The 287,409-nt window shown below is 39.6% G+C and overlaps 17 protein-coding genes, 1 long non-coding RNA gene and 1 other non-coding gene across 59 annotated transcripts; 10 read left to right on the forward strand and 9 right to left on the reverse strand.

Annotated features, from left to right (window-relative positions):
• Positions 1–15,876: 15,876 nt before the first annotated feature.
• LOC149751641 (uncharacterized) lies at positions 15,877–20,972 on the reverse strand. Its single transcript, XM_089926165.1, has 2 exons — positions 18,249–20,972; positions 15,877–18,115 (listed from the first exon to the last, which is right to left on the reverse strand). The coding sequence occupies exon 2, from the start codon at positions 17,619–17,621 to the stop codon at positions 16,431–16,433; it is 1,191 nt and encodes a 396-aa protein (XP_089782291.1). The 5' UTR covers positions 17,622–18,115; positions 18,249–20,972; the 3' UTR covers positions 15,877–16,430.
• A 151-nt stretch (positions 20,973–21,123) lies between these two features.
• On the reverse strand, positions 21,124–27,458 carry LOC103711969 (putative amino acid permease 7). The gene is made up of 7 exons (XM_017844014.5): positions 24,075–27,458; positions 23,744–23,977; positions 23,549–23,642; positions 23,140–23,354; positions 22,189–22,322; positions 21,826–22,053; positions 21,124–21,621 (listed from the first exon to the last, which is right to left on the reverse strand). Exons 1-7 carry the CDS (start codon positions 24,142–24,144, stop codon positions 21,220–21,222), a joined length of 1,377 nt encoding a protein of 458 aa, XP_017699503.1. The 5' UTR covers positions 24,145–27,458; the 3' UTR covers positions 21,124–21,219.
• A 7,169-nt stretch (positions 27,459–34,627) lies between these two features.
• On the reverse strand, positions 34,628–40,581 carry LOC103711967 (putative amino acid permease 7). Its single transcript, XM_039116884.2, has 8 exons — positions 40,086–40,581; positions 39,343–39,579; positions 37,833–37,926; positions 37,054–37,268; positions 36,103–36,236; positions 35,739–35,966; positions 35,162–35,575; positions 34,628–35,044 (listed from the first exon to the last, which is right to left on the reverse strand). Exons 1-7 carry the CDS (start codon positions 40,183–40,185, stop codon positions 35,174–35,176), a joined length of 1,410 nt encoding a protein of 469 aa, XP_038972812.2. The 5' UTR covers positions 40,186–40,581; the 3' UTR covers positions 34,628–35,044; positions 35,162–35,173.
• A 3,518-nt stretch (positions 40,582–44,099) lies between these two features.
• LOC148700700 (uncharacterized) lies at positions 44,100–46,299 on the reverse strand. Its single transcript, XR_015971250.1, has 2 exons — positions 45,527–46,299; positions 44,100–45,394 (listed from the first exon to the last, which is right to left on the reverse strand). It is a non-coding gene; the product is annotated as an uncharacterized LOC148700700 (long non-coding RNA).
• Positions 46,300–77,037: 30,738 nt separating this feature from the next.
• Positions 77,038–83,228, reverse strand: LOC148700701 (putative amino acid permease 7). The gene is made up of 7 exons (XM_008798301.5): positions 83,036–83,228; positions 82,281–82,517; positions 80,340–80,433; positions 79,595–79,809; positions 78,644–78,777; positions 78,303–78,530; positions 77,038–78,139 (listed from the first exon to the last, which is right to left on the reverse strand). The coding sequence occupies exons 1-7, from the start codon at positions 83,127–83,129 to the stop codon at positions 77,738–77,740; spliced, it is 1,404 nt and encodes a 467-aa protein (XP_008796523.3). The 5' UTR covers positions 83,130–83,228; the 3' UTR covers positions 77,038–77,737.
• Positions 83,229–87,635: 4,407 nt separating this feature from the next.
• Positions 87,636–95,664, forward strand: LOC103711970 (myb family transcription factor PHL7-like). 4 transcript variants are annotated; one of them, XM_039116880.3, is made up of 10 exons: positions 87,636–88,040; positions 88,156–88,221; positions 89,222–89,299; positions 89,396–89,482; positions 90,481–90,685; positions 92,171–92,247; positions 92,355–92,397; positions 92,550–92,607; positions 94,326–94,395; positions 94,903–95,664. In XM_039116880.3, the coding sequence occupies exons 4-10, from the start codon at positions 89,471–89,473 to the stop codon at positions 95,320–95,322; spliced, it is 885 nt and encodes a 294-aa protein (XP_038972808.2). In that variant the 5' UTR covers positions 87,636–88,040; positions 88,156–88,221; positions 89,222–89,299; positions 89,396–89,470; the 3' UTR covers positions 95,323–95,664. The 4 variants fall into 4 exon arrangements, with proteins under 4 accessions (XP_038972808.2, XP_038972809.2, XP_008796527.3 ...); XM_039116881.3 differs by having other exon boundaries at positions 90,535–90,685; XM_008798305.6 differs by lacking the exons at positions 89,222–89,299; positions 89,396–89,482.
• Positions 95,665–105,786: 10,122 nt separating this feature from the next.
• On the forward strand, positions 105,787–131,142 carry LOC103711972 (myb family transcription factor). Of its 20 annotated transcripts, none has more exons than XR_015971255.1 (12): positions 105,787–106,037; positions 106,324–108,277; positions 112,151–112,235; positions 113,694–113,805; positions 114,123–114,235; positions 117,383–117,480; positions 117,722–117,798; positions 127,230–127,304; positions 129,520–129,582; positions 129,652–129,713; positions 130,765–130,906; positions 131,009–131,059. XR_015971255.1 is itself a non-coding variant. In XM_088707125.1 (12 exons), the coding sequence occupies exons 3-11, from the start codon at positions 106,961–106,963 to the stop codon at positions 130,898–130,900; spliced, it is 2,076 nt and encodes a 691-aa protein (XP_088563251.1). In that variant the 5' UTR covers positions 105,790–106,037; positions 106,324–106,856; positions 106,938–106,960; the 3' UTR covers positions 130,901–130,906; positions 131,009–131,142. The 20 variants fall into 20 exon arrangements, 16 of the variants coding, with proteins under 16 accessions (XP_088563249.1, XP_088563253.1, XP_088563248.1 ...); XM_088707125.1 differs by lacking the exon at positions 129,652–129,713 and having other exon boundaries at positions 105,790–106,037; positions 106,324–106,856; positions 106,938–108,277; positions 131,009–131,142; XR_015971257.1 differs by lacking the exon at positions 127,230–127,304.
• Positions 131,143–151,941: 20,799 nt separating this feature from the next.
• Positions 151,942–152,430, forward strand: LOC149751642 (uncharacterized). The gene has a single exon (XM_089926036.1). It carries the CDS (start codon positions 152,060–152,062, stop codon positions 152,288–152,290), a length of 231 nt encoding a protein of 76 aa, XP_089782162.1. The 5' UTR covers positions 151,942–152,059; the 3' UTR covers positions 152,291–152,430.
• A 3,899-nt stretch (positions 152,431–156,329) lies between these two features.
• LOC103711974 (phosphatidylinositol/phosphatidylcholine transfer protein SFH13-like) lies at positions 156,330–165,638 on the forward strand. 4 transcript variants are annotated; one of them, XM_008798323.4, is made up of 17 exons: positions 156,330–157,043; positions 157,196–157,247; positions 157,359–157,396; positions 157,504–157,822; positions 157,991–158,090; positions 158,368–158,432; positions 158,674–158,940; positions 159,156–159,233; positions 159,322–159,423; positions 159,509–159,558; positions 159,660–159,759; positions 159,910–160,008; positions 160,096–160,209; positions 162,315–162,477; positions 163,804–164,183; positions 164,704–164,778; positions 165,361–165,638. In XM_008798323.4, the coding sequence occupies exons 5-17, from the start codon at positions 158,054–158,056 to the stop codon at positions 165,376–165,378; spliced, it is 1,548 nt and encodes a 515-aa protein (XP_008796545.1). In that variant the 5' UTR covers positions 156,330–157,043; positions 157,196–157,247; positions 157,359–157,396; positions 157,504–157,822; positions 157,991–158,053; the 3' UTR covers positions 165,379–165,638. The 4 variants fall into 4 exon arrangements, with proteins under 4 accessions (XP_008796545.1, XP_008796542.1, XP_088563255.1 ...); XM_008798320.4 differs by lacking the exon at positions 158,368–158,432; XM_088707129.1 differs by lacking the exon at positions 158,368–158,432 and having other exon boundaries at positions 164,713–164,778.
• A 4,175-nt stretch (positions 165,639–169,813) lies between these two features.
• On the forward strand, positions 169,814–173,496 carry LOC103711975 (GPI-anchored protein LLG1-like). The gene is made up of 3 exons (XM_008798324.4): positions 169,814–170,292; positions 170,393–170,449; positions 172,651–173,496. Exons 1-3 carry the CDS (start codon positions 170,181–170,183, stop codon positions 173,010–173,012), a joined length of 531 nt encoding a protein of 176 aa, XP_008796546.1. The 5' UTR covers positions 169,814–170,180; the 3' UTR covers positions 173,013–173,496.
• Positions 173,497–181,495: 7,999 nt separating this feature from the next.
• LOC148700703 (protein FAR-RED IMPAIRED RESPONSE 1-like) lies at positions 181,496–185,352 on the reverse strand. 2 transcript variants are annotated; one of them, XM_089926369.1, is made up of 6 exons: positions 185,232–185,352; positions 184,817–184,894; positions 183,560–184,731; positions 182,760–183,487; positions 182,005–182,478; positions 181,496–181,902 (listed from the first exon to the last, which is right to left on the reverse strand). In XM_089926369.1, the coding sequence occupies exons 1-4, from the start codon at positions 185,274–185,276 to the stop codon at positions 183,058–183,060; spliced, it is 1,725 nt and encodes a 574-aa protein (XP_089782495.1). In that variant the 5' UTR covers positions 185,277–185,352; the 3' UTR covers positions 181,496–181,902; positions 182,005–182,478; positions 182,760–183,057. The 2 variants fall into 2 exon arrangements, with proteins under 2 accessions (XP_089782495.1, XP_089782494.1); XM_089926368.1 differs by having other exon boundaries at positions 182,005–183,487.
• A 1,098-nt stretch (positions 185,353–186,450) lies between these two features.
• LOC103711976 (putative WD repeat-containing protein C2A9.03) lies at positions 186,451–196,523 on the forward strand. 2 transcript variants are annotated; one of them, XM_039116870.2, is made up of 10 exons: positions 186,451–186,671; positions 188,024–188,284; positions 188,398–188,565; positions 188,645–188,731; positions 191,989–192,123; positions 192,259–192,369; positions 194,752–194,843; positions 194,923–195,028; positions 195,463–195,549; positions 195,673–196,523. In XM_039116870.2, exons 2-10 carry the CDS (start codon positions 188,264–188,266, stop codon positions 195,940–195,942), a joined length of 1,077 nt encoding a protein of 358 aa, XP_038972798.2. In that variant the 5' UTR covers positions 186,451–186,671; positions 188,024–188,263; the 3' UTR covers positions 195,943–196,523. The 2 variants fall into 2 exon arrangements, with proteins under 2 accessions (XP_038972798.2, XP_008796548.2); XM_008798326.5 differs by having other exon boundaries at positions 188,024–188,186.
• A 2,593-nt stretch (positions 196,524–199,116) lies between these two features.
• On the reverse strand, positions 199,117–199,188 carry TRNAW-CCA (transfer RNA tryptophan (anticodon CCA)). The gene has a single exon. It is a non-coding gene; the product is annotated as a tRNA-Trp (tRNA).
• A 191-nt stretch (positions 199,189–199,379) lies between these two features.
• LOC103711977 (photosystem I reaction center subunit V, chloroplastic-like) lies at positions 199,380–200,161 on the forward strand. Its single transcript, XM_008798327.6, has one exon. It carries the CDS (start codon positions 199,524–199,526, stop codon positions 199,974–199,976), a length of 453 nt encoding a protein of 150 aa, XP_008796549.3. The 5' UTR covers positions 199,380–199,523; the 3' UTR covers positions 199,977–200,161.
• A 2,326-nt stretch (positions 200,162–202,487) lies between these two features.
• Positions 202,488–210,830, forward strand: LOC120103872 (ubiquitin-conjugating enzyme E2-17 kDa-like). 3 transcript variants are annotated; one of them, XM_088707134.1, is made up of 3 exons: positions 202,488–207,084; positions 208,872–209,095; positions 210,372–210,830. In XM_088707134.1, exons 2-3 carry the CDS (start codon positions 208,880–208,882, stop codon positions 210,600–210,602), a joined length of 447 nt encoding a protein of 148 aa, XP_088563260.1. In that variant the 5' UTR covers positions 202,488–207,084; positions 208,872–208,879; the 3' UTR covers positions 210,603–210,830. The 3 variants fall into 3 exon arrangements, with proteins under 3 accessions (XP_088563260.1, XP_038972796.1, XP_038972797.1); XM_039116868.2 differs by having other exon boundaries at positions 202,692–202,849; XM_039116869.2 differs by having other exon boundaries at positions 202,709–202,866.
• Positions 210,831–234,311: 23,481 nt separating this feature from the next.
• Positions 234,312–236,897, forward strand: LOC103712007 (zinc finger protein ZAT9-like). Of its 5 annotated transcripts, none has more exons than XM_088707138.2 (3): positions 234,312–234,682; positions 234,833–235,061; positions 235,150–236,897. In XM_088707138.2, exon 3 carries the CDS (start codon positions 235,176–235,178, stop codon positions 236,478–236,480), a length of 1,305 nt encoding a protein of 434 aa, XP_088563264.1. In that variant the 5' UTR covers positions 234,312–234,682; positions 234,833–235,061; positions 235,150–235,175; the 3' UTR covers positions 236,481–236,897. The 5 variants fall into 5 exon arrangements, with proteins under 5 accessions (XP_088563264.1, XP_088563263.1, XP_088563262.1 ...); XM_088707137.2 differs by having other exon boundaries at positions 234,990–235,061; XM_088707136.2 differs by having other exon boundaries at positions 234,313–234,682; positions 235,174–236,897.
• A 5,051-nt stretch (positions 236,898–241,948) lies between these two features.
• On the reverse strand, positions 241,949–251,495 carry LOC103711979 (WPP domain-interacting protein 2-like). The gene is made up of 2 exons (XM_008798328.5): positions 250,085–251,495; positions 241,949–242,743 (listed from the first exon to the last, which is right to left on the reverse strand). The coding sequence occupies exons 1-2, from the start codon at positions 251,262–251,264 to the stop codon at positions 242,070–242,072; spliced, it is 1,854 nt and encodes a 617-aa protein (XP_008796550.3). The 5' UTR covers positions 251,265–251,495; the 3' UTR covers positions 241,949–242,069.
• Positions 251,496–264,635: 13,140 nt separating this feature from the next.
• Positions 264,636–268,279, forward strand: LOC103712008 (uncharacterized). Its single transcript, XM_088707139.1, has 2 exons — positions 264,636–264,828; positions 265,004–268,279. Exon 2 carries the CDS (start codon positions 265,081–265,083, stop codon positions 268,045–268,047), a length of 2,967 nt encoding a protein of 988 aa, XP_088563265.1. The 5' UTR covers positions 264,636–264,828; positions 265,004–265,080; the 3' UTR covers positions 268,048–268,279.
• Positions 268,280–274,026: 5,747 nt separating this feature from the next.
• On the reverse strand, positions 274,027–281,653 carry LOC103711980 (uncharacterized). 8 transcript variants are annotated; one of them, XM_026806549.3, is made up of 5 exons: positions 281,477–281,642; positions 279,761–280,111; positions 277,860–278,997; positions 274,475–277,088; positions 274,027–274,394 (listed from the first exon to the last, which is right to left on the reverse strand). In XM_026806549.3, exons 2-5 carry the CDS (start codon positions 279,907–279,909, stop codon positions 274,327–274,329), a joined length of 3,969 nt encoding a protein of 1,322 aa, XP_026662350.3. In that variant the 5' UTR covers positions 279,910–280,111; positions 281,477–281,642; the 3' UTR covers positions 274,027–274,326. The 8 variants fall into 8 exon arrangements, with proteins under 8 accessions (XP_026662350.3, XP_088563266.1, XP_008796552.3 ...); XM_088707140.1 differs by having other exon boundaries at positions 281,230–281,554; XM_008798330.5 differs by having other exon boundaries at positions 274,027–277,088; positions 281,477–281,653.
• Between the last annotated feature and the right edge of the window lie 5,756 nt (positions 281,654–287,409).

Consider the following 287,409-nt stretch of genomic DNA (forward strand, 5'->3'; position numbering starts at 1 on the left):
GGTATAAACTTATTATATGATTAAAGCAAGTCTTGCAATATAAGGAGGTTCATCAAAATCAATCCATAAAAATCAAGGTATGAGATACTGAATATCTAAAGCTCCCCCTCAAAAGATGCATTCTTCTTTAATCATTCTTTTCTATTGTTGAATTTCAGATTTTAGTGATAAACGTGAATAAAACTGAAATTCTATGATATCGAGAATGTAGAGTAATCTAGTATTATTCAAAATTTGTAGCAATTACTCTTTCTAATCCTTCAAGAACAAGTTATGCTTTCTCTTAATCTTAGAGAAAATGTATAGAAATATTAATCAGAAAATGATTCATTTGAAGCTCAGTTTCTTTCAAAAGCATTTACATTTTCTTTCTTTTAGAATTGTTTGAGTGAGCTGAAATATTTCTAGCTTTAAGATCATTCACTCTATATATATTCTGATGGAAGTTTTTAAGAATGTAGGAGAGAAAAACATATAGATTACTATTGAGGTATATATATTTATAGAGCTCAAAGCAATGTATACATGAAGCACAATAAATCTTTTAATATCAAAATAAAATCATATATTTAGAAATTTTTTTTTTGTTTGCAATCAAGATCATCGAAAGACACATCATTTGGACCAATATTAGTACACTTTAAAGATAAGAAATGATATGTTTCAGATGCGTATCGGGGCAAACAATCAAGGCATCAGAATTTCTCTATTTTTCTTAAACTGTAGTTTTTATCTATAAATCATATTGAGTTTAAGCTTTTATACAAAATCAGATTCTGAATTTCATAAAGATTTTCAATAGAGGCTTTCAAAATCATAATTTGAGATATGTATCTTCCACATTGTAGCTCATCTTAAATCATTACTATTGAAAACACATATTTCAAACATATAAGAGCATATTCAGAATATTTGTATTTATGTTGAGTTTTGGTATGAATTAGAACATTATATACCAAGGTTAGGCAAGTTGAAAGATAAAACAAAATCAATTCATTTTGCCTAATTAGAGATATACTTCTTTTCTCCTTTTTACAAATTTATTCAACTTTCAGATTTCAAAGATGATTGTGAACGACAAATTTAAAATTTCTTTTCAATAATACCATAAAATAACTTCATATAGTATTTCAAACATTCAATCAAATTATCCAAGCATGGAGCATTACAAAATATTGAGAACTCATAATTCAAGACATCATGCCACATGCAAAATATATTATGTGTTAAGTCATGCATTAAAATAATAAGAAAAAAAATGTCAAGGATCAAAATCAATTCTTTTCAAATAAACTCCCCCTATTTAAATATAATTTTGCACTGATTTCATCCTTGAAATGTGTTTTCAAGTGATTAAAGCTTGACTTGATTCTTCTTTTATACTTTCATTTACTTTGTCATTCATTTTTACTTTCTTATGCTCTATACTCTATTTGCTCCCTATCCGGTGGAGTTGGAAGGGGCACGAGGTACTACCACTAGCCTCCCTCTTGTGCCGTCCCTAATATGCCCTACACCGAATAGTTGGGTCAAATAGTGCCGGGTACTACCACTAGCCTCCCATTGGCACCATCCCTATGATGAGCAATATAGAAAGGTTAAAATATTTACTTTAAACTCTCCCTCTATTTAAGTATAATTCATTACGGATTTTATCCTTCCAAAAGAATGCTCACACAAGTCTTACAAATGTGGTGAATATATTACGCTTGTTTTGCTTTTTCTTAAGATTGGAGTATTTGCCTTTACTTAGATTTTACTTCTCTTGAATAATATCCATTATCTCTCCTTTATCTCTCTTTCTTTTTGTTATTCTCAAGTAATTTTCTTGAAAGAGCAGAATAAAGAAATAATCAAATGTATCATATAGAGGTATATCATGCGAACACATTTTCATTATGCTCAAGAATTCATAGCTTCTCACAAGTCATTTTAAATCAAAATTCTAAGTATAAACTTGTGTAGTTCATGGTTATGACATAGATAAAGATATATTTTAGTTTGGGCAAACCATGAAACAATTTCTAAAAGCACAAGTCAATCAATACATATATAGACATGATATCAAGAAATTAATAATTAAAGACTTTATTCATGCCATAGTAAGATTTAAGTTAATGACTTTGCTCAGCTAATTTATGAGAGAGGTATCTAAAATTACCGAATCATTCTGCATTCTTCAAGTCAAATACCTACTAGATTTCTTATGTGTAACCTTTTGGCTAAAGAAAGTCCTCTCTCTTGTTTGCATGTGAATGTTTATTGTACCTTTTATGGAGGTGTCCTTCAAGTTGAAATCTCCCATTTTCTTGCTCAAGGATCCTGCAAACTCCTTTTCTTTCTTGAAAGAAAGTCATTAGTTTCTTCAAGATACAAAACATTCATCTACCATATTTTTAACTAGATGACTCAATACAAGATATGACACTAGTTGAATGTTGAGTCACTTTACTCAAGAGATTGCCTAAGTATAAGCAAGCACATTGTTCGTCCAATTCCTGTCTAACTAAAAATACGCTAGACAGATCGTTGTTAGAACCGACGGACAAAAGTTAATTTTAATTCTACTCTTACCTGTTCTACTCGAAGAATAGCGGTTGTAAGAGGTCGATCCACAGGGAGGCGATTGGAGTTGCATAAAAATTAGAACGTTCACTCGGATTTGAAATCGATTTTTGAATGATAAAAGGAAAACATTATTTTGAGGATGTTGAATGTTTTCTAATTAAAATTAACTAAAAGACAAGTACGTAGATTCGAAAAGCATTTATTTAATTAATCAAAATAAAGAGCTTTGGCATAAATTAAAATAGACGACACTAAGAAGATTGAAGCCTGAAACATAAATTTCATAAAAGAAAATTAAATATATTGCATCAAAGAAAAATTAAAAGATTGCATAAAAGAAAAAAAATAGAAATTAATTTGAATCTAGAACAGGGATTGCATGAAAGAAAATTGATGGATTTCATAAAAGGGAAACTGATTACAATTAAAAATGGAGATTAGAGGCCTAATACTCCTTCTATTTTGCAAATCAAATAAAGAAAGAAAAAAATAAAAACAAATTACTTCTCTTTTCCCTCTCTCTCTCTCTCCCGATGGAACATAAAATATATTTTTTTATCTTCTTCTTCTTCCCAAGAACAGAGTAATACTCTATTTCTTCTTCTCCCTTAGACCAGCCGAGCCCTCTCCTCTCTTGGCCTCCACCGAGCACACCCCCTTCCTCTTCTTCTTCCCTCCTTCTTATAGCTCTTGGAGACGCGTTGGGGGCGAGCTGGCAGCGACGGTGATTGCGGAGCGCTGGGATTTTAGCCATGTGAAGAATGCGGTCGCTGAGATTCCGGGAGACAGCTGGGAACGTTGATCACGGAGCTCGGACGCAGCTCCGGACGCTGGGAGGAGGCGATCGCACGCGGATGAGGCGGAGGGAGCTGATCTGGATGGTGATCCGTGGCTGGGGGTGGTGATTCACGGATAATGGGATGAGCTTGGATCACGGCTGGATCACAGGGTCGTTGGGAGCTGAAGCGGAAGGGAGGGACACGGCTTCCTTCTTCGGGTGCTGCTGGGATCTCGCATGATCCGTGGGGAAACGGCTGGATCCGGATGAAGGGCGCAGCGGGATCGATGGGAGGAAGCTGGGACGGATGCCACGGCTGTGAAGGAAGGTGGGCTGCTGAGATCTTCCTTGCTGGGAGGCGAATCGTCCGGGATTGCACGCGGAAGAGGAAGGATGTTGGGGCTTCTTTCACGGACGCGAGATTGCTGGGAGCTGAGATTTGCTGATGGGCGTTGCTGGCATGTGGTGGAGACGCGGTGAAGACGTGGTGCAGACGCGGTGCGGGATCCGTGGAGGCGTGATCGTCGGTAGGAGCCATTCATGGGAACGTTGGAGGCCGCCGCGGGATTGACGTGATGCGGAGGAGGTGGAGTCTCCTGTGATCGCACGGACCGCGGAATGAAGCTGGCACGGTGGCTGGCTTGGAGGAGCTGATCTGCCGTGGATCCGGGAAGAGTTAGACTTGAATTGAGCTCGGGCTGCTGCGCATTGGACTCAAACCCAATGTTATTGGGTCTTTTGGACTCCTTGCACTCAAACACAAATACAATATTAATTAATTAATTTTATTATTAAAAACTAACTATAATACTAATTATGGTGGTACGATGATTGCACTTTTGTGCTTTCATCACACCCCCCAACTAGCTTATTGCTAGTCTCTAGCAATTTAGTGCGAAAATAAGAGTGCAAAAGTGTTATTTATTATATAAATATACTAAGATAAATACTCACTTTCGTAGAGCATCACGATTGCACTTAGCATGTGCAACAAGCCGTTAAACCCCTAGGTTACCCTAGCGGACGAGTGTTGTCTCGTGAGGGTTTGCAGTGAAGTTACCCACAAACTTCATTAGTCAGGGATTTCCAAATTTTAACTCGAAATTTGAACAAGTATTACTGTATGAAACTAGGATTGCAAGGACAATAGAGACTTGTTGTTATCATATTTAAACAGACTCTAACTCAAATTTCATTATACCCCATCTATCTGCTAACAAGTCAAGAATGTAGTGAGGTGCAAGATAGTATCATATAAATGAGTGGCTTTTACTTTACTTCCAACATGATTACTTTAGTTTTCAAGACTTTCTAGAGTTAAATGGTAATGAACACCCCGGATTTATTTATTCAATTTTTTTTATTTTTTTTTTTCAGACTGAGTGCTAAGAAGAATGACTTGTGCAATATCTAGCCTTATTAAGCTTTCTAGCTAACCCATGTAGCGAGTGTTAGACCAATGACTCCCGATCCAGATGGCTCAGGGCACTAGGTGTAGAGACACCCTAACAGGCTTAATAACTCAGGTTAACTAGGCTTCAAGGCCAAATTAGTCACTCAGAGTTTAATCTCAATCATCCTCACCTTTTTACGCGAACACTCGCTGCTTGCCAGGCAGGAGGCCCGGTTACTCAGTGAGAAGACTTAAATTAAACTCATTATTTTATTTTATTTTATTTCTTTTTATTTCTTTTTTTTTTTGGTTAGGCTAGGGTGTTCATCACACATATAACTCTAAATTATCCCAAAAATTAAAAGTATTCATATTAGTCGTAAGTTTACATACCCCACTATTCATGTGCTTACGTGTAGGTGCTAACTCATCTTGTATCATGTTAGCAGAAGATAGGTGGAATGAAAACTTAAGCTAGAACTGCTATCATATTTCTTAACTCAAAGCTATTGTCAGAGCAATTCCTAGTTTGTACAGCCAAAAAGATTAGAGTTTGAGTTAAAAATTTGAAATTCCCTTTTTTTTTTTTTGAAATTTTAAAAAAAATCAAAAATATTCTCTCCCCTTTTTTTTTTTTTGAAGAAAAATCAAAAATATTCTCAACCCCCATACCTAAATCTAACATTGTCCTCAATGTTAAAGAAAATTTAAAGTAGTAAGAGGACAGAGGAGAAGGTACCTGATATGGGCGGGTAAATTGGGGCAAAATACCCCCAAACCTGCAATTTTTTTTTTTATTAGTTTTTTTTTTTTTTTTTTTTGAGAACAGGAACATGTTGGGTTGCCTCCCAAGAGCGCTAAGTTTTATGTCTTCAGCCAGACAATTCTAATTCATTCATGATAAACAGGGTCGGTCAGAAGTGTCTCCTCAACTTCTGGACTCAGATACTCAAGGTATGGTTTTAAACGATGTCCATTGACTTGAAAGGACCTACCATCCTTGGTATTGCATATTACTACTGCACCATGCGGGTGCACTTTCTCTACTGTGTATGGGCCAGTCCAGCGAGATTTAAGTTTTCCAGGGAATAGATGTAATCGAGAATCATATAGAAGGACTTTTTGTCCTTGGTGAAATTCCTTACGAATGATCATTTTGTCATGCATGATCTTCATGCGATCTTTGTACTTCTTGGCACACTCGTAAGCATCGTTTCTAATTTCTTCAAGCTCATCGAGTTGAAGCTTCCTATGTTCTCCTGCTTTGTCAAGATCGAAATTTAAATGTTTAATAGCCCAATAGGCCTTGTGCTCTAACTCAACAGGTAAATGGCAGGCCTTGCCATAGACAGTTCTATATGGAGACATTCCAATTGGTGTTTTGTAAGCCGTCCGATATGCCCACAGTGCATCTGTTAGCCTAAGAGACCAATCCTTTCGAGATGTATGAACAGTTTTTTCAAGGATGGTCTTGATCTCCCGATTGGAAATTTCGACTTGTCCACTTGTTTGTGGATGATATGGTGTACTGACCTTATGATTAATGTTGTACTTTCTCATAAGGGCTTTAAAGATTTTATTACAAAAATGTTTCCCCCCATAACTAATGATAGCACGAGGGGTGCCAAAACGAGCAAAGATAGATTCTTTAAGGAACTTGATCACCACTTTGTGATCATTGGTCTTACACGCGATAGCCTCAATCCATTTTGATATATAGTCAACTGCCACAAGAATGTACTGATGCCCAAACGACATAGGAAAAGGACCCATAAAATCAATACCCCAAACATCGAAAATTTCTATAATTAAGATAGGGTTCAGGGGCATCTCATTCTTTCTCGAAAGTTTTCCTAATCGTTGACATCGATCGCAAGATTTACAATAGTCATGCGCATCTCGAAAAAGTGTGGGCCAATAAAATCCGCACTGCAAAACTTTTGCAGCAGTTTTCTTCCCACTAAAATGACCACCACAAGCATGGTCATGACAAAAGAAAAGGACATTCCTTTGATCATGTTCAGGGATGCATCGTCTAATGATTTGATCAGGACAGTATTTGAACAAGTATGGTTCATCCCAAAAATACCACTTCACACGAGCTAGGAAGCGAAATTGTTCCTGTTTGGTCCAAGAGCTGGGCATTTGTTCAGTAATAAGGTAGTTGACTATGTCAGCATACCATGGAACATTGGTGTGGGAAATCATCATTAGTTGTTCATCCGGAAAAGTTTCGGATACAGGTAAGGATTCCGCAGATGACTCAACAATCAGTCTGGACAAGTGGTCAGCTACTACATTTTCAGATCCCTTTTTATCTCGAATTTCGAGATCAAATTCCTGGAGCAATAGGATCCAACGAATGAGCCTCGCCTTAGCATCCTTCTTTGTGAGAAGGTACTTAAGGGCGGCATGATCAGAATAAATAAGGACCTTGGATCCTATTAGATAGGGACGAAATTTGTCTAGAGCAAAGACAACAGCCAACAATTCTTTTTCAGTGGTAGAATAGTTAAGTTGGGCATCATTCAGAGTTTTGCTCGCATAGTGAATCACATGGGGAAGCTTCCCCACTCGCTGACCTAGGACGGCACCTATTGCATAATCGGATGCGTCACACATGATTTCAAATGGCAGACTCCAATCAGGGGACCTTATGATGGGTGCTGAGGTTAGTTCAGACTTTAGTCTTTCGAAAGCAGTTATACAAATTGGCGAAAAATTAAAAGTAGCGTCTTTCGCCAACAAATCGCATTAGGGTTTCGACAATTTACTGAAATCCTTGATAAAGCGGCGGTAAAAACCCGCATGCCCTAAAAAGGATCTGACTTCCCTAACAGTCTTAGGAGGTGGCAATTTAGCAATTAATTCTACTTTGGCCTTATCCACCTCAATTCCTCTTTGTGACACAATGTGTCCCAAAACAATACCTGATTGGACCATAAAATGACATTTTTCCCAGTTAAGAACTAAATTTTTCTCTTTACATCGTTCTACAACAAGGGTCAAGTGATGCAAACATTCATTAAAGTTAGATCCGAATACAGAAAAGTCATCCATAAAAACTTCTAAAAATTTCTCCACCATGTCGGAGAAAATACTCATCATACACCGCTGGAATGTAGCCGGTGCATTACATAACCCAAAAGGCATGCGACGATAGGCAAAAGTACCATAAGGACAGGTGAATGTGGTTTTCTCTTGATCCTCACGTGCAATTGGTACTTGGTTATATCCAGAATAACCATCAAGAAAACAGTAATGAGAGTGGCCAGCTAGACGTTCTAACATTTGATCAATGAAGGGTAGTGGGAAGTGGTCTTTCCTAGTCATGGCGTTAAGCTTCCTATAGTCGATGCATACTCGCCATCCCGTTTGGACTCCAGTAGGGACTAACTCATTGTGATCATTTTTCACCACAGTGATGCCAGACTTTTTAGGTACGACTTGAACTGGGCTTACCCACTGACTATCAGAAATAGGATATATAATCCCTGCATCTAACAGCTTGATGACCTCGGCTCGAACTACGTCCTTCATGATTGGATTAAGTCGCCTTTGTGGTTCTCTAGAAATTTTTGCATCTTCTTCTAGATGGATTTTATGTTGGACCACAGAAGGACTAATCCCCTTAATATCAGCTATAGACCAACCGATAGCTTCCTGATTCTTCCGAAGGATACTTAATAACTTCTCTTCCTGTTCTTTAGTTAGATTCGATGCAACTATAACAGGTAAGGTCTTGTTTTCCCCAAGAAATGCATACTTCAAGTTTTCGGGAAGGTCTTTGAGTTCTAGTTGTGGAGGTTTGACATTGGATGACACTAGCTGAGATTCCGAAATAGGCAATGATTCAAACTTGGTGGCCCATCTGCTAGTATCCATCACAGGAATGGAATCTAACAATGCATTAACCTCTTGACTTGACTCACAATCTTGACCAAAATTAGCCAAACATCTTTCTAATGGGTCAGAATAACTCGACTCTTCAAAAGAACTGCTAATTATATTCTCAATCATGTGAATTTCTTCCAAATCGTCCATCTCAGTTGACTGACTACTACTATGAAAAACATTGAGCTGGACAGTCATGTTCCCAAAGGCTAGAGTCATTATTCCATTTCGGCAACTAATCACAGCATTTGAAGTGGCCAAAAATGGTCTACCTAGGATCACCGGGATGTGACTTTCTGGATTTTTTACTGGTTCAGTTTCAAGGACTACAAAATCCACAGGGTAGTAGAATTCATTAACTTTTACAATCACATCCTCTACAATTCCTTTGGGATACTTCACAGTCCTATCTGCTAATGACAAGGTAATATTTGTGGACTTTAATTCCCCCAAACCTAGTTCGGTGTAGACAGAATAGGGTAATAGGTTCACACTTGCTCCTAAGTCTAATAGGGCTCTCCGAATGATGGTTTCTCCTATTTTAATTTCAACAGTGGGGCAACCAGGGTCCTTGTATTTTGGGGCAATCTGTTGTTGAATAAGAGATGAGGCTTGTGCCGCCATCACAGCTTGCCTAGGAATACTGGTTTTCCTTTTCACCGTGGTTAGGTCTTTTAAGAATTTTGTATAGGAGGGAATCTGTCTGATGGCATCTAGGAAGGGTAAATTTATTTGAACATTTTTAAAGACTTCCATGATTTCATCGTACTGAGATTTTTTCTTTGAGTCTTGTAGTCTACTAGGAAAGGGAGCCTTAGGTGTGTAAGTTTCTATTGGTTTCTCCTCTATTCCTTGTGTTCCCTGTTCTTGTGCCTTTTTCTGGGTGGGATTTGGTTCATGCTTTTCTTCTTTTTCTTGCACAGGAAGTTGGACTTTGTTGTCCACTTGCTTGCCAGACCGTAAAGTGGTAATTGCCTGGACTTCATGGGTAGGGTTTCCATTAGAATCAATCTGAAACTGGCCTCTCGGCCCTTGATTCTGTTGTCTACTAGGGTTAGGTACTGGCTGACTGGGCAATTCACCTCTCTTCCTATCCCCTAGAGAGTTAGCTATTTGGCTCAGACTAATCTCAAGTTTTGCAATCGCTTGCGCATGGAATTGATTAGTCTGGGTTTGAGCTATGTTGGTCTGTTGTTGCTGTTGGATGAAGTCTTGTTGCTGCTTCATCATGTTAGCCATCATGGCTTCTAATGATGTAGTTTGCTGAGGGATAGGGGCACTATAAGTAGGAATAGGTGGAGCCAATGATTGGTTTATTTGTGATGGACCTATCCTAGGAAAATTCTTCTGAAAACCTGGTGGACCACCTTGATGCTGAATAGGTTCATTTTGCTTGTATGAAAAATTTGGGTGGAACCTATTATCAGGGTGGTAGACTGGGCTGAATGAATTGGGAGTGGGCTTCTTGAAGGCACTATATGAGTTAAGAGCATTTGCCTGCTCAGCCTTAATGTTGGGTAAACTAGGACAACACTCCACTAGATGCTCAGAACTATTACACAAGATACATAAACTATGTGACTCGTGATCCACTTTCATGATTGGATTTAACTCTTTATATGAACTCGGACTAGTGGAAACAGTGAAAGCATCAAACTTTTTGCTTAAGTTGTTCATTCCAGTCACCAGATTGGACATGACATTTTTGAGTTCTGGGTCTGCTTTCATTTCATAATTACCCGATTTTCTAGACCCGGACTCATCTCTATTTACTTCCTCACCATAGCTACTCCAATTTTGGGCGTTCTCGGCTAAGTCAACAAGAAATTCATAGGCTTGATCCGGGGTTTGGTTCATGAACCTACCCTTGTGCATGGACTCAATCATGTTTCTATGTGCTGGAGGTAGTCCTTTATAAAAGAAATGGACCAGATCAGCCTTATCAAGCCCATGGTGTGGGCATTTGACCAACAAGTCATGGAATCTTTCCCAAAGTTGGGAAAATTCCTCCTCAGATTTTCCTCTAAAAGTTCTGATTGCATCCTTAATTTTTTCAGTTTTTACCATGGGATAGAACTTAGCCATGAACTTCCTAGATAGTTGTTCCCATGATGTGATGGAATTTGAAGCTAGGGAATACAGCCATGCAGCAGCACGATCCTCTAAAGTCATGGGAAATAACCTTAATTTAATACCCTCTTCATCTAAATTTTGATTTCTAAACGTTTGACAAATTGTCAAAAATTTGTTTAGATGAATGTAGGGTTGTTCACTCTCGAACCCATGAAACTTGGGTAACATGTTTATTGTTGCAGCCCGAATCTCGAATTGGGCTGCATTATTAATTGGTAATACTATGCAAGTAGGGGGACTAGCGGATGCGGGTGCAAACAATTCATTTAGGGTTCTAATGTGTTCACCCATTGTAGAGATCGACGGTTGGTTTACAGTTCGCAGGTTGTGATGAAAAGTTCTTTCAATCTCAAGATCAAATGGGGTTAACTTATCCCTTAATGACCTTCTACCATGCATACATTTTCCACAACTTAATTAGATTCGACTCCTACAATGAACGAAATCCTAAAAGAAGAGAAGGGCTAGACACAGATGACCACAACCAACACCACACAACAATTTGACCCTATTAGTCTTAGAACTAAGTGAGGTTTAGTAGCTTCTTAAATCTAGTTGCACAGAGATGTATCAGGTTAAAAAGTTTCTGAAATTCTCTCCTAGATTAGACAGCTCCTAATCTCCCTTTCAGATTAAGCTTGAGCTTACCAGTTAAGCAATCCAGTAATCAGTGACCAGGAAAGTCCCGGGGTGTGTGGTGGTGCCAGAAGGGATACACCGATACCAAAATACCCGTAACAGTTCTCACTGTTGTAAAACTTTCCTAGACATCACCAATTACTAAATTCTCACTGGAGTGGCTTTCAGCCGCTTCTTTCCAAGAGCCTAATTGAGCTCGAAAACCCTAAGGCCAACGTCTAATTTGATTTTAATTTAATTTGGCTTAGGATAAGTATGCAATGTAGTGATTTTTGGGCTAAGGACAGGTAATGACTTCCTGACCTTATCTTTTTAGTGGGTTTTGCCCTTAAATTATTTTATGCAATGCTTGATGCAACAAATAATCAATAATTTTTTTTAAAGTTTATGCAATGTCATTAGGTTGTATTGATTAACTGAGCAAGCAAAATATTTTTTTTACTTTTTTTTATTTTTATTATTTTTATTATTTTTTAATTTTTTTTTAATTTTTTTTAGCAATAACTTGAATGTAAACTAAAACTAATCCTTATGCGTCACTCAATCTCCGAATGCCCGTTGAATAAGCTCTGGAGATTACTCCGTGAGGAGTCCCAATAGAGGTATGATCACCTCGGGGGATTGCACCCTATCAATTACTAGCAAAAATAATAATTTTTTTATATTTTTTTTTGATTTAATTAAATTTTTTTTTTCTTTTTAAACTTCAAATTTCGAATCTCAGAATTCAAATTTTGAATTTAGAAAATTTTTGAATTTTTGAAATTGTTTTTTTTTTAAAATTTTTTTTTTGAATTTTAAATTTCGAATTTCAGAAATTAGTAACTACAAAATTATTAACTAGAAATTATCAAAATAAGAAAAATTAATAAAAAAAATAAAAACTTACTACCGGAGTACGTTCACTCCGGGCATCCAAAATTTGATTTGATCTTCGTGATCGTTCTTGCTTCTCGATTTGCCTCCCCGGCAACGGCGCCAAAATTTTGTTCGTCCAATTCCTGTCTAACTAAAAATACGCTAGACAGATCGTTGTTAGAACCGACGGACAAAAGTTAATTTTAATTCTACTCTTACCTGTTCTACTCGAAGAATAGCGGTTGTAAGAGGTCGATCCACAGGGAGGCGATTGGAGTTGCATAAAAATTAGAACGTTCACTCGGATTTGAAATCGATTTTTGAATGATAAAAGGAAAACATTATTTTGAGGATGTTGAATGTTTTCTAATTGAAATTAACTAAAAGACAAGTACGTAGATTCGAAAAGCATTTATTTAATTAATCAAAATAAAGAGCTTTGGCATAAATTAAAATAGACGACACTAAGAAGATTGAAGCCTGAAACATAAATTTCATAAAAGAAAATTAAATATATTGCATCAAAGAAAAATTAAAAGATTGCATAAAAGAAAAAAAATAGAAATTAATTTGAATCTAGAACAGGGATTGCATGAAAGAAAATTGATGGATTTCATAAAAGGGAAACTGATTACAATTAAAAATGGAGATTAGAGGCCTAATACTCCTTCTATTTTGCAAATCAAATAAAGAAAGAAAAAAATAAAAACAAATTACTTCTCTTTTCCCTCTCTCTCTCTCTCCCGGTGGAACATAAAATATATTTTTTTATCTTCTTCTTCTTCCCAAGAACAGAGTAATACTCTGTTTCTTCTTCTCCCTTAGACCAGCCGAGCCCTCTCCTCTCTTGGCCTCCACCGAGCACACCCCCTTCCTCTTCTTCTTCCCTCCTTCTTATAGCTCTTGGAGACGCGTTGGGGGCGAGCTGGCAGCGACGGTGATTGCGGAGCGTTGGGATTTTAGCCATGTGAAGAATGCGGTCGCTGAGATTTCGGGAGACAGCTGGGAACGTTGATCACGGAGCTCGGACGCAGCTCCGGACGCTGGGAGGAGGCGATCGCACGCGGATGAGGCGGAGGGAGCTGATCTGGATGGTGATCCGTGGCTGGGGGTGGTGATTCACGGATAATGGGATGAGCTTGGATCACGGCTGGATCACAGGGTCGTTGGGAGCTGAAGCAGAAGGGAGGGACACGGCTTCCTTCTTCGGGTGCTGCTGGGATCTCGCATGATCCGTGGGGAAACGGCTGGATCCGGATGAAGGGCGCAGCGGGATCGATGGGAGGAAGCTGGGACGGATGCCACGGCTGTGAAGGAAGGTGGGCTGCTGAGATCTTCCTTGCTGGGAGGCGAATCGTCCGGGATTGCACGCGGAAGAGGAAGGATGTTGGGGCTTCTTTCACGGACGCGAGATTGCTGGGAGCTGAGATTTGCTGATGGGCGTTGCTGGCATGTGGTGGAGACGCGGTGAAGACGTGGTGCAGACGCGGTGCGGGATCCGTGGAGGCGTGATCGTCGGTAGGAGCCATTCATGGGAACGTTGGAGGCCGCCGCGGGATTGACGTGATGCGGAGGAGGTGGAGTCTCCTGTGATCGCACGGACTGCGGAATGAAGCTGGCACGGTGGCTGGCTTGGAGGAGCTGATCTGCCGTGGATCCGGGAAGAGTTAGACTTGAATTGAGCTCGGGCTGCTGCGCATTGGACTCAAACCCAATGTTATTGGGTCTTTTGGACTCCTTGCACTCAAACACAAATACAATATTAATTAATTAATTTTATTATTAAAAACTAACTATAATACTAATTATGGTGGTACGATGATTGCACTTTTGTGCTTTCATCACACATATCACTTGAACTAAAGAGATAGTTTCATTAACCAAGATGGTTCAAGGACAAGCATGTGAGGCAATATGAAGATTTATCAAGGTCAAATCAATTTCTTATTTTCAAAATCAATTTAGTTTAGATTTTATTTGCTTAAGATAATTATCAATAAGACACGCTAGCTAAGTTTTAATCAACTTATCTTAAACAGTTGTTTCTATCAAAATTCAGATTATGATTTATTTGTTATCAATAAATTATGATTCATTAGAGTTAGATTGAAATCTTGCACATAATGAGCATACAATCTGGTCTACTAGCTGTATGATAAAATAAGTATTCTATCATGCTTCAATACAGCTTTAAAAACAATAGATCTACCTTGCTCATTCTTTTCAAATTCTACAAGATGAGGTCATAGAATACCTTTTTCATGCCAATCTTCTATAAGAGTTTTCTTGTGGACTAACTTTGGTCAATGAAGATCCTCTTTCTTGTTTCTCTTAATTTGGAGTTTGAGAGAAGATGTTAATTCATTCTTCATACATTTTTCAAACTCACCTTGCATGAGCTTAGTAAAATCTTCATATAAATCCTCGTTTGTAGAACCAAAAAGTGATATCATCAATGTATACTTTGAGCAAATAAGATATCACAAATTCTTCTTTTTGATGTATAGATTTATCACTATTACTTTCTATCAAAAAGTTACTCAAACTTTTATATCATGCTTTTGATGCTTGTTCCAAATCATATATTGCTTTATCATATTTGTAATGAGTGTTTTCAAATATGGTGGTTATTTAACATATATCTTCTTTAATAAAATAAGCACCTAGGAGTGCATTCTACACATTCATTTGATAGAATATAAAGCTCATAAAGCAAGCAAATGATAATGGTGATCTTTACTTCTAATCATGCAAGAATTTCATCAAGATCTATTTCATCTTTTCTTAATTTAGTCTTTTAGTAATCATCAATTTTACTTCATTAAGTGTATTTCTGAAAAACTCAATTTGGTTCTAATTATTAACAAGTTTTCAGATTGTTATATGTAAAAGATTAACCATATACATATATAATTTAATTTTAGTATCTTGATAATAAATCATTAGTCTCATAAAGAATAAAATGAGTTCATATTTCTACAACTAGAATCTTTTCATGAATGTTCTATATGCATTGCTTGATGAATGATATCCAAAGATAGAAATATCTTTATCAGATTTGGCATTGTTTTCAAGAAACCATATCAAGCATAACATATACTACTGAAAAATATGAAAGATATGCAACAGATCATTTTCTATTTTTTAGAAGATCAAATGGAGTTTTCATCAAAAATAGATCTAATAGAAACCATATATATGACAAGCAATGATGATAGCTTTTTTTAAAAAAAATCATTTAAGTAGATGACGATCATACATCATTGTCTTTTTTATTTCTTCAAGGATTCTATTAATCCTATTTTACTTATGGTGTTCTTGGTGCAGAAACAATTGTATTCAATATTATTTTCTGTGCACAACTTAATAAAAAAAAATTGGTTTTCAAGACTATGCCATGATACTTCTTTTACTTTCATAGTTTGCAAACCTTTTTCATTTGATCCCTTTCACAAGATTTAGCAAATGCAGAAAATACTTTAATTTTACTTGCCAAGAACAAATCCAATGTAAGCTTGTGAAAACTTAGTGATGGAAACAACATCTTTAGATTTAGAAATTGATTCTTGTTTGTTTTCTTAGTTAACATGCATAGCAAACTTTGACCTTGCAGAAGATAATCTAAGTAAACCAATGACAAGATCTTTTGAGATTAGGTCCATACTAGCATAAGTTAATTTTATATGCCAAAAAGAATTCTTTGATCATAGTATTTATAATGCATATATTCAAAGATATACCAAGTACACATTTTCATATCTATGATCAATGAACAATAATGCCATGGATAAAAACTCTCAGTCAAGCATATAGAGAATTCATAGAGTTATTCTTAGGAGAATTGATTTACCAAATTATCCATCTATAAGTAAAGCATAATCTAGAAAGATGGAGTGATTTGGATATATTTTCTTTTCATATCAGAAATATCACTTATATCACAAGAAAAGAATGATTAATACTTGCAAGTTATGTTTTAATCAACTAATAAAACAATTTCAGTATGAGAGGATGCAAGAATTACTAATTTCATTATTTCTTCCATTTTAGTCACTTTTCTTAAGTATATTTTAAGTTTCATTCTTTAATATATGTCTAGAGCACCCAATGTCCAATTTAACATCTTTTGTTGGAGCCTTGAGTGCTAGACACACCTGCAGAAAATATTTAGATTTTCAACTTAGGAACCCAAGCTCTTTTGGGTCCTTGCAGGTTAGCTATTATTGTTCCTTTTGGAACCCATATTTTCTTAATAGCTTTTTTGTCCATAGGCTTGCAAATTTTAGGACTACAAGAAGTGTATTTCTGCATCTTCTTATTAAATTTAACAAACATGGATTTAACATGAGTGGTAGATAACCCTTCAGTTTTCTGTTTTTGCCTTTTAGGTTTATCAAATTTGTAATGTACAGATTTAGGAACAGAAGAGATTTTGCATAACCTTTGTTCCTGTTTATCAGCATTATAAGAATCTATTTTAAAATGATTAGAAACTGTTTTAACAACCATATTCTTGAAAGATTTTTGGATGTACCAAGGTTGACATCCCAATCCAATATTATCAAATTCAGCTCTTTGATTATTTATCATTAGATTCAACTTTTCAGAGCTCAAAGTAAATCTTTCAACAACAGGTTTTAATTTGTCAACTTCTTTAGTTAATCTTTTGTTATCTTCTGAAAGCAATTCATTATTTTTCTTAAGTTTATCATGGCTTTCAGTGAGAAGTTGGTTTTTCTGATTTAGTTCTTTATTTTCCTTAATTAAGATTTCAGTTTCATTTACTAGGATTTTCTTTTCATTCTTCAGGTTCTTGTTTTTACAAATGAGTTTCTTATGTTCTTTCATTAGATCAAGAAATGCATCATGTAACTCATCAAGTATAAAATCATTTTCAAATTTATCATATACTTCATATTCAGAAGAGAAGACACTTTGCATTTCAATACATACCTCATCCTTGTGTGCCACAAGGCATAGGTTTTCAATATTACCTTGTCTCTCTTTTTCTTTAGAGCTAATTTCAGATTCACTAAAAATGTTAGTGCTTTCATATTTAGCCTCTAGCATATTCCACATGTCTTTAGCAGTTATGCAAGAAGATATGCAATTAAACTCATTCCTATCTAATGCACAATATAATAGGTTCATGGTTTTTGAATTTTGTTGAGCCATTTTCTCATTATGATTAGTGTTTGTGTGTGTTCCATTGACTATAATGCTCCATAAATTATAATCAAGCGATTGTATGAAAATGCGCATGCGTGCTTTCCAATGTGTATAGTTTATGCTATTAAATAGTGGAGGTCTATCAATTAATTGTCCCTCTCCTAGAAAACTATCTATTTGAGTTGTCATGATCTTTGGCTCTTTGACGGTTAGGTCAAAAACACAAGGCAAGAAATTATAGAGCACCGGCTCTGATACCACTTGTTGCCCAGTAGATACAACCCAAGAGGGGGGGTGAATTGGGTCTTTTAAAACTTTTAGGCTACTTCTAACACTTTTCAATTAATTATGCTAAGTTGTATAGATGCACAGTGGAATTTAAACTTAGCAACAGTTTGATTTATTTAATGAGACTTGATTAAGTAAATTGAATATGCTTGCAACTAAAGGATGCGCGGATAAGAGTTAAGCAAGCAATTTATCTAAGTAAGTAAGTGAGCAAGTTAGACAATGACAAAAAGCATCACAAACACAACAAACATATAGTGGTTCAGTGCACCCCAGCACCTACATCCACTCCCCAAGACCTCTTGGGAATTTCACTATAATCCTCCAGATTACAGTCCGGTAGTTTTGCGAGTGCACTACCCAACTCGTTGTTTTACACCGGGCTAACAACGAACCTACAATCCGGTAGTTTTTCGAGTGAACTACCCAACTCGTTGTTTTACCCCGGGCTAACAACGAACCCAACAATCCGGTAGTTTTTCGAGTGAACTACCCAACTCGTTGTTTTACCCCGGGCTAACAACGAACCCTACAATCCGGTAGTTTTTCGAGTGAACTACCCAACTCGTTGTTTTACCCCGGGCTAACAACGAACCCTACAATCCCCCAATTTTAACTTAGGCTTGGGACGCCTATCCCTTGTTCCAAGTCCCTTGACTGAAACAAGCTCAATATTCAAACGTTTTACAAAAGATTTGAAAGCTCTTAAGAAGCAAATATAACAATGAGAAACAATAAAATCGGAAGAACCCTTTTTGCCGTTGGAAGCGTGGATGATGGTGGTTCTTCCGATGTGGATCACATTGGCTTGAATGCGAGCTTTGATTGCCAAGTGGGAGTGAGTAGATGAGCACGAAATCAGATGGGAAAGCTTGAATGCACTTGATTTCTCCTCTTGAAAGCACTAACTCCCTTGAACCTCTTTCTCTTTCTTCTCTCTTGAATGATCTTGTGTTTGGTTGGTGAGAAGTTGTTGGAAAGCACTTAAGAGCTCCCTTTTATAGCCCAAAAAGTAATAGATCCGTTAGACACAAAAATATAGCCGTTTGAAATTCAAACAAACCTGCAAAAAGGTGTCAGTCGCGTCCCAGGCGCTCCGGAGACGTCTCCGCTTCAACGCGAGACGTCTCGGCTGTAAGATTTTACTTTTGACGTTGTTTGGGGTCGACTCGCCGCTTTACGGGGACGTCTCGGGATGTTTGCACTTTTTGCATGGGGACGACTCCGCTGCCTCGGGGACGACTCCGCTGTTTTATCTTCGAAAAACAAGTCCTCTGGAATTCTCTGAGAGAGTCGACTCCGCTTTTTCAGGGGATGTCTCGGGAAGTTTGCTTTTTATGCGTGAGGATGACTCCGCGTCCTTCGGAGACGACTCGCGCGCATCCCTTGAAATTGGTCTTTCTGCCGCCTCCGAGAGAGTCGACTCCGCAAAGTCGGGAGTCGACTCCGACCCTGCGAGACGCCTCGCCAGGTGCCGGGGACGTCTCCAGACGTGCCAATTCTTCCTGTTCATGCCAGAGACGTCTCTGTGACAAACCGGAGACGTCTCGGCTGTCCCTGATCTGTTTTCTTCATCTCAAAAATTCTTCAATAAATTTTTGAAAAATATGGAAACTTGCCTAGACATTTCTTAACAATATTCTTAATTAAACACCTGAAATCCTCAAATAAATTGTTAAGATAAAGGGAATTATACTCTAGTGTTTTGTGTTCATCAAAATCCATTAGGGGGTCAACAAAGTGTGTCGGCGTATAGTCCTGGAGTCGAAGGAGCTCTTTGGCTCGCAACTGACTCAGCAGGGTGTTCCGAGCTCGGGCTTGGGACGTCATTACAGACGTTGGAAGAGGCTATGATAGGTCGTATTAGCGGAGAGATCCGGCCAAGGTCAACTGAGCCTTCGGCGGAGTCTGAGATTGGGCCGGTTCTGAGCAGGTTTGTGGTCCTGCTCGGCCGGGATAGGATGATCCCTTGCTCTGAGCAGGACGATCCATTCCCCCCCCATCAGTACCCAGTCCTGGGAGGAGTCTGACAGATTGGTATGGGTGTCGACAGGGCGATCTAGAGTACGGGCCAGGGACCTACATGCGCTGTTCAGCGGAACGCCAAGCCGGCAGATTGATGGAGGTTGAATTTAGAGGATGCGGATCTACCCTCGGGTGACCCTATTCATATGGAAGGTGGCCTGGGGCTGCTTACCGACCAGAAAAATGTTAGCGGGGTGGAGTGTTTGGATCACTCCGTATTGTGTGATGTGCCCGGATTGTGAGGAGACTATTACCCATGCCATACTTAGATGTCCCAGGGCAGTTTAGGTTTGGGAGCTTGCTTTTGGCACCTCCCCTCAGGCACCGGAGTCAGCAGAGGACCTGCTACACTTCTTGAGGGAGGCCATGAGGAATTTGGGTACAGTCGAGGAGTGTATCGGGGGGGCATACCTGGCCTACCATATATGGTTGAATGCCTACCTCTTCGAGGGCAGTGGATCGGCTCCGAGGGGCAGTGGTGGACAGAGCCTTTCGTCAATCAGCTAAGATCACTGCAGCAGCTGCATTGAGTTCCTTTGGGATGACCAGAAACATTTGGGATACCCGCTCCGCTGTTTTAGCGCCCAGGTTTGCCCTTTTCTCTTGGGTGCCCCCACCCCTTGGTCATCTCAAAGTGAACTTCGATAGCGGCGTGTCGGCGGATAGAGCATATGGAGGAGTTGGATTTGTGATCAGAGACCACTAGGGCACACTGGTAGTGGCAGGAGGTCAGTGCACCCCCGGTGTGACTGCCATTGAGGCGGAGCTTTGGGTAGCATAAGAGGGCATCTCCTATGCGAGGAGGGTACTGGATGCAGACAGGATATACCTGGAGGGGGACTCCTCTATGGTGATCAATTGGATATGGAGAGCGGACCGATATGGGGACAATTACTTACTGATTCGTGAGACCTTCAGATCGGTTAGGGGTTTGGCATCTTTTCAAGCAGTGCATGTGTATCGGAAGGCGAACCGAGTCGTAGATTGGATCGCCTCCTATATTGCTCGGCACTCTGGAGAATTCTTCTAGACTAGTATCACTGAGGTTCCTTCTCCCTTGTATCATTTGGTTGCTTCTGATTTGGCAGGTTGTACTTTTGTAAGAGCAATTTGAATGCCATTTTCTACCCAAAAAAAAATAAATAAAGAGTACCCAATTGTGGGGCTTCGATGGCGTGGCCCAGGTGTGCATGGGCTTGGGTGAACTAAACCAATTAACATCTCTTGGGAACCTTGGATGGAACCCCAGATGATTAAACGGAAAAGAAATTTTTATTTTAGTCTACCAACCTTTTTAAGCACAACATATCATAGGAAAAGGAACACTGAAGCCATGGATAATATAGACAAAACAATATGTCACACGAACAAACCATGGTGTCTTAAGCAATCTTAGAGTAGCGTATTCCTTAGTATTTCTTCTTTAAAAATGGCACGCTTCACAGTTTTTTTTTTTATAATAAAAAAAGGGTTTCTAACTCAGCTTCTCACTCACGAGTCCTTCAATTGATCCGACTAAAGCAAACATGCTAACTAGTAAGCATACAGCACTGAAGATCTGAAGAGCAACCCATTTCTTCGTCCAAGCCCCTATCTTTCTCTGCACAAAGTACATCTCCACAGGGAAATAGATAGCCAAAGGCCAGAAGTTTAAGGCCCCTAGTAATCCTAAGACTTGGTTGAAGTACGGAAATGTTATCGCAATCCCTGTGGTGGATGCAACGTAGATGGTTCTATAGCATAACCTGAAAAGATTCAGTCTGCAAGGTGGTAAGAATGGCAGTTGAATGGTGTAGAATTTGTTCACAAATCCATTGGTTGGGAACTTCTCCGAAGACCATCTGTCCAGAAATGAGAATACTGGCTGGCTGTAAACCTATCAAATTGTAAAGAGGAGGAGCTTTAACTTTTTTGCATCAACCTGAAGCATGACTACAAATTCAAATGAAGAATTGGGAAGTCTCAGGAATTTAGCTCCCTCATTTCACTTCTGCATTAGTAGCATATGCATGAAACTGCAGCGTTTCTAATTTTATTCCAAGTGCGTAAGAATTTATACTCTGGCTATCGAAGAGTTTACCTGATACCCTCCCACTAAGTGAACAACAATGCACGCATTAGCAAAATCTACGAGCCAGTAAGGCTCGTAGAAACCGAACCCTGTCAGGAGGTTTCCAGGTGTGTCATTCCCAAAGGCAGCATAGCCAAAACACCCGCAGCAGAGGTAGAAGAATGTGGTGACAAGAATTGAGACCATTGATGCCTTCTTCATGGTCTGGTTTTCAGGTGGTGGTGACTTCAGAGTATCCTGTATTCATGGAAGTTCAATAAGTTTTCTCCAGTTCTTTTGGACTTAAATTTTTTGACATCAAACTGAGCAATCAGCGGCAAAGCTTTTCAGGCTGCGCATTCAAATTAATCGAAAGTGCGATATATCTTTCACCTCTAACTCTAAGAGAATCATAGAGTATGGATAGGCAAATGCAATGTCTCCCAGTGCTTGAGAAACTCGCCAGACTTTCTGAGCTGTCGAGGCCACACGAATGCCTCCAGTTCCACCTTTAATTCTTCCATTCGCTGAGATACAAATGTAATGGAAAAGCTGAGAGCTATGGCAGCATTAGAGCAACAGTGCTTGCAAATTTGATCCATAAAAACTAAGCAGCTTTAACATGTAAATTCTGATATTATTGGTTTTATTCAAGTTCAGTTATCCAATCTATATTCTATTAATATGCCTTTGGAATTCATGTCTAGATGTGGTCTGCGTCATATTGTCAATTTTTGATGAAAATATGCTATGTCAGACCGCATGTCTGCACATATCTTTTTAATGCAAACACAAGTAGGAATAGACATATCTAATTTAGATCTCTTCATAGAATATATGTATGTAAACATGAAGATGAACCTAAAATCATAATATTTATCAAGGTAAAAAACTCCTGCCAACATAGAAAGGTTACTCCTTGTTTTTTCATATTGATGTATGTGCATCCGTGTTTGCACGCACGCATGCATGTATATATGTATGTGTGTGTGACATCAATATCAAAATTTTATACTAACTACATAGCATCCAAGTCACTTGAAGGGGAAAATATATAAAGCATGGAAAATAAAGGAGCCCAGCCCTATCTTTTACCTATCTTATAATTTTGGCTAGGCTTCATCAGTGGTAACTGGTCAAGACTGATGACATCTTTGATTGGATGTCCATGTATTGATACTCTACACTGATATTTGATTGGAGAACTTGTGGACTTAGGACACACGCCTCAGTTCATAAGTGCCTCAGCAGCTACCCTTTTCCTTATTCCATATATTTTTGAGATTTACAAGTTGCTAAATCCTGTAAAACTATTTATTTACATAAACATAAGCTCAACATTACCAATAACTTGGGCGATGCCAAGTCCGAATCCAATTAATGAGTAGGAGAAGGACATGGTTGCTGCAAGAATTGAGAGCCAGGCCATCTCCTGAATATTCGGTATCTGTGACAAAACTATCTGAACAGCTCCAAAAAACAGCATATAAATACCATCTCCATACGAGCATGGAGCATTGTGGCCTTCTCTGTGGTAGCAGTCTGACTTCTGAATTGCTCTGCATGCATGTTGAATAACGGGAAGGGTTTCTAATCATATCAAAATTAGCTATAAAACTTTCAAATGGATCAAAGTAGGACCTCAACATCTTAGTTTTGATATAATATGCATTGATCTCAATATTTTTGTAATACTCTCATCACGTGTTTGTGCGCAAGAAGACCTGTTTCATTACTTGAAGTAGCGAATTACCTCATACTAATTGAAGTAGTGATTGTACACGCTATGGAAGCGCCATACAAGCTCATATATTGAAGCAAACCACAAATCCATGTCTTTTTTTCACCTGAACTAGCATCAAACAGAGTTAAAGAAGCTACTTCATAGCTATCAGAGAGTACATAATATGGATGACCGGTGAAGGCAAAGGGGACTAATAGCTACTACCTAAGAACACTCTAACAGCATCCATGTAAGAGCGGTTTCTGGATCCAGTCACAGGATGAGGAGATCTGTAACAGTCTGAGAGCAGAAAGGCAGAGATATATGTTACCATGGCAAAGCAAAGCATGGAAACAGGCCCTGCAATCCAACCTAGTTGGGCAGTGCTCCATGCCAGAGACAGCACGCCGGATCCGATGACTGCAGTGATTATATGAGCGGCACAAGTCCATACGGTTCCTGGTTGAATTGATCTCTCCAAAATGCTTCAAAATCAGGATGAGAAGGATTCGGTTCGAGAGGATAAAGGAAGAATATGAGAATGTGTTGGAATTACCAGTTCTTATCAGATGCCGGTCGTCATCACAGGAATCATCAGTTAGCTCAAGGGAATGATGAACTGCCATTTCCTAGGTGCCCACAAGCAAGCAAATTTTTGTTACTACATTCCATTGTTGTTGGGGGTAGATATAGAGGATGATGTTTTGAGATGACAGAAAGCTAATTTCCACTTTTAGGAGGGACAGAACTCTCCACTGAGACTTTTGATTAATATAGGTGTCAACAACATTTGAGAAAAGTATTAAGGGACGAATTTATCATTCATCACCACTTTTAGGAGGGACAGAACTCTCCACTGGGACTTTTGATTAATATAGGTGTCAACAACATTTGAGAAAAGTATTAAGGGATGAATTTATCATTCATCATTTGATTTGTCAAATTAAAAATCAGTGCAGCAGAGATGCTTAAGATCCATCATTTGATCCTCAAATTGAAATTACTACGATAGTGTTGCTAGGATCCATCATTTTCTTATCTCCTATCATTTGTATATAGCATCATTCATTGCGGACTATCTTGATAATTTGACCTTTCTATCACCTCTGTGGTCACAACTTCATTTCTTTACGCTCAGATCATTTTTCGCGTGCGGCTTTTCCTTCTTTTTTTTCATCAAACAGGACAAAAACATATGCTATTGAAGATTGGAATGCATCTATTGAAAGATCAGTATCTGGTCTAGATGAGCGAATTTGGTCCACTTGCTGATATATTGATCTGGACCATCATGGATTCTGGTCCCCCTGGCCTTTCATTTTGAGGGAAAAATCCAGATTCCACGATAACACAATAATACTCTCTGCATCTCTTGCTTTGTGTTGGTACTTATACAGATACGGTGTACGGCCCGCCCGGTAATTTTATTCCCATCCCTCTTAAAAACCAGCTGCTGCTTTCATCAACTCAGCAGTCATAACATCATACATAAAATTGTCACCATAATCAAGGTTCTAAGTAACAGATCAAAAGAGGGTGGGAATCATAGAACTCTGCTGTACAACTGATTTTCTGTACAAAGCCTAGTGGACAGACCTATTAATGAAAAATTATGGAACTCAAAACATACAGACGCATAGTTAGAGACAACCCCATTCAGGAATTCTGCCTTGGAGAGGCACCAATGGTAAAGTAGGATTAAATATTAATGCAGCCAACCCCAGATAAATAGCTTACAGGCTGCTGCAGATTATGATGTCTATAGATTACGACAATAAATATTACTGGGCTATCACAGGTGTTTTTCAGTACTCTTTAAAAGAATTAAAAAGAAAAAAATAACCTCACTATTATCATCTTGAGCGGAAAGAAAAAGGCAGGTCTACCCTGTTTCATTACACAGAGTAACACCAATTTTGGAACGGAACAGCAAATAGAAACCAAGAAATCTCTAACATCTGAACTAAACCAAAGTAAAACTGCAAAAGAATTCATTCCTGAACACAATGTAGAAGGTCAAACTATAAACCATTTCCTAATAGTGTGTAACTTTCTTTTATGGTGCAAGACGCTCTTGCATTTTCATCCCTCATTGTCTCTCATTTGCATTCATAGTCCCCACCTTTTGAGAAGCACCACAAAGAGGAAGTTGATAACCAGGTCCAAGATATAATCTTTTATCCTGAAAGGAGGTCCACTCACAATAAAGGTGGGGAAATCTCTTGACATCATATATTCTTTCAACTGGGCCATCTTTCTTTATTGGTTCCATGGCTAGAAACGTGACGCAGTGATCCACTTTCCTTCTTTCTTGCTTTTTGTTTTTCGTTTCTTTTTTTAGTTTTTTGGTGTGTTTGCTTGTGTACTGTGGTGGGGGGTGGGGATTGTAGGCTACTGATCAATTTGTTTAGGAAACACAGACTAAATTATGTCTTTGATGCCAATACAAAACTGAAGCGCACATCAATCTTCTTGATTGAATTACAATCTAAAATTTCTCAGTTTAACATTGCAAGCGATTGCAAAGAATTAAACTAGAGTATGCTACTGTGTCACATGAATCATCATTATGAGATTGCATTAATCAAAGATACGAGTTTGACAATGATAAAAGATGGAAGTGGAATCTCTTCTTTCCTTTTGATGTTGAGAGTCAATGCTTTAGCGCATGACATGGACACAAAGCCCATATTCCGTGTGAATTGATTAAGTGAAAGGTACAACCACTCTCAAAAAGCGTAGCTAGCACCTTGGACCACACCCTCAAGATCATTGTCGTTGGACCGAGAACAAATAGCAAGAAGAACAAAAATTAGAGATGCAAGAAAACTTAAAACTTTCATTAAGAAAATATATGTTACAATAGGAAATTTGCGGATACTTAGCATATCATACGTTCCTTACAGATAATTTAAGGTAGATAGAATCTTATTCTCTCCAAATCCTCCGATGCGTTTCGACTTTGGAGAAGATTTCTTCCAGAATATCTTAATTTTTGTAAGTTTAATTTGTACGGTGATGAAAATTTTTTTCTAGAAAAATATGCTAACTGCGTCATTCTCAGATACTTTGTGGATACAACAGGAAATCTTAAGTTTTGTTGTAGATGTAAAAAGTCAGGAGGCTTTCTCTGACACCCTTCTCTCTTGAAAGTATAATTTGGGATCGCTGCCACGGAAACAGAGCAAGAAGACCCAGCTTCTTTGGGTTGTGACGATGTAAATAGCCAGCACAAGTCCTTTTGGGCCCAATCGTTGCTATATGGTATTGGACACGGGCCTTAAATGGATCGGCCCGAACGGCTGATAAAAAAAATTCAGACTATGCCAACTCATTGCCCAGTATTAACTTGGCTATAGATTACGATTTTTTCATTACTAGAGTTCTGGATTGCATTAGAATTCTGAAATCGTGGATATTCTTAGTGGATAGTATTGCTGACCACAACCTGGGGCTGCACAAAATAGTGCGAAATTCGTCGTGTCACCTAAGTCCAACCTCAGTGCATTGGGATTAATGATTTGATAATAGTTGATATGGAAGGATAGTTTGCCTAGGTTAATAGGGCTGCAGACTGGATAGTTTCTACATGACGGATCATATAGAAAATTTCTATGACATTTTTGTAACTGATGCAAGTGGATTGTCTTTTATTCGAGGGCTTTGTAAAACACCCGATTCAACCAACAAAAAAAATAAGAAGAAGAAAAAGAAGAAGAAGAAGAAGAGGAAGATGCTATATAGAGAGATGGTTCAATAATACGGCTTGGCGAATTTAAATTGGGCCGGAAAGCAACCATTGGGCTACGTATCAGTTTTATGGACTTCGTAGATGGGTGGTTGGTTTCAATAGGTTGGGCCAGCTAGAAGTATTACTTTCAACCACACTGCACGTAAAATATGGAGGAAGCATACCTCCTTCACTGGGGAGAGAAAGGGGGGAAAGAAAAGAAGCATTACCTCATGCTACTGGCAGACGTGATGATGTAGGCTATGCCCCTTCTTGCAAGCTTACTTGCTGAAGTATCCCACAAGCCCATAGGCTCTTGTCCCCTGCAAGCATGCATCAAATATTCAAATTTTTTAAGAGAAAAAGACGGGGATGGCTGATGCATACCCCCTCCTACACGATATCCCTAATGTTAGACATGTCTACAGAGCAGTGAATAAGGCTACAGACTGAGTCACTTCTTACATATTAGAGCACTCTGAAAGAATGATGTGGATCGATTTGTCGGTTCTTCCGGTTGCTCTTTGCGATTTCTAATTTTGTTGAATATATTTATACCGGATGTGTATGATAGGATAACCTCTGAGATTAGATGGAGGTTGAACTGATGGCCAGTTTGCCTCATATATCGTCAAATGTAAATGGTGCAGCTCCGGTTTCAATCCATATCAGGGGCTCTATTTGCAACATCCAAAAATAACTATCCCAGGACCTGGCTCTTACTGGTCCAATTCAGGATGATCGTGATGAACAAGGACTTGATTCCATTTTCTAAAGTTGTATTTCCTCTCACCTTTTTCTCCAATGAGAGAGGTGAGAAGCTTATTCTTAGATTTGTAAAGGAACAAACTCATCCAAAGATAGTGCTAAAAGTGATATGGAAAAAAAATCATGTCAAATCAACACCAAATTCTCCTCTCCCTTAAAAAAAAACCTAGCTAAATAACTTTCAACATTATTTCCCCTTTTCCTTGAATAAAAAAAACTTTTTTTTTTTTTTGTGAATTTAGGTTAAATGCAGGTTTTATTCTACGATTCTAGTTGATTTACTCCCGGTAGTGTATAAAATAACATCCCAAAATAACCACTTTAGATAAATTTCAAATCTTAAGTTTCTACGAAATAAAAGAAAAAAATAGAACAAAGGTTGAATTTCCTAAAAGAAAATAAATAAAACGCTTGACAAGAGAGATACGGATAGTTTGCTACAAGCCCCAAACGCAAACTTTTTAATGGAATCATCTCCACCGATGTACCTCTTCCACGCAGTGTTCACTCAAATGTTTATGACAACTCTTTTTTTAATATAAATAATATTTGTCAGAATAAGATATTCAAATCAGAATTATCCATTCTCCTCTCAAGCAAGGCACAGGTGTCCAACAATAGAATATGATAATAGCTAAATTTGCTCAAAAAGATAAAAAATATTGACTGGATAAATCTACATCGATGGTACTCCTAAAAAGCAAATACTTGGTCTCATGCAAATACCTTTTTTTGCCCAACATAGCATGTTTCGGATCGACTTATATGCAAGCTGAAAATTATCAATATTAAACTAGCATGTAGCACGTAAACCTTCATGAAGGCCAAGAGAATGAAGACTTTGACCAGGAAATCTATGAAGACTCGGACAGGGATGGAGGGTTAGCCAGAGGAATATAAAGAAAGCACATTGACAATGGAGACACACCCATGAATAGTGATGTTTCCATCCATTTCTTGAACACGGAAGGGCACCAAAAGTGAAAGGCATGAGACCTAGTCAATACTGCTTTTAAGATGATGAAAAAAGATGGAACCATCAAGACATATGGATGGAAATATCATAGCCACTGGAGTAGAGATATCTTATCCACTGGAACATAGAGTTATCTTATAGGAGCATTTCAGTTACTCACCCAAATTCAGCTGTACAGCTTCCATGTATGAATGGTTCCTGATGTGCCCATGCTCAGGATCAGGTGATCTATAGCAATCAGCAAGCAGGTGCGATTGGAGCATTGTGACTGCAGCAAAGAACACCATAGCTGTGGGGCCAGCAATCCTACCCAACTGAGCCAGGCTCCATGCTATAGGGAGAGAACACCAGAGCCTACTACTGCTGTGATTATATGGGCAACAGCAGTCCAAGCAGTCCCTGCACAAGAAAGAGAAAAGGAACTAGAAATATTTTTTCTTTCTCAAAAAAAGAGAAAAAAGTTCATTATTAGAAGAGGATGGAAATAAACATTAAAAAAAACTTCTCAAGCAATGGGATACATTATTTGAAATCAAGTCAAAATATACTTAATTTTTTCTTGGATATATAAAACAACCAAAATACTTAGGCCCTGTTTGGGAAAGCTGTTGGCAGTGGAGCTGTTGGAAGTAGAACTTTCTAAAGTAGAGCTTTTATAAAATGTTGTTTGCTGTTTGGTAGCTACATTTTTAAAGTGCTGTGGTACTTTAACATATGTTTGGTAAACAAATTGAGAAAGTACTTTTGTATTACAAAATTACCATAAAGGACATTACATAGTATTATACAACAAGGAATAATAAAATATAATATATATTAATATATAAATATATGATATAGTATAATATTACTGTAATGTAATATAATATTATTATAATATAGTAATAAACATTGTATACTATAGCATAATAATTTAATATAATATTAAATTATTTAACATAACATATCAATGTATTATGATATAATGTAATATAATATTATATTTATAATATAATACAATAATAAAGGTACAAAATATTATAATTATTAGCATATATTAATTTTTCATAATATAACATAATGTTAAATTATTTAATATAACATATTAATGTATTATGATATAATATAATATAATATTATATTTATATTATAATACAATAATAAAGGAATAAAATATTATAATTATTAGCGTAAATTATTTTTTCATAATATAATATAATATTAAATTATTTAACATAACATATTAATGTATTATGATATAATATAATTTAATATTATATTTATAGTATAATACAATAATAAAGATATAAAATAAAAATAGGAAACAAGAATATCTTTTTTTGCATGGAAGAGAATCTGATCCACGGCTAAGATTCTTTGTTAGGGCTCCAGCAGATTTTTTAGGTTTATAAAAGAACAAGATATGTAATTGTTATATTTTATTATGGATATTTTGGTAAAAAAATAACTTTTCCAAGGTCAAAATAGCTTTTTCAAAGAGCTTTAAAATGGAGCTTCTTTCAAAAAGCAGTTTTTAGCTTTCTGGAAAAGCTAAAACAACTTTCCGAAATTTTTATCAAATATTTTTTTTATCCAAAAATATTTTTGGAGGGTCAGAAAGTGCTTTTTGGCCCTCCAAAAGCTCACCCAAACGGGCCTTATAGCCTGTAGCGGGATTCATAGTCTATCACCCTAGTAGTTAGTTCCAACTAAAGGAGGAGACAGAGTACGCTCTTTGAAGGATTAGAGAAGCACAACAATATAAAGGCATGCAAGAAAATATTGTAGGAAAATTCAAACAACAGAAGGGAAGAAAAGAATTAAGAAAACCAACTGCAGAATCCACCATGACTACCAATTTGAGCAATTCAGAGTACACCGTAATTTGAAGAGAAACTGAAATGGGCTATATCTTTCAGTGAACAAAAGAATATATGCATCAAGAGTTTACTAAAAATCAAAATTTTAAAGCCTAAGAACAGATTATGGTAAGAAGATGGGATAAAAAGTCCCGGAAAGTTGAGAGAACCCAAGGTGGAAAGCGATGGAACCCACCAGTTCTCTTGCCGTGCCCCTCTGATTCATCTGATGCTTTTGGAAGCTTTGCGACCAACGGAACGTTCTCCCTCTCTCCCTCTCCCCCCATGGCTTCTCTGATCCCCTGTAACCGATGATGGAATTAATTCTCAATGGGATTGGGGGCGAACTCGGATTTGTCTGTTGAAATGTGATAAATTATTAGATGGACCGGGTCCAGTGGACCAGTCCAATGATGTAATCATTTCCACTTGAAATGCCCTTGGCTTGTGAAAGGTTCCTGCAACAACTGAAGAGGATCTAGTGTTTCACTAAGAAGGCAGAATACCAAGTCATATCTAACAATTCATCTGGGGCCATGTCAAGTCTCTCCCGGGATGAAAAATTTGAACGCGTGTTGCCCAAGAAACTTCGGCAATGTGTTCCTTCCTGCTTAGGCTTTCAGCGTGCTCGTTCTCCATAATTTCGTGTGTTTCTTGCATGACCAAGCTTCGGTAGCTTTTGCGTGTATACCTCCCTTTTAAGTAACCAGACAACGTGGGGGATTAATGTTGAAACCAGATCGGATTCATATTTATATATATTTTATTTAACAAATATAGATGCGGATAGGGATGTTAGTCGGATGCAAAAAATTCATATTCATATTTGTTTCAAACGAATATAGATACAGATCAGATATCAAAAAAACATGAATATAAATGTGGATATAATTCGGATAATTAAACTTTATGACCATAAAATCAAAGATATTATTACTAAATAAATGATAGATCAAATTAATAGCATATTAATGTGGTCATTTATTTTTGTTAAAAGTTTGTGAGAGTTGTATAAAATTAAACAAAGTTACAAATAGAATTGAATATTCAGATATGGATCGGATAGTTGTCTATCCATATCTATATCCATTTTTCTTTTACGAATATTGATATGAATACGGATATTAGTTGAATGCTCAAATTTTTATCTATATCTGAATTAATTTCGATACGAAAATGAATCCTGACAAATATTATCCGATCCACTTTCACCCCTGTGGGGGATTCCAAACCAGCTTGGGAGTCCCTTAGAAGGGTGCATGCATCATTCACATTGGGCGAATACACTTAAAATATCTTCTGTTGAGATGAAGCAACAAGCTAGATTCCAAACGTATTCAACAAGGAATTTGGACATCTTGCTAGGTGGGTCATAGAATAACTTAGTAAATTGATTTGCTAATGAAGCATGAGTTTTTAATTCAATCCTGCAAGAGTTGAGTAAATGATTTATAACAACAAGAAGGCTAGTCAGAAAATATTATTTGGATTCTTTGACCATATATAAGTACTCAAGATGTACTTAGTGCATAGCTGATGTGAGACTAAATACATGCTTGAACAAATCTTAACATACACCCTCCATTTAAGCCTCGGCATCCTCACCAGACTAAGGTCCAAAATCCATTCAAATCTCATGACAAATACCACGATCAACTTGTGGTCAATCCAAATAATCGTGCTGCAATGCCCCTAGTCACACGAGCCATATGCCGAATCCGCTCTAATACTATTCGTAACAATTTGGACCTTATCTAATTAGCCAAAAAATATTATTTGAATTTTTTGATCTTGTTTAAGTATTTAGAATCTATCCATTACATAACTAATATGGAACTAAACACTCACCCACACCATCCTTATATTCCTCAAATTTAAGCTCTAGCATCCTCACCAGGCTTTAGGTCCAAATCAATTCAAAATTAATCACAAATGCCATAAATCCAATTTAGACTCGTGCTGCAGTGTCCCTTAAGTAGATATGGCACATAAGCCAGTCCGCTTTGATGCCATTTGTACAAATCCAGGACTTCATCCAAAAAAGCTAGCTGAAAGGTATGATTTAGATTTCTTGGTCCTGTATAAGTATCTAATATGTATTCAATGCATAGCCAATGTGCATCAAAGTGGAGCCAACCCATGACCCATATGAACTAAGGGACACTGCAGCATGAGCCTCATTAAGTCAACCACAGGCTGATCAGAGTGTTCGTGATTGAATTTATGGTACTTGAGAATGGATTTGAATAAATTAGACCCTTAGCCTGGCGAGGATATCAGAACTTAAATGAGAGAAGAGTATGTGAAGTCGATGTGGACGAGTATTTAGTCTCACATCACCTATGCAATGGGTAGATCCTGGATACCTATACAGGACCAAAAAAGCCAAATAACATCTTCTAACTAGCCTTTTGGTGAGATTATAGATTATTACAAATAGTATCAGAGTGGACCCAGCCCATAGTCATGTGGACTAGGAGGAACACTACAGCATAGGTCTATTTGGATTAACCACAGATTTATCGTGGTGTTTGTGATTAAATTTATGGTACTAGTGATTGGCTTTGAATGGATTTGGACCCTTAGCCTGATGAGGATGATTGAGCTTGAAAGAGGGGAAGTGTGTGAAGACTCATGCAAGCATGTGTTTAGTTCCACATTAGTTATTTGTCAGAAAAATCTTGAATATTTATACAGAGCCAATGAACCCAAATAATACCTTATGGCTAGTCTTTTTGGGTGAGATCTTAGGTTGTTGCCTGAATCCCTCCTAGAATCCTATCTTAAAAAGATCAATTGATGTAGCCATTGGTGGCCATGTTGTCAAGGAACAACCAACTATAGGAGGTTCGTAGAGCCCACTGAAAAAATATGGCCATGGCTATGTAGATAGAGTTTTTAGCTATAAGAAAATCTTAGTTGAACAAAAGCTGAGACCACCATCTAAAATGCTGAGAATATGAAGAGTTTAGTAGCAATCATCTAAGGGGGTGTTTGGTATAGTCCACCTAGGATCAAGAATGATTTGAGTGAAAGTAATGAGATCATCGTATTTGGTTGCACCTTAGTAATCCTATATGGCAGTGATCCCAGATCACCTTTACTTCTCAAATCACTGGCTAACCGGGTGATGGGAAACCTATTCTTGAGGATGGGTATCCAATATAACTTCAACACAGTGATCTTGGGATAATCTTGCTACTCGATCAAGTAGTTTAGTATTGGCCAAGTCCCTGCATGCTGGATGCAAGAGACTACAAGAAAGTGTCGTCTGAGAAAGAGTGCCCATGAAGAAGCACCATCCGCAAAGGATTTGGATTCCTATGTTGTTATTTTTATCTTTCCCTTTTTGGCCATGAGTCAGAGAAGTGGACAAATGCTGCTAGTCTTTTCGACGAATCACCTGTTGGAGGAATAAGTACTGTTAGGAGCGATTTTTTGATTTTGGGATTATTGATTCTTTTATTTTTTGATTTCTTAATATTTTGATATTTTGATTTCTTATATTTGATTGACTCCATCTTGTTTTCTTGAACATTGATATCCACGCAACAAGTCTTTTTTTGGCCTTGTAAATCAGTCTTTATATCTAAGATCAATAATTTTTTTTGGATTTGAGATACATAAACCTTTTTTCTATAGATCTATCTATTTTCTAATATATTTGATCAGAATTCTTTTGAGCACAAATTTATGGAGCTATGTTTGTGCGCTGTTTAGAGCAAAATACAACAGAGAATAACTTCACGGAAAAGAAAGAGCAACAGTACCTTAGCTCAATCTACGCACATATCATGTCTCGTTTCCTTAAATCCTTGCTGCCTTGTGTATATGATCATTTGTATATAAGCTTCATTTAATAAAAAAAGCTAGATGGCATATTGCCTCTCTTAACAGGAGCTTTTTTTTTTTCACCAACCTCGCAGTATGCTTGGCAACCAACACACCTCGCCCCCTTAGAGGAGACTGGACACTCAGCCCCCACTCCTGTGCCGGCTGGCAGACCACTCTCCAGGCAACAAGTGCACACCATGGTAATAGATTAGAGCGATCCAATCTCATGCTTCATATGATGCACGTAAATACAATGTCGGGTAAATCCCGTGTGTGGCAAGTTCCATACACGTCCCAACTTTGGGCTTGGCTAGATGCATGGCCAAGCCTGAGTCAATTAGTCCGGTCATGAGAGTGCCATCTATTCCCTGCACATTATTCTAGCACAAAAAAAGGAAAGAAAAGCTATTTCAATCGTATTTGTCCTGAAAAATAGCAGCCTTTAAAATGCACCACAAATTTAGAAAGAGAAAAAAATAAGGAAAAAAAAGGAAAACCTCGATGGATCCCTAACTCAGCTTCTCACTAATAATTCCTTCAATTGATCCAACAAAAGCAAACATACTGATAAATAAGCACACAACTCGGAAGATCTGAAGGCCAACCCATTTCTTTGTCCAAGCCCTTATCTTTCTCTGCACTAAGTACATCTCCACAGGGAAATAGATAGCCATAGGCCAGAAGGTCCAGGAACCCAGCACTCCTAAGACCTGGTTGAAGTATGGAAAGAGCATTGCAATCCCTGTGGTGGATGCAACATATATGGTTCTATAGCATAACCTGAGAAGATTCAGTCTGCAAGGAGGCAGGAATGGCAATTGGATGGTGTAGAATTTGTTCACAAATCCACTGCCGGGGAACTCCTCTGCAGACCATGTGTCCACCAATGCGAATATTGGCTGGCTGAAAACCTATCAAAATATAAACAGAAGCTTTAGCTTCCCTCATTTCACTCTTCAAGTCAGTACTTGGGCAAGAGATCAAGCAAAGTGATTGGTAACAAGGCATGCTAAAGGTTTTAATTTTGTTCAAAGTACATTAGTATTTATACTCAATCATAGTAGAAGGGCTTACCTGATACCCTCCGACCAAGTGAAGAACAACGCATGCATTGGCAAAGTCGACAAGCCAGTAAGGCTCGTAGAAACCAAACCCTGTCAGGAGGTTTCCAGGTGTATCATTCCCAAAGGCAGCATAGCCGAAACACCCACAACAGAGGTAGAAGAATGTGGTGGTGAGAATCGAGATCTTTGTTGCTTTCTTCATGGTTTGGTTTTCAGGTGGTGGTGACTTGAGAGTATCCTGCATTTGTGGAAGCTCAATAATTTTCCTTCAATTCTTCTGAACTTAAAAACCTTGATGTCATAACTGGACTATCAGCAACAAACTTTTTTAGGCTACATATTCATATTAATCAAAGTTGTGAAATGTTTATCACCTCTATCTCTAAGAGAACTATAGCGAATGGATAGGCGAATGCAATATCTCCCAGTGCTTGAGAAACTAGCCAGAACTTCTGTGTTGTTGAGGATACTGGAATGCCTCCAACTCCACCTTTGATTCTTCCGTTCTCTGGCATACAAGTATGATGGAAAAGCTGTGTGAAGTATGGCAGCATTAGAGCACTAGTGCTTGAAAATTTGATCCACAAGAAAAGAAGCTTTAACATGTTAGTTCCAGTATGATTTTTTTTCACTAGACTGAGTAGAGTTCTATAATCCAATCAACATCCTACTATTATGCCTTCACCTAAATTCATGCATCAATGTGCTCTGTATCATGTTGTCGGTTTTTTGAACAAAATGTGGTATATTAGACACATATCTGCATATAATTTTTCATGCAAACACAAATAGGAATAGACATGTCAGATGTAGATATCTTCATGGAATACATATATGTGCATGTCCATGTGAAAATGAAAATTTTTCTTTTCTTAATCATAAGATATATCAAGGTAAGGTCCCTGCCAATATGTAAAGGTCAGTCCTTGTGTATATGCAAGTATATGTGCATACATACATATGCAAGGATGCATGCACTTAGTACGTGTTCTGTGTGTAAGCATTTTATCTACACATTCTGATTATTTACTACAGAAATAGACCCCAAGTTGTGCGAACGACAAAGGAAAGATGCTTACGCACAGCAAACTCTTTTAGCTATTTTACGGTATTGGCAAGTCCCCATCAATTGTTATTTAATCAAGTATGATGGCATCCCATCTTTTCATTAGATGACCACACAGATGTTCTACATTGATATTGGACTGGAAGAACATGTAATCTTAGGACATATGGCTTCCTCTTATTCCAAATTTTATTTAAAATTTAAAAGTTACAAATTCCTCTAAAACTATTTATTAACATCAGCATAAGGTAAAAAGTACCTATCACTTTGGCAAGCCCAAGTCCAAATCCAATGGATGAGTAGGCGAAGGACATAACTGCTGCGAGAATTGAGAGCCATGCCATCTCGTGAAAATCTGGTATCTGTGAGAAAACCATCTGAACAGCTCCAAATAGCAGCATTTCAGAAGTCTCTCCATATGAGCATGGAGCACTGTGGCCTTCTCTGTGGTAGCAGTTTGACTTCAGAATTGCTCTGCATGCATGTTGAATAACATAAATAACTTTAATCAGTTCCAAATTGATTGAAGTAGTACTTCAACGTCTCTCTCTCTCTCTCTATATATATGTATATATGTGTGTGTGTGTGTGTTTGTGCGTGCATGTTGTTTTTTCAGTTCTCATGGCTGTGTGTGTGGGGAGAAGCCATTTCCGTGCAAGTAGCGATATTAATATAAAGTTTCATTGGGTCAAATCAAGTTGGGTCTGTTTGGGTTAGGTTTGGATTAGATTAAGATCGAGTTTGGATTAGAGATCAACCCTGACCCAATCCTAATTGAGATCCGGCTAGAATTTTTGATCCCAAGTCAAACCAATATCTATAAAATCGCAACCTAATCCTATCTAATGAGCAACTTGGGTGGGCTGGGTAGATTCAAATTGAGCTCAATCCAAGTATCACTCCCACATGATCATTGACATGAATCCTGGCATGCATAGTGCAAGCTGGCCACAAACCCGACTCATTATTTCTTTTTTGAGAAATATGAGAGGATTGCGAGCGGTTTAAATAAATAGGCAAATTTATTTCCAAGGATACCTCATACTACTAGCTGACGTGATGGTGTATGCTATTCCAATGCCATACAAATTTATTTGCTGAAATATCCCACAAGCCCACCAACTCTTCTTCCCTGCAAGCAGACACCGAACAAATATTCAAATCTGAAGAAACCAATACCAGCAATAATAGTTTGCCCCACCGGTCGGTCTCAATCTCAATGACCGAATTAGCCAAAATCGGATAAGGCCAACCCTACCAACAAGCCACTACCAATAAAGAAATAAAACGATTTTTCCATTGAAACGTAACTATCATGGGAATGCTAAGAAAATTGGAGAACCATTTTTTTGGACTGCCCCGTCCGAGTTTTTTTTTCAAAATTTTTATTTAAGCAACTATTTTTTCACATTAATCTCCCGACTACAGCCAGCTGAATCCATAAAAATAAGACCATACAATAGGAAGAAACATTTATAGTGAATGTAAAAAAAAAACAACGGGATTTTTTTACTGGCAGTTACTTTTTTAAGTAAAATAAATTATATTATATTATTGTTGTTTAAAATATGCAAAAACGAGTGAAAACTAAAAGGATAGAAGTTTAGAAAACAATCTTTATATAATTGATTTCAAATCTCGCAGTGAATGATGGAAACGTAGGTCTGGAGGTGATCAGGGCGATAGCTATTTAATAACTGATGTTTCATTATAATTTTTTTTTTTTTGCTAAAATTCACTATAAATTGTTTGACCAACTAAATTTATAAGTGAAGTCCAGGTGCAACTATAAGTCGTCTGGGTGGGACGAACCGTAGCTTTGAAACGACAAATCCGTCGAAGTCACGGCCCGCACATGGCACTTTCTTTTCGGACACGAAGGCTGCAGATGCCGACATGTTTGGCTAAAATGACGTAATGAATGGTCCCACATCATTTAATTAAATTTATAGTTTTAAGACTCAAGAGTATTTTAAGCACCAAAGTTATATTGATGCATGTGACCATTGATCATGTCGGTTTGTCTCGATTGAAGAGTCCGCGTCTGTTTTAAAGTAAGAAGAATATTTTGGGGGTGCCAAGGATCCACCTATCACATAGGAACAGATTAAATTATCACATAGGATCCACCTAAGATTTTGTGATCCATGCAATATTTCGCTATAATTTTTTAATTTTTATCAGCGTACCAACTAATTGAATTAATTAAATTATTAAATATTAAATATCACAAGGTAGATAACTTATTAAAATCTGTCGTATATCTTGAACAAGACGCAACTTAGGTCATCAAGGACCGATTATAGTGGTGGCGCCGGAACATTTAAAAGTTTTTTTTACTGCTCTCAAATTAAGATTGTTTGCAGTACATATTTGGCACTACCAAGAGCTGTGTAGCTTTCAATAGACGCCATATCATTCATCGATCATGTCAAAATCCTTAGAAGGATGAATGGTTCCATGAATGGAAATTATCATCCAACTGAGTAAGAATATTTTATGAGAGCATTTGAGTTACCTAAATTTTTTATGAGAGCATTTGAGTTACCTAAATTCAGTTTTACAGCTTCCATGTATGAATGGTTCCTGATGTGCCCATGCTCAGGATCAGGTGATCTATAGCAATCAGCAAGCAGGTGTGATTGGAACATGGTGACTGAAGCAAAGAACACCATACATATAGGACCAGCAACCCAACCCAATTGAGCTATGCTCCATGCTAGAGAGAGGACTCCAGAGCCTATTACAGCCGTAATTATGTGGGCAACAGCAGTCCAAACAGTCCCTGAAGAAGAAAGAAAGAAGAAATGGATATTGCATTTTTCCAAATAAATGAATATAATTTCCAAAGTAAAAGAGGACAGCAATAAACCATTTAAAAAACTTCTCAAGATATGAAATAAATTATTTCTGAAAAAAAAATGGAATACATAAATCAAACTAAAGTTAATTCATGCTTGGCTGATGAGATAAAGATAAAGCAGCCAAAATCTCCCTAGTTGTAAAATTTGAAAGTAAGGATTTAAATAATATGAGATGGAGTTTTTTTTTTCCATTATCGATTTAAATTAGAAAATAAATTTGAAGAGAGATTGAAGTGGTTTATAGGTATCAGTGAACCAGAGAAAAGGTGGTATTTTTCAGGAGTTTTGTGACCAAAAATTAATTCCATCCATGTTTTAAATAAAAAAGGTCGAAATCTTAAACCCACAAAGTAGATTATGGTGAGAAGATGACATCCAAAGTTTAGGAAACATGAGAGAAATTCAGGAGGAAAGATATGGAACTCACCAGTTCTCTTGATGTGCGATTCTGATTCATCTGATGGTGCATCTGGAAGCTCTGTGAGCATGGGGATGTTCTCAGCTTCTCCTTCTCCCTCTCCCCCCATGGCTGCTCCGGTCCCCTGCAACCGATGATGGAATTAATTCCCAATGGAAGCTGTGGTTTCTGCTGGTTTTATGCGGTGAGCCAACTCGGATTTTTCAAAGGCCTGCCTCCTTGAAATGCTGCTGTTACCTAACATGAAAACGATCCTCTTTTTCACCTAGAACACAGAACGGCAACTCACGTCTGACTAACGACTTCACCTGGGTCCTGGGAGTACGTGTATTTAATAAAAGCCTCTTTTATGTGTTGTGGATGCAAAACACTTTGTAGTTGATCTCTTCATGCAAGCTTCTTTCTTTGGCGTTCTCCTCAAGAGATTATCCATGTTCCACCCTCTCGTTCTAAACCACATATAGAAAAAGCATGGGCTCACGGGAGCCTGCTATGGGCAACCATCTGATGTCATGGTACTTAGGCTGGGTTTTGAGATTATTCCAAATCAAACTTGCATTGTGGAAGTCTTATAAGAGGGAGAAATTATTGTACACTGCATGCAGGCTGCACATGCAGCTAATCGCACCTGCTACTTTCTATAGTGCTTGATAAATATATCATGTATAGGTATGATTTAGATTTTTTAGTCGTGTATAAGTACCCAATATCTATACAGTGCATAGCCGATATACATCAAAGTGGACCCAATCCATGGCCCATGTAGACTAAGGGACATTGCAGCATGAACCTTAGTCAGTCGACCATGGACTGATCATAGTGTTCGTAATTGGATTTATGGTACTTGAGAATGGATTTGAATAGATTTAGATCTTTAGCCTGACAAGGACGTCAGAACTTAAATGGGGGAAGAGTATGCGAAGGCGATGTGGACGAGTATTTAGTCCCACATTACCTATGCAATGGGTAGATCTTGGATACCTATACAGGACCAAAAAACCCAAATAACATCTTCTAGCTAGCCTTTTGGTGAGATCATGGATTATTATAAATGGTATCAGAGAGGACCCAGCCTATAGTCATGTGGACTAAAAGAAATACTGCAACATGGTCTATTTGGATTGACCATAGATTTATCATGGTATTTGTGATTAGATTTATGGTACTTGTGATTAGCTTTGAATGGATTTGGACTCTTAGGGTGACGAGGATGCTTAGGCTTGAAAGAGGGGGAGTGTGTGAAGACCCATGCAAGCATGTGTCTAGTTCCACATTCGTTATTCATTAGAAAAATCTTGGATATTTATACAAAGCCAAGGAACCCAAATAACATCGTATGGCTAGCTTTTTTAGGTGATGTCTAAGGTTGTTGTCTGAATCCCTCCTAGAATCCTACCTTAAAAAGATCAATTGATGTAGCCATTGGTTGCCATGTTGTTGAGGAACAACCAGCTATTGGAGGTTTGTAGAGCCCACTGAAAAAATATGGCCACAACTATGTAGATAAAGTTTTTAGCTACAAGAAAATCTTAGTTGAACAAAAGTTGAGACTACCATCTAAAATGCTGAGAGTATGAAGAGTTTGGTAGAAATCATCTAACGGGGTGTTTGGTATGGGGTGAGCCACCTAGGATCAAGAGTGATTTGAGTGAAAATAATGAGATCATCGTATTTGGTTGCACCTTAGTGATCTTATATAGCAGTGATCCCAGATCACCTTTACTTCTCAAATCACTGGCCAACCGGATGATGGGAAACCCATCCTTGAGGACGGGTATCTAATATAACTCCAACACAGTGATCTTGGGATAATCTTGCCCCTTGATCAAGTAATTTAGTATTGGCCAAGTCTCCGCATGCTGGGTACGAGAGACTTCAAAAAAGTGTCGTCTCAGAAAGAGTGCCCATGAAGAAGCACCATCCGCAAAGGATTTGGATTCCTATCTTGATATTTTCCTCTTTCTATTTTTTGGCCATACCGATTTCTTGATTTTGGGATTATTGATTCTTTTATTTTTTGATTTCTTGATATTTTGATCTTTTGATTTTTTATATTTGATTGAGTCCATCTTGTTTTCTTGCACATTGATATCTATGCAAAAAATCTTTTTTTGCCTGGTAAATTTGTCTTTATATCTGAGATCAATATTTTTTTTTTGGTTTTGAGATATATAAACTTTTTTCTATAGATCTATCTATTTTCTAAGATGTTTGATCAGAATTCTTTGAGCACAAATTTTTTGAGCTATGTTTGTGTGCTGGATGTTGGCTTAGAGCAGAATACAACAGAGAATAACTTCACGGAAAAGAAAGAGCAACAGTGCCTTAGCTCAATCTACGCACATGCCTCGTTTCCTTACATCCTTGCCGCCTTGTGTATATGATCACTTGTATATAAGCTTCATTTAATAATAAAAGCTGGATGGCATATTGCCTCTCTTGTGTGTGTGGGTGTATATATATATATATATATATATGTACATGTATGTGTGTATATATATATATATATATATATATGTGTGTGTGTGTGTGTATGCATGTATGCATATATGTATATGATATGCTTGTTATTGCCATACAATTTGCTGAAGATCATGAATGTATTAAGAATGAACACCCATGCTCCAATATGGTGAACCCTCCTGAAGATGGAACAATTAGCAAAAGGTAGAACATTGCAACAAAGATTTTGAAGTTGGTTGCCGTGGTAGCTCTAAATTTATATGGAGAAAAAATAGAATAAAAAGAACATGTTGCAAATGGTTGATGCTATGTAAATTTAATTATGATTCAATTTATCCAAACTTGATATTAAGGAGAGTATTTTTGAACTATCCACTCCTATCCCATATGGGTTGAGATTATCTTTTTGTTTATCGATATTGGGGTCAAATGAGATGTTGTCATTTGCACTTCACTATATCTTAGATACATCAAACATAGTATAATTTTCTAGAGATAGTGGCTACTAACAATAAAGTCTGTGACAAAATAATAGGGCCACTATAAAAATCGGTATATTTGCTTATATTCTTAATTCATGAGAATCAAGAGTACATAAAAAAATTCTCCTCACATATATCAGAGATATTTTTGGTAATATACGACTAGTGAACTTGGATTCTCATGACATACCAAATAAACTACTCGCAAATCCTCAGAAATCTCTAATCATTGGTCCATGACATACCAAAAACGATGATGGGGATCAGATTGCCTCATGATGAGAATCAACAATGATCTTAGATCATCATGATGATCTCATTTAAGTTACCAAATGCCTAAAGGAAATAATTAAGTACACCAAGTCATATGTACTCATCTATTATTGAATAAAAAATTGGTAATTTCAAGAAATAATAGAAGGTTGTGGCATGTTTGCCAGACACCATGCGACATAAGCTACAAAACTAGAATGTTGAAAAAAAAAATCAAAAATATCTACATGACTATTCCTCCATTAAGAGAAATGCTCATTATATCAATGAAGTCTTTTTTTTTTGCTCCAGCTGATGACTCACACAATTTTGATATGAATACATTCAAAAAAGTCAAAATACAACCCAACCCAACTTGAAGATAATGCCACCGCCAGCCATACCCTAGATGTCCCGAAGTAGGGGGTGGTGGCCCCTACCCCTGTAGGGCGCCCCCGAATCCAACCAACCACAGTAGCCAAGTCACCCTTGATAGTCAACTTTAAAAACCACGCAATAGCACGTATCTGGTAGGATAGTGATTACGGGTATCGATCCACAGGGATTGGGGTACAGTTGTTTTCTTAAAAATATTTGAAAAAGAGAATTTGAGAAGACTATTGAACTAAATTATTTAATAGGAAATGCAATTAGAATGATAGCAGTTGAGAGAACTTAGGGCAAGGAATTCACCACTAACATGGCAACAAGGATTGATTGTATTTTAATTTATTCTTGGATTAACATGCAAATTAGCTACAAGCCGAATAAGCATTCAAATAAAATGTTTCAAAAGCAATTTAGGAACATCCATCTTCAGTTGGCATGAAATGTCTACCCTAAACTAATGTGGCAGGACACTGCATCTTTCTTAAGCATAGATGATCTTTATATTTACTTAGTGACCATGAAAACCAGTTGTATGAATGTCACATTTAACATCACAGAAATTAAATATGAGATAAAGGAAGATATTCATTAAAAGCATTGAGTTCATACAACTCTAAGAACATAAAATTAAAGATACAAAATCCTTGGCCCTTTGTTAGGGCTGCATCCAGTCCTTTGTTAGGGCTGCATCCAGCCCTAATGAAGAACTCAGCCTTCCATGGGGAATTAGACAGTGGCAGCGCAGAGGACTCCCATCACAGCTACCTCCTTTCTCCCGTCATCTTCTCCCTTCTCGGACGTCTCTGAGAACTCCCCCTCCCCGAAACTCAGTGAGAATTGGATCATTCCCAGCTGCCCCCTGTTCAACATCAACTCTCCTTTTTATAGGCTGCAAACTCCCCCTCCCTCCTCCTCTGTTTCTTCACATGGTTGTTTCGAGTGGGAGGATAATGATGAAGAGGCTTGATCTGATCCGCCGATAATGGGAGATATTGTCGTATCTCATCCGGACGTTGGGGAGAATATGACCTGGGAGCTGATCGCAGAGAAGAGATGCGGTAGAAGGAGTCGATGTTGCTTCCACGTGGAGGAGACGGGATGTGTGATCTATAGACGGCTGGATGCGAAGTAGAGATGGGCGCTGGGCCGGGCCGCCCATGGCCCGGCACGGCCCGCTTGCTACAGTAACGGGCCGTGCCTGGCACGGCCCATGAAAGGAGGCCGGGCTGGGTTACCATTTTCTGGCCCGCGGGCCGAGCCCGGCACGGCCCATAAGGGCCTGGGCCCGGCACGGCCCGCGAGCCAGAAAATTTTTTTCCCAAAATACCCCTCAAATTAGCCGTTTTTGGACTGTTGGGAGGGGTATTTTGGGAAAAAACCAAAAATAGCCGTTGGAAACGGCTATTTTCTCCCCCCTCCAGACGGGCGGTGCCTAGCACGGCCCGTTTGCGCCCGAGACGGGCCGTGCTCGTGCCGTGCCCGGCCCGGCCCGGCCCGCCAATCCACGGGCCTGGGGCCGGGCCGGGCTTGCATTTTTTGCTGAGCGGGCCGGGTCGGGCACGACCCGTTTAGTCCGTGGCTCGGTGGGCCTGGGCCGGGCCGGCCCGGCATGGCCCGATGCCCATCACTAATGCGAAGTAATCCGGAAGAAGCAGAGACGTGGACAAAGCGGGATGGTGTTCACGGCTGAGAGGAGATGCCGGAAGAATCGGGAAGATAAGGATATCTGCTCTGCAAGGAAAAAAAATGTGTGAACTCATCCGTGGATAAGAACAGGAAGGCTGGAAGTTAGCGGAAGAAGATGAGGATGCTGGATGATGCAGGATAACGATGGAGTTGATCAAGAATGAGAGGAAGGCACACATCGACATTGGGATTTGCTGGGAGATGTCCGTGAAAGGAGGGAATGGCTGGAAAAAGAGAGATGAAGCTAATCCGGACGCTGAGATTAGAGCCTATCCAGATTCTGTTTTGAAGCAGGGAAGGGCTATGAATTCATCCGTGGATAGAGTTGAACTCGATTGTATCCCGGAATGGATGCGCATGGTTGAGAGATGGAATACGATCCATGAAGCTGAGAGGATCTCGGCTGGGAGGAGCTGGATCTTATCGCGGAAGAAGAAGAGGATCCACGATGCAGGGGATTCGGATGGAAGAGGAGCTGAGCCGGATGCGTGGGAAGATGAGCTGGGACGTTGGGAGATTCCTTGGGATCAAGCCAGAAGATAAGATCATATTTCAACGCGGAGGAGAAGCTGGACGCGGCTCTGTTCCTTGGGTCCGAATGGTACGCACACGGGATGAAGGAAAGTTGAGGAAGAAAACAGATGTGGCTGACTGCGAGTGGTTGTGGCTACAGCTGAGAGGGGATTCGGAAGGATGAGATGATGTGAATTTAATTTGGCTGGGATCAAGCCGGGAGGCTGTAATGTGTGAGAGTAATAGGAGGACGAAATAGATCTGTGAGCTGGGATATTGGGAGATCAACATGGGATGGCCGGGATCAAACTTGGAGCATTAATCGCTAAGCACTTAGAAGATGACGTGGACATGGGCACCGCTGCAAACGCGAAGGAAATTTGCATTGAACTGAATCGTGGAAGAAAGGATACATGATCTTGACATTGTACCGCTAGGATGGAAGCTTGATCCCTAGATACAGGAGGTGCATGAGGTTCGGGTTTAGACATCATCCCAATTGGTTTGACTCGACCTGCACACATAGGACTCGACCATTATGACAAAATATTAATCTAACTCGAATTACCTCTGATAATTTATTAAAATGCAATGGTGAAGGTAACACATTTTTTATGGTTAAATTTACAAAATATGTGTATTACAATAATGATAAGTGCTATGAGAAAGAGGTTAATTTAGGTATTATTTCGCACTTATCAACCCTCTAGCAAGATGGCGTTGGCTTTCAACACACATTGAGCACGACTAATTCCAGCCCAGGCTGCCCTCAGGTCCGCCCTAGAGACTAAAATGTCAAAAATTGGGCTTTCTCCAGCTGCCACCACTCTAGAGTATGGGCCTCTAATCACAAATCTGGCCCACCTCTCATGCCACCATCTAATACACATCCATCAAAGTTAACCTTGAGGAAGCTCAGGGGTGAGGGCTCCCAGGTGATATATACTGTCCGAAATGCTACAAGAGTAGAGGTGGAGTCCCAGGTGCCCCGAGCTATCGAAGGCCCTCCAGACAAACCTGCATGGATATCCCCATGTCACCTTTCATAGGAACAAAGCAACTCTCGGGTGAAGACCAAACTTTCAGATTCAGACACAGTCCAGACTCTGAATCTGCTCACTTCTAAAGAGGTTATAGAGATCCCTCACTCCGACCCTCGGGCTATAGGAAGTGCTCTAGACCCTCACATCTGGAACGTCACACTCTGGAACCGCCACCGACAGCACTCTCTCTACCAGGTGCTCAGCAAAGAGATGGCCAATCCGTCTAGAGTCCCACCCTCTCCCATCGAGGTAGAGAAGATTGCAGACTCAAAATCCTTCCAAGGCCTCAATATTAATCATGATCGGCCAAAGCCTCAATGGGAGGGCGTCCATCTAGGGATCACCCATCACATCCATGTTGGGATACCATGCATGCCGCAGAAAATTAAAACTGCAGCGGAAGATGCATTCATAGTTCGTTCATCGCATGAACGTATTTTAAAACCATTCGTAGATAGATTAAGATTAAATCATTGGAGAAAGATCATATCTTTACTTTGTGCGAGTAGATGTTCACCGCAATCTGATGATAGTGGTTATCTTGAAAGGCTCACTTGAAGCCGCACACGTATTCGGCCTCTACAGGTATCCACACAAGGAAGAGGACCGATCCAAGCGTCTAGATCTCATCGGAGTGCTAGCTTCGTTGCAGAAATTACTTTTGATGGTTGAAGCTCTCTTGAACAATCAACTCTTGATGGAAGAGGAAGAAGCAGAGATGGAAGAAGAGGAGGCCACGCCCAAAAGAATAGAGAGAGAGGGAGGGTTCGGCCATTAAAGAAGAAAAAGATGAGGCCTACGGCCCTTTTTTTTTTCTTTCTCCTTTCAACGGTCTAGATTTGCCTCCAAAGCCCCCTAGGGCTTCCTCTCACGCACTCTCCCAAAAAAATCCGAAAATAAATAAAAAAATGAGGGGCGCACGCCCCTCCTTTTATTTTGCACGTGAATCCCCCTCCAAGGAGGATTAGGTGGCCTAATCCAATCATAACTCAATCATGGGCTTTAGTGCTCTTAATCCTTATCTAGTAAGGAGTCCTATTGCAATTAGAATTCTTTATCCTTATCTAATAAGGAGTCCTATTGCAATTAAGATTCTTCAATTAAGATTTTTAGTCCTAATTTAATTAAGACTCTAGGAGTCCTACTCCAAGTAGGACTCTTATAATTTGCAGTCCTAATCTAATTAGGACTCTAAGAGTCCTACTCCAAATTGGACTCTTAAACCTTATCTAATAAGATCAAGTCCAATTCAGTGATGTCCAATTGATTAAATTAAATTGCAATCCAATTGCAATTATTCCTTCTTCAACTCACTAACTCTTAGTGGGTTAAACCAACTATCAATCAAATTGATAATCATGAACTATTGTGATAATCACCAGAGATCATTGACCATCAAGATAATCCCTGTGAGTCTCACCATCCACCAATGATACCTAGCAGCATGTAGTGACAACCCAGCAGAATGGAATAGAAGAATCTCTAGGTGCAGTATCATACGATACAGTCCTTCTATTGTAGATCCCTACAAGATGGAAGTCATGGATAACCCGTCAAACCTTATCGTCTGTCATATGTCAAGATTTATTCGACTTTAGTTCGAGAGTAAAAAACTTCTTTTCCACTGTACATACTGCACCTACCGAGATCTTTCGAACTCAGTCTCATAAATCATATAGGACCACTCCTTATCTAACAAGGTTGATAGATTTCATGTAGGTGCTCATCCTACTCCTACAGTGAACTTACTGTAGCCAATCTACATCACAAGGACCCATATGACTAGCAACCATGTATATGTGCAGTCAAACTACAGCAACCTCACTGTGAATAGCCGAAGCACTGTAGATCAAAGGACCAGTCATACTACTGCAACATCAAGTAAGTCACTGACGAATGGATAGACATCCAAGTGGCTTCTTACTTTGGTCACGCTTAGTACCCTGGTTCTCTAACAAGCACCTGCACTATCACTCCAGTATTTCTATACTGTGGACTCGAGACTCATCCATCGAAAAGAATAGTGAGTGATCTGTGCACTAATCTCATCGGATCAAGCACCGTCCTCGTGATGATCCATCGATTAGGAGCATTCAAGAATTAATCACCAATGATACATGGCTCAAATTCTCAACTCTTGAGAATATGAAAATTATATTATTAATTTCTTGAACGATTCACAGACACATACACAATATGAATGAAAAGAATGCTCATTATTATTAAATAATAATAAAATCAAGTACAATACTATGTTCCAGAATTAATTATGTGTTAGTCATATTGGCTTCTAGGGCATACATCTAACAATATCCCACTTGCACAAAAGCCAATCAGCCATATATCTAAGCCCCATCTTCTCAAGGTGGGCTTCAATCTTCTACTGACTAAGCTGCTTAGTGAATGGATCCGCCACATTGTCCGTGGAGTCTACTCTATGCACCTCGACATATTTCTTTTCGAGGTAGTCGTGTATGAGGTGAAACCGCCGCTCTATATGTTTGGACTTCTGATGAGACTTTGCCTTCTTAGCTAGAGCTATGGTGTCATTGTTATCGCAGTAGAGTGTTATAGTATCTGAAGACATTACATCTAACTCTGCAATAAACTTCTTGAACCAGAAGGCTTCCTTTGCAGCTTCAGATGCAGCGATATACTTAGCTTCTGTTGCTGGAAATTGGACCCGGGGGCCGCCGCGAAGCCGGGGAAGTAGGGGCTCCGCCGCAAAAACGGTGGATGACTGTGCGCCGGCTACTGGCGTTCTCCTGTAGGGTGGAGCTCCGCCGCAGGAGCGGTGGTCGATGGCGTGCCGACAGGTGGCGTCCTCCTGGGGGGCGTAAGTCCTGCAAGAAAATCGGTGGCCGGGCTCCCCGGCGCCGGCCCTCCGATGCTTAAGTCAGAGGGGGCAGATATGTGGAGAGAGCAGGGAAGAGAGTATGTGTAGAAGACAAAGAGAATATTTGGATAAGTTCCAGAGGATCAGTTTCCTCCATTATCTGTGTTGTTCACTTCTTTTCACCCGGTCTAGGAGGGTTCTCTCGGGCTTCGGGTTTTTCCTCTCCCTCCCTTTTCCCCCCAGGTTTTCTTTTATAGGAGGATTTTTGTTACCTGGGAGGTGACAGGAGGTTTGTCCTGTTTTGTAATAATTGGGCACGATTTGGCCCATTAATGGCGTGGTGGAAAATAAGGCCGAATCAGACCGGAACCAGGGAGTTGTCACGGTCGATCGGACCTGTTGGGGTGGTTTAACCGCCGGCCGTGGTAGGCCTGGGGTCCGTGGATGGTAAGTGCATTTATTACCGAGTGAACCGGCGGTCAGGGAGAGCCATACGCTTTGATGGTTCGGTGATCCGGAGATCGCCTTGAGCCGTGTTCATTAAATGACTGAGTGCATCGGAGACTCGAGAGGGTCTCATGCATTAATGGCAGGTCGTGCCGAATACCTGCGGAGATCTTATGCCTTGATGGCTTGGAGATAGCGGCAGGTTGTAGTGGAGTTGTCAGGTCCCTCAGGCTTAGAGGGTTAGGCGGAAGTTGAACATTTGGTCCAAAGGCAATCGGCTCGGCAGGGGTGCCGAGCCGAGCTGGTCGCCCAATGGGGCGCCCTGTGGCGGGGTTGCTTCATAGTACTTCTGCTCGGCGCCCTTTGGGCGAGCGTCTTGCGCTCTTTGGTTGGTTTCCTGGTCGGCGCTCTTTAGGCAAGCGCTTTCTCTGGTCGGCGTTCTTTAGCCGGGCACCCTGCTGATCGGCACTCTTCGGTCGAGCGCCTTTTTGGCCGAGCATCCCTACTTGGTCATTTTGGTTGGGCGCCTCTTCTTGGCGCTCTCTCTGGTCGGTGCTCTCTAGCCGAGCACCTTTCCGGTCGGCACTCTTTGGCCAAGCGCCTTTCTGGCCGGTGCCCTTTGGCCGAGCGCCTCCGTGACGGTATGACTTGGGGTTTTTCCCCCAACACTACCCCCCGACTTCCGAGTTCCAGTTGGCTACCAGCTGGAGCGTGGGAAGTAGCTTCAGTTGGGTCATTACGGATTCCGAAAATCCTAATTTATTGCGCATTTTGAATTATCGAGCGCTTCGAGATGTCTTTAATAGGCGGCGTCTCTTCCTTCCCAAAAAGTCTCATTATTGGGACGCTTTTTGCGAAGCGTCCTCGCGTTGTGGGCTCATGATGGGGCCGCACGATCCGATGGGGCGCTTCGGCGTCCGAAGCGCTAGCCCTAATTAAATGCGTCGTTCTGTCTCTTGGACCGACACGCGTCGTCATCTAAACAGGATGCAGCATTTTTTTCGCTGATCCGGGCCGTTGGGGAGGTCTATTTAAACTCTCCCCCGGCCCTCTGTCCTCTTCCTATTGTTTTCTGCTTCCAGCTTTCTATTCTTCCAGTCTTCCTCAGACCGAAGTCCCTTCTTTCCGGCATCTTCCCCAGGTCCCCCCCCCTCTTTTTTTTGATTTCTTTTTCTCTTGCAATGGGTTCTCTTCCCAGTGAGGTCGAGTCCACCATGAGCGTCCTGGAGGTCGAAATGACCGAAGAGTGGTTCTTCCCTCTTCACGGGTTCCGTTTGGAGCCCGCCAGGCAGAGGGACCGGATAACCGATCCTCCGGTAGGCCGGATCGGAGTGCATCTGGAATCGCTCTGGGCCGGCCTCTGATTTCCTCTTCACGGCTTCGTGAATGAGTTGCTAACGATGTGCCAGTTGGTTCCGGCGCAACTCACTCCGAACGCCTGGAGGACGGTGGTCGGTTTTCTATCCCTGTGTTTACTGCAGGGGATTCCGACTTCTGTCAACGTCTTCCGGCGACTTTTTATTTTTAAGTCGAATTCAAGAGATGGAGAGTGGCTGTACATCGCCCTTCGAGTGGGTCGGCCACTTTTTCGTGGTGCCCCCTCATCCATTCATGGCTGGAAGGAGAAATTCTTCTTCCTTGGTTCTGCACAGTCCTGGGGGTTTGACCCCCGGTGGGGACCGGCTCAGCTCAAGTCCATCAACAAACCCCCCAGACTTTCTCCGCGTGAGCAGGGGATCTTCGACGCCATCCGCAGCCTTGGGGACGGCATCTTACTGAACGGCCTCATATGTGAGGACGCTTTGGTAAACGTGGGCTTGAGCTCGGTGCGTCCCCATGGTAAGAGTAATTTCAAGGTGTATTTATTTCCTTACTGTTCTAATCCTTTTTGCCTCTGCAGATATCGCAAAGATGGTGACGAAAAGCGAAGTCCTCTACGCCCGCTTCCAAAAGAGGGCAGCCGAGCTCTCGGGCGAGCCCACCGAGCCGAGGAAGAAACAGAAGGTCTCGGCGACCTCAGCACCCCCGGCGCCCCCGGCGGCAGCGGTGGCCGAGGCGGGTCCTTCTCGCCCCGCTCACTCCGAGGCGGGCCCTTCTCAGCCCGCGTGCCCCGAAGCTGGTCGGAGGGAGGGCGCGGATTCCGGGGGCTCGGGCTCCAGAGGAGCCTCGGTGGCGCCCCCATGCCCAGCGCCTTCAGCGCAGATTCCTGGTCGGCAGGACGCTTCAGTTGCCGACCAGGGGAGGAGTTCCGCGGGTCCCGTGCTTGCACGCCCCGCTATAGTTGTGCGGCGGTCAGATCGGCCGCTTGTGCGATCCCAGCCCCCTAGCTCCGAGCCAGGGAGCAATCAGGGAGCCTCGGGGTCGGCTCCGCCTAGGCCAGCCGATGCTGGCCTTCCGGGCCCATCGGGCTCGGGGGAACGGGTGCCCCTTGCACCCACCTGGTCAGTATTCGAGGGTGATTCGGCCCTCGAAAACCCTCGAGTAGCGCGTGAGATCTTCCGGGTCGCGCTGCTCCCGGCCGACCGGGCCGCGATGCAGTCCATGAGCTACAATGCTTTCATGGACTTTACCCGCTGCAATGCCGTCCGGGTAAGTAAAATTCTCCACCTGTGTAATTTGTATAGATTTTCTACTAGTGGCGCCTTATGTTTTTCTTTTCGTCTCTTTTACAGCATTTGCACGAGACGGAGATGATGATGCACCTAGTACAAGAGTACCGGGAGAAGGCCCGGAGGTGCCAGCGCGGGTATGACGAGGCCCAGACGAGGTACACGGCTGCCGAGGTGAAGTACCAGGCCTTCGAAGCCAAACGACAGGTGCTCCAAGAAAAGGTCGGAGCATCCGAGGGAAGGATTCGAGCTCTTACCGCCGAGCTCGATGAGGAAAAGGGCGCGCATGCGTTGGCGAGGTCCGAGCTGCGCGCTGCTGAGGCTCGATTGGCCGAAGTCGAGCAGGCGCTGGCCTCCCGCGAGCAGGAGGTGGGGAATGCCCGCCTCCGTCATTCGGAGCTCGAGCGGGAAATAAAAACCCTCGAGAAGAAGGCTACCTACCACGAGGCTCGGGAGCTCGAGGCTCGGGAGCAAGCTCAGAGCGCGGTGGCGCTCTTTCGCGAGTCGGAGGAGTTCCGCGACCTCCTGGAAGAGGAGGGCGTGAATGGGCTGATCCAGGGCTTCCGAGATTTCCGCAATCAATTGCGGCGGCTCCTCCCGGATTTTGACGTGAACTTGCTCCAACCGGGAGCAGGGGTCGAAAGGCCGGATGCGGAGGTGGATGCTCCGGAGGCCGAGGCGACCGAAGCCGCCCCCGATGCTACTCCCATCGCTGCCGAGGCCGAGGAGGTCCCGACTGCTGAGCCCGCCGCTCCCGACACTGCCGAAGCCGAAGTGGTCAGGCTCGGGCCTTAGAGTGTAATTTTGTTTTGTTTTGTGAAGTCGGGATGGCCTCCCGTACTTGTAAGGGCCGAACCCAATTTTTGTACTTAGCCTACGGGCCTTTTTGAAATGAATATACATTTTTTACATTTTTTTTTCTGGAAACTCGTCTATCGTAGTCCAAGTTTCTCTGCTCGGATCCGTTTTAGGTTCCGAGGATATGGGCTCTAGGGCCTGAGCTTTACCCGCCACAGGGTTTGAGTTTCAGTTTGGCTTGCCGAGCTCCATTGCTCGGTCCTTCAACCAGTGGTATAGCAACGCTTGTGCTTATACCAAGGATTTGGGCTCGGAGAGTCTTTCCGAGCTCAGTCCAGAATTCGACCGAGCCCTAAGGCGGTCTCTAGGACTTAAAATTTTTGCGAAGTTAGTGAACTTCGATCCTCGCATTGCCGGGGCGGACCAGATCCGTTTCCAACGAATGGGTCGAATGCTCGTCAGCTCGTGACGGAAATTCACGAACTTAGTATAATAATGTACTGGTGTCATGAGCATTCCTTCGCCGAGGCGATTGAAGACGCTCCTCTGCTCGGTGTCCGTTCTTTGAGGACATCGGCAGAGAAAAATCCAAGAACAGAATAGATAATGTAGAAACATTAAATAAATGGGTACCTTGTACCGTGTGCGTTCTGGCGCCGAGGCGACTAAAGACGCTTCTCTGCTCGGACTCCATTCTTTGGGGACGTCGGCAGAGAAATCCAAAAATAGAATAGATATAGAGACATTAACGTTAAGTAAATGGGTACCTTGTACCGTGTGCGTCCTGGCGCCGAGGCGACTAAAGACGCTTCTCTGCTCGGACTCCATTCTTTGGGGACGTCGGCAGAGAAATCCAAAAATAGAATAGATATAGAGACATTAACGTTAAATGGGTACCTTGTACCGTGTGCGTCCTGGCGCCGAGGCGACTAAAGACGCTTCTCTGCTCGGACTCCATTCTTTGGGGACGTCGGCAGAGAAATCCAAAAATAGAATAGATATAGAGACGTTAAGTAAATGGGTACCTTGTACCGTGTGCGTCCTGGCGCCGAGGCGACTAAAGACGCTTCTCTGCTCGGACTCCATTCTTTGGAGACGTCGGCAGAGAAATCCAAAAATAGAATAGATATAGAGACATTAACATTAAGTAAATGGGTACCTTGTACCGTGTGCGTCCTGGCGCCGAGGCGACTAAAGACACTTCTCTGCTCGGACTCCATTCTTTGGGGACGTCGGCAGAGAAATCCGGCGATGGAGAACGAGCCGAGCTCGTTGGCTGAAGCTGGTAGGGAACGAGCCGAGCTCGTTTGGCCAATAAAGACCACATCCCAACGTATCGGGGCATCCCGATGAACCGGGGCATCTCGACGTCTCGAGGCATCCCGGCCGAGGTCGGGGTAGGAGCACGAGCCGAGCTCGTCCGATCAGAGAGGACCGCTACTCAATAGTCGATGGAGCACGAGCCGAGCTCGTCCGGTCAGAGAGGACCGCTACTCAATAGATGGAGCACGAGCCGAGCTCGTCCGGTCAGAGGACCGCTACTCAATAGATGGAGCACGAGCCGAGCTCGTCCGGTCAGAGGACCGCTACTCAGTAGATGGAGCACGAGCCGAGCTCGTCCGGTCAGAGAGGACCGCTACTCAATAGATGGAGCACGAGCCGAGCTCGTCCGGTCAGAGGACCGCTACTCAGTAGATGGAGCACGAGCCGAGCTCGTCCGGTCAGAGAGGACCGCTACTCAATAGATGGAGCACGAGCCGAGCTCGTCCGGTCAGAGAGGACCGCTACTCAATAATCGATGGAGCACGAGCCGAGCTCGTCCGGTCAGAGAGGACCGCTACTCAATAGATGGAGCACGAGCCGAGCTTGTCCGGTCAGAGAGGACCGCTACTCAATAATCGATGGAGCACGAGCCGAGCTCGTCCGGTCAGAGAGGACCGCTACTCAATAATCGATGGAGCACGAGCCGAGCTCGTCCGATCAGAGAGGACCGCTACTCAATAATTGATGGAGCACGAGCCGAGCTCGTCCAGTCAGAGAGGACCGCTACTCAATAATCGATGGAGCACGAGCCGAGCTCGTCCGGTCAGAGAGGACCGCTACTCAGTAGATGGAGCACGAGCCGAGCTCGTCCGGTCAGAGAGGACCGCTACTCAATAGATGGAGCACGAGCCGAGCTCGTCCGGTCAGAGAGGACCGCTACTCAATAATCGATGGAGCACGAGCCGAGCTCGTCCGGTCAGAGACGACCGCTACTCAGTAGATGGAGCACGAGCCGAGCTTGTCCGGTCAGAGAGGACCGCTACTCAATAATCGATGGAGCACGAGCCGAGCTCGTCCGGTCAGAGAGGACCGCTACTCATATCTCGACGTCTTGAGCTTTCCGGTAACCGGGGCATCCCGACGTCTCGGGGCATCCTGACCGTGGTCAGGGTAGAAGAACGAGCCGAGCTCGTTGGTTGATGGAGAGCGCACCACGAATCTCATGGACATCTTCAGGGAGTCCACGCAGGTACTCCATCATCTCGAGGCATCGGGGCATCCCAACTGTGGTCAAGGAAGAAGAATAAACCTCGGTTTCTTCGTTTGTTTGAGGGTGCGCGACCGAGGTGAAGCGATGGTCAATGCCAAGCTCGGAGCAGAACTCTCTGAAATGGATGTTGTCGAACTGGCGACCGTTGTCAGAGATAAGGATGCGGGGAAGCCCGAATCTGCAAACGATGGATTTCCAGACGAAATCCCGCATCTTCTGCTCGGTGATCCGGGCGAGGGGCTCGGCTTCTACCCACTTTGTGAAGTAGTCGATGGAGACGACCAGGAACTTTCTTTGCCCGGTGGCCAGTGGAAATGGCCCTAGAATGTCAATTCTCCACTGGGTAAAGGGCCAAGGGGAGCTGATAGAAGTCAAAGGAGCCGAGGGCCGGCGCTGAACATTGGCATTCCTTTGGCACCGGTCACATCTTTGGACGAAATCCATAGCATCCTTCTGGAGTGCCGGCCAATAATATCCTTGGCGCAGAATTTTATGGGCCAATGCTCGCCCTCCCAGATGGTTTCCACAAATCCCTTCGTGGACTTCGCGCAGGGCATAATTAACTTCCGTTGGGCGAAGACATCTGAGGAGGGGAGAGGTGAAGGATCTCCGATAGAGCTTTCCCTCGTATAGTATGTACCGGGTGGCGAGGCGCTTGATTCGGCGAGCCTCTCGTTCATCAGCGGGGAGGGTTTCGTCTTGCAGATAGCTGATGAGTTCATCCATCCAGCTTGGCTCGAGCTCGGTGCAGAGGGTCTGCTCGGGCTCGCCTGTGCTGGGCTTTTGGAGATATTCCAGTACTGCCTCTTTGGGAAGCTCGCTCATGCGAGAGGACGCCAGCTTTGATAGCTGGTCGGCCCTGAGATTCTCCGACCTGGCAATATGTTGAATGTGGAAAGAGTCTAAGGTCGAGGCGAGATCCCGTACCTTCTGGAGATACTTCTGTATGGTCGGGTCTCTGGCTTCGAAGTCGCCCACAATTTGGTTGACGACGAGCTGAGAATCACTGAAGGCCTTCAAGTCCTTCACTCCTAGCTCTTTGGCTAGCTTAAGCCCGGCGACGAGCGCTTCATACTCCGCCATGTTGTTGGAAGCAGGAAACTCGAGGCGCAGGGCCTGCTCGGCGACCACCCCCTCCGGGCTGGTGAGAATAAATCCTGCTCCGCTACCCCCCGAGTTTGAAGAGCCATCGACATGTAGAGTCCATGTCAAACTCGAGGTCTGTTCCAGCGGTGGCTCAGGTTCAGGCTCGACCTCATCCGGTATGGTGCACTCGACTATAAAGTCTGCGAGTGCTTGTGCTTTGATCGCCGGTCTGGGCCGGTACTCAATGTCGAATTCTCCGAGCTCAATGGCCCATTTAGTGATCCGACCCGCACGATCTGACCTCTGCAGGATCTGCTTGACCGGCTGGTCAGTCAGCACAGCCACTGTATGAGCTTGGAAGTAGGGTCGGAGCCTCCGAGCCGAGATGACCAAAGCATAGGCGGTCTTCTCAACCGGGGTGGACTCTTCGGGCGGGGCGGATTCTTAGCTCGTCACGGAGACGGGCTTCTGGGCTGGCCGCGCTCCTCGCGACGTCTCTTCTTGGGGTTTTGCTCGGTCCCGCCCCGCCTAACCGCCACGGCCTCTTTTGCCTTGGCATACTTCTGCGCCCGAGCGAACATCTCAGTGAGGTCCGCAGGGAAATTCTTCTCGATCAAGAAGAGGAATCTGTAGGACCGGGCTCCAGTCTTTAGTGCTGACATTGCGATGGACTGGTCAAGCTCCCGGACCTCCCATGTTGCGGCGGTGAATCGGTCCAAGTACTCTTTGAAGGATTCTCCCTCCTTTTGTTTAATGTCTAGGAGGGAGTCGGATGTCCGCCGCTGGGGTTGGCTGGCAGCAAAGTTGCCAGCAAATTGTCTGCCGAGCTGCTCAAAGGAAGAGACAGTACTCGGCTTCAGCCCGGTAAACCAAAGCCGGGCTGGTCCTCGGAGTGTCGTCGGGAAAGCTTTGCACATTATGGCCTCCGAGGCTCCTTGTAGGGCCATTAAGACCCGGTAACTCTCCAGGTGGTCAAGAGGATCAGCCTTGCCGTTGTAGGGCTCCACCTGGGGCATCTTGAACCGTAGCGGAACCGGTTCATCTTCAATCTCCGGGGAGAAGGGCGACTTCGTAGTAAACTCAAAATCGTCATCACGCCCCGATTTCCTGCCATGGAGTGCCTGGATTTGGCGCTCCAGCTTCTCGACCTTCTTGTCGAGTTCATCATTCTGGAGGATCGCTGCAGCGGTTCGTTCGAGCGCAGGTTGCCCTGGAACCGACTCAGCTTCTGAAGGCTGTGGCCAGCCTCCGTAGCCTCTGGCTGGGTGCTCTCTCCAGAGGGAGGCCTGGACTTGGGAGTCCTGACCTCGAAGGGGAAGTCCGCCTGTAGGAGGCTCCGGTTGAGCTGGAGCCGGAGGAGGCGGTGCCGTTGGGATGCCCCTGGGTTGCAAGCTTTGGACAGCGGTAGTCAAGGCTTGCACTTGTTGCACCAGGGCATCAAACTGCTCCGGCCGAACCTGAGGGGTTGACTCGGCCGGAGGTGGTGAGTTCTGGACGGAATGCTCAGGACTGGGTGGAAGACGTCGAGAGGCGTTGGAAGCCCCTTTGCTTCTTAGCTTCATGGCAGCGAACTCGGGCCCTTCCTCTAGCGCCAACTGTTGCTGGAAATTAGACCCGGGGGCCGCCGCGAAGCCGGGAAAGGAGGGGCTCCGCCGCAGGAACGGTGGATGACTGTGCGCCGGCTACTGGCGTTCTCCTGTAGGGTGGAGCTCCGCCGCAGGAGCGGTGGTCGATGGCGTGCCGACAGGTGGCGTCCTCCTGGGGGGCGTAAGTCCTACAAGAAAACCGGTGGCCGGGCTCCCCGGCGCCGGCCCTCCGATGCTTAAGTCAGAGGGGGCAGATATGTGGAGAGAGCAGGGAAGAGAGTATGTGTAGAAGACAGAGAGAATATTTGGATAAGTTCCAGAGGATCAGTTTCCTCCATTATCTGTGTTGTTCACTTCTTTTCACCCGGTCTAGGAGGGTTCTCTCGGGCTTCGGGTTTTTCCTCTCCCTCCCTTTTCCCCCCAGGTTTCCTTTTATAGGAGGATTTTTGTTACCTGGGATGTGACAGGAGGTTTGTCCTGTTTTGTAATAATTGGGCACGATTTGGCCCATTAATGGCGTGGTGGAAAATAAGGCCGAATCAGACCGGAACCAGGGAGTTGTCACGGTCGATCGGACCTGTTGGGGTGGTTGAACCGCCGGCCGTGGTAGGCCTGGGGTCCGTGGATGGTAAGTGCATTTATTACCGAGTGAACCGGCAGTCAGGGAAAGCCATACGCTTTGATGGTTCGGTGATCCGGAGATCGCCTTGAGCCGTGTTCATTAAATGACTGAGTGCATCGGAGACTCGAGAGGGTCTCATGCATTAATGGCAGGTCGTGCCGAATACCTGCGGAGATCTTATGCCTTGATGGCTTGGAGATAGCGGCAGGTTGTAGTGGAGTTGTCAGGTCCCTCAGGCTTAGAGGGTTAGGCGGAAGTTGAACATTTGGTCCAAAGGCAATCGGCTCGGCAGGGGTGCCGAGCCGAGCTGGTCGCCCAATGGGGCGCCCTGTGGCGGGGTTGCTTCATAGTACTTCTGCTCGGCGCCCTTTGGGCGAGCGTCTTGCGCTCTTTGGTTGGTTTCCTGGTCGGCGCTCTTTAGGCAAGCGCTTTCTCTGGTCGGCGTTCTTTAGCCGGGCACCCTGCTGATCGGTACTCTTCGGTCGAGCGCCTTTCTGGCCGAGCATCCCTACTTGGTCATTTTGGTTGGGCGCCTCTTCTTGGCGCTCTCTCTGGTCGGTGCTCTCTAGCCGAGCACCTTTCCGGTCGGCACTCTTTGGCCGAGCGCCTTTCTGGCCGACGCCCTTTGGCCGAGCGCCTCCGTGACGGTATGACTTGGGGTTTTTTCCCCAACAGCTTCCATAATAGAATCAGCAATGATCGGTTGTTTGGAACACTTTCAATTTACCGAACAACCATTGCACAAGAACACATATCTTAATGTAGACTTTCTATCATCAATATCAGTCATTAAGTCTGAATCTATTTCTCCTTCTATCTTTAACTCTGATCCTCCTCCAAAAATCAAGAACATATCCTTAGTTCTTATTAAGTACTTAAGAATGTTCTTCACATCTATCCAGTGCTTCTCGCCTGGATTCGACTGATATCTGCTCGTGACATTCACGACAAGGGCTATATTAGGTCGTGTACATAGCATGGCATATATGAGGCTCTCTATGGCCGAAGCATAAGAGATCTTGCTCATGCGTTGAATCTTTTCAGATGTGTTGGGGCACATCTTCTTGGAGAGATGAATCCCATGCCTAAGGGGTGAAAGTCCCCTTTTAAAGTTTTACATGATAAATCTTTTTAGCACCTCCTCTATGTACATTTTTTGTGATAGGCCACGTATCCTCTTAAATCTATCTCTATAGATCTTAATCCTTAAAATATAGGATGCTTCTCCAAGGTCTTTCATGGAGAATTCTTTAGACAACCAGACCTTGACCGAAGTCAGCATAGAAATATCGTTTCCAATCAGGAGGATGTCATCCACGTACAATACGAAAAATACGACATCGCTCCCACTAACTTTCTTATAAACACATGGTTCCTCTTCGTTCTTGATAAAATCAAACGATTTGATCGCATCATTGAAACGAGTGTTCCAACTCCGAGATACTTACTTTAGTCCATAAATGGATTTTTGCAGCTTGCAGACTTTGTGATCTCCATCACTAAAAGTGAAATTCAAAGGCTGCTTCATATAGATATCTTCATCAAGATATCCATTTAGAAAAGCAGTTTTCATATCCATTTGCCAGATCTCATAGTCATGATATGCTGCAACAGCAAGCAATGTTCGAATGAACTTTAGCATGGCTACAGGTGAAAAGGTCTCCTGATAGTCAATGCTTTCGCATTGACTATACCTTTTCACCACTTGCCTTGCCTTATAGGTCTCTACCTTTCTATCCGAACCTATCTTTCTTTTGTAGATTCATTTACAGCCAATAGGTACTATACCTTCTGGTGGATCCGCTAAGTTCCAAACTTGGTTGGAACGCATGGAGTCAATTTCTGACTTCATAGCTTCCAGCCATTTCTCAGAATCGATGTCCAACATCGCCTCGTTGTAGGTATTGGGATTCTGTATATGTTTTCTATCCTCCATGAGGAATATTTACTCAGTATCTTCTGTAAGCATACCTAAGTATTTTTCAGGAGGATGAGGGATCCTGCTAGATCTACGAGGTGGAGGAGGTACTACATATACTGGCTTAGTATGAACAAGTTCTGTAGGTTTTATGGCTTGTTGCTTTTCAAAAACTCTCTTCAAGTTCAATTTTCCGCCCACTGCCTCTATCATAGATAAATTGTTTTTCCAAGAAGATAGCATGTCAGCTCACAAAAATATTGCGATCCTCTAGGACGTAAAAATAGTATTCTAATGACTCTTTAGGATATCCAATAAAACGAGCACTTATGGTCCTAGCTTCTAACTTGTTCGCCTGTAGTCTCTTGACGTGGGCCGGACATTCCCAAATCTTGAGATGACCAAGACTCGATTTTTTACCATATCATATCTCATGCGGTGTAGTAGAAACGAATTTAGAGGAAACTCTATTCAATAAATAAATTGTAGAAAGTAAGGCATCTCCCCAAAAAAATAAGGGTAAATTAGTGAAGCTCATCATAGACCGGACCGTATCCAATAGGGTCCGATTTCTCCTCTCCATCACCCCATAGAGTTGAGGTGTACCAGAAGGGGTCCATTGTGAGACTATGCCATTCTCCTTGAGATAGTCATAGAATTTTTCACTAAGGTATTTCCCTCCTCAATCTGATCAAAGAGCCTTAAGGAGTTTTTCAGTTTGTTTTTCTACTTCATATCTGAACTCTTTAAACTTTTCAAAAGCTTCAGATTTTTGTCTCATAAAATACGCATACCTATATCGTGAAAAATCATTGGTAAAAGTAATGAAGTAAAAATAACGATCCCTGGCTTGCACATCGAATGGGCTACACACATCAGTGTGTACCAAGAAAAGTATCTTAGTGGTTCTATCCCCATGTCCTACAAAGGGTAATTTGGCCATTTTTCTTAAAGGCAGAATTCACAAACTGAATATGACTCGAAAGTCAATGAGCCGAGAAGCCTATCTTTCTCCAATTTGTTTAATATGTCCTCTCCAATATGACCAAGCCTGAGGTGCCACAAATACTTCTTGTTTATCTCATCTATGGATCTTTTAGATCCTATGACACTTATTACTTGTTCAGATGCATTCACAGATACATCCATATGTAATTGATAAAGACTATCAATCATAAAACCACGTGCAACCAATTTATTTCTAAAATAAATAGAACAGTAGTCCTTTTCGAAAGTAAAACTATGATCATCCTGTGCTAAACATAAAACAAAAATCAAATTCTTGCTAGCAGCAGGTACATAATAACAATCTCTAAGTATCAAACTAAATCCAAACGATAGTCATAGAGGATAGGTGCCCACAGCCACAGCAGCAACTCTTGCCTCGTTGCCAATCCGAAGGATTACTGCACCGTTCGTCAGCTTTCTATTTTTCTATAGACTCTGCATAGTAGTGCACAAGTGAGAAGTAGAATCAGAATCAATAACCCAACTGAAAGTAGAATAAACCATTAGATTAGTTTCAATAACAAGCAGGTCTAATATATCTTCCAAAGATGTGTCTCCCCTTTTGTTCTTCAGGCTCTCCAGATATAAAGGACAATTTAATGGGGACATCAGATCTGATCATCCGCCCATCTTCTCCACCATTTTCATTAGTATTTTATTTTATTTCTAGGCTTGTTTGCATTTTATTGTTGTAGGGCTTTATTTGTGTTATTTTAGGTCTTTATTGGGAATTATTTTTGTGTAAGGGGTTTATGTTAATTGTTCTTGTTTGGGCCCTATATATGGGAGACTTTTATCATTATTAAAGTTTCAATGAAGTGAATAAGAATTTCTCCCCCACGTTCTTTCTCCCCTCTCTCTTCCCCCTCCTCCTTCTCTTTCTTCCTCCTCCCTTCTCCCTCTTCTCTTCCTCTCTGCCTCTCTTCCTCTTCTTCATCCCTCTTCCCCTGATTTCCTTGTTCAGTCACCGCAGCAGCCTCTCCAGTGATCAGTCCTGCATCAACTTGGTATTAGAGCAGGCCAGCTTTGCCCCTGCTGCCAAAGCCACAATCCAGATTTTCTTCTCTCCCTCGGTTCCCACCAACATAAAAAACAGAGCCCTTCTCTCTGTCAAATCTGTTCATCAAACCCACCACCAACCACCACCACCGTTGAGCCCTTCCCTCTTCTCCCTTCACCTCCAAAAATTCTGCATCATCCTCTTTTTCTCCATCGTTGGACCCGCAGAGGGGCCGCCATCGGAAGCTGCTTGCCGGAGCCGTGACCACCTTGCCGTTGGCTCGCCACCGGACGCCGCTGCCTACCGGAGTCGCCCGTCGCTGGTACAGCCACCACAACCCTCCCCCGCGGTCGCAGCCGCAGCCGCAAGGATCGAAAGCCCTCCTTCCGAAATCATCGGAAGGTTGAAGAAAGGATTAACGGGTAAGTCACAAAATCCGTTAACCCGAATCCGGTAGCCCGGATCCAAAAAAGAAGAAAAAAAAGAAAAAAAAGAAAAAAAAAGAGAAAAGAATGAAAAAGAAAAGAATAGAAAAGCTTTGCACGTGACTGCACGTGCGTGCAAAAAAAAAAAACAACCCTTACATGTTCATCTTCCCCGATCGGCCGCCCCTCACTGCGTCTCCGCCGAGCTGCGCAACCCCGCCCGCTGCTGTGCGACACCTCCTTCGGGCGCCTCCTTCCCGCGGTTGACCGTAGACGATCGAAGCCAACCGCTACCGAGCCCTGACGATGCCCTCCTCGACGATCTGCGCTTCCTGCGCACGCCTCGCCGCACCGTCACCGAAGCTGAGCTCCACCTCCTTTTTCGAGCTGTCGCTGCTGCTGCCACTCCACCGCTTTTGCGTCGCCTCTGCTGGGCTCCTTCTCCACCAAGCCTCATCCACCGACGCCGCCGTTTCCGCCATCCTCGCCACCACCGCTCTGCCCGACAAAGCACAGCTCCACTTCCTTCATGTCGTTGCCACGTCGCACCGCCGCTGCACCCCTCTGCCGTCACCACTGATCCCTCACACACAGCTCGCCACCTCCCTTTTTCCTTCTTGACTCCACAGGCCGCACCACAGGCCCACACAGCAAGAGCCCACCCCGACTCTCTCTCACGAGCCCAAATCAGCAGCCCGTGCCACCACTGCAGAGCCCCTTTCAATGGGCCTTTTCTTCTCCATGGGCCCACACCACCCCTCCCTCATCCCTTTTAAGCCCATCAGCTGCACCTCGCTCCTGATCATCGCCCCAGCCCTCGAGCGCACCATTTTGGTCGTTTGCTTCCCGACAGGTGATAGGTTTTCACTTCTTTTGGGCTTGTTTATCTAATTGTATTCTAATTCTCTTGCATGATAGCCACATTTTGAAAACTTATATTGTTATCAAACTCCAAAACTTAGAACATCTACTACCAAACCCATCCTATTCACCATTTAAATCTAGATATTAAATTAGAATACCCTAGCGACAGGATATTTCTCCACATCTGTCGATCAAGTTACTTTAGGATTAGAACGACTATAATACGTGCTTGCAACCTAACTTCTTATAGTGATTAATTTCATACTTTAATTCTGAAGTAACCGAAGTACAAATCGGTAACATTTAATTTTAAGTTACTTTTGCAAAAATTTGCTAATTTTCGAATTCATAGTAGGTTGCATTAGTAAGTTGTTTTACATCACATTAGGTCAGTTAAGGTTCATTAGTAACATTACATTTCACATCATCAACTAGTGTTATTATTGCATGCCAATCTGTAGCGGTAGGGAGTACCACCTCGGTCAACCTAAAACCCCTTTAGCTACCATGGATTCCAAGGCTCTACAAGATCTCATGGAACGGTTTGTTGCCTTGCAAGCTGACCATGAGGAATTCAAGCGAGAGGTCCGTGCACTAGTGCAACACATTAGGACTCCTGAACTGCCAACCCCAATTGCAGCCTATCCGGAGTTCTATTTGGCCGCACCACCTATAGGTCTTCCCCATCCCTCTAGGTACCAACATCCTCCTGATTACCAGCATGATCTTAACGAACGGCTACTGCATACCGTAAGAGCAGATGCCCCCACCTTTGCCGGTCAACTAGAGCTAAGTGTGTATCTTGATTGGAGAGTAGCCATAGATAATTATTTTGAGTCGTACAAAATGATTGACGATAGAAAAGTACGATTTGCCAAAATGAAGCTTATTGGACAAGCTCACTTGTACTGACATAATGTTGAACATATGCATGAAATCCATAGGCTTCCTTGTATTACCACATAGGAGGATATGAAGAAAAAGCTGAATAAGAAGTATTTGCCATTCTCTTACCAACAATGCCTTATGGATAGGTGGCAGAAACTAACTCAAGGGACATCAACCGTTGCTGATTACATTGCACAATTTGAGGAGTTTCATATGAAGTGCGGTGTAATCGAAGAGGAGATTGTTACTCTCTTTAGGTTTCGAGCAGGACTCCGTGAGGAGATCCAAAAAGAATTAATCCTCCGAGAGATTACCACCCTTGGCCAAGCATACCAATTGGCTCAAGATATGGATAGTTTCTTACAGGCCCCTGTAGTGAGGCGTACTGACCCTTGACCCATGGCCCTAGGAGTCTGACCTAATCAAAATTATCTCCTGCAATCTAGACCACTTTACAACCCTCCTAACCAGCCCGGTCCTAGCCAAGCACCGACTAGGACATCCCCGATGCCTGTCCAGAACCCTTCAAATGATAAAGAAAAGGCATACTAGGTTCCAACCCTTCTTCTAGAAGCCAAACCCAATATTTCAGGTATCAAAAATTTGGCCATATAGCATCCCAATGTAATGCCAAGACTTATCTAATGATTGAACTCGAAGTTGGGACCCAAGAGAATGAATGTGTCGAAGAAGTCTACGAACCAAACATAGAGAATTTTGTAGAAGACTTTGGAGAAGAACAGATCGGGTTAGAGTTTATCCAGGCTGAACCCCAAAAGGAGCCCACTGATCCGAATAACCAAAACCCTAGGCTTCATGTGGTTAGGAGTACTCTAGCTCAGACTAAGACAGAACAAGATTGGCGTAGGACCTCCCTATTTTACTTCTCGTTAAGATCAATAGTAAAACGTGTAAAATCCTATTTGATAGCAGGAGTTGCATCAACACCATTGCTTCCGGAGTTGTCTCCCGCCTCGGCCTGAAATCTACCCCTCATCCCAACCCATATAAGGTAGCTTGGGTAGATAAGACATCCATTTCGGTGTCGGAAAGATGCCTCGTTCCGATTCAATTTCTATCTTATAAAGACGAAATCTGGTGTAACTGCATTCCGATGGACGTAGGTCAAGTCATCCTAGGGAGACCTTGGCTATACGATATGGACGTCACACTTTATGGACGATCAAATTCATGTAGCTTTATGTTTCAGGATTTAAAAATTATACTGAACTCATTACCTCCTAGAGAGCCCACCCCTGAAAAGAAGAGTGTCACTCTGCAAAAGGATGAATCACTTCGCATCATTACTCCAAAAGAGGTAATGAAGGATACTGAAAGCCAATCACCTGTGTTTGCCCTTGTGGCTAGAGTCATCAATGGAGTCGAACCCTGAGCATCCACCGGTAGTAGTTCCCCTGCTGGAGGAGTTTCATCATATTTTCCCTAAGGATCTTTCAGACATCCTTCCTCCGATGCGTGATATCCAGCACGCAATTGATCTCATTTCAGGAGCATCTTCACCTAATCTTCTCCATCATAGGCTCAACCCAAATGAGCATTCTGAACTAAAACGTTAAGTTGATGAACTCCTCACACGAGAGTATGTTCGAAAGAGTCCGAGCCTCTGTACTGTACCGCACTCCTCACCCCCAAGAAAGATGATTCTTGAAGGATGTGTGTTGATAGTCGTGTCATCAACAAACTCACGGTTAAGTATCGCTTTTCCATTTCTAGGCTAAACGACCTTTTAGATTCTATGTCTGCTGCCACGATCCTTTCTAAAATTGATTTGAAGAGTTGGCACCACCAGATTTGGATTCGTCCCGAGTGCCCATGGCCAGATGTCATTATGGATTTTGTATTGGGGCTTCCACGTACTTCTAATAAGCACGATTTTATTTTTGTGGTTGTGAACCAATTTTTAAAGATGGCTCACTTTCTTTTCTGTTCTAAGACCTCGGATGCTTCTAGAATTGCCAAACTTTATTTCTATGAAGTCGTTAGCCACCTGATCCTCCAAAATCTATTATGCCTGATAGGGATGTTAGATTCATGAGCTACCTTAGAAAAACTCCTTGGTATATAATAGGCACCAAATTGAAATTTTCGTCTGCCTATCATCCACAAACTGACGGCCAGACAGAAGTTGCTAATCGTAGCCTAGAAAATCTTTTAAGATGTCTGATAGGTGAGCATGCTAGGATATGGGATTTAGTATTACCGACCGCCGAGTTTGCATATAATAGTTCGGTCAATAGGTTCTTAGGCATGAGTCCTTTCGAAGTGGTGAATGGTTATAAACCTAGACAGCCCATAGACTTGATTTACATGTCTCATCAACATAGAGTCTTTGAGTCGCACAATCATTTGCATCACACCTGCATTCATTGCATCAGAAAATCAGCAAATGCATTCACTCTAATAACTTAAAATATAAATTTCTTGCTGATTTGCACAGATGTTGTAAAAAGTTGAATATAGAAGATTATGTCATGGTGAGAATTAGACCTAAACAACTTTCTTCGGAAATGTTCAAAAAGTTGCAAGCTTGTAGTACGGAACTGTTCAAAGTTTTAAATAAAATCAGTTCGAATGCTTGTGTTGTAGATCTTTCTGAAAACTATTGGATTAGTACGACATTTAATATTGAAGATTACGACATTTAATATTGAAGATTTAGTCACATACAAAAAGAAAATATTCATTTCTTCTGACCCTTTTGTTGATACACCCGCCTTTGTTGATCCCCTTGACCCATCACCTGCTATTGAGCCTCCACCTCCAAACTTTCATGCATGCAGAGAATACATAGAACATATATTAGATGAACAGGTTATATCTACCAGGAGAGAAAGTTACCGGCATTACCTTGTTCGGTGAAAATATTGATCCGAATCGGATGTGACGTAGATTTCGTGAGCCAAGTTGCAGCGCCTTAACCCTGACCTTCTGGAGCAGTACAATAGCCGGCCAGACCTGCACTCGACGGAGTCAAGTTTTTTCCACCCAGAAGAAGTTGATGGGGACATCAGAGCTGATCATCCGCTCGTCTAGTCCACTATTTTCATTAGCATTTTATTTTATTGCTGGGCTTGTTTGCATTTTATTATTGTAGGGCTTTATTTGTGTTATTTTAGGGCTTTACTGAGAATTAATTTTGTGTAAGAGGTTTGATGCAGGCTGAAACCTGCAAGTCTTGGCCAAACCAAAAGGATTCAACTAAGAAAAAAGATGATTCTGGGATGCCATTCAACCAGGGGTAGCGGATTTTACTCGATGCTACTAATCGCAGATGCCACTCGATGCGACCAAGCCACACGCTTGATTGGTAGGAGGATGCCACTCAACTCACAAAAGCAAGAAAGGCTTGCTGGAAAAGAATTCTGAAAAATAACAACTCTCTTTTTTATTTCATTCATGTACCAGTTTTATATGCTATCTTGGAACATCCCTCCAAGCATAGGTAAGACAAAACATTACTGAAACACATTGATGGGAGTCTTGTTACATGTTCCAATATTTAGAAATATCAAAGACACTTAGAGAAATGAAACTATGTGCCGGAAAAAGACCAAATTAAATGCACTTCGCTAGGCGTTGCTAGTCCAGACGTGTTGTAGTAAAAATGTCATAACTTTCTCTAGAAATCTTCAAATGGAACGAGATCAGTTGCGTTGGAAACTAGAGGCATAGAGCTTTCCATGGTATATGGCATGCTGGCTGATTAACCTATATTATTTCCAGAATTAATTCAAAGCTAACTCTATCATGCTTCCAGGATCAAAGGACGACTCACTAAACACGAGTCGACTCATGAAAGCAATGAGTCGACCCCCGCTACACATGAGTCGACTCATGAAAGCAATGAGTCGACCCCTGCTGCTCCTGCATCATTCATCCCAACTTGAAAAGAACTCGCCTTCGAGTTGGAATTCAGGTCTTCCCAAAGCAGATGATCGAGTTTCTTGAGCTCCTGATTTGAAATCTATGCATCCTCAGAATGTGGCTTTCCTTGCCAATGGACCAAGTATTGTGTATAAGTGCCATGCCGAGTCGTGATAGAACTTACATCCAGAACATCAACAGACTCACGCGGAGGATTAGAGAGGCGGCACTCGAAGTCTTTTGGTTGAAACACAATCTTCTCCTCATCTCCATAATAAGGATAAAGATCATATATATTGAAGGTAAGACTGATTGAAAATCCTTCAGGCAATTCAATTCGGTAGGCATTTGGACCCAACTTCTTCAGAATCACATACAACTGGTTTTCATGGAGCACTTTGAAAACATTGGATAGGTGATTCATATGCTATACACTGTCCTTGCTATAAACCAGGATGTCATCAAAATACACCACAACATACTTCCCCGTAAAGTTCTTCAAAACTTGGGTCATAAGCCTCATGAAAATGTTGGGGGCATTTGATAATCCAAATGGCATAACCAGCCTCTCATACAAACCATCTTTGGTTTTAAAGGTTGTTTTCCACTCATCACCTTTTCTAATTCAGATTTGGTGATAAGCACTCCATAAATCAATCTTAGAAAACACCTTTGCTCCAGCCAACTCATCCAGCATATCATCAAGTCTAGGGATGGAAAACCTATACTTGATTGTAATCTTGTTTATAGCTCTACCATCAACATACATTCTCCATGTTTTATCTTTCTTAGGAGTTAAAAGGGCAGGGACAGCACAAGGACTAAGTGATTCTCTAATCAATCCCTTTTGCAATAAATCAATGATTTGCCCTTGTAATTCAGCATGCTCATTAGGAGACATTTTATAATGAGACAAATTAGGAAGAATAACACCTAGAATGAAATCAATTCGATGCTGAATGTCTCGAAGTGGTGGCAAACCAGTAGGAAAGTCAGCATGAGCTAAGCCTTTAAATCTATCTAATAAGCCTCGAACTTCATTCGGAACTTCTGTTTCAAGTTCTTCACTTTTTTCTGCAGCAACCAGAGCATAAACAATACCATCCTTTTTGTAGAACTTTTCAAATTCCTTGTAAGATAATAAACTGATCTGGTTCGAAGAAGGCACACTATTTGGAATGTCTTTCATAGGGGTCAAAACATACTTCACTTTATTGTGGATAATAGTATAAGTGTTCTTCCTCCCATCATGATAAGCATTCCTATCAAACTACCATGGTCTTCCAAGAAGCAAATGACAGGCATCCATGGGCAGCACATCAAAATAAATTTCATCTTCATACTTGCCAACATCAAACTTTTCTTTGCATCTCTGAGTCACCATGATTTCTCCACCCTTTTTGAACCAGAAAATCTTGTAAGGCTTTGGATGATGTTCACAAAAAAGCTTCAGCTTTTCTATCATTACTTTTGACACCATGTTCGCACAACTTTCCGAATCAATCATCAATATGCACTTCTTTCCATAAGAAAAACAATAGGTTCGAAAAAAGTTATGCCTCAGCCATCTATCAGTCTCTTGAACAGTCAACACTTGCCAAATTATAAAACTTTCTGCATCAGAATCACCTTCACAATATTCTTCGTTAAGATCAGCCTCTGGTTCTTCATCATAAATTGGCTCTTCATCTTCTTCTTCCACGAGATACAATTTAGCTATCTTTTTTGGACATTCATAGGATCTATGTCCATATTCACCACACTGAAAATATTTGTTGGAAGATGAATGAAACTTCCCACTCTCCTTACTCCCTCCACCCTGATGTTGGGTTTGTTTTTCAGAGATAGGAGCCAACTTCTTACCCTTCTCTTTCACCCCTTTTGAGCTTTCACCCTTTCGGTATGAACTCTATTTTATTTTCTCTTCTGCCTTCAATACCTTTTGATATGCTTCCTCCAGAGAATGAAGCGAATTAATCATCAACTCGCCTTTGAGGTTATATTTCAGTCCACTCACATATCTGACCACCAACTGATCATCAGTTCTTGTAAGTTCACACGACTCATAAGCTTGTAGAATTGCTCTGTATAATCACCAACAGATTGCTCCACTAGCTTATGTAATTGATAGAACTTTTGGTAGAGAGTTTGAGAATAATCCAAGGGAAGAAATTTCTCATCAAGCTTCAATTTCATCTCAGCCCAGGTATTGACTCTTGGTTTTCCTCTTCGATCTCTGCTACGCTGATATTGTTGCCACCAGATTAGAGCATGACCCTTCAGCTTCGTAGCCACTAATTGCACCTTTCTCTCATCTGTAAGAAATTTTCAATCAAAGAAAGCTTCCAAAGATGTCATCCAGTCACAATAGCCACCAGCATCAAGTTTGCCATCAAAGTCTTGCACTTGAAATTGGATGCTTCGATCAGTATTCTCCAAAGCACGAGTGAAGCGTTCCATGGACCATTGATCAGCGACACCAGGTTCTAGAACAGAACTGGAAGAAGATGAATGATCATTTTGGCTGTGGTTGTTGAAGAAGATATTGTGTTCACTTTCTTGACTTCTATGGCTTCGAGTGGGTGAAGCTTGAATCCGCTGACAGAATTTTTTTACCATGTTTATCAGTGCTTGATTTGATTCTTGTAATACAGCAAGTTCAACTTGCACTTCATCACGCTCCGTATCCCTTTGACGTCGTGGAGGATTCCTTTGACGTCGTGGAGGCGTTGTAGAGGACCCGAAGATACGAAGAAAATCGAACAATTTCAAAATAAAGGACACTTTACAGCAGGAAAACCTGCTCTGATACCAAATTGATACAGGCTGAAACCTGAAAGTCTTGGCCAAACCAAAAGAATTCAACCAAAAGAAAAGATGATCCTGGGATGCCACTCAAGCAGGGGTAGTGGATGCCACTCGACGCTACTAATCACAGATGCCACTCGATGCGACCAAGCCACGCGCTTGATTGGTAGGAGGATGCCACTCAACTCACAAAAGCAAGAAAGGCTTGCTGGAAAGGAATTCTAAAAAATAACAACTTTTTTTTTCATTTCATTCATGTACCAGTTTTATATCCTATCTTGGAACATCCCTCCAAGCATAGGTAAGACAAAACAGTGCTGAAACACATTGATGGGAGTCTTGTTACATGTTCCAATATTAAGAAATACCAAAAGACACCTAGGGAAATGAAACTATGTGCCAGAAAAAGACCAAATTAAATGCATTTCACTGGGTGTTGCTAGATGTGTTGTAGTCAAAATGCCATAACTTTCTCTAGGGATCTTCAAATGGCATGAGATCAGGTGCGTTGGAAACTAGAGGCGTAGAGCTTTCAATGGTTTATGGCATGCTGGCTGATTAACTATATATTATTTCCAGAATTAATTCAAAGCTAACTCTGTCATGCTGCCAAGATCAAAGGATGACTCACTAAAGACATGAGTCGACACATGAAAGCAATGAGTCGACCCCCGCTACACATGAGTCAACCCATGAAAGCAATGAGTCGACCCCTGCTACATGTGAGTCAACTCATGAAAGCAATGAGTCGACCCCTGCTGCTCCCGCATCAGGGTTTATGTTAATTGTTCTTATTTGGGCCCTATATATAGGGAACTTTTATCATGATTAGGATTTCAATGAAGTGAATAAGAATTTCTCCCCCACGTTCTTTCTCCTCTCTCTCTTCCCCTTTCTCCTTCTCTTTCTTCCTCCTCCCTTCTTCTCCCTCTTCTCTTCCTCTCTGCCTCTCTTCCTCTCTTCCTCTCTTCCTCTTCTTCATCCCTCTTTCCCTGATTTCCTTATTCAGTCGCCGCAGCAGCCTCTCCCATGATCGGTGCTGCATCACAATTTCTTTTTCAATGGCCATCGATGTTGCAGTGGAAATATTTTTCTTGGTCATCAAGTTTTTTTTTGAACTTCCTTCTTTGGCTTTTTCTCGTTCTTCATGCATCTTTGCCTTGAAGAGCCTCTTGGACACTTCAAAACATGCTGTGCGATTTTGCTCACCATACAACTCTTGCAGGTGAGTCAATATGTCCTTAGCAGTCTTCATGTTCTCATGCTGGCATTGGAGTTCATTGGACATAGATGTCATAATATAGCACATGACCCTGATGTCATCATCCGTCCACTTATCATGTGTAGCACGATGATCAGTGGTCGGACGGGCTGCTAACGAGGGGATATCATTGTCAAGTACATAGCCTATTTTCTCGCAACTCAAAATAATTTTCAAATTTCTTACCCAGTCTTTATAATTGGTTCCAGTCAGACGGTTGGTGTCAAGAATTCGGATCAAAGGATTAGAAGCTGACATTATGATCTATAGAGAGTAAAGATTCTAGTTAGATTTTGTACTTGATCTTAATTTGTTTTAGAATCTTTTAAAAACAAATAAGCCTCCCACTATTTTCATGAATCTCTCACACTCCTCAGGTAAAGAAATGGAAATCCTTCGCGACTAGAGTTTCAAGTGGGTACTCCGATGCCATCGATTTATATGCCACCTCACCTAATAGTTGTTGGTGACACATAAAATGATGAGTGTACAACTTTAATACAATGCTTCTCAAGCAAGTTGCAATGATATCCAGTCTCTAGGTTATGAAGGTCTCACCTAATAGTTATTGGCCACATTCCTTAGTTAAGTCAGACCCACCGTATAACCGCAGAAGTAAAGCCGTTATTGGGTCTCTCACCTAACAGTTATTAGGACCAACCCCATCTTTACCCCGCAACATCTCATGCTAATAGAGTGGTCCCGCCCTCCGATGCAACTGACCACTGTAACTAGCCGAGATAAGTCAACATCAAAAAGACGTTAGCAGTTTTACTACGGTGGAAGACCGCTAGACTTAATATTTATGCGATGAGATTTAATTTAGGTATCTTCCATCATATTAATTTTTTACATCTCATGCAAATAATAATCTATCCGCTAAACATAAACATAAAATAACTGGTGATGATCATGGATCTAGGATGAGGGTTATAATTCAAGCACATGCACATCAATTGGTTTGATCGTCTTCAACTCTTGATTCGATCTTGAACACCTTTGATCCAATTGCGATCAACCTCTTGACCTATCTCCAATCAACTCTTGATCTTGATCTGCGCAATTCGTGCCTGTGGAGGCATGCATCGATCAGCCATTGACGTGCAAACACATCACAGATTACAACCCAAAAAGCTATGCTAATTAAAACAATAGTTACATTTTCTTTTTGATGAGACACACAGATCTTTAAATACATCAATATAAGATGCACGCAGGCATTTGATTTTTTGAATTACATGTCATCACATAATATCATAGAACATTGCAGAACATTTCAGCACATAGGGGGTCCATCCATGATCATCACCACATGCATCTCATGCATGAATAAAATTACAAATCTGAATATTTAACTGATTATGTCATCATATGAGTTGCCGATCTGCAAGACATGATTCTAATTACTTGTAATCTCATTAATGCAGCATTAGAATCATTAATCTATAAGCAGAAAAATTAACATACAAAAAAATCAGCAAACTGAAAATTTTGCATGCAGAAAAATTTAGCAAGCATAATCTTTAAATTTTCAAATCTATCATGCTTTCAATCATTAATCTTAATCTTAATCTTAATCTACATAACCATGGCTCTGATACCACTGTTGGAAATACCATGCATGCCGGAGAAAATTAAAACCGCAGCGGCATATGCATGCACGGTTCGTTCATCGCATGAACGTATTTTAAAACTGTTCGTAGACAGATTAAGATTAAATCGTTAAGGAAAACGATCATATCTTCACCTTGTGCGGATAAATATTTACCAAATCTGATGATCGTAATTATCTTGAAAGTCTCGCTTAAAGCCGCACACGTATTCGGCCTTTACGGGTATCTACACGAGGAAGAGGACCGATCCAAGCGTCTAGATCTCACCAGGATGCTAGCTCCCTTGCAGAAATTACTTTTGATGGTTGAAGCTCTCTTGAACAATCAACTCTTGATTGCTCTTAAGAGGAAGAAGGAGGAGGGAAGAAGAGAAGGCCACACCCAAAAGAATAGAGAGAGAGAGAGGGTTCGGCCGTCAGAGAAGAAAAAGATGAGGCCTACGGCCCTTTTTTTTCTTTCTCCTTTCAACAGTCTAGATTTGCCCCCAAAACCCCCAGGACTTCCTCTCACGCACTCCCCCAAAAAAATCCAAAAATAAATAAAAATTGAGGGGCGCACGCCCTTCCTTTTATTTTGTGTGTGAATCCTCCTCCAAGGAGGATTAGGTGGCCTAATCCAATTATGACTCAATCATGGGCTCTAGAACTCTTAATCCTTATCTAATAAGGAGTCTTATTGCAGTTAGAATTCTTCATCCTTATCTAATAAGGAGTCTTATTGCAATTAGAATTCTTCAATTAAGATTTCCAGTCGTAATCTAATTAGGACTCTAGGAGTCCTACTCCAAGTAGGACTCTTATAATTTGCAGTCCTAATCTAATTAGGACTCTAGGACTTCTAAACCTTACCTAATAATCAATGAAGTCCAATTGATTTAATTAAATTGCAATCCAATTGCAATTATTTCTTCTTCAACTCACTAACTCTTAGTGGGTTAAACCAACTATCATTCAAATTGATAATCATGAACTATTGTGATTGCAAATCACAATCCAACCATCGGATCGGTAAAAATCTCTAATGTGTGTGACCCCATAGGTTCTATTCAATCTGGTAGTGAGATATATTATGATCTCTATCACAACATCATTAAAAACTTCATTCAATAGATTGGAACAAATCCAACTCATCTCACCAGAGATCATTGACCATCAAGATAATTCCTGTGAGTCTCATCATCCACCAGTGATACCTAGCAGCATGTAGTGGCAACCTAGCAGAATAGAATAGATGAACCTCTAGGTGCAGTTATCATATGATATATTCCTTCTATCATAAATCTCTATAAGACGGAGGTCATGGATAACTCGTTAAATTCCGTCATCTGTCAAGATTTATTCGACTTTAGTTTAAGAGTGGAAAACTCCTTTTCCACTATATATACTGCCCCGGCCGAGGTCTTTCGAACTCAGTCTCATAAATCATATAGGACCACTCCTTATCTACCAAGATCGATAGATTTCATATGCATGCTCACCCTACTCCTATAGTGAACCTACTGCAGCCAATCTGCACCACAAGGACTCATATGGCTAGCGACCATTTATATATGCAGTCAAACTATAGCAACTTCACTGTGAATAGCCGAAGCACCGTAGGTTAAAGGACGAGTCATACTACTGCAACATCAAGTAAGTTACTGACGAGTGGATAGACATCCAAGTGACTTTTTGCTTTGGTCACGCTCAGTACTTTTGTTCTCTAACAAGCACCTGCACTATCACTCCAGTATCTTTATACTGTGGACTCGAGACTCGTCCATCAAAAAGGATAGTGATCTGTGCATTAATCTCATTGGATCAATCACCGTTCTCATGATGATCTATCGATGAGATGATTCAAGAATTAATCACCAATGACACATGGCTCAAATTTTGAACTCTTGAGAATATATATATCATCATCTTATTAATTCCTTGGATGATTCATAGACACATACACAATATGAATGAAAGAGATGCCCATTATTATTAAATAATAATAAAGTCAAGTACAATACTATGTTCCAAAATTAATTATTTAGGGCATACATCTAACAGTCCACACTTCGTCCGTCCCCAATGAGCTATGTGGTGTTAGCCGAGACTCTTGGAGTGTGCGCACAGATCTTCCTCTACATGAAAAAGCTCCTCATCCACTCCAGATCTCCCCGTCAGCGGTCCATGTGCCGTACCTGGCCCTAATCACCAGGCTCCACGGGCTATGGGGCTCCAGAACCAACCTCACAGCATGCTTGGCAACCAACGCATCTCACCTCCTTAGAAGAGACTGGATACCCAGCCCCTCTCCTGTATCGGCTGGCAGGCCACTCTTTAGGCAACAAGTGCACCCTATGGTGATAGATTTCAGCGATCCAGTCTCATGCTTCATATGATGCACGTAAATACAATGCAGGGTAAATCCCGTGTGTGGCATGTTCCAGACACGTCCCAAACTTTGGGCTTGAATAGATGCATGGTCAAGCCTGAGTCAATTAGTCTCGCCATGAGAGTGCCATCTATTCCCTGCACATTATTCTAGCACAAAAAAAGGAAAGAAAAGCTATTTCCATCGTATTTGTCCCGAAAAATAGCAGCCTTTAAAATGCACCACAAATTTAGAAAGAGAAAAAAATGAGGAAAAAAAAGGAAAATCTCGATGGATCCCTAACTCAGCTTCTCAGTAATAAGTCCTTCAATTGATCCAACAAAAGCAAATATACTGATAAATAAGCACACAATTCGGAAGATCTGAAGGCCAACCCATTTCTTTGTCCAAGCCCTCATCTTTCTCTGCACTAAGTACATCTCCACAGGGAAATAGATACCCATAGGCCAGAAGTTCCAGGCACCCAGCACTCCTAAGACCTGGTTGAAGTATGGAAAGAGCATTGCAATCCCTGTGGTGGATGCAACATATATGGTTCTATAGCATAACCTGAGAAGACTCAGTCTGCAAGGAGGCAGGAATGGCAATTGGATGGTGTAGAATTTGTTCACAAATCCACTGCCGGGGAACTTCTCTGCAGACCATCTGTCCACCAATGCGAATACTGGCTGGCTGAAAACCTATCAAAATATAAACAGAAGCTTTAGCTTCCCTCATTTCACTCTTCAAGTCAGTACTTGGGCAAGAGATCAAGGAAAGTGATTGGTAACAAGGCATGCTTTGGGTTTTAATTTTGTTCAAAGTATATTAGGATTTATACTCAATCATAGTAGAAGGGCTTACCTGATAGCCTCCCACCAAGTGAAGAACAACGCATGCATTGGCAAAGTCGACAAGCCAGTAAGGCTCGTAGAAACCAAACCCTGTCAGGAGGTTTCCAGGTGTATCATTCCCAAAGGCAGCATAGCCGAAACACCCACAACAGAGGTAGAAGAATGTGGTGGTGAGAATCGAGATCTTTGACGCTATTTTCATGGTCTGGTTTTCAGGTGGTGGTGACTTGAGAGTATCCTGCATTTGTGGAAGCTCAATAATTTTCTTTCAATTGTCATAACTGGACAATCAGCAACAAACTTTTTTAGGCTACATATTAATATGAATCAAAAGTGTGAAATGTTTATCACCTCTATCTCTAAGAGAACTAGAGAGAATGGATAGGCGAATGCAATGTCTCCCAGTGCTTGAGAAACTAGCCAGAACTTCTGTGTTGGTGAGGACATCGGAATGCCTCCAACTCCACCTTTGATTCTTCCATTCTCTGGCATACAAGTATGATGGAAAAGCTGTGTGTAAGTATGGCAGCATTAGAGCACTAGTGCTTGAAAATTTGATCCACAAGAAAAGAAGCTTTGACATGTTAGTTCCAGTATGATTTTTTTTCACTAAACTGAGTAGAGTTCAAGTATCCAATCAACATCCTACTAATATGCCTTCACCTAAATTCATGCATCAATGTGCTCTGTATCATGTTGTCGGTTTTTTGAACAAAATGTGGTATATTAGACACATATCTGCATGTAATTTTTCATGCAAACACAAATAGGAATAGACATGTCAGATGTAGATATCTTCATGGAATACATATATGTGCATGTCCATGTGAGAATGAAAAATTTTCCTTCTTAATTATAAGATATATCAAGGTAAGGTCCCTGCCAATATGTAAAGGTCAGTCCTTGTGTATATGCAAGTATATGTGCATACATACATATGCAAGGATGCATGTACTTAGTACGTGTTCTGTGTGTAAGCATTTTATCTACACATTCTGATTATTTACTACAGAAATAGACCCCAAGTTGTGCGAACGACAAAGGAAAGATGCTAACGCACAGCAAACTCTTTTAGCTATCTTACGGTATTGGCAGGTCCCCATCAATTGTTATTTAATCAAGTATGATGGCATCCCATCTTTTCATTAGATGACCACACAGATGTTCTACATTGATATTGGACTGGAAGAACATGTAATCTTAGGACATATGCCTTCCTCTTATTCCAAATTTTATTTAAAATTTAAAAGTTACTAATTCCTCTAAAACTATTTATTAACATCAGCATAAGGTAAAAAGTACCAATCACTTTGGTAAGACCAAGTCCAAATCCAATGGATGAGTAGGCGAAGGACATGACTTCTGCGAGAATTGAGAGCCATGCCATCTCGTGAAAATCTGGTATCTGTGAGAAAACCATCTGAACAGCTCCAAATAGCAGCATTTCATAATTCTCTCCATATGAGCATGGAGCATTGTGGCCTTCTCTGTGGTAGCAGTTTGACTTCAGAATTGCTCTGCATGCATGTTGAATAACATAAATAACTTTAATCACTTCCAAATTGATTGAAGTAGTACTTCAACGGCTCTCTGTCTCTCTCTCTGTATGTGTGTGTGCGCGTGTTGTTTTTTCAGTTCTCATGGCCGTGTGTGTGGGGAGAAGCCATTTCCGTGCAAGTAGTGGTATTAATATAAAGTTTCATTGGGTTGGGTCAAGTTGGGTCTAGTTCGGATTAGATTAAGATCGAGTTTGGATTAGAGATCAACCCTGACCCAATCCTAATTGAGATCCGGCTAGAATTTTGATCCCAAGTCAAACCAATATCTATAAAAATCGCAACCTAATCCTATCTAATGAGTATCTTGGGTGGGCTGGGTAGATTCAAATTGAGCTCAATCCAAGTATCACTCCTACATGATCATTGACATAAATCCTGGCATGCATAGTGCAAGCTGGCCGCAAACCCGACTCATTATTTCTTTTTTGAGAAATATGAGAGGATTGAGAGCGTTTTAAATAAATAGGCAAATTTATTTCCAAGCATACCTTATACTACTAGCAGACGTGATGGTGTATGCTATTCCAATGCCATACAAATTTAGTTGCTGAAATATCCCACAAGCCCACCAACTCTTCTTCCCTGCAAGCATACACCGAACAATTATTCAAATCTGAAGAAGCCAATACCAGCAATGATAGTTTCCTCCACCGGTGGGACTCAATCTCAATGACTGAGTCAGCCAAAATCGGATAAGGCCGGCCCCTACGGACAGGCCTCTACCAATAAAGAAATAAAACTATTTTTCCATGAATCGTAACTATCATGCGAATGCTAAGGAAAAATTGTCTCGTTGTAACTAATCATAGGAGAACTATTTTTTTGGACTGCCACGTCCGAGATTTTTTTTCAAAATTTTTATTTGAGCAACTAAGGTCCTCGTCCCGGTGTGGTAAAAGGCAAAATAAAAAAAAAGGCAACAACTTGTACTGAATCTTAAAAAAAAAAAAAGGGAAAAAAAGGACCAGAGATGTGCTTGACTTGTACCTCAACTTTGAGTAGATGATTAGTTTATACATTTAACTAAAACGAGTGAAAACTAAAGCGATAGAAGTTTAGAAAATAATCTTTATATAATTTGATTTCAAATCTCGTAGCGAATGATGGAAACGTAGGTCTGGAGGTGAACAGGGCAATAGCTATTTAATAACTGATAATTCATCATAAATGCTTGACCAGGTGCACCTATAGGTCGTCCGCGTGGGCCGACCATCGCTTTGAAACGACAAATCCGTCGAAATCACGGCCTGCACCTGGCACTTTCTTTTCGGACACGAAGGCTGCAGATGCCGACACGTTTGGTTAACATGGCCAAATGGGTGGTCCCACCAACGGATCCACCGGGAAAGAACGACAATAAAAAAAAAACCGTTGATCGTGATGATTCTAGGCAATCGAGAAAGCGATCGGTCCCAAATCAACTTTAAATGGTACTCTAATTTTACTTTTTTTGGATAAATTTCTGCATAATTGGATATATATTACTATGTAGTATTTTATGATACCATATGCAGCCAGTTTAGAACTTTAGATGATAAGTCTTAATATAATAATTAAATTATTTTATTATATTTTATGTGCCATCGGTTGTAAATATGAAAATAATCTTTCTATATAAAAGGATAAGATTTCGCCATATCGATGCTCTATTAAATTTTTTGCTAATCCACATCTTTTACATCTATAGGTCATTTATTTAAATTTATTATTTTAAGACTCAGAGTATGATAAGCACCAAAGTTATATTGATACATGTGACCATTGATCATAGCCTGCTTTCGATTTGTCTCAATCGAAGAGTCCACATCTGTTTTAAAGTAGAAGAATATTTTGGAGGTGCCAAGGACCTATCATATAGGAACAGACTTTGTGATATATATAATATTTAGCTTTATTTTTTTATTTTTTTATTAGCATACCAACTAGTTGAGCTAATAAAATTATTAAATGTAAAATATCGCAGGCTTGCATGTTTGCCGCAACATTTTAAGTGTAGATAACATGTTAAAGCTGTATGGCCTTGGCGGTGCAGGCCGTGATTTCGAAACATTTGAAAGTTCTTTTACTTCTCTCAAGTTAAGATTGTTTGCACCGCCAAAAGCTGTATGGCCTTGAATAGCTGCCATATCATTCATTGATCATGTCAAAATCCTCAGAGGATGAATTCTCTGCCTTAATTTACATCATACCTTCTATTGTGTTACTAAATATATTTAATGAAAACTTAAAAATCGGAAAAATAAATGTGTGGAAATATATTTGACAAGCATAAAGAAAACGTGTTTATATCAAGACCACCCAAACATACTGATGTTTCCATCCATTGCGATCACAAAATAACACAAGAACAATCATGGGACCTAACATAAGGGTGAATGGAAATTATCATTCAACTGAGTTGAAATATCTTATGAGAGTATTTGAGTTACCTAAATTCAGTTTTACAGCTTCCATGTATGAATGGTTCCTGATGTGCCCATGCTCAGGATCAGGTGATCTATAGCAATCAGCAAGCAGGTGTGATTGGAACATGGTGACTGCAGCAAAGAACACCATAGCCATAGGACCAGCAACCCAACCCAATTGAGCTATGCTCCATGCTAGAGAGAGGACTCCAGAGCCTATTACAGCCGTAATTATGTGGGCAACAGCAGTCCAAACAGTCCCTGAAGAAAAAAGAAAGAAGTAATGGATATTAAATGTTTCCAAATAAATGAATATAATTTCCAAAGTAAAAGAGGACAGCAATAAATCGTTTAAAAAACTTCTCAAGATATGAAATAAATTATTTCTGGAGAAAACAAAATGAAATACATAAATCAAACTAAAGTTAATTCATGCTTGGCTGATGAGATAAAGATAAAGCAGCCAAAATCTCCCTAGTTGTAAAATTTGAAAGTAAGGATTTAAATAATATGAGATGGAGTTTTTTTTTTATTTTTTTGTTTCCTTGATCGATTCAAATTAGAAAATAAATTTGAAGAGAGATTGAAGTGGTTTATAGGCATCAGTGAACCAGAAAAAGGTGGTATTTTTCAGGAGTTGCGACCAAAAATTAATTCCATCCATGTTTTAAAGAAAAAAGGTCGAAATCTGAAACCCACAAAGTAGATTGTGGTGAGAAGATGACATCCAGAGTTTAGGAAACATGAGGGAAATTCAGGAGGGAAGATATGGAACTCACCAGTTCTCTTGATGTGCGTTTCTGATTCATCTGATGGTGCATCTGGAAGCTCTGTGAGCAAGGGGATGTTCCCAGCTTCTCCTTCTCCCCCCATGGTTGCTCCGATCCCCTGTAACCGATGATGGAATTAATTCCCAATGGAAGGTGTGGTTGCTGCTGGTTTTATGGGGTGAGCCGGCTCCGATTTTTCAAAGCCGTGCCTCCTTGAAATGCTGTTGTTACCTAACTGAAAGCGATCCTCTGTTCACCTAGAACACAGAACAGCAACTCACGTCTGACTAACGACTTCACCAGGGTGTTGGGAGCACGTGTAATTAATAAAAGCCAGTTTTATGTGTTGTGGATGCACAACGCTTTGTAGTTGATCTCTCCATGCAAGCTTCTTTCTTTGGCGTTCTCCTCAACAGAGATTATCCATGTTCCACCCTCTCGTTTTGAACTAAGGCCGCAAATGGGTCGGATCGATCCGTGACCCGATCCGACCCGATCCGACCAGTGTAGATCCGATTCGACTCAAAATTTAGGATCTGCGAGTCTAGGTCGGATCTTAAAATTGGACCGAATCATTTTTTAGATTGGATCTGGGTTTACCGAACGGATCCGATCCAACTCGAATGAATCTAAACAACTAGAGAAAAAAAAAGCAAAAGAGAGCCTTTTCTTCTTTCTTTTTTTTTTTATGGGTCGTGGTACTATTAGTCGTTTTTAGGTAAATTTATGGCTGATTTTCAAAGCAGACAGAAAGGAGACATGGTTTCTTAGGAGCTTGTTAGCTTGCTCCCATGGCCCCAAGGGAAGTAGGGTTCAAGCGTGGAAGGATGGCAACAAGCATAGGTTCACAGAATCCAAAGGAACCTCGGCCCGTCAGGATTCACTCTCGATCTGTTGATACCTCTGGTGTCTCGGTGGCTGGCTTTTTTTTTTTTCCTTGTGTTTTTTGGCTTTTGTTTCTTTTAACTTTTGAAGGGAGAAAGTGAGGGGACACTAAACTGAATATGGGTCATGTGCCAGTTTTCTGCAATGGAATTGGATTTTGGAAGAAGGTCTGGGATTTTTTTTTGTCCACGAGGGGAGCTGGGAGACACCAAGTTCCGTCCAATCTGTTCTGACTGGAGGTCAATTGCAAGTCTTTCAAGTCATGGGTCACCCAGCGCCGCATAATTATGATATAACCAAATTAGATTTGCCCAAATTGTGTCTCAGAAGCGCAAAAAAAAAAAAAACCCGTTCCGACTCGGATCCGAACCCGATCCGACTCGAACTCAGTCTCGATCCAAAATTAGAACCCGAACAAAAAATCGGATCGGATCGAAGTCACTCAGAACCTGATCCGACCCAACCCGACCCATTTGCACCCCTATTCTAAACTAGACATAGAAAAAGCATGGGCTCACGGAAGCCTGCTACATCTAATGTCATGGCATTTAGGCTGGGTTTTGATATTATTCCAAATCAAACTTGCATTATGGAAGTCTACTAAGAGGGAGAAATTATTGTACACGGTATGTAGGCTGCACAAATAATCGCACCTGCTAGTTTCTATGGCAGTGTATCGAGATGTGCGCTTGATAAATGGAGCTCACAAGAATCAGCGACCGTTATTAGCTACCTGCACAACTATGTGATGCATGCAGTGTAGGCAATATTTTCTCCCTAAGAGGGTGCCCTCATCATCCACCTTTAAATACATAAGGGGTGCTACCGGACCTTGAATTACATGTGTGTTGTGTCATAGTTCCACATCTACTAATAAAAGAATCCCATATTGGTTCATTAGTTTGGGCCAGTCTCCCTCCTAACAGCTTAAATTTTTGAGTTATGATTCCGTTAGCTAGGGCAGGTCTCCTCTCAACAATTTGAGCCTTTGGGGCCTTTGGGCTATAAGTCTATGACCAAAGTATCCTGGTATTCATGATTTAATCCAGCTGACTTGGACATGTTTTTTGATTGATCCCATCCCATCTTGACTAGGGTGGCAATGGGTTAAGGCAAGTTGAGTTGAAATAGGTTCAAATCCAAAAAAAATTCAATCCATACCGATCATTTTATAATTGAGCTTGGGAAATGCAAATTAATACCCAACCCATTTATTTTGTAAAGCCCTATACCCACCTTCCAACCCGTTTTAAGTTTTGCCTCGTCAAATATATATATTACTAAACAAGTAAAGCAAAATATAGCTTGAAAATATCACAAAAATATACTTTACAAATTTAAAAAATAAAATATGTGATAATGAAAATTAATTAATGATAAACTAACTATTTAACCTACTTCTGTTTCTCTGTCGATGAATCGAAGCATATGTTGAAGATTAGAAAGATCAATATGGTCCAAGAGTTTTGAAGCCGATTAATTTCGGTTTTGTCCTGCCATTTTGCTAAAAAAAACCATTATTAAGTGAATGCATGGAAATATAAGACAGCTCTAAATGTTGCCGGTTTGTCATAGACTCATAGTTCAAGCTGTTGCGATGAGGACTGATGCAAGTTAATAAATCTATGGTACCTCTTTTATTAGTCAATATAGGATTATGATAATCTCTCTCAACCAATCTCAAGTAAGTCATTGTTATGGTTAAGGCAACCCGAAGGTTGCAACATATAATGCGCATGACTCTGAAACCACTTGTTACAGGCTCACTATCTAAAAGCTAAAAGAGGATGGTGTGAGGGAGGGGAAGATGAATGATATAGGCACCCTAGCAACCCATCTACATGAGCTTAGGATGGAAGGTCAGGTGGAGATAACATCAAAAGACATGTCTGAAGCTGCTGGTATTGCAAGATTTGCATCATTGTAGCTAGCTCCGTTTCCTTCAATATTGATATCCACTCAGAAACATTGCTCCGTATGTGGATCCCAAGACGGTCGAGGGAGGACTCAAAAGTGGACACTGCCATTGTTGGCACTGATGAGAGCATGCATTGACATGGAAGTGAACACGCCATTTTTCTCTAGCCTCCAAATTGCATGATCCGATCAGATATCCATAGCCTATTAAGGATCTGATTAAATGAAAGCTTCAGCAACTCCAGTGTGCGCGTATGTGAAAAGCTAAAATGCTTCACTTTTAGCCTATTAGGATTTGCCAAAACTACGTTATATGTTCATTGTAGTGGAGACTTACCATCTAATCCTCTTATTTATAGAGGTTTTGGACTGTAATTAGAAGAAGAAAAGAATTCTTTTTTTCTCTGCCTCTACCCTTCTTCTATTGATACCATGACAGCCTTTCTTTGACTCAAATCTGACTCATCCATCAAGTGGGCTTCGGTCAACTTAAGTTTTAGTTCTGGCTCCCATAGGCAGGACACAACAATGCGAACCTTTTTGATCCAATGTAGCAGGATTGGGTTGTCTATTATAAGCCAGTCTATGATTCATCATATTTCTCAAAAATAAATGAATTTGACTTTCCTGGATGCATGCAATTCATGTCATGGTAATAGAAATTACAAGTTCATAATATAGTTGATCTAACTTGAACTGTTTTGGGCTGGGTTGGTTCCACTTAGGCTCGTTTGGCAGAGCTTTTGGTGGGTAAGAAAGCACCTTCTGACCTTCCAAAAGTATTTTTAAATGGAATATAAGTATTTGGTAAAAAATTGGAAAACCCTTTCAGCTTTTTTTTTTGGTAGAAACAGCTACTTATTTCATATAAGTCTAACGTGAGTACAATTTGCTAGATCATGAGAAAGTAACAAAGACAAAGGAGGAGGAGCGTCTGATACAAATGTCTACAAAAAATCCTCGGAGTGCCAGGCGACAAAGGAGGCGACCCAGTCTGCTGCCTGAAAGTTGCTCATCATCTGAGCCATCCTGTGAGTCTCCCGGATAAGGAGATGACCATCACCATACCTGTCCGCCCTCCGGATCTAGTCGATCACCATAGATGAGTCCCCCTCGAGGAACACCCACTCGATACCAAGTACCTGCCTGGCATAGAATAAACCCTCTCAGGCTGCCCGTAACTCTGCCTCGACTACTGTAAGTCCTGGCGTGCGCCGCCCTCCTGCAGCTAGCATCCTACCATCGTGGTACCTGATCATAAATCCAATCCCTCTAGTCACACCATCCACTGACCTACTGCCGTCGAAGTTTACTTTGAGATAACCAAAGGGTGGGGGTACCCCTTGGCTAAAACAACTCGAGAGAAGCTCCAAAATGAAGTTTTTTTTGAAAAGTACTTTTAGCATGCATCGAAAATCTGTTTTGATTTATAATTTTTTTTCTTTTTAAACCAAAATACCGATAATAAAATATTATAATTACATAAAATAATATTATTAATATATAAAGATAATAAATATAATATTTTATATTTTTATTATTGTATTATACTATAGATATAATATTAGATTATATTATATCATATGTTATGCTATTTTATATCTTTTAGTCATTTCCAAGTATTTATACAATGAAACAAGATTGGGTTGGCTCAATTTGACCATGCTTCCGCGATGGCTTTTTAGGATAAAATTTATGAGACGAGTTGTAGCACCAACCTGACCCGAAGTAACATAACCCGTTGACGCCACCCACCACGCAGCCATCATCCATCATGGGAATTAGGAAACACAAGCACAATCCAATATCGCACTTGTCTCCAAGGGGGGGCTTTGCGTACGATTGTACCCGAGCTCTTCCACAAGTCTACGCTTCCAATAAATGAGACACAAAGCGCAAACGGCAGGCGTGGAGCACGCCTTCCACGCACCGCCCGAATCCTTGTTATTTAATCTTAAAAAAAACGGCTCTTGAACCCAGTTTAGAGCCAATACATTGTTACATAAGCCGACGGGCTCTCGAAATTTCCACAACGGTCGGGAAACAGATCGGCCGGCAACGGAATATTCTGGGGTGGATGCCGTCGGTGGCCGTCCGGACTCCGGAGAAGCTCCAAATGGCGTCGGACCGGCCGGATAGCGTCGCTCACACTATGTCCGTGGAGGCAACTCAACTCCTCTAATTGCCTGCAACGTGGGCTAATCCCGAGCCGGTAAGAAATTCTTTTGAAAAAAAAATAAATAATCCTTCACTTTTTAAAGGTAAATTCAAATGTGGTATATATTTTGACATTTGATTATTTGGGCTGTTTTCTTGGTCAAATCCAGCTGGTTTCCTTAGCTGAGCTCCTCGGAATCTGTGCTTCTGATGCTTTGGTGGTTGCTTTGATCTGGGTAGGACTCATTCTACTCTATTGCTTCGTGTTTCGTTTGGATTTGATGGTTCTTGCGTGTTGTGGTGGAAATTGAGCCACGAATTTTGTTGTGTTTCAGCATTGGTTGGTGGGTTTCTTGTTCTTGCTTTTTTTGGAGAGAATGGTTGAAATTAGGGGCGGCTGTTCGTAGATTTTGCCCTTTTATGACCAGTTTTTCTATCAGTTTACTTGGTTGCTGGGTTTTTTTTCTCATTATATGATGTAATTGAGAGTTCTTTTTGTTGTTTTCAATTTAGTTGTTCTGCTTGTTATTTCTCCTGGAAGCTTGGCTTATGATTTATGGTGCAATGGAGTTAGATATATTTTATTTATTTTGTGCTTCTTTCTCTAAAGATAAGAAGTATGTGCTAATGTTTGGAGACCATGATAGCTTTGAAGTTTATGACCTAGTTGGCTCTAGCTGTGCATCTATTCTGGTTTCTATTAGATTTCTTTTGATGGATCCTTGTGTATGCCCTGATATTTATCTTCCAACAGTTTCTTGAAATAGTAAACCTAGTCAGGTTGCATACTAATTGCTCTCCAGTATTTCATGTCTTGTAAATTTTTACTTGTATTCTTGATGGTAACGAGAAAACCTATTTGATTGATGTTGATTTTGTTTCGAAGTTTGGTATATCGGTTTGCTGTTACTTGCTAACGAAGAACAGCATACCGATGGCTGCTGACGATTATTCCTGAACCAGTTTTTGCTCTTCAAAACAAGTCTGATGAGGATCCATTTCTGGATTCTTGTGATTTTCTGCTGCCCTCTAATTGTGTAATTCGTCTGCACTGTGATAACATTTTTGCCTATAGTTTGCCTTTAAGATGATGATGCCATGTGTGATTCAGAGTTTAATTACTTGTCAACTTTAATAATACATGAACTGATATGAGAGTCAGTTCTGAGTAGGTCAGTAGGCGTCCTGCTGTCAGATTCTTCTAATCGTTAAGAATTACTTATTGCCCATACCCAGGTGTCATTACCATATCTGTTGCTAAATGTTGGGTGTGTGTACTTTGGAGTGAGCTGAAAGGTCCTGGTAACATGGAAGGTACTCAAATTTTAGGTTACTTAAAGGCAACAGCTAATATTTGTTTTCAATTAGATTCTGTTTTCTACTGTTGGTAAGATCAATAGACCACTGCAGGGAATCATGGGTTGTTTATGAGGAACCTACTTAAAGTTGGTCGCATGATATGATGTTCTGGCCTGACCTCATGTTATGCTTGATAAGGTGGGATTTTGTTAACTTCATCTGAACTACTTACTCTCGGAAATACTAAGCAAGTTGTCTGACACTGATTTTATGCTTTCCATGGAAAAACCTATCTTGGTCGGATTAGCAATGCACATTATTTATTTCCCTTTTTTCTTCTATAATACCTGGTCCAAGAAATTCTCGCTTTATTGTACAACATAAAGAGTATGTGTGCCTTCTCTAGAGGATAGGGTGGATGACTACAATGGAAGGCCAAATATTCATGAGGAACTTGCATTACCTTCTGATCAAGATGACCAATCTCCATTTGTTTTTATTTTTATTGTTTAAGATATAGAAGGGATATAGTAGTCTGGAAATATGTAGTAACAACTCGAGCTATTTGGTGCAATATGTCGCTCGGAAGAGTTTGTTCAATCTGCACCAGCTATCCTCTTAACTAAGTATGAATCTTTAGCATAAAGATGTGACTTGAGGAATCCTACAATTCATAGGGCCTTTTGGTCACTTTTGGAGGGATTAACATGATATGCAAGTCCATTTTTTCATGGAGAACTTTATATTTTATCTACATATTAAAATTATCTTTAGCAGAATAATTTTCAACCAATTTATTTTTGCTGTTTTAATAAAAAGAGAGAACTTTCCACACAATGTTCTTTTTTTTTAAAAAAAAAACAACTTCAACAGAATACACCAACCACCTTGTCTTTCTTGCTTTTATTAGGATAACACTTGTTTCTTTTTTGTTTGCTGTGAAGCCTGTGGCATCTAGAATAACCAATAAACATGGTCTTACATAGTAGCTCTCAGTTCATTTTAATTTCATCATATTGTTGCCATCATTTATCCATCGACCTCACTTCTTTATTAATGTTTGGTTTGATTTTGTACACAAAATTTACTTCTGACATTCACATCCTTTTTCTTTAGATTTAAGTAAAATGATGCCTGTTTGGTAATATCTTCATTACTATTTCACAAATCATGATGAATCTATTATTATTTCACAGAACATTATCTCTTGTATAAACCTAAGTCGTGCCAACATGGTTTCTCATGATCAGCAAATGGAAATGAATGTTGAAACTTCAGGCTTGAAGGGTGAAGTGAACAACCCATGTAACCCTGGGTTGGCCTCAAGACAGCGATTGCGTTGGACGCCTGAGCTTCATGAACGTTTTGTAGAAGCTGTTACACAACTTGGTGGATCAGAAAGTGAGCACTTTCTATCTCTCTTTCAGAGTTTATGCCAGCTCGAATTTGTGTTTAGATAAAGTTGATGAGATCTAAAACATGCATTGACAGATGTAGCTGTTTTTTTAATTATTTTTAGAAAACCCCTCCAAAAAAAAAAGAAATTTCATTGTTTTAACTGATTTTCTAACATTGTCTTCCATATAAATTTGGGCCCACAAACTACTAAATATGAAATTTCATTTTGTTCCTTTTGTACTGTGTGATCCCAAAAGGCTAATATTATATAAAACCAAAACAAAAGATTGATTTTATTTCCTGCTGCAATATGTTCAAGTCTTAACATTATGCCTATTGACCTAAAATTTACTGGAAGAATGCATTAGCAATAAGGTTACCTTTGCAATAGAATGTTCTGGTTTTGTTTCACAATATCTGCAGCATACTTACATATTTGGTAATTATGACAACAATTCTTCATTTAAGAAATACAATATGTCAAGATTGTGTGCAAGCACCACTTTGGATTGTCATTCTAACAGAGGGGCTACGAAAATTTTATTCTGGAGGTACTGATATTGTTGTGGGAATAAAGGGTCCGAACTTAGTCCCACATCGACTAGATAGCGGAGAGGTCTGTTTCTTAAATGGAGGGGGGCTACCCCTTTCTCTTGTGGGGCAAAACCGTGTAGGGGGAAGAGAGTATAAAACCTCTCCCAAAGCGGACAATACCTCTGAGGAGAAGCAGTTGCTTCCGCTATCTGAGACCGGTGGGGACTGAGCTCTGGGGCTCGAGAGATACCTTCGGTCTCATTAATGGTGCTTTCGTTGAGAGCCCTTGACCCAGCACAGACCCCTCCGCTGGGGGGGCTATGTTGTGGGAATAAAGGGTCTGAACTTAGTCCCACATCGACTAGATAGCGGAGAGGTCTGCTCCTTAAATGGATGGGAGCTACCCCTTTCTTTTTAGAGGCGCCTTTTGAGGGGCAAAACCGTGCGGGAGGAAGAGACTATGAAACCCCTCTCAAAGCGGACAAAAACTTCTAAGGAGAAGCAGTCGCTTCCACTGTCTGAGACCGGTGGGAACTGAGCTCTGGGGCTGGGGGGATACCTTCGGCCTCATCAGATATTATCAGACACAATGATTTAGACACTGTTTTCTCTTACTATAATTCACTCTTGCCTCAACTGATAAAAAGCACATATGGTCCTCCCATTTAAGTCAACACTTCAATCTAGTTGAGCAGAAATGCTGCTTATAGGAATCCAATAGATTTTCATCCTATTTAGAAATTGAATATCTATTCCAGTAGGTGCTCAAAAAGAAATGTACTTGATGGTGTACTCAAAGAATCAATGGAGTATGCCAAAACTTATACTAGTCTACATGTAAAGGTCTCAAAGCATGATAGATTGCATCAAAAGCTCAAATGAACTTATCTACAACTGGAGTTTGAGAAATCATCAAGCTTCTAGAAATATTCATGTTCTCATCTAATGTGACAGGAGCCACTCCTAAAGGTGTCCTTAGGGTCATGGGTGTACAAGGCTTAACTATATACCATGTCAAAAGTCACTTACAGGTAATTTGCTGAGGATCCCTGATTTTATTTCTAGATACTTTTTCATCTTCACTATCTCATTTTATTTATTTTTGCATTTCCTGATGTCATTGCTTTGGTTCATCCAGAAGTATCGGCTTGCAAAGTACATTCCGGAGTCTTCATCTGATGGTAGGGGCATATGGTTTCTTAGGAGTTTCATAGATAAGAAGTCAAATGTTCTATAATTGCAGAAGCCTATTTTAAACCAAACTAGCACTTGTAAAACTATAGTGTTTACATACTTTATATTATCCATTCTAAATAGGTTTTCATTTATGTAGGTACTAAGTCTGAAAAGAAAGAACCTGGGGACCTACTTTCAACCATTGATAATTCATCGTGAGTTTTTTTTGGGGTACAAGTAGTATGCAAAATATAAACAATTATGGTGCTTGTGTTCTTAGAATTGTTTAAATTCTTCTTTCTTTTTTCTGCTAAATACTATTCTTGAGTTCATCTGTTTTTCCATTTCATTCAGTCCAAAACTAATTCATTTCCCATTTTTTTATAGTAGCTAATGTGATTGCAAATCAAAATTATAGTTTTTGATATCTAGTAATTCTTATATATGGAGTGGATTTAACTTAGCTGTTTTAGATCTGAGGTTTGTAAGCTCTTATTTCCAGTCAGGCCATGGCAGCTGGTTTAAGCCTAGTATGTAGTTGCCACATAAACTGGGTTGGTTACTGGGTTACCCATTGACTGTTACTCTTGTAACCATCTTAAGCAAAGTGGGCTTGGTTTCCTTTGATTTTGTTGTCATGAACATGTTTCAACGTATATCTCCAACTAAATTCCTAATAAGGCTTTTAGATATTAAATGAGAAGATGTTTATCTCTTTATTAGATAAATAGATATTAAAACAAATGGTAATATAGGATGAGATTAGAGAAGTTTTTAAGAAAAATGAAATGAAAAAAATGGAATTTGGTGGAAAATGATGCAATTGCTGTTGAAGAAATGTTATTATTGGCTAGGGGAAGATGCAGTGGATGAAAGAACTGGCCTAGAAGGTTTCCAATCTTTGATCTGAGCAATGGAGGGCTGAAATCGCGTTGATTTATGAAGGTGTGCTTGGACCATACCCATCCCATTGGCACTTTGGAGGAGAAAATCAAAGCCTAAATGCTGTTTGAATGGTTCAGATTTAATTTAGTATTATGTCTCTGGTGTTTAATTGAGTTTAGGGGTAGTTTAGGAAGTGTATCTTGATAACATAAAGGGGTTTGTTACTGTTTATATTAGTGCAGCATAAATGGTGTCGTACTACAGTGCCTTGGGCCATTAGGAGAAGTAGTAAGTCCGGAACAAGTGGCTAATTAGTTAGGGTACGAAAAGAGCCAACTTTGTGGCCGGTTATTCCTTCCTCCCTCTTCCCTCTTCCCTTCCATCTCTATCATTTTCTCTACATTTCCGTTTCTATTTTCTACTCTATTCTTTGTTTTGTCCATTGTTGACTGCTAGTTTTGTTAAATTCTCTACCGGATTTCGGTCAATATACACTATGTCTATATTATAGCCTGCTAGATTAATATGTCAGTCTGTTTCTTTTAGGATCCGTGTTGCATCCTTTGTTAGTGGTTTTGCTAATTTTTTATCTTCTGCATTCTACGTATTTCTGTGCTCAATATTTTCTATATTATAGTTTGAAATATGCAGCAGATCTTTCAATTAAGGCCTGTATTTCTTCTGTTCCTTTTCCCTAATACCTTCCAAAATCATTTCAAAACCCTAGACAGAATTTTATTTATCTACTGTTTGTTGATAAATTCAGCTTATTTATTTGCATCCTGTTCTTAGAATTTGGACAGCAAGCAATAAGGTTGCTTTGAACCTAAACTGTCCTATCCCTAGAGTCCTCTTGCACAAAGCAGGCCAATCCTTGGTGTTCCTGCATCAAAAAAGCTCTCAATCACTTGAGGATTGTTGTAATTGTTTTTCTATTTATTCTTAGCAGTTGCATTTCTCCTTCTCTTTGATTATTTTAATCTTCATGAAAATTATCTGATGAAGGATCAAATTGTAACTAAGGTGTGCTTCTTTCTTTTGTTGTCAGTGGAATGGAGATAACTGAAGCACTAAAATTGCAGATGGAGGTTCAAAAGAGGCTACAGGAACAACTAGAGGCAAGTGTTTCGTTTAATTATTGATTTGTACAAGTTTTTTGCAGAAGTGTTGCAAATTTACTGGGGCTTACAGATAGTAGTTAGACGAATAGTTGATGTAATGGTTGAGTATAAATAGGAGCTGCCGCACTTACAATGCATTGAAAATTGCAAACATAAAATAAGTTGCTAACTTTTTCATAGTTCAGTCAGTTGGAATAACATATAAATGACTCATAGTGACCTTCAGAAGATAAATATGTTGATAAGCTCGAAGCATTATATGCTGATGGTATATGATATAATCAACAGCATCAGTTAATGAGTACATAGCAAATTTGAGGAACATTTTATTTGTATTCGGGTGGTACCAAGGATTTGTACATGTGCATGTGTGCATGCATGTGTGTTTCAGCACGTGTTTGCTTTAATCATCCATGATGCAGTAAGTCAATAGATCTATCAGAATCGTATAATGAACTGAGCAAGGTTACTTTTAAATGACCCTAACTTTCAGAATTTTTGTAGGTCCAGAGGCAGCTGCAGCTTAGAATACAAGCCCAGGGCAAATATCTGAAGAAGATCGTTGAGGAGCAACAGCGTCTTAGTTGTGTGCTGACTGGAGCATCGGGGCTGGGTAACACAGCTACCACATCTGGGAACCCCAATCTAGACTCTGACAAGACTGACCCCCCAACCCCTGCTTCAACCTCTGATATCCCCATCCAAGACAAGGGTACCAGCAATCATAGAGTCAACTGCAGGCTTGTCGAAAGTCTTACCCATGATGAATTATTCTCCTCTCCGATGACACCAAACTCCTGCTGTGCTGGCTCCCCTGACAGCCCAAAGAGCGAGCAACCGATCAAGAAGCAGCAGGGAACAGGCAGCCTCGAAAATGCAGGGTCGACGCATGCTAATCACATTCTCGAGTCAAGCTCAGGCTGAGATTTCCAATGCACTTGTTCGATGTACCCTATTGATGGTGGCTGCATCGATTAACAAGGCACTTCAAACTGTCAAACTGATCAGCTCATGAATGAATCTTCGCAACAGTGATTGGTCTGAAATTGCATCAGGGAGTGATGTAGAGTTGGATTTAGGTAGTGCTAATGCTTAGAAGATGTCTTTTCTGGTTGCTAATTTTTGCCAGAGATTCTATCATGATGGAAGAGTGTTTTAGTTGTGCTTGTTATCTAGTGAGATGCATTCGTCCATGAATGTTGTACCCATTAGGAGAGTTGTCTTCATTTTTATTCCAAAATTTAAAATGGGAAACTTTGATATGCATGCAAGGTTTTATTAACCGTCACTAAATTGGGAAAAAGTTATATGGATAGCCTGTATTATTTTTGAGGGTAGCTCTTGAAAGAAAACTTAAAAGAGGTCCATGAAAACTCTGAAGTAAAATGAGTGAGCTGCATTGTAACAACCCAGGATCTCACCCAAAATGGCTAGCCGGAAGGTATTATTTGGGTTCCTTGATCCTGTATAAGTATCCAAGATCTATCCAGCGAATAACCGATGTGGGACTAAACACACGCCCGCACGGGTCCTCACATACTCCCTCCGTTCAAATCCTGACGTCCTCGTCAGGCTAAGGATTCATATCTATTCAAATCTAATCACAAACACCACGATTGGCCCGTGGTCAGCCCCAATAGATCCGTGCTGCAGTGTCCCCTAGTCCACATAGGTTATGAGCCGGGTCCGCTCTGATACCATTTGTAACAACCCAGAACCTCACTCAAAATGGCTAGCCGGAAGTTATTATTTGGGTTCCTTGATCCTGTATAAGTATCCAAGATCTATCCAGCGAATAACCGATGTAGGACTAAACACACGCCCGCACGTCCTTACATACTCCCCCCGTTTAAGTCCTGACGTCCTCGTCAGGCTAAGGGTTCATATCTATTCAAATCTAATCACAAACACCACGATTGGCCCGTGGTCAGCCCCAATAGATCCGTGCTGCAGTGTCCCCTAGTCCACATAGGTTATGAGCCGGGTCCGCTCTGATACCATTTGTAACAACCCAGGATCTCACCCAAAATGGCTAGCCGAAAGGTATTATTTGGGTTCCTTGATCCTGTATAAGTACCCAAGATCTACCCAGCGAATAACCGATGTTGTACTCCTGATGGTGATTGACAATGGTGAAAAATCTCCGTGAGGCCAGCATAAAAATTCAATGTGTTTTCTAATATGGTACTAATGCTATCGTCGTGTGCCAAGAAAACAAAAACCTACGAAATGATGTCAGATTCGAATATTATGTTGAAAACATCCAGCTGAAGCTGCTATCATGATCAAGGGGCTAGGTTTTTGGAGCTTTCAGATGACAGATTTTTATCTCCTCTTTGATCCAAACAGAAGCCATCGAGACTGGAGCTCTCCTCTTTGATCCAAGGGCGTGTTTTTGGAAAAGGTGGGATTGACTCGAATCATGCAGGATCTCTGGATCTTAATAATAAAATAACTATTAACGATCCTGCAGAGAGTTTAGGTGGCAGAACTTCGGGATTACAAGATAAAATAACTACTAACACCCTTGTAGACTGTTTGGATGGTTGAACCCCAGGATTATGGGAAGTGACTGATCCTTTGGGAAAAAATAAATCCAAACGAGAAGCATAGGCTAGCACACCGCAATATTGTTAAAAGCCAAGGATATTTCTATCTAGAACTTCAAAAATGTTCCACAAAATAAGTAAATAATATGTAAATAATAAAATAATTTAACAATAAATCAAATTTTTATTTTGCTGGGCAAAATCTTTTTTTTCCAGATTCAAAACCAATTTTCTTGCTACCTCAAGGACACGGGTTATCTTTCTCGCCTAAGGATCCAACTTGTTTGGCGTTAATCTATTGTTGGATCTCCCACTGCACGGATCTGGAAGAGGTTTTTATTAAACGAATCTGCTTTGAAAGGGGGGCTCCACCCTCTTCTTATCCCTCGCTGTCAGGGGCCTTCACTGCCCCCTGAAGCAAATTCGAGAAAAAATATTGGAGCGCAACAGTTTCGATCCTCGAACAAAGGTTTGGGGCCCAACGGTAACTGCTCGCACACTTCAAACTCCATTACTCATCCATTTGCATAGATCTCAAAGTAATTAGTGGATGATCCAGTAGTAGATTTGCATGAAGAAAGATGAATATAAAAGATACAACACATTCCCCTATCTTGAACAGTTTAGGTGGGGTGTATATAGGAGTGCAAATGGGTCGAGTTGGGTTGGGTCTTGAGTGATCCCAATCTGACCCAGTTTCTTATTTAGATCCTAATTTTGGACCTAGACTCGACCCGATTGAATTTTTGACCCAACGGGTCATTCGGGTCAGGTCGGGTCTATGTATAAACCCAAATCCGACCCAAAAAATTCGGATCTAGGTTAGGCCTGGTCCGAGTCTGAGTCTGGGTCTGGTCCGAACTTGCTATTTTAATTTATAAATGAAGGTAAGGCATTGAGTTAGCAGAGAACGGTTTTCCTACTACTCCTACTACTACCACTAAAAGGACGAGTGAGCTTCTGATTTTTTTTTGGCCTAACGAGCAAGTGAGATTGAGATCAAGAGAGAGGGAGAGAGGGAGAGAGATGTTCGCGCGGGGGGGGGTGGGTGGTTGGTTGGTGTTGGGGATGAGGGGGAGGCACAGTTTTCCTACGACGGAGATCCAGACCAAAGCTCCCTCACCCGCCACTCAACCCTTTGCAAGTTCAAAGAATTCATCCGCGGCTTTAATGGCAACAAGGGCGACTTCCCCTACTCGTAACTAACCTCAGTAGTCCCCTCCCTTCTCCCTATCTTCTCTCTTTCCCTCTTCTCTGATCTCTATGCTTGCGATCACAGGGAGAGCCTTGTCCACAACCCCGACCACCTCACGGTAGCAATGGAGGACCTTGATGCCTTCGATATTGTGCTCTCTGACAAGATCCACAAGTCCTCCGCTTGAGCAAATCTTCCGCCCTCTTGGAATCGAAGCAACAGCAGCAGCCACTGCGGCTCTTTCCATTTCCACTGCCCTGCAGCTCAAAAAACCCAAAGAAATGGTGAGAACATGGAAAGCCACCCAATTTCGCATGGGAAGGGAGAAAAAGGGGCTGTCCCGTCATCATTAAGGGCGACATGATATTCTGCCACAACGATCACTTGTTGCCCTAGGGAGTGGGGAGGGTAAGAATAAAAAACGGGTAGACTGTGGGCAAGTACTATTGTACCACTTCTCCGCCTCCTTTTGATGCTTTTTTTGTCTTTTTTTTTTTACTACAATATGTTTTAGCTTAGTTTTTATCGGTAGATTGTGGGCTTGCAGGCTACGGGCCTAAACGGATAATTTAGGTTCGGGTCAAGTTGGATCGGATTGTTGGGTAAACGATCTTGTAGCATGTTTGATAGTTATGATTTTGTCACATAATGATTATTTTTTGTGATTGAAATTTGTTGGGCATAAAGACTATTCTTATTTTTTCATTAAGAAAATATTCTGAAATTGAAGTAGGTCATAGCCGCCAAAGTGGCACACGCACTGATATTGTCTGATTTTCTCAAAAAAAAAGGGTAGCAATGTATTTTTCCAGATCATTGCATGCAATATCTTGCCCAAAGGTGTTATTGTGGATGATAATTTGGAAAAATGACATGAAGTAATTAATGGGATTGCATTAGCCTAGAATTATTCTTCTGCCCAAAGGTGATGGTGTTTCGAAAGTTGATGTGATTTTATTAATGGTTTCATGATATGTCTTAAGAGTACCTTATAGCGTGTTGTATTGTTAGCCCAAAAGTGACTCTACAATGATGCATCGAGGCTCTTACCGTAATTAGACTTATATGTTTTTCAAGTTTGATTACGGACTATCTAATTAATTGCCCAAGTTGATTAGATAGATATGTTGTCATCCATTGATTGCATGCATCACATTTGGATGATATTAAATAAAATATGTTGTTCCTGTAGTTTTGAATGCCTCTTTTCTTTTCAAGCCAATTGTCTGCTATTGAAACCTTGACTAAAAATAATTATGTGAGATGGAAACGAGACATAGAAATAGCACTAGGTCTTTTGGGTTTAGATTTGCTTTAGAGGAGCAGCACCGAGCTAAGACCTCTCTGATGCACTAGTAATTTCAGCACCTCTTCACTAATCTGCATATCCTCTCAAGTCATGAGCTAGGCTTCGGGTTCAATTTTGATAGTCGAGTAATGGTTTAAGTTTTATGCAGGCAAATAGATAGATCCCAAGCTCATCTACTAGGTCTTATTAGGAAATTCTGTAGGTGTTGATAAGCATTAGGCTTTTTTAGGCAGAAGTTAATGAGGGTTTTTAAGTTTGAAAAACAAATGATGATGGAGTGATGTGATGTGAGCAACAGACCAGCTTGATGATCAAAAATCTGCACTTAGTGGTAGCCTGGTCACGATTAGTAAGCTGAGGGCTCTATAAGAGCTAAGTATTGAGACAACATGTTTATAGACAATTAAGAGATTGATTTGAGCATCGGAAAGGGTTTATAGGGGCTGCTTCAAGAGCAGACCAAGCCAGTATAATCAAATCTGAGCTAAGTCAGACCAGAAACCCTTATTCAGGCTAGTGGCTGATAGTTGAGGCTATATGCATGTAGAACTTGAAGCAGATTTAGGCTGGTTGGGTGCAGAAAAAAAAAGGAAAAGAATAGAAAATATTCTGAGAAGGAGAGGAAGAAAGAAGACTTGCTCCAGACTCCCCATCTTGATCAAGCCTTTTACTAAAACAATAAAGCCCCTAAGTTGGTTCAAACTTGAAATTAATTTTTAAGGAATCAAAACATTAGAGAAGGTAATATGTGACCTTTTCATAACCAATACAAAGGTCAACTCATCTCAACATTTTTGTCAAGATTCATCCAACATCTTTAATATGTTCTGAAATCATGGCAGACTCCATGAGGACGATTTTATATATAACTAGAACGACCCTCACAAATTGCAGATACTAATTTGTTAAGAATCAATCGGATTGAAGCTATAGCGTCATTATGTCCTAAATATGTGGCGGACTCCACAAGTCCTACTACAGTTTATTGGCATGCAGTATCTCCTTTGGCAACCATGACATTCAATATGAACCTGCTAGCATGGTCGCTTTATGGTCCAATTGCATGATATAGTCACCTACAATAAGGCTTGTACTACACCTACTATTAATGGCAAAATGCAATTTCCCCAGTTGCTTGGAACGAAAGAACTGGTCGTCGAGCCTCTGTTGGTTTTGATGCAACTGACATATTTTAAGCCATCAATAAACATTCATTTTCTGTGTTGTGGCATAAGCATTTAGGGCACATTTCAAAGAAGCGAATGGAAAGATTGATGAAAGCTAACATTCTGCCCTCTCTGAAATTTTCAGATTTTTACACTTACGTAGATTGCATTAGGAAAAAGCTGACTAAAACTATAAGGAAGGGATCCACTATGAGCGATGGTTCTTTTGGATCTTATTCACACCTATTAGTGGACCGTTACTTTCTACTATATGTGGGAACAAATACTTCATAACCTTCATTGATGATTTCTCGCATTGTATTTATATTTACTTGAGTAATGATAAATCTCTCGCTCTTGAGAAATTCAAGATATTTAAAATGAAAATAGAAAAGCAATGTGGGAAGAGTATTAAAATTGTGAAATTTGACCGTTGTGGTGAATACTATGGTAAGTATGACGAGTCCGGTCAGAACATGGATAATTTTGCGAGATTTTTACAAGAATATGAGATAGTTCCTCAATACACAATGCCAGGAACAGCTAAGCAAAATGATATTTCTAAAAGGCGTGATCGGACTCTGAAGGATAAGGTTAGGAGTATGATAAGTAGAACAAATTTGCCAGAATTCCTAGGGGTGAAGCATTGAAATCTGTCATGTATATTCTGAAAAGGGTCCCTAGTAAAGCTGTTGAGAAAACTCCTTTGAATTGTGGATAGGTCATAAACCCAGGTTAGCCCATTTTAGAGTTTAGGGCTGCCCAAATGAGATTAGGATTTATAATCCTACTAAAAAAAAAAAAATTAGACCCCAAATCTACACCAGAATTTATAGATCAAAGGACTATAAGTTCTATTGTCCTAATTGTGGCACCAAAATTGTTGAGTCCATTATGGCGAAGTTTCTAGGGAATGATATTGGTAATAGTGAGAGTTTTATATTAAAGAAAACTTTTGTTGAACCAGATCAAGTTGTGGTTCCAATTTCTGTTGGACAAGAAAGAGTTATTTCTCAGCCGTTTGCAACAATTAATGAAGAACCTGGGCATCAAGAAGAGCCTCACATTCCTCCTCCAACTACAGTTGAGTTAGTTTCTGAACTACAGGTTAGGAGATCACAAAGGGAAAGAAGGTCTGCATTACCTAATGACTATATTATCTACTTACAAGAAAATGATTTTAGTATTGGGCGTAATATTGTTCACGTCTCTTTTAATGAAGTATTAACAAGACTTGACTCAGATAAATGGCTGAATGCCATAGAAGATGAAATGTTTTCTATGAAAAACATAGAGTTTGGAAACTTGTTGAACTTTCACCATATGTTAAGGCCATAGGTTGCAAATGGGTTTACAAATCCAAGTTAGACTCAAAAAGGGATGTTGAACGACAAAAGGCTAGACGGGTTGCTAAAGTTTTCACTCAGCGAGAGGGCATAGACTATAATGAGACTTTTTCACCGGTTTCATCCAAGGATTCTTTTAGAATTATCATGGCACTTGTAGCACACTATGATTTGGAGCTTCATTAAATGAATGTTAAGACAACATTTTTAAATGGATATCTCTGTAAAGAAGTTTACATGAGGCAACCTAAAGGTTTTGTCATAGAGGGAAAGAAAAATTTAGTGTGTAAGTTGAACAAATCCATATATGGGCTCAAGCAAACATCCCGATAATGGTATTTGAAATTTGATGAAGTTGTAACTTTTCTTGGTTTTGTTGAAAATACAATAAACTAATGTATTTATCTCAAGATCAGTGGGAGAAAATTCACTTTTCTTGTTTTATATGTTGATGATATTTTATTTGCCAGTAGTGACTTGGGGTTACTTCATGAAACAAAGAAAAATGTTATCTGCTAATTTTGAAATGAAAGATCTTGGGAAAGCTTCTTTTGTACTTGGTATTGAGATACAGCATGATAGAAGCCATGGTTTGTTGGGACTTTCTCTCAGAAGACATACATACGACGCGTCCTAAAGAAGTTCAATATGCAAAACTGTGCACCTGGTGATGTATCTATTGTAAAAAGAGATAAGTTTAGCAAAACCCAGTGTCCAAGGAATGAACTTAAAAGAAAATCTTTGATGAACATACCGTATGCAAATGCTGTAGAGAGCCTGATGTATGCTCAAGTTTGCACTAGACTAGACATATTCTATGCAGTGAGTGTCCTTAGTAGATTTCAATTGAATCCAGGATAAGAGCATTGGAAAGCAGCTAAGAAAGTTATAGATATTTGAAAAAGACTGAATGTTATATACTTATCTTTTAGCATATAGATCATCTTGAGATGGTAGGCTACTTAGATTCTGATTTTGCAGGATGTCAAGATGATCTGAAGTCAACTTCAGGTTATATTTCTATGATGGCTGGTGGTGCTATTTCTTCGAAAAGCATTAAGCAAATTCTAGTGGTTTCCTCTACTATGCAGGCTGAATTTGTGGCATGTTATGGAGCTACAGTCCAAACCATTTGGTTGAGAAATTTTATTTTCGGACTGAAAGTTGTTGATTCCATCTCGAGACCAGTTACCATCTATTGCGATAATAGTGCAGCCGTATTCTTTTCAAAGAATAACAATAGTTCTGGTGGCTCTAAGCATATAGACATCAAGTACTTGGTGGTCAGAGATAAAATTAAAGAAGGACAAACAAAAATAGAGCATATAAATACAGAGGGAATGATTGCCAACCCATTGAATAAGGAACTCGCACCGAAAGTCTTTAAGACATATATTACTAATATGGGCATTGTGGAAACCTTGATGTTTTGGTTAGTGAGAGTTATGTATGTAAAAGAACTACGTTTTGGCTTGATCCCGTTTTACGGGATACGTAAGCAACCCATATACTTGGGATACAACCTCTTCTAATAATAATAATTTTTATCTTCCTATTTATAATTCTATATTTTATGCAAAGAAGTTATAATTATGTTTGAGTATACATTTCACATATGTCTTTTATTATGATACCATTTTGATCTCGAGATATAATGCATAAAGACATGATGTGAGTCTCTTTTGAGACATGTGACTTCTTTTGAAGCATTTATAAGGACCAATATGAATTAGCACACCCTTGATCACATTGTGGTGCTAAGTTCATATTACATACTACCCCATTGGTTGAAGGATGGGGATCCATATCGATAAGGATGTTAGCATTTGTAGCTGTGGAGTGGTCTTACATCGATTAAATGGTGTAACGACTTCCATGTTCAATGTTGATATTCTTGTCGGACTAGATTATGTATCCAAGGTGATTATCATTTGAGCTATACGTGTGGCCACTTTTGTAGTCTAACCCGAGAATCGTTTTCAAAACAAAGTTTTAAATTAATATGGCAATTCGTGTTCGCCCAAGTGGGAGAATGTTAGAATAATTTCAAAATATAGGCTTACACTGATTGCGTATTTTTGTTTCATAAAACAGGTTAGATGTTTAGCTCAGAATGGTACTATGGTTAAGCCCAATATGCTGTGTGATTATTTTGTTTTATGGGCTTTCGTGTACCTTGGATGTATAGGATTGAGTCCTATTTATTGTGGCAATTTTGGTATGTAAGCCAGAAAACCCAATTAGGATTTTGGAGCCTTTAATGGGAAGGCTTCCTTATATTTCCTATATAAAGGCTAGGTCCCCCTCTCCTCTCCATATGGTTGATAGCTTGCCTCATTGACGGCTATCTTTTGTGAGAAGAAAGGAAGGGAAGATCCAGCGCTACTATTCCAGGTGATTGAAGAATCATATTCAATATGTCTTCCGCAGGTATATCTTGCAAACTTGAATACACTATTGTTGTGATTCTAAATCTTAGCATGTTATTATTTATGATTAACATAAACTACATGAATTATGATGAGATGTGGTGCTTATGGCAGATCCAACAGCAAAAACAATTTTCGCTTGCATAAGAAAGTGTACGAAGACTAACCAAAGTGTGAAAAGATTGAATCATGCCTTATATCACAAACCAAGTTGTGTCCAGTCTGATCCAAAACAGCTCAGATTGACGTCTCTTGAAGAAATGGATACCTGAGGTATGGTATGTTACGTTCAGGTCTCTCAGCATTTGGGAGGTGAAAAGAAGCGACATAAAAAGCCACAAGCCTCACATGTATGTCAGAATTTCATCGCAAGGGTTACAGGAATGATAAAATAATAAAACAAGTGTTTTACGGTGATATATCACTTTTGAAAAAGTATTTATGCAAAATTTGATATTTAGAAGATTATTCATGTAAAAAATTCTATAATATAGGCCCTGTTTGGGGGAGCTTTTGGAGGGCCAAAAAGCACTTTTTGGCCCTCCAAAAGTACTTTTAGATAAAAAATGGTGCTTGGTAAAATTTTCGGAAAGCTGTTTCAGCTTTTGCGGGAAGCTGAAAACAGTTTTTGGGGAGAAGCTCCAATTTGGAGCTTTCCTAAAATGTTGTTTTCAGCATTGTCGGGAAGCTATTTTTTGGACCAAAATACCCCTATTTAAATCTCACTTTTTTCCCCAAAACCCTCATCCTACCTCTTCCTCTCTCACCCATCCTCTCCCTCTCCCTCTCTATCTTCTTCTTCCTCTCAACGCCGCCGCCTCTGTTCCTTCTTCCTCTTCTTTTTTTTTTCTTTTTTTTTGTTTTGGGAGCTCGTGGCTGCCCACAGTGGCAGCCACCATGCCGGCCACCACCCATGGCCGGCGACCCTTCTATATTTCAATAAAATAAAATAATAAATAAATAAATAAATAAAATAAAATAAAATAAAAAGAAAAATAATGAGTGAGTGACAAATAATCTGATCTAAATAAATAAATAAAAATATTAGTAATTATTTAACCAATTTTATCACCTAGCTAGAAAATTTGTTAGAGAGATACATGGTCATTAGAAGGATGAAAAATTAATTTACACTAATAATTATAATATTTTACATATTTATTATTGTATTATACTATAAATATAATATTATATTACATTATATCATAATATATTGATATGTTATATTAAATAATTTAATATTATATTAAATTATTATTCTATAATACATAATGTTATAGTACTATATTATAATAATATTATATTATATTATATTATATATTTATGTATTAATATGTATTATATTTTATTATGTTCTATTGTATAATACTGGTAATATTCTTTATGGCTATTTTGTTACATACCTTCTCAGTTGATAAACAGTTGTTTATCAAAAACCACTTCCCCGCCCCTTCCCTCTCAATTTCCTTCGGTCCGCTTCGCAGTCTTGGAGGGGTTTCTAATCCCACTTCCCCGCCCCTTCCCTCCTCCCGACCGGCGATCGACGATCGGCAACGAGCATCCAAGATACAACTGATGTTGGATTCTCGAATCTTGGTCTAAGAAGCCGTGAACCCTAGAGAAGTTCGTGGCGGCGCTGTATCAGGTAGTGGAATATTGAATCTTGGTTTTTTTTTTTTCTGTTTTTGTATCAGTTTTGATGATTTATGGGCGGTTTTCGGGGTTTTAATCCACGTGGTGGTGCGTGGTGGGAAAGTGGGAAAATATTCAATCTTTTGGAGGGTTTTTGATGCTCACGGAGACTTGGACTACCACTTGAAGGCCCTCATCAAGTTCCTATGATTTGTGGAATATAAGTGGTTCAATATTTCAGTGGAATTCAGGAGTGAAGTTATTTTGATTATCCCTTACATTCTTGTTTTAATTTGTAGGTGTCTACTGTAATGGAGTTCCAACAAGTAAATTATACGGGTTGCATAGAAGTTTCTTAGAGATTTTATTTTATTGAAAATCTTTATCTCTCTCTTCTCCTGCTCCACACCTCCTTCGAAACCCTAGCTACCTATTCCCACCTCGGCCCCCTCGCCGCCGCCGCCATCTCCGACAAGCTCTCTTCTAGATGCCCCCTCTGACCACCGCCTCCCCTCGCGAACCTGCTCTAATCACCCGCACCACGCCCCTCTCCAGCCCCACCTCGCCACCCTCCCCTCCGTCCTTTCCCACTGGTTTCCTTCTTCCTCTCCTCCCCCAATTCCCCCCCCTCTCTTCTCTTCTTTAAAGTTCAAAAGAGCTCCCATAAAATTCTGCAAGAATCCTCACTGCTTTAGTTGAAACCCGTTATGATTGCGAGGACACCTGCGTACACTGTACTGAGGTTCTTTCTCTGTGGGAGCACCCAAATCCAAGTAATCTGTCGGTTGAACTGAAAGTTTGTTTCTTAATTCGGAATATTCCTTTTTTTCAGGTAATTGTCGTTGTGATTAGTGTAACAACCTGAGAGAGAGAAAATTTTTGTGAAATTTATCTTTTCTGGTTTTGCAAGAAGAGGAAAGGAACCAGCTTCAAAAGATGGAGAAGCATAAAGAGAAAAAGAAGAAGGATAAGAAGGCAGACAAGAGCAATTGCGTTGAACAAACTGAAGGCATTGAAGAAGATGCTAGGGATGTGACTAAGGATAATGCCTTGGGGGAAGTTAAAGTAGCTTCAAAGAAGCGTGGCAAGAAGAAGAATAGATGTTTCAAGAATGAGGACGGTCACACTTTTATACATGAAAGGGGTTCTGATGGGCAGGAGAGCAGGACTGATGTGGAGAAGGATGAAGAAGAGGTTGAATTGGATTTAAGGAAGGATCATAAGAAGGAAAAGAACAAAAAGAACAAGAGAAATAGTGAAAAAGAGGATGGCATTTCCTCTTCCTCAGATTTCCTTCATAAAGGACTTGATGGTATGAATGACAATGATGGGAAGATTGGTGACAAGGGAACAGATAAGGGGCAGAAGAGAGGGGAAAACAAGAAGAAGGAAGCGGATGAAGTGTGCACTGACGTGCAAGTAAACAGGAAAAAGAAGCGGAAAAAGGATAGGAGTGCGAAAGTTGGTAACTTTTCAGAATCTTTTGAAACGGATGCCACTGATGAAGTGACTGATGATAGACAGAAAAGGGCTGGAAATGTCAAAAAGATAGAACCAGCAAGGAATGCTAATCATGAGGTTGGTATAACAATGGTGGAGGATGTGAAGAAGGGGAATAGGAAAGAGGACAATTATAATGAGGTTTCTACATCTTCATTGGCAGCTGGTATAAATGGATCAAATAATGGAAAACATGCCATTGCAGATGATAAAGAGCCAACTTGCGATGAAGCATGTAAAGGTTCAAATGGAGATAAAAGAAAGAAGAGGAAAAGGACAAAGGATGGTACTGGATTTGAAATGGCTGAGAATGATAAAAGGAAGAGGGTCAAGCAGGCATTGAGTGCAGAGGATACAAAGACTGCAGATGATGGTGCTGATGGGAGACCATCTACTACACTGAGAAGTGATAAGAAAATAAAGAGGAAGAAGGAAAAGAGGGATGGAGAGAACATAAGCTTAAATTTGTTTTCAGAAGGAGTCTCCAAGAATGAAATGAATGCTGGATTTGCAGAAGATAAAGAAAATGAGGAGACATCTAACATGATGGGTGAGAGACGTGCTGGTGATTCTAAGGCCTCTCGATCAAAGGAAAAAAATCGAAGGGTTAGATTTTCAGGTACAGTGGAGGTGTTTCCTCCTGGCAACGACACGGAGCATGAAGAAGATGGCAAAATGCAATTAGTGCAAGGCAAACGCTTCACTCCAGAGGAAGATAAAATAATCAAAGCTGCTGTTGAAAATTACGTAGAGGTCTGTTCTCTTATAATTTAACTACAACTTTAGCTAATCTTCTTTTCATATTATTGCGATTAGAATTCAAGTATCTAACAGTTAATCATTTTTTTTCCAAGTACTTTTTTGTTGCCCTTTTAGTTATTCTTTTTTCTAGACATTCAATACTTTTTTTTTTTTTATGCGGGTACAAAGTTACACCCCTCCTAGTGAGAAACTTGCTAACAGGATGTTAATTTTACTATAAAGAATGAAGGCCCTGTGAGTTTCAATCCACATTCTCTAAGATTTAATATGAAGAGTACTACCTCAAAATTCAAAATTCTTGTTTTCTCAATCTTCTAATCCTTTTCTTAAAAAATTTAAGCCTCAAACATCTCATCACAAGTCCTAAGCTTTGATCTTTTTTGATTGAAGAAATTGTATGATGCATGATTTTGTGAGAGAGCATGAACGGCTCGTTATACAGATTTTTAGAATGCTGCAGAATAGGCGGATTAGGGTCTTTTTAGTGATTTCACATAATTCGCTGGTGGACCTTACTTACAGATCATGCAATATACAGATCGTATACACATTCATAGACTTAAATATCATTATTTGTTTCATTAATTTGGGGTCAGTATGTCCGGATAAATACTACTTTATTTTCAATTTTGGTTCAAGGCTCAGTCTTCCAAAATGGGATGTATCAAGGGCTTGTTTGCCATTGCTTCCATCCAAGTCTTCTTTCATTAGCACATCTTTAGTCTTTACTCCTTCACAAATTGTATTGAAGGCCCACCTTGACAGGCTGTGTTTGGCCTATGTTATTGTCCTGGTGCAGCTTGGGACAAGTCTCTGTAGAAAATGAAGGAAAAGGTGAGATGAAGAGAACCTTGAAATCCACAGAAGAGAGCATAAGTGTCAAATATCAGCACCCCTGGCACAAATCAAAAAGAAAAGAAAAAATATAGATTCCACCAAGTGCAGTATATATTTATAATTTCTAACAAGAAAAAGAACTGAACTAGCCTGAATACAAGTTTCATGACTTTAGGGCTTTCTAGAACCAACCTATAACAAAACTAGGGCTCTTAAGATAACCTTATCAAAATCATAACTTTGTAGCTTTTATACAGCTTGTAAATTAACAACTAATATTAGTGTATAATTACATCAATACTCAGCTCAACTAAGCCTTAATCCCAAACTAGTTGGTATTGGCTACATCAATTTGACACTAAAAGAAAACTAAGAAAAAAATATTACCTATGTTTATGGCATTAGTAGGTGGCCCAACTAACCCATTCTATGGCCCATTTATTGGATGCGTGAGATCTTAGTTCAACCCGATTTTAGTTTAGACCCAATTTTAGTTTAGAACTAGGTATATCAGCTATTAAACATGTTGCTTTTACTGCTGTTCCAACTAGTGTGATTTGCTATATCTGATTTAATGAGATATTATGTTCAGATCCATCCAGTCTGTTAGACTTGTGAAGTCTGATTGTGCAGTGTTTGTCATCAATATATTGTGCATACATGAAATACACCATGTGCCATCACAAATTCATCAAATCATAGAGAAAGCTCCTTTTAGTCCATTGGCCTTGTCATTGCTAATCTAGATGAACTATAGTGGCAGTTGAGAAAAAAATCAAGATGCATAGATTTCCATAGCTTAGTAGCCAAAGTCATTAAGTAAGTCGATTCTCCCATCCTAGAGTCTTGCTCCTGCCCTTGCTCCTAGCTTGAGCAACCAAGCTTCCTATTCCTTGGGCATATTCATTATTGTCAAGGAAATCTGGACTCATTAATGTCCAGATCTTGCGCTTAGTATTTCAAGTTTGAAGCTTTTAGATGGTTAGATTTAATTTTGAAGATCTTGAGGTTTTAAATTTATCAAAGATGAAATATAGAAAGTGATATCTTCTTCATTTCTCCAATAGTTGGACTATATTCATAAAGGGATCTTCATAAGACATTTTTGTCATCTCATAATTTGATTGTAATCATGTAGATAAATCTTAATTTTTATGGTTCATCTGATGGAAGATGCAAGAACACAAGATACATGTGATGCTCTTCTAGGATATTCCCAGAAGTAACATCATCATGAAAAAGAATATAAACTGCTGCTCTCTTAGCAATTCAATGCAACTAACAATAGGGGTTTACAAAAATTAAGGTGATGTGCTACAAAAGTAGAAGGAAAGAAGAAATGCAAGGACAACTTTGCAGTTCAATGAGGAGAGGTTTAACTTTAAAGATGAGAGACAAATCATAATGAAATTCATTGGAAAATAACCAATAAAATTCTATAATTTTAAATAACACTTGCATCCTTATATGGAGACTCATTGACTAGCCTACGCAAGAAATTTGGTGACTTTTGACCTACAATTAATGTTCATTATGGTCAAGGTTTTAAATACCATCGCCGTGCTATGGTACCACTGGTAGTCCAGTTCAATATTGTTCCGATGGCATCCCGATATCGGTACAGGGTGCGGGAAACTAAAATCGGCCTGGACTGATATGCATCACACATCTTGACCCAAATTGGCTAATATGGGGCATGCATTTTTTAAATTAAAATTTTGATATAAAATTAATTAAAAGTTATAAAAAATAGATTATATATTAAAAATTTGGAATAGAGACAATCTATAGCTATTTTAGAAGGTAGTTATGCATTTTAGTAATTATCCAAATTAACCATTTCAGTTGATCCATTTGGAGAGAAGGAAGGTGATGTTAAGTTACTGTGTATGACTTTTTTTTTTTTGGATACACATTTGAACTAAGTTGGAACCATTATTGTAATTTGTGACCGCTGCATCGAAGTACTATCCTATCTCTTTTTTATCATCATATTCTTTTTCTTTCTTATATAACTAATAACTAATACCACCTGAGGTTATTTAAGTTTTTTCTAGGAGGCATAGGTACTTCAAGTTACATACTATGTTTGTATCATATATGTATTTGATACATATCAAGTATTGATACTCAAAGTCATAAGTTCGATCTTCAGGAAGAATTCAGTAAGGCAGAGATTAGGAATTAGGAAAGAATCAGGCAAATTCGTCAAAAGGTTGGAAAGAGCTTGGATTTGCTAAAATAGGATACCAAAACAAAATATTTAAGTTCCTTAAAATATCTGTATTCTACTTGAATGCAAGCATAGGAGAGTCAAGAATAACTAATAATAGTAAAAATGTTGCTAGTAGCAGCAAGATATGGTATCATTAGTTTGTAACACAAAGATTTCTTAATTACTGATGAATGACTCATGAATAAATTGTAAAATCCTTGCATAATTTGAGAAAATTTGACTGTTGGTAGATTGATTCATTTATGGAGAAGAATTAAGAGAATCATTCAGAGAATATTGTAACTATGCTGATACTTCTCAAATACTTCGAGGATTTGTTTTCGACATTTATGTCAAGTATCCTATTTGTTATTTTTTTTTAAAAAAACTGTATACTTCCCGAATATACTCAATATACTTCCCCAATATCCCTAACAGTGGGGAGAGTTTTTTTCCCTTTTTTTTCTTTTCAACAAATGTTTAGCTTTTCATGGTGAGTGGTTAATTTTGGAGTTTGTGATGCTGATTTTTGAGTACAGAGTATGGAAGGTGATGTTGGATTTTTATGATGAGTTTGCAGAAGTTGATGATATCACATAAAAAATGTATAAAGTATGGATTATGTTCTTTTGTTAGCCTATCTTGTTTCATGGATGTTTTATCACATACATATGTAAATAATACATATAATTTTGTTTTCGTATCCTAGCTGTATAATGTTATACTTTTCAAGATTTAATTACCTATCATCTTGCATTCATATCTTGTATCCCAGGTTTCATAGGTTTTCTTTTTTCTTTTTGCTTTTTTAGAAATATCATCTGGGAAAGGATGGTGTGCATATGATTCTCAATTATAGAAGTTATCGACAAGTCAGAAATTGTTGGCAAGAAATTGGTAAGCCTGCATATTAATTGGTTACTTCAATTTGCTTTTTCACTCATCAAGCCATGTGAATTTGGGTCCCATTTCTACTCCTTTTTATTATCTTGTCTTCTGTATCATCGTTGCTGCCCTCTCAAATCTTCACATATATTTGAAATTATAAATCTTAATCCTTTAGTTAATTGCATCATGTAGCCTATGTTGGGAAAGCTATAATTAAGTAGGGCGTCAACCTAGTAACTTTGAAGACATACTTAGCCAGAGGAATGGTAGACTAAGGATCTACAAATTTGCCCAATTTAATTTTTTCTTGATTGCTTCTGTAACTCAACAAATTATTGATACATCTTCTGCATACTACTGCATTCATTCGTTCCCCTCAACCACCATCTCCATTAATTCCAAGAAGTATCTTGATTCTTCTTATGATAGAATCTCAAATTCCAATTCTTTCTAACTTCATGACAGATCTTGCTCTTGCTCTTGTTTTGCTTGGCCTTTATTTATTTGAGAGATGGGAAACAAAGGCGTAGGAGGATAAACAGAAAGCTGGGGCTTGGTGAGGAAGGCATGGGGCAGGGATGGTGCAACAATGGAGGGGCATAGAGGACAATGGCGGCGAAGGAAGAAGGGGAAGGCAGCATCTGATGAGGGAGCCAGTGGTCTAGGATGGTGTGGCGATGGAGAAGGGGTGTAGAAAAGGACAATGAGGGAAGTGAGGTGAGAACATGAAGAGAGAAAGATACAATCATAGTGTGAGATTGTAGAGGGATGTTTTTGGAACAAGAAAACAAGAGTTAAGTAAGTTGCTATGCAATCTGGACCATTAAAATCTTGTGGCTAAAACAACGACGGGACTAGATAGTCTCGCCTCTTAAGGGCTTGTTTGCGAAAATCCTGCCAGATCCCGCCGGATCCTGCAGGATGGAGTAGAGAAGGAAGGGAAAGCAGGAGAGGGGGAAGGTGAGCACAAGCTCATGGTCTTTTTTTTTTTAAAAAAAAAAAATCCCACAGGGATTGGGTCCGCAACCTCCCAAAGCTCTACCTCCTGCTCTCCCTCTCTCTCCCTTCACTCTCTCCAACTCATCTTGCTGGATCCCACCTGAACCAGGGGATTTTCACAAAAAAAATGCCCTAACAGGAGAGTAGTCCCTCTCTCTCTCTCTATGTGTGTGTGTGCGTATAGGGAGAGAGCATGTGTTTTTAGAAATGCAGACTTCTCTATCTCCTACTGAGTGACAAGTGCAAGTGCAACTATGCAAGTGCTAAGTAACATATTTGCATGTATATATGTCTGCATATGTGCATTTGTGTTTGGGAATGTGCATCAGTGCGCATGTCTATGTATGTATATATGGCTAGGAGGTACATGCAAGTACAAGTGCTTGTACTGGGCTAACTGGTAAAAATCAGGATGATGTTTGCTCATGTCATATAATTTTTTTAATAACTCAGTGTTATAATTTGCAGGATCCTGCATACCTTACAGGCCTCGCAAATCTATATGTTATCGAGCACATGTTTTACTTGAACGAAGTGAAGAGCGTAAGTGGGATCCAGAAGATTATCAGATAATCCGCAGGTATTTTACATGCTATCATTTGGGGATTAGTATGTAATTTCAATATTCTTGTAGTTTATATTGACATGCTTGGAAGTATCATGCTTGGTTCCTAGTGTTCCAAAAATTGTCTAACATGCTGCAACAAGTACCTGCAAAAGCTAGCACACACCCCTCTTTTTTTTCGTAAATGTAGATTGCATTTTTATTATATATAAGAGTGCAAAATCTGACATTTTATAAATTTAGGTTATTTTACTCTGTTGTTTTAATGGGAGATTCAGGTTTTACCTCTCAATAATTGACTTAACCCTGAATTTGTCAATTTCCACGTATAGGTTCCACCAGAAACATGGATCAAAATGGAAAGAACTAGCAGAGCAACTTGGGAAACACAGGATTCATGTAAAAGATGCTTGGCGAAGGATAAAACCGCCTAATCTAAGAAAAGGTACTGAATTGTCTGATTGAGTTTGTTGACTTTTCAAGTTTTTTTGTGTGCTGAGATACTGACCATGGATGTTTTTTTTCGTGTGCGCACGCCTCTATATAGTGGGTGGCATTTCTAGTAAAGTACAAAGTCTTTTAATAGTTTCGTAGGGCTCTTTTGGTTTGCGGAAAAAGAAGGAAGAAAAGTGTGGTCAACGGGAAAGTAATGAGATGCCTCTTGTTTGGTTGGAGCTTTCAAGGGAGAGAGATAGAAAAGTTGTATTCTCGTGGAAATATGATTCCCACATTTCATGGAAAAGTCTTTCCCATGAGAAACATGGAAAAGTTACTTTTCCATGAGCCGGAAATTACTCCATTTTTATTTTTTTCCAAAAAGGCTTTTCAGCATTAAAGAGGCATTAAAGACCTAATTTTTATTAAGGGTGTAATAGGAATTACACATAACTTTTTCAGAAAAGTGGATGGTCAACCAAACATAAGCACTCTGAAAATCTGTCACTTTGTCATGGTCAACCAAACATGTCAAAAATACTTTTCCAGGCATCCTCTTCCTAGGAATCTGTTTTTCAGAAATCATATACCTAAGAGGAAAAATGCTTCCCGCGAACCAAACAAGCCCATAATGAGAGTCAATTTAAAATCTTACAGTTATAGATTTTGGTTTTACATTTCCTTAATTTTTTTACTGGATTATGATAGCTCTGTTCGCCGGCATGTAAATTGTCAATGTGCACATACATAAATGCAAAGATAGATAGTATGGGTACACGTATTTGTGGTTTCATAGATTTGAGATTCTTATAATTGATTTGGCTAAATTACTTGAAGCATTTTTGAAAAATTTTACATAAGCATGATTTTCTTCTTAGAGATAAATGAAATGCTCTATATCAAACCATGCCTTCTTCCTTTTTGCATGGACTATTTCCTACTTTCAGGGAATTCTGTTGGATTTTTCCTTGGTTACATTGTTTAAAGTAAACAACATGATCAATAAGGTAAATTTTCTTATTGCCAGTCCGCCTAGTCATTCTGGTGGTCCCTTTGAAAATGTTAGTTGGCTCAGTCTGAGTCAGCACCAAGTAATTGATGGTTGATGTCATATAAATTATGTCCATACTTGCCATAGTTTGTAATATAAACCCCTATCCATATAGATAGGTAAGACTTGCTGGCTATGGTTAAGAAGCTTATGGTTGCTTAAATAGGAAATGTTCAAATAAGTAGACAAATTACTTTGACTGTGGTTGTGAAATCACGCAAGCGACCCCAAGTCCCAAGGCAATGGACTCAGCTTATTGTCCAAGCAGGTACCTGGCTTTTTCAGTGAACTAGTATGTTAACATGACTCAAGGCATACACAACAAACATCTTGTATGAATTCTCAGCAACAAATAAATACACCTTCAAAATCTATTATAATTTGTAAAATATACACCAAGGCCGTAAATAAATCATAATACAAGTACTGATGTATCATTGTTAGTTTGTTACCATAGCTGAAATTGTAGATTGTTGGTTTTCCTTGATCGTCTATTGTGCACAAGACTGAACCTCCTGTTAATGGTTTTGAATGAAATACTTTTTGGGTTCACTTGTTTAATTTTTTGACTCAAGTCATTTGTATTATTTTTCAATGAAGTCTGAGTTTTCTTTGGATTTAAACATATGTTTCTTACCCCTGATTAGCACCCGTGCATCATTTACACACACATGCATGCACCCAAAAAAAAAAGGTTTGTGAGATACTTGACATACAAACATACATGATTCCATGTATACACATGGACACATGCATTTATGTAAGTTTGTGCATATACATGTGTATGCAACTACATACTACATACATATATATGTGGGCAATATCTACATATATACATGTGTATATATCAAGGCAGTTATAATTATATTGCTACAATATAATTATATTCTGCATATGTGGACATATATAGATGGGTAGATATAGTTGGTGTATTTCTATCTTTATTGTTTAATTCAGATATGTGCATGCAAATAGATAGATGCAACACATATACAAAGATACATGGGCGATGAGTTGGACGTCACATTTCTTATTCTGTCAGTGGAGTTAACACCCTTTATGGCCGTTAATGTGCATCAAAGCCAAGGATTTAAGTCTCAATGTGATGGTGGGGCATCCCACCATCCCAAGTGTTAGGACGGGGTACCATACCAAGTGCCAGGGTGAGACAAGACTAGATGGTACCAAGATGGGACAGGACAGAACTGCCACTATCTCAAATGTCAGGACCCGACACGTCCCATCCCATCCCATGGAACAACTGGAATGGCCCATGGTATTTGAATCATTGATCAAACTTCAAAGCCGACAAGATGATATTCTTAGAGTGACAGGGCAATAAACATGTAGCAACCTAGAAGCTAATGTAAGACGCATGCCCATTGCTAAAATGTTAAGTTTGCAAGTAAAGATTTTATGAGAAATTGAAAGTCCAACTAAACGCACATACAAGCAGAAAATAAGCATGCAGTACTTTATATTACATTTCATATTTCTATGCATACAATAATATATGGTGGTCAAGGCAAGGGTTTCGTAAGTATCTCAAGGCTCATTCAACATCCGATTGCCTTGGCGATTGATCATAATAACAATATTTTGAACCATGAGTAGCCAACCTTATATGAAGAGCAATAATTCCTACTTCGTAAGGAGATATATGTCTCTTCGGGTGATGACTCTAGCCATTGTTTGGTGAACTGGACGTACATCAAAATTTTCAATATAAGCACCAAGTTCTTTGAGTTTTTCAAGCTTGAGGTTCTTGAATGCAAAGCTGGTTAAGCCGAGACTAGTTAGATGATATATGGGACAAATCTAATGAATATTTACTATGGTTAGACTATGGTAGAATGAAGGAAAAACAGAACATAGTAGCTTGTGATTACACTGAATTTTCCTTTTCCTTTTTTTTGTGGGGGTTGGGGGCCGGCTCTGATGATTGTAGTAATTGTAGTTCTTTTTTTCTGCATAGAGTATTGTCTCAGCTTTATGTGATGCTTAAGTTGTTCATGTAGGAGGAATTTTTGTCCTCAAAATATTTAGTTTTCTAACTGAGATTCACTTTCTTCTTTTTTTCTTTTTTTTTTTTTGATTATGACACAGGGTGTTGGTCTCAGGATGAGTATCAGACTTTATTTAATTTAGTGAACACGGATTTGCGGATGAAAGCCTTTCAAGAAAAAAAATCTATGCATGGCATGGTTTGTATTTCTTTTCCATGCCCTGTGTTATTCCTCTTTTTCCCCTTTTTTTTACTTCTTCATTTTTTATTTTATTTTTATTTTTTGAGGGGAGGGGCGGGGGGGGGGGGGGGGGGGTGCATATCATGTGATTTTTTCTCCTTTTTTTTTGCATATGCTCATCTGATATCACTGATATTTGTTTCTTGATACCTTCCCAAGTATCTTCATGTTCCTGAATGATTTATTTCTTGTGTGGCAGTTGAGGGACAATATCTCTTGGGAAGCAATCAGTGAAAAGTTGGCTACTCGAAGCACTCCAACTGTCTGTGAAAAATGGTTAGTATGTTATTAAGTTGTTCAACTTGAACTTGTGATTTAACTCATTCTACATTAATGGTCAACTTAATGTTATATATGTCGTGTCTGTGTAAACTAGATTCAGTTCATACTCAATAACAAATTTGCTAGGATAAACAATTTCTCATTGTTCATCCTATAGAGTTCTATACTTGTCTGGGATATCAGTTTTGATGGATTGTTGGTTAAGGATGAATCTTGAAGGTTTTTGCATATACTAACACCCATGAAATATATTCAACATACATATAAACACTTGAAAATCTTTTATTGCATCCACCAGTGTAGAATTGTTAGACCATTCATATAAACCCTTATGTCAATCTCTGCTATATATGCCTAATCAACTTAGGAGTTAAGACATGAGGGGTAAATGACATATTTACCCTTCTGGTCAGTATTAGCCAAGGGTGCATCCGGTGTTTTTCCTCCTCCTATGTACCTTCTGTAAGCACGTTCTTCCCTTTTTGATGCCTTGTTCAAGAATCTTCCCATTTTCATTTCCTTTGAAGCACAATATGATCATATAAAGTATTGCCTTTTGGTTGATAGCCATTTGATAGATATAATTATTGAATAGTCCCTCCTGGGCGACCTTTCTTAAATCTAGAGGTGAATTTGCAGCAACACATTCACCCAGGTAATTACGAGGGTCAATTTGCAAACAGTGATCTTTCAGGGATCTTTAAATAAATGATAGTTTTCACTGGTCTATGTGAGAAAGTTCTAAATCTTTGGAAATATAGTCTGGAATTTATGGTCTACCAAAGTGATGATGATAAACATATAAAGGATGTTATGTAAAAATAAGAAACAAGATATTTGGAAAGTACAATGTAAAGTAAACTAGAAACCTTGAAATGGTCTGTTGAAAGTTTGGTGCAGCATCTCCAAAAGTCCAGAAAGGGTGGGGGATGGGGGGCAAAAAGGTGCATTCATCACCTAACCTCCTTTCAGCCAACATTAAAATTATTGCAATTGCTGATTTTAAAAAGTCTTTTTTTTTCCAGAAACTTTTCAGATTCCTACAGTGAAGCCCTTAAGGTTTACAATCAATTTCGTTGACGGTTTCTCTTGAACTTCATTATTACATGTATAATGATAATCAATAAATCTGTTTCCCTGAGATTGTTAGGCATCCAGTGAAGGTCTACATGAACAGCCAATTTAATAGTACTTCATCATCTTTACATATACAACAAATCATTAACACTTCCACTGGAGCATATGCCTCTTTCTATATGCAAAGTGGCCATATGTGGGACTCCATACATTTCAGAAAGCAATTTCTCCATAAATTATTTTATGGGCTTGCATAGTTAATTATCCTTCAAAGCATAATATTATTATAACTCACAAGTCCTATCTCGACCATATGTATTGTGGGAGTATTGTTTTGGATAGGCAGTGCTGTCGTAGTTTATGCAGTAATTATTTTGTTGAATTTTTGCCTATTTTTGGGCTTGTGAAGTTTTGTTTTTGAGTGGAGTTGGTGCTAAAATCTTATTTAGATATATGATGTATAAGAAATTATTGAAGACATTAATAAGTTCTAGATATCTTTATATTTTGGTTTCCCTCAGAACCCAAATTCTGCATGTTCCTTATTTATTTCCTTTTTCATTGAAGTTTTTTTTAAAAGAAATATTAAATAAACCTTTTTGGATATAGTAGAAGTCCCTACTCATCTACCTAGGAGTGCTTTTATATCTTGTACTCCTAGAGCTATAAAAAAACTTTGATTTCTAATGCTCTTTTTTCTTCGGGATTAAAAAAATTCTAAAGGGTACTCCTATGTCATGATATTTTTTTTTATGCCATACAATAAAGAAAGGATTTTTATCTCTTCTTCACTGTGGCTCGCTGACTTCTTCAGCCTGGGCGCTACCTAGGCAACTTTGGTGATCTGATGTCAACGTCCTCTGGCAAATAGTCTCTTTGCATGTTTCTGTTTTAGTGTCTTAAGTTAACAAATAAAACTTCATGCTCTAACCTCCTTGTTTTCCAAAGCCTTCTTCATCATTTGTCAGTAATCCGGTAATTTAAATTTATATTCCATTAGCCTTCTCTCTTGTTTTGCTTGTTCAATCTCTCATTTCCTGTTCCATAACCCCAACACGTCCAATTTATCTTTATTTTCCCTTAGCTTTTTCTCTCGTTTTGCTTCTTTCAATCCTTGTGTCCCTATTCCACACTCAGCCTATTTTTTTAACAAACAAAATAAAGTAAACCCATAATTTAACTTTATTTCCCATTAGCATTCTCTCTCATTTTGCTATTGTCAATCCCCTGTTTCCTATTCCATAGCTCCCAGAACATCCAACACAAAATCCTATAGCAAATCCATGATACTATTTTGCTTTCATCCAAGTTGGTCTTGAAGAGTAAGAACTAAACACCATAACCATGAGAACAGGTTCAAGGTTGGGGACCATCCAATTTGAGCAGTCTCAACAAGTAAGAGCAAGAGGTTCATCACCATCTTTGGAACCACTCACAATAACCTCAAGCCTATACACCCAAACTGAACTGGCCTCATATTCTCCTTGAACTTCTCCATGCAGTTTTTAGGCCCATCAACAAGCTGCATTCTTTGCCATAATTCTATTGGACAGGAATATTTGTTTTCCTTTGGAAAACATAGAGCCTTTAGGTCTCGGTGGATCAAGTTTTATAAGCCATTTTCATTGAATTGTGGGATCTTAAAGTGAGTAAAAAATGATTCACATAGAAAGTGATGTGTACTAAACACAAAGGTCTAACTAATAAGTATTTTTTAAGTATGGAAATATATTATTGAATGGATTTCAAATGTGGCAATGGTCTGAAAATTACTGAGAAAATGAATGTAAATGTGTGAAATTTTAGAGGGAACCAGTGAGTTGATTCTATCACCTCATTGCTTTTGCTCCTTGAAATGGTGAATGACATCCCACTTTTGGTTAATTTGTTTCTCTTAATCAAGGGGACAAATTGAGAAGAACTGATTCAAGAGGTCTTTTTTCTAAAGCATAAAAAAAATTTCTATAATGTAGATCATAAGAAGGCCTAGTTGCTCTCTGGCAGTCTGCAACATAAAATACAAAGAGTATAACTATTCCTTTACATGGCTCTTTTGATGGGAATAATGATTCTCTATGGATCTAATTTTAATTGGCATCCCTAATCCAACGGTATTTGGTTTGTATATCGATCCATTTTAATCACTACTTGCTTTCCCCTCCAGTATAATCCATACCATATATTCATTGAGTTTGATTTGTTAATTTAAAACTTCATTGACATAACGTTGTTTTCTTCTCCAGAGAAGAATACCAAAAGCATATGCCTAGTTGGGGATTTAATAGCAAATCTAATCCTCTAGGTAATTAAGAGTTGGGTCAAGGAAAGTGAGATTCAATTGGGATTTTAGGAACTGCAAGAGTTCAAAATACTTTAGCCCATCTATAATCAGGTTAGACAAAAGATGTTCACTTGGTGTTCAGGGTGTTCAGGTAAGCATGTTCGAAGAATGTTGTCTTATTTTAAGGTACATATTTGATTCATTTTGCTTGTCTTTTCAGTCTGTATTCAAGCATTTGCACCCTCAAAGGTGGCCCTAACTAAGAATACTTGGCAAATGAGGACCCATAAAGCTAACCTCAGATATTTGGGAAAAGGCTGAATGGTTATGGTATTCTAGTATTTGCAATTTTTATAAAACTCTTCAAGCAGGATTGTACGTTTTACGGTTCTTAATTTGAAATTTTGTAGCATAATTTTTAGAATTCATTTCAGAAAGCATATAAAATTATAGGTAAGAAATCATTTTGTTGTTCTATTACTTTATTTAATTTGTCAAATATGTATTTATTAACATTGCAATTTGAAAAGCTAACATTTTTATTGGATCAACATGCATCAGCACATGTATGTCTATCCAATAAAAATGTTAGTTTTCAACTCGCAATTTGATAGAAAGAAAACATTTTGCTTGTTTTCTTCTCAAATTCTGATCTCAACAAGCCAACAACTTTGACTTTATCTTGTTCCTCCAATAAATTGAATCATCTAAGATTGTACTTAGTCCACCATTTAAAATCTTCATGCCAGTATCGGTATGATGCAAACATGGTATGGTAGTTGGTGTCAAGACAACAGCCGGGACATTTTTGTTTTTTTTTATACAAATGCAATTGGGGATAAGGTTAGTTTAGGGTTAGTTTTGATTTGGTTGGTTCTAAAATTACAAAATTCAGGGCATAGATTCAAATAATCCCTCATGCGCCCAAAATTAATGCAACGGGAGCATACTATAGTAGCATGTGCACATCTATTCTGCAAGCATGCTACATTTTTTTTCAGAAATAACTTTTATTTTATTTCTACTAATTATTTTATGCAGAAATTAATATTAACAATAAGAAAATTGGAAAGTAGGTTGGTGTTAAAACTACAACATATTTGAGAATAAACTGAGCAGAGCATTTTAGCAAGTTTTTTCAATATATGATGATTTCTTAGCCTGCGTTATTGAAAAAAATTCAAGTGAGTGCGCACGTGGTTGGCTATCTTGGGTTGAAGGAAGGAAAGAAAGTTGGGCCTTTGTTGACTCAATACCTATAGCTAGCTGTCAGTATGTCTACCAATTGAATCGAGCAATACACCTTAGTTCAGCCAAGTTTGCCTAGAACCTGGCATGCATGAGTATACCGAGTCCAAGCGCCAATCCTTCATTGATAAGGACCAAAATTGATCGGTACTCGAAACCTTGATTTAATCTTGCACGATAATGAAATGTAGGACTCAAGAAATAAAATTTTAATTAATTCATAAGACATTAATATCCATCACTTTGTCATTAATTTCAATAGAATGCATGGGCATTCTAATTTGCATCAATTTATTCTTAATTAATTTAAGTAGGAATGCTTGTTGAACGATTCTGCATAAGTAGAACCTAGTTAGTTTGGAGCAGTGTTTAGAGACCTAGACAGTCTGCTCTTGTCAACCCAAATCAGGATAGGGGCGTCTTCAACCGTTCAATGGCAATGGTGAGAGAGGGGCAGTACATGGATTGGAGACGGGGAGGATGGTGGGCACTAGGGATGATAAGGAAATTACAGGAATGTGAATCAGATAAAGAGGAGTTTGGGGTACTTTTTTTTTCCGTCAACATGCGGTTAACCCGTGGTTGAATTGGGGACCTATGACTTGTGCTCTAGTCTAGTTTGATCCAGTTCAATGGCTCAAATCACTGGATTGGAGGATGCTTGATGGTTATGATTATAAATATTATGATATAATATTAGGTATAATTGTATAAGAATATAGTTCTTTGTATGCAATATGAGATACCTTTGAGTTACTTGAGTCAAGTTAGAATTTGAATGGGCATTTGAGTGGATTTGATGAGTGAGTTAGAAGCTCATACCAAGTCTTCTGTTTCTTGAATCAAACATGTATACTTGAAATTAATGCAATCATTATAACTATGATACGACATCATCGTGGCTAGTTCCAAGTTGGATAAAAAGGTGGAGGGTTGGCATCAGGTTGACAACTGGTAGTAGAAATATGCCAATAATTATGAAATGGATCCTAATTTGAGATGCATGAATGTTAGGACGTCCTCTCTTTTTTGCAATGCGCCACAACTTGACCCGATTGCAGTGAGAAATGGAGCAAATTGCGTAAGATTGTTGTCCATCAGTGACTCGCTATTGTGTGACCCTGAAGGATGGTTAGGTCTTTGTCCATAAATGGCCCGCTAGAATGTGATTCAATTAGAGTGACAAACGAGCAATGGTCTCAAATTCTAGTGGGATGTCTCGTGGGATACCAGGATGAGCTATTGAATGTCAGGACAGAATTATGCCGCCATCATCTCAGCATCTCGATTGACACATCTTGGGACATCCCTTGTCCCAAGTTTCGGGATAGGACAAGATGACGACACACCCTATTCCATGAGAAAATCGGGATACCCCTATCCCACGGGTTTTAAAACCTTGCCTGCTATAATGTATTTTGGTTGTGGCAAGCAAGAGTTTAGGATTAGTATTCTAATCATGGTATGCTATACTGTTCGATACCAGTGTGTACTAGACATACCATATTGTACCATTACCAAACCTGTACGTGGTACTCGGGGTTTATCGAGTGTCGGTATACCAAATCAACCTCTAGGCATATCGATACTTTACTATGATTGTACCGCTATGGGGTTTGGTACCGAGACGACAAACCTTGATTTGAATATTTAGGATTAGTATTCTAATCATGGTACACCGTATCGTTTGATATTAGTGCGTATTAGGCATACCATACCGTACCGTTACCGAACTGGTATGTGATATCAGGGGCATGCTAAGTGTCGATATGCCAAATTGACCCCAGGCATACCAATACTTTTCCACGATGGTACCAATATGGGTTTCAGTCCTAAGATGACAAACCTTGATTCTTATAGTAATCCAGTACAATGACGGGTAATTGGAGTCGTAGAGATATGAGAAATTTTATCATGTAAGGTAACCATATAGAAGATGAGAACTAGCTTTCTACTTGGACTGTTGGAACTTTGATCATGAAGACCAGAGAATTGGTGGATACAATGACGCGTAGGAAAATCAATATCACTTGCTTACAAGAAACTTCATGAAAAGATTGTAAATCCAAGGATATCGGGGATGGTTATAAACTATTATACGTAGGTAAGGATAATAATAAAATTGGTGTAGGAATAGTAGTGGTTAAGGAAATAAAAGATAAAAATTTAGATATAAAAAGAATGAGTGATATACTAATAGCTATTAAATTAGTTTTAGATGAGAAGATTATTAATGTAGGTAGTATTTATGCACTACAAGTAGGCTTAGAGGAGGATTAAGCAACAACTTTGAGAAGAAATGGATGGATTGATTTAAGGTATTCTTGAAAGAGAAAGGATACTTGTAGGCGGTGAATTACATAGGCATAGCGAAGAACAATATGGGATATGAGAGTGCATAGAGGATTTGGTTTTGGGGATAGAAATTTATTAGGAGATTCAATTCTTGAGTTTTCATTAGCTTATAATTTAGTACTTGCAAAAACATATTAAGAAGAGATGAGAACTCATAGATAGATAACTTTTTCATCAAGAGATGAGAAAGATCGATATGTAAGGATTGTAAGGTGATATCAGGAGAGAGTTAACTACAAAATTTAGGTTATTAATCTTATATTTATATATTAAATACAATAAGTAAAGAAAATAAAGTAATAAATATCCAAAGATGGTGGAATTTGAAAGGAGAAATGTTGTCTTTTAGGAATAAATTATTAAAGGAGAGAAATTGAAACGTAAGGGCTATTAGCCCAAATAAAATGCGGGATCAAATGGTCAATTATATTAAGGGGATAGCTAAAGATATTCTAGGAGAGTCAAAAGGGAAAAGATATAAAAATAAAGAAACCTAGTTTAGGAATAATGAAGTGCAAGAGGTAAAATTAGAATAAAATGAGTTCGTTTTAAAATAACAAAGAAAATAATGGCAAGGATTTTATAAGATACAGGAGGCTAAAAAACATGCAAAAATTCTAGTAAGGCTAAATGTGTGGCATATGATAATTTATATGATAGATTGGGTCCGAAAGAGGGTGAGAATGAAATTTATGAAACATCTAAAATTAAAGAAGGAGATGTTCTTTTGAAAAATTGTAAATTAGGATTCTACTAAAGAATTTTTTATTGAAGAACCAAAATAGGGTGTCAAGGTTTTATTTGGATGATTCATAAAAGTTAAGTGGAGATAGCTTTGAAAAAATTGCAAAAAATGGTAAGGAATTAGAACCAAATGAAATACCTGTTGAGGTTTGAAAAGTTATGGGGGATACTGGGTTAAATTGGGTAACTTATTTAATGAAATCTTGAAAATGGAAAAAATGCCAGATGAGTGGAGAAGTATTGTAATACCTAACTATAACAATAAAGGTGATGTACAAAATTGTTCTAATTATCTGGAAATTAAGCTTATCAGTCACTCTATGAAATTAAGGAAAAGATTGAGAAAAATAACAACTATTTTAGATAACTAATTAGGAGTTATACATGAATGATCAACAATGGAAGCTATCTTTTTTACTTAGACAATTGATAGAAAATATAGAGAAAAATGAAAAAGTCTATGTATTGTTCTCATTGATTTGGAAAAGTTTATGATAGGATACCAAGAAAAGTAATTTGGTGGGCTTTAAGGAATGGTGGATATAAATGATATGTTGAAATAATTGAGGACATGTATGTTGGGGCATTAACAAGTGCTAGAAGTTGCTACGCTATGACAAGTTTATTTCCAATTACCATAGGCTTGTATCGAGGATAAGCACCAACCCATATCTTTTTGTACTAATTATGGATAAAATTACTTCTAACATTTAAGATGATATACAACAGTGTATGTTATTTGCAGACGATTAGTGTTGATTGATGAAAAGAGAACTATATTAAACATTGCATTGGACTTATAGAGGAAAACTTTAGAAGGTTTAAAGATTAGTAGAACAAAGATGGAGTATATGAAATGTAAATTTAGTAAGAATGGAAATAAAGATGTGATACCAGTTAAGATTGATGACCAAGACATACCTCAAAGTGGCCGGCTTCATTATTTAGGATCTATTGTACAAATAATGGGGAGATAGATGAAGACATATGTAATAGACCTAGATCTAGTTGGATGAAGTGGAGAGGTGCATTTGAAATATTATATGATAGTCGCATACCTTGGAGATTGTAAGGAATATTTTATAGTACAACAGTTAGGCCCCCCATGTTGCATGGCTCAGAGTGCTGAGCAATAAAGAAAGTACATAAAAAGTAGAAAAGATAAAATAAAAATAAATATATTAGAGGTGCTATAGGAGTTGCACAGATTATGAACCAAGTAACGGAAAATTGATTAGATGGTATGATATTTTATCGTGAAAATTTGAGGCTCTAGTAAGGAGAGATACTTTGGTTTATGTTGAAGATGGTAAGAAAAGAAGGGAAAGACCTAAGGTGATATGGATGGAGGTTGTGAGGAAGAATATGGTCAGCCAGGGTTCAAAGATCACCTGAGATACCTTCCAAAGTGACCAACCGGGACCGTTTTGCGCTTTGCGAGAAACTTGAAATAATGTTAGAGGTGGCTCTAAATAGGACTATTTGGCAAATAAGGATCTAGAAAGTCGACCCCAAATAGTTGAAAAAAGGCTAGATGTTTATGGTTATGGTGTATGTAAACTATGATACAATGCGTAGAGAATCGTCAATCTCAAATTAATAATAGTTTCTTTATAACTTTAAGTGTATCAATGTGTTTGGTTTGTAGTTACTAGGAAACATTCTGCTTAATACGGATTATCTGTCATATTGATGAATTTAATTTTGCTGGATTTTGCAGGTATAACCAGCTAACATCATCTTTGGTCAAGAAAGGCATCTGGTCTGATGTAGATGATTACCGCTTGTTGGATGCGTAAGGCTCTCAATTTTAAGTAATCGGGGACAAAGAATGTTGAACAGGTCCATACCGGCCAGTTCAGCCCGTACCGAACCGGTCTTTGATCAGTTCAGTTCGGTGTTAAAAAACGGAACTGGCCTGTACTGGCGGGTGCCGGCTAAACCAAATTTTTTTGGGCTTTTGGATACATGAACCAGACCGAACCAGTGGTACCGGTTCAGTACCAGTTCGAACCGGTTCGGTGGCCGACCGGTACGCCTACCAGTACCGGTTCGGCGATCCTTGGTCAAGGTTGATTTGTCAACTAATGTGGTTGTTATTCTGACCGATGCCCTTTTGATTATAATATGCATGGAGAAGAGACTTTTGAGAGCAATATCTTGATTTTTATGATCTATTTTTATAATTTTTCTGAAGTTAAAAAGCTCATTTTTTTTGTTGATCGAAACTTGTTAGCCATTATATATTTTTCATATTGTTAGTAAATGTTTATGGTGAATATTTTAGCTATATTTGTACTACTATAAAAGATCTAATATTGATTCCTGTTTAAAAGAGTGGCATTGTACCAGATGGTTGAACTGGTCAAAGCATCAATTGACCAAGTAATGATCCGGATGGGCCCCCAAACAATTCAATGAAAAAATCTTTTGATTTCATGACAACCGCTTGAACGGCCTATTTGACCGGTGACCGGAACAAACCATCCCAGTTATTAATAACAACCAGCCATGTCTGTGTGTAAAAAATATCTACTATACTCTGTACTCCCCAATCCCCAATGTTCTGCACTGTCTACAAGATGAGACTCTGGTGTTTAGTGTTCTTCGTTCTCCACAAGATCAGACCTTATGCAGCTGTCCCTCAACAAGGTCAGCATTTGAGCTATATGCCCCTCCTCTCACCTCCCTTTTCCCTAAACTGCATCATGTGGTGTCTGGGCCAGTAAGGTATCCTTCATGGATGATCATCGTGGTCAAGCATTATAGATGAAAGTACATTTGTAGTCATCCCAACAGGCCATCTCCTAAATCCTCAAACCTTGTCCCCTTAACCCCCAAGTCAAAAATGTAAACTCATTTTTTTATTCTCTTCCATCCCACCTAACTCCTTTCTTCCTCTTCTGTCCGTGACGGACTTGGTACTTACACAAAAGCTTTGCTAAAATTTGATAGGACATGATATCATCCGTAATCCCTAATGGCATGTAAATCCCTTCACGTAATGGAATTGGTTTATGTGGAGTCAATAAGAAATCTAAGATGGGATTTAGGGTAGAAATCACGTTTCTTTTTTTTTTTGAAAATGTAAAACTCAATTATTTTGTTTGTTAAAACTTGTATTGCATATGACCATACCAATGATTTCTTGAGCTATTGTGATGTCATATGATTTTAAAGAGTGGTTGAATGTTGTTGTGCAAGTGCTGCAGAATTTTAAAAATTTTAAATATTATTCTTATAATGTATTTATAACTTTATTATATTTATGTCTATAATTAATTGAAGTTAATTTATTTGTTTTGTCATGATGACATTATAGTTCGCTGCAGGTTAACCCAAATTGTTGATCCAGTGACCCAACCCAGTAACTTTTTCAGTTTGATACACAGTCCAGATTTTAAAACCTTGCATTGATCATAGTGAATTCCCCCGTTGGTTCCCAAGTATTACATACCCATGAGAGCTGCCTGCTTTCAGAACAAGTGAAACAGAACATCATATGACTCTGTTCAATGCTCTTTGGATTAATTTTACTTTTTGATTTAAAGTGGACATAAGAAACATGACTACTATAGTCCATTCCAACCTATATATTGGAAGTTTTGGAATAATGGCAGACCTTTTTTATGATTTTTTTCCACATCAAATTGTCCTTCTGGATTTTATCTTCCATGAGGAAAACCATACATATATTTTTTTTTATCTTTAGTTAACCTTGTAAGTAATTCTATTTTATTCTAAATATTTTCTTACTCATTTTTTGTATAATATCCTCCTAATATTTTAATATATTTTGGCCTTTTATATGGGACTCCCTTATTCCCCAAATTATAGAAGTTCTCTAGTTGAATTGATCTTGACATGAACATAGTAACATTGTTCTATTCATACCATAGATGTCACACCAGGACATAACTGTCTTACAGTAGTTCATCATCTTGTATGGATGAGGATCCTTTGCCCGACAATACTCTTATGTTTTTGCACTACTCTCCTTGTGGATGCAGGCTTCAAGACGCGGATGCTTGTTGTGTAGAAGATGTTGACTGGGATAATCTTCTCGAGCATAGGTATATATGTTTTAATATGTTCTCACAACCCTTAAATATGAATAACCATTAAAAATAAATCCTCTACAGCTATACACAATTTGATTGGGTTGTTCCCAGACACTTTTACAGTGGAATTGAGGTCTACCGAGGTAATTGCACATATTCATATATAGCAGGCATGATCTGTTCTGTTGAAGTACCGCATTTTCATTTCACTGCTTGGGCACTTGTTATTTTTAGCAGAGACAGTTACCAGAGACCCACCCAAATGCTGAAACACATTGGAGGAACCCAGTTTGCACCAGCTGCAAACAGCAAATCCAGAAATAAGTTTAGATTGCTTAGAGAGACAACCTTAGAGAAGAACATCAATAAGTTAACATGGATTTTAATAGGAAAAGAGATTTCCTGCTTGTGTCATTTGCATTTTTTTCTAAAATAAAAAAAAAATGATATGAGCTGTTCTTGCTTTTTATATTTGAAGAATACTGTATGGAAATGTATAAAAGATTTTTTTTTTCTTTTACTTCCACTTGTACATAAACAAATTATAAGAAGTGATTGTCTTGTTGGTAATGTTAGGATCACAATGAGGCAAAAGGTTAATAGGTTTTTTTAACTTCTGTTATTTGCATCCCAGCTTCAATATGAACTTGATGTTCTTTATTTCCTTCCTAAAGGCTTAAATTTGTTATTTTAGCTGCATGCCTGTTTCATTCCCTGAACACCGATGGACAACCCTTCTGCATGCTAGTTGTGTATACTTTGTTTTTTATTGTGCAAAATCTAGAAATTGTTCAACAGAATACCTTTAATCTGGTTGGCTTGAACCAAGTTTATATCATGTTTGTACACCATCCTTCTAAATGTAGTTTCCTGTTCTCTTAAGAATAGGCAAATACATAACCATGCTGCAACCAGAAGTTCCTCTGGTATAACCCTCACGTTGTTTCCCATTTGGAGAAGCATCAGATGCCTGGTGCAGAAGTGTCATTACCAATATCACGTTAATTGCATAGAATACTTCTTTCAAGTAAACTCTATACTAGATAAATTGTGACATTATAGTCATTGATTTACTGTTATATTGCCCTAAGAGTCATGGAGTGTGGCCTTTTGTTAATCTCTAGTGTCTGTTATTGCTGCCTCCACCATGTAATGTAAGATTCGGGCTTCTAATTAATGCTTTTTAATTCTCAGGCCTGGAGAAGTTTGTCGAAAACGATGGAACCAAATGATCCGTCATATTGGTGGGCACCGGGAGAAGCCATTCATCAAGCAACTGGAAGTTCTCTTCAGACGCTATTGCCCGGATATGCTTGAATACAGAAAATGATGACAAGTATTTTTGTTCTTTCTTTTCCTTTGGTTTATAAGTTTTGTTAGGATTATGGCCCATTCTCCAAGTTGAGAGAAACTTGATAGAATATTTTTGTAACTGCAGTACTGGAAGCTAATTCAATGGCAAGAAGAAATGACCTCGGCTTAATTTTAAGGGATGGTGCATATTGATGTCAATTCTGGTGCCTATTTTAAGTATATGGGATAGCAAGGGCCTGCTTGGTACTGTTGTTTTTTACCTGTTTCTGTTTCTGTTTATCTACAAATTAGTGAAAACCTGGTTGGAGATTGGTGGAAAGAGCATTTGCACTGTACCTTATTTTTTTTCACTTTTTTAAGTGGGATTGACAAGGGCACGAGGTTTATAGACAATTTTGAAGACCAATAAGTCTCATCGTACGTATTTGTTCCGTTTCGTTGATTTTTTTTCTCAGATTTTTGAAAAAGAAAAAGAGAACAAAAGTAGGCACGAGGTGGGTCTCAATTATATTATTCGGCATGTAAGATTCGATGAGAAGGCCCTTAGCACGAGTTAATGTGTCAGATGCTGGCACGTATTCATGATTGTCCGAACTTTGATTCTGCTGTCTTTTTTAATTCATGTCCAAATTATTTAATCCAAAGTTCATGTCTGGTCCGATAAAGGTTGTTTTCTCAGCTTATTCTATTCTAAGCTCGGTTCAAATCTTGAGCTTCGATACGAGCACCGAAGTCTTCGGCTATTGAACAGACGCAGCAAACGCGCTTTATTCTTTCCCTCGAATGATCCTGGTGTCCGGGGAAGTCTTTTCGAATTTATCTCACCCGATAATTTTTCTTTAGTCGGTAATAACTTATTTTTTTAATAAAATATTTATTATCTATATATATATATATATATATATATATATACACACACACATTAGTTTGTGAAAATTCCGTTATATATATAGATATAGAAAAGAAAGAATAAATAAAGATTTTATTTTATTTTATAAATTTTTTTTCTGGCACACCATGTGAAGGAAGGGGGCAAGGTTCGACTCAGATAGGATTCAAGTGCAAAGCATCAATCCTTGTATTGCATGCGGCCTTGGAGTGATTCTTTTGGTACTTTTCCTTTTTTTTTTTTTTTTTTGTTTAAACGAGCCAAGTTTGAGTCAGCTAATCCTTAGCTCAAACTTGGCTCATTTTGTAATTGAGTTGTGCTCGAGTCAGCTCATTTAATTTTTAACATTTGAAAGATGATATTACGAGTAACTTGGATTAAGTGATTCAAGCACACCTCATGTCCAGTTAGATATAAACTTTTCTATGGCCAAGCATAAGCTCGGGCTTCAAATAGATTTATGTGACACTAGCCTTGGCATTTGTAGGTATCAAAACGAAAATATAAGGTTATATATATTAGAGCTATCATTTTTTCCGCTTCACAGTTCGGTTCAGTCGGTAATTCAGGGTGAAACAGGCTGAGGGTTAAAAACATAGCTCAAGCTACGACCTTCTTTTGTAATTGTCCTGAGCTTAACCCAACTCATTCAGTCTCATGCTAGATTTGTAGCTATTCATGAGGAGCTTGTTTAAGTGATCTTGTCGGAGAAGGGTTCCCAAAGCTTTCCTTCAAATGCTCCGATGTTTTTCCATCAGCATACCTAGAAAGAGTCTAAACTACTACGTTGGGGTCAAAATGCCAAACCTACCATGGTGTCCTAGAAAGGATAAATAGCCTCAAGGTTCCTTTTTTTCCATTTTTTTTGTTCTTTTGCCAACTTACATCATTTATTAAATAGGATAGGTTTAGATTTAGAGAATGGACTTTGTTTAACCTTTTGAATAGCTAGATCATATCATGGCCCGACTCATTTAAGATCCATTTAACCCATTCAAGACTAATTTAATCGTTTATTGCACATTTAACCTATTTAACTTGCTTCGACCAATTTACTAAATGGGGTTAGGGGATTGGTTAGGTTACATATTTAAGAAAAAATAGATCAGGCTTGAGTTTAAATTTTTGATCCATTTAATAAAAAAGTCGATTTGGTTCCCACATATTTGACCCGATCGTAACGTACCCCGCCCACTATTTCAAGCCAACTAGAGCCGACTGCTATCACTATTTAGGGATCCTTTGAAGGATATTTTCTGTTTAATATATACACTTTGAGCTGATTTCTACAATTATTTGCCAATTTTGTGGCTGAAAAAAATGTTTTTTTAATACAAACTTTGTTAATAAATGAGTCATGCTTGATTCTAGCTCAACTCACTTATACTTTGAGCCATGCCAAAATTCAAACCACATTTTGTGGTGAACATGAGCTCTCATGAAAATAGTTAGCACATTTGACTGCCTCATTGCAGGGGATGTGATGTCCCCTAATAAATTTTTAAAATTTCAGGTTGAATAACTATAGGCCCGTTGAATAACATTTTTATTATTTCCGCTTCTCGAGGCCAAAGAAAAAATCAGCTAGACTGAAAATATGCATGGTGACAATGTTTAGAAATTTTGATAGCTACTTAGGATCTTCAAATTGCTTTTAGAAATTTTTATAGAAAAAAAAAATTAAAAAATTAAGCACAAATTTATTGGTTTCACATATATCTCACTCATACGAAACCAGCTACGTAGGATCTTCAAATTGCTTTTCATACTTTTGGAACGGCTAATAAACTCCAAAAATTGGGATTAATGCACGGGTAATCTTTGAAATGGAACTCCATCACGAATCGAACTATTTACTTGCGACAGTAGAGTGTTACACACAAATTGACGGCTTTAAAGCTTTAGTAAACAAAAGAGAGAGAGGGAGCTTTTTTTTTTTTTAATATTTTAGCTCTTTCTTTACCTACATCAAGCTTAGATGGAGGTTTATGTACAGTAATTCCTCCATGAAACTCACAATAAATGAACAACCCCATTAAATCAATTTGTTCAGCCCCCTTCACTTTCTCATCCATTGTGCTTCAAAGTATGTAATACACATGGGCATTAAATCCCAATGTCTAACCATTTTCAGAAAAAAATATGCAAAGAGGAGCAACAAACCTAACAATTGATCATCTTCAAAACCAGTCTTCCTCCAGTATCTCAAATAATGAATGAAATAAAAGAGGGAAATAGCAAGTATCAAACAGGCACAGTATTTCCTTGGTTGTCATGCTATCATTCATATCATGTCTCGAACCAATGATAGAAACGTTATTTCCAATTAGAAGCACTTCCGTCTGAATTTTTTCCCCCACAAATTACTCCGATACTCTTTATCTTCGAAAATAAAACCTGGCTTCTTCTCTGACCAAGTCATCTCAAATACAGACAAATGAAAAATTTAATATGAGCGCCCAAGTATTTTTAATAGTATGTGTTCCTAACTTTCACGTTTATTAATAGTTGCATCACTTCTTCCTGGAGACAAATCGGCAACCGTGGTTGGGGGGAAAAAAGGCAGCAAGGCAGTAACCAAGCACCCAAATAATATTTTTAATAGCAAAATAACTATTTTTAAAGAAAAAGTTTTAGAATATGAATTTTATCCCCTTTTTTACTTACATTTTCACACAATGTTGGTGTTTGAATCCCTCCACCTACACATTCAATTGATTAAATCCCCAACGCGTTCCTCATTTCAGGAAATCACTTAGTTTAAGGTTTTTTTAAACCATCTAGATTAAATTTTTCTTGCCCCGTATAATTTATAATAAAATATAAATAAATAGATAGATAACATTATGAAGATAATATCAGCAACATAAACTTCATATTTTATTTAATCAAAAAACAAAAAGTTTATATCAGCAGCATAAACTTTTTGTTTAAGATTTTCCCATATGTTTATCTTCATCGAAGCTCTATATCAAATCATATATCAAAAATTCATAGCTCTAAAATTTTTAAATTTTAAATTTTGATGCTGAAACAATAAATAGTTGCATTTTTGTTTCCACCCGCTTTCTGTTTTTTCCGTACATAAGGAAAGGTAAAACTCTACCTTCCAAGCTTTACCCGTGGGCCACAAGTGGTTCCTGTCTCGGGCCCGTAAACCTGAGGTGATCTCCCAGGGATGCGCACAACCCCAGGCCATCATGAGACTCGAGCCAAAACCCTCCCTCAGCTTTCACATTCCCCATGGAGTCAATGCAAAAGCTGTAAAAGTATTAATACAAATATACAATCCACCGCAGTACTACTAATCATCACCTAGTTATGATGCCCCCCTCCAAAAACCAATAACAAACATTATTATTTTTCTTCTTTTTTTTTTTTCTAAGGACGAGTACATCTTTTGTCCCTCGTTCTCTCCCATTTTTTTTTTCTTTTCCAGCATCTTTAAATTATCACATCAAATGTGGACCAATGCACTTGCCCAATGCCTCTTCTGACCTCTGTGCTGTTCGCAGGGAATAAAGCCATTCTACCACCAAAATGTTGGTGGAGCACCTACGTTTCACCTTAACTAGAACAACAATCTTGTGTTTTAATGTAACAAAAAAATTGGGTCTCCTTTAAGAGGGTCAAAGAGGGGATATTCTATATTAACTTGCAACTGTATTTATTGACCTTTCATTCGTTTAGAAAAGGGATAAAATGTACACCTCTTCGCGGCTCCATGGAGGGAGTTAATGAGCATGTCGGCAATCTGTACATCATATGTACCCCCCCCCCAAAAAAAAAACATGAGAACATCATAAATGGTCCAAGAGCGGGGAAGACATGCATGCGGATGTGAACCCTCTGGGAGAATGTTTGGTAGTACCTCACAGGCCCGGTTGGCCCCGGGGTTGTTTGTTAACAGGATTCATAAATGCACACTCACCATCCATGATGGGCACTTGTGTTTGTGTGCGTGTTTTTTTGATTTTTTTTTTTTGATAAAAAGAAAAACGAACACAAGGGTATGTATCAAATGAACCTGTAGGTGGGCTTCGCTTCAATTACTTGTGGCACAAGTGCTTTCATTCGTCATTACTGTTTTTATGCTCTAAATTTTAAAAAATATATTTTTTTGAAATATTATTAATTGAACTATTAGAGGACACTCCTGCGTCGTCTAAGACTACATCGGAGGAGCACGTCCCCTTTTTTGTAGCACCTTAGGTACCTTATGGCGTACATTCTGTTCCCACTATGATGTTGTATTTATTAATGATTAAATGTTTTATATTATTACAATCCTTTGGTGGTATGGTTGGTTTGTGTATGGGGTTTGTTCTCACAAGATTGTGAGTTCGAGTCCTGAGTCTTTCTTCCCAACGCGCCTTGCACGAACGTAAAAGCAAGTGCTTTTACGACCGTGCAAAAAAGGGAGGCGCAGCAACGCGCTTCCACGCGAAGGATCGCGCCCACGAGGACGTCGCGCCCGTCCACGCGAAGGTTTCGCGCCTCACGGAAAAGGACGCGCCCTGTAGCCATACGTCTGTAGAAGTCTATAAATAGAAGGCCTCTACAGATTAGAAAAGAACAATTCTTTTTCACTCTCTACTCTCTATTCCCACCAGTTAAAATACTCTCTATTCCCACCAGTTAAAATATTTCTTTCAAAATTGTTTAACGGGCTTGAAGCATATTGATTCTGGGTTCAAAGCCTTCTTTGATCCGTGCAAATCATCGAGGCAGAAGGAACGAGAGGCTGTTGTATCTCAGGAGTAGAACGCCATCCAAGCCTAGTGCACTGTAAGGCGGCGAAATCTACTTCAAGGAAAGTGACCAACATACCACGCCTCAGCATCTCGGATTCCATTTTTCTTACTTTTATTTTTAATTTTTTATTTTAGCCTATTACTGCCTATTATTTATTGAAGTAGAATAGTTTAGTTTTATTTCTGCTTCAAATTTATTGCCAACAATCTTGAAGTAGATTTCTACGTATAATAGGCTAGTAATTAGAGTTACCCCAATGGCCAATGCAAGTGACCCGGTTCCTCCTGAAAAGTTTAATGGAACTAATTTTAAGCGTTGGAGAGAGAAAATGGAAATCTTCTTAACCACGCTTGGATTATTTTCCATAATTTTTGACTCTCCTCCAAATGAGGATGAGAATGAACCGGCGAGGACTTGTAATTTAGAGGAATTTAGGAAGAAAGACTACCTGTGTAGGGGTAGGATTTTGTCCTATCTTTCTGATCCCCTCTTTGATGTCTATTGCACTTTGAAAACCTCTAAGGAGATTTGGGATGATCTTAATAAAAAATATGGTATCCAAGATGCCGGAATGGACAAATATACTGCTAGTCAATTTTTGTCTTATAAGATGGTAGACACAAAGCCCATAGTTGACCAAGCCCATGAGCTAACAGTGATTTATCATGAATTAGGCTTAAGAGGAATGGGTATAACTGAGAGCCTTCAAGTTGCTTGTACCATTGACAAGCTTCCACCTTCTTGGAAAGAATTTGGGTTGTCTCTAAAACATAAGACCGAAGAAATGAGCATGAAAACCCTACTATCTGCCATTAGGATCCAAGAGCAACATCTTGAGAAAGACAATGAGCAAATTATGAACCCTGAGTTTCTAACTAAGGTGAATTTTGTGGAAGGCCAGAATAAAACTTATAGGTTCAAAAACTTCAAATTTGAAAAGGGTGGACCTAAGAACAAAGGAAAATCCATGAAGCCAAAACACCAGATCAATAAGAATGATCGGAGGCCGATTTGCTACAATTGTGGAAAATCCGGTCATATGGCACGAGTATGCCGGATGAAGAAGAAGAAGTATCAGAACTATGAACATGCACCTCCTCAACCTGCCAATCCACAAACCAACATGGTGTTATCCAGTACTGGTCCTTCTAGTACTGATGATCGGTATGTAACTTTAAGTCCAGAGTTAAATTTGGCAATTCATTCTACCGATTGGTTAGTGGATACAGGTGCGAATGTTCATATGTGTACTGATCGTACCCTTTTTACTGTTTATCAGGTCCGGAGCGGCCTAACAGTGACTTTGGGAAATTCTACCTCGGCACGAGTACTTGGAACTGGGAAAGTACTTCTAAGGCTTACATCTGGAAATGTACTTCCTCTATTTAATGTGTACCATGTACCCGAAGGAAGGAGGAATCTGATCAGTGGATCTCTTCTGATAAGGAGTAGCTATTCTTTGTTATTTCAATCTAAGAAAGTGATTATAACAAAGAATGGAACATTTGTAGGCAAAGGCTATGAGTGTGATGGCTTATATGTAATTAATAAAATGAATGATGTACCTTTGGATATTCCTTCTTATAGTAATAATAAAGTTATTCTTTCAGTATGTTCTTCATTTCTTTGGCATGCTAGATTAGGACATGTGAATAATAATACTATTAAAAGAATGATTAGTTCTGGTTTATTGCCTAATGTTTCATTAGATGAAAAAGAAAAGTGTCTAATTTGTGTTCAGTCTAAGCAACCTAGAAAACCATTTAAAATGGTAAATAGAAATTTCACCTTATTAGAATTAATTCATTCGGATGTATGTGAACTAAATGGAACTTTGACTAAAGGGGGAAGAAGGTATTTCATAACCTTCATAGATGATTATTCTAAGTATTGTCAAGTTTATTTGATGAAAACTAAAGATGAAGTAATTGAGATATTTAAGTCTTATAAATCTTTAGTAGAAAATCAACTTGACAAGAGAATAAAGATTCTCAGGTCAGATAGAGGAGGAGAATACACCTCTAATGACTTGAATGAATTCTGTAGAATTAATGGAATTCTACATGAAGTAACACCTCCCTATTCACCTCAGTCTAATGGAGTGGCTGAAAGGAAAAATAGGACTTTGCAAGATATGGTAAGATCTTTGCTTGCCAACTCAGGTTTACCTGAGGTTTGGTGGGGGGAAGCAGTGCTTACTGCATGTTTCTTGCTTAATAGAGTTCCATTTAAAGGTTCTAATGAATCTCCTTATGAACTTTGGAAAGAAAGAAAACCTAACCTAAGCTTCCTAAAAGTTTGGGGTTGTTTGGCTAAGGTTAATATTCCTTTAATTAAGAAAAGAAAATTAGGACCTAATACTTTTGATGCTATATTTCTTGGTTATTCTCTTAATAGTGCTACTTATAGATTCTTAGTCATTAGTTCTGATATTAATGGCATAGACAAGAATACTATAATTGAATCTAAAGATGCTTCTTTCTTTGAAGATGTTTTTCCTTTTAAGAATAAAATAGAAAAGCATATAATAGATAGATCTAATAATGCATCTTGTAGTTCACCTTCTAATGAAAATGAAAATGAACTTATTGATGTTAATGAACTTGGTAGAAGCAAAAGAATTAGGAAAAAGAAAGATTTTGGATCTGATTTTTATACCTTTATGGTTGAAGATGATCCTAAAACATATAAAGATGCCATGAACTCATTAGATTCTATGTTTTGGAAGGAAGCTATTAATAGCGAAATGAATTCACTTATGACTAATGAAACATGGTTTCTAACTGATTTACCACCTGGTAGTAAGGCTTTAGGTTGTAAATGGATCTTTAAAAGGAAATTAAGACCTGATGGTTCAATTGAAAAATATAAAGCAAGATTAGTTGCTAAGGGCTTTTCTCAGAAAGAGGGTATTGACTACTTTGATACGTATTCTCCTGTGACTAGGATAACTACTATCCGTACTTTAATTGCACTGGCTTCAATCCATAATTTGATTATCCATCAGATGGATGTCAAGACTGCCTTCCTCAATGGTAATTTAGAGGAAGAGATTTATATGGAACAGCCAGAGGGATATGTGGCTCAGGGACAGGAAAGAAAAGTTTGTAGGTTAGTCAAATCCCTTTATGGTTTAAAACAAGCTCCTAAGCAATGGCATAGAAAATTTGATGAAATAATTGTTTCTTATGGCTTTAAAGTAAATGAATCTGATAAATGCTTATATTCTAAGTTAGAAAATGATTCATGTGTTATCTTATGTTTATATGTTGATGATATCTTAATTTTTGGTACTGATATAAATATTGTAACTGATATCAAGAATTTTTTATCTAATAATTTTGATATGAAAGATTTAGGTCAGGCAGAGGTAATTCTTGGTAACAGAATTACCAGAATACCTAATGGTATAATCTTTGATCAATCACAATATATTGAGAAAATTTTGAAGAAATTTGATAAGTACAACTGTAAACCAGTGAGTACACCTTATGAGCATGGTTTGAACTTGAAGTGCAACAAAGGTGATCCAGTAGCCCAAGAAAAATATGCTCAGATTATTGGGACACTGATGTATATTGCAAATACAAGTAGACCTGACATTTCCTATGCTATAGGAAAGCTCAGTAGGTTTAATAGTTGCCCTAGTCTTAGTCACTGGGAAGCACTGGACAGAGTACTTAGATACTTGAGAGGTACCATGTCTTATGGTTTACATTACTCAAGATTTTCCACTGTACTTGAAGGATACAGTGATGCTAGTTGGATCACTGATTCAATGAACCGAAAAGGAACTAGTGGATACATATTCATGTTGGGTGGTGCAGCTGTTGCTTGGAGATCATCCAAACAAACTGTGATCACCAGATCCACTATGGAGGCTGAGATTGTAGCCTTAGATTCTGCATCTCAAGAAGCAGAATGGTTTAAGAATCTTATGTCAGAAATTTCTATTATGGAAAAGCCTATGCCTGCTATCTCTTTGTTATGTGACAATGAAGCTGCAATTAATACTTGTAGAAATACTGAATATAACAAAAGAAACAGAAGACACATTAGTGTGAGACATAAGATAATTAGATACCTAATTAAAAATGGTATCGTGACTTTGGAATTTGTTAGATCTGAAGGTAACCTAGCAGATCCTTTGACTAAAGGACTAGCTAGAAGCAAAGTCATAGAAACATCAAGGGGGATGGGACTGAAACCCATAAAGAATCATTGACAATGGCAACCCAACCTATTCTGACTGGAGATCTCAAGACGAAAGGTTCAACGGAAAAAACAAGTTGTTTAATGATTAGTTAGCACTATTATTAAAATGACTTTATGTCATTTGGTCTCTCCCTATGATGTGAGTGCTAAATACAGCAGAGGTATACGGAAGAGTTTAAAACTCTGAATGAGTCCGAGTCTATGACAAGGTGCTGTGCTGCGAGCACCCTTGGAGGATTCACCTATGTGAGTGTGACTGTGTGGCCGCAGTCTATGGGGATAAGGGTTTAACCCCTAGAGCGCTCATGAAACTGAGATATTGGTGCATGAGGCCAAAAAGCACCACCTATGATGAACCCAGTATTTGCATTTGTCATGAGTGAAGTATATGGAAATTTGAACTAAAGAATTTGGTTCAAAGTTTTTTAGCTACCACTATTCCTTTCAGATGAAGTATACTTTCACTAGGTAAAGGTTCAAAGCCGCAAGCTACCTTTATTGAAGTCGTGACATAAAAGCCCGGTATGACTATTTTTATAAAATCTTGAAAACATTTTAATCAGGTGGGGGATTGTTGTATTTATTAATGATTAAATGTTTTATATTATTACAATCCTTTGGTGGTATGGTTGGTTTGTGTATGGGGTTTGTTCTCACAAGATTGTGAGTTCGAGTCCTGAGTCCTTCTTCCCACCGGTTTTTTAGTATCCCTCTTGCTGCTTTTACGACCGTGCAAAGTGCTTTTACGACCGTGCAAAAAGGGAGGCGCAGCAACGCGCTTCCACGCGAAGGATCGCGCCCACGAGGACGTCGCGCCCGTCCACGCGAAGGTTTCGCGCCTCACGGAAAAGGACGCGCCCTGTAGCCATACGTCTGTAGAAGTCTATAAATAGAAGGCCTCTACAGATTAGAAAAGAACAATTCTTTTTCACTCTCTACTCTCTATTCCCACCAGTTAAAATACTCTCTATTCCCACCAGTTAAAATATTTCTTTCAAAATTGTTTAACGGGCTTGAAGCATATTGATTCTGGGTTCAAAGCCTTCTTTGATCCGTGCAAATCATCGAGGCAGAAGGAACGAGAGGCTGTTGTATCTCAGGAGTAGAACGTCATCCAAGCCTAGTGCACTGTAAGGCGGCGAAATCTACTTCAAGGAAAGTGACCAACATACCACGCCTCAGCATCTCGGGTTCCATTTTTCTTACTTTTACTTTTAATTTTTTATTTTAGCCTATTACTGCCTATTATTTATTGAAGTAGAATAGTTTAGTTTTATTTCTGCTTCAAATTTATTGCCAACATATGAGGCCAGATTTTTAAAGTACTGTTACTGATTATTAGATCATAGCTCAAATGCATCATGCTGATAAGGCAGTTAAAAGATGGGTGGGATATATAGTGTGATTGGTGGTTTGAGGATAAAAGGCGCTCTACCGGCCTTTAGGCACTTTTGCCTCAAAATTTAGACCGGAATAGAAATATAGTTCGGACGACTTTGAGATCAACTGAAGACAAGCTACACAGGCTAGTTGAGGTACCGGATGCTAGTCTCCTCTGATTGGTGGCCTGCAAAAAGTCCGCTTATCGAAGAGTTTCCAACGGAAACCCTCCGATGTCTACGTTAGAACAATGGAACAACAATATAGAAAGGAGAAAGAGTTTCAGCAGATTGTCGCTTTGTGAATAGGATTGCATGTATATTACATACCCGAAGTCCCCCCGAATTACTCCCCTTATATAGGGAAGCCAATTTAATTATCGCTATTTGGGTCGACGTGACGTACAATAATAGCCAGACAATGACCGATGGTACGACCGCAGCGTGGGTGCCAGTCCACATGAGTGGTAGAGTGCGCTAGTGGGGCGCAGGATGTGATGCCGCCATGACTGCGGACTATCAGGGTTGTCGGTTGTTGGAACTATCAGCCTTTGTCAACTCATGCCAATTGTCTTGCCAAGCCGATGACTCATCGAACGATTGGCTCTTCAGCTGGGGCCGAGGAGTTCACATTGGATGGTTGGCTGCTTGGTTGTGGCTTACATCTGAGGTAAAGGGGGAGATCTAGTTTGAGGTCGAGGTACTTAATATTTTTCTCATCACTTTTTCCTCACTTTCGAGGCCAACCTGCACTCTAGTTCTGGCGATAGAAGTCAAATGGTTACCTTGATCGAGAGCGAAGCCTCTAGCAGAGGCATTGAGTGCACCGTTTGGTCTTTATGAAGCGTTATTAGGTCTGGGCTATCCTGAGACATCATTATTACTGAGCGACTCCGAGGCATCATTAATGTGGCGATTCAACAAATCACCCATGCCATACCCTCTGTTGATGCCTGAGTAGACGAATCGATATATTAATTAGGATCATCTGCACACATATATAAGGGTGTCTTCATCCTTCAGACTCCACTTCTCGCTCCATCTCCCTTCTCTATCCGAGTGCTTGAATCGTTCAAGCGCCCAGGTAGTGCTTCGACAAAATCTTTTGTTTTGGGCTTCGGCATCCTCCATCTCCGACTTCAGCATTCGTCGTGTCTTTCTATTTTTTGTAGGCTTTCGCTCCTTGGCTACTCGGCTCTTTTCTCGTCTTCTCCCTCGCTATCTTGTCTCTTTTTCCTTCATTTTCATCTTCCTCATTATGAGCGACCGTGAGGTTAGTACCCTAAAGGGGAGTCGGTCATTGGATCATTCTTTCTGGGCTTGGCGGTCGTCACCTTTGGCTAAGTCTGGAGCCCAATCGGGCTCGGACGATGAGGTATTTGTCCTCACACAAGAGGAGATGGACCTCGTTCGAGCCCAGAACTTTATCTCTCTCGAGCTCGTCTCCGAGCTCATCGGTCCCAGTTTCAGGTTACCGAACCTTCTATTTCTTTGCTCAGCCTATATGAGGAAACTCTGAGGGCACAATGAGGCTGCCTCTCCATCCTTTCTTCGTTCAGCTGATGAGGACATATAGCTTTATCCCAACTCAAGTAGTGCTGAACTCCTGGTGGGTCCTTATCGTTTTTTTGTCTCTTTATCTTCTCTATGGTATCTGAGCCTCTACTTCTCTTCCAAGGGTGCTTCACTTTGCAAAAGCATCTCCAAGACAGCAGCTGGTGGTATTTTTTTCTTAGAAAAGAAGATTTTTTTTTTTTGTCTGCTCCGAGCAGCCGTGAGGGTTCGAGACCGCATGGAGAGTACCCCAGACTGACTGTGTCGGCCTCCGAAGTTGTCTGGTGATGATCAAAGGTCCTTGGACAAGCTTCTGGAGTCTCGATCCAAGACTCCCCCGCCTTGCAGGAGCTACTGTCCGAGGAGACACTTATTAACATCGGTCTAAGTCTAGTTGAACTCCTAGGTAAGCTCCTCTTGAGCTTTTCCTCTATCACCTTATCGTATTCCTTTCTAACTTCGTCCTTAGTTTTGTAGTTCCCGCTGCCATTAAGTTCGATCCCTCCCAAATTCATGAGAGGAGGAACGTGTTGATATAATTGTTGGCTCATGCCAATATTTCAGCGAAATCGATGGGGAAGCACTTTTTTAGGAAGAAGAGGAAGCTTAATAGCCGCAAGCCACTCTTTATTGCAAACATTGCGACCGACTAATTCAGTATCGATGTGTTGAAGCGGCTGCTAACATATTCTTTGAGAGATTTTCTCTTCCTCTACTTGATGTCGAGCAACATGTCCGAGTTGCGGCGGCATCTTTTATTGGAGACAATGTACCACGAAGAGGCGAGTGAGCTGCTTGAAAAAATGAATAAACTCGGGCCGAAGCCTGGAGAACCAGAACCGAGCCACCTTGTGAAGGGTCGCAAGGAACGCCTTGCAAAGCACGGCATCAGTGGCTCCGTGCAGCATTATGAGAGCTTTGAAGCTCTCAAGGTGGTCCAAGAGATCCGAGGTGCTGTCGTACGGCTCCATTAAAGGCATCCTGAACCAATGTAGGATTGGTTCCTTCATGATTTGGCGGAAAAAGGAGCTCCAAGAAAAAGTTGAGGTCATTGCTCATCCTCAGAGCCTGCCATTTGAGGGCCTAAATTTGGCGGTCTATTTTCTCAATCCTCCTATCAAGATCGACACCCCGCTGAGGTGGGGCCTCCATGGGATGAATAGGTGGGAGGCTTCGGCCAAAGTTCCCATCGAGATGGAGGCTTGGAGTGCGTCATCTCCCATTCCTGGCGAGGTTGCTCTGTCGAGCATGCTAACTCTGGCTAGACCGCTCGAGATTCCGATCTTGAGAGCGGTGGTTGTCCTAAGGCACGTGGTGTGTCGATGACTGAGAATGGGAGCTGTGCTGGTTGGATTCTGGTTGGACTGGCCATGTCATTGCCTGCACCTGTTGAGTGAGCAGGTTGAGCTGCTCATTGTCTATAGGTGTCGTAAGCTGCTCCAATAGAGCAAGTTCGGAGCTTTGTAGCAACCTTTGGGAGGTCGAAGCGCAGCATTGAGAAGCATGTGATGTGCCACGAGTTCCTCACGACTTCATGCTGGTTGTTTCTCCCTTCAGTTGATATTGATATAGTTGAGAGATATGCCCTTCCTCTAGCACCAATCTATTGCCGCGGAATTTGGATTGAGGTGAGAATACAGCTCCGACGACCCTGAGGTTAGCTAGAGACGAGCTGAGCAGGCTGTTGAGGTGTTGAGTGCTGGTCTCCTTTGCTAAGTGGTCTGCAAGAAGTCTGATTGCCAGAATGTTTCTGGCGGGAGACCGTTCAATGCCTAAGTCAAAACAACACGGCAACAGTATAGAAGGGAGAGAACTTCAGCAAAGGATCGCTCCGTGAGTAGAGTTGCACGTATATTGCGTACTTGAGATCCCCCGAATTGCTTTTTCTTAAATAGAAAACCAGTTTGTCATTACCTGGGCCGACGTAGCATACAATGATGGCCAGACAATGACTGGTGGTATGACTGCGGTGTGGGTGCTAGTCCATGTAGGCGACAGAGTGCGCTAGTGGGGTGTAGGATGTGATGTCGTTGTGACTGCCAATTGACAGGACTTCGGTTGTTGAGACAATTAGCCTTTGTCGACTCGTGCCAATTGTCATGCTCGACTGATGACTCTTCAGTCGATTAGCTTTTTGGCTGGGGCAAGGCGTTCATGTTGGATGGTCGGCTGCTCGGTTGTGGCCGAAGTAATTCTTTTTGGCTTACATTCGAGATAAAAGGGAGATCTGATCTGAAGTCGAGGTACCCCATATTTTTCCCATCAAGCACCTTTTGATAGAGCCCCAAACCAAATTTCATATTGTTGTGCCCTTTGTGGATGGAAGAGTTATCTTTTATTTGTGGTGTTGGAAGGTAACTCAATTCCTGTCCACCTCATTGGTCTTGAGTTCCCTATTCCAGGTATGAGCTATGGAACCCAAGAGTAAATCAATGTCATAGTGACATTTTTTGCCCACCGTCGTAAATGGGGTAATATCTTTGAAGAGAGTGTATATGCCCACGGGGTATGCAAGGACAAAATAGCCGGAGCAACAGATTTTCTCTGTTGATTCAACTAGCTTTGGAGATTCCGATCTCATCCCGGAATAGGATGCTGCAATAATTCTACCAGATGAATTGAGGGAAAATATCCCTGCATTCCTTCTGCAATCAGCAAACCATAGGATGGTGATTGAAAAAAATCCTTTCTTGTGTGCTGGCCTTGCGTCAGTATCAGAACACGTATATGATTGTTTCATATGTTCACATAATTCATCATATATTGCTAACATTTATAGTTACTTGATTTGTATCCTGCTGATTTAATTTGAGCTCTAATAATCGTATATATACATACTATAAGATGAAGCATGGTTTATATCAACCGTGAAATGGATACAATTCCACTGAAGTAACTTGGCAAGTCTCTCTCTTTTTTTTTAATCTCTAGTTATATAATACAGCTTGTATTAAATTTGTCTTTATTTGCATGCGCCGCATGGAACTCATATCATGAATTCTCCAAACAGATCTTACTAGTTACTACACTAATGCACTACAATAACCAAAGTATTTAAGTATAATTAATCTATGACGTATGAATTGCGGTACATTATCCATTCATGGTATATCATGGCCATCTCAAGAGACTAACAAAAATAATAATAATATATCTGTGTTTGTAATAATATCACAAAAAGTGTTGATACATGGCAAAATCTTTCACATAACTACAAACCAAATATATTATCAAAAATACATGAAAATACAAAAAAAATTAAAGGCTGCCAAATAAGAATATTAATAATAGTAATAATGCTGATAATGATAATAATAATGATAATAATAATGATGATCATAATAATAATAATAATAATAATAATAATAATAATAATAATAATAATAATAATAATAATAATAATAAGGAGGAGAAGTAATAACAGCCTGCTTTTTTTTTCCATCAACTTAGGGTCCATCACGTGCACCTCACATGCGTTGGCGGACAAAAAGGGATCGCGAGTTCCTCGCCGAGGAATAAAGGCGGCGCACTGCTTTTTATCAGTAGTGCTCGATTCGCCGCTGCAGCAGCAGAAGGTGTTGTGGGGCCCACTCCTTTCTTATATTCCGAAAGTACCCCCACCACTTTAAATCTATTTCCGTTGCGACGACGTCACAGCCTCCGGCGGGAGTCGTGGGACCAGTGGGCCCTACTCATTTTGTCGTGGAGAAGAAACGGAAACGAAACGTCACGCGGCCTTTCTCCTTCCCCCTCCCCCCGCTCTCTACTTTCTGAGAAGAAACGAGAAAAAATAATTAAGGAAATCGCCGTGTTGGGACAAGGAAGAGCCAACGGAGGGTGAATACGACCACCCCTCGCCCCTCGGCAACCGCTGCCGCTTGCCGTACGGCATTGAGTGGCCCAATCAGTCCAATCAACCCATGCCCACTGAAAGAGGCCCCACTAATTAGCCAAAAGTTTTGATTTATTTCTTTTTCATTGGAAAATAAAGAAACAAAAAAAAAAAATTTCTATTCATAACTTTGAGGAATGGATACAGAGACAAGCGCGTAAAGGGAGAAAATGTGGAAGTAGAGTTCCGAGTTCAGCCATAGAGAGTTTGAGTTGTGAATAAAGAATGGGCACCGCAAGAACGACTGCATCACAGGGCCTCGTTAATTCCGAAATGTTAGAATTTCAGAGCAACACTTACCGCTTGCTGGTAGCAGACGACATATCAAACATCACTCCATCCTCGGTTACACCCGCTGCCTCCGGCCAACCTCGCCACCACCTCCTCAGCATCCCATCACAGACGAGATCGAAATGGCAGATACTTCACCCTTCTCCAGTGCCACCGGTCTTGACGACCTTCATGCCGACGACGACCATCGCTTTAGTTTACGAGATCAGGATCCTCTTCGTATGTTGGGTGTTTAGCACCCAAAACCATATATTAGGCCGTCTTTATTTTTGATATGGTTAATGGCATCCATTCCAAGTTTAAAATCTTAGTGGCTATCACACGATGCATAGCTTTCTCTATGCAAAAATATGCACTCCAAAGGACCGAATTTGAGTCCACGAGAAGTGTCTGGTTTTTTGTTTTTTGTTTTTTTTTTGTACAACGGCGATTTACACACGACGAGTGTGAATACAACCAATAAAATCAGAAAAAAAATATTGTACAAGAAATTAGACACAAACACATGGTTCTCTCATATAAAGTCTTCGGAGTGATAAGCAATAAAAGAGATAATTTAGTCAGCAGCACCGTTCACCTTTCGTTTTTATGGTCGAGTCGATCGTGCAGACACGTTTTAGTCACACTTCCATTCCAACCGTAAAATCATGGTGGCTATCACATGACGCATAGCTCTCTCTATGCAAAAAAATATGCACTTCAAAGGACTAAATTTGAGCCCGCGAGAAGTGCCTACTTTTTTTTTGGTACAACGGCAATTTACCACGACAAGTGTGAGTGCAGCCAACAAAATCAAAAAAAAAAATTACATGAGGAATCAGACACGAATATATGGTTCTCTCAGATGAAGCCTTCGGAGTGATGAGCAATAAAAGAGACAACCCAATCAGTAGCACTGTTCACCATTCGTTTTTACGGTCGAGTCGATCATGCATACATGCTTTAGTCACTTCGATCATGGCATAGGAGCTCATAATCTTTTTTTTTATATATACTAAAATCTATTTCCGCAGCACCAAGCGACCTTCCAATACCTTTGTTAATATAGCACTAGATGAACAGTATAAATAATTCGTTGCAAAGGCTATTATTACAATATTATAACTGCGGTTATTCTTGAATCTCGAGGGGTTGGAGACAATTCACTTCCCGGGAAGCCAAAAAGAAATTCTCCACGGGAAAACGATGCGGCCGAGACAGCCCCACATCCCGGAAAACCAGGCGTCAAAACGGCGGCGACATTCTTGACGTTCCCATCCCTATCCGCGGGAATTCCGAGGACAAGACCGGACCTGACAGAGATCACGGGTGGGAATCGAGAATTGGGCGGAATATCTCGCTCGACTTCGCTCCCCAGCGATCTTCCTCTGTCTGCCCCTTTCCCTCGCCGTCGGCATGTCTTCGGCCGCTCCCCGTCGAGCCAAAACAACAAAAAGGGGATAGCAGGCACGATAGCGACCCAACGGCTTTCCGGATTGCGACGCCCTCCCACCCCCTCTGCCACGATATCCGCTCATTTCGCCGTATCCGCTGTTTGGAGCCCTCAAAAAGATAAAACTGGAATGGCTGTATTACTACTGTGTCTTGGCAGCCTTGGACCGTGGTGTTTTGGAAGTTACTTGTTTTTGAATTGATCAAATAGATGGCCGTGATGTTATGGGGATTCGAAGTTATCTTTCCATCATCGCCTAGCTAAAGGAGATTGTTTTCCTCGATAGAAATTAACACATTAGACCTAAATTGCAACCATTGGAGATGTAATGCGAGGGTGCATCATTTTTTTTTCTTTAACAGCCGCTCACATATTACAGATGTAGATACGACCAATAAAGTCCAAAAATAAAAGGCTGCAAAAAGGCTCTGGCGCAGACCTACTGCCCAACCAAACGAATCCATCAGAGTAGTGGCCGCAAAAAAGGCAACCCAATCAGCAGCACTATAGGATTGGCATGACTAGGCTCTTGTCTACTCTTGATTGATGCTCTAAAATATTTTCTTTGCAACCAAAGAAGTAATTGAATTTCTCGTTGTAAAATTAGACGGAGGTCGTTTTCATTCGTTGGTTAGCATGGACTTTTCTAGCAAATTAAAGGTAAATTAAGGAATCCAAGGCTGTCATTGAGATATCAGATTGTTAACCTCCTTGCAAGTTACAAGAAATAATATAAATCCTAAAATGCCATGAATAGGAACATTCTCCATGTTTCTACTAGGAACTCCATGAATTGTAGCTGAGAAGTGCAAATGATGTTTCCTTTTTGTGATTGGCAATGATATGAGCATTAGTTCAGTGGTCATACTTCTCCGTTTTAAAGCAAGGAATACGGGATTTGAGTCTTGAATGATGTTTTTCCTCAAGTTTTAAACTCAAATATGGATGAAAATGCTTTCCAAATAAAAATCTTAGATTTGAGTCATGTACTAGTCCAGATAGAGATATGATGATGGTCTCCCTCCTAATCTGTAAAGAAGAACGGCATAGAAAACCACTTCAAGAACCTATAATTTTTTCACAGACACTACAACAATAAAGGGTTTTGGCGACTCTATATTGCCGACGCTACAAAAAAGCGTCGGCAATTTTTTTTCTTGCAACGGTAACTGCCGACGCTTGTGGAGAGCGTTGGTAAAAAAGCGTTCCGCCGACGCTTTTAAGCGTCGGCGTAGGAAAAAAATACGACGACGCTTATAAGCGTCGTCGGACTTCACTCCTCCCCTCCACAAAACCCCATCGACCCCCTCCCTCCATAGCCCACAGTCCGGTTCTTGAGCTCCAAGAGTCGACCTCCCAAAGATTTCGCGGATGGAGGTGGGCTGCCTTCTTCTCTTTCGAACCCTCTCCTCTCCTCTCATTTGCCCTCCTCTCCGTCGCCATTCCTGGCCAGTCCCGTCCTCGCCTCTCCTTAGAGCCTCCTCTTCCCCTCCGCCTATTCCCTCTACTCCCTCGGCTTATCCTCAGGTACGCAGCCGTACCCTCCTCTCTTCTCCTCTCTCATCTCTCTTCTTCTATAACTTGGTTTCTTTGGTGCGAAGGGGGCTTACAGAGGCCCGAAACCCCGGCGGGATTTGGTAGGCGACTGGGTCTCCAACAACGATGGGTTCGTCCGGAGCTTGCCCATCTTCGTGGGCGGCCTCTCCTTGCTCGCTGTCCTCCTTAACCGCGCCTTCTCCGGCATCGCCCCCGAGTTCTTGAACGACGACGGCGACGAGACGAGGGTTCTGAGCTCCACCGCCCCATCCTCCACTCCCTTCCTTCATCGCCGTCTTTTTTCTAGAATCGAATCAAAGCTGCACACGGTCTCTCTTGGCCTCTCTTTCCCCATCTGTTCTTGTTGTAAGTACTCCAGCTCTAATTTCCCTTCCCCTAGTCGCCACGCTTGATTTTTCTCTCGATCTGTTTGCAATGGAAAGAAAACCTGATGCTCGTTTCCTTCTAATCTCAGGGTTTCTCTCTCTCCTTCGGAGGGAAATTACATGTGCCGAATTGTGGTTTTCGTTCGTTCGGGAGTGATTTCTCTGGAGATGGTTCCGTCTATCATCCGGAAAGGTATATCTTCCAATTGATGCTTCTATGGTTCCTTTTTTTTTTCACTTTTCCTTGTATTTGTGGTATTTTGGCACATGGAAAATTTGTAATCTTGTCAGTGTTTCTGTTCTTGGTTTTTGCTTAGGGTTTGTTTTTAGTTCTTTTTGTTCTTGAACCATTTCGTATATGTTGTATATTGATGCAGTGCACATATTTTAGGGCACGAAAGCAACCATTACCTCGCATTCTTTTCTTTATCATGTTCTTGATGGTTGGTATATCTTTTCCCCTCTGTTCTTGTTTTTTTCTGAATAAAATAAACGTGTTAATTGTCCCCATATGGTGGCCTTCATATCTCAAGCTTAGTAATTAGGGTGGCACTACTTGTAGAGTCAGAATTTGATAAATAAGGTGGGTGAAAAGAGTTTTAAGTGAGTGCATTTTCAAATCAATACTGCATTTTCAGGAAGTGAGTATCGGGAAATCCTTCCCATTTTTTGCAGTGAGTGGAAGCAGTGATGTGGTGAACTTAAGAAGCAAGAGGAAAGGGGTGTTCTGTTGATGTTAAAGAATTTTGACTTCAGTGCTGTTAAGTTGATTCCCATCATGTGTGATTTTTTTTTCTTTCTAACAGTTCAAATGATTTTTCTTATAATACCAAATTTGCCTGGCCAATGATGCAACCTTTAACTGTTGTCTGTGTAAACTTATTTCAGGGTGTTGGTTTGAGAGGGTTGACTAGCAAAAGGCATATGAAGATACTATTGAGATGGATGAGGGAGAGGCAGAAGCTGCGGTTAATCTGTAATCATGATGGATCTCACAAGCAATTCCTCTATACTACCTGGTTTACCAATCCCAAAACCATGCCCCCGAGGCCGAGAAAGGGAACTTCAGAGCCATGACTGAATAGAATTTGAAGAAAGTTCCTATGCAGGCTCTCCAAATCAGTTTTATGATAATTGCAATTGATCACCCTTTCAGCATGTACAACTTGATTTGCAGTATCAGAAAATATCATTGCTGCTGCCGTATCCATCAAATGGCCAAGTTAAATTATTGGTAGAGGATGATTTCTGTACATCCTTTTTTTTTGCTTGTTCAGAATAATTTAAATCTTGTTCTCTACATAGAAAGTCATCAGAAGGACTCTTTCATTACCTTTTGATTTTCTCAAAGTACGTTGAAGATGACTCTCCAAACAGGTATTTTCAGTTCAGTAGGCAGATCTTAGAAAGCCTAGGCTTTGGCTCTTCCACCAAAAGAAAAAGAAGAAAATGTCACATCTCTAACATTGTGTGGGATGCTATGATGAAGCTGAAGACACCAAGGCAGTATATTTGAGACAACAGATATCCTGATGCTTGTTTATGAGTATCTTATATTACTTCGTGCTTCTATATAGAACCAATTGTTAGTAGAAAGATAATGCATCCAATTGTTTGTCATCTTTTTAAAATCACGAATTTTTTTTTAAAAAAAATAATATTCTAACGACGCTTTAAAGCGTCGTTAAAATCACGAATTTTTTTTAAAAAAAATAATATTCTAACGACGCTTTAAAGCGTCGTTAAAATCACGAAATTTTTTTTTAAAAAAAATAATATTCTAACGACGCCTTCGGCCTGTGGCCTCGTCCCCCTCAGGGGGATTTACTTATTCGCGCACACATAAAGCGTCGTTAAAATCACATTTAACGACGCTTTAAAGCGTCGCTAATTTCCGACGCTTTTGAAAGCGTTGGAAAATATTTTCCCCACTGTAGCATAGGCGACGCTTTACCGACGCTTAGGAAAGCGTCGGGATGGTTTTTACCGACGCTTAAAAGCGTCGCTAAAGGCCAAAAAAAGCGTCGCTAATGCCCAATTTTCTTGTAGTGAGAGCAAATAGCAAATAGCTACTGCTATGATTTATGTACGAAAAAAAAAACTACCATCAAATGCATGATATGATAAAAATAGAACAATGGCTTTCCCTGCTAGAATAGCAAAAACGTAGAAGAAACTGATTGCCAGCTATTATAGTGTTGTCATGCTTATGCCATTCCCATGCTATAGGGAAGATACTAACATCTTGGTAACTAACTTACGTGGCGAGCAACAGAAATTGCACCATCTCAATGCTGTCAGCAATTATAACATGTATGCAAGGATTATATTTTTCAAAATTGACAAAGCTTCTAGCTAAATAACTATATGAATATTTAGGACACATATGAAAAATATTTAAATAAACCAGCTCTTATAACCAACTTTTTATTATAGTAAATTCTGGATTAACATTTCTGGAGGTATTTTGCATATGCATGATAGGTTTAGGTAGAGACCAAACATCACTAACCTATAACAAATAGTGAAAAAAATATCAAGGAACAATAGTATATATGTTGATCCTAACATTAAGAACTAATCTTTCTAATATATCACTAGATTTTATGTATGTTGACTCTAGTGATGCCGGTGTTTTCATTCTCCAAATTAAATACAAAACAGAGTAATTCTATTGCATGTAATTCGAGCAGCATGGAAGAATATATCGTATGCGAGGCGGATGCTCGGTGCCGAGCAGGTGTACATCTAGGGGGACTCATCGATGGGTTCGAGTGGATATGGGGTGCGGATAGATATGAAGATAGTTATCCACTTATTTGTGAGACACGCAAGCTGATTGTGAAGATGGGTGAGCACCATGTAGTACATATTTTTCGAGAGACGAGCAGAACAGCAGACTGGATCGCCTCCTATGTTGCACGACATTCCGAAAAATTCTTATGGATGTCCACAGTAGAGCTTCCGCTCCAATTGTACTTTTTATTTTCTTCTGACTTGATAGGATGTATTCATGTTAGAAATATATGAATTGCTGTTTTTATCCAAAAAAATAAAAATAAAAATAAAAATAAAATCAAGTAAATGCTACATGGAATCCCTACAAAACTACGTCTGAATAGTTTTGCAGCTCATAAAATCAGAATCTCTGTACACAGCCTCTCCTTCGAGTGTTTCAATTCCATCAATAATTCGAGCATGAGCAGAGGAAGCTACAGGCATCCTCGGATACTCTCCACCCTCGGACTTTCTGTGGCTCACAACCTGCCACGTCATCCACAATAGTCCACTGCGCCTGACGCAAGCGCACACGTGGCTTCCCCGACCCCTAATAAATTCCATTGGAACACGTCACGGACCATTAATCCACAGAGACTTGTGGCCGACACATTCCCTGATTTGCGTTTTAAGCTCCCCATATTAAATGGCTGCACAGCTGACGTTTCAAACCGGGCGCGTGCTCTGAACCAGTGGAAATGAGACACGTGGTCGAACGGTCTGTAGCCGGCTAACGTGCGCGAAGCATAACTAACCTACGCTCTTAGCCCGCCATATCTCCGTGAACCTTATTAACCTGCTCTTGTGTCTGGTGACAAGACCACGCCCGTCCCTAGCCCCTAACCTAGCATCTGTAGGCACCAACTCATATAAAGCAGCGTCGATACGCCTTTCTCTCTCCAGCTTTTTCGTCCGGACATCTGGACTTTGTACGTGCGATCAAAGGACAAATATGCGCCACTTTTACGAGAACCAAGATAAAGTCACCGCCCGGTGAGAATAAGGAGCTAGTCGAAGAATTCCATTTTTTCTTCCCATAATTTCCATTTGGTGTGCGTTTCGGTGGCGGGAGAGGCCGGTAAGATTACATTACGGTTAGGGTGGTGGTATAATAAGGTCGCTTGCATTAGAAATTCTTACGGAGAAATTCTATACGGACGATGGATGTGCTGGAAATGGATGGGCGAGATCTATTTGCGCGGGAAGAACGGCGGATGTTACACCCGCATAGGAAATTCTATGAATGCGTGTAGGTGGTTATTTTCGCGACGTGGCGTAGTGTTTCGACAAATCGGCGATCAGGGTCTGGCCCACGTAATCGGACCGACAGCACCTGGCCCCAAATTAAAATAAAGAGTTTTTTCTAACATATATTATATATAAACTCTTACATATATAAAATTATATAAATATTCTCCATGTATTTTTTTATATATATTTGTATCATCTAATATTGTTAAAAAATAAACGGATTAAAACTAAAATAACTAAAAAATTTTATAGATGATATGCAAAAAAAAATATAAGAGTATACACTCAAATAGCGACTTTTATAAAAATATTCATTTAATTTTCTATATTTGAAGGATATAAATTCAAAAAAATTCATAAGAAAAATCAAAACTCGGTTGGAACTTTCTAAGTCTTTTATAATTCAATTGGATTGGCAAATCAAAAAAAAAATTAAGCCACGTTGTTAATTTTCTTTTCTAAGATCATGACTCGGTCAAGTTCGAATATTAAGTGATCATTTTGGTAATTTTATTCTCTATTTGATTTTAATATGATTATCATTATTGAATCTATGACATCTATATATTCTTCATTCTTTTTAAAAAATAATATATATTAAATTTAAATTAAATATGAATGCTTAGATTGGTAAAATATTTTTAGTGATTTGTAAATATTGAGCTTTTGAGGCAAGAATTTCGTGAAAGCAATATGATTCATTTTGTAAGATTTGATATTAACATAAGATTATGTGATATAATAATATCAATCTTTTTTTATGACTCTTTCTATTAAGAAATAACTGAATTATTTTTTCTAAACTTTAATGATTTTTATTAAATTTTTTTTAAGCATATATCCTTCTAAATATGCGTAATTGCACGAATACCCTTACAAATTGCTATTCGAATGTGTAACTACACGTCTACCTATAAGAATATTTTAGTTATTTCAAATTTAAATCGTTTATTTTTTAATAATACTATATTGTATAAGTATATATATATATAAATATACGTATAAAATAAATATTTTATTAAAATATACATCTAAATAATAATTTTATAAAAACTATTTATATAATTTTTTATATTTTAGAGGATATATATGCAATAAGCCTCAGGTCAGGTCAACAATAGAGTGGGAGAGAGGGAAGCCGAGCAGAACGCTCGCTGGAATCTTCGTATCTCTCTCTTCCGAACGCCAGCAGACGAAACAGTGGATGAAGGGAGAGCAGAGAGGAAACAGTTCCAATACTTCTCTCTCCAGAGTCCAGATTAGAAATCCCGCATCATCACATAATTAGTAGCCCTCCCCGTGCTTCTCTCGCCGATTTATCCTCGGATTCTTCTCGTTCTTGGAGATTCCCGTCTCGCCTTCTGCTCTCGGATCGCCGCACTAGAGTTTCCGTGAGGTGTAGCCTTCAGATCCGCCATCGTCGTATTCTCCTGCCGGGTTGATTCCTGGATCCGTGTTTCTGGAGTTCTTTTCTTGATTTTATTAGTTCGGCTGTGGAACTCGTTTCTTGTTGCTTTGGATCCGGGAAATCGGAATCTAGGGTGCAGTTTCTTGATTTCGAGGGGTTTTTGAACGGTTTGGGAGAAAGACTTGAGGAGTTACAAGATTCGGTGCGGTTCTAGTGGATCTTTGAGGGGTTACTGGGATTTACTAAGGGTTTCGTTTTCGGGAGAGGATTTATTCGCGGATTCGAATGACGGTTGAGTCAATGCAGGTCGCGAGCCTCTCCTTTGAAAGGATTTTGCGGTTCCTTTAAACTGGAAGATTTTCCGGGTCCTTTGAACTGAAAGCTTCTGATGAGGTACCAGCCGTTCTCTTATCTAATCTTGGAATTATAGATGTAATATTCAGATCTGATGATCAAAAAAAGAAAGAAAAAAGATGAGAAAATAGTTTGTAGATTATTCTTTAGTTACTGGCACTGATCAGCTGTCGAATTTTCCTTGTTTGCAGAGCCTTGTTTGGATCTTTGCTGCACTCTAGGACCCCTCAGTGATACTGATATGTAAGATAGTTCTATCTTTTTTCCTGGTTTTTAAATCAGAATAACAACATTAGCGGGGAGACGGTGTTTTTGCGATTCAGTATGGACTTTTACTAACAGTATCAGTTGCAGTTTTCGTCTTTTCAAGTCTGAGATCTCGAAAATGTCAGGTATGTTTATTTAGTTTTTCCTCCCTCGACTCTGTAGAATAGTCATATAAAAGCAGTGATTTGATTGTTTTTTTCTGAACGATTGATCGTGCATTGCGGCATTGCAGTCTGCCACGCAGAAGGATTTGAAGGATCGGTTAGTTGTGATGAGAGAAAGGAGAGGAGATCAGATGTGGAGATCTCGGAAGACGAAAGAAGGAGAACAAAGATCGGGTCTCTGAAGAAGAAGGCTTTGAATGCTTCCACTAAGTTTACTCATTCTCTTAAGAAAAGAGGGAAACGGAAAGTCTATTTCAGGGTGCCTTCTGTTGCTATCGAGGACATAAGGGATGCTGAAGAGGAGCGCGCAGTCTATGCTTTCCGGCAAGAGCTTGTTGCCAAGGATTTATTGCCTGATAAACATGATGACTATCACACATTGCTCAGGTTAGCAATGATGTTTAAGATTTTCTTTGCGTTCTGTTTTCATAATTCAATCATCTGCTATACCTGAAGCTGTGTAATGTTTGTTATTATATCTTGTAAAATTTTAAGTTCTAAGCATGCGTTTAAGCTATACCTATGGTGGCTAATTATTCCGTTCATTTTGTGCAGGTTTCTCAAGGCTAGGAAATTTGACTTTGAGAAAACGACCCATATGTGGGCTGAGATGCTTAGATGGAGAAAAGAGTTTGGAGCAGACAACATTTTGGAGGTGAGGCAACTATCACATACTGCAGAGCACTTCTACATGCATTAAGGAAACAGTTTAAAGATTTGGGAGGCATAGTGAGTCTTATCAGATAATGATATGATAACAACAAGATTATGGGAGTCTGAGTCTTTATAAAAGTATATGTATCTTTATTGCAAAATATGGAAAGTGAATAATCTAGATGTGAGTAGTTCACTGTGTGACAGATTTAACAGTCTAGTGCAATCTTTGCCAATTATAAGAAGCTCTATTTTCTATTTGTTTTCAAATTTATCAGGGTATTATGGTTCATTTCGATCTGTCCTCTCTGAATGGTCTTTGAGGATGTATATCTCTTTAGAGGTACAGTTAAGAACTTCTTTCTATAATGTGTTATTTTCACACATTTACATCCTTAGTTTTAGCTAATCTTTTTATTATAGCGGGCTAATTCCAGCATAAAAATGTTTTCACAATTTATAATGCTTGTTGTTCTGAATATGTTACTTCCTTAATTACAATTTGCTTTTGTTATCTCGAAGCCATTCTTAATCCTTAATTTACATATGGCATGGTAATGACAATCAAATGTACTGGATTCAAGGATTTTGCCTTTGAAGAACTGGAGGAAGTCCTGTGCTATTATCCCCAAGGATACCATGGAGTGGACAGGCAGGGAAGACCTGTATATATTGAGAGGCTCGGAAAAGTTGAGCCGAACAAGCTTACTCACATTACCACCGTCGAGCGCTACATAAAATATCACGTACAGGAATTTGAGAAGGCCCTGCATGAGAAATTTCCTGCTTGCTCAATTGCTGCCAAAAGACACATTGATTCGACAACTACAATACTGGATGTGCATGGTGTGGTAAGATGGCACCTCTGCTTTTTTTTTTTTCTTTCTTTTTCTCTATTTTTTTAATCTGTTTACTGTATTATTGATGCTAATATGGTTACAAGGGTTTATCTCTTTTAAATGAGAAACAGAAAAGATTTCCCATATCATATTTTGCTTTCTGGTGATCTTCTTTAGTCACCGAGGAAGCCACTCTGATATAGAGTTGTCCTTGTATTGGTATTCAGGGATTGAAGAATTTCAGCAAGACAGCAAGAGACCTCTTGCACAATATGCAGAAAATAGATGGTGATTACTATCCTGAGGTATCTACTGTTTTATGCTAACATATTCTTGTCAAGTAGCTCTTGTTTAGTATTCATAGGAGGGTTGCTCAAACGTTCATGTATGCAGACACTACATCAAATGTTCATTGTAAATGCTGGTCATGGTTTCAAGCTGCTTTGGAACACTGTAAAGGGATTTCTTGACCCCAAAACTACAGCAAAGATACATGTAAAGATCCATGCTTCTGAAGTAAATATGTGGGTTTCTCCCCGATTTCTTCAGCTTTGATTCATGGTTTATTTAATATGCACAGGTACTGGGGAGCAAATATCAGAGCAGGCTTCTTGAAGCTATTGATGCAAGGTTGGTTTGTTTTATCTATGCTAGCTCTGATGCTATCAATTGTTTCCTTTATATTCTCTAGCTGCTGTAAATCAGATTTTCCACCCTGGTTTTTCCTTCAGCCAACTGCCAGACTTCCTGGGTGGCTCATGCACATGCTGTGATGAAGGTGGATGTCTTAGATCTAATAAAGGACCATGGAATGACCCTGTCATTATGAAGGTAGGACATGTCATGCAGTAACAGGCCAACCATGTTATATTATATCAGATCACAATTTCTTTATATTACATCCTTAATCAAATATACAGAGTCCGTTGATCAACCAAGAGCATGAAGTGCACTGATATGATTTACGATTTTTACCTGTAGCTTGTACATTGTGTTGAAGCAGCATTTGTGAGGGAAATTAGGCGAGTATCTGATGGAGAACAAAGAAATGCTCCCTGTCCTAGGCTACGTCCACTGAAGGCAAGACACTGAATTGTTCATGGTGTTTAGTATAGGTTGATTGTGTAGATCAATTATTCATCTTTCCTTTTGCAAACTGAATGGCAGGGAAGATGTAGTGACACATCAACAGCTGAATCAGGATCAGATGTTGATGATCTTGGTTCTCCTGTTATATCCAGAACTGCTGAATACACTCGATTGGCTCCAGTTCAAGAGGAAGTGAGTAGTGTGCTTTGATTTACATGTGCAATATGACCATATTTATGAACCTTGTTTTGTAATTTTTTGACTATGCATGAAGATGTGTTATAGTTATGATGTGGATCTGAAGTGCCAAGATGGATATCTCCTATAATATTTAAGCTTACAAACGAGATTTGAAGTGGATACCATATTAAGGTATATTATGATGCTTTCATCTTTAGGATACACAGCTTAATTTGATTCTGGATATGGAGACTAATGCAGGATCCTTCATTATAATATCTTTCATACTAAAAAGAAAAAAAAAGAAAGAAAACAAACATCTATCTAGAAATTGGACTGATAAGTGAGTATTTATAAGTTCTATTTCACCTTACCATTTCATAAGTTCTTTTTAGAGCTCATTTTTTTCAACAAACCAATCCGATATTCCTAGGAAGATTGCCTTCTAAAGGATTTCGAAAGTTTAAGTTGGAAGTTGAAGCAGGTCCTAGAGATGGTAACATATTTATTTTTGTGTGTTTCTCTGTGATTTTCTAAATCTCCACTTTCTAGGTAACAGCCACTCCCTGTAATGATAACGTTGAGCTCACTCCCTTGTAAGAAACAGATAAGAAAAAAAGAAGACCAGATAATAAAACTTATGGATATATGCAATGGTGAATCTCAAAACATAATGTTGACCTACCAATATTATTTGCTGGAATTATAATATTCAGATATTGACACACTTATATTCTACCTGAGCCATTTCCTTATTGACTTCATATATACTATGACAATATATGAAGGAAAAATTAGTCATTTCTTTAAAGGCCTGTTTAGATGACAGAAGATCTTATTGGCCTGATAAGATCTTCCTATGGAGGGACTTTATCGTGAAAATACAGTGAAGTGGACCCGGTCCAATAGATTGGAGAAGCAATGGAACACCTAATTGCTATTATCTAGGGATAAGGTAAATCACCTGGAGAATGGAATCCATTATCCCTGAAAAACAAGGATTAGCTATCACCTGGCACTGTGATCTCTTGGAGCCATCCCAACTTAGCCGTACTTTTAAAATGAACACAACCGGCCAGAAGATCTTACTAGACTGATAAGATCTTCTGGCATCAAAACAACCCCCAAATCCTTGAATTATTCTGTTCAGTCATACTCAGTTCCCATTCTTGCTCATTCACTAACATGTAATTCACTTAGGCTGATTTGGAAGTGGAATAAGAGGGAGTAAAAGCCATTTAAGTTAGTTAATCCACCCTTTTTCAGCCAAACACTTGGGTAAACCATGTCTTCAGAAGGGCAAAAAGTTATTTCTGAAAAGTTGGTACCCAATAAAAGAGGGGTAATTTATTCTGGAGCAAAGAGGAGTAGGAGTAAGTTAACCCATTTACACTGGTTAACTTATTCCACTTCCAAATGCAGCCTTAACGTTAAAAGAGGGTGCTGGGCGGAGTGGGTCCAAATGTCCAATAAACAACTTAATACTATTTGCTTTATATATGCTTTGTTGAATGCTGAATTTTGTTGTATCTATTGGAAAGCATGACTTTCCGTTTTTCACTGTTCTAGATTCCCTAAAGTGTTACTTTATCATATTTATATGCCTATTACTTTTTCCTTTTAGGGTCTGTATTATTGCCTCACCAATATATCCATGATATATCTCTCATGGGATTCAGATCTGAATTTCTTTTTAAATTTTGGGATACTATCAAAAAGATGATTCTTTTGTCCATCTTGAAAAATCTTTAAACTATGGCATCAAAGGCCTTCTTATTCCTTTCTTCTTCCTCTCCACCTGTCTCCTCCCTTCAGCTGGTTCGCACTGACGTTCCTGATATAATTGACATGACATCCATGATCCACAGTTCCATACTGCCCATTAATTATCTTTACAATCTAAACCCCTACTTTTGTCCTCGGTAGTTTGTGCTACGTGGTAAAGATGCTAATCATCATATTTCATTAAACTGGCATTCTGACATTAATGATATAATTGCATGTATATGCTTATCTTCATGTGCAGTTGCAGTAATAGTTACTAATCATTATGATGCAGTATTTTTTGTTCTTTCTAGTAGATGTTAAATGTATCTTTTTTCATTATTGTGATATAGTTCAGGGCGACAGATTCTACATCTTACTACAATTGCAATCGTGACTTCAAGATGATTGATAAAGCTGTAGACTGCAGAAGGGGAGCAGGATCTGCTTGTAATGCATCTAAAGAACACAAGGATCATGGGTGTACCTTTGCCAATGGAACATCACATTCACTAGGTACTGATAATAAGATCTACTCCCGCATAATTTGTTAGTCAACCCTGCTCTCTAAGTTCCTTTCTTGCCATCCTCTGAAAGTTCTCTTTTACTAGAAACGAAAATTTACTACTGCTTCAGTTGATTGTTTCTGCAATTATGTTGCACTAGAGCCTAATAAGCAGCTTGTCTAAGTCCTAAGCCAGTGATTTTTTCATTGTTGGGAACATTATAGACTATGATTTGCTCCACACATCTTTTGGTATCTTTGCATGTTGGTATTTTTGACAACTTTCATGTCCCATCATGAAGTATTTGTGGCAGCCTGGTTTTGTTACAAGAGAAGCTGCTTAATCATGACAATTTTAGCGTTGGAATATAGCAGTTGATAATCTTTTAGAACTATAAGTGCTCAGAATGGCCCATGCTTGATTCCATTATAGTGAATTCCAATGGTGATAAAATAAATATGATGTAGGTTTGGATGTGTTTTTATTGTTCTGCTACTTGTTTTTTTTCCCTGGCAAACTGAAATTGTTAGCGAAGTTCTGCAATTTGTCAAATTATTACCGCAATTCCCTAATTGTAGAAGGAATTGAACTACTTTTTAATTTTCTTGGTTCTTTATTGCTGTATTTGCTTATGTTTATCTACATATGGATCACTGTCATTGTTGCCTGTTACATCTTCTGTTGGTACTAAGTTAATTGCATGTATATATACACTTTGCTCTGGCAGTTTGGGCCAGCTATACAAATCCTACTTTAATCATCTTTTCATAACTATGGCTGTCTTCTAAAATGGAAGTTGCTCATCATTTCTCATTACTACTATTTCCCAGTATTCTCCAATCACCTTTCCGACCCTTTAGTCTATTGATTCCTCATTGCAGATGTCCAAAGGCCTGCACGTTAAAGTTGAGGCACAATGAGAACATTGCCAAATATATTAAAAGAATATATTCAAGTCTGCGATGTGTGAAATTTTACATCCAAAATGCAGTTGCAAGAAAGTGACTAGAATAAAATATCATGAATTAAAATCTACATTACAAAGGCAACAAGGGTCGCTTTTAGGGAACTGCATTAACATAAATTTTTCACCTTTTAGTGCCTTTGAGTTCTCATGTTGCTTTAAAACCAGTTGAAACTTGTAGAATTACTATAATTTATGAAAGGAGTGGCGATGGCAGTTTGGTTAGATAATAGGCTGTTTAGTATGTTTTGGTGAGATGTTTAATAAAATATTTTCCTGTAGATTATAAAGTGTCTCTTCTTTAGTTTTTGTGCTACCAAGATCCTTTGAATTTTCAAATGGGGAATTTTGATGTATCTCTTACGGTTTCAGGTAACTTGGGCACTGATCTGTGCAAACACACCAAGGAAGATTCAGAGGAAGGAAATATAAGATATCTTGCAAGAGCACTAGTCGCATTTTTGGTTAAACTGCTACCCTTCTTTCGTTTCTTTGGTTGTAGACAAGAAAGGAGGTTGGAGAACATTCATCCATCAGATGCATTGGTCCTTACTCCAGATAACCATCCGAGTGTGGAAGCTGTCAAGGAAGACCATGTCAGTCCTTGTTTAGAACGCCTTCAGAGGCTCGAGTTGATGTGCAATGAACTCAGTAGCAAGCCTGCAGAGATTCCACAGGAAAAAGACCGTGCACTCCTTGATTCTTGGGACAGGATAAAGTCCATTGAGTTTGACCTTGGGAAGACGAAGAAGGTAATCTTTTATTGTATATTTAATGGTTTTTTGTGTTCTAAGGTGAGTCAAACAGCATGCAGTAAGTTAGAAAGAGTATCATATTAAAGTTCAGCTATATCATAAAAGGAAGCACTTAATATTTTGAGTGTGGTTCCTGATCTGGATTAACAACAACGGCAATATTTGATGCTTTTAATGAATATTCGTGCTGGAGCATCACTATTCCATCAAAGCTTCACTTCAGAAAGTTAGCTTTTATCTAACTTGGACACTGTTATCATTACTGGGGATGCATCTCCATGATGTTGAGTGGCATCATTTTTCTCCCCATTTTTTTTTTTGTTTGTATTACTTCTTCAGGAAATTTGTATACTATAAGCAATTGGCCCAAAAAAGATCCAGAGTTGTATATATGTGTAACATATTTATGTATAATTAAGAAATTTTATCCCATTTATATCGTTTTATTGTTCATTTTTCTTATATATTTTCTCTGAGATAATGCTTTTTGATAGATTGTGATCACATGTTCTTTTAGGTATTGCAGGCCACAGTGGTGAAGCAAATGGAGATTGCAGAAATGTTAGAAGCTGTACAGGAGTCCAATCTCAGGGTATGCTGAAAAAACCATTTACCATCAAACTGTTGAGTTCATCCACATCTTTGTGAACAACCTAACTATAGATTTTTTTAAAAGAAACCTTTGGTTTGTCTCACTTCTTTTGACTAAATTAAAGCTAAACCTAAAACGAGCATTGAATACATGATGTCTCTGATTGTGTAGATCTTGGAGAAATATTTTGTTACCTTAGGATTTTTAATATACCATTGATCCTGATTCTCATGAACTGGGTCATATTTGCCACACTTCAAATTCTACGTTTCTAAATATGTCAGGTACTTAAGACACTTCAAATCTTTTAATGATTGCACCATCATCCTGTGCTAGCGCTTAGCTTGCCTAGTTTATTTTATCAAATTATGGAGACGTTGGTTTAAATCATATCTACAAATTTTCACTAGTATAGGTCTCCAAAAGTCAGAGAGACCAGATTGATAATACTCATCTCTTTATTTTGTTTATTACTGAGTCTATGTTTCCGTTTATCTTGTCTGCTACTGTTGTCAAATTGCAATCATGGTCTGCACCATTTTGGATCTAACTGGTACATCTTGCTTGCATCGTTGTTTGCAGAGAAGGAAGTTTTGTTAAAACCTAAAGAGAGAGTGGCTGTACATGGTTGAGAAGCGTAGCTTTGGCGTCAGATTAGCATTGAAAGAATACTTCCTGCTATACAGTTTTCTTTCTTTCTTTCTTTCTTTCTTTTGGTCCGTGATGAGATTTGTCACGTTTACGAACTGTTATGAGCGTGCTACATGCAGCATCATGGAAAAGCCGAGATGGTGGATGAGGGAAAAAGGAAAAACAAAAAGGAAAGTTAATATATAGTTTTTCTTTGTTTTGTTATGAAATGGCGTCTCTCGCTCTACCTCTAAACCTGAGCCCTTGTCCACCAGTTCTAGTGTGGCTTCATGGGTTGTTAGGGATCTAGTTTTGGAGTTTGCTCCACCATCCAGATATTTGTCCTTTGAGCGGCCTCATCGAATTTTATCATTCTTAAAGGTTTATGAGGCTTTAAGCTGCTGCACAGGAGATGACGCCAAAGCATCTGGAGCCTGGGGCGGGCATCATTTGAACGGGAATAAAAGAAGTCTGTCTCAAGTGGGACCAAATTCGATCATGGTCGTTCACTATTTTGTTAATAATTCCATCTCATCAATTGCAGAAGAAAACATTCGGACTGCATCACATAAAAACCAAGGTACCTACCTTGGGATCTATATGTTTTGGAGAATGGATAAATAGAGTAGTTCCTTTTTTTTTTTTTAAATTGACTCGGAGAGGACAAGTATTTAGCTGGATCCTAAGGAAGGTGTAACGGGAGTGAATTATTGATTACTTGCAAGGATTATCTGCATTGCAATCTTGATTTTGGTTGGATCAAAATGACAATCTTATAAATTGCAACCATGACTGATGGATGTCCACCGTTCCGATCTAATTAAAGATTTCTAATTATTTGTCAACCTATATACTCATGCTGCTTGCTGCGTGTCTTGCTGCTCTTAGAAGGGCGTTATAAATCGAAGGCAGTATTTACCAAGAGGGTGATGGATTAAGATGGAGCATGTATAGTGGTGGCAGGTGGATGAAGGTGGTAGATGAAGTCATGAAGAGCCCTCGTTATATTACTGCCTGGCTAACCAGCAGCTTGGCCTGCAGAAGTCCCTATTGCTCGACAATTTGGTGTTAATTGAGTTGCCTCTACCCTAACCTTAGCGCCCTTGATTTTAGAGTTACGAATACGCAAACAGATAATTTCCGCCAACACAACTGGCACTACCAGGTGACATATCTAGGCTGTCCTGCTGACATACATGGATGGTTCACGTCCCTCGAAGAACACTTGAAAACCGTATGTGAGACTATACTTAAAAAAGTCAAATTCATGAAGTCATATTTGAAAAGGTTGGGGCTTAATGTTTATATACCTTTTGGAAATTTTGTTGTATTTTCTTTCACCATCCAAACAGCTGAAAATTCAATTTGAAATATTTTATATTCTTTGGGTCCTTCTCCAAGCAATCGGAGAGACTGAAGTTACAGCGGACCAAAAAGATTCTAGTTACAGCATCAATCGAATATTTTGTGCGCTTGAATTGGTCACACTCATCCCGAGTAATGGAAATGAGTGATGAGAGTTCTGGGCTCCTCCCCCGATGCCTGGTCAGGCCGTCGTTGGCATGAAGGCGATTGTCTCCGAAAGCTGTGATGTGATCTGGAGATCATGTATAATCCACTTCGATTGGGCCCTTGCTCAAGAATAGTGCAGCCACAAAGCCCAAGGATTATCGGCCCATTAGCCTCGGTAACACGCTATATAAATTAGTGACAAAATTTTGGTGAATAGGATGAAACGCCTTATGCCTTCTTCAGCATCAGAGGAATAAGGTGCTTTTGTGTTTGGCAGAAATATTTCATAGAATGTGTTCGTGGCTTGGAAACTATGCATTCCTGATTTTATGCTCCAAAAACCAAAGCCTTTGTGGTAATATCTGCACCAGCAATATTGTCTATTTTTTTTCCTACAACTTTTAGGTCGCATGTTCTTCCTTCACTTCGGCCTCCATAGTTATCCTAATCTCCTTCTGTTAAATTTGAATCCAATGGGGGTTCGAGGATGTCTCTTGTCTCCTTTATCTTTTAAAAGAACTTGTTAGCACTGGATCGCTCAAAGGGTATTAGCTGACTGCCAATTGGTCCTGTATCTTCGCACCTGCTTTTTTTTTGTTTGCAGACGGCTGCTACTTTGTTGCTAATGAAAGGAATTGTTAGATTTTAAAAAAGATCATGATGGATTACTGTTCACAGTCTGGTTTGGCGTCAACTAAATAAATCTCATGTCCAGTTTAGTCGCACATCACGTTTTGATTTGCAGCATTTATTAGTTCCGATCTGGGGATTCAGGTTAAATCTGTTGTTTGAAGTATTAGGGTATCCCCATATCTAGATCTAAACCTAACAGACAGACTTAGCTCCAACAAAATTGAACGCCATACTAGAGGGTGGAAAAGGAAGGCATTGTCCTTTGCTGGTAGAGGCAGTGAAATTTGTGTGACCGTTCAAAAGGAATGGGATCCGAGGTCGTAACTCCAGACTCTTTGTAGTTAGGACGTCAAATATTCGACGTAACTGCCATCGAAGCATAGCTGAGAGCTGTATGAAAGGGCATCACCTATGGGAGGCTAGTTCTGGGTGGAACAACGTTTTCCTTGATGAGGACTTGACTGTGGTGATCGAGTGGATTCAAGGCCAGCACAAATATGATAACGGACAACTGTTGCTTCAAATATAAATAGGCTATAGAGAGGATGTGGCTCCGTCCGGGCCATTTATGTCTATTGGGATGCAAATGGTATTGCTGACTGGGTTGCCTCCTATGCTGTACAATATTCAGAAGGAATCCTTTAGAAGAATCACGAGTCTGTTCCATTTTCTCTTCTTCAACTTCTTCTTTTTAATCTTACTGGTTGTACTCATGTACGATCAATGTGAGTCACCGTTGTGTCGGAAAAAAAAAAAAAAAAAAGTCCAGAAAGCTAATCATACATTCCTTCTGATATTGCTGAAGCCTTCATTCGGATACATATTCCTTTGAACTCTTATCCAGCCAGATTATGTTGGGGAAATGACAAATCTAGTCAAACTTCCAAAAGTCTCTAAATATTTCTCTGACTGAGGTACTAACTATCTATTGAATCCAAGGTCTTCTCTAATATTTGGAAGAGCAAGGTGGCACCTAGAGTCCGTTGTTTTTGCTGGCAACTCTGGTGGAATCGAATCCCATGCAAGCAAAGCCTAGCTAGGAAATGTCTGTCACACAATGAACACATCTATTATAAACTCTATCTTGACCGGGTGGAGGAAGTCGATCATGTCGTTGTTCTCCGCCCTTTTGCAAGCTTTGTTCGAGCATACTTTATGGACCACCAACTTTGTTAACGTGTGTAACCTGTAATATTAATAGAGTTGTTATCGTACTCAATATCTGTTATATTTAAGCTTTTATATATATACCCTGTATATATTATTGTGTTCAAGCACTTTATACAACAATCAGAATTATGGAAATTTTTCCTTCTACTTCTTCCCTTGTTTTAGCAAAACTCCGCAGCCACTTTTCATTAGCAGATGATCCACTGAGTTTAATATCTAATTCTCTGACAAAGGATTCTTGCTCTACAGTGCTCTACGCTGGATGGTCCATGTGCAGTGGTAGGAATGAAAGAGTTTTCCGAGGAAAATTTTGCGTCTTAAATAAAATGTAATCGTATTGTTACCCTCCAACAAATATATTTTCCTTATAAATTATATACATCATGTACTCTATGTTATACACCGCCTGTCTGTGATGGAATTGAAATCCTCCGTAACACTCCATACTCTTGTCAATGAATTCTTCTAAGGAAACCATTATCACATTTACATATTGTCCAACGTTTTAGCAGTTGATGGGAACATGTTTGCAAAAGAAATGATGTTTATCTATTTATCAGTGTAATTTTCGAGGAACATGCTATTGTTGTCTATCAAAATCTCTCTTCTCTGGGATCACTCATGTGCATCTTGTATCTCATGCAAAGAATCCAAAATGGTATACATACATCTCGGAGAGAAACCTTGATATACCAATCAAAATTCAATTTAACTTATAATCTTTATAATTTATTATTATATACAAAATTATATAACTATTTAATTTTACTTTACTTTAATTCAATAAATAATTTTATAAAATTAATATATATATATATATATATTAATTATATAAATAAGTAATTAATTTTCTATAAATAGTTAGTTAAAAATAATGAATATAAATAGAAAAAGAAAAAATATCTGAATTTTGCCGGACAGATAATTTTGTTAACGTAGGTATCCACTCCTTCATTTTTTTAATATAAAATTTAAAAACAATAAATTAATATATAGATTATTTTTTATTAATTTTTTAAAATTTTAAAATCAAACAATTAGTAAAAATTATCCACCTTTTCGACTCATCCGCCCTCCGATGACGCCAACCACACACTGTTAGCGGCATCGTGAAAAACTGGTTGACTCCGCTGGTCGACTCCCGCCATTGGGGAGTTGGAAAAGCGGAGGCGGAGGCCGTGTCGGCTTGACTCCGTCGCGCAAGCGGGTCTACGGTTAGTGGTATCCTGGAATACTGGTTGACTCCGATGATTGACTCCGGCCATTGGGAGTTGCAAAAGCGGAGGCGGAGGATATGTCGGCTTGACTCGGTTGCGCGAGCGGGTGTTCGCGCTCTCCTCTCTTCTCTTCTCCATTTTCTTCGCTTGAACAAACCCCAATTACTCTCTCTCTCTCTCGATTCTCCGTGGATTTCGAGTTCTATCGGGAGATCGTAGGAGGCGGGGAAACGTCGAAAGATGTCGTTTGCCTTTTTGGGCGGAGAGATGGATTTGTGTCGAAGCGTCTCCTTGCGGGCGGTTCTGTTTATGTTGTTGGTGGGACTGGCCACTGCTTCTACCTTCATCTCAGGTACCGATGCGTTTAATTTCAAATTTTTTTGATTTTTTTTTTTTGAGTTTGCGAGCTGATTCTTTGTTTTTTTTTTAAAAAAAAATCGTGGTAATGATAGATGCTGTGTTCCAATATCATGGATCTACGGGCCGGAGTTTGCTGCAGACGAAATCGAGTAAGATCAAGTCACATCGCTCTATGATCTGATTCAAGATTTTGTTTTTTATTCCTGATATTTTGCTGATTTATGGTATAAAAATTTGAACTTGGGCGCCATGGCCGCTGGAATCACCTGTTTGAACTCAGAATCATGCTTTAGAGGGCTTATTAGATTTTTTGTCTTGAAGAACTGATCTTCTTTTTCCCTGTATCTATGAGCTAGTTTAAGCTGGCTTGAGGATAGATATTAGAGTGAACTGAGAGAATTGGAGGAAAGAAAGGTGCAATTTTCTTACAACATTGGAATTTCAATGGTGAAAATATATATTATCCAACCACTCACTGGGAGACAAATTGAACTCAAGAGAAGGTAAACAAGATACAGTGAGTCATTTAACTGAAAAGGAGATTGGAGCATCCAACGACGATGTGAGATTCTTGTCTGGAAGCATGACTGATAGCCATATTTTACCAAGAACTGCATGTCACCCACAGTTTAAGGTGGCATGTGAGATGAGAGCCAAGGAGGGAGTGGACGCACAGTTCAAGTTAGTTTAACATCATAATCCATAATTTAGCAGCCTATGTAGTTCTCTCGCAGAGTTGTAGTTCAAAGTGGCGCAGCCTTCGAGTAAAGGGGAGGAGCGAGTGCAATTACTTGTTTTGCAATTTTTGTTGAGTAGTTCAATGGAGCACCAGGGTTGGAGATTGAGATATTCACGGTAGTCTTTTTCGAAACTATGACTTAATTTGGCATACTGCCTAATTGGTAGGCAGGTTGTTGAGATATCATGCCAGAACCAGTAGAACGTAAGACACGGCCTTTTGTTTCGGGTTTTGCTGAATCACTAAATAGATTCTAGTTCTGAAAAGGTGATGACCGAGTGTCAAAAGAATCTCCACATGGAGCTTTTGATCAAGATAGATATGTTAAAGAGTGCAATTTGCCATGAACATCATTTAATCCTTTAGTTTCATCTTTGACCAGACACTACTAATTGAATACAACTTTGTCTTCCACATTGTGAGATCAGAGATTGCAAGTGTATTCAATTTCGGAGTCTTCATCCCCAGCTATTAGTTCATATATGACAAATCTAATTATCCAGGTGGCTTTATTTTGTCCATGAATACATGTGCTTTGGTTTTACATATATGCGTCCTTAATGGTACCATATGATGCAAATGCCCAATCTCTCAATTTTGACTTGTTTTCATGTCAAATAGTTGTAGAGTGGTTTTTATAATATCTAAGATCACATTTTGACATGTAGTATGTATTATTAATCAGAAAATCACTTTCTGTATCATACATAAACCAGACATGAGTGTGAGAGTTGGTTTGGCAATAAGTGCTTATCAACTTTGTTAAGAAAAAAAAAAGAGTACTCATTGTCCTGACAATTCTTTTATGCTTATAGGCATCATTATCAATTACTGTTATAAGTACCGTCTGCCACAGTTTACTCATATCGCCGCAAACTTGATCAATTAATGACCCAAAAACTTGAGAATCCAAGAGTTCATTGAAAAATCTTATCTAAGAACTCTGATTAGTTTAGAAACTTTTCTTTTCAATTATTCACTCCATCTCGATCATGTTGGTCCCAAATAGTTTTCCTATGTTTATATGTCAATATGTATGTAAGATTACATATGTTACTCAAAATATTTGTAATAGAAATACACACTGGTAATATTTTGTTTCGTAAGGCTAACTGAATGTTCCGGTGAGTTTCACCATTTTCGGGCATGATTATGCAATTTCAGGGACATCAGAGAATCGACACTTGCAGTTATGCAATGACACTTGGATGATGCAATCAAATAAGTTTTGATAAATAAAGTATGTGTGTTAAGCCATGCAATTTGCACAGAAATATGATTGCCTCAAACACAAATTCAGACGCACCTGCAAATCCAGAAAACTACATGACAATGACAAGATAGACAGCATTCTTCATAATTTATAAGTAAAACTTTGCAGAACTATTGAGTGAGTCGCTAATCTTATTAGAAGATCGTTGTCTGATGATGATAATGGTTGCTTTTCCCATGCTGCTACAATTATCACCACTAAAAAATACAGATGAACATAGTGAATGGAAGATATCTATCCTCAAAAATGAACTGCAACTATGGAAACTCCTCATTTATCTTGGACCATTTAGCTTTATAACTAATACTAAATCTAATGTCTTTTGATATCCCTGTCAGACTGCCCTGTGAACTTCGAGTTCCAGAATTACACAGTCGTCACGAGCAAGTGCAAGGGGCCCCATTATGCTGTTAACCTCTGCTGTGCTGCTTTCAAGGAATTTGCATGCCCATTTGCTGAGCAATTGAATGATGTCAGCAACAATTGTGCATCAGATCTGTTCTCTTATCTTAATGTCCATGGCAAGTACCCGCCAGGTCTGTTTGCCAGTGAATGCCACGACACCAAGGAAGGGCTTACATGTCCTCCTAGCCCTTCAAAGACACCGGATGACATTGCAAATGCTGGTGACATAAATCGAATCCTCACCTTTCTAATTGTCTTCATGTCTGGAGTGGTTCTGGCACTCCTATTCTCTTGAAGTTGGAAGACTTTATGTTTCTGGGAGCTGCATTGCTGCAGTCTGTTATTCGAATGGATGATCTGTGTTAGGAGTTAAGGCGAATTACTTCGGTGATGATGTCAAGAACATTTGGTTGTGGGGAGTATGCGCTATTTTTCTTTACACAAACTTATGTAGGTCTGCTATAGTGTAGTTCTAAGTTTTTTTTTTTTTTTTTGTACTATGAGAAGCAATTAATCTGCTCCTCATTCTTAGCATTTCAGACACCTTAAAATTGCAATCTGGCTGGTAAATGGTGGTCCCATTTGGAGAAAAGAAAGCTTTGAATTTGAGTCTTGCATGGGTTGAGTTTTGTAAGTTTACAGAGACCCACACGGGTGATCACAAAGTCATAATCATCTCTGTATTCTGGAAGACTTGCAGACTTTGTATGATACGTGATGCAATATGGGCACTGCTTTAATGGTAATAAAGCGTAGACTGACTTCTTTGTTTGTTTCAGCATTTTAATATATGTTTCTCAAACTATGAGCATTTTTGTAATTAGAGTTTATGATTTTTTTGAACTCTTAAGTAACAAAAAAGATCATGGACAACATTGATCATGGAAATTAATGTATATGAAAAACAAAAATAACTATGCACCCCTTTAATTTTGAGCCATATTTTGTTTCACTTTTATATTATTCTTAATTAATATTCTTTTTTTTTAATTTTGATATAAAGAACATGGCGAAAAACCAGTCGACAATTTTTTTAGTGAAACCTTTTCAGTTGTCATTCGTATGGGGATCCTCATTAAGAAGAAGAAGAAGAAAACTACTTAATTAGTGCTTGCAGATTTCGGGAGGAATCGCTTGCACAATTTTATGTGTGCCCAGTCCCATCACTAATCTTCTTTTTAGGCTTTTCTTTTCGACGTAAATTTAGTAACTGTAAGATATATTTTTTACAAATTAGACTCCATGCAGGATTAATTGTAGAAAGACTATGCAATGATGGTGCAACATCATTTCTGATTCACATATGGAGTAAAATATGGAATAGTTTTTGCAAGAAAATTGACTACTTTTTTTCTCTCCCACCAAACAAGTAATTTGATAGTTTGGTTCAAAGCTTTGCAAGTAAATGACTAACATATCGTTTTGATCAAAGTTCTTATTTATGCATTTAGCCATTGTGTTTGAATGATCAAGCCAATCGTATATAATGAATGCTATGCTCTTTTAATTGAATAGCACGATTAATATCACAACTCAAGTTAATGGAAGGGTGGTAGCGAGTTTTGTCTTCTGTAGACTCAAGTAACACATCTGTGTATTCATGGTAAACTAATTTATTATAATAATATATGAAGCCTGAATGGAGCGTCAAAAATGAAATCGAGCCATCCGCTTGTTTGACATTCCCAAGAATAAGAAGCACTACTAATTTATAGCATTACTTTTTTTTTTTGTGAAAAGAAAGGAGGGGGGAGAGGAAACCTCACCGGTGTAGCAGCCCTCACTGGGCCCTCCTTCTACTAGGAAATGTTCGATGCAGGCCACAAGTTCCACGTACCCTCCCCAACCCATGGGTTCCCTCCTGTAGGTTCCTCACCCACGGGTGAGTGCATCATCCAGCGCCACCTCGGTACCAGTAGACCAGTAGCGCTTCCATCGAAAGAATCCAGACGTGGGACATCTGGTTCTCAAATTTAATCGACGCCCACGTGTTTCGAACCTGGGCCACCCCAGCGCCACTTCAATACCAGCGGACCAGTAGCATTACTTTTCAAGAACAAATTGGGGAAACAAACACGATCCTCAGCAAGATGCTATTGAACAGTGCTAACTTTATACCCTTCTAGGTCTTCAAATGCATGCAACTCCAACAGTCCTATCAAATAAACCATACTATTCCAAGAGTTTGTTTATTCCTTTGCAGATTGATCAGCACTACAGATTAAACTGTGAGAGAGGCCAGCATAATTACAGGCTCTATAAGTTAGCTTTGATTTGGGATCTATGCAGGCGGATGAATGATGGAGTTCGGATTATTTTGAAAACTGTATGATGGATGATTCAGTAATGGATTCGTGCAAAAAAAAAAGTGAATCCTTTTTTCCCGTGAAAGATACAGCCCGATTCCATCGCATCCATGTCTTCAGCTCCTTCGCACACCACCACTCTTGTGCGCACCCACATTTCCTCCTCCATCCACTTGCGAGTAAAATTAAGTTACGAGACTCCCATCAACCCAAAATGCATTTCTCATTCACTCCATGTCTCCAACTCCTTCGCACACCACCACTCCTCTGCGCACCTTCCTCTCCTCCATCCACCTGCGAGTGAAATTGAGTTACGAGGCTCCTATCAACCCAAAATGCATTTCTTACTAAGTTGTATGTTTGAATTTTCATAAAATCTTATTTCTTTGAGATGCATATTTTCGCCAGCATCATGCACTAAGGTAATATAATATTATATTTAAATAGTTTTTCCTCTTTCCTTTTTTTTTTTTTTTTGTTACATACTAACTCTACAAAATCATACCAATCCATTCAACTTGTTTCCCGACATAGCTAAACTTGTCACAACTAAAGACTTCACCCAAAAAGGCTAGCCGAAAAATATATTTTTGGGTTTCTTAATTGTACCTAAGATTTTCTCGATGAATAATCGATGTGAGACTAAATATATTTCTACACGGATTCTTGCATACTCCTCCTATTTAAACTCCGACGTCTTCGTTAGCCTAAAAGTATAAATTCATTCAAATCTAATCACAAGCATCACGATCGTCCGCGGTCAGTCTCAATAAGCTCGTGCTACAGTATTTTTTAGCCCTACATGGGCTATGGGTTGCTCCACTCTGATACCATTTGTCACAACCTAAGATTTGATCTAAAAAATCTAGCTAAAAATATATATTTGGATTATTTAGTTCTGTATAAATATCTAAAATTTTTTTGGTAAATAATCAAAAAATAAACATTTGTCAATGAAATTTCAATCAAAATCTCTCTCTGCGTGCGTGCGTGCGTCTTGGGGTAGAGGCAAGGACAAAATGACCACCGGTTCACAGCCAAATTCAGCTAAGACGTAACATCCAGCAAGGCAACAGTACGGTAGGTTTGGCAAGGTTTCGGTCCAACCATATAGCCAATTCGTCACTCTATATAGCTGCAGTTGATCAAGTTTCGTCAACTTGTAGCTGTAATAAAGCACGAAAAGGAGGGGAAAAAGAATCAGGATAGAACTTCCAGAACAATTAATCCAAGATTTATAGAGTCTTTTACTTGTGTTGAACAAATAAAACCAGATTCAAGGGGAGCAGAGACAAAGCTTTGTCTGAGAAATATGAAGTGCTCTCATTAGTTGAATGGTCCCAAGATGACTTGCAATGCTTATCTATCGCCTACCACCCCTAGTATAAGTTCACACCTCATATGTCATACGATCAGCTCGAGATGATTTATAGGAAATGCCTTTGTTGCCAAGGATTTTTTTTTTTTTTTTTTTTTTTGCTTTTTTTTTGCTTAGGCGATAGGGAAGGGGGGAGGAAGGGGGGAGCCCACCCCCACGTAGTAGCCCCCACCGGGCCTCCACCCCATCAGGAGAATGTTCGATGCAGGCAGAACTGACCGTGTGTTGGGCACGCCAGCCGTTTTTACTCATATCCTCCCCACCCGTGGGCCCGGCCCGGTTACTCTTATGGGCTCCAGCATGAATCCTCCGTATGAATACGTCACATCCGGCACCACCGAGGCTATCAACAGACTAATAAGCTCTCCCATCCTACGTGTCCAAACAGGAAGCATTCGATCTCCTCATTTAATCGACGTCCGCGCATTTCGAACTCAGACTGCGAGGATGGAAGTAAAGGCCCAGTTCTATTGAGCTACCACCTCAGTGGCAAGGATATTTCTTTGGCCTTACCAAAATAGCCTTGCTACTCCATTGATTTATGATCCATATATTTCCCTCAAATTATCATTTCGCTAAACTTCCAATTGGCCATATAATAATCTATCACTGAAATATAGGTTTTGATGTGGGCCGATTTTATGCATGACTAGATCTTGCTATTTCTTTATAAAAATTATTATATATATATATATATATATATATATATATATATATATATATATATATATATATATTGTCTTTAATTGCATGTCTGCTAAAATTTTAGAAATTAATTGATAATTGGCAACCTGTAATTGAAGGGTTTTAAGTTTTATTCATTAGAATCTCATAGTTCGAAATAAGCACAGTAAAAAAAAAGAATGGCATCATGCATCCAAATCTTGTCATATCTATGCAAAACAATAATAACAATTATGATTATTTGTTTGCTTTAAAAGGAAATGTTGGCATGGTTCCATCATTTTAGTATTAGCATGTGACTAGAAAAAAGTATAAAAGAAAGAAAAAATAGTTTTAAGATATTGCATTGCTTAATGCAAAAGTTTTAACTAAAGTGTAACAACTGAATTCAATTAATTTGGTCTTTTTCTAGACACAACTTAATTTTATCTTGTGGTTATAAAATTAAATCTATTTCTTTCACAAAATTAGAAACAATATTTTGAACTCCGTAAATCGTATATTTAACCTAAAAATTTGAATTTTTATAGTTCTTTATTATGAATTTTACTCTATTGGCATACAACTAAACTAAATAATTATAATCCATGAAAACTCAGAACACTCAATAATACAAACATATTCCCTCTCCGAACTTTGTGAGCTTAACATCAAATCATTAGCTAAATGTTAGCTTTATTCTATTTTGATCATAAGTAGCCAATACAATATACTTGTGACCAGTGAAGATAGTACTTTGCTGCGGCCTCAAATAATGCCCTCCCCCAAACACAGTAAATTAATTAGATTCCTCCAAGATATTTTAAATTAATGACACATGATTTTATTATTTTTTAAGAAAATAATTTTATACTTTCAAATCTGGCTTGTATTTTGATCTTCGATTAGATAGGCATAAAATTTGATCTCAGATTCTTTATAAGGTAAAAAATTCATCGCAAATAATTCTAAATTTTATAATTCTTATAAAGCATACACGTTTTAAAAATTCAGGATTCCGTTTAAGAAAAATGGACATCATCAACGGGATGCACGTGGCGGCAAGATGAAATCAATTTGGTCCTTCAGGCAAAATACCTAACCCGGCCATAATTTACACAGAAGGGTGGTATTTTCGTAATTCCGCATAAAAGAGAGAGGCATTATCGCGAACAGCCCAGTATTTCTATCCATAACCTATGGGTAGTTCTAAATACACCCCCCCGATTGCTCAGGACACCCCCCAAAAATTAAAAAAAAATTAAATACTCTCTACACCCCCCCCATTTGCTAAGGACACCCCTAAAAAATTAAAAAATCCTAAATTACCCTTCACCCTCCCCACCCCCTCACCTAAATTGCTCTCTACACCCCCCAAACCCCCCCCCCAACCCCGCTCTTCCCCTCCAAAACTCCACTCCAGCCGGCTTCTCCCTTCCCCCCAAAAAACTTCGCCTCAAGAACCTCAAGCACCTCGCCGGCGGCCAAACCCCCTCCGTCTCCCCCTTCTCCCTCGCCCAAAACCCCCCCGTTCCCCCTTCTCCCTCTCGTCGCCGGCATTCTCCCCTTCTCCCTCTCGTCGCCGGCATTCTCCCGGAACCACCTCCCCAGCCATCTCCCGAGCAACGAGCACCTCGCCGGCGCCTCCACGACCACGTCGAGGTAGCTCCCCGCCCCCCCGCCTCCAGTGCTCCGTTCGGCACTGGATCGCCGAACAGAAGGGTTCTGTTCGGCTGAACAGTGCCGAACAGAAGCCCTCTGTTCGGCAACACTCAACCGAACAGAAGCCTTCTGTTCGGCTGCACGGTGCCGAACAGAAGCCTTCTGTTCGGCTCTGTGAAGCCGAACAGAAGCCTTCTGTTCGGCACTGTGCAGCCGAACAGAAGGCTTCTGTTCGGCACTGTGCAGCCGAATAGAAGGGTTCTGGTGCGTGCCGTGCTGAATTTTGTGCCGAACATTTATGTATGCAATTGAATTATTTTCTTTGATATAGCCTAACATTGAATTTCTATATTTTCAGACATGGATCCCCGTCCCGCCAGAGTTAGACCTACGGCGTCAGCTAGGAGACGTCGTGCTAGGATTGCTTCTCCCGAGCCTGCTCATATGCCATCGGACTCTCCTGAGTCAGAGCATGATGATATGCCCGCTAGGGGCGAAGACGATGAGTCCGTTGGACCATGTCCAGGAGGTCCAGAGGATGAGTCCGTCCTGATCAGTTTCAGGACGCATATAGCAGCTTCCATCTGGAGGCAACAGGTATTGTTTATTTGTTATAGCATTATATTTTGTTTATTGATGTTTTATAAAGTAGTAGTAATTATACATTTATATTACAGGAACGAGCTCCACTAAAGTGCATGAACCATACTGCCAAGGTTGGTGAATGGAAGTGGTGGTCTTCAAACCAACCAAATACCAGGTTCAAAGCACTATTGAGGCAGTCGGGCCTCGTAGAGTTAGTACAGTGCTCTTATCGATTCATCGATAAGATTCTGATTTCGGGCTTCGTAGAGAGATGGCAGCCCGAGACGAACACCTTCCATATACCATTTGGCGAGATCACTATCACGTTGGATGATGTATCCGCCATTTTAGGGATTCCTGTCGCAGGTTCCTCAGTATCAGTTTCTCCTGAGAGGATGAGTGATCGGGATGCTGAGGAGCTACTTGTGGAGTTGTTGGGGGTGTCAGCTGGAGACGCGCGTCAGGAGGTACTGTCATCGCGCGGTCAGTCTGTGAGGATGGAGTGGCTGAGGACTCAGTTTCACTCTGTATCTGATAGAGACAGGCAGCAGAGGATAGAGTGTGCAGCACGAGCCTATTTGTTATTTTTGTTAGGCTGCACACTCTTTGCTGATAAGAGTGGGACCAGGGTGCCTATAGCGTATCTGTGTTTACTGCGGGATCTGGATAGGGTGAGCACATATGCCTGGGGTACAGCTGCCTTAGCATATTTGTATCGGCAGTTGGGGATTGCGTCGAGGTCATCAGTGAGACAGATCAGTGGTTATATGACGCTTCTGCAGGCATGGATTTATGAGCATTTTCCAGCACTCAGTCCTCACCCGTCGCTCGAGTATACTGATGCCAGTCCCCGCGTGCACCGCTGGATGCCCGGTACTCCATCCCGTACCACGATGGACCATTTAGTGGTTCTACGTGAGTCATTGGACCTTTTGAGCATCGATGAGGTACGTATCATATTACCATTTGCTTGTGTTTGTCAGTACATTTAATATGCGATATAGTATAAAACTGAAATGGACCTTTTGTTTTACAGGTTATTTGGGATCCCCATCATCGGCTTCGGGGAGATCGCCCATATATACCCGTCGCATTTTTTAGTGGCTCCATCAAGTGCCTTGATATCGTAGAACCCTATCATCCAGAAAGGGTTCTTAGACAGTTTGGTCGTATTCAGACCATCCCTCGAGCGCCACTAGCCCCTACGCAAGCCAACAGAGGTTCCACAGCAGGCTCGTACCGGATACATTACTCCTATATGGATCAGCTTTGGGAGCGGTGGGAGGACCACGTGCTGAGCCAGGCGAGCAGGAGCCACCCAGTTACCCGGCCATCAGACAGCGTACCGGGATACATGGAGTGGTATCTCCGTATCACGCACGTTGCAGTTCAGCCTCCTCATCTGCGCTCGAGTACTCATTCTGGAGCTAGGGGAGGTCATGATGATGCTGACATGCACCGGCGGCGTAATGCAGCTGCACTCGGTATCAGTACCGACATTGTACGGATGGGTCCCTCAGAGGCTACGTCACTAGGTGCCGGGCACCTATATGATGCTATTTCTCAGATGCATCAGGTACTTCTGGGTGATGAGCCTGGCCCGAGTACAGCACCCTCTCATTTGGATCCAGGACCCTCTCATTCGGACGTACAGCAGTACACGCGTCGACGATGGCGTCATAGGGATTGATGATGGAGCCTTTGTAATCTTTGTAAAGCCTTTGATATTAATGAAAAATATATATTTTTGGTACATTTACGTGTAATCTTTGTAAAGCCTGGCCCGTTCTATTTTACATAAATATAACAGTGCACATAACAATCAATCTAACAATGCGAAGACAGATATTTTTTGATTTATATTGATGATGGAGTTTCAAAAATTGTACATATATAAACAATCAATCTAACTCTACTGTCTTGCCTCCACCTCCCCCTGAGGAGATGGAGTCCCGTGGGGGGTTTGACCCTGAATCTGATACGACTGATGTTCTGCCTCCACCTCCCCCTGAGGTACCTCCAAATGTTGTTCCAATCAAAGCTGACCCTGGACAAAGTTCCCCTCCAAAAAAGGCAGCAAAGCCTAAGAGGGTGCCAGTGGCAAGACCTGGCCTTGCAAGGAGAGGGCAGCCGATTAACCTCTTAACCAAGAACATCACAGAGCCCTCTTTTCCAACAAATGTGTTAATCATCTGCTCAAGCTTGTCACCGTTAAGTTCTTGTACATCAGAAAGGTCTATTAGTTCCCCTGTTTGATTTGTTTGCTCCCACCAGCTCTTAAGTATGTTTCTGTTTACATCTGAAATCTCAACGGAAACAACAGTCGTCATATGTATTCCCAGCTGATGATGGAGTTTCACAGTACATGACTCTAAGAGCCCCAAAAAATTTACAACTTTCAAAAATTGTACATATATAAATAATCAATCTAACTCTACTGTCTCGCTAATTATAACATTAGGTGAGATGCTCTCTTTGAACTGTTGAATCCGTGCTTCATATGAATTTTCCCATCCGGTAGCACAAGGAAGATGATATTTTCGCCAGTTGGTCGCTACTGGCGGAACGGGATGTCCCGGCAACAAGAACACCTTCAAAATTAGAAATAAGAAAATATTAATAGCTACAAAATTATAAATAAGCAAAATTAAATAAGCAAAATTAAATATTCGCAAGTGTTGTGAACGTAGTACCTCAACAAAATGATTTCCATTTACGAATCCGATAGCGATATCTTTGCGGGATAGAAGAGGTACTGGCACAGAACGGAGAGGTAGGAAGGTCAGACATTGTTGCAACGAGAGATGGTATAGGACAACATTATAGCAGGATGCTATAAGATGACCCATGTCCGGCATAGTCATCCATCTGTCATATGGTGGACAATCATCATAATATGATAATGCATGAGTGATCTCAGCAATCGTCCCTTCCACACCATATAATGTGCGATAGTGGTCCGAATGACATTGCAACTCTTGCAATAAATCCTTCCTAACACGCACCCAGTCATCTTCTCCAAATCCCAGTAAGTCAGCTATTGCCCTAAATCCGCAATTCCCATCAGCTTTTACATCCTTGATATGCTGGATGTATGGTCTCAAGGCAGAAGGAATAGCATCAATATAGATAATGGGCGTATGTGACTGGGCTCTAGTACGAAAAATCTGCAAATAATATCAAATGATAGAAAATATGTAACAATGGCAGAACATGTCCCGTATCGGCACATCTCGGCACGGCACATCCCGTATCGGCACATCTCGGCACGGCACATCCCGTATCGGCACATCTCGGCACGGCACGTCCCGACATGTCCCGTATCGGCACATCTCGGCACGGCACGTCCCGACATGTCCCGTATCGGCACATGACATACCGGCACGGCACGGACCGTCCCGTAGACGTTGTGATACCTATTGTAAGGAAATAAATATTTGGTACTTACCTTTTGCTTGGGCCGTCTCTTTTGAATCTGAGTAGATGGATTGCGGATGGTAACTTTCTCAACACCAGGTGAATAACTATCCTGTCCAGATAGAACCAACTCAAACGCAGACGGGTCACGTCGAGTAGACGTATCAACCTTCAGTGAAGCGCGCCCACGTGAACCGGTCTTCCGTTTTGCAGGCTCTAAAAGAGGTGTACTATCTGGACTTGCAATCTCTCGTAACTTCTTGATCATCTGCAATTGAGAAGCCCCATCTAACTTCTTGAATCGTAGCGCAATCAAATCTAACTCTGCATCACAACTCAACTGAATTGGCTGCACGGGGGGGGGTAGGCAGAATATCAAGTTTCCTCCAATGAGGATCTATGCAGTCGAGAGGAATGGGCCGACCTTCCACCCTGTACCGCGCAATCTGGTGAGCACATGGTATACCATGTGTGCGTCGAATAGCGCACCCACAATTTGAATCATCAAACCCAACTGAATTGGCTCGTTTCGATTGGGCGAGGACATGATTTAACGCACTTATAGATATGAAACCTCGCAACTCTTTGAATTCAGCTGGCTTGAAGTTGTGCTGCACTACCAATAAACTCTTCTCCAATGAGGCTTTAACAGAGCTGTGCTGCAACTCAATCAATCCATGTATTCTAGTCCAAGATGACTCGAAACTTCCTTGGCTTGATCCAAGCTGCTTTTTGAGCTTTGCATGTGCACTCTCGACCCTAGTAAACAAATGAAAGTTAGATATAAGAATTGAGGCAAATTAAATTTAAATGAGTCTTTATTTGTGATACCTATTTGTCGTCACATTTCCGTAGTGCCTGCATGTATCAGTCCACGCCGCAACAAATCTTTCCTTGTATTTGCTCAGCCAAGTATCTGACACATACTGTAGTGCATCTGGATAGGTACCGAACTCTCTCTGTAGTGCACTCCAGCGATCATTATACTCGTCTTCCGTGGAGGACAGCACTAGTACATTCCAACTCATAATAAATTTATCCCATTTCTCCTTCAATTCGAAAATTTTTTTGCACTTGGCCAAAACATTCCTACTAATATGCCATCTACATAATAAATGTCTAGCAGTAGGAAATACTCTATGAATTGCATTCATCAAAGCCAAGTCTCTATCTGTAATAATCAACTCAGGCAAAACATCATCAGCTATGACACTGCGCAATCTCTCTAATGCCCAAGTATAGCTTTCTTCCCCCTCAGAATTTAAGTATACAAAAGCAACTGAAAATGTCATGTCAGTAGATGTCACCCCCACAATCTCTAAGAGCGGAAGACGATACCTATTCGTCTTGTATGTGCAATCCATTATCAACACACGGGGAAATGCACGGAACAAATCAATGCTGCCAGGGTGTGCCCAAAATAAGTCATGCACAACATCCGTATTAGTACAATTCCTATGCCACTCAATATATTTAGCCTCTGATAATTTACCTAATAGATGTTGCATTTCAGACCTCCCGGCTTTCTCTGCAACCTTAAACCGTTGACGTACATTGTAGATAGTCTTGATAGTCGTAACATTGAGGGCATCTCTTTCCTTCAATGTGGATAATATGTCCTTTGGACGAACCAAACTCTTCGACATATCCACTAACAATTCCGTCTCCTGCTCAGATAATCTCCCTGCATATGAGTGCCCCTCCAGATTCTCTGCAGCGGGATGATTGTGCACTCCACATACGACCAGTAATATCCAATCATCCGCAGTATCCAATTTCTTTCCTCTTAATGCAAAAGGGCATCCACACTTCTTTGTCCCACAGGCAGTCTTTATTCGCTTTTCTTTTGTGGTTCGGTACGTCCCACCCCTCTCACAACCTAACGTAATTCTGGGTTTCTTAGAAATGGTACCTGCATCGGATGATTTGATTACAACAACAAAACCATTTCGCCTCCCAGCTTCACGACACCAATTACACAAGTCCTCTCTACTCTTGAAGATCTATACATTAAACAATTTATGTAAGTACACAGTTGTAAAAATAGCTCGCTAAACTAATACAAAATTGCACAATATATTATAATACCTCGTAAGTTGTAAATTCGCTTGTGTAATCCAGTACAAATTCTGATCCAATTATACTAGATTCGGTTGTAGCATAGCCCTACATATAAAATAATTTATCATCAAGAATTAATGAATCAGAGGATCTGTTCGGCACAAAATTCAGCACGGCACGCGATTTGGCACGAGAAGGCTTCTGTTCGGCTGCAGAGTGCTGAACAGAAGCCTTCTGTTCGGCTGCAGTGTGCCGGACAGAAGCCTTATGTTCGGCACTGTGCAGCCGAACAGAAGCCTTCTGTTCGGTAGAGCGTTGCCGAACAGAAGGCTTCTGTTCGGCACTATGCAGCCGAACAGAAGCCTTTTGTTCGGCGATCCAGTGCCGAACGGAGCACGAACCGTGAAAAAAAAAAACTTTCGAAACAAGGTGGAACACGTACCTTTGCGGCCGATTCTTCGTCCCAAATCACTAGTTGCTTGTCCATGCTTCGAATGGGGCTTAAATCTCCTTCAAAGATCGCCTAAACGATGTAAATGGATCGAGGGGTTTAAGGGAGGTTTGAGGGGTGGTTTTTTTTTTCCTTTTCAAAACGAAACGGAGGAGGAGATGGAGGAGGAGGAAGGGGGGTGTACTGAGAAAATTTCAAGGGCAATATGGTAATTACACTAAAGGTTAGTTTGGGTATTTTTTTTTTGGTTTTTGGGGGGTGTCCTGAGCAATCGGGGGGGTGTATTTAGAACTACCCATAACCTATGGGTGGTTCTATATACACCCCCCCTATTGCTCAGGACACCCCCCAAAAATTAAAAAAAAATTAAATACTCTCTACACCCCCCCCCCATTTGCTAAGGACACCCCTAAAAAATTGAAAATTCCTAAATTACCCCCCACCCTCCCCACCCCCTCACCTAAATTGCTCTCTACACCCCCCAACCCCCCCCCCCCCCCCCCCCCCCGCTCTTCCCCTCCAAAACACCTCGCCAACGCCCAAAACCCCCCCGTTCCCCCTTCTCCCTCTCGTCGCCGGCATTCTCCCGATCTCCGACCACCTCGCCGGCTTCTCCCGGAACCACCTCGCTGGCTTCTCCCGAAATTTTTTTTTCACGGTTCGTGCTCCGTTCGGCACTGGATCGCCGAACAAAAGGCTTCTGTTCGGCTGAACAGTGCCGGACAGAAGCCTTCTGTTCGGCACTGTGCAGCCGAACAAATCTGTTCGGTTGAGGGTCGCCGAACAGAAGGCTTCTGTTCGGCACTGTTCAGCCGAACAGAAGCCTTTTGTTCGGCGATCCAGTGCCGAACGGAGCACGAACCGTGAAAAAAAAAAAATTTCGAAACAAGGTGGAACACGTACCTTTGCGGCCGATTCTTCGTCCCAAATCACTAGTTGCTTGTCCATGCTTCGAATGGGGCTTAAATCTCCTTCAAAGATCGCCTAAACGATGTAAATGGATCGAGGGGTTTAAGGGGGGTTTGAGGGGTGTTTTTTTTTTCTTTTCAAAACGAAACGGAGGAGGAGGAAGGGGGGTGTATGAGAAAATTTCAAGGGCAATATGGTAATTACACTAAAGGTTAGTTTGGGTATTTTCTTTTTGGTTTTTGGGGGGTGTCCTTAGCAATAGGGGGGGTGTATATAGAACCACCCATAACCTATCCCTTTTGAGCCGCTTCTGCGAGGGGGCAAGCCTTCGGAAAGATTTAAAAAAATAAAAGAAAAATAAAGAAAAAACCCAACCCTTAATCGGCGATTAGCGGTTCTTTTTATCTCCTAGATTTCGTCTGATTCCGGTTGGAAGGCTTTCGATTTTTCGGATTCCTGCCCCTAGATGATGCAGATCCTCGCCTCCACCGAGATCTGAAGGCTTTCCAACCCTGAAAACAGGTGCGAAACAATAAAAAAAAAAAGACTTTTGTCTGGAAATTTCTTTGACCTCAATTGGTTTTGATTTGGATGTCTGTTGATCTATCTTTTTGCTTCGGGTCCATGTTGGTGGTTTTTTTTATTATTATTTATAACTCTTAAATTTACGGTCTTTTGTTTTCCAAGGATGTTTTTTCTTGTTCCTTTGACTTCTTGCCGACTTTGATTTTTGGTTATTTTCTGATATTTTATTTTTTAAAAGAGAAAAGGTTGGACTTGTTACTTCGGGGTTGCGGCATAATTTAGAGTTTATATCTTATTTAGATTTGGAATTATGGTAAAAAAAACCTCATTTTTGTTGGAATCTCTACGGTGTCTTTAGTTACTTATGGATTTATCAGAGCAATCCGGGATAAAGATCTGAAATTTATGCATATAAGGTGTTGTTCCTTCTAATTTCATGATACTGAATTATCGTTTCAGAGGTTGGCGATTTACTTGTGAAATAAATAGGTGAAAATTTAGTTTTTTTTTTTTCAAGTCTGTTTTTCTCCTCTGAATGGTGTATTATGCAGCTTATGTGTGCATGTGTTTGGTTTCTATCATGGGGCTAAAGATATCATTTTGTCTAGATCGTTTCTCTCTGTGGCCTAGGTTTGGTTAGTAAAACATAAATGTATTGCTCTTGGTTTTGTCTATTTGGACTTTATGTTGATGTTATATTATTAGTCTGATGCTTGGGCGATTTGCTGTTTGTCAATCCATTTGTGACAAGGGAAGGTGTTAAGATAGTTGAACTAATGATCTGTCCAAGATCAAGCATTGGGGAAAAGTATTTGTTAGGTGCCAGTTGTGCAACTTTCCAATTTTTCAAAGTGAGAAAATTCTATGATAAATGTTAATTAGCATTTCATGCATAAAGCATGTGCATGATCTTTCTGTTAAGTGTATGAATGATGTAGAATGCATGCCATTCTCTTTTGATTCTAATGTAAATGTACACCAATTTTGGCGATTCCCTCACCGTAGGCAGAATAACTGAGAAACAATTGTAGTACATGCCAAAAGGGCTTCCTTTGTCAGTTTTCATTATCATTTCACATCGAAGAAAGAAAGATGAGTGTTGTTGATCATGATGTCACATGAAACCTTTCATTTTTAAACATGGTAGATAAGAACCTATTAGGTAGAACATAATATTTTTTTTGTGCTTGGTAGAGAATTCTTTTTGGTATGTCTGGTATTTCCTATTGGATTTTGTTTCTTATATTGCTGCTGTTTCACTTTTAACTTTATGCATATCGGAGAGCACATCTGAACTGCCCTTGCAACTGTTTGCCCCTAGCTGACCTTAACTTGTTTTGGATGCACAGGCATAAATTTTTTAAGTCAAATATGTCTCGGTACCAAGGTGATGATGTTGATGAAATGGCAGAGGATTATGAAATGGGGGATGCAGAGGATGACATGGATGAAGAATTTCAAGGAAGAGGGTTGTGGGATTCAGATTCTGATGATGAAGAATATGGTCAATCTGTACGCATTTCCTTATACTAACATGTTTTTCATCAAACTACCGGAATTACTGTCTTTTTTTTAATGTTTTAGGTGACATGCCGCTATGCTTTTCATTGGTACAGGATTTATAATTCTCGAACAACTTTCTCATTTCTCGTTTCTGTTATCTGTACTTGTTAATGTATCATGCTCTCAATACACTAAAAGAAAGATATCTTATTTTATCCAGCATAGTAAGGTAACTGACATTTCATCAGCACAAGCAAGGAAAGGAGTGGATATCCAAGGAATACCTTGGAATAGGTCAAGCATTACAAGGGAGAAGTACAGACAAACCACATTAGAACAATACAAGAATTATGAAAACATTCCAAATTCCGGTGAAGCATCAGAAAATGTACAATAGCTACACAAGTCTGGGTTAGTTACATCACTCGCTCGTTACATTTTTTTGAACATCCTTTTTGTGTACCCAGGTTTGCAAACCAACTGAGAAAGGAGGAATGTATTATGATTTCCAACATAATACAAGATCAGTGAAATCAACTATCCATCATTTTCAGGTAAGCAAATAAAGTTCCTAAATAGGTTTATACCTTAAGTCTTATTCTTTAATGACCTACAATTTGTTTGTTCATTCCTTGCTGCAATATCTTATTTTATGTACTGCGGTGCTATTTTGTATTGTTTTAAGATGTTTTCATATCTTTTAATCATGGTTTCTATTTTGTATGAAGGCTTGAATTAGTCAATGTCAACGATTTGTTGAGATAATGATAACTTAGCTCAAAGTAGAATTTGGACAGCCATCTGATCCTTGGTTTGAGAAACAAAATTTACTAAAATTCCAAAGGTAGAAATGTAGGGTGAGATGAGTCTTAGACAGGTAGAGGAGGTGAAGTTTTCTGGTTATTGAAATTTATGTCTGGAGAATATGATTGTGAAAGATGCTTGAAATGGAAATCAAGACTCTGAAGACTTTTGGTGAACTCTTCGAATTTGTTTTTAAAACTTGTTGATTGTGAGAACCTTTTGGTTTTGGTTTGCTTCAAGTTAATGATTTTTTTTTGATCATCTTCAATTTTTTGCTGATCCTCTTTGGACAAAACTGCTTAGGACTCTCAGTAGGTTTTGCTGATCATCAGACATTAAAATTTCGTGCATAAAACTTAGAAGTTCATCCCAAAAGCATAGGGATCCTATTCTTTAATTAGGTCGAAGGTTTTTTCACCTTCTGAGCTTGTCAGCAGCAAACCTACTAGCCTTCAGCTAGTTGCTAGTGTTTCAATTAAATGAGCAAATCAGTCCGCCTTATTCGAGTGTGGATGTTTTAATTTAGAGCATCCCCATATATTATACGGCAAAATCCTTGTGGAGGCTTGCGGATGTGTTGATTCCCATCATCCCATGGTTGTCGAGCTTTACACCTTGTTGTTGGGCCCGATTTATGTAGCTAATAAAATTAGTAGTTTAAAAATAAAATGAGTTTTTCATGTGCAACATATGTTATGTTTATACTTTAACAATTAGGAGAGTGGCTAATTAATTCTTTTAACTATTGATGCTTGTTCAACTTAATTAAAATAAGAAGCTCAAGGCCACCTTCCCCCCAAAATAACCTACCCTAGCAAAGCAAAAGAAAAAGAGGCTGGGGTCAAAGGAGAACTGCTTTTTGTTGGAGTCAGAAGGGGGGAGCGGCCAAGGTAGATGGGCAAGGAGGCAATTGAAGGCGGTAGAGGCATGGGCACAGGTACGGGGGTGGCGATGAATGGGGAAGGGATGTGAGATGGAGGGCATAGGTTGGGTGATAAGGATGAGGTGGCTCGAAACTCACCTCCACATCTAAGATCTCGTTGAGTGGCTATGAGGAACGAGGGAGTGGAAGTTGGTGGTATACATGATTGAAGACCTGTGGCCAGAGGCTGTGGATAATTGTGTTTAGGACATCTTGTGGAGGGTATGGGAGGGTGTGGATGCTTTGTGAGCAGAAGTCCGGCATTTATGGGAGTTATCCTGAAGTTTTAGCCGTTCTGACAGGCTTTTATCTGATAAAGAAGAAATCCTATGTTCTGTATTATTCAAACAGGCCCTTTTTCCGCACTCACTTAAGTGTCAAAGATTTGTCTTCATAGTGTGTTTGCCTGTTATTAAGGAGAAATAAGGAAGATTAGATCTCCCTCTAATAAGTCAAAATACCTTCCACAGTGCAAGCAAGGAAATATAAACATTTTCATCATCCGGATTTAGATCTCAAGTTTCTTACTGGTCAAAGTTTGGACACTAGTGGTTATATTGCTCATTTTTATCTTTACAGCAGATGGACTGAACTGCTGCAGGTATTAACATTTTGCATATGATATTATTTGCATTCCACATCTATTAATCTTTGGCAGTTGAGAACAATAAAGGGAACCTTGAGTAAATTTCTGCACACATGAACCTCAGTAGCTAGACTTCTAATTAGGATGGCATCTTTGTTTCAGACCTGCTTCCACATACCTGCATCTGCTCCCGCTACCAGCAACTAAGACATGAATCCTGAAGAGCTGACTTGAGTATTTTCAGTGTGTGCTGTGCTATCATCAGTATTTTGGAAACATTTTGAGGAAAGAGAGGGAAGCCATATTTTTTTGTAATTGAAAACATTTAAAAGAAATTGCTCAACTACATTTTCGTACATAACCCTACACATGCTGACATAAGCAATCGCACTGTCTGTTGTATCACCACTTCTAGTCAGGGGACATATTGAGAATAGAGGGAAAAATGTTTGCAGCTTTATGTTTGAATCGAAATTTTATTTTTGTACCTTTGGTGGTGGGAATCTGCAGATATAGTGAACGTTCAATTATGTTAAAGGGTGAGGTGGCCCATATGCAAATTCTAAACATTTGGGAAATGTTTGTGGTAACTGAACATTTGAAGTCACTTGGAAATGGCTTGTAGGCTCAATTAAGCTTGAATGAGATGTGAACAAGCCAAGCTTGATCTAAGCTTTTAAGCTTGGAATAAATTTCAGCCAAGCTTGATCTCCACTTGATTAGGCATCGCTTGATAAGGCTATAAAATTTATATTTAAGTGTTATTTTACAGTATATGTGTAACAATATGTATTTTATATATAGAAATTTCAATGCATATTATTAGTCAGCAACTGAAATCAATGCTGAAATTAGTATCTATCTTATTTAAACAATTTGATGGCTTCATTATATTATTAATTTTTATTCATGGCCTGATGGGTTCAATAGTTATAGGGTTTGATAGCTTTCTGGTTTGCTGGATCGTGTGTTTTATTTGTCTAAACAAGACTTTGAATTCGAAGCTCAAACAGAGCTTGAATTGAGCTCAGTTCAAACTTGATCTGACTCTGGTTTGATTTAAGGCTATTAATTGATTCAAAATAGGTTTATTTTCAGTTTGCCTTGACATCAGGCTTTACCAAATTGGAAGCAAGCACGTTTGGTCCTGAGTTTCATGCTTGAAATAAATTTCAAGCCAAGCTCGATCAGGACCAGAATTGTTCTTGCTCATCTTGACTACAACCATGATCAAGGATAAGTACATCGAATGCCTATTGTCTACCTTCTGTTGGTGACTGTTCTTTGATTTCTGGACCTTAACGATGTCAAGTTCTATCTAGGTATTTTATAAATTTAAGTGCCATATGATTGTCCTGTTATTTGTTTCTAGGTAGCTAAAATATAGCGCAAAGGAATATTCTGTGGACTTATTATGTTTATATGAGTACATTTATTTGATATTGAGTTTCTTTGAAAAAAGTGTGATATTAATCTTCATTTTTTTTTAACTTTTGCAGCTGAGAAATCTGGTCTGGGCTACATCAAAGCATGATGTCTATCTAATGTCACACTATTCTGTGCTCCATTGGTCAGCATTAACTTGTGACAAATTTGAGGTTATGGATGTTTCGGGACATGTGGCACCATGTGAGGTGCATATTCTTCCTTTATAGATTTGCCATCTTCTTCTCTTTTTGATTTAAAATTGTGTGTTCTGTAATAATCATTTTATTAGGTGGATAGTTATAATTTTAAGCTTGCATGATGCCTTTTTGATTTCATTACAGAAACACCCTGGAAGTTTATTGGAAGGATTTTCTCGGACTCAAGTTAGTACATTGGCAGTAAAGGATAAGTTACTTGTAGTGGGTGGATTTCAAGGAGAACTTATTTGTAAAGTAATTCTCTTTACTTTGTCTGCCATTGTCTTTTACAATAATTCGTAGAAACAAAGGAGACTTGTATAATATCCATGGCTATTTTCATTTTTTGTCTATTTTTTTGTTGATTTGTCAAGGTGGTTACTGTTTTTAGTAAAAGACACTTCGTTATTTCCAGAAAGTATGTCCATGACTCCATGAGAAACTTGCCAATGATAAAAACAATGTATCATCGGTTTACCTTTTTCATCAATTATTTTCATAGGCATATCTGTGAGAAATTTGCTGTGTATTTCTTATAGCTGTAGCAGAGTAGGTTATGAAATGTATAGTTGTATTCTTAGGCATATAGTAGTTAGCTTGACGGTGATAATGTATGCTGCAACGAGAAAGAAGCCAAGAAGAATGGCAAAATGTAGTATGATAGAAAGCTATCTCAAGGAGAAAGCATTTATCCATGCTGTAGTGATATCGAGAAATGCCGATTCTTATTAGGGTGTGGAGGTTAGGGAGTGCAGTGAGGTTTGTGGACCATGTATCCAGGCTTTCACGATCCATGCTCTGTAAGAGGAGAAGCCTTGATAAGTAGAGAGGTGACTGTATGCACTAGAAAAATGCTTGAACTTCTGTTTTGAAGGATTACAAAAGAGAAAGAAAAAGTCATAAACTATTGTGGATGAAAACTATGAGAAGGGTTTTGGAAGAGTCTGTAGTGTTTCTAGAGCTAGCCTAATAAAAATACTTGGTAAGGATTCAGAAAGTCAACTCCAAATAGGTGAGATCATACAATGATATTTGAAGTTATGATTTTGGATGTCAAGAGCCATGGCGGTAGACTGTCTGATTGCCCCAAAAGTGGGTAGTTACAATGCTTATAATAGAGTAAGCTGAGAATCACCATTATTCTCGTGGTACTTATTTGGATTATCAGGTTTTCTGGTATTATAATGGCTTATTCTTTGCATAAAAATGGATCTTCCTTGGGCTCTCCATATTAAAAGTGCTGAGGTAAGGAGAATCTTTACGTTTATTTGCATTTGCTGGTTTCAAGTGTTTGTTTCAGCATTATTAAATGCATAAACAAAAGAAAAGAAAATCCATGGAGTTCATATTGGGGAAAACTACCTCTGTCCTTTTTTCTTGCATTATGATTTTGATCAATAAAGATAATATGTAGAATTGACTAATGTTAAGAATTTTTTATAACACAACCAAAAAATTTTGTAATTGCATTAAGGCTGAAAAGGACTTAGTTCACACAGGGTTGGTGGAGCATTATGGGGCTTTCACTATCGGGAGCAGGTACTGTTGTCTGCAGCCTTTGAACTCATTTTGGAGAATGATGAAAGGGAACTTGAAGGTAGGAGAAGCAAGCATTATTGTTGACTAGTGCAGACTATTTAAAGCAGTTATTAGGTGATATGTGCGTTTTATTTATGTGCTCTTATGTAACTCATAGTTAGCTACATTGAGAGGTGGTAAATTCTTGTGGATGAAAGGATGGAATGACAAGACTGTACGTGGTACGTTGGGAGCAGCTTAACAAGCCTGATAATCAATCAGCTGATTTGCTCAGCAAATACTTCAAGCGCATAAAATGGATGAACATCTGGGCAGACAGAACGATGAATAAGATCTAGAATTTATGGGAACAGAACAATTGATAAGGCAAGAAGTATGACTTAAAAGAGGCCATTGCCTCTAGCTGTATGTGAGCAATATAGATTTTCACAACCACTATGCTATCCTGGTGCTTGTATTCACCTTTCTGAAAGGATGAAAGTTACATTTGTTTGCTATAAACTAAAACATTCTTTTGTTTGTTCTTTTTTGGCATCTATTATTTTCTATATATGTTTTGTGTTAGGAAAATTAATTCTTCCTTTAAATCTTATCTTTTAGTTATAGGGCATTATTATCTATTGCAAATGTGCTTCACAACATCATAGGCCAATCAATTAAAAGTTTTAGACAATAATGAAATATCATTGTTTTATGCACATACGATTTGTCAAAGGATTTTATATCATTACCTTTTCTGGCTCCTTGCCAAAAAGTCATAATTCCTTAATTTCTGGTATTGCCTGTCATTTAAAAAGCTACAAATTTATTTCCAATTGTATGTGATGGATCAAGTCTTTTTTAGGATTTAATTAGTCATCTCAATCAGGTGAAACATTTGTATTTTAGACATGAAACTTATGGTGTTAGTAGTTATAGATGCATTAAATGCTATTGCAGTGGAATGTATATATAAGTAACCTGGCTGTACAGTTCTTGTGACATTGAATGTATATTTATTCCAGCATTTTCAATGGTACATTTTATCTGATTTATCCCAATATTTTAGAAGGTAAATATTATCTGATTTTTTTTTTCTTACTTTGATGGGAAATGTAGTATTTAGATCGAGAAGGAATAAGCTTTTGTTGCCGGACAACTTACGATGACAATGCAATCACTAATGCTGTGGAGATTTACGACAGTCCCAGGTACTTGATTTTGCCTGGCATTTTCTTTTTTTTTGATCATTTCAGTGGCTGGTCTGGCTTGAAAATGAAATTTATTCAGTGGTGCTGTTCACTTCATGGCTTCAAATAATGACTGTGGAGTTCGTGACTTCAACATGGAGAACTTTCAGCTTTGCAAGCATTTCCGATTCCAATGGCCGGTTAATGTAAGCCATCAGTATTTGATTACGTGTATTGGATTGTTGGTTGGTTAGATGTTATTTCTTTTTCTAGTGGGATGTGAATGTAAGGCATCTGTAATTGATTCATTGTAGTGTCTAGTTGGTTAAATTATCAATGCTGGTGAGAGAGCCATATAATGTTTTGGTTTCTTGGAAATTTGTCTGCCAATATTTGTTGTAAACAAATTCAATCTGTCGAGCTTTCTTGGGGTTAGTAGAATCAGATTATAAAACTCTAGGTAACCGCTGAGAAGTGAAAACACTGTTCTAGCTATGATGCTGCTATGGCTACAACATTCATGAGATCTAGTCGGGTCTTGCTCTCTATGGGTACTTGGAGTTTTTTGTAATTTAATAATATTTATATCAGGCACTATATTCTTGCATCATTGTTTCTTTACCTGTTATTCTGTTTGCAGCATGCATCACTTAGCCCTGATGGAAAGCTTCTTGTTATTGTGGGAGACAACCCTAAGGGACTACTTGTTGATGCTTGTACGGGAAAGGTGGGTAACATATTTGGTTGTTCTGATCAAGTGATGAACCACAATGGAGTAACCTGCTTTCATCATTTCCAATTTGAAAAGTTGAGCAATAAAAATTAAGTTTTTGTAGTTTGGTTCTTGCAGACTATCCATGCACTGCATGGCCACCTGGACTACTCATTTGCATCGGCATGGAATCCTGACGGTTGTACATTCGCCACTGGTAACCAGGATAAGACCTGTCGGGTTTGGGATGTAAGGAACCTCTCCAAATCCATGGCTGTACTGAGAGGCAACCTTGGAGCCATAAGGTCAATCCGCTTCACATCCGATGGTCAGTTCATGGCGATGGCAGAACCAGCGGACTTTGTTCACATATTTGATGTCAGAAGTGGGTACAACAGGCAACAGTAGCTGGACTTCTTTGGTGAAATCTCAGGCATGTCGTTCAGTCCTGACACCGAGGCTCTTTTTGTTGGTGTATGGGATCGCAACTATGGCAGTCTCCTTCAGTACAGCCGCCTCCGGGGCTACTCATACCTTGATTCACTACTTTGAATTAGAACTAGTTTCCATGCTGTACCTCTTGAGTCTGTTGGTATCTGTGCTCGGTGCAGGATGTTGTACATGGACGTGGCAGGGGGATGGAGATTAAGATTAAAGGGGAACCTGGAAGTCTCTCATGTTTAATTGTAATGAACACTTTCGATCAAAAAAAAAAAAAATCTAATGAAAACCGGACTCTTTTGAAGTGTACAAAGAAGAAAGAAATATACAGTTGCCCAGTGACTGCACTTGTGAAGAAAATTTTGAGTTTAGCTCAATGTGCCAGACTCTCAGCTGTCTTTCAGAAGATTTTAGAGTGATTCTGATGTAATCTTCATTCAATGTTCATTATTTTGTCCCTCTATTTAGACTTGGGTGAAATTTCACACTGCATGTGTTGGCTCATGCATTGCAAAACAATATGATATTTCTGGTAGTCGGTTCTTAAACGTGTTCTGTTTGGATTGTCACCACTAGCTGCTATGATCTGGATCTAGCTCGTAACTCTACTTTAGAGCATTTGAAAAGTTATTTTTGGGCTTTCTGGGTAAAAATTTCTTTCATGAAGCAAGATTCTTGAATATTTGTAATTCTTGTTACTCAATGCAAAATTTTGTAAAGAAGATAACTGATCTTTGTGAATAATTTTGGGTATATTTGTTCTGTTACTCCTATGAGATCTATAATGTTATTATTTCATTTCTTGTCAATGTTCTCATTCTATATATTTGTGGTAATTTGCTGATTTTGATCTGATGTTAATATTTATTGTCACATGTAAACTATTAAATGTCACCATCAATTTTCGCAATGTTTCTGCTTTAACAATATTTTATTTTGTTTTGTATTTGGAAGCTATTTAAAAAGAATCATACTATTCCAAAGATTTTCAGAGGGATTTCAAGTCAGCAAGGGGATTCTATTGGGTTATCATGCTTCTCTTCAAGGTGTCCTATATCTCTTTGAAGAAATTAATAAATTCTATCGAGGAAAATTGAAGTGTTCTATATCAAGTTTACAGCTCACTAATCGAAGTTTTCTATTGATTTCATTTAATTGTAACTTATGAGACTGCCGGTTTGTGATGTTTACCACCTAAAGCCATATATGAAGTTATGCTCAAGACATCATTCTCTATGAAACTTTACAAGCCAGGAATTACTCCACTTGGACTATAGGAATGAAATCAGGGGAGCAAGGTTTTGTGTACGAGATCTATAATGGAAAATTGTTCATTTCGAAGGCAGGATGCTTTTATGCAGGGGGTGTGAAGCACAAACTCTCCTCTTGGAATCAAATATAGATGCCACTAGCCACCAAGTGGCTTGATGATTTCTAGGGAACATGGAGGTGCACAGCTCATCTAAGAACACTAATTTGATCCAATATAGAAGCGAGTTAATAAAAGCATATATATATATATATTTCACTATATCATGATATGGTATTTTGAATTTTGAATTAAGTCTTTACTTGCCAAATTTTGTACCTAATCTGTCATCAGCTTTTTGTTTTTCTTTTCTTTTCTTTTCATTTTGATGAAAGGAGCTGTTGCTGTGTGAAATTTGACAAAAGCACTGTTCCATAGGAGATTAGAAAGCTGAATCTGTTTTCCTCTTCAACTCGCACCTCTTCTTCCTCCCATCTCCATCCTACCATTTTCCAAATCTCATGCTCCGGCATATCATTCGCAGGGCTAAAGTCGTGAACATGATTTAGAATACGTGTCTAAGAAGCTTTTTTCTTCATAAATAACCGATATCTAAATAGCACTTGTTATTTTGCGAGAACTACCAAAATCATTATTATTTGTCATTTGACGATCGCACGGTTAATTAACTTAAAAAAATAAATTTAAAACTCAGATATCTATAACAGCTCGATACATATATCTACACTTATATGGCTGTTAACATGATGAATCACAACTGTTATTTTGCTAACTATTATCCTAGGTTTCCCATTGTGACTATTAATAATTCTTATCAAGGTTTGCAAAACCGACCCGAATCTCCTGTTTTGGGGTATATGGAACTGAGTTGGTGCGAAACCGGATTGTTTATTGGTTGGGTTCAGGCCTCAGCTCAAACTGATTCAAACTATGTGGAACCATCTAGTTTCGTCGATATAACTTAATTCAAGATGGCTCTAGACGCTTATGTAAGTAAAAATGGAGGAGAAGACATCCTGATGTTAGATGTTTTCTCCTCTCTTTTCTACTGAGCATGTGAAGAGAAGGGTGGAAGTTAAGAAAAATCAGGAGAGTAAGGACTTTTATGATTTTGAGTCAATCGAAGATAACATCAAGTATAATCTTCTTCCTCGGTTTCATTGTTCTTTTCTTGTTTTTATGCTTAAAATAAACCAAAAATGTTAAAATAAGAAGAAATCAAATAAAAAGTTCATATTTTAGCACCATTTCATGATATACTATATTTTGACCTCGATTATAAACAATATCTTGATATTTTTGAGTGGCATAGACACTCCATAAGGGTCTAGATTTTGCTATAGTACCATACCAATGCACTTCTGCGTACTGAGTAGTGGTATAGCATGGTATGGGACCATATTGTACCAACATAGCTTTTGAACATACAATACCCAGTCCTGAGATTAGGAACCTTAGTTGTTATAACAATTAGTTAATTCTTGTTCTTGAAAAAAAAAAAATCAAAGACTTACCAAGCAACAACTGCCACTTCCATTGAAGTGAAGATGGCGAAATGTTGAAGGAAATCAAAGCTTAGAGATCAAAACATGGTTATCTAACCTTATTTGAAAGATCAAAGCTCAGCCGGTGCATGCTATGTATCTATTGCATTCCATGCTCAAAAATATATTGCATGGAGTATTTCATTCTGGATGTTGATCAAATGCTATCATAATCAAAAGCTTAGATACTACAGATCCACTCATCAAACAACTCATTCACGGTTAGAACGACCAATCAGTTCACAAAAGTGGGTAAGGAAAAGAAATTAAAGAAATTAAAAAAGAGAGGAAAAAATAAAAATTAATACCCGTTAAAGATCGGGGTATTGAACCCGACGTGAATCGAACACGCAACCTTCTGATCTGGAGTCAGACGCGCTACCATTGCGCCACGGATCCAGTGTTCTTACATTTGAAAAACATTCTTATATAACATAATAAACGACTACGTCAGTTTCACTAGTGAACGTGTCCGGTGCGCTTTGCTTCTATGGCCACCAAACATCTTATCTGTCTCCCCCCCAATCGCCTGCCCCCAACTCAACTCCCCAAATCCTCCCCTCCGCTCCCCTCCCATAAACTCTCCTCACCACAAAATCTCCTTCTACTCCCATCACTACTAGTAATCCTGAAATCTTTCATAGCGTCCGCAACCTCTCCATCTTATCCCCTCCATCCCAATTTTCAACCTCTCTCACACCCCAACCCCCAGACAACAGTCTCAAGTCTCAGCCATGGCCTCCACTCTCTTCTCCACACCCACCTTCAACGGCCTCCGCCCTCTCAAGCCCACCGACTCCTCCCTCTCCTTCCCCAAAAAAGCCAGCCTCGCCCTCCCCGCCCGGCCGGTCCGGCCCAGCGCCAAACCGGGTCTGGTAGTCAAGGCCGAGCTGAACCCGTCCCTGGTGATCAGCCTCAGCACCGGCCTGTCCCTGTTTCTCGGCCGGTTCGTCTTCTTCAACTTCCAGAGGGAGAACGTGGCCAAACAGGGGCTCCCGGAGCAGAACGGGAAGACCCACTTCGAGGCCGGAGACACCCGGGCCAAGGAGTTCGAGGCTCTTCTCAAGTCCAACGACCCGGTCGGGTTCAACATCGTCGACGTCCTTGCATGGGGTTCCATCGGCCACATAGTGGCTTACTACATCCTCGCCACCTCCAGCAACGGCTACGATCCCAAGTTCTTCTGAGTTGGAATTCGCTGGGGGTTTTGGACACGGTTATCGTTGTACATTAATTTTGACGGTTTGATGGTTTTTATCATGGAATGTTTGGGCTGGGTGTTGTGGGGTTGTGATGATGGGTGGGGGATCAATTGTATTATTTGTACGCCGAAGGTGGCTTCTTATCAATCAAATATGCTTTGCTCTCAAAACTCAAATTTGCTTGGTTTTTTTTTCTTTGTTTTCTTATGTAGTTTTCATTTTGAGCTCGCCATATGTTTCCTTTTGATGTGCGACGCTAGCTCTTATCCATGTAAACAAATAAAAAGCAATGATTATAAAATATAAATGCATACATATGTATATGTATTGTTATAAATATATTTTTTATGAAATATATCTGAGGTAGTTTTGGTCTTACATGAAGTGTTCTTTGGATATCCTTGAAATACGAAATAGGTTATTCGTGGATATTTAAAAATTTTTAATAACCAAAAATTAGTATACCACAAACAGTGAGGATCAAATTATCTCGAGATAAAGATCATCGGTGACCTAAGATCATCATTTTATAGTGGTTCTATTTGGATCACCAAAAGCCACCTTCAATGTCATCTACCGACTAGCATCAATCAGGCATGCTTGTGTGAATAATTTTTTTTTTTCTTTTTCCCTTCTCTCTTTGGGAATGTTAGGGTAAAAGGAATGAGACTAACTCCAGAATTTCGTCCATTTTTATTACAACTAAGCTTCTATTACCTGTCTTTTCCTTTCCCCATTTTTTTTTCCGCCTAAGACATGGACACTAGAGCAGGAGGTAGAGACGAAGTTGGCATGGAGGATACGCTTGAGAAGTGAGTGACAGATGCTGGGTTTGAATACAGAACTTGTTTGAATAGAACCAATCGAACACAGGATACCAGACAAGAGGGTTCTTATCTGTATTCCATTCTCAACAAATAGGTGCTTCTCATTGATGGAGCTCAAGGTCAGTGTAAGTACAGGAAGTCGGCAAGTTATCCCTGCACGGCCACATTCTAGATGTCCGTAGTGTGAATCCAGCATCCTGTCAGATAAGCTGAGTAGAATAATAGTTGGATAGTAGCAGGTCAGCTGCAGAAGAATATATGACCTCCTCGTAGGTGCTGTCAAAGGAGTCTTCCGATTAGATGTCTGAACACACGTGTGTCAGTATAAAATAACTATGTTCCATCACCATGAATCATGAGTACTTTACTTCCTTTCAACTTTTTTTTTTTTCTTCTTTAAAGCTACAGTAGTTAGGACCGGTGGTCAATTACAAATGCTCGTTTCCACGAGCCAATCATCAAGATGAGCACTCGATAAATAATGCCTACAAAAATAGGTGTTTGTAATTGGCATGGTGCACCACATACACATCATGTAGAATATAATTTTTTCTGGGTGCCAGGTGTTGTATTACTTTTCGCGTTGCAACTTTTCTTCTATAGAATTAAACCAAGGATAAGCATCAAGTAACTGTTGTCTTGATTGAAAAAGCAATTATCGGCTAACAAACCTAACCCACCTCAGTTGACTAGACAAGCCACAAAATTAGATGCATAATTAGGTATCCAATATATGGCAAAATATGGTACAGGATATGAGGTGCATGTTTCAATTATCATGAACCAGATAAAATTTTATAAATGAGACAGAATTCAATGAACAAATACACATCACCAATACAAGTGCATATGTGTTTGTTTAACAAAAGAGTGTAATACGCCTGAATAGTTATCTGTATACAAATGCATATATATTCTTATTAAAGTATATGCACATATCTATGCGCATACATAATAAATTGTATATATAGGTGAATGTATACATCATGTATATATGTATTATATGTCTGTTGAAGTATATAAATATCCATCACCGAAATAAAGTATATTAAGTATCTAAATATATACATGAATGTATAAATATGTTTAAAAATAATGCTAGTTTTTCTGCAGTTGAAATATTAATTTATTAAAATATGTTTGAACAACCAAAAAAGTCTTAGATGATCTAAAACTGCTATAGAACGTACATTTATTATATAAAACATATAGATACGTTGATAGCAATTTTTTTTTTTTTTTTTGCTTAGAAAAGAAAAGAGGGGGTGAGGAGAACCTCACCTGTATAGCAATCCTCACTGGCCCCTTCCTCGCTGGAGAGTATTTGATGCGGATAAAACATTTTTTACTCATACTTTTTTCATCCGTGGCAGAGCCCCACTAGCATGGCAGCTCTATCCAGTATGATAGCAATTCTTTTCAATTTTTTTTTTGATTAATTGATTTATAGCTCAAATTTCGGATAAGCTGTTCAGTGCAAAAGGTTTCACAAACCAAAACCTTGTACGTGGGCCCACTGAAATTTTCGTGCCTAACCGGATGTGAAAGCTCCGAGCTCCCACCGCCCCTCTCTTATCTCGGACGGCATGTCATTAGAGGACGCAAGGCACGAAACTACGAAGACCAGGACTCATTTCGGTCAAGGAGAGAACCCGGTCTGGGTTGTAACCAGAAGCTTCGAGAAGCGGCCGAGCGGGGGCTGGCTCAAACACAGCATACAAAGCCAGTAAAGCATCGCCACGTGGATAGTCTCCGCTATTAGATCGTTATATAATAAACGGACCATCAATCGCCGTTATCGGCTACCGGGTGAACCGGGGACGCCGCCATGGGTCCGATCACCACGCCGGGGCGGTGACCGGATCATTGGCCCCCTATAAATGCCCAACGGCCGGACCAACCCTCTTCGGACAAAGCACCTATTTTCCCCTCACCAAGTTATCGTTTCCTTCTCCTCTCTCTCTCTCTCTCTCTCTCTCTCTCTCTCTCCCCAGTCCGGGAGATCAAGGCCTCGCTCCAAGACTCTATCGGGTTCGTCTCATCTTTAAGTAATTCTCATCTTCTTTTATCTCCGATTTGAGCGGTAGTTTTCGTGATCTGGATCGGGTTTTGATTCCAGATGTCTCGCGCTTCGCGTTTTATTTACTTCAGACCTTGTTCTGCTTAAATCTATATGTTTGTTGTGGCTATGTTAGATTCGGCGATAATTTAAGTCAATCCATGCCAATATATTTTTATTTTGGTGATATATTATTGTGAGTGTTGAATATAGGCATTTAGAATTCTATTCCCTGTTCCTTCTTTGTTAGTATTGGTCTGATGTTATTAGAAAGGTCTATTCAAGCTCGATCAAGTTTTGGTTATCAGTTGGAGTTCTTAATAGCATATTTGGATGCTGTGTGCTTTTGATTGTGCTAAGCTCTTCGGAATTTTGGATTCAGGATGGACTTTTCTTTGGACTAATTTATCTTTTGATTGGGTTTGCTTTTGATTCCTATTATTATATTTTGTTTGTTCTTCTGAAACTTCTGCCACTCTTATTCTTTCTAAACTTTAAATCCTTAAAACATTTGATCTAAGGATAGCCAGCTTTAAATTATCCTGTGAGGGATTGGTCGTTCCCTGCGTTTTTTGTTTTTCAATTAGCTATAGTATTTTGAGCCCTTAAAAATTAGTTTCCAGTTTGAACTAACTTAGGGGCTTTAGGTTCTGTAAAAGACCTGACCAAGGTGTAAGACCACTCTGGAGTCTGGAGCAAGTCTTCTTTTTTCCTCCACTTCTTCTCCTTGGAATGTTCTCTTCTCTTTTCCTCTTTTTTCTGCACTTAGCCAGCATAAGTCTACTTCAAATAAGAGTCTCTAAAAGGCAACAGCTCTTTTTAGTTCTTCCTGCATACAGCCACAACTATCAGAATTCGCAGCCACGAGCTTGAATAAGGGCCTGTTTGGATATTCTTACAGAATTAAGCTGAAAATTCTGCAGGATTCGTGAATTGAGCCGCCTATTTAAGGGCCTGTTTGGGTGTCCCTACAGAATTGAATTGAAAATCCTGTAGGATTTGTGGATTGGGCCATTTACTTAAGCATTGCCCTATATCAACCAAATACCACCCAGCCCAAATCCTATGGGAAGGGGAAAAAAAGACCTCTATAGATTTATTTTTTTCTTCCTACAGCGACAAAGGTTAGGATCTAGACTGGATTTGGATAGGCACTTGGAAAATGCAAACTAGATGGGCCAACAGGCCCGATTCCAATTAAATTTTCAACCCAATTCTGTAGGAATATCCAAATAGGCTCTAAGTGTTTTAGGGCTGACTTAGCTCAAATTTTGTTTAACTGGGCTGACTTGGTCTGCTATTGAAGCAGCCACTTTAGGCCCTTCCCGATATCCAATTCAACCTCTTAATTGTCCAGAAGCATATCCATCTCAACCCTAAATGCAGCTCTTTACAGAGACCCCAGCACACTTATTGTGACCGGTCTGCTAATAGATCTATAATCAGTAGGCTAGTCTGTTGCAGATGTCAGTCTGGCTGTTATTTGACTCCCAAAACTTCCCTCAGTTGTCCTTCAAGCTCGAACCCTTGTTAACTTTTGCATAAAATACCTTCATTATAATCAATAACCCTTCAGTATCTCCTAATATAAAGTGATAGTTGAGCTCGGGAGGATCTTAGAAACTGTTTAGGCTTGAGAGGATCTTCAGATCAGGTTGCAGTCTGCTAAACCTCCTCTCATTCTTCTAATTTCTCATATTATTCTCCTCTTTCTTGTGGTGCCTTTCTGTCTCTCCCTTTCCTTAATTTAATTACCCTCTTTCTGATAGAGCACAACAGTAGTATTGCTGTTTGTCAGTTCTGAGAAAGATCTGAGGCTGTTTCAAGCTAGCAGCTGAGAGAAAGGCTCGAAGATTGGACATATAGAGATCAAACTTCATCCCTAGCATTTGTCTGGGTTATGTCACTAGGGCTACTGTTTGTTGTTGTGTAGTCTTAAGCTTGGGCTTATCATATAGTATTTCATGCTTCGATCTTTAGTTTTTAGACACCAGAATATCTCAGTATTAGAAATGCCCTAGAAGCCAATTTTGCTGACGCATTATTTTGTTCTAAGATATAAATTTATGCTTGACCTAATTATGAATTTATTAAGTTGGGCATTCTTATCATTCATGTTCTTTTGTGTCCATGAATCGTCCAAAGAATTAATAAGATGATGACACATATTCTCAAGAGTTGAGAATTTGAGGCATGTGTCATTGGTGATTAACTCCTGAATTGCTCCTGATCGATGGATCATCGCGAGGACGATCGATCCGCTGAGATTAGTGCATAGATCATTTTCTTTGATGAACGAGTCTTGAGTCCATAGTGTGGGGACACTGGAGTGATTATGCAAGTTCTTATTAGAGAACAAGAGTGCTGAGCGTAACCATAGCAAGTAGTTACTTGGATGTCTAATCCACTCGTTAGTAACTTACTTGATGCTGTAGTTGTATAACTGGTCCTTTGACCTGTGATGCCTCGGCTATTCACAGTAAGGTTGCTGTAGTTTGACGAACACACAATCATGGACCCTACCATTTGGATCCTTGTGGTGCAGATTGGTTGCAGTAGGTTCATTGTAGGAGTAAGGTGCATTTAGATGGAATCTATCGACCTTGATAGATTATGAAAGATCCTATATGATTTATAAAACTGAGTTCATAAATCCTTGGCCAAAGTAGTTTTTGGAAAAGAGTTTCCAATCTCGAACTAGAGTCGAATAAATTTTACATATGACAAATGATGAGGTTTGACGAGTTATCCATGACCTCCATCTCGTCGGGATCCACGATAGAGGGACTGTATCATACACCAACTGCACCTACAGGTTCATCTATTCCATTCTGCTGGGTAGTCACTACATGCTACTAGGTGTCATTGGTAGATTGTGAGACTCAAAAGCATTCACTTGATCAGTGAACCAGAATGAGAGGAGTTAGAATTGTTCCAACCTATTGAAAGAAGTTTTAATGATATTGTGATAGTGATCACAATATATCGCACTACCAGACAGAATAAAATCTATGGGATCACACATAATAGAGGATCTGATCGATCTGATGGTTGGATTATGATTTGGAATCACAATAGTTGGTAATTATCAATTTGATTGGTAATTGGCTTAACCCACTAAGAATTAGTGAGTTGAAGAAGGAATTAATTGTAATTGGATTGCAATTTGATTGAATCAATTAGGCTTAATTAATTGGGCTCGATCTTATTTGATAAGGTTCAAGAGTCCTACTTGGAGTAAGACTCCTAGAGTTCTAATTGGATTACGACTTTAAATTATTAGAGTCCTATCCGGAGTAGGATTCCTAAAGTCCTAATTGGATTAGGACTAAAATTATATGAGTCCAATTGGATTAGGACTCCTAGAGTTCTAATTAATTATTGGTCTAATAGATGAAGATGACTCCTAATTGGATTAGAATTGAAGAGTTCAATTGAGTCATGATCCAATTGAGTCCTAATTAGATTAGGACTCCAAGAGTCATAATTGATTTAATCTTATGGATAAGGATCTTGAATCAAATAGAAAGACTAATTGGGTCCTAATTAGATTAGGATTCAATGAACCAAAGGCCACCTAAATCCTAATTTGATTAGGATTAGAAGGGAGGGGCAAGAACCCCTCCTTTCCCTGGGTACTCTTGGGATCCGCATCCCGGTTATCCGGGACGCGCGTCCCGGGTGTCCGCGAGACCCGGTTGGGGCGTGGCTCCTTCTAATTTTAAGAAGGAGGCCACGCCTAGGGCATTTAGATGAAAAGAAATAAAAAAGGGGCCAGCCACCCTTGGGTCTGGGGCTTTCCTTTTCATCATGGCGGCCATCTCTCCCTCTCTTCCTTCTTCCATCCGCAAGGGCCAAAGAAAGGGGGCAGCAAGCAAGACTGGAGTCATCTTCTTCCTCCTCTTCTTCAGCTGCATGGAAGAAAACATAGAGAGGAAGGTGTTCCTCTCTTCCTCCTTCCAAGAAAAAGAGAAAGCGTTTCTCTCTCCTTCTTCCTCCTCTTGAGAGCAATCAAGAGTTGATTGCTTAAAGGAGTTCCAACTATCAAAAGAAATCTCTGCACGGGAGCTAGCACCCCAGTGAGATCGTAACCTCGATCAATCCAGATCTTCGTGTGGATACCCGTATAGGTCGGACACTTGTACGGTTTCAAGCGAATCCAATTTCCACGATCATCAGATAGCGGTGAAGATCTACCCGCTCAAAGGTAAAAATTTGATCTTTATATTTTTTAATTATAGATATGAAATTAATCAAATAATTTAATTTTAATATTTCCTTAGATTTCATAATCTTCTGAGTTAGAAAATTTAGATTTTTTTTGAAATCTACGTTCCCTAAGACGTTAATGTGATGAACGACCCCGCGCGTATATTTCTGCTGCAATCATCGCAACGCATATGGGGGTAACCCAACACTCAGCAGCAGTTTATCTGCATGTGCAATTAGTTTGGTTTATTTCCTTTGTATTAAATTGCTTGATCAGCCATAGTGTATTATATATACATATATATGATCGTCATCAAATTGGAGATTAAATTGGACAGATAAGGGCAAACAGAATTGAATAATTAGAGGAATTTGCCGATTGCCAGTTCAAATGGGGTTTTCATGAATCTTCATGCTTTTAGGAGTTGTTAACATATCCTAAAATCATTGACTTATGCAAGATTGAAAGGTTTTCTATTTCAGTGGACATTAATAACTAATTTCACGTTAGGTTACTCTCACATGTGAGGTCTCTCATCTTTCTAAGAAGTTCTGATTACTGCAGGTTATTGGTGAGGCACTGAGGCTCTACCTCACTCGAATTAAAAAGAGAATATATGATAATTCTGGACACGACAAATGAATATAGGCATCTAGGATGTATTGAATTGGGTCTATGAAATAGCTACTGCTATATTAGGACATTCTGTATGGTTAGCCGATGTGTCCACCATTTGTGGCTGACCACCCTTAAGGTAAGTCTGGTGAAGTTTCCTTGTTTCCAAATTGCTAAGATTTTAGCAACCTATATTCTAATTTTGTTCAATCTTTTTTTCTTTTCTACCTTCCTATGTTTTTATTTAGTTATGTTGATTCTTCTTATCTAGATTTATCAGGTAAAGGGAAATTGTTAACCAGTCCATGATCTGTAGAGACTGGTTGATCGCTTGTATTTACGAAAAGGTTGCTTGGATTTATCCATGGTTTATTCTTTATCTCTAAAATTTGATTTCTTTATTCATTTCAGATCTGACCGAAATAGGCTGCTCGAACATCATTGACTAACTCCTTATCAATCTCGATTCATTTCAATATGAACAACAATTCAACCGATTCGATTGATTAGAATAGAACGATTACAGAATAAAAGAAGGTATTGGCAATAGATAGGTTTAATTAAAAACCTTATAAAAACCTTAAACCTTTCCATTTATTTTATTTATTTAGAATTTATAAATCTTAGAATTTATGAGTCCCTTGCCCTGTATATCTTGTGAATTTTCCCAAGTTTTGGTAGAACATTTGTTTTCCAGAGCCACTGTTTAATATCTCCTCTTTTTATTTATGCTTATCACTTATGAATTGATTATAAATTCCATTTAGACACAGCCTAATCGAATTCATTGTTCCTTGGTTTCAATCATGTTTTTGGATATAGTTTATTTCTAATGTGCAACATGCCTGTTTGCTCACTGTTTGTCATCATGGGAGATGCTTCATCGAGATAGAAACCTCGCACAGAAAACTTGCACACTTGATGCACAACTTTTCATTTGGTTCTCTTACTGGCAAGCAGTACCTGAAATCATGCAGCCTGCCACGAGGAGGGACATGGAATCACAACTCGGTTGTGTATCTTTTGTATGAGAGTAGTGTCGTGCTAGCACTGTTTGTGTAGTCATATACTGGATCTTGGAATTGTTTGCATATATGCAGTCTTGTATCTTTGTAGTCATCGCCTAATTAGTTATTTTTTATTCTTGTTATTCCCCATATTTGAATTAGGAGGCATTATGGCTAGCAAACGCATTCAGAAGGAGCTTCAGGATCTGCAAAGGGATCCTCCAACGACAAGTAGTGCTGGGCCTGTTGGGGAGGATCTGTTCCACTGGCAAGCAACAATTATGGGTCCTGTTGACAGCCCCTATGCTGGGGGAGTGTTCTTTGTCATGATTCATTTCCCTCCCGACTATCCATTTAAGCCTCCAAAAGTCAACTTTCAGACCAAGGTAAGAAAGCCTTACTGTTATTATTATTATTTTACTTAACTCCTTTTTGCCTTTTAATGTTGATAATTCCAAATAGTATTTGTATCTGTGCCTTCCCATGGGATACCAGTAAACTATGGTAGTGCAGACTATTTTGCCTGTTTTTTGATTCAACAGGACGTAACTGGCATGAGATAGAGGTGGCATGAATGCCAATTTACAGTATATCAAACAGTGAAATCTAAAATTGTATGAGACATAGTAAGTGGCAAGATGGTAGGAGGTGCTTTTCTTAATAAGGTAATTTAGTTGTAAAACTTGTTGGTGGTGAACTTGATCATTGAAGGATAGTTGTTATGGAATTACAATAACGTATACTCTGCATGCAAGTGGTTGCCAAATAAAATGATAAAGGTAGATAATTTGCTAGAGATCTTACCTTCCTCATGCTTTAGACAGCCATGCTTCCTTTCTCATATTTCTCATTTTAGGTGGTTACTTCTGCTAGCATATTATATAGAACCACACACCTTGTTTCTTGGGTCTGATTTTGGAGATCAAACGAGAGAATCTAGTGAGTTTCATATTATAAGTACTTTTTTGAGCTCTCCTGTCATCAGAGGACAACAGTTATGGGCATCACTTGTTTGGGCTGTATAAAATTCTTTTTTCCTACTAGGTTAAAATAGATTCATAAAATAGAATTTTATGAAGATCACCGTAAAGTGTTGAATATATTATTATATCATTGAGGTGATCTTCCGAGGGAGCATGGAACTGATCAAATATTGGTGGTTTCAAATATTGTTTGTTTTTCAGCTACTCGAGTTTAAAGACATTTGATCTTAATTTGCCTTGCCACTAGGTTTTAGCCAAAGATTTTCTTGCTTGCTCTATAATCATTACATTGTTCAGTTCTCGAAGCATGGAATATATTTTAGGATGCTATACTTTTAAGCAAGATGCATAGATGGTGGCTTCATTATAATTTAGAGCATTAAAATTGCTGCCCTGGCTTGTATTTTAGTGGTGTGGATGATTTTGTTCCCTAGTTTCACATCACCAGACCACGAAAAACTTGCAATTTGGTAGCTGCAGCAGCTTTTATTTCCATTTAAACAGCATACTTATATTGGGCTAATGAATTTGTATTGGCTTCGAAGAATTCTTTTGTTTATTTTATATGGATCATTAGATTCAATCTACACTGATTGATCACTGAATCTGCGTGCTTCTATCTGAAGAAATATGAACTGCTTTCGCGACATGGATGATGACCCTTCATCCATCTGAGCAGGTTTACCATCCAAATATCAACTCCAATGGCAGCATATGCCTCGACATCCTCAAGGAACAGTGGAGCCCTGCGCTGACCATTTCAAAGGTTCTCCTTTCCATTTGCTCTCTTCTGACCGACCCGAACCCAGATGACCCTCTTGTCCCTGAGATTGCCTATGTTTACAAGAACCAGAGATCCCGTTTTGAGGAGACAGCCAGAGCATGGACCCAGAAGTATGCCACGGGCTAGCTGATGGGCTTGCAAACGCAACTGGGAGAGCTTTCGTTTCCAAGGACTAAAACCAGACTATGTGCTAGTTTAAATGGTACAACATATGGTTTTGTTTATCGACGTTGAAGCTATTCAACTTTGTGCGCGGGTGTGTCCTCTGTACTTAATTTAAAACTCTCAACAAGTTATGCAGCTCTCTCTGCATCCAAACCGCGAATTTATAACGTTAAAAGCTGTTTCCAAGCATGGAATGTTTGATGGTGCTGCCAAGTTGTGGATTAATTTTCTAGAGATGGTGTCGTGTCTGATTGTTGGGTTGGTAAAACCTTATGATGCCTCGGTACATGTTCGGTCATTGCATACAAATGGTCTTACTGATTATTCATGCGTCGATAGTTTAATCTCATGAATAATATTCAGCTTATATCAGTGTCATGCTACGACAATTCCACGGGTGACTCACTATCTTAGTGGTGAATGAAAGTTACAAATACTACAAACAAACTTTCTTGGTTAGCTGAAAGGATGCTTAATGGTAAATCCTTAATTAGCTTTATACGTAATTTTTAAGTGCCTTTATTACTGCCGGCCTTAATGCTGTAACCCTTCATGTAGAGGAAGAAATTATAAGCGAGCATGTTTGTGCAAAACCTTTTTTTTTTCTAAGGAAAAATGCACGTTGTTAATTGCAATGAAGGTGGAAAGATGGGTATTGAAACATGGGTACCTGCTCCAAGGTTGTACTTGTGTTTGGGAGTACCCATGAACTGGTGGCTGGAAAGTGTGAAAGCTTTGGTTAAAGTTAGAGAAGTCATGCTCTAGTCCGACTTTTTTTTTTCCTTATTTTTTTTTTTTTTTTTTCGGGGGGGGGGGGGGGGGGGGGATGGAGGCTTGGAGTTGGGTCACAACTCACAAGGTTGGCATTTATCTTGGAAATGGTCAAAGAGATCTCTCCTTTTATGGTCAAAAAAGTTCAACACTGATTTCTTCAGACGTGTCAATTGGACAATACGTCCATAGTGGCTAGGATGGATATCTCGTATTCGAAAATAGCAGTTTGCCCCGTCAATCCTCTAGGACCCAAATAACTCAATTTTCGCCCATGAATGATTTGTGTCAATGGATTAGTTCAATCTAAAACTTGAGAAAAAGGGTTCAGACCAAAAAACGATTCATAAGTAGTTCTTAATGAAGTTTAAGTTACCATATTTTGAGGAGTCGGTATTAATTTATGCCTGATTGCGTCACGTTGATGGAGGTAGCGCAATAACTGTTGCTTTTCGGGTTGGAGGGATGGGGGTGGTTCCCAAAGTCCAGTGAATGGCTATTACTTTAATAGTCATATGGCTGAAACTGAGAAAGCCAACTTAAATCAAAATCTTAACTGCATCCCGACATCCACGCACAGGATCCCCTTGATCGGTATTTCAAAAATTGAATGCTGGACTACAACTTTGGGAAGTAGCGTGATGCCAAACAACTCACACCAAATTATCCACGATAACAACTTGTTGCCCAAGGTGACAAGCCAAGAGGAGGAGTGAATTGGTTTCTCTAAATTTTTACTATCTTAATTTAGTCAATCGATGAGTGAGTGAAGTTAAAACAATACACAATGCAAACACACAAGAAGTATAGTGGTTCGGTGCTCTCCTAAGCACCTACGTCCACTCCCCAAGTGACTCCTTGGGAATTCACTATAATTCCGCGGATTACAGTTGGATTATTTTTCGGGCTCACAATCCAAAAACCTTTACACTTTGGTTTTCCGGGATCACCAAAAACCTATGATGGTTTTACGGGCTCACCAATGAACCTTCACAATTGGTTTTACGGGTTCACCAATAAACCTACACCGTTGGTTTTACGGGCTCGCCAACAAACCTTTACAAGGTGATTAAAAGAGAAGAAGAAAGGTAAAACTCCTAGATGAGCAAATATAACAATTATAAGCTACAAAGAAGAGTATAGAATATAGTTATCGCTTGATGAGACTTCTCTTTTCTTCGTCAAGATTGTTTCACTCTTCAAGGGTTGATGGAGCTCTTAATGTTGCTTAGAATCTACTTTACCACCTCTTTTTGATTCTTGAGTGAAGTACTTGGATGAAGAAGATTAGGGCACTTGTCTTTCTTGTGTAAGCTTTGATATTTTGCAAAAGGATCTTTTCTCTGATGAATAGTGTCACTTTAAATAGTTTTCCTCACCCATTGGACACCCCCCATTGGTTAGATTTCAAAAACCAGCCGTTACTTACTGTTGGGAGGATAAAAAGTAGTTCTGCAGAACTAGCCGTTATGCTTCTGCCCGTGCTGGGGTCGACCCAAACTTTCCTGGGGTTGACTCAAACCACTGTTCATCAGACTTGGGATCGACTCAACTTTCACTGGGGTCGACTCATGATACATTGGGGTCGGCCCTCTCAGGAAACACAGAATCTTATATTTCAACCGTTTTTCACTGGGGTCGACTCAACTCTTTTTGGGTCGACTCAAGGTACAGCGGGGTCGACTCAAGTTCCATTGGGGTCGACCCTCTCAGGGATTCCAGAGATCCAGTTTTGAATGACACAGCCTTGGGGTCGACTCATGTTCAGTTGGGGTCGACTCAAGGTGGGGTCGACTCAAGTTACATTGAGGTCGACCCTCTCAGGGATTCCAGAGACTTGTTTTCTTGACGCTTGAAGATGGGGTCGACTCAACTTTCACTTGGGTCGATCCAAGTACTGTTCATCTGTGCCATTTTTGCAGGAATGTGCCCGATGGTTCCTTGATGTGCCGGGGTCGACTCCACCAATCTTGGGGTCGACTCATTCCACACTTTGCTGCAACTTAAGGTTAGATTCATCCATATAATCAATGAAATATACTTCAAGCAATTTTGAATATATGTCATGGTGGTGCTACATACTCTAAACAATGAAAATTACTATTGTCCCCTTAGGAGTACGTTTCACTTGAAACTTTGCCGAATTGGAATTTAGAATTCACTATCCCTTTTCTATCGCAACTTTTATCTCATTGGTAATCATTGAAGTACATCTTGATCTCATTCTTCTAATGTACCGTGGGTGACGAACTTAGTAATGATGTATCATATTTCCTTGTAATTTTTGATTAGATATTTCCTTAATGGTTGTATTAATCATCAAAATACCACTATCATCCTCAATCTCCCCCTTTTTGATGATTATAAAATATTGAGTATGAGCCGATTGTTACTGAACTTAAAATCAGTTTTAGAAGAGCTCAAGTTGCTGAATTTTAGCTTTTCAAATTTAAGAGTGAAGTCTCCCCCTTTTTCATCCAAATATTGTCAATTAGAACTTTTGATTTACTCCCCCTTTCTTTTATATTTGGTTAAAGATGAAACTTCAAAAATTTGAGATAAAGCAAAAGTTTCAGATTATGTATCGAGGTGTGAAAGGTATGTGTCAAATTCTGAAATTTGATTGAGAGTTTAGACTTTAACATTTTCATTGTTACATATCGCTCCCCCTTAAGTGTATATTATCTCCTATTATAATTTTCAACCTTGTTTGTCAACTTATTGCAACTTCTTTCTTTCCTTGCTTCTCTCCCTTTTTGTTATCATCAAATAGGTGCATGGCAATAGATAAGTAGACACAGTAAATAATAAACAGTCAAGTTTCATTGATCAAAATGGAACATTGTAGTACATTAATGCCAAAAATACAATGTTCTTCAATCAAAGTGCAAAGTACATGATCAACACAAAATACATATGAGAACTAGATAAATCCTAGGCACTAATCATAGTGCTAACATCAGCCTAGGGGGTATCTAATGACTGCGATCTAGTTTTCATCCTCCTAGCATAAGTGGCGAGGGGAGGTCGAGCCTGATGGGACTGAGTCTGGCGTGGACCTCGCTGAGCTGGATGACTCTGTGCCGATACCTCTGACTCAGCTGCTCGGGGCACAGATGGACCATGAGCCTCTCTCTCTCCGTAATGCTCCTACCTGCTCTCTGAGATCGCTAATCTCAGCAGACATGCTATCCATCCTGCTCCACATCCCATCAGAGAGAGTCCTCACCTGAGCTGATACAAGCTCAATCATCCTACTCCAAAACTCCTCTGTACATCCCATAGGTGTGGATGACGAAGGTCCAACCTCTGAAGGTGCTGTAGGATGATCCGCAGGTACCTCAGCCTCAGGGATGGGGTCTCCAATCTCTGGTGCATCACCCTCTGGTGCATGTATCCCTGCTCCTGCATGCACCCACTGCCCGTTCACCTTCTCATAACCCATGCGAATTAGGAATCGTGCTATGTAAGTGTCAGTAAATAATAGATGCCTAGAGATCTCTCCCTCTACTGATATGTCATGCTGTCGGAAGACCAGGGTGAGTATCATACCATAGGGCAAGGAGACTCTCGAATTGCATATAGCCTTTCTCATCTGTCTGATCATCATAGCTGGGAGGTTCAAGGGAATGCCCTGAATAACGTGCTCCATAATAACCAAATCTCGCTCAGATATGAGATCGAATCTCCCACTCTTCGGAAACAGTATCCGACCTATGAAGTTATGCAACAACCTCATCTCAGCTGATAGAGAGCTGGCTACTAAATTTTTTGAATAATCAAAATCCTCTCTCTCAAAAATCAGCTGTAGAGCTCTCAACTTACTTTCTGGTCTTTCCGGTGTAGCTCCTTCGCAGGGGAGATGAAGCAACTCACTCAAACTTTCTTCTGAAACCCTAAGCCTTACTCCTTGAACTTCAGATATAAGCCCTCCCATTCCAACTTTTAGGAAGGTATAGAACTCACGAACCAACCCCGGATAGATCACCACATCTAGGGAGCAAAGATACTCTCATCCTTGCCTTCGGATCCAATCACCAACCGGAACCCTTCTTGATCCAAAAATTCAGAGTGGATCCTTCTTCCCATGGTCACCGGTCTCCCCATATATATTGCAAGTTGTACGGAGGAGGAGGAGGCGGAGGAGGCTCTACACGTGTCTCACCTTATGGAGGCACTGTAGAAGACTCTCTAGCATGTCTATCAACACGGGTTGGCCGTGAAACTCTCCCGGATCGCTTAGCTACGGCTCGCTTGGGTCCCATTTCTTCCAAGATCTTGATCTAACGGCTTGGGGAAGCTTCCTTCTACTGTTTGGAGATGATTGGAAGAGATTGGAGAGTGAAAAATAGGATTTTAGGAAGATGACAAGATAAAACAATGCCCTAGAATAGCTCACCGGTCCCCCTTTTAAAAGTGGGGTCCCGTCGTTGGGTCGGCCCAGATTTTTCTTGCGTCGACTCAACGTTGGGTCGACCCCATTCTGGCTTGGGTCGACCCTAGTTCAGAAAATTTTCTTTCTCTTCCTTTTCTTTTTAAAAGTTCTTCCTTTCCTCCAATTCTTACAAATTCTTACTAGGATAATGATACATGAGTAAGGAATCTATAGATGACTAGTTTGACTAATGTTTCATGGGCTTTTCGAAATGGAAGGAGAGTATCATGAGACAACTTGCTCCTTTTTATATCTCCTTAGTCAAAAGGATCACATATGCCTAATTCCCTCCTAAGCATGCAAAATCTATCTTCACTCAAAGGTTTTGTGAATATGTCAGCTAATTGTTTCTCAGTACATACATGCTCAATACATATATTCCCATTTTGCACATGATCTCTAATGAAATGATATCTTATTTCAATGTACTTGGCTTTAGAGTGCTGAACCGAATTTTTAGTAAGGTTAATGGCACTAGTATTATCACACTTTATAGGAATGTTATCTAGTTTAACTCCATAGTCCTTTAGTTGTTGCTTAAGCCATAGTACTTGAGCACAGCAACTGCCGGCAGCTATATATTCGGCTTCAGCCGTTGACAATACTACTGAATTCTGCTTTTTGCTAAACCATGATACTAAATTATTTTCTAAAAATTGACATATCCCACTAGTGCTTATCCTATCTAATTTGCATCCAGCAAAATCTGCATCAGAGTATGCAAGCAAATCTAAACAGGAGTCTCTAGAGTACCATAATCCTATGTTTGTAGTTCCTCTCAGATATCTAAGGATTCTTTTGACAGCACTTAAATGTGACTCCTTAGGATCTGATTGGTATCTAGCACATATACCCACACTAAACATTATGTCTGGCCTACTAGCAGTAAGGTAAAGCAAAGATCTAATTAAGCCTCTATAAAGCTTCATATCTATACTTTTTTCTTTTTCATCTTTGTCTAGCTTACTAGTGGGATTCATTGGGGTGCCTATTTCCTTGTGATTTTCATTCCCAAACTTATTTAATATTTTTTTTGTATACTTAGTTTGATGAATGAAGATACCCTCCTTAGTTTGCTTGATTTGTAATCCTAGAAAAAAATTTAGTTCTCCCATCATACTATCTCGAATTCTTCTTGCATTAATTTAGCAAACTCTTTGCAAAGATTATCATTTGTGGCACCAAAGATTATGTCATCTACATATATTTGTACCACTAGCAGATTTTTATCTTTTCTTTTGAGAAAAAGTGTTTTATCTACATTTTCTCTACTGAAATCATTATTTAGTAGAAATTTGCTTAGTCGATCATACCAAGCCCTAGGTGCTTGTTTCAATCCATATAATGCCTTATGTAATCTAAACATATGGTTTGGCAATTCATGATTCTCAAAACTAGAAGGTTGCTCTGTATATACTTCTTCCTCTATAAAACCGTTTAAGAAGGTACATTTTACATCCATTTGATACAATTTGAAATCCATGAAACATGCAAAAGCTAGAAGTAATCTAATAGCTTCTAATCTAGCCACGGGAGCAAATGTTTCTTCAAAATCTATTCCTTCTTCTTGATTGTATCTCTTAGCTACAAGTCTAACTTTATTTCTTATAACTACCCCATTTTCATCTAATTTATTTCTAAAGATCCATTTTGTTCCAATTACAGAGTTATGCTTTGGTCTCTCAGTTAATGTCCATATATTACTTCTTTTGAATTGATTTAATCTTCTTGCATAGCATTTATCCAATTAGTGTCTTTTTCAGCTTCTTCATAAGTTTTAGGTTCTAATTGTGAAACAAAAGCAAGATAATCATTTAAATTTCTAAGAGAGGATCGAGTTCTTACCCCTTGAGATGGATCACCAATGATTAAGTCTTTAGGGTGTCCATGTGCATACCTCCATTCCTTCGGCAACTTTTGAGATTGTGGTGGCACGTGATCATTTTTCTTATCTTGATTTGGCACGTCATCAAGATTCAATTTTTCAAAGTTAATAATTCCTGCATCATCATATAGAATATTTTCTCTCCTAGGAGACTCACTATCAGACTCATCAAAAATGATATTAACTGACTCTTCAACTACAAGAGTTCTTTTATTGAACACTCTGTATGCCCTGCTAGATGTGGAGTATCCTAAGAAGATACATTTATCTAACTTGGCATCAAATTTACTTAGATCCTTCTTGCCATTGTTAAAATGAAACATCTACATCCAAATACTCTAAGATATTTAGCGGTTGGTTTCTTATTCTTCCAAAGTTCATAAGGAGTTTCTTGGTTATAGGTCGTATTACAACCCGATTTAGAATATGGCAAGCAGTACTTATAGCTTCAGCCCAAAAGTACTTTGAAAGATTTGACTCGCACAACATTGTGCGTGCTATTTCTACCAAGGTCCTATTTTCCTTTCAACAACCCCATTTTGTTGAGGCGTTCTAGGTGCTGAGAATTGATGTGAGATACAATTTTCATTACAAAATTATTCAAAGAGTTGATTTTCAAATTCAGTTCCATGATCACTACTTCGAATTGCTATTAAGATGAGCTTCTTTGCAGTTATGATATTTTTATAATATTTCAAGAATGCTGAAAATGCTTCATTCTTATGTGCAAAAAATGAAACCCATGTATATCTTGAAAATCATTTACTATAACTAGTCCATACTTCTTCCCTCGTAGACTCGCGGTTCTAGTGGGTCCAAATAGATCCATATGTATAAGTTCAAAAGGCCTAGTGGTTGATACTATATTCTTTGATTTGAAGGATGATTTTGTTTGCTTTCCTAATGAGCATGGTCCACAGATTTTGTCATTTTCAAAGATTAATTTTGGCACATCTTTTATCAAATCCTTCTTGACTAGTTTTGATATTAAGTCCATACTAGCATGTCCCAGTCTACGATGCCAAAGCCAACTTGTTTCATTTTTCCTTTCTTAATTAGTAATTAAACATAATCCATTTTTCTTGCCTAATTCATGAAGATCTACCATGTAAATATTTCTTTGCCTTTGTCCTATAAGTACAATGCTATTATCTTTAGGATTTGTGATTATACATACTGAGGCTTCAAATGTGACTTTAAAACCTTTATCACAAAATTGACTTATGCTAAGTAGGTTATGTTTCAAGCCATTAACTAATAAGACATTTTCTATAAATGTAGATGGAGTAATAAAAATTTTACCCTTTCAAATGATAAATCCCTTTGCATTGTCTCCATAGATTACTACTCCACCCTTCTTAGATTCCAAGGTGACAAATTGTTCTACGTCACCTGTCATATGTCTTGAACAGCCGCTATCTAGATATCATCGTTTATCCACCTTATTAGCTGCAAGACACCCCTGCAATTAAGATCAAGAATATGCTTTAGGTACCCAAACTATGTTGGGTCCTTTAGGGTTAGTACTTGATGTTCCTTTTGGAACCCAAACTTTTTTGGCTTTACGCTTGTAATTATTACTCAATTTGTTGTAGCTAGACTTTCTATAGTTACATTCATATGCTTTATGTCCTAATTTATTGCAGCAATAAAAAATTATATTTTCATTTTTGGCTTTCACAAATATGTTCTTTAAGTATTTTTGTTTTCTATTTGTTTTATATCCCAAACCAGCCTTATCATATACTGCTTTTGGACTATTAAGAATCATATTTAATTTAGTTGAACTAAGTGTAAACTTGTCCACTAGGGATTTGTATTTTTCTGCATTTTTTTTAGCTTAATATTTTCAGCAATTAGATTCTTGGTTTTATTTGTGAATCTCCTACTGAATGTTTCATAGTTATTAGATAGTTTCAGCTGATCTTTGATAAGAGATTGATTTTCATCTTTTAGAACTTTATTTTTATTGATTAATTTTTTGTGTTCTTCCATGAGTTCTAAAAATGCATCATGTAATTCTTCAACAGTAAAATCACATTCAAGTTCAGAAGCTACCTCATCGTCATTGGCCATATGGCAGATTTGGACCGTCTCTCGTTGATCTTCCTATTCCGAACTTGACTCTTCACTTTCACTCCATTCAGCCATGAATTCTTCTTAAGTTTTCTTGCCATCCACTTCAATTTCTGACAATCTATCTTGAAATGCCCCGGCTTGTTACACTCATAGCAAATTGATGTTTCCTTTTCCTTTTCTTTGTCCTTACCCTTTTCTTTGCTTGAGCTACCTTTGAAGAAGGACTTTCTTTTATGAAATTTCTTCTTTCCTCTCATGAACTTTCTGAATTTTCTTCCAAGCATAGCCATTCCTTCTTCATCATATTCCTCCTCATCATCAGATTCTTCTGATTCAATTACCTATTTTGGAGTAGTAGACTTCAAGGCAATGGTCTTTCTTCTCTTGACCTCATCTTCTGAATGTTGCCTCATGGTCAACTCAGGGGTCATGAGTGATCCTAGAAGTTCTTCCAATTGCAGTGTATTGAGGTCCTTTGCTTCTTGAATTGCTGTTACCTTGGCCTCCCAAACTCTTAGTAGAGATCTGAGAATTCTTCGCACCAATTCAGAGTTAGTGTAAGACTTTCTTAAACTCTTTAGCCCATTTATGATTTTCATGAATCGAGTAAACATTTCAGTTATGGACTCAGTGGATTCCATTTTAAACAACTCATACTTATGTACTAATATATTTATTTTTGACTCCTTAACTTAATTAGTTCCTTCATGCGTGACCTCTAGTTTATTCTAATTTTTTTTTGTGGAGATGCATGTAGATATTCTATTGAATTCACCTACATCTAGTGAACAGTAAAGTACATTAATTGCTTTAGCATTTAGTTGTGCTAGTCTTCTATCACTCTCATTCCAATCCATTTCTGATTTGGGAATGATAGAGCCCTCTATACTAATTGTGGGTGTGTGTGGTCCTCTAGTTATGATATACCACAATTCATAGTCTAGAGCTTGAATGAAAATCCTCATTCTAGCTTTCCAGTAAGTGTAATTGGTGCCATTAAATAGAGGAGGTCTATTTGTGGATTGCCCCTCACTCATAGAACATCCTACTTGGGTTGTCATGATCTTTGTCTCTTAATTGTGAGATCAACAAATACTATGTGAGCACCTTACTCTGATACCACTTGTTGCCCAAGGTGACAAGCCAAGAGGGGGGGGTGAATTGGTTTCTCTAAATTTTTACTATCTTAATTTAGTCAATCGATGAGTGAGTGAAGTAAAACAATACACAATGCAAACACACAAGAAGTATAGTGGTTCGGTGCTCTCCTAAGCACCTACGTCCACTCCCCAAGCGACCCCTTGGAATTCACTATAATCCCGCGGATTACAGTTGGATTGTTTTCCGGGCTCATAATCCAAAAACCTTTACACTTTGGTTTTTCGGGATCACCAAAAACCTATGTTGGTTTTACGGGCTCACCAACGAACCTTCACAATTGGTTTTATGGGTTCACCAATAAACCTACACCGTTGGTTTTACGGGCTCACCAACAAACCTTTACAAGGTGATTAAAAGAGAAGAAGAAAAGTAAAACTCCTAGATGAGCAAATATAACAATTATAAGCTACAAAGAAGAGTTTAGAATATAGTTATCGCTTGATGAGACTTCTCTCTTCTTTGTCAAGATTGCTTCACTCTTCAAGGGTTGATGGAGCTCTTAATGTTGCTTAGAATCTGCTTTACCACCTCCTTTTGACTCTTGAGTGAAGTACTTGGATGAATAAGATTACGGCACTTGTCTTTCTTGTGTAAGATTTGATATTTTGCAAAAAAATCATTTCTCTGATGAATAGTGTTACTTTAAATAGTTTTTCTCACCCATTGGACACCCCCATTGGTTAGATTTCAAAAACTAGCCGTTACTGTTGGGAGGACAAAAAGTACTTCTGCAGAACTAGCCGTTATGCTTCTGCCCATGCTGGGGTCAACCCAAACTTTTCTGGGGTCGACTCAAACCACTGTTCATCAGACTTGGGGTCGACTCAACTTTCACTGGGGTCGACCCAACTTTTACTGGGGTCGACTCATGCTACATTGGGGTCGGCCCTCTCAGAAAACACAGAACCTTATATTTCAGTAGAGGTGATCAAAACCCGGGCCGGGCCGGACTCGGGCCGGGCTCTACAGCACAAATTAGGCCCGATAGCTATGCCCAGACCCGGCCCGGCCCGACTATCGGGCTTAAATTTTTGTCCAGGCCCGACCCAACCTTATAAATCTGATCCCAGGCCCGACCCGACAGGCCCGATTTTTTTTTTTTTTTTTTTGGAATCTAGAAATGGGCCAAAATGGCCCAACAGCTTAATGGGCTCTCTAAAACTGGATGTATTTTTCTACCTTTATTTTATTTCTCCAATTATTAATTGGTTAATGTTAAGCATATAACTAGCCTATTTCAAATAGATAGTGTTAGTGGTGGTTTCAAACTTTGGAATTTGGATATATCTACAAACATTAAAAAAGAAAAAAATTGCATCTTCAAGCCAATAGAAAGAAAATAAAATGTATGAAACATTATTGTCCAGCTGAAAATTACAACCCAACAATAAAAACTACAAACTTAAACAATTACATATTTAGACAAAATACAAATTACATTGTCCCATTAATATTATAACAAACATCCATCTTTGTGCATTCAAAAGTAAATGTAATCATAATTCTTGAAGCCACTTCCATAATAGAAAACTGTAGAAGAACATCCTTGCATCTTCTAACTCTCAAAACCTACAAATACAAAATTGAAACATTAGCAATTGGGATGGTAGTATTTATCATAATAAAAATAAAGCCCCATCCAACCGGCAAAAAAAAAAAAAAACAAAAAAGGGAGATCAGGAGCCCATCTCAGCCTGATAGCCGCTCCCTGAGATTCTCAGGTCAGGGGAGAAGAAACCGAGAGGAGAAGATTAAAAGAATCTCCACCCTCAAGAAGTCCATCTCCAATCCCCCGATCTTTCTTCCTGATGGCCCAGCTGGAACCGGAGCAATGTGAGGGAAGGAAAACCAAGACCAAAACCAAAAAAGAGAAGGGATGAAAGATCACTCCCTTCCTCAGAGTTCAGACGTGTGTATCAACTATCAAGCCAACCAAATCCCTCCTCCCTCTTTCTCTCCAGTCTCCACCGGTCCACCCAAAACAAAATCCATCCGGGATCGAGCTCGAAGAGGAGGAGGAGGAGGAGAAAAATCTTACCGGTGACTGTGAGTCGGTGACCGGAGCCGCGGAGGTTGCCGTCCGGGGGAGAAGGACGCGAAGAGCCGCCGGTCGGTCGTTGAAGAGGCGACGATACCGAGAGGAGGCGGCGGCTACAGGGAAACCGGCTACAGGGAGCGGCTATCAGGCTCTCAGCGAGGGAAGGGGGGGTCTCTCAGCAAGGGAAAGGGAGGGGGGGCGGCGGCTCTCAGCGAGGGAGGGGGAGGGGGGGGGTTTGGGGGGGGCGGCGGCTCTCAGCGAGGGAAGGGGGAGGGGGGGTTTGGGGCTTTAGTTTTAGGGTTTCTTAAATTTTTTTAATATATTATATTTTATATCAGTGTTTTATAGCCGGGCCGGGCCGAACCGGGCCATTTTTAAAAGTGTCCAGGCCCGGCCCGATTTTTTTGGTCGGGCCATTTTTCCTGCCCAGGCCCGACCAATGGGCCCTTTTTCAATGCCCAAGCCCGAAAAATTTCGGGCCGGGCTGGGCGGGCTGGGCGGGCCAGAAGGCCCGTGATCACCTCTATATTTCAGTCGTTTTTCACTGGGGTCGACTCAACTTTTTTTGGGTCGACTCAAGGTACAGTGGGGTCGACTCAAGTTCCATTGGGGTCGACCCTCTCAGGAATTCCAGAGACCCAGTTTTGAATGACACAGCCTTGGGGTCGACTCATGTTCAGTTGGGGTCGACTCAAGGTGGGGTCAACTCAAGTTACATTGGGATCGACCCTCTCAGGGATTCCAGAGACTTGTTTTCTTGAGGCTTGAAGATGGGGTCGACTCAACTTTCACTTGGGTCGACCCAAGTACTGTTCATCCGTGTCATTTTTGCAGGAATGTGCCCGATGGTTCCTTGATATGCCGGGGTCGACTCCACCAATCTTGGGGTCGACTCATTCCACACTTTGCTGTAACTTAAGGTTAGATTCATCCATATAATCAATGAAATATACTTCAAGCAATTTTGTATATATGTCATGGTGGTGCTACATACTTTAAACAATGAAAATTACTATTGTCCCCTTAGGAGTACGTTTCACTTGAAACTTTGCCGAATTGGAATTTAGAATTTACTATCCCTTTTCTATCGCAAATTTTATCTCCTTGGTAATCATTGAAGTACATCTTGATCTCATTCTTCTAATGTACCGTGGGTGACGAACTTAGTAATAATGTATCATATTTCCTTGTAATTTTTAATTAGATATTCCCTTAATGGTTGTGTTAATCATCAAAATACCACTATCATCCTCACAACTTACATGTGATGTCTTGTATGGGCGACAAGTGACAAGCTATGATACCTCCAAATAGTAATATATAAAAAAATAAGTTAAATCTTGATGGATATAATATTATTGACTATCTTATTATAACTGACCGATAAATAATTAATTTTGTTTAGCGTAAATAAGTTTTTTGGGAGAGGGCGGTGGGGTGGGGAAGCTACGTTTGCAGCCAAAGAGGTCCTGATCCTTAAATATAAGAAAAAAGAGAAAAATTGAAAACTAACTTATAATAGGATTTGGGAATGCGGTTTCTCAACGTCCGATTGTCGATATCCCGGGAGATATTGATTCTTTAAAGCATGTCTCCCTTTCATCTCTCCTTCAAGCTTGCTTTTGTGAGGCTCGCTCCATTGGTAATATCCCGAACAAACTACTCTCAAACCCTAGCTAGATATGTGCTTTGCTCATGCTAGGCTAACAACAAACTCCTGATAGGAGTTCTATTTTGATGCTTACTCCCAATAGAAGTCGAAATCCTAGGACTATCGAACTTGGACCGAAACCTTAGGGCTCATTTATAAATAGAACCCTCTCCTCTCCAGGATGATTACCACTAATTGCCGTCGCCTATTTCTTCCTCTCTTTCGCTTAGTGTTGTCGCTGTAGGTTCACTGTGCTAGCTTCAGTATCTTGCCACAGCCGAGGGATTAGACCTCCATCCTTTAGCTAATCCTCTTCCCTACTTTCCTCAGCTTTAGGGTCATCGTTGCTGGCTGAATTAGTGCCAGATAGCCACTGAAACCCATCGAATCAAGCCTCTCCAGTTTTGGTTCTTTTTCTTTTCTATTTCGCCTACTCCATTGTGATTTGATGCTAAGGACTTGCTGGAAATCTAGTGGAGCTATCGGCAACCCTCATGACTGTAGAATAGCTTCGGCTACCAACAAATAAGCCAAGCAACTCCAGTCCCTTTTATGTTGACCCCTTGATGGAGGACCACTGCATGGAGGACCACTGCAGGGGAAAGAGAGGAGGAAGAAGAAGAGAAAGAGAAGAGGAAGAAAAAGAAGAAAGGAGGCTAGGATTTTTTTTTTTTTTTGCTTTGACGGGTTCTTCAGACAACACGTGTCTGAATACATCCAAGAAAGTCAAAATACACAATCTCACGAAGTGCCAATGGCAGCTCCCTCTCTCCTACCCACAGGGCATATCCTGAGTGGTGGGCCGCGTATGCAGCCACCCAGTCGGCCACCCCGTTGGCCTCTCTAAATACATGCATGGCCTGAAAAGCCGCGCCATCCCTCACCATCATCCCGATGTCCCGGATCAGAGGATGGTCTGTGCTTTCACCACTCAGTCCCTGCCGGATCCACCCAATAACTGTAGCTGAATCCCCCTCCAAGATGATCGAGCTAGCCCGCAGCACCTGCCGCGCGTGGCGAAGACCTGCCCATGCAGCTCGCAACTCCGCCCCTGGAACTAATATGTCGAACAACTGGCAACCGCCTACTGCCACTACCCTGGAATGAGGGTCCCGTATAACGAAGCCTGCCCCGCCTCGCGTACCTCCATCCAACACCGACCCGTCAAAGTTGACCTTGAGGAAACTCGGAGGTGGGGGCTTCCAGGTGAAAAACACCGTCCGAGGAGCTGCCTGAGCAGAGAAGGAACCCCAGGTGTCCCGAGCTGTCAAGGGTATATCTGAAAGGATGGTGAGTCTGGACTCCATCGCCAGTGCACGAGCAGACTCCGCAACAAACCTCGGCGACATCCTGCGCTCGCCGAAAGTACGAGCGTTCCTTGCCAGCCAGATCTAATGGGCTGTGCAAGTCGCTCTGATGGCCTCCTGATGTGTCCCGGGACTGGCCAACCACTGTCGTATCATCTGAAGGAAGAATCTCCTCTCCCGCCACGCCTCCTCCAGGATACCTGTCCACTGCCATGTCGCCCTCGCCCAAGTGCACCGAAATAGTACATGGTCCACAGACTCGTCTACGCCGCAAGCCCCGCACTCCGTAGGGATCCCCAAACCACGCCTACTCAGCACTGCTCTCGTCGGAAGGCGATCCCACATCACCTTCCACAAAAAGAGAGCTGCCCTCGGGTGGAGCCCGGACCTCCATATCCAGGTGTAGTCCGGTCCCCGCTCATGCTCCCGCTGGATAACTCGTGATAGATCACCCAACCTGACACTGGCCCTGCATGAGGTGCCCCATACCCGGACGTCTGGCCCCTCGCATCCTGGTACTGGGAGGGAGCGAATCCTCTCAGCAAGATGTGCCCCGAACAACTGATGTAGTCTGATCTCATCCCACTCTGTCCTCCCTGGTGCTAGGAGGTCGCATACCCGGTGCCCCTTTGCTGCCTCAGTATCCACCATCGTCGGCCAGTATCTCAAAGGAAGGGTATCCACCCACGGATCACAAATCACATCGATGACCAAGTCATTCAATACCTAATACATGAGAGGGCTGGTCTTTAAATCATTCAATACCCGGCCGGCCAGTATTTTTTTTGTTCAATCATTCAATACCTAATACATGAGAGGGCTGGTCTTTAAATAGGCCTTACATCATGACCAAGTCAAGTTAAACAATTGACCAAGTCAATCAATTAACACTGACCAAATTTGGACCCTTACATCAATTAATTCCTTACCAAAATTGGTTCACTCAATTGACCCAATTACGTGAACCCAATTGACTTGTCTACTAACAAAACAACTGACCAAATTAACTTGACTAAAACTAAAGCAAAATGCAGAAAATAAAAAAATAAAACAGACTCCAATGTACCCAATCTGGGCCCGACTCAAATCGGCAGCTCAAGATCATCTTCGAGCTATAACGATGTCAATCCCTGGTACGAATACAAACGAGTAGCTTTGATGTCCCCATCAACTCCTCCCAGGTAGAAAAAACTCGACCTCGTCTAATGTAGGTCTGGCCGTCTATCGTACTACTGATGAAAGCGTTGATGGGGACCACTGCAGGGGAAAGAGAGAAGAAGAAAGAAGAAGAGAAAGAGAGGAGGAAGAAAAAGAAGAAGAAGAAAGGAGGCCAGAATTTTTTTATTCAATCATTCAATGCCTAATATATGAGAGGGATGGACTTTAAATAGGCCTTACATCATAACCAAGTCAAGTTAATCAATTGGCCAAGTCAATCAATTAACACCGACTAAATTTGGACCCTTATATCAAATAATCTTTTACCAAAATTGATCCACTTAATTGACCCAATTACACGAACCCAATTGACTTGTCTACTAACAAAACAACTGACCAAATTGACTTGAAGCAAAATGTAGAAAATAAAAAAATAAAACAGACTCCAATGGACCCGATCTGAGCCTGCCTCAAATCGGCAGCTCAAGATCATCTCCAAGCCATGACGATGTCAATCCCTGGTCCAAACGAGAACAGGTGGCTCAGTTTTTCTTTTCGTTTTCTCTCATCCTGTAGTCTTGACCGGAGGCCTAACTTCTAGCCAATATTGTCGTTGCCATCACCAGCTTTCGCCGCTATGGTTTGAGCATTCTATCGCCTCTTCTTCTTTATTCTGTTTCTTTTTTTTCTCTTCCAACAACCATCCTTCGCCGGTCTTTTGATGCTGCCTCTTATCACCATGAGTCCCCGCCCTCCAGGCCCCACTTTTCCCTCCTCTTCTCTACTCTAAGAGAACATTGAAGGGGGTTTCCTTCCTTCCCTCTCTCTCTTCTATCTCTTCCTCCCTCTTCTTTTCTCTTTTTCTCTCTCTTCATGGCTTAGTGGACCCTAGTAGGAGAGCCTGAAATTCCTTTTTCATGGATCCTGAGTTGACACCAGTAGAAGGTCTTGGATCATGTCGATCTCTGCCAGGCATCATTGGATCCCATTATTAAGAACCCCTTTCATACCACATTTGATATAAATTTTGCTTTGTGATCCACTGGTTGAGTCAACCAAATCTAACCCACCCGGATTAATAGAGACCGTCACCTATCCAGCTATGTTCTTTCTCTCTCTCTTCTCACTCACACATATTTTCCACCATAGATTATAATTACTTTATGATTTTTTCTGATTATGGGTTTCGGTTCCGTAGGGGTGCAATATCCAGACAAAAAGATAATGAGCAAGAGGTCTTAATTACACTCTAAGTCTCTAATTCTTAAATTAAGGTAGAACCCTAAAACTTTATTATTTTCATTTTGAGTGAGGATAGGATAGAAAAACTTAGGGTAAAGGGTAATTCATATATTAAAATTTTAAAATTTAAAAAATAATATTGTTGGTGGTTGATCAAGGATAAATTGGTTATATATTAGTTGCCCATAGAGATCATGATCCCTTTACATAATCACCTTTATATATAATATTTCTTTATATATCATGCATCGATGATTTTGGTTTTGTACAGGATAATTATTGTTCATCATGTGATTGATGATATGAATATATAAGTATATATTTCTTTATTATATATATATATATATATATATATATATATATATCGATGATTTTGGTTATGTGGTCACTTTGAAATTTGGCTAGGAATATAGAGTAAAATTATATTTTATTGAGCAAGAATAAAATCGATTAACTAGATGGATGAGTAATAGATATTTGAACTAACCTCGTCCTGTAGATAGTCACCACAAATTTACGTGTGGATGGCTATTACAGATATACGTGTAAAATAGCTACTATGAGCTTACATATAGAATAGCTTCCACGAGCTTATGTGTAGGATAGTTGCCATGAATTTATATATGGGATAGCCGTAATCAGAGACTTATATGTGGGACAGTCGCTATAGGCTTATGCGTGAGATAGTTGCCATGGGCTTACACATGAGTATTATGTCTTTTTTTTTCTTGTCATGGATCAGGATATGATTGTGGTTTATCCAAAATCGAAAAATAATTGTTGCCGAATCCGGATCGTAATAATGAGAAATAGAAAATAAGACAGATGAAACCACTGTTGAATAAAAAGATTTTACTAGATGATATTGTGATATATCTTCTTCAAATAAGATGGATATTTGATGATTGATGATGTATATTTATATGCGTATACCGATTTATTTGAGTAGTGCTGGATAGTTGGCATGTGATTTCATGATATTTGTATTTATTTTGGCATTGATTATTTATTATTTTCATCTTTAAATTGTTTATGTTGGAATGCGTATTCTTATTGAGTTGTAAAGTACTTCTTCATGTTTGCTTTCGGAATTGTAGGCTGCTTGGTGTTTAGCTATAGTTTGAGACCCTGATGCTAGGATGAATAGTTAGAATGTCTCTAATACTAATCGAGTAAAGCCAATTTATAATTGGGTAGTTTCTAATACTTGTTAAAGATGGAAGTGATTTGTTTTGAAATGATAATTTGTAATTATCCAGTGACATCGAGGTTGCGTTCAATTTATAGCCCCTGCGTGCTCTTGAGAGGCATGCGGCCGTGTCATATAACCGATATGAGTGGTGACGTAACAAACCATTACTTTAAAATCATTTCAACCACCTCTCCTTTTGCAATGAATCTTTTTATTTATGGATATTTCTTTTGCGATTCTCCAACCCGGTCAATTTATATTCTCTTCATTTCAAGTTGGATGCGAGCTTTGCTCCCCTCTCTTTTTCAGCTCTTTTTTTTTTCCTTAAAAAAAAGCTATGGTCCTCCCATGCCCGTACAAGGCTATGAGCATCATGCCCTCGTTTGTGAGGCCCAACCATTAGTCCACGTCAAAGAGTCACATTTGGAGTCATAAAGCATGCGGTCCAGCAAGGGATCAAGCGTTCATTAGCCTCAAGTTGAGTCTCCCTTTCAGCCACTTCAGTTTCCTTCGGCTTTCCTTCGTATGCCTTGTGAGTGATAACGCCCTCATTAACGTACATGACGGTTTACACTTGACATGGGCCATGACGAATTTATGGCCAGATGGAATTTTCTCCGGGCATATTGACAGTTCCAGCCATTTTCATGCATATTGCCACTATCAGTGATTTTGGGAAGCATGTTGACTTGTAGACTTCCATTCAATCCGAATACAGAAATTCGTGGGAGCATTTGGGACAAGTAGGAACGGTCAAAGACTGAGAAAAGTATTAGCATCACGACTGAGACAAAGATAGCAGAACTCGAGCATATAAAATGATGAAAATGTTGAGTTCAGTGGTAGAAAGGTAGCTTGGAGGCTAAGTTAGGTCTGCTAGACTGAGGCCAAAGTAGTGAAAAGGGTCAAGAGAAAAGAGGAAAAAGATGGGAAAGTTCCAGCCTCGTGCCTTGGTAACTATAGTAGAAAGCTCAGGGTAGTAATAGCAATATTTAAGGATCATTTCAAGGGGTTTACTTTTTGGAAGTATATACCGTAAAAGTCATATGGAGAGGTTTTATATTCCCTTCCTAAACAATCCGTTGTATGATGAAGCAATCTTACCTTAGACACTTGCCAAGCCTACCATTCATTTCTAATTGTATAGTGGTAATTATGTCTTCTTAAAAAATATTAAAATATTTGTAAAAAATAGGAGAAAATGAGAGAGAAAAATAATTTTATTGCTTTGTTCCGTCATATTCGGTACATCTCGAGATTATATATACTCCATATAAAGAAAATAATATATAAAGATATAGAATCAAGCTAATAATGAAAAATATTACTGACTGATATAAAAGGATTACGTTAATAAAAGAATATATTATGGATGATGTAGATTGTTATATAATTCCTAAAATTATGCTAAAAGAAAATTACAAATAAAAAAACTTTTCCAACACTTTCTTTTCTCAAAAACCTAAAAAAAAGAAAAATCCACTCCAATACTCATACAGAAGTGGCACTAGTGGGGTTAAGTTTGCTATTTGAACATCAATTTAGAGGGGATCTTGATTAATTCGGTGCATTGGCATGCTTGCTGGCCATGTCTTTGCATCATTACCCTTCAAGGTTTTTTATATGATAAAAATTGATCTCCGGTGTGAGGTTCACTTACCATTACAACATAAATTCGTGAAAGGAAATTTTTAATGAGAAGGTTTATAAAATTCAGTAGAATTAACAGCTGTTCTCATAAAGTTTAGGCATTTACTGAGATTCTGCAGTTCACACAACTTGAAGCGGGTATTGTTGGGAGTTGATTCACGAAGGGTGGAGTAATCCAAAAGTAAGTTGAAAAGCAAGATTTGGGAAATAGGTAGCATTAGTAAGTCGGAAGAACAAAAAAATCTTTCACAGGAAGAGAGGCGACCCTGGGTTTCATTGTCCTTACCACGTACAAACCTTGATGTGGAGTAATATTAATTTTAACCCTCATCACCTAGATATGATCATATAACTCTTCATGGCTACTTTAAAAAATGAAACCTAGGATAATAGTTTCTATACTCATTTTCCGGCCCCTTTGCAGTTATTATCCTCAAATGGAGGCTGTTCAAATCTTGTTTAATGTAGTTTAATAAATCTGTGCAGGTCTACCTTTTAAAATACCGAACTTACTATTGATATGGAATCCTGAATCCTCCAGGATTCTACTAACAAGAAATTAGTGAACTTGGGGTACTCGGCAGTTCTTTATTTTCGTAAGATTGATTTTAAATTAAAAGAAAATCTTATTTGGATTCTTTTTCAACCGATCAAGTTCGTACAGAGTTAGCTAATAGTCAACCCAACTTAAAATAGGATGGATTGAGCTAAGGCAGTTAAAAAAAAAAAACCAAATAAAGTTTAAATTTTTTTTGACCACATGTTTCCACTATGCCTTGCCCTAGTCCTCCGCCCTCCATGTCACGCTCGCCACTGTCATCTCCACTAACCTCTTCACCTTCTATTCCTTCACCTGCTTCCATCCCTTCTGGATAGCGGCTACAAGAACCTCTTCACCATCTCCGAGCGCATCTCTCTTATTTTTCATGAAATTGAGACCTCTACATGCTGGCTCCACCAGATCGAGCGTGAGCTCGTTGGCTACGATCCCCTCAACCATTGCCGAGCTCGGCCTCTCACTAGAGCTCAAGCACTTCCTTGCCCGCCATCCCTCACCCTTGGCTACCACTTCTACTCCACCATCATCGCCATGGTCTCCTTCATTAGCCACTCCGCCCTGCTTGACCCCCCTCGGACCCCTCCTCTTGACACTAGCGGGGTCGCCTCCTTGGAGGTGCTGATGACCTCTCCTTCATCTTGGTATATATACTTCTTTGTATCCACCCTGAGGCTGTCCATCATGAGCTCTGGATCGGCATCTTTGGTGGATGCCGAGTCAGGAATCTTTGGTCGCCAAACTTCTTGTATACCTCGGCATTGACCCCCTTGTGGATGAGGAGCATGGTGATGCTATCATTGCCGACAATGAGGTCAGGACCACTAGTGGGGTCCCAGTCAAGGCAATGCTCGGTGCACCACCGGTATTCCTGGAGGGTCTCATTCTTCCAAGCAAACACCACGGTGGAGTCATGGGCGACAGTGATGGTGGTGTTGTCCTGGGTGGAGAAGATGTTGCACGAGCGCCAGTGCAACTTGGTGCCTAGTGTGGTAATCGTCTTCATGAAGATGATGGTCTTATGGAGGGAACCGGAGATAAAAGTGCCCTTGAAGGGCTAGGAGGAGCCAAATTTGAAGCGGTAGGCCATGAGCCCAAGCATCTCAAGCTCGATGAGCTCAATCTCAAGGCAGCTAATTAAAGTCAGCCTTACGAGAGGTGGACCTTCACGTTGCATTTGCACTCGGAGGAGATCTTTTCTGCGAGGAGAGACAATATGGCGATGGTGATGCTGAGAGCTTCGAGAAGGTGAGACTTTTACGGAGAGGAAAAGGGAGTGGGGAGTGGAAGAGTATTTACAAAGGAGCTTGGAGTGATGGATCGATGAGCATCAAGTCGACACTGATACGCTGGAGAGAGGTAGAGGAAGAGGAGAAAAACTGGGAAGCGAGAAGAAGAAGAAAAATGGGGGAAGAGAGAACAAGGAAGAAGGGGGCAATGAAGAGAGAAGTGGAAATGACAATGATAATGGGAAGGTCTCAAAAGTAGATAAAGCGACGGAGGAGACTCGAACACAAGAAGGGTGATGGCGGTGAAGGCTCCTGCTACGGTGGTTATAACCAGGGGGAATATTGATGGTGAAGGAGAAGATGACGCGAATAGAGTTGAAGAGTCAAAAGGAGGTTGAGAGATTTTTTTTGGCGATCTTTAATTAGATATATAGAAGGATAATATTAGAGAGTCTAACAGATTATAAGATAATCTTTATTGAAATTCAATTAAGTGAAAGGGATGATATGGCCGGATTGAGTTGATTTGCTAATTTAAAAAAATTGATTAAAATTTTTTAAACCCGAGATGGTTGGAGTGTAACTAAAATAAGGTTAAAAAAAAAGTAAAAGTTTGATATGTTGAAAAGTATTATCCAGTATAATATGATCTTAAAATCTATCATGTAGGTTGGCTTTAAGTGAAAACTCATCTTATTTTGCCACAAATCTAAAGGCTATCTCCTCTTAAATATTAATTTAAAAAATAGGACAAAAACTAGAATAGTGCCCCTACCAAGAATGGAAGCACAATTTCGAACATTCTTGACGTGCACAAAAAAAAAAAAATTACATGCTTTGCTTTCATAAATATATATTATAATTATTATTTTCATTGAGAAATATACATAGAAAGGATAAATTTGCACATATTAATTTTTTTGATTCAATGGTTGTGACGTAATGAGCTTGCCCGATATTAAAAAAAAAAAAAATCCTACAAAGTCAAAGTAATTCAATATTAGGGTCTCCAAAGAAAAGAAAAAAAAATCCTTACAAGGTCAGAGCAATTCAATATTAGAGTCTCCCGGAAAAAAAAGAAAGAGGGAAAGAGATAAACATCATAATAACTGATTGTAATATTCTTCAAATAGGAATTGAAGGCTTTCAAATCTCTAAATCTTCAGTGGTTTTAAACCTTGGAGGACCTGTTTCTCGCCCATAATAAGACCTCCCACGCGTTGGGTAACGGATGGAAAGAAATCGAGCGATTGGCGGGAGCTTAGCATGATCCAGCAAGGGATTCGTGGGGTCGTAGCCTCGACCACGACCCGTTGTGATCCCGAAATCATCTCCTCTCCCTTCTCTCTCTCTCTCTCTCTCTCTCTCTCTCTCTCTCTCTCTCTCTCTTATGGGAGACTGCTTCTCCTCCGCTTTCTCTTGCCACTGTTTCGCCTTCTCCTCTGTTCTCTCTTCGGAGCGCTCTGTCACTGGTAGTAGAGAAAAGACCAGAAGGTTACGAGATTTTGATCCCTCTCTTTTCTTCGCAATCTGGGCGACGGTTTTTGCTCTCTTTCGATATCTTTCCAGTCTCTTCGATCCGGGCCACTCCTTTCTGGATCTAATCCGGTGGAAAGCTAGCTCCTTGGAGCTGATGGCTTGGTGAAATCTGCTGGGTCTCACTCGTTTCGTCTCTTGTGCTCATCTGGTAATCTCCGCCATCGTTTTCTTTCTTCTTTTTTTTTATTTCTCTTTGGTTTAGTTGATGGGTTTCTTTCTATGTTGATTTAGATTGATAGATTACACTAAAAGCTAGCTCTTTTTTCTCTGTTTCGCTTGGAATCCGAACCTCCTCCAGCTCTGTTTGTGCTGTTTTGGATTCTTTGTTTAAGTCTCAGTGGAATAGATCTTTGGAACGAGCTCTGGGAATCTTTAAGAAGCTCGATTTCAGTTTTTTTGACCACCGAAGATGGCGATTTTATTGTATTTATTGTCTATATATCTTCTCTAAACAGCCCTGTTCTCAGATTCGTCGTGGCTTTTCGGAAACTGAAAAGGAGAGAGGAGGCAGTTATCTGCCATCAAGAGTGAGTTATCCTTTTCTTTTCTCTTTTTTTTTTCTTCTCTTCTCTGATTTGTTTCGGTTCACATACCTTCACTTCTTTGGGTGATTAGATTAGCTGCTTTTCTGTTATCTAGAAATGGGAGCCCATCCCGTGGACGGAAGAAGCTATTACCAGAGCGAGGCTCCGGCTTTGGGGCCGGAAGACGGATCGGTCGCCGCAAATGGGAAGCTGGCGAAGACCAGGTTTCGGATTCGATTAAACAAGTGTGAGAAGGCCGGCGAGCAGAACGAAGAGGCAGCTCGTGAAGAAGCGGTCTCTTCTGACCGGAGCTTACGAAGAGCCTCCGATGGTGACATGAGAGCTCGCCATGTCTCCAATGGAGAGCTCGCAGATGATCGAGACGAACACACCGAATCTCAGAACGTCGCAGATGGCACAGTCGTCGAGGATCCCGGGAGCTCCGAAAGCAAGAACGGAGGTGATAACGTGGCTGAGGGGCCTCCTACTTGTGCCGTGTGTGGGAAGACCTTTCCTTCGTTGAAAGCATTATACGGTCACCTGAGATGCCATCGTCAAAGAGACTACAGGGGGGCGCATCGGCCACCCGAAGCAAAGAAGAAGAGGAAGAAGAAGAAGAAGATCCAAATAGGCGCCGGTTCTTCATCCAACAAAGCGCTGACCGCAAAGAGAGGTCACAAAGGGATTCTCGACTTGAAAGACCCTGAAGCCAATGCAGCTGAAATTCTGTTGCAGATGTCAAGGAGCAACAATCTGCGACCTACGCCATGCAATATAGGAAGAGGAAAGAGGAAAGAGATGGATGAGGATGCCATGCATTCCGAGAATGCAGATGGGATCGAAGGCGAGTGCACTGGTGTGGAAGCATCAAGCAGCCAGTCTGTGTTCGAAGGAGAAGTCAAGAAGGAGAAGAAGAAGAAGATCAAAGATCTGGAATCAGTGCATGAATCCAGTCCACCAACTCGAGATAGAAGATACCGCTGCAGAATCTGCGGCAAGTCTTTCTCTACCCACCAGGCACTGGGGGGTCATATGGCGAGTCACAACAAGAGCAAGAACAATTCGGAAGAAGGGGATGGGACAGAAGACAGCAACCTGGCCCATGCTGATGAGGAATTGGCCGATTCAAACACTTTGGTGCCCGGAACAGCAACCACGGAACACCGATGCAAGACTTGCCAAGCGGCGTTCCCCACAGGGCAGGCCCTCGGCGGGCACAAGAGGAAGCACTGGAACGGTCCGGCGATGGCGTCGGCGACGGCGGCGCCCCCACCACCAGCACCATCATCTGAGAGTGTTAAGGAGGCAAACAATGTACCTTCACCTTCTGCACCATCATCTGAGAGTGTTAAGGAGGCAAACAATGTGCTGCTTGGCATTGACCTCAATGAAATGCCAATGTTGGAAGATGAAGAACCGTAGTCTAGAAATTCTTATCATGCTCTATCGTAGGACTAGAGCAGATGACATTTGAACCTTCAATCTGGTTTTCAGTTAGTAGGGTATATGACTTGGTGATCAAATATTAAAGCTCCAAATTTTGTATTTAACCAGTTGTTATTGGGTCGCAGCTGGTGGAGCTGGTGGAGCTGGTAGAACTTGGTTGTGAAAAAGGAACCTTTGCTTTCTTCTCTCTCTCTCTCTCTCCATTCCCTCCTTATTTACCTATCCTTTGTAATGCTATCTGATGCAGCTGTTGGGTGATTGAGGAACAATCCAAAAGGAGAGTTCTTCTCTCTTTCTGACCAAGTGAGGGGGACCTCATTTACATTTGGTAGCTATTATGTTCTTGAGGAGAAACCAATTGGATAACCAAAAGCTATATTGGTTATTATATCATCATCATTGTCCCTGCTGTTTTCTCCCTCTTTGTTGACATGCAATCTTCTTGTCTTCGAACATATATCTACTGGTACAGGACACATGTGGGAAGTAGTCTGTGTATGAAGAAAGTAATATTATTCTAGGAGTTGCATCCCTTTCCCATTGAATGATTGTTTTGTCCCTGTGCAGGAGCTATCCATCCTAGAGAACAGCTCATATAGTGGAACTCACGAGCATATAACATCATACCCACCAAGAGGATGGAAGATAAAGGAAATTATATTGAAAGTTTTCATGAGGGCATTCTAAGTGAGAATTATCCATATGCTATTCAATTCAGGTCATGCATTATTCTGTTAAATCTATAATATGATTTGAAGAATAGTGACTGCAGACTACATTGTTTTTGATTATTGGTAGAAGGGTATATAATACCTACTTGCTTTTGAAATAACAGACAGTTATCTAATGCACATATGTCTTGACCTATGCACATAATCCCATTGCTCAACCCTATATACAAGAATTTCACCTTTTGTTGGTTTAGGTGGGAAAAGTTATGGGGCCACACCCCTCAGCTTTGGACCCAAGTATGTGGTGCGAGAAAGGGGAGCTTAACTGCTTGTTGACATATTCTCGTGACCCTCTGAAAGCAACCCTTACACGAATCATTTGACTCTGAGGCCATCTCCACCTCCCTCACGCTCTCTCCTTTACTCCCAAGCGTCCCCACTCCAACCCTCCTCTTCCACTGATCCAAGCAAAAGAAAATTCCTTCATTTCATATTATGTATGTATGTATGCTTGGATAGTTGGATGGATGTGTATGTAAGCATGTAGCTTTCAGGAATAGGAACCCAGATGGTTATCTGATGTTTCTGGTGAATGTTATCGGCTGTCCCACACTTTTAAGGGGCGGCTGTAGATGGCCATACGTCAAAGATACATAAGAGAAGCTTTAAAGACTAAAAGCAGAAAAGTTGCATGGTTTATATGAGAGGTAGCTGGTATTTTACAAAGACAAGTTTTATTAATATAATGTAAGGAGTACAATACATAGACAAATAAATTCTCTTCGGTATTTTCTACTTTAAGATCAAATAGAATTCAACATCTGAGGCAAGTCAACTGATTATTTATTTATACTACTTTTTCTTAAAGAAAAAGATTGCTTCAAGGTTACTGTCTTGCATGGTCGACTCATCCGTCTCTCCTAGCGTCTGGAATGTCTTCGGATGCCAGCACTTATCTTTGAGATAAATGAGATTTTTATTTCAAGTGGTATATTGAAGTGAGGAGAACTTTGTCTATGATTATCAATGTGGTCGATCGCCGCAGAGCATTCCATGACTGAAGCTAGCAAATATGAAGCTCCATTACACTGCTTGGAGGAATTTTTCATTAGTTTTACAGTATGATCGAACCAGATCATCCTAAAAGCTACCAATAGGAACGAATTGGATTGGTGTGTCACCAACAACTTAAGGAATTTGGACAAACAATCCATCTATTTTGGCAATTCAAGTGTCGTTCATGCATAAGGAGTCATTGCATATTTACGATTGCGCTAGTAAAATTAAAGTTTACACATTACAACTCTACATAAATAACGGGTCATTGTGAACTTCTAATACTGTTCCTCAATAAGTGTATGCAGCCAATGTTGTGTTAAACGGGAGAACTAACTATTCCACTTTACATAATGTCTACTTAACAGTTCAAACTTTATCAAATGGGTGATGGTTTAAATGATGTTACTATAGGCTTTTATTTTGCTTCATTTAGCCATAATAACTTTATCATCTTAACGTAGATATATATGCATCTCTCTCTCTCTCTCTCTCTCTCTCTCTCTCTCTCTGTGTGTGTGTGTGTGTGTCTGTGTGCGTGTGTTTCTCTATCTATGTGTGTAGAGAGAGAGCTTTTCTCTCTGTGTGTATATGTCTATGTAGAGAGACAGAGAGATGTATTTGTCTGTGCAGAGAGGGAGTGCAGCAACATCCCAAAATTTCGAAGTAGGGCTCACTGTAGATAGCTTTCTTCTAGTGAGTCCAAGAAGTGAATCCATTTTGTAGCTATTATTTAGTTTTATGGCCAATTTAAACTTCAGCGAGATTCTTAAGTTTAAATCCTTTTAAATATGTTTCTGCAGTCAAGTTTACTCATGTATGCCTGAGTTGTAATGGTTCATGAAAAGCATTAACCAATTTCGAGTGCAATCCTGGCGTGAAAACTTGCATCAACTCCAATATGACATTCAGTTGATGAGTCTTTCTTCTGTAATAATAAATTGGAGGTATGGTTCATAAGTTTTTACTATATAAAATCCTCAGAATCATTTTATTTCACAATTACTTAAAGCTGGCATTCGTTTCAAGGACATCTGCTGTCTAATCACATGTAAATACAACTCATAGGATATATACTTTTTTTTTTCAGAGAAAAACTAGTTGTATATTGGGCATGCAATGTGGTATAGGTCAAGGACCAACAAGGGCCAACTAACAATGAACACTTAATGGGCCCAACCCAAACAGACCTGGCATTCTAGCAATGAATTTGACTAGCTAAATCTGAACTGGACACTCAAATACCAAAATTTTCAATGCAATTGTTTGCTTGTTTGTTTATTTTGGATAAATAAAAGGCCTAATCGGCGATAGGGCATGACTGATTATGCCCTCGTCTGCCTTGGTCTTACATATGATTGGTATGAAATTACATCATAAAGTCGTACAGATGATTGGGCACTATTCAACTTGATTAGTAAATGTATTCGTATCACAAATGTTCAATTTGATGAAGCATCATTGTGAGCGATTCTCTATGTTTATTCATAATTACCAATTTATTAGCCTACAGGCTGAAATAACTATTATTTCTCCTGTTATGGTGTTTACTAGTTTAACACATTGCATTCGGTCGACCGTCAAAATGGAAATTTTTCTACCTAGGAACATTCCAAGCACACCATGATGCCCTTCCACCACCCAAGTCCCATATTAAAACTTGGAGCTTCTCTTAGATCACAAGAATTTGACCACATTACCGGATGGCATGTTAAAATGAACCATGGATTTCAATTAACGCTATAGAAATTTGACCAGATTTGATCGACCATCGTGCAGTCTCATGAACTGGAGAGGCATGTATGGATTGCTACTTGTCACTTAAAATGCCCATTGATTTGCATACCGACCGAAGAACCGTAGCGAAAAAATTGGGGTAGCTTCTTTTCTTTTTCAATGAAATTCATGTAGAAGTTTACCGGGTATCATTCTAAATTAGCATAAAGGCTTTGAGCAATGCCTATATAACTTTGATATTTCTATGAGTTGCAGATTCACTTTTATTAAGTCTTTAATGCAGTAAACATAACTTATTTGATTACTTCAGAAGCTCATATCTTTTTTTTATTTTTATCTTTTGTGGAGGTGCTAAATGCTAATATGGAAAGGGACCAGAGAAGGGATGGTCCTCTCCTCTGAGATGGAGACGCTAATGAAACACCATTGAATGGTGTCAGCACTGTAACACAAACATAAAAGCGAAGGACGGGTTAGCTGTTGAGGTACCAGCTTACAGAGCTGGTAAAGTATTTTCCTGTCTCTATTAGAACTTGGGGAATTTAGGATATCTGGCGAAGGTCTTGCCCATTGCCAAAAGGCCCCCATGTAAGATAGATATATATAGAGAGAGTGTGTAAGAGAGAGAGGATGGGATGGCATGCGTTGCAAGCTGCAAGCATTAGTGGCTTGCCTCAGCTAGAGTGGACTAACTTTATTTGCAAGAAGACCTACAAAACAACATCGAATACACCCTCTAAGATATATCACATACGCTCAATTCATACATAGTGAGTGGTTTGCTATAAAATTATACCTGCACCATATGCACGACATGACCGAGCACCACATCAATCACTTTATCTCATTTCTGTGGGCTCCTTTCATCATATGATCGTCTTGGTGATTGGCCTACAGGAATGAGACGAGGTGATTGGCGTGGTGCATGGCCACGTTGGTACACACGGTGCAAGATATAATTTCTCATTCATAAGGTATAATCATGCCTTGGGCTAAATCTCTAAAATGAAATAATGGCTAGAAACCGATCAAACACCACCAAAGACCCATCAATCAGACCAACCAATTGGGCAAAGCTTGGTAAATAATAGGGTTCGACGTGCTTCCATTGTTCGATTAATTATATAATCGTTGCTTACATGATCTTGGATGTTGTTTTGAATTTTAAAGGCCTGCCATCTGCTGTCTACCATGAAACCACCCGGTCGTCATGTGCCCGCTATCTTCTTTCTAATACATTGATCATGGAATGCAGATTAAAAGAGAGAACTTGGAGGAGGTTAAAATTTCATCACCACCTGCCTATTAGGGTTCTAAGCATCATGCAGATTAAACTCAAGATAAAAGCCGAGAAGCATAGCAGCCTGCTGATTCTATTCCCACCTTTCTATCAAGATGCAACCACAAGCCCGAATATTATCAGAAGATCACCGCAAAAGAAGATTGCTCTAGAAATTGTAGCAGCACAGGATCGCAACTGCAGTGGTACTCTGGAAGTTCTGAAAGCCATCACAGAATGGTTATACAACATTACCATCTTAGGCTGGTCCATAGCCTTACAGAATCCATATAACAGTTAAAAACTTACCATCACCAGAGGCAGCTTAACTGGTTACTGTAAATTCTCAAACTTACTAATTCCCACTTCATAATAAATGAAAATAAATAGCATAAAAAAATTCCTTTTTCTACAGCACAAAGGAAAGACTGCCAGAGTGGAGTATATGAAGGAAAATAGAAATCAATGACATCAGTTGCATCTGTAGCAATGCAAGGCAAATCTCAATCACTTGGACCAGAGGAAAAAAAATCAAGAACTAATGCCTCAATCTTCCTCTACACAGAATGATCTATTACAATATCGATATTAACTCCACATCACATAATGTCAAACCAGCTAAATTTTTTTGTGTAATAAAATTTTTTTGGAGTTGCGCACAAACACCGAACAGAATTAATTGCTTATTTGAGCTAAAAAAGTGTGATGCAATTAGCAAATTTATTGACTCAAGAGTGCTAAAGAATATTAAGAAGGCAGCATATACATTCATATTTGCCTAATAACGTCTTACACAAACTACTTTGGGTTGTTTTCCAGAATTTAGGTGGGTACAACCCCATCAGACGGGGGCAGCAGCTGCATGAGAAACAACCCAAAGGCGATGGACAACATTACCAGCTGAATCAAACAACAGAGAGAAGACTTAAAGAGTTTATTCTGCACCCTCAAGACCTCTCCAGTCCCTACCAGCTCTTTGCAGTAAGCCTCTAATTCCTCCATTTTTTCCTTCAACGTGATAGCCTTATTCTCGGTATCTCTCAAATTAAGCATAATATGTGTTTGATCCCCAGCGAGAGACTTCTGGTCCTCAAGGAGAGCAATGTGATCTTCTGCCTGGAGTATCCAATTCTGGGTAGTTCTTGTCATGATCAGATACTCGATTTCTGCCTCCATCTTCTTCAGAAGCAGGTTCTCAAGATCAAACTGCATCTCCTTGCACTTCTCTTGAAGTAATGGTAGATCAGCATTCCCTATTTCCTTGCTTGGCAACTCAGTTCCGTTGAGAATCGCTTCAAGTTCAAGCACCTTCAGTTCGCTAGCCTTGACAGTTGCCACTGCTTCTTCCAGTTTATATTGAAGATGTTCCATCTTTTGATTCAATTGGACTGAATCAGCTTCAGGAGACGGGGAGCAACTCCCTTCTTCTGCTTCATTGTTGTCATTAAAGTCATCAACACCTGGCTCCTTCCCAATTTCCCCAATTTTCTCAATTTCTGAACAGGGAGAACATAACAGAAAACCAATCAGTTTGTGATGAAGCAACTTTGTGCAAACAGATATGCAAGTGATAAACATTTTTCAGGCAATTAAAGTTCTGCTCATTGCTGGCAGTCTCAGACTAAGAGGTAACTATCTTAAGCATTATCAACTACAAGTATCTGGTCGACTTAAACAATCACAGAATCAACTAAAAAGTTTGATATATAGCATCATATATCCATAAAGGTGTAAGTTCATAAGTATGGCTTTAACCAACAAAGTTTCTCATATTGCTATTTAATGCGACATAAGGATCTCGCAGAATCAGTTTGCTTCAGTGGAACCTGAAATCATCCAAAAATTCAATACCCCATGCTCTAGCTGATGCAGTTTTAGAGTCTGACTTTAGTGGAAAAGAGTAAGATATTGACAAAATTTTACAAAATAAGACATAGAGAAATGCTGAAATGTATGATTAATATATGATATGTTATGTAATAAAATATCATGATATGAAATTTTTCATATGAAAATATGTTGAAGCATGTTAATTAATTGCTTATGATTTATACATGCTATGAGATAGCCATGATGCATAATAGTTTATTTTAGACATGTTAAATGTATGTTACAATTAAAGAATGTGCTAGAGACTAGTAAGCCCTCAATAAAAATTATATTAAGTCATAGTGTTGAAAAACTTTGAGCTAACCCATTCTAGAACAATTAATCTAATTGGTGTCTAAGGAAAGCACTAAAGGTGGTTACTTAATTAGGACCTTACTCTCTGAGTAAGGGGAGCCTCCCACCTGCTTACCTGGCCAATTGTTTGATTGCCTATTATGGATAAGCTTAATATTGATATAACACTATTGATAGCCTTCCTTCATGCCTCGATATTATTATGTCAAGATCCATGCTAGTTTGTTGTGCTAACACAAGACTTGCAATGGGGACTGATGTTATACTGTCTTGGTGCATTAAGATGCTTATGGCATATTTTAATATATTGCCTTGTTGTGCAACCACAAGGGCAATATTATTCGAATATGACTATATGGAAATGAAGGGTTTGACTTAACTAAAATATTATTGTTTGTTGTGCTAACACAAGGCAATAAGTATTTTAAGAGGACAAGATAAAGTTGAGAATTGCATGAGATGCAATTGGAAAGAGTTTCCTACCTTTGAACTCATAAGAGTTTGTTGTGTAAACACAAGGCTTTTTATGATGAATTAGGATCTCAACCCTACTAAGAAAAATTATATTTTCACGTTTATCATAGGAGAGGGCTATGATATTCGATAAAAATAGTAGGAGACAAATTAGATTAAAGTCCTTATCTAGTTGCAAACATGTCATAATGATTGGTCTGCTTATATTAGTTTTGTTCTTGCATATGTAGAATTATTAAATGGCTTCTTCACTTTCACTAAGAGGCATCTTAGATGCCAACAAGTTGACCGGACCAAACTATGTGGATTGGTTGAGGATTTAAAGATAGTACTCACTCAGGAGAAAATTTCCTATATACTTGAAACCCCTGATCTTGGAGATCTAGGGGATGATGCTACAGAAGAGGAGGTTGCCACACATAAGATGTGGAAAAATGATAGTGTGACTGTCAAATGTATCATACTTGCCTCTATGAACAATGAATTACAGAGGCAACATGAAGGCATGGACACTCAATCCATACTTCTCAATTTAAAAGAGTTGTATGGAGAACAAAGCAGGACTGCTAGGTATGAAATATCTAAGCAGTTGTTCCGTGCTAGAATGAATGAAGAAACTCCAGTGCAAAACCATGTTCTTAGGGTTATAGACTTGATCACGACTCTATGAAATAAATATCTTAAGATATTTATCATGTAAAAGCACATCAGATAATGATAGTAGAGAAGAACAGATGGACATGTAGTAAAACAACTAGGAACTAGGGGAAAAAATCAACAACAAATACATTAGCGAAAGCTTGACACTCATAACAAACAAGGAAATGAGCATGATATCAAGAAAATAGTGTCATAAGCAGCAAAGAAGTGATGAGTCTTAACGGCTTAGTGAAGATTGATCCTTTACGTCTAGACCTACCAACTATGTAAATGTGGTTTTCTAAAAGTAATGATACATGTAGGTTACAGTCACGGATGAATATTGATAAATAACTACATGTTCCCTTCTTAGATTGTCATAATTAAATGCTGATAACGTGGCTTTCTATAACAGGGACTGATGAATAATTACATGCTCCATTTTTGGATTGCCATAAAAAAATCACAGGGATTAATGAATAATTACATGCTCTTTTCTTGGATTGCCATAATGGAATGCTGTAACCAATTCAAAATCTGCATGAGATTGGACAAGGAAACCATGGAGATGGTCAAACATAACTATTGATCATGCTGGCCAATGTTCAAAGGACAACATAGGAATTCTTCAAATCATCAAAATTCATAATTGTTCCAGCACTAGGATACCATCATGATCCTAGGGAAATGTGGATTGACACTTCATTGATGATGACAGTTATTGAATCAGATCTTTATACTCTTTGATGACTGATGAATTGATCTCATAATCTGCATAATTATAAATCAAAATGCTTGTTGTTATACCAGCAAAAGGCTCTTCTTATGAACTTCCATCTGCTACTATCAACCTGTCATTTGTTAGATCTTCAACAGCTTGCTTATTTGATGCTGGTGTGGATGATCCTTCTTCATTAACTAAATCTTCAGTTCCTTGAACTAATTTCTTTGATCATGCAACCATTACCTCTTCAGCTTTAGTTCTCATCAATTATCTTTCACATCTAGGTCATAATGCGATACAACTAATCAAACTTCTTATCACATTTTTGGATCTCTCATTGTTAGATTTTTATGGTTTTGCCTTAATGATCTCACAGCTATGATACCAATTTAATGTATATTGATCCTTGATTAACAGATCTGCAAGTACTATACATCTGAATTCCGAGATTAATATACATCTAATTTCAAGGAGAATAGGAAAATAAAATGAAATAATAAGACAACTGAATCCATGGTCATACAAGCAATCTGAAGCCCAAGAAAACCTACATTAAGTTTGGACTCTACAACACAAAAAATCAGAAAATAAACTGAAATCTTCATCAGCATTATTCACTATCCTTGGGGATGACCTTATATAAGCCATAATTATTTAAGCACATAAGAAGCCTATTTTAAACCTATATTAAGCAATCATAAATCTTAAATTCAACTTGTTCTAGAAGAAAACAAGACATATACCTATATCCTGCCATAGCAACTTCAGTTCATGATAGCCTGGGTAAAAAAAAACCTGTTTGTGCATCATAGTTGTGCAAGAGATGTGGTTTGCCTAGGAAACCCAAATGCATATCTCCAAGCTCGAAACAACACTCAGAACTACAAGGTTCACAGCTTCGGCTGTTATTTTCTCCTCAAAAGGAAAACGAGTCCTAATCTAAAGCCTAATCTAATTGCATCACAAAGTAGACGGGATAACAACAAAACAAGAAGGCATAATCTAAAAAGCCTACATGGAGGTTTGAGAAAGCATTTGAAGATAGCCTTTGATTGGAATGCATGACAAAGAAGGGTTAACAAATCATGACCATAAACACATGCCACACAGTTCATTATTTACCCTTTTGACTACAATCAAAATGACAATACAGAAAATGGATCAAAGAGCAAAATATGCAAATGCATGGTGATAAGAATGAAGTGATTTAAGCTTAGCAAATAGTAACAGCTAGCATACTTCATGAGTCTCTGATTCCCAAGTGTAACTTTGCACCTTGCAACAACTTGCTATGCACTTTGCACCATCACCTATTTGATAGCTTAGAGAACATACAATACAAACTAGTACCATTATTCATACATGGACTGCTAATAAGCATGTATTATGCAGTTGTGAAATATTAAAGAGGAGGTGTTAATTAAGAAGGAGCTATGTTAAGTTTCAATCTTCCTAATTGTCAATCACTTTGATCTCCAACAATCCTTTAAAAGAAAATAATAAGTTTGCATATATGAATCATATATTTAATATGTAAACAGCATACTCAGTTGACTAGTCAGTGCTAAGTAGCATAAAATTTTATAACGTTATAATATATTCAAAAGGAGAATTATTGTCATACTTCACTAGAAGTTTCATTCCTAGCACTTTTGTGTCCTTTAATATCCTTTAGCATACATGATAACATGATAAAGTGCCAATAATTCAAGCTAACATAATTATGACACTCCACTTTGAATACGAAGGAGTAATGTCATGTCATAGCATCCAAAAGTTTTAACACTCCTAAATTCTTAGAGAGTGGAGTTTCCAAGTAACAAAGGATATTTTGGAAGGTTGTTGAAAGGTTGGAATCTCCATCTCATGAGGGATTTGATGCATTAGACCATATACTAGTGGTTAGGCATTATAATCTAATTAATTTGGGAAGGACTTATCATATATGCAAGTAAAAAGAGGATTATTGATGGTTGTGATCAAGAGAAAATTTGTGTTCTTTCAGAGTTCTTTTTCTCAGTACTGATCAAAACACTCCTTTTTCTAATAGAATCACTTATTTTAGTTTTTATTCTGTGTTACTTTTTTTATTTGCATGCAAGGTTTCATGGCAGAACTTAGAAGAAGAAACAAAAAGCTTGTGCATGACCTTGGTAACAACTTTTTTAAATATATGCATGAGTCCACCAAAGAATACATGAACATACACACACAGCTATTTAAACATTCAGCAGTGGCACACATACACTGTGAGCATGTCCCTCATATACACCCCCAAAAGGTGGTCCTCATAGAAGATCCTCATTAATGTTCAGCCTACAATTCTAGCATGACAACGTGACATCGCTTGGATAAAAATCAAGATAACTTTATCTGATTTTATTTGCAAAAGAATGCAAAAATGAATGCTCCATCCATAAAAGAGAATTTGTCTGCCATGCCACTCCAATCTGGAGAGCAAGCAGAACTAAAAATTGTGGCTAGATAGCTCTTAAGAAGATATTCTCATGGAAATGATGGAATCAACGAAAGATGATATTGTACCTTGTTATGTGAAAAATTGAGGCTAGATAGCGCCAGATAAGGTTATGACTCACTCAGTAAAGTCAGAAATTGCAATATTTCACGTAGCAAAGAAAAGGCAATTGGCCCAGCAAAATTTATGTCAGAGTGGATAAAAAAGTAATTACAGGTACAAAGCGTTCCAAACCCTCAGCAGACGTCAACAAAAATATTTATTATGACAAATGAGTTGCTCTGTTTTGTTAACGGGAAAATTTTCTGTAAGGCATAACAGCAAAGAACAAAAGAATCTGGAGAATAAACAACTTGTCTCTCCCCCCCCCTTCTCTCTCTCTCTCTCTCTCTCTCTCTCTCTTTATACACATACACATATTCACATGCATACATCTATATACATATATGTAAACATATACATACACATGCATATATTAAATACATACATACATACATATGTGCGTACATCATACCGATATATGTATGTACGTGCATAAATATATATAGTTGGACTTGGCTATACAGTATAGCCTATACTCGAGTGGAACTCCACTCCGATCCGGTTAGGTCTACAATGAATAAGAAAGGTTCCACATCAATAATCCAAGCAGTTAGATATGATCTACTACTTCTAGACCGCATACACATAAAAAATTATGATTTGAAGACCCCTAGCCGATGCATTAAGCAATAATACATATATATATATAATTTAGCATTATTTAGGCTGCTCGATTTTTTTGACCATTTGATGCAAAGGCTAGGGATATATAGGGATCTCCAAATCATGCGATTTTTGGAATGTAGGCAATTTTCAAGTAGTAAATCACATCCAACGGGTCGGATCATCAATGTGCGACCCTTTCATCCCATTTAGACCTAACTAGATCTAAGTAGAGATTCACTTGAGTGTAGTTCGCATGCATATATATATGTATATATACATATATATATATGTGTGTGTGTGTGCGCGCGCGCGCGCGCCTGTGTGTGTATGTGTGTATATGTGTATGTATGTGTGCATTTATATATATACACACAAGTACGTACATACGACATATGAATGTATTTATTTATACGTATATATGTATTTATGTGTTCATACATACATATATACAAACATAGATACATATGCATATATAGAAATATAAATATGCAGACATATATTTATGTGTATATATATATGTGCATGTTTTTGTATATGTAGGCATGTATATATACATATCACATATAAAGCTAAACTTAGCTCCACTCGAGTGAAACTTCACCCAGATCTAGTCGGGTCTACATTGGATGATGGGAGTCCAACATCAACGATTTGAGCCATTGGATATGATCTACCATCTCTAAACCATTCATTATACACTAAAAATTATGTAATCTACAGACTCCTAGCCTATACATCAAATAATCAAAAAATTGGACAGTCTAAATCACATGAAACAATTCATTTTTTTTATCACTTCATGCATATGTTAGAGGACTCCTGATTATATAAATTTTGGTGTGTAAGCAATTTATAGGTAGTAGATCACATCTGATGGCTCGAAGATTATATATATATATATATAACCATATGGATGAGAAATACTAAATGACTAGGTTATGAAGAAAACGATCCAAGAAAAGGATAATGCTAGGGAGCAAAGGACTGTACCAAGGAATACAATAGCATTTATGAAATGCAATAACTATATCCTTCTGAACAATTTAGCCGTGATATCAATTCAAGTGTCGTAATAAATCATGTACCTGGCAAAAATAACCTACTTTTCCACTAACAACTGAAACAACATTCAGTCTTCCTGACATGCAACATATTAGCAAATGTGAGTGATAGCAAAGCTAGAAGCAATTATCAAATTAGTGATGATAATATTGTGACTGACAAATACTACTAAACTTTTGACAGACAAGTTAGAAAACTTAAAACCACTAAAGAGAACCATTGTTATTTCTGATAACCTGTACACTGACAATGTTCAATACTTCAGTCTGTATCTTCACCCTCTATATCACCATAAAGAGAGCAGATGAATGATGAACAAAACAAACGTTACATTTTTTATTCTAGTTTATCTGCAGCCCAATCTTGTTATTTTCTACAGCATGATCTAACAAGACTATTCACAGCAGAATAAAGTATATAATCTAAAAAAGCAACAATAGTATGAAACTGACAGTGCATATAAGAGGAGAGGCAAATCATTGTACATAAAAACAGAAAATAAGTACACTACCTTATCTTCACTCCCAAAAAAAAAAAAAAAAAAAAGCAATATGGAGATACAGGCTGTACCACTTTCTAGAGCTTGCTGAGCTGCTTCAAGCAAAATAAGTGACTCCGAAAAAGGATCAAGATTTGGATGTGGCCAGTGACTCTCACTTTTTTCAACATTCTCTTCTGCCAATAAGTCAGCATCTAAATCTGCCTTTGAAAAATCTTCAATCCCCCCATCCTCTTTGTGGCAAGGTGATCGGACTTCATCACTTGGCTGAGCTTCATCGCTGTGATCTCGATCATATTTTATGGACTCGTCACTCTGCTTTCCATTTCTAACCACGCTGCCCCTCCGCATAAAAGCTGCATTAGAGCTTCTCAAGTCAGACTCTACACTAGAATTTGAATTTTCCTTCTCAATTCTAACCTGATCTCCTCTAAACTTCTTACTGATATCTAAGTCACCTACTCTCCCCTGTTGACCCCTTTGTTGTAAAACATTCCCTGATCCTCCCCCACGAAAATTTTTCACCCTGCCCCTCTCCCTCCCGAATCCAACTGCTTCATGCATCAGCCTTGGAGCACTTGCAGCCGTCGAAGACTTGCTACTTCGGTCCTCACTGTTCTCGGAATCCAAGCCGATAGAGAAGCCAGCAGAAGCCTCCAACAGTCCAAGCTCTGGATCCAAGGTGCCACCAGCAACTGCAAGGGGAGCCCCTCTGGCATTCCTCGACTCCACAGAAGCCATTGAACCCTCGCCGCTCTTCTGCTTGTTCTCATCACGAGCCTTTTGAGGCTCCATGAGCGAAAGCCTGCGTTTCAGAACCTGAGCAGAATCAGCACCAGTAGTTCCATCCTTATTCAAATCTCTCCTTATCCTCCTCCATTTCTTTAATCCATACCCCTTCGTAGGTGTTGGCTTTGACGCCACCACCTCAGAAGCTGCAGTTGGAGATACAATTGACCTCAGTGGCGAACCAGCCATATTCTCCATTCGAACTCCAGCTCCGTTCACTTTTGCATCCATGGGAGCCGATACAATTGCTTCAGCAGGAGATACACATCCTATCTCCTCCCTAACATCATCAGCACACCCGGTCTCGACCGGGGAATGGTTCTTAATATGTTCTTCGGGACCCATGTCGCCACTGACCTCCACCTTAATTCCACCTAAAGGCGCCATCTTTTCTAGGGTTTCACTCTCCTTCTCCTCTCCCATCTCCTCAAACCTAGATTTCGAGAACTCCTCTAAATCCATACCTCAGCGTACCCCAACAACCTAGACCTAGCACAATTTACAATGATCAACAACAGAATTCCCCAGATCTCCAGACAAACTACCACAACAAAATTCACCAGATCTCCAAAGAAACTCAAATTCCTCCACTATAAGGGAATCAAGAACGCGGGCGCTTCCACCGAAATCCCACCGAAATTTCCCCGGCAAAAAGCTCAAACATAAAGATTATAGCACGAATTGCGAGAAAAAGCGTACCTTTCTATGGTCCCGTTTCGGGCTTAGGGTTCTTGGAATTGGAGACCGGAAAGGATCAGAAGGAGCGAACTGCAAACCCTAGAAATTCGCGAAGACGAAGACGAAGAGGCGAGGAGAAAAATTACAGATATAATAAAAAATGGGCATAAATTGTCGTAATAATAATATGAGTAAATTATTCGTTTTCTTATTGTTATTACGTGGAAGGAAAGGCAGCGGACAGATGTACAAGTGGGAACCCCACACATGGGGGTGGTTCTATATACACCCCCCCTATTGCTAAGGACACCCCCCAAAAACCAAAAAAAAAATACCCAAACTAACCTTTAGTGTAATTACCATATTGCCCTTGAAATTTTCTCATACACCCTCCTTCCTCCTCCTCCGTTTCGTTTTGAAAAGAAAAAAAAAAAACACCCCTCAAACCCCCCTTAAACCCCTCGATCCATTTACATCGTTTAGGCGATCTTTAAAGGAGATTTAAGCCCCATTCGAAGCATGGACAAGCAACTAGTGATTTGGGACGAAGAATCGGCCGCAAAGGTACGTGTTCCACCTTGTTTCGAAATTTTTTTTTTTTCACGGTTCGTGCTCCGTTCGGCACTGAATCGCCGAACAAAAGGCTTCTGTTCGGCTGAACAGTGCCGAACAGAAGCCTTCTGTTCGGCTTCTGTTCGGCAACCCTCAACCGAACAGATCTGTTCGGCTGCCCAGTGCCGAACAGAAGGCTTCTGTCCGGCACTGTTCAGCCGAACAGAAGCCTTTTGTTCGGCGATCCAGTGCCGAACGGAGCACGAACCGTGAAAAAAAAAATTTCGGGAGAAGCCGGCGAGGTGGTTCCGGGAGAAGCCGGCGAGGTGGTCGGAGATCGGGAGAATGCCGGCGACGAGAGGGAGAAGGGGGAACGGGGGGGTTTTGGGCGTTGGCGAGGTGTTTTGGAGGGGAAGAGCGGGGTGGGGGGGGGTTTGGGGGGTGTAGAGAGCAATTTAGGTGAGGGGGTGGGGAGGGTGGGGGGTAATTTAGGAATTTTCAATTTTTTAGGGGTGTCCTTAGCAAATGGGGGGGTGTAGAGAGTATTTAATTTTTTTTTAATTTTTGGGGGGTGTCCTGAGCAATAGGGGGGGTGTATATAGAACCACCCCACACATGGGGGTAGTTCTATATACACCCCCCTATTGCTCAGGACACCCCCCAAAAACCAAAAAAAAATACCCAAACTAACCTTTAGTGTAATTACCATATTGCCCTTGAAATTTTCTCATACACCCCCCTTCCTCCTCCTCCGTTTCGTTTTGAAAAGAAAAAAAAAAACACCCCTCAAACCCCCCTTAAACCCCTCGATCCATTTACATCGTTTAGGCGATCTTTGAAGGAGATTTAAGCCCCATTCGAAGCATGGACAAGCAACTAGTGATTTGGGACGAAGAATCGGCCGCAAAGGTACGTGTTCCACCTTGTTTCGAAATTTTTTTTTTTCACGGTTCGTGCTCCGTTCGGCACTGGATCGCCGAACAAAAGGCTTCTGTTCGGCTGAACAGTGCCGAACAGAAGCCTTCTGTTCGGCAACCCTCAACCGAACAGATCTGTTCGGCTGCACAGTGCCGAACAGAAGGCTTCTGTCCGGCACTGTTCAGCCGAACAGAAGCCTTTTGTTCGGCGATCCAGTGCCGAACGGAGCACGAACCGTGAAAAAAAAATTTCGGGAGAAGCCGGCGAGGTGGTTCCGGGAGAAGCCGGCGAGGTGGTCGGAGATCGGGAGAATGCCGGCGACGAGAGGGAGAAGGGGGAATGGGGGGGTTTTGGGCGTTGGCGAGGTGTTTTGGAGGGGAAGAGCGGGGTGGGGGGGGTTTGGGGGGTGTAGAGAGCAATTTAGGTGAGGGGGTGGGGAGGGTGGGGGGTAATTTAGGAATTTTTAATTTTTTAGGGGTGTCCTTAGCAAATGGGGGGGTGTAGAGAGTATTTAATTTTTTTTTAATTTTTGGGGGGTGTCCTGAGCAATAGGGGGGGTGTATATAGAACCACCCCACACATGGCGGTGTTTGCCGCAGTCACGTAGGGAAATGCGACCAGATATTAGATATAATTACAGAAATGCCTCAATCTCGGCTCCGCTTAGACGCATCATGCAAAAACATCGAAACTACCGGTCAGGAGTTGACACGTCATCAATATTGCTCTTCGTGATTGACATGGGTTACTCCTCTGTTTGTTTGTTTTTTTGTGATAAAATTAACATCATCCCCCCCCCCCCCCCCCGAGATTACGTAATCCTTGGATCTTTATTTTACGACATGGGAAAACAAGATTATCTGCCTGTCGTTCATAACAAAATTCATTAAAAGTTTCAGATTTGGTATTTCTCCATCTATCGCCTCATTTCGCCTAAGCCCGATTACGGTATAGATAGAGGAAGATAGTAACAGGTACTACACTCGACGCACGGACCGTTCACTTTGTTTTTTCTGTAGATTCCGAAATACTCGATCGATTTCGACGGCATTGATGACAAGTTTCTTCTTTCCTATGCGACAAGTGGGCCGTCAGTCCTTTCTCTCTCTTAAGGGGGCACCGAAAGGACTTTTTTCGACCTTAACCGATAATCCAACTTTGACCGGAATGAAAGAAGGCTGGGGAAAGCATCAAGACTTGAAAGTTTCAGACGACGACAAATCACTATAAGTGCTAGAAAGAAAAGAAAGAGTCAAGCAAGCCCTGTGTAACCGAATAGGAATAGCACTATCCGTACCGTCAAAAGAATCAAAGAAAAAAAAGGATTAGCCTTTGGTCTACACGTCAAAGATCTTCGTGATCATCTTCTCGGATTAGGACCAAGTTTTTGCAAGTAAGTAAACAATTCTAAAGCTTACTCTCTATGGGGCATATCAAAATTGCATCTCAATCTTAGGGGTTTTTTTTTTTGATGAATTGGATGTATTATACATAGAAGGTACGAATATATTCAAAAAAAATCAAAAAGATAACAAGTTTCGAAAGGCAATATCTTTCAATCTTTGCTTTGTATCTTGGGTTTAGAGGTTAGCTTTGTTAGGTGGGTCCATTGATTTGAGCTCAACTTATTCTAAAGAAATGCACCAATCACAAACTAAGCTTGAGTATGTTTGATTAATGCTAAGTCAAACTTGAATATGGGTGCTTGAGCTTGAGTGGAGCTTGAACACCAACTAGCTTGATTAAACTAAGTTTAACTAGATTAGTATCTAGCTTAGTATGACTTAGCTTATTCGTATCCCTACAAGTAAGCCACTTTTAGTGTCAAATGAAGTTTAATGATAAATCTCTCTGTATGTTATTTATATTAAGACCATAAATAGGGATTCTAATACAACGAGGATAAAACCATTTTGTGGTCACTATGTGAAAATGGGAAATAAAATTAATTGGCAAGTCTATTTATAGTTCAATAATTTCCTTAAAACCAAATTTTTTTTTTTCATATGGTGTTCATCAATCTATAGTCACTATATAAAATATGGAGAATAAAATTTGATAATAGGTCACTATTCGAATTTCATGTTTACATGTAACAGCCACAAAACTATTAAAAGGTTAATGATATGTACCTCTATTGTGTATTGTTTATAATAATTTCTAAATTTATGTTTCTATGGTGATAGAAATTCAATCGATGAAACATGAGAAATAAAATTAATAAAATTTAATGCTAGTTCATTGATTAAAGTAAAATCTAAACTTTGTATTTCCGTATAATAATCATAGACCTATTCTATGAGTAGTATAATAAAAATTGGAAATGAAATTTAATGATAGGTCTTTTTATAGTTCACTTATTCTATTAAGATCCAAATTTATTATTTACAAATAATAACATAGATTGGAATGTTGTGCCCATGGATATGGCTCTGTCTCTTAGACATGCATGCTTCGAAACTCTTGCTAGTTAATGCAATACCACTGGTTGTTAGACGAAAATTATTGTAGAAAAAAAAGTGAGATGTGACTTTTATTTTTTATTCTAGTTTTAAAAATAAAAGATAGAAATAACTATCAAAAAAAATTTACTTTTGAAGTGGAGAAAATAAAAAAAAAGCAAGGCAAGCCATTCTTAGGGCAGAAAAGGAAGTCAACAATTATATATAAAAACATGATTTTGAACTGGCTAGTCCAAGTAATTAATTGTCAAGTCTGTTGAGCCGAACTAGCCTATAGCTTATATAACATATCATGAACTAAAACAAAAAATGCTTGCATCATGCTCCAGATTGTTTGAGTTTTTGGTGGATCTGTGGATTGGCCAATTTTTAATTTATGAAAAAGAATCAAATCTTGATGTATCATATTGCCATCGTAGTATTGCATCTATTAATCTTGAGCAAGTTAAAAGCACATCTCTTAAAACCCTCCAGTCTAAGATTTCCTCTGAATCATGATTTAAAAAAAAAAAAAAGCTGAAGTCCTTGTGCTTAAGGTTCCATCTAGGCAAGATATATACTGGTTTGTATCCATGTCCGGCATAAGGGCACTCACTGACATTATGTGATTTATCTTTCCAGCTGGTCTGTTTGCATGCATATTCTATAGTTCAAAAATAAAAGAATGTTATGTTGAATCCGTTGAAGATATATTTTTCCTACGTGTCCGGTTTGGGTACCCATCGAGAAGACCAATTTGCTCGTTGGCATGGTATATATCTTCGTACATGCATCTTAATATGAGCAGGATGCGAGCGGTACGTGAATGTTAACACCCGACATGAATCTGAGATTTCTTTCATATTCTGAGAATTCTTTGCTGTGTATTATACTGAAAAGTATCAGAATATATTTCTAGCATAAATAAGAGCCGCTCGTTTCTAGCAGTGCAAAAATCCCGCCACAAAGGATCTGAAATCCTAGTGTAGATCACCCATCGCGTTATTATTTTTATGAAGAATGTTTTGTGTAACCTTAGCCTACCACACACTCTGACCTAGTTTTTTCTTGCAAATTGCTAAGGGTAAAATGGATGATATAATTCTTCATGAAAACCTACTGGGAGTACCAACGATTGAAACTGGATCTTTTGCGATGTATCTGTTATACCATTGAGATCAATGCATACTTGAATCATCGCCATGTCGTCCATCTCGAAAATGAAGGGCTTACTCGGACCAGCTTCTGTCTTTGCTTAACACACATGCTGAACTTTTGAAGGCTTCATCAAGGCAAGAGCCTTCGGAGTGTTTCTGGTCTTAGCTACTCGTCAACAAGAGGGCAAAGGGTGTTGCCATCGTACCTAGATCTTTCTGGGTGCATCTTTCCAGTAGGATGATTTAGGCCTCCCTTCATTAAGGGTTGCCTATGGTGAAGGCTCTAAGATTATATCAAAGGGGATCGAACACTCAAACTCAATAACATAGCAGTTTGCAATGCGACGCTGCCATTGATGCTGCGACTGCCACCATCGAGATCATTCTTGTTGTTGTATCCTCTTTGCAAACATAGAAGAAGATGAAGAGCATACACAGACCGACCTGCAACCCTATACTCCCTTGTTGTGCACATTTTATTGAATGGGGATTTCCCTCTATTTATGCCTTAACAAACTTCATACTGCGCTGGGCCTCGGAAAATCTTTTGAACCTTGCTTTGCGTTGACATGACATTGGAATAACGCTTGCTCAATTTTTCTCCTTCAGAAAGGACTTAAATTTTGTCCAGTATGTCTTGAACTTACAAGCCTTGGGGAGTCAAAAAAGCGACCTTTTTTTCTTGGGACGGAGCAAGTGAAACGAGTGGAGCGTAGCGCAGCGAGCAAAGTAGGTGGAGCGGTCAATGTAAATTTCATTATTTGTGTAAGACCCAGCCCTTTGGCCTGGCCCATCACTGAAATAGGCCCAAAGAGAAAACAAAAAAAAGAAGGGAACGATGTTTCTCTATTTCAGTCGAAAGAGAAGACCGACTCCAGCACCTCTTTGACTAGGCCATCATTCTTGCCTTAAATTTGGCTGGCGAGTTGCCAGAATGATGGTAAACATGGCTCCCATGCTTGTTTCTTTTTGCTGGTCGTCGTCGCCACCGGGACCAGCAACGCCGCCGGCAGTTACTACTGGGGGAGGCGCTATCCACCCACCACTACCACTGCTTGAGGCGGCCTTCCTCCATTCGGAAAGAACAGAGAGAGCCTCACAATTCTCTCTTCTTTTTTATTATTTTCTCTCTCCTCTAGTTCTTCTCTCTCTTTATTATTCTTTCTCTCTCTACTTGTTCTCTCTCTATGTGTTTTAGTGGACCAGTGGTGGATCTAGGTACTTTGAGAAGTCGAGCTGACCCTTAGAAGGGTCCCGGCCAGTATTGTGTGACTTGGAGCTTCGAGTCGGTATTGGTCTCGGGTCGGCATTATGCATCCATAAGAAGGGTTCTGGGTCAGCATTATTTAACTGTACAAGTAGTCTCGAGTTTTTGGGTTGATTTCTTTCTCTATCTTGGTATTTTCTCTCTTTAGTTGATCCGGAGAAATTCTTGGTTAAAGGACTGGTGGGTAGTCCTAAGTTACTATATGATGGTGGACTCTTTAGTGGACTAGTAGAGAATTCTGGGTTATCAGATACCTTGAATGATTTTTTATGTTGATTTGATTCTATAAGAGAACAATCTTTAAGATAAGAGGATGTCGAGCAGAATTCTGTACACTCTGATTCGTATATCGCCGTGTTGACAGATGATTAGTTCTACTAGATTGTTGGCGTAGAGGTAACAATCTTTGTACACTCGCCTATATGATTATAGATATTTTGTACATATATGTATGAAATGCTAATGATCAAGATAAGTAAGATCCAAGAATTCTTTTATGATGATTTCTGTATCAAACTATATTTTGATTATGTATACTTATGATTGATAGTATGATGAATGCATATATGAGTATAACTTACACTTGCATAATCGGACTAATAGATCTGGTGCTATAGACTAACCATGTTATATTGATTGCCCCATTACAGGCAGAAAATGTGACACTTATGGATTGCTCTGTCACAGGCTAGAAATGTGACACTTATTGATTGTCCCATTACGGGCAGAAAACGTGATCGTGGTTAGTCTAAAACCGAAAATAAAAAAAATTAATATGTGGATGTGAATTTAATTGATTGAACAAGAACTTTGAGTTGATCTTGTTATCATCGATTGCCCTATCACAGGCTGAAAATATAATACTATTGATCGCCCCATCATAAGCTGGAAATGTGATACTAACGATTGTCCTGTCATGGGCGAAAAATATAAACCTATTGATTGCTCCATCACAGGCAGAAAACATGACCATAATTTGGCCCAAAGTCGAAAAGATAATTAATCCTAAATATGGATCGGGTTAAAAACGAATGGAATGAAAAGATGTTTGAAAATATTATTAAAGATTTATGAGATATCATATGATATATTACTCTTGAGTGGTTGGATTTTTATTGATATTTAATGTATATATGTATATTATTTATTCAAGCATTATTGACAGTTGGTTTGTGATTTCATGATGTTTGTACTGATTTTTTGCTATTTTCAAACTTATACTATTGTATTGGTGTGAATGTGTGGGGATTCTTACTGAGCAGTAAAACTCACACCATCTTTTTTTTCTTTTAGAGTTGTAGGTCGCTTGGTACTTGGCTATAATTGGGATCACAAGTGAAAAAATAAATAGATAGACCATCACTGATACTGGTTGGATGATTAAATTTCGTAATTATACCAGTTTTGTTATTTGTTATGAAATGAGATCATTATTATTTAATGATATTGAGGTTGTAATAAATTTTCAGGCCTTTCATATTCTCTAGGATTTTGCCCTAGGGGGTATAAAAGCATAGATTTAAGATTACTAGAGATTGTGTTAAATAGTATTAGAGCATAAGTTTAAAATTACCAGGGATTGTGATAGAAATATATCAGATCTTTGAGATTATGATCACATGGGGCATGACAAAAGTAGCAGAAGTAAATTCAGAGTGTAGGTTTAAAATTACTATGTATTGTGATAAAATGAAAGTATTGGGATTGGTATATGATGAGTGCAGAAGGGATGGATGATTTATGTCTCTGATTTCGATGAGTGAAAGTATTGGGATTGTTAACCCTGACATACCGTATTAGTTGGTCATATCGTATTGTGTTTATTTGTTCAGATGTTATTTAAATGACTTGGAGGTTCAAACCTGATATGAGTGTGGATGTATGTAATAGAACTTTTATTTTTTCTAGTAATTATTAGAGTGGAATTTGTATATGGATCTTTTATAGTATTGGAGTGAGCTAAGAAAGATTTTTCATAACATTAGAAAGGAATGTTTTTCGAGGTTAAACCTGTATATAGATTATATTGAAATTGGCATATTTTACTGGGGAACTCTGGTACATTGAATTCTCATGTTTGGATCGGGCTCCTAGATCTTTATCATAATTGCTAAATACTATTAGATGTGTTAATTTAAACTCAAGTCTAGATTTATGATTTGAGCAGGGATCTTTTGTCATTGTAGTAAAGCCACTAGTAAAATGTTATATTGAGTAGAGATGCTCACACGAGTTATCACATATAGCATTGCTACTAGATATTAGGAATCTTGATGAAAAAAGATTTGGAGATTGATAGAATTAATATTACTCATAGTGATATTGGCTCAGAGACTTCTAAGCCGTTGAATTTGGAGTAAATCCTTTTGGAAGGAAGATTAATCTGGATTGTCTAATCAAATTTAAAGAGAATCTAGGGTTAATCCATTTTAAATTAAACCTTGATATTTTGGATTCTAAAAAAGTTGTGGAAATCACCAAACAGATATAGTTGTTTCGTACATTTATACTTACCTTTATACTCTCTTCCCGTATCCACCAAATCAGACACCTTGCAATTTTCATATTTGTAGGTGATACTGTCCATTAATGGTGTTTCATTGGCAGAGAGAAGCACGTTATTTCGTGGAATAACGTGGTCAGAAGAGATGGCACTTGCCACTAGTACAATGCAGCAAGATCTCAGGTTACATGCATGAGGTAAATGTGCTAGATAGTGCCAAATAGTTATATAGACATCTTGAAGAGAAACCATGCATCGAGTAATGTTCCATGATTCATCGAGCCTTACGAATCTTATTGATCTATTCTGTCAAAAGAGTGCTGATACTGAGAGAATTGCTCATACTTTTCGGTATTTTTTGATCTGTGACAATAAAATTTTATATTGACAACAAGAGTTTAAATATCAATTTTGTTTTGACTGATAGGCTATTATTACTCATAATTCTGCAAGGTGCAATCATTTGGGCATCTAAGAACTTGGGGAAAGGCTTTCACTGTACATGCATCACATCGTGGTTCCATTTGGGTGTTGTTATACTGAGATATCTCCAGGTATCACGGTTTCAAAGTCCTTGAGCTGCAATCAGTTGCTGATTTCTTTATTCAATAGAGAAGAACTATTGCCAAAATAAGATTCCTTAACATCTAGAGCTCATGGTGTTTGAAGAGTGGCCAAATAACAAAGACATTGATGACAGGGCAAGTTATTCTCCAACAACCAATCCAACAAACAGCAAGAAATAAAATATCCTTGAATGTGTTAGTTAGGGGTAGAGGTATCATCATATTCCACCATCAAGTGCTCCCCTCTCTATTCCACTTGTCATGATGCTATTGGTTTGGCGGTGCCGCCACATTGGTTTGATACTTGTCATCAACCAAATTTCTAAATCATCTACAAGAGGACCATGGGTGAGGTTATGTATTTTTTTTGCGACAATGCAAGATGGATAAGCTTCTTTGTAGTCCAATTGTGTTCTTCCACTAATTAGTATGTGACCAAGTTTTCTTTTTCATGCACCATTTCTTTTGATACTCTGTGACACATGTTAGCTGACTCTCTCAAAATATGCCTTCTGTCAGTGACACAATTTGTAGGAGGTTTTATTGCATATAACCTCCTACAAAATAACTTAGGTGAAAAGTCTCATAAATATTATAAGGTAGAGGACTGGATCATCAAGTCAGAACTCCGATTTGGGGTACATTCAAGCTATCTTTCTCGTGAGGACACTCATTACTTGGTGGCTTTTGGCCCCTTGGTTTGGCCAATTTGAGGCTTTGAAGTGGAAGATGAATGCAACCACCGTATATCAAGGGATGTCACATGTAAAGGGGTGATCGAACCTTTTCATGGTTTGAAAGGGCTGGGTGGCAGCAAATTTAAAAGGAGACAACTTCCATCCTAAAGGAGTGGAAAGTGGGGGATGACTATACCGAAAAGGAGGCTAGCATCAAGTGATAAATTTTTTAGTTAGACCAGGTCCACCACTGAGCTAGTAGATCAATCCAACCATGAAGCAATATGTACAAAAGCAGATAGGAAGAAAAGAAGCACAACATATGAATGTTGCTTCATGGTTGGATTGATCCACCAACACATGCATGTTTACTTAGCAGCTGCCATGTGGAAGGCTCTGTGTAACCTCGAACTTTAGAAGGTCTAGAGTTTGGAATATTTGGGAGAAAAGAGGGACAGCATGTGGTAGGAAAAGGAGAGAGAGGGGTCATCTAGGCTTCAAGATTCAATAATAAAAGATTCCAATCTATATTAATAAATATAAATGCATGATATCTAATGTTTTTGGTGTTTGTCTAAGAAATAAACTTTTGGGTTCCATAATGTTTTCCTCAAAACAAGGAATTTGTATTGGAATTTTTAACTTAGTTTCCTGAAAACAAGGCCGGGAAAACCTGGTTTTGAGAAGGGTGTCACTGTTGGAGAGAATGAAATTGGATCTGAAGAGAAAAAGCAGCTGAAAAAGCAGCTGGTGGATACAACCCAGTTTATTCAAGAAAATAATGTGTTGTGCCCCATTATGTCTCAATCTCAAATAGATAATGTTTTGTTAATGTTGCAAGCAACAGGTTGCAAAACCAAATCCAAGAAACCAACTAGGAAATATAGTTTTACATCAATATCTTTTCAATGTTTATCATATTTTCAACATGGCAAGTGGATCAACCATCACTCCTTATATCGAACACCCTACAAGGTGATATATTTTGGCACCATCAGACAAAACAAAACAATGACTCTTTGTTTTAGAGAGAGAGTGAGAAAGAGTTTGCAGACTACTATTCAAAATAGAAGGCCTCCTAGTCCATTCTAAATGTTGCCACTGCAAATGCAATCCTGTGATCCAACCTGATGTGGGAGCGTATAGCTGCAAACCTCTTTTAAGACTAGAATTTTAGTGGAGCTGGGCTTTTTTGGTTCCATAATTATATCCAGTGGGTGGTAGCCTCTCAATCCAAGCCAGTATTTCATTCTATCCAGTTATAATGGTGGGGATCCACCATCCAAGCTTGCCTGGATTCCATCATGGCAGTGGAGAGTCAAGTGGTCTCTGCACCACTTGGTCAAACAAGAGTCAGCTGCCACCAAGAGAGGCCATCCAGAATAACGGTTTTTTTTTCTTTTCTTTTTTTTTTATTCCCTAAAGCAGATGACTTATAGATATCTAGTATGGATTAAAAAAAATCAAAAAATAACAAATTTTAGAGTGCTCTAGTTATCTCTCTTTTCTCCACCTATAGAGCTCTCCAGCATAATCAGCCACGTACGAAGCCACCCAATCTATAACCTTATAACTTAAATATCTAGTATCAATGCACAAAAAAAAAGATCAAAAAAATAACAAATTTTAGAGTGCCCTAATTAACTCTCTTTTCTCCACCTATAGAGCTCTCTTATAAATATCTAGTATGGATGCACAAAAAAAAGATCAAAAAATAATAAATTTTAGAGTGTTCTAGTTAGCTCTCTTTTCTCCACCTATGGAGCTCTCCAGCATGATCAGCCACGTACAAAGCTACCCAATCTATAGCCTTATAACTTAAATATTTCAGAGTAGTTGTCTTGCCACCAGCTTCCCGAGTTGCCCAGTCAAAAATGTGGTCAGAGTACCCCGTGTGTCCTTCGGGCCAGTTCCATCGTCGTGGAAGGGACTTAACCACTGTCATCAGTTAGATCCGAGAGGTCCTAGGAAAAATAGTTGTGTCCACCATTTGCTTTCAGATATCTAGACAATGGCGAGGGATGGAAGATCTTTCGGACCAAGCATATATTTCATGAAGCTAATGGGGCTGCGGATTGGATGGCTGCTTTATAGCCAGTTATTTTAGTAGTATTCTATGGGCTGATAAAAAAAAATTGCTCTGGCACTTTAAGATATTTTATTTTTTAATTTTATTAGATCCATTCATGTCCGTCAAGTTTAATGCACCTCCTGCTATAAAAAAAAAAAAAAGAAAAAAAAAAAAAAAAGGAAAGGGAGATTTTGGTGTGAATTTGAATGCTGGGGCCCACCTCCTTTGATGGGGCGGTTGGACTGGTCTTTGCTCCAAATTCCCGTGCCAAGCCCGTTGTCAGATGAGGACATTGCTGAGGCTCCCCCGAGCAATATTATATAGCTTGTCTTCTACTGGCCCTTTGAAGCTCCCTAACCTACAAGATCTGAGCTCTGGTTCCCCTCCCAATACCCTTCTACCAGCCCTCCCCTTTCTGTCCTGAGAGAACCCAACTTGGAACAGAGTAAAATAAAGCACCCCAACGCATAAAACAAAGGCAAAGACCATGAGATATCATTATTTATTGCCCCATTTCACCACCCTCGGCAACCTCCCTTTCGAAGCACTGTTTTGAAATATATATATATATTACGTGCATGCCACAGCATTTACAGACCAAACCCATGCTTTAGATTCCATCTCTCTTGAGATCAACAATTTATGGGCTTTGGGTGGAGGCAGTCCCTTGTTCCCGACTTCCCATGGTGAAGCCATAGCCCCCTTTCCATCTCTTTTTGGTTTCCCTGAATAGGTATTTGACTAGGAACATATGTTCTGCTTTTAAACCTTGTTTCTGCTGCTTTTTGGGCCTCCCTGTGATGGGTTGTCCGTGATCTCTGGGTTACCGTGGTGAAATGTGTGGCCTTTGAGACCTAGTGCTGCACCTTTTGGTGGCATTTTTTTATGTCAAATTGCCTCATAACCCCCTGCTTGTTTTTCCTTATTATAGGCATCAGTCTGGGAGCTGTACTTCTCATTTGATTTGTATCTATGGGCCTCCACCTTTATCATCCATTTTTGCAGGGATAATAGCTCAGATCTTTCCATGTGTTGTAACAAAAGATGGTATGGCCATAGGAGATTTAGTCTCAGACTCTCTGGATAATGCTGTTATTTGGATCTTTAATCTCATCTTCAACAGCTGAAGACAAAGTTCTGCCATTAACATGAGCATCTCATGCTTGAGATGCAAATACCCAAAAGAGTTTCTCCCTGTAAGTTCTTTCTTTCCTTTGCTTCTTGTAGGCTTTCATCCAACTCCCCATTCCATGAGAAACTTCTTTAGGCTTTTGTCAAATGTTCCATTCCAAATGAACATAGATTATGATGCATATTTTATGAACTTCTTCAAGGAATAGGTGTAGCTTGTGATTTTTCTTCCTCTTTCAGATTTCATTCTTGAGCTACTCTTCTGTTGGTGAAAATCAACATTTTGATAACCTCTACCAAGCTTCATTTTTTCTTTCATGGATGAATCATCTCCACCTGAAGCTCCTCAGGACCTTCCCATCTGCAGTGAGTTCTCGGATTCCCCGGAACCAAACTCAAAGACACTGACCATCAAAATAGCAAAATCGTCGGTCGATAATGGCGAGAAATCAGTCTCCATCTCTCCTTCCATTTCAATCTCTCCACACTTGAACTCCCCCTCTCCACCGTCCTCTGCATTTGTTTCCGCATTGCAGTCACCATATATATCTCCAAGGGCCTTGGAACCACCACCAGATAGCAACACCACTCCATCTGCGACCCTCCCATCTCCAAACTCTTATTCTGGTTCCCATTCTGATGATATCCCAAGCACTTCCTACACTCCTCCATCATCAGAAAGATATGATTTTTCCGTCGACCCAACTGATCAAAAGCCAAAGTTCTCCGATGCCGCCCGGGTCTCATTCTCCTTCCCTGCCCCCCGAATCTCTATCACAAAAGGCTCTGTCTCCCCTTCCTCCAATACCAAGCTCCGGAGCTGCGATGTTTACATTGGATTTCATGGCCAAAACATTAATCTCATCCGCTTCTGCAAGTGGCTCAAGTCTGAGCTCGAGCTCCAAGGAATAGCCTCATTCGCCGCTGATCGAGCAAAGTACTCAGATACGCAGAGCCACGAGATTGCCGATCGAATTATATGCTCGGCAACCTTTGGCGTTGTCGTTGTGACTCCATCGAGCTTTCTTAATGCTCTCAGTGCGGAGGAGATAAGATTCTTCGCTCAGAAGAAAAATCTAATCCCTCTTTTGTTTGATACCGAGCTTTCCAAGATCGCGGGTCTCCTAGATGGGAGGTTGGAGGATAAGGAATGCAAGGAGGCCTTTGAGGGGCTAAGCAGGAGCAATGAGTTCAAGCTTGAAGCAAATGATAGCAGCTGGAGGAGTTGTGTATCGAAAACGGTCGGCATCTTACAATCAAAGCTTGGAAGGAATAGCATTGCTGCGAAGGAGACCGAAGTCTTTGAGGAACTACCCTTTCCTAGAAACAGACATTTCGTCGGGAGGGAGAAGGAGCTGACAGAGATCGAAGCTGCTTTCTTTGGATGCGGCGATGTTTATGAAATGGAGTGTCCAAAGCCTGTGCTGATGACTACTGGTGGATCAAGTCGATTTTCTGATGGATTTGCTGATGAGGAGAGTGATACAGTGAGAAGCAACGGGAGATATATCAGCTTGGAAATGAGAAAGTGCAAGGAGCCTACTTTGGAGGCTTGGGTCGATCCGGTGATCGAACTGACGAGCAAAGGAAGCCGACTACAGAAGCAGAGATCGAAACACAAGAAATCAAGAAGTGTGGGGAGCAAGGGTCATCATGGTAATGCCAGTGTGGTGTGCATAAATGGGATCTCGGGAATCGGCAAGACAGAGCTTGCACTGGAGTTCGCCTACAGATACTCTCAGAGATACAAGATGGTCTTGTGGGTTGGTGGAGAGGCAATGTATTTCAGGCAGAATATATTGAACTTGTCGATGAATCTGGGATTGGATGTTAGTGCTGAAGCTGAGAAGGAAAGAGGAAGGATGAGGAGCTTCGATGAGCAAGAGTTTGACGCATTCCAGAGGGTGAGGAGGGAGCTGTTCAGAGATGTTCCTTACTTGCTAGTAATTGACAATCTCGAGACAGAGAAGGAATGGTGGGAAGGAAAGGACCTTCATGATTTAATTCCGAGGAACACTGGTGCTACCCATGTCATCGTGACAACCCGGCTCTCAAAGGTGATGAGCTTTGAGCCCATGCAGCTCCCACCTCTGTCCTCGGCCGACTCGTTGCTGCTGATCAAAGGAAGACGGAAGAAGGACTACCCTCCCGAGGAACTGGAAGTCCTTAGAAAATTTGATGAGAGATTAGGAAGATTGAGCTTCGGGTTGTGGGTGATCGGGTCGCTGCTATCCGAGCTACCAATCTCTCCGTCCGCACTATTCGAAGCCATCGAAAGAATCTCCCTCGGTGAGAATTTCTTCTCTTTGTGCGCTACCGATAATGGTGATGGATTCTGCAGGAACAACCCTTACTTGATGAAGATCCTGGCATTTTGCTTTGCCATCTTGGATCGAGATAGAGGAGGAAGCCTTGCATCGCGAATGGTTCTTACCGGTGCTTGGTTTGCTCCTGCTCCTGTCTCGTCAACTCTATTGGCTGCTGCAGCTAATAAACTGCCTGCAAAAGAAAATGGCTTCCATCAATGGGGTAAAGGTCTCGCAATGGCCTTCAGTTGCTGCTCCACCTGCTGTTTCTTAGCTCGCCATGCTCGGAAGAATGAAGTGGAGTCTGCTCTCGTGCTGGTTAAACTGGGCCTGGCGAAAAGAACCATGAGACAACCCGGTTGCTGGATCCAGTTCCACCCAATCACCCAGATGTTTGCAAAGAGGAGAGGTGGGTTGCCACCAGCCAAGTTCATGGTTCGAGGCATGAAGAAGGTCGGTAATGCCGCAGCAGCGAGCTCAGATCACCTCTGGGCTTCTGCATTCCTTGTATTCGGTTTCAAGTCGGAACCCCCGCTCGTCCAGCTCGAGGCAGCTGACATGGTTCTCTTCATCAAGAAGACAGCTCTTCCATTAGCGATCCGATCGTTCATGACGTTCTCAAGGTGCAATTCGGCTCTGGAGCTGCTCAAGGTGTGCACGAATGGGCTCGAGGAGGTGGAGAAATCGTTTGTGTCGCAGATACAAGATTGGCGTCATGAGTCCTTGTGCTGGAGCAAGAAGCTCAAATCCAACCGGAGGGTGGATGAGTATGTGTGGCAAGATGTGATACTCCTCAAGGCCACATTGCTTGAGACCAGAGCTAAGCTGATGCTTAGAGGGGGGTACTTCGACAGTGGGGAGGAACTTTGCAGGACGTGTATTAGCATTAGAACTGTGATGCTTGGACGCACTCATTCCCAGTCTCTAGCTGCTCAAGAAACACTAGCAAAGTTGGTCAGGTATAGAGGCAAGTTATGAAGCTGCTTCCAGCACTACTGCCAAATCTCTACATTTCAATCATGCTGATTGATATAAATCCTAGCCTTATGCTTAGATTTTGTTAGTCTTATACTTGATAAGTGCATGCAGGTTACTGTTTTTCATTGGGAAGAGCAGCTTAGAGGGTCATTAATAACAGAATTGGCCTTGTATTCATATAGAACAATGTCACAATTTTTTTTTTGAATCCATAATACAGACTTCATATCAAGTTGGTGGATGTGTGAAATGGTGTTGCTATGGGAGTTGCAAAGTGGGTCCTTTAGATATATACAGTAGCCCCAAACTGGTGTCGACCTGCCCTGGACCCTGAAGCTGGATTTTGGTTTGATTTTGTTGAGGTGAGAGAATTTTCGCACTTGACCTGATCTGACCCAACTTAAGTTAGTTCTCCTTCTTGCTCAATTACATATCCAATCTGTTCCGGACAAAAAACTTTTTCAGCTTGTTCACAGGAAAGACAATTCTGAATCAGCTTTGCCTTATAATAGACAGTTGGGAAGAAACTAACATATCAATCAGTAACATTACTGCATTCACAAATTTGTTTTAGTTACTTAAGATGGTGAAAGATTAAGCCCTTATTTAAGCACTTACATCATGTCAAGCTGTCCAATCATCAAAGCACATACATCATGCTACTCTTCTCAAGCCGTATTCAGATGCAAAGAATATACAAAATGGTACAATTCAAGTGCCTTTACATTTATCTAACAATATTAGCCACTGCAAGTGAATGATCCTCCCAAACAAACTGGTTATGAAAATGGAGGATTCAAATAATCATAGATGAGGTAGGCAAGAGGAGAGAATTACATGAAATCACCTCGGTGACAAAAGTTTGGATTTTTTTAAAAAAAATGTCTTCTTATGAATGACAAAAGTCTTGTGTTGGTATTGTGATGAGAAGTTGAAAGTGGATACAGATGCAACCAAAAATGTCCTTACTCCTCTTATGATCGATCCCATCGAGGAACATCAGGCAAACGATGATCAATGTGAGGAACCAAGCAATGATGGTATCGATTTGGAAGTTTATGACGAAGGCTAATGATGATTATATGAATATTTCTTTTCATGCTTTGGCAGGGTAATCCATCTCACAGACCATGCATGAGAAGATACATGTCAAGCGTTAACATGTGATAATCTTGATTGATTGTGGATGCACTAACAACCTCATAGATTCGAGCACTAACAACCTTATGGTTTTATGTCCTCACCAGATGATGGTATTTTCTTGACATTACTAAAGAATTGTGATCAGCAACCGACAGCAAAAACCTCGAAGAATTTTTCTCTTTTTGTTGGAAAAAAGAAAAAGCCAAGAAGACATTGAAGTTGACATACTGCAAGAGTTAAACATTCATGTATTCCAAGCAAACCTAAATTTCAGGCTGCAACATGGTCTATGATAACCAGATCCAAACCGGAAGGTTTGATGCGTTGAGCCATCATGCACATAATTTCAGCTAGGGTTTGGCTAGAAAGATCTTTTCAGAAAATGGGAGTTGCCTATCATGTCATTTCATGCAAGAGAAGGCTAGAAATATGTCAATCTCGTTACGCAAGCCCAATTCAAACTTACATAAAAAGGCTTCAAACCAGACCCACTTCAAGCCCAACTCAAGATATGTTTTCCAATGTAGGCTCCTGGATTATATCTCAATCCAACATGATTCTTGCTTGAACCAACCAGACCTAGCTAAAGTCGTCAAAATGTCAGGTTAAAAACTTTTGGAATTAGTCTAGTTTCAAACCATGTAAGCATGCTAAATGTCAAATTAAGCCAGGATAAATTTGGATTCCTTGCTGGTCGAGTCCGATTTCGTTTGGGCTACTTGGCTAACCCAAGGCACCGGAGTTGCATCCTGCTCAAAAGATCTCATACAAAACAACCAACAAAACGAACATAAAAAATCCGAGGGCTTGCTTGGCACTATTGTTATTTTTGCTTTTTTTTTCTTTGATTCTCCTATAAATCAGTGAAATTCCTACATAAAAAAACCTAGGGTTCTACTTTTGTTTTTTTTTTCGAAAAAACAGGTTGAGATATTTTAAGGATATCACCCATAGGGCTGTTAATGAGCGAGCTGCTCGGGCTCGGCTCGTTAGTCAAACGAGCCCGAGCCCAATATGAGACTTGTTTACACCCGAGCTCGAGCCCGAGCAGCTCACAAGCCCAAACGAGCTCTAGTCTTCCACTGAAAAATCTTATTTCAGCACCATAATTCATAAAAATCTGACCACATAGAGAAAAATAGCCTGTTATCGAGCCCGGGCTCGTTTTGGAGCTCGTAATTGAAACGAGTTTTACGAGCTCAAGCCCGAGCCTTTGCTTTGCCAAGCAAGCCCGAGCTCGAGCCGAAATCGAGGAATTGCAATCCACTGCTCTCAGCTGAACCCAAGGCGAGTGAGAGATCGGCAACTAGGGCTTTTTTTTTCTCGGCTAGGGAGAAGGCCCAATATACAGCTTGTTACTGAGCCCGAGCCCGAGCCCGAGCTTCTGTGAAACGAGCCGAGCCGAGCTCTCCCAGGCTCGGGCTTGGCTCGGCTCGTTAACAGCCCTAACCACCCATTCGAACTTGCTAGATCCATTCAATTACAATGTACAATGTAACCACGCTCTAATTGTTTTTTTTTTAATAATTTATGTATGGATCAATATGGTTGGTTCTTTGTATCTGGTTTCGGTGCAGAAGCTATATTATTTTATTATACAAAGCGCCTTGTTAAATAGGAAAGCGAGAGAACGTAGGGTGGTGGGAACCCCACTTTCACGGTGAGAGTGAAAGGCTGGTTCCCCTCCCTTTCCACACAAAACAAGCACTACGCTCCCTATGCGAGGACGCCATCTCTTTTTCACCCCTTACTTTTCTTTTTTTTTTTGCTAAGGTTTTCACCTCTTACTTTGACCGTGAGAAGCGTACCCACGAATTGCTTCCACACCTTAGAATGGCCGTTGTCACAGTTTACTATATATAAAAGCAATTTAAGTAAGATAAATTATTCAGCAAAGTATGGCTTTTAGTTTAATATTTTGTTTGCATATTTTGCTCGGATGGTATCCTTTCTTGACATATGAGGAAGAAAATGGAGCTCTGATTTCGATTGGCATCAACCTTCAATGGATGGATATATGATAACAAGTAGGGATTAACTTCTTCTGAGCTAAAAACATATTTTATAAATATAAATTAATTTTTAAAAATATCATTATTATAATTTGTTGATAATTATTTTATTCATATTTAGTATTATTTCTAATAATTAATAGTTATTATTCTTATATTAATCAATTTCTAATCATAATAGTCAACGGTATTAGCATGTAATGCTACATTGAAGAAACTACATTATCTCATCGTAAGCTTGGCAAAAATTGAAATATTCATCTTTTTAACTATGATTTAAGTAGAGAAAAATACTTATAGACCATTTTATCGCATAATTCTAATAAGGTAGGTAATATAATATTTTTTTTTATCAACATGACTTCACCTAAGATGAAGTAATACTAAAATACAATTTTTCATGAACTCAATAGATGTCATACTGATTAAAAAAGCATACCGTTATTGATTATCCTATTGAATTTGTCTAATAAAAATGATTGGCGTAGCTAGTGGTGCAGCTTAAATAGAATAAAATAACACCCAATATATGGCAAAATATTATATAAGTCATTTCATGATCTAATGAGGATTTTTTAGTTGAATTTAATATATCCACGAAAAGAAAGCAGACCGTAACTATATGGAGAGAACTTCAGCAAAGCAAATGATATCATCCGTGTATATTGTCTTTGAATGCAAAAAATAGGTGTCTGAATGCGCCTTGGTTAACCCTCATTTTCTCCTCCTAAAATACAATCGTTGAATCCAGAACAGATGATCAGTGCATGAATAATTGTGATTTTATTAGATGTCATTGTTACCTTCTTTTCTCATGGAGTCTTCCCATGTGTAAATACATTAAAAAGTGCCACTAGTTATGGATCGATCAAGCTTGTTTTTTTGTTGTACAACACAAAATCCAAGCACTGTATTGTTGTCTGGGATTCAAACGACACTAAAAATTTTACAGTAACTTATCACCAGAATAACTCTCTCTCAAGGTAATATCTAACGTCAAAATCATCCAAAAAAAAAAAGCCAATTATTGTTACCTTGAGGTGTACGTTTCTCTGTCGGAACTACAGAATGTGAGAGTTACATTGTAGCAGTAAATCCAATATAAGTTATGGCATCAACGTGCACTTGCACATGCCTCACGTGACCATGTATGTAGCTCTCGCCATTTACAGTTCGATCTTTGGCTCTTTGCAAGCTAAAGTCATCTGAAATTAGGCTAGCGAAAAGGGGGAAAGGAGAGAAGGAAAAAGAATTGGAACAAGGGCGGGGCCCGGCGCTGAGGGGTGGCGTGCACGGGGCACGGCAACGATAACGACGTGGGCGAAGGCGATTGGACCACGTTTTTTTTTTTTTTTTTTGAAGTCACGCCACCGGGTTAATGGCCTTGTCTTGCTGTCTCCATGCAGCACGCGTTCCACCCAACAAAGCCCCCAACTCGCAACAATCGTAAAGGTAAAAGATAAATCTCCTGCTGCCCCCATAAGAGGGAGAGAAAGAGAGAGAGGGAGTAAATAAAGGAGACAATTTAGAAGGGTTACTGGTGCCAATGAAAAAGATCTCTCTCCTTGTCTTGTCCTATTTCTCATCTGTGTCTTTATTCTATTCTCTCTCTCTCTCTCTCTCTCTCTCTCTCTCTCTGTCTCTCACTCACACGCTCTCCCCTTCCCTCGAGCCAGTACGTGTACCTTCTTTGGTTCTGTTACTGTTCATGCAAAAAATCTCCTCTCGCTCTTACTCTCTTTGTAAGCAGTGGGCACAAATGAGGTATGTATGCAACGGCTATATTTCATATGACATGGCTTGGAAAGCTAGGAAAAAAGCAAGGGAGGGCTATCCGGATTTGCTAGTATCATCTTTGGATTCTCTAGTACGCATGGTGTCGCTATGATGGGTCCCTCGTTTCTCATCTCCCTAGTAATTGGCATGGAGGACTAGGGGTGGTAGTATGAGTCAAGTTTGTGGCCCTGTCTCATTTAAAACTGCGGCTCGTGAAGAACATGACTTTGTATTATTATATTTCGAGTAACAGGATAGACTGATTGCTAGCTGGAGGAGCCCTTATCAGTATGTCGAATATGTGGTCCGAGTTGGATCATGGAGTGGTTATTGACATTTTTGAGGAGAGGAGCTTGGAGTAGAAGACTAGGAGACTTCCGCCATGAAGCCAAGCCTGAGGAATCAAGGCCTTCTGTGTATCTGAATTAATAAGCATGCCACCTTATGCTTGTGCGATAAAACTTGATATTCATACTTGCATCTTCGTAAAGAATGCCTTCCTTAACTATCTAAAATGATATGATCTACTTAAGATCGCTTTTTATGGATAAACGGGAAGTTAACAACCCATGGCTACTGCATGCAGCATCTAGGGGATATCCACTCAACAGAAAGCTGTGAAGGATAGGGAAAAGATGAGAGTAAACAATGTTTGACTTGAGATGGTTGTAACAATTTTTTTTAAAAAAAGAAATAAAGAATTTCCTGCAGAATTCCATCTCAAGAATTGCACCTTGCCTGATAAGTCCATAATGAAAGCAACCCCAAATTGATGGCATAAAACTAACTTCCGCAGAAAAGATCCCTTGTGAGTTGTTACAGCAAAGAATGGCATAAAACTAGCTTTCATAAAGATCCCAGGATACAAATCTAAAACTTACGCAAAGCACCCGGCCCCTATCATTGTTACCTGAAAATCTTTTAAGTTTATAGGGTCCTAATATTCAGCAAGGATGTATCACAACCACAACCATTGAAATATCAATAATAAAAAAATTCTAAGCATCAAATTAAACAAGATGCTGCTAATGCAAGACCACCAACAACATGCTGCTTGAGGAGGCTTATTTTCATTGATGGAGGCAGTCAGATTTTATTATTCTAATTTTACATAAACATACTTGGAGAATAGCTCAAGACTGCAGTTCTGTGAAAAGTTTGGAGCCAAAACAACCTTGCTTCAACATAAGTACAGAACCATTACAAAAACTCCGACGGTCATATTCTTGCCAGAATCATGCTTTCTATAGACCTGTTGCCTCCCCAAAGACAGAAGATCCATAAGTCTGTGCCAAAAGAGCACCATTCTTCTGGGTCCCCTCTATATTTTTTCCATGCATTCGACAACTCAGTGCTGCTGTAAGTTCTGTTGGAGATATCTTCCACAAAAAGTTACTGATGGGATCATCGATGAGTCTGCAAGTAATACAACGGGCTCAGCTGACCTGCTGTAGGTGACTGATACACAAATGGGCAAGGTAGAAGAGGACTCAAACCTTGTGAGAAGTATTCTCCCACCCTCGGGTACGAATTGGCAAAAGAGGGCCTTGGACCACCTGAGACATCCCTCGAGATAAATTGGCCCTGTGATGGAAAATAAGAGAATTGTCTTCGTACCATAGGATCTGGACCCAAACTTGCCGGAGGCAATGCACCTGCTGGGCTCGCTAGGTTGCCTCTCTGTATGGCCTCCGGCTCAGGACCGTCGCCAATTACAATGACTTCTTGCATGATGTAGGGAGCTCGCGCAGAAGGAGGTAGCTTTTCGCGCTGCTGGCGAGGTGAATCTGTTCTTCCAAGGCTGCACCTGGCTGGGGAAATGAGATTTTTGCATGAATTTTTCTGCTGACTCTGACCGTCCCTCAAACCATTTGGCGTTGGAGTTCCTCCAGAGCCGCCAACTTGCAAGCCAGGTGAATAGTGGAGCATTTGGTGATTGCCCATTGATGGAAGCTGGCGATGGCACTGAAAGTTCTCATGACTCGCCACAAAGTTGGTTGAAGCAAATCCAAGAGGCGGGAGACATCTGGCATTTGTTGGGTAGTCTGAAGCAACGGTTGGAAGCTGCACAGGCTCTTCTTTCTTCACCACCATCAAATCCTTACCCATCAATCTCAGTCTGGGATTGGCACTGGACTTGGTTTTACTCTGAGACGATGGGCCCGCGGAAACCAAATCGCTGCAACCTTGGATATTTATAGCAGAATCCAAGGAGACCTTAGTTGCATTGGACTGAGTAGGTGATCCCAAGCAGGAGGCGGCCGCCGCATTTGCTCTCGGGCTCTGATACGGATGGAAAGGAGAAAACGTTCTAGGCCCAATGTAGAGGCTGGAAATCGGCTTCCCCTTCGAAGGTAAAGTTGTCCCAGCCGTGACAGCTTTTTTCACCAGCTGCGTCTCTTTGGAAAGGCTCTCCCTACATGAGCAGCAGAAAGGCTGATCCTTTGGAAATTGTTCCACTTTGCTTGGCAGATTCACCTTAGATTCCCTATTAATTCTCTCTGCAATTCTTCCTTCAGTTCCTCCACTGTTTTCTGTAGATGGCACTGCAGAGAGTAACTTATCTTGAGCAGGAGTATCTCTCGACAACAACTCTGACTCAGTATCTTTGGACCTGGAATCTTTTGGAGATGGGAGAGAAACGGTTGAGGCAGTTGAATCAGGAGATTCAGCTGGTTCCCCATCATTAGCCAAATGATTGGATGTTACTCTAATAGAAGTTGCTGATGAGTTCTCTTGATGGACTTCAGGCCCCAGATCCCCATAACTAGTTAAGCAGGCACTAGACTCCTGGATGGAAACTGTATCTGCCTGACATTCTCTATACTGAGATGAACAGGAGTCTTTCAGCACCCCAAGTCCCGCACCATCAGCTATTTGATTGTCTTGGCTGACATTCTCATCACGCAGAACATCGCCACAATCAATTTCTTGCTTACCGAGCGATCTTTGCGCAACTTGTACATGGGCCTGCCCTGAAGAGATGGACTGCGCACGTTCTTCCACAGATAGCTGCAAGAATCTGGCATTGGAAGCTGGTGTGAGGTTTTCCAAAATAGCTTTTTCCAGGGAAGGTTTGGCCACATGATCCCCAGAGAAAGATGATGAGACCTCATCAGCTTGCATGTCTCTAGTTTCATTTCCAGGGTCGTGGTATTCAGCTTCCAGAGGCAGCTCCTCTTCCATTGTGCCTGGGGCTTCTCTTTCATGTATAGAATCTGGGATAACAACAGTGCTTGGAGACATAATTTCTCCTATTTCAGACCTTGAAACACGCTCCGAGGAACCAAATTGATGACTCCTGGGTGCTTCATTGGCTCTGGTACCATCAGGGCCGAAATCCTTGATAGAGTCATGCATCCCTTCAACAAGAGAGCAAGCTCGTCTTCCAGTCCTCAACATAGATCTGTTTTTGCGGAACCTTTTAGAGGTGGCGGGTTTCTCATTGAAGTCACCCTTGCTTGCTTCGAAAGAGAAGGATGGTCTTCCAACTAAGACATTCTTCTCCAATGCTGAACAGGCCTGATCCTTCACCAAAGTCTGACAATTCTCAGAGACTTTAGTTGTCACGTCAGAAGGGTTATCAGACTTCTGCATGCTGCCAATGCGAACCTCCTCTCTTTTGCTTCTTGGTGAAGAGGTGAAAGTCCCTGATGATCTTGATAATTTCAGCAGAAGACCACTGGCCAAAGAAGCATTTTCTGACGACAACTTCAAGACAGGTGGTTTGGGAGACTTTTTCTTCCCACATTCCATGGTATGGACCAATTTTGACTGGGAATTTACTTTTTTGGTTCTTGGAGCAGCAGCCAAGTCTTTGGATGGCCTTGAGACCTTCAAGATGTGGCTTCTCATAGCAGTAGAGTTATCTGAGTCTGGTTGGCCATTCTCAGCCAATGTGTCCCTGGTGACAGCTACTGGGTTCTCCAAGGTTTTACAGTTGTCTTTGTTGTTGAGTTTTTTCGGGAGGTCCGAGCGTTTGGAGCACACCCACGGTCTCAAAGTCGCAGAACTGCTGCTGTTGGCTTGGTCACAAGCATTTGATATATTCGACTCTCCCTTTGCCTGATAAGTATCGGCATGACAATCTCCTCCAGATGCTGGTTTAATCTGGTTACCAAATCATGGAACTCATCATATCAAACATCACAAGCAGAAGAAATAGAAACAAGTATGCAATTAATTTGGTCATGCAGGATGCAGACATATATGAGAATTAGAAACTGAGTGTTCACAGCAATAAAACTTCTGAGTAAACTAATATAAACCGTTTGTAGATTATGCCTAGTATCAGTGATCAGGAAGCATGCTCAAATAACAGCAAAAATCCCAAGAAATTGGGTGGCAGATGCTACAAAGCTGGAAGGCTGCAATCAATATCCAGGGAGAATTTGAGGAGAGGGGGAAACAGCTAACAAAAATGGGATCCAGAAAGCTTCATAAATTATATTGATGCTGCCTGTAACAAAACATCAATTGCAAATCCAAAACTCCAATTAAACCCATAGACAATACACAGCTTAATCTTTTCTTTAGAAAAAAAAGAAACACAAAAAAAACTTTTGGTTAGTTTTTTTTAATAAGAGAAAAACTCAGGAATATGGAGCTTGATTCAGTATTTCAGTAAATCTAGAATTTAAACAAGTTTGATACAGCTATTTAACTCTCTAAAGAGATGGAGAAGACGAAAATTTACTTAAGTTTGCCATACAATTAGGCTGAATAGATCCAACTCCAACTTCCAAAAATTTAGAAACTCATTGGGCTTTGCATATCAAAATTCTTACTTTACTAGATTATGAAGAATTTTCACATCATCTAGGTTTACTCAAATCTAACCATAGCACTTGGCAGGTGTGAAAAACATAAAGCAACACATACCCGCGTTTTCAAAAGCTTGAATGAGCTTAACTTCTTTTTGTGTGTCTTCACTTTCATATTCTTTGAACCTTTTGATGCGAAACACTTTTTTTGGCTGATCAACATACGCTTGCTTGGCTTGATGTCTTTTGCATGCTTCATCAGCTTGGAGTCCTCTCTTGACATCCTATCATTGAACTTGGACAAAATTCGAAGTTTTATGCCATTCGAATCAACATAGACTGCTCCTTCATCTCTAGCATCCATAGGCAACAACTTCAATCTTTTTGTCTCGGTCGAGTCCTCATTGGTTAATGTTACCAAAGCCAACTCCAAAGCCCAGTTTGTACCATTCCTCCTGTCAAGGTCTTCAAGAGTGCAACGGGGAGCAGTTTTGTATATGTCCACCATCAACCTCTTCTTCCTTGGTTTAACTTTGGTTGTTGAAGAGTTGGTCAGGACCTGATTAGTATTGGACTCCACCGAAAGGCATTGATCAATGTGAGCATTCAAAGTGGTGTTTGAAGTGGATGCGAACGTTTTACAAACAGGGCAAATCTTTGAGGCCATGGGATCTGAAACTGTGCTAGAGTTAGATACTATATCTTCTGCTCGGTTGGTAATGGAAATGGCACCCGATTTTACTATCAACCTGCACTTTTTTTCCGATGGTTCACCAGAGCTTTCAAGCTTCTGAGGCAGTGGAGCAGGCCCAGCAACTTCTAGTTCTGATGATGCTTCTGATAAGCTTTTATTTACAGATACTGAGCAAGGAAATTCACTGATCTGGCCAGAAAATCTTTCAGTTTGATCATGACTTCTCACTGCCAAGGAGATTTCAGCATCTCTATGGACATGTTCATCCACAGCAACTACTTGATCAACGGTATGTTTTCCTTCGTCCGGTGGTGTGTATTGAGCTTGATCTGAAGACTCTACAACCAAGTCGTGTAACAGAGAAGGCAATTCGGCTTCGAAGCAAGCAACTGGTTGCTCGGGTTCTACTTTCTTTCTTACACACTGAGCTCTCACCAAATCAGGCTGCTCGAAAGGCGGCAATAAATCGCGAACGCCATGCTTCAAGAAAAGTTGCAAAAGCTGCTGAGGAAACGGCCAATTCGTTCCAATGCCTTTGCTCCGGGATGTGAAAACATAATCTCTGGACCCAAAGCAACAGATCTATTAGATCAATATTGCAAAATACCATCCACTGGTTTGAAAATTTCCAAGCCATAAAAAAAAAAAAAAAAAAAACCCGCCTCCTATAACCAAGCCAAGCAAAGAGATCCATCTTTTGCAACAGACTGAGCAGTCAGCACTAAGCAACTCGGATTATATCATATGTTATTTCCCAAAATTAGATACTTATTACACCAAGGAACTAAGCATACATGCTACAAACAGTAGACCCTCTAAATCAGTCACACCATTAACAAAGACACTATCCTTGATATTAGATAATAGCATTAATTAAAAACCCAAAAACATGTTATCATATGAATGAAGAACTAAAACCGCAAAGAAACCCACAGAAGTATTTACATGATCGATTCTCCGCTGCATAAAACGGTTTCAATATCAAACTCACAAACATGAAATCACACAAGAAATCAACAATTCATTGCTGATGGTTCTACAAATCTGGTATGAGAACATAAGATAATATTAGCACAAACTACAAGATGAACCTTTACTGCTTGTGGTTGGCTACTACCACAAAACCATGAACTGCAAGGGGGGGGGGAATACCCAGATCGAGGAGGATTGAGCCCCAAATCAAAAGATTTGTAAGCGAGAGAACCAAAATGCAAAAGATTTTTAGGATGCCTAAGGTCCTCCAGAAAGTAAACCATGAATGCAATAATTTCTCCTATTGGAAGCAGTGAATTACAACATTGGGCAGTGTACAATGGAACTGTTACCTTATAGAGAAATTGGGAGTTGGTCTCTCAAAAAGGTCTACTGGATCTGCCTCTTGGAGGGCAAGCTTTTCAGAAGCCCTCTCATCAGCTCTCAGAACTGGAAGCTTGGAGGAACATGAGGGGTCTGAGGGGTTTTCAGTGGATAACATCTGAAGAAGGCCTTCTCTATTTTGCCTGGGAGGTAATCCAACAGGAGTACTAGCCCAAGAGCTTTGCTGCAACTGGGCCTTCTCTTTTGCTTGGCCTCCAGCATAACCAAGGACTTTAGGCTCTCAGACAGCACCTCAAAGGAACAGAAACCCCACACAGGAGAGCACACTTTCCTTTTCCTCCCTTCACCCGATTTGATGCCTGCAACATGCAAGGAAGGGTAACCAGGCTAAGGAAAACATGTACCAAATTAGAGAAAGCAGAAACCTATGATACAAGAGGGAGGGCTTCTAGAACATTATTTTATGTAGACTAAAGGCATGGCGGCCTTCGAAGCCCATGAAAGTTGGATCAGACTCCTTGGAGACCAAGGCATCCTTGCCTCCCATATTTACAAAGGGGAGATCACAGGTCGGGAGGGTTGGAGCTTCCAGAGTCATCATTTTATGTGGCCAGAAAGGTGAAGAAATTCTTAATGACAACCGAACCTGCGAAGGAACTCATCAGAAAACTAGTACAACTCCGTACGAAGAGAAATCTTCAGAAACAAGAGAGCGAAGGGAGAGAAGGAGAAGAGGAAGGAGAAGAACGGAGCATAAGGCCTTCTTGGCTTAAACCCGTAAACCCGCCGCACGAAACCATATTTCATGTGAGGAGGAAGAAAACTAAGAAAAGGGCCGGAAATACTCCGCGAAGCAACAAGGTGGGAGACCAGGAGGCCGCAACCCACTAAGGAGAAGCAAAAGCCAAGGCGAACAAGACCATGACCAGTTGCTTGGGAAAAACACTTGGCAAAGCCAGCGACAGGAGGTTTCGAGGAAGTTGATGGAGAAAATAGAAGGAAGGGGTGGAGAAAGAGGGCATGAAATCATGCAAGAGCTTAATCTTAGATTAATCCTCGCTTCGATGGGTTTCCAACAGGAAACAAGGGGGGAAGGAGGGGAAGATGCCATACACGGTGATACAGCTGCTACGGCGAACCAACAGAACGGTATGGCAAAAGATTAAGCAGATCTCAGGAGCACCCACCATAGATTTCCTGTATTGTTCCAAGAACTCCATACAAATCCATGATCCAACCAATAGATTCGAGGATACGAAAGGACAGACGGAGGACGGGGTATCGGTTCGAAGATCCAGCAAGGACAAGGCTGATACAAACCCTCGATGCAGCGATACAGAAAATCCCAAGGAAAATCCATGACATGTTACCTTCCTCCGAGACACATGCACAGAGCCAAAAAAAAACTAGATACAAGAGCTCATAAGGGAATCCATGGACAAAAATAGTAAAAAAGACCATAAAATCTTATCCAAACCTTCACTTCCAAGCATTACCCCCTCATGGATTCCCCCTGGAAGCAAATAGACCAAGCTAGCTTAGGTGGGAGGTAAGGCTTCGGAGCTCGCCCTTTTTCATTTGCTACAAGGAGTGGAAGATGGAGAAAACATATGCGTGTATGCGTGTGTGTGTGTGTGAGAGAGAGAGAGAGAGAGAGAGAGAGAGGTCTTTCTTCTTCACAGTAGCATATAGGAAGAAATAAAAGAGAGACACCACCCACTCACACATCAAAGGCATCAGGTTCTCCACCAAAAGCAGGCCAGTACCATTAACAGCAACCGAGAGAGAGAGAGAGAGAGAGGAAATGAAGGATTTCTCAGGGAGCTGTCCTATCCTGCACCTACTCTGTAGCTTTTCTATTTTCTCTCTCCACTTCTCTTTTCTAATATTATGAATAGATTAAAGAGAGGGATAGCTTTTTGACCCTACCTTTGGATGAAATATGGGAATGCCCTGGATGTTTCTTTTCTCTTGTCAGTTGGCCAAACTACCCCTGCTGTAACTTGGTTTCACACTCAAATTCCATACTCCCCCCTGTCGTTTCCAGTATTTCAAAATATAAAAATTAACTTTTTTATTCATTAAATATGACCTCCTGTACTTCTCACCAATTGGTTAAGATGATGCCATATTTTTCTTAAAAAAGAATCTTTTGAATGTGAGTGGGATCATTGAATTTTCCTCAAGATATGAGCCAGTGAATAGAATAGGACTCTTATTCGAGTCAAAGCATTGGTACACCCCTTTCTAAGCAAATCACACCTTAAACATTCTAAATTCCTGCTTCTCCATTCTAGTGCCTTCATTTAATCTCTGGTTATGCTCATCAAAAGCTAGAAAAGAAAGGAAGTCTATACAAGATGGGCAAAAGTAAGTGAAATTTATTTAAGGTAAATTTTAATTGATTTATTACTACTTGGTGATCTCTCCATGGCTCTTTGTGGGCCCATGTTATAGGTTCAATCCATGGGGACTAGAAGTGGGGCCTCTGTGTTCCCTCTGCGGCAGTGGCAGGAGGGCGATGGGGAATCAACTTTGCACACTATCTCAATAACATTAACCTTAACCTATGAAAATGATATTAAAATTAATAAGTGCAATCCTCCAAAGTAAAAGGATGAACTTTTTTTTATGGGCACCTCTCTTCCAAAAAGTTATTGGTTCAATAAGATCTACAAACTCGGCGGTAGATCAGTCTAGTTATAGAGCAATACATGCGACATGCAAATATTGCTTAATTTTTTTTCTCTGTATCCATATATGTTTATTTTTTGATTAGATTAGTCCACTGCTGCTAAAGTAATGAATCTGATCCTATCAATAATTTTTTCTAGCTGTTATGACGAAGGCACCGATGTGCCATCATTATCACCGAAGGCTTCTACAGTAATACTAATTTACTATTTAAGAAATATAAAAACGTTGATGAGGGTATCATTGGAACTAAAGGCAATGATACTGTTTTAGGCACATGCAAAGCTACTTTGTTCTATAATATAATAACACAATGTATAATGCGAGCTTGCAGTTTTTTTAACAGATCTTGAATATTTGACAGCTTTTTATTGTCCAAAAATTATCACTTTTTTACTACAGTCCCCCTGAAGGGCAAGGTTACCTGCACCCCATTTAATACCCCAAAGAAAGAGACCCTGTCAAATTGGCACAAGCTGGGTGGAGATGGGAGCGATGCCAATAAAAAATAATCTAAAATATATTTTAAACCTGAGTGATAAACTTAATAGATCAGATTAAATTAATTATAAATTTATTCAAATTTGATCCACAAATAGATATTGTGACTATGATTTATATTGAACTAGATGCTATATAACAATTTTTTAAGTACCAGTAGTCTTAATTTAAAGTATAATCAAGTGCATCATCATGTTGACATAGCGCGATCGGTCGAAACTTCTCATTGGCAACCATGTCCATTATATTACGCGATTCTTGCTTTGCGGTTTCAACAAAAATAAAAAATAGTGCTGGCAGCCATACATGTGTAAATATCTTTGGAATTCAATTACCATATCAGTATTAATATTTTTGTCATTATCAAGCATTGTGAATAAAGTCAAGCCAAATATGGTACACATCTCTAAATTCATACTCTACAATTGTGGTATTATATTGATCCTATCCTGTGGGGTAAAAAAAAGTGGGGGTGGGTTAGGTCAATCACATAGAAGTTTCAAAGGTTAACCGGATCAAACCTGATCCAAGGGTCGTCTTATTTTAGAGTCGCATGTTGGGTGTCAGCAATGCTGAAGAGTCACAAAGGTGGGAGCCCTCTACACCCCTTGCTTGTTTGAGGGTCCGATGGGGCCATCTCTTTTACGGAATTGGATGTAGATATCCAACAACATCCAATCAAATGGGTGTGGAAGAGTGTGGGTATAAATATTTCCTTGTAGAGGACTCACATCAAGTGTCAAGTGAATGGGTTTTATAAATCTTTTCTTCTCCATCCTTCTTTGGGGCCACGTCATTTTTAGGGATTCGCATAACCTTCTTTCTATGAGATATATCCAAGGTTCCCTTCTTTTCAAAAGAGAGATAAGAAATGGACATGGATGAGGCCAATTCAGAAAAAGGACCTCCAAGTATGTAAACTGACGGAAATATCCTCTGAACCTGAGATTTTTTTGGTGGAGAAGGTTTGTTCCTTAGGCAACGGCTATTTAATTTGAGACAGGCCTTAGTTTGACTGGATTGTAGGCGCGTGGGCGTGAGATGTACGCGAGGCAGAAGACAACGATTTGTGGGGGTTTATAAAGAATTGCATGGTCTTTCGTGCAGTGATTAGCATCTTGAAAGGATCTAATCTTGAGAGCTTTGAGTATGTGCCAAATAAGTACTATTTTTTTCTTGAGCAAATGCTAGCAAGCTGTCTCCCAAATTTATTGATGCAATTGACACGAAACAAGAATAAAGGAATAAATTTTCTTGGATTCAATTAGCCTTCCATTAATTTTTTGTATTGGTTTTTTTTTCTTGTTGTAGATGTATTGGATTGAATTGGGTTCAAAGATAGAATTTTTATAACAAGATAGTTCTATTAATGACCTGTTAGCTAGCTTGGCCGGAATCATAGAAATATATTTTATTGGAGTCGATTTTTTTTTTTTTATTGAACTTATGCAAATTGTTAAGAGAACTATGCTAGAGCCACAAAAGGAGTTTATATTCATTCTCTTTTATGTCTTTTGGCTCAATGATTTTTGTGGTAATTTTTTGGCTCAATTATTTAAAAAATTAAAGAATAGTCATGTAAGTTTTACTTTCTTAATTTGATGAGACCACAACTATAAATGAATAACTCCATAGTCATGTCTCTTCGTACTATCGTTTTCCTATTAAATCTTCTGTTTTCAATGCGATAAGACCATTCATTGATCATTTCCAATCATATTAACAGATAGAAATAAATACAAGAAATAGTTATAACATGAAGGGAAGGAAAATTTAATGTTTTGAAGGAATCTTGGTATATTCTCTCTAATTTCCTTCGTAAATTATGCATGGCAAGCCGCCGTATTGTAACTTCTAACATTGCTTAGTACTATTCCTTCTAATATTTTTCAAATGATGGAAAAATATTTAAATTATTTTTAAATTTTTTATATTGGCCTAGTGATTCTCCAAATTTTTATTCCAAATTATATAAGAATTTTTATCAACAAGTTGTGATTGCAAGTCTAGTAATCAAGCTTGTTTCAACCTAAAAAATGAAAATCAAAAGCAAAAAAAAAGGTCCAATAACCATTTTCTTGTCAATTGAAAATTTTATGCTAGCGTAGGCAATGGAGAATACCAATAGTCTGAAAAATATCAAAATAAGAAAAAAATAAAAAGGCTAAAAAAGGTTCGTATTAAAAGAAGGTAATAGAAAAATAAATAAAGAAAAATTGAAAGTACCGTAATATATCCAGGTAAAAAAAATGTAATAGAATATTTACTTTTTAACAGCATCGCACTAAACAAAATATTTCTATTGTGATCCTCTCACTATCTTTAGCAAAGATAAATAAATAAATAATAAAATAATGTTGCAAAAAGAATATAGGAATGTCATCATTAAAAAAAAAGGGAATAGTAGCTATAGATAGTTAAGAAAACATTTAAATTACAATGTTTGTAAGAGTGTATACAATATAAAAAAATAAAAAACTTTCAAAGAAATAAAAAAAATCTTGTGATATTATTTTCATAATTTATATGTAATCTGAAATTTTATTTCATTCTTTTTCAAACATGTATTCCATACTGAGGTGACAGATGTCAGAAAAATGCCAAAACTAACTACAACCCCTTAACAAGCTTAGCTCTTGCAGGATGGATGGTAGGCCTCCAATAACAGAAAATTTTGGACCCTTATATTTGATTTTTTTTTTCAGATTTGTTTGTTAGTGTGATCTTATAATTTAGCACTACTGGTCGAGTTCTCCATGCACCGACTCTTGCCCTGCATGAACACACGTACGACCTCCTCGACATCGAAGTGGCCCAAAATCTTATTTCGCGACGTCGACCGTTGGATCGCGCCCGGCACATCTCTCAAAGCATTCCGAACTCTCCATTCAGTCCGCCGAACCGATCTGGAAGCGGATCTTGTGCGATCCAACGGTGGATTCGCGCGAAAGATTCAACCCCCTGTCCGCTCTTGATTGTGGTGGGTGCGGATTCGGGTGCCGGGGGAAGCGGTGGCCGTGAAATCGAGTGAGCCAGCGTGATCGAGGCCGTCAGACACGGCCCGTTGGGGCCCACGTGCGGCACCGTGCGTGGCAGCCGAAGCGCCCTTTGACTCCGACGACACGCGCAACGAGCACAGCTGGTTTGGCGTCCGGGGACCATCCCATGGGAGACCAGACGTGGACGCGTGTCCATGGTGATATGCTTAGCTGGCACCCTTATTTTGTCGGCCGGCAGCCCGTTGCCTGTCCCACTCCCGGTTTTTTTTTTTTTTCAACAGTTTCCTGCCATTTGAGCCAAAAGGATAAAATACTTTATAAAAATAGAGCATATACAAAATGGATACTAAAAATTTTTCTAGAATGATGAGCAGCAAATGAAGTGACCCATTCAGCAGCTCCATTTACCTCTCAGAACATATGTACAATCTGGTAGGTATCACGTACACTCCCTCAGTAGCCTCTGAATGTCATCTAGAAGTGGGTGATCAGACACCTCGAGCCTCTTCTGTTTTGTACTCTAGTCTTCTTGAGTTTCTTGTGCTCTCCGGATTCAAGCTTTCAGCAAGAAATTGTGGGAATCATTCTTGTTATCTACTGCAAAACAGCTAAAAAATATCATCTATTTCATAGGACATGGAGGATGAATATGTGATGTACGAACAATGGATGATCCGCAGCTGGATGTCTCCATTCCATCCTGATGTAAAGAGAATTCAAAAGGAAATGGCTGGGATTTTTGAGAAAGAAAAGGGAAATGCCAAGATTCTGACAACGCCGGCACATTATTCTCGATCAAAATTATTATTGATCATTATAATTAGAATTTTTATGGTGCTCTTGCTTTTGTTACATATACCTGGATTCAAATTTTCTAGAATTTAAAATGTAATAGTTATAATGGTTGTTATTTATGATTATAAGAGAAACTTATGGTCAGTAATCTAGGAGGAGCTGCAATATTGATTGGCCAAAAAAAAAAACCCTTTTTAGATAGCATGGTGAATTAGATTTTAGAAACATTATTCCATTTAGATGAACGGTAAGAACTTTAATCAATTCATGCTATTTCTCTTATAAAATACTTTAATTCGAATTATCTAGGTGACAAGGGATGGGTACGGATATAGAGATTCTGGAAAGGACCTCTCTAGCTTTCATTTTGGACCTAAAGCTTCAATTTTTCTGTCAATACCTGCATGTTCCTTGCGAATTCAGGTGTATCTTTCCGCATAAATACGTGACAGTGATGCCTGATTAGTAGCACCTAACTATTGATTAGCATGATGAAATCCTAGTCGTTGCATTTCCGTAGTTGAAACATTCCCCCTCATGAGTTTCTTGCTATTTTTCTGATGAAAAATGCTTTAGTAACTCAATGTCACTCAAAAAGCCTCTCAGCTGCTGTTGCATGTTCTCATCTTTGCTCCTTTTTGAATTGGTATCATAAAATATACCCTCTC

Source organism: Phoenix dactylifera, chromosome 11, assembly GCF_051530095.1.
Source record: "Phoenix dactylifera cultivar Ajwa chromosome 11, Ajwa_hap1_PhDact_Kaust_v1.1, whole genome shotgun sequence".
In the NCBI taxonomy this organism is placed as follows: domain Eukaryota; kingdom Viridiplantae; phylum Streptophyta; class Magnoliopsida; order Arecales; family Arecaceae; genus Phoenix; species Phoenix dactylifera.

What these genes read in the sequence shown, in the direction of transcription:
- LOC149751641 (XM_089926165.1), bottom strand. Translation starts at nt 17,621, where the DNA reads ATGACAACTCAAATAGATAGTTTTCTAGGAGAGGGACAATTAATTGAT.
- LOC103712008 (XM_088707139.1), top strand. Translation starts at nt 265,081, where the DNA reads ATGGATGAATCATCTCCACCTGAAGCTCCTCAGGACCTTCCCATCTGC.
- LOC103711969 (XM_017844014.5), bottom strand. Translation starts at nt 24,144, where the DNA reads ATGGCAGTTCATCATTCCCTTGAGCTAACTGATGATTCCTGTGATGAC. An exon ending in TGCTGTTAGAGTGTTCTTAG is followed by an intron (nt 23,643 to 23,743) that starts GTAGTAGCTATT and finishes ATGCTAGTTCAG; the next exon opens with GTGAAAAAAAGACATGGATT. An exon ending in TGATTCTCTTAGAGTTAGAG is followed by an intron (nt 22,054 to 22,188) that starts GTGAAAGATATA and finishes CCATGAATACAG; the next exon opens with GATACTCTGAAGTCACCACC.
- LOC103712007 (XM_088707138.2), top strand. Translation starts at nt 235,176, where the DNA reads ATGGGAGCCCATCCCGTGGACGGAAGAAGCTATTACCAGAGCGAGGCT.
- LOC149751642 (XM_089926036.1), top strand. Translation starts at nt 152,060, where the DNA reads ATGATGCAACCTTTAACTGTTGTCTGTGTAAACTTATTTCAGGGTGTT.
- LOC148700701 (XM_008798301.5), bottom strand. Translation starts at nt 83,129, where the DNA reads ATGGGGGGAGAAGGAGAAGCTGGGAACATCCCCTTGCTCACAGAGCTT. An exon ending in TAGTTCTCTTAGAGATAGAG is followed by an intron (nt 78,531 to 78,643) that starts GTGATAAACATT and finishes CCACAAATGCAG; the next exon opens with GATACTCTCAAGTCACCACC. An exon ending in ACTTGGTGGGAGGCTATCAG is followed by an intron (nt 78,140 to 78,302) that starts GTAAGCCCTTCT and finishes ATATTTTGATAG; the next exon opens with GTTTTCAGCCAGCCAGTATT.
- LOC103711975 (XM_008798324.4), top strand. Translation starts at nt 170,181, where the DNA reads ATGTCGTTTGCCTTTTTGGGCGGAGAGATGGATTTGTGTCGAAGCGTC. An exon ending in TGCTTCTACCTTCATCTCAG is followed by an intron (nt 170,293 to 170,392) that starts GTACCGATGCGT and finishes TGGTAATGATAG; the next exon opens with ATGCTGTGTTCCAATATCAT. An exon ending in TTTGCTGCAGACGAAATCGA is followed by an intron (nt 170,450 to 172,650) that starts GTAAGATCAAGT and finishes TATCCCTGTCAG; the next exon opens with ACTGCCCTGTGAACTTCGAG.
- LOC103711977 (XM_008798327.6), top strand. Translation starts at nt 199,524, where the DNA reads ATGGCCTCCACTCTCTTCTCCACACCCACCTTCAACGGCCTCCGCCCT.
- LOC103711967 (XM_039116884.2), bottom strand. Translation starts at nt 40,185, where the DNA reads ATGGGGGGAGAGGGAGAAGGAGAAGCTGAGAACATCCCCATGCTCACA. An exon ending in ACGTCAGCTAGTAGTATGAG is followed by an intron (nt 37,269 to 37,832) that starts GTATCCTTGGAA and finishes ACATGCATGCAG; the next exon opens with AGCAATTCTGAAGTCAAACT. An exon ending in TAGTTCTCTTAGAGATAGAG is followed by an intron (nt 35,967 to 36,102) that starts GTGATAAACATT and finishes CCACAAATGCAG; the next exon opens with GATACTCTCAAGTCACCACC.
- LOC103711970 (XM_039116880.3), top strand. An exon ending in ATGTCAAAAGTCACTTACAG is followed by an intron (nt 92,248 to 92,354) that starts GTAATTTGCTGA and finishes TGGTTCATCCAG; the next exon opens with AAGTATCGGCTTGCAAAGTA. An exon ending in TCCGGAGTCTTCATCTGATG is followed by an intron (nt 92,398 to 92,549) that starts GTAGGGGCATAT and finishes TCATTTATGTAG; the next exon opens with GTACTAAGTCTGAAAAGAAA.
- LOC103711976 (XM_008798326.5), top strand. Translation starts at nt 188,046, where the DNA reads ATGTCTCGGTACCAAGGTGATGATGTTGATGAAATGGCAGAGGATTAT. An exon ending in ATGAAGAATATGGTCAATCT is followed by an intron (nt 188,187 to 188,397) that starts GTACGCATTTCC and finishes TATTTTATCCAG; the next exon opens with CATAGTAAGGTAACTGACAT. An exon ending in AAGGAGAACTTATTTGTAAA is followed by an intron (nt 192,370 to 194,751) that starts GTAATTCTCTTT and finishes TGGGAAATGTAG; the next exon opens with TATTTAGATCGAGAAGGAAT.
- LOC120103872 (XM_039116868.2), top strand. Translation starts at nt 202,699, where the DNA reads ATGCCCAACGGCCGGACCAACCCTCTTCGGACAAAGCACCTATTTTCC. An exon ending in TCGCTCCAAGACTCTATCGG is followed by an intron (nt 202,850 to 208,871) that starts GTTCGTCTCATC and finishes TATTTGAATTAG; the next exon opens with GAGGCATTATGGCTAGCAAA. An exon ending in AAGTCAACTTTCAGACCAAG is followed by an intron (nt 209,096 to 210,371) that starts GTAAGAAAGCCT and finishes CCATCTGAGCAG; the next exon opens with GTTTACCATCCAAATATCAA.
- LOC148700703 (XM_089926369.1), bottom strand. Translation starts at nt 185,276, where the DNA reads ATGGACAAGCAACTAGTGATTTGGGACGAAGAATCGGCCGCAAAG. An exon ending in ACGAAGAATCGGCCGCAAAG is followed by an intron (nt 184,895 to 185,231) that starts GTACGTGTTCCA and finishes TTTTATATGTAG; the next exon opens with GGCTATGCTACAACCGAATC. An exon ending in GCGAATTTACAACTTACGAG is followed by an intron (nt 184,732 to 184,816) that starts GTATTATAATAT and finishes TTTAATGTATAG; the next exon opens with ATCTTCAAGAGTAGAGAGGA.
- LOC103711974 (XM_008798320.4), top strand. An exon ending in GACTATCACACATTGCTCAG is followed by an intron (nt 157,823 to 157,990) that starts GTTAGCAATGAT and finishes CATTTTGTGCAG; the next exon opens with GTTTCTCAAGGCTAGGAAAT. An exon ending in AAACTACAGCAAAGATACAT is followed by an intron (nt 159,424 to 159,508) that starts GTAAAGATCCAT and finishes TAATATGCACAG; the next exon opens with GTACTGGGGAGCAAATATCA.
- LOC103711972 (XM_088707123.1), top strand. Translation starts at nt 106,961, where the DNA reads ATGGAGAAGCATAAAGAGAAAAAGAAGAAGGATAAGAAGGCAGACAAG. An exon ending in AAATTGTTGGCAAGAAATTG is followed by an intron (nt 112,236 to 113,693) that starts GTAAGCCTGCAT and finishes TATAATTTGCAG; the next exon opens with GATCCTGCATACCTTACAGG. An exon ending in GATAATCTTCTCGAGCATAG is followed by an intron (nt 129,583 to 130,764) that starts GTATATATGTTT and finishes TTTAATTCTCAG; the next exon opens with GCCTGGAGAAGTTTGTCGAA.
- LOC103711979 (XM_008798328.5), bottom strand. Translation starts at nt 251,264, where the DNA reads ATGGATTTAGAGGAGTTCTCGAAATCTAGGTTTGAGGAGATGGGAGAG. An exon ending in TCAGCAAGCTCTAGAAAGTG is followed by an intron (nt 242,744 to 250,084) that starts GTACAGCCTGTA and finishes CTCCCTGTTCAG; the next exon opens with AAATTGAGAAAATTGGGGAA.
- LOC103711980 (XM_008798330.5), bottom strand. Translation starts at nt 279,909, where the DNA reads ATGTTATCCACTGAAAACCCCTCAGACCCCTCATGTTCCTCCAAGCTT. An exon ending in ACTCCCAATTTCTCTATAAG is followed by an intron (nt 278,998 to 279,760) that starts GTAACAGTTCCA and finishes CTTTGGGTCCAG; the next exon opens with AGATTATGTTTTCACATCCC. An exon ending in TCAAGCTTTTGAAAACGCGG is followed by an intron (nt 277,089 to 277,859) that starts GTATGTGTTGCT and finishes TTTGGTAACCAG; the next exon opens with ATTAAACCAGCATCTGGAGG.